The sequence below is a fragment of the Nesoenas mayeri genome (assembly GCF_963082525.1).
Source record: "Nesoenas mayeri genome assembly, chromosome: Z".
Taxonomy (NCBI): domain Eukaryota; kingdom Metazoa; phylum Chordata; class Aves; order Columbiformes; family Columbidae; genus Nesoenas; species Nesoenas mayeri.
In genome coordinates this window covers 57,346,583-57,634,940 of record NC_137542.1, presented here as the reverse complement: position 1 = coordinate 57,634,940, position 288,358 = coordinate 57,346,583, and the positions used below count along the sequence as shown (strand labels likewise).

The following is a 288,358-nucleotide window of genomic DNA, read 5'->3' as shown; positions in this document are numbered from 1 at the left end:
CAAAAGATCATCTAGTCCAATCTCCCTGCTGCAACTCCTCCTGCTTATTCCCCATGCTGCGCGCATTGGTGTACAGGCATTTCAGGGAGCGAGCAGAGCACACCCATTTCTCCCTAGGGGCATAGGAGGCCACCCGGCCCTCATCAGTTTTAGAATGCTGCCCCACTGGGACAAGCCCAGCTACAACCCCATCCCCCTTCGAGCCTAGTTTAAAGCTCTCCAAATGAGCCCAGCTAATTCCTGCCCCAGCCTCCTTTTGCCCCTACGAGATAAACCTTTTCCGCGTGACACTGTCTGGACTGGTGTCTTATAAATCCAGCCATTACCAAAAAATCCAAAGTCCTGCCTGTAGCACCACTCTTGGAGCCAGCCATTTAGAGACTGAATTTTCCTATTCCATCCCACATTGTCACTTGAAGATGGAAGGAGTGTCAATCAATACTCAAGCGAATCGCTTGCTGTGGTCCTCCTAATGTGCACAAGCATGTTGTGGAAGAACAACAGCTCTGATACATGACCGGTAGAATAACTGTACCATGCTACACGATGATCCTGGATTTTACTATAGTCAAAATATGGCTTTTCCAGAATAACCACGTTACCTTTACACCTGGCACTCATTACAAGTGATACGTTGAAATTGATCTTGGATTTTATGTACCTTACTTGTCATTGATCATTATTCTGATTTAGGGATTGTATGTCTCTTTCAACTGCAATTTTTTAAAAAAGAAACTCAAGAACTACTGATAGGAAATGCAGTATCAAAAAAGTCCATATCCAGAAAGGGTGGATAAAAGCAGAAAACAGTTGTAGTTTTTTGTTCATTTGTTTCTAATGGGCTGAATAGTAACACCTCCCTGTTCATTTTTGGCCACATCATTTAAAAAACTAGGCAAGAGCAAAAAGGAATTCCAAGAAAGACAAGAAAAATTATATTGGAAGAATAGTAAACTTCCCAGCTGAAAGGAGCATAGAAGGGGTAGAACTAGTTGGGGTGCTGTTAAAGAGTACATTAAGCGGCCAAGATCTCCATTAGGTGTAAAGAAGGTGTGACATTTATGGTTTCTTCCAGCAAAGAAGCCAAGTGGCTGTCCACAAAATGAAAAGCTGAAATTCGATATATTACAGTTAGTTACTTCAAATTATACACAGGTGAAGGTTCCAGCAGAATCTGGAAGAGTTTCCATGTTTATAAAGACAATAAGAACATCCCTACTCACATTAGATAAATTCATGTGCAAACTTTTAAAAGGGACAGAAATTCTCATGCCTCAGACAGCCACCAGTCTCTGTGTACAGAGGAGGAAAATCCTCCGGAGTCGTGCTAGATCACGTGCCTTCTTTAGCAGCTTTGCACTTTCTCTGAAGCTTTGGCTTGCTGTTGTTGCCAAAATCAAATTATTAAATGAAATGAACTGGAGGTCTGATCCAGGATGGCGGTTTTTATGTCCCCAATTACCACAGCAGCATGTGAAAGCAAGAGATGTATGTTTATTAGTGGAAGACAGGAAAGCAAGAATGTAAGCGCTTGTGAAGCAGATGCCCTCTTCTCATTCTCAAATCATATATCTCCTGTCATGAATTTAACAAGCTCCATTTTAAAAACAATTAGGATTTGGTTTTTTATCTCTATCATTATAACTAGGAAGCTGTTTATTAACCTATCCAATGGTTAGGAATTTCCTTTTAATTTCACATTTTATAAAATTGTTGTGTATGCATTTGTTCTTATTCCAGATAGATACTTTCTAGTATGTAAGTAGCTTGTCTCACTCCCCATGTTGACTTACAGTTGCTCTCAGCCTTCTTTTGGCCTGACTAAGAGTAAATTTTTTCAAGTCTATTCCCATGTACCTCTGACCCCGGTTGTGCTAGCACTCCTCTTCTACACTTGAACCCCTACCCTTCTTGCATGTAAGTGAATAGAATTGCTAACCTTAACTCGGATGAAGTTACGGATGCACAGAAACATTAATTCTTCCTGATAGCTACCAAATACTTCACTGGTACATCTCAAGATCTCATTTATTGCTTTACTATAATCTCATTCTCTCCACATGCAGTCATCCTTTAAATACTTTCAACTAATTATCTCACAGTTTATAGCAAAAATTCTTGTTGTTAGCCCCAAAGTGTAATGACTTCGCACTTTGCACAAATGAATTTCACTGTATTCAGTCAGTACTTGACTTCTTTTTATATCAAAGTCATTAACAGAATTATTAAGACTTGTGTCAAGTGGGGAACTTTACTAGTAGCCCCACCTTCAATCTCATGCTGCTTTTTTTCTTTTTTAACTGACGTCCCAAACTCCTGAGCAGTTCTATACAGACCAATCTTCTTCAATTCAGTTAATAATTTTCTTCAAAACATCACACAAAACACTATGTTGAATACCAAATAAATGAGATCCAGTAAATTATTTTTGTCAAGAAAATTAGTTGTGTTTAGAAATAAAATGTTCTGGCAAGGTTGGCTTGATCTTGTGGATCTGCACTGCATTTAAACCTGTTTCATTTAGTCCCCATATCTCATGTCCTTTTGATTTTTGACAAATCTTTACATTGTACTAAGCTCAGGCTAGACTGGTATCACAGCAGTGACGGCTTCAGAGAGAAATGAGCAGTCTAAGTGCCTGTGTAGAGGCAAGATCAGGTGCAACCAAAACTGTCTTTGACAGATGTTTGTCTAAACTACTCCCAAAAAGTAACATGGCTGTGAAAATCTTCAGTTACATTCCAGTTAGAAGTGTCTCCTACTCTTCACTTCAGGTCCTCTCTGCAATAAAAGATGATGGTTTTTTCTTGTTCTTTTCTCAGCCAGAACAGAAAATTATCACCTTTTTATAACAGCCTTGCTATATGGATGAACTGTGTCTGCTTTGCAGTCTTCTTTCTTGCAGTTTAAACAAACTTTGTTCTCTCAGCCTCTCTTAATAGCATGTTTCTACATTTGTTCGTGTTCTCTCTGGGACTCACTCCAGTTTATTTCATAGTATTTAGACTATTATATATTCTAACCTATTCATTATAATTTACAGTATAATTTCCTTGCAATCCTGTAATTCCTGTTTCAAGTATGAATGGAACTTGGTAACCAGTATGGTGAGTATTTGTTGTGTAACATGTACACAGTGACACAAGTCCCTGTACATACAAATATACACAAGATCTGACTGAGCCTGGTGATCAGTGGAGCAAATGTTTCACTGTGTATCAGTCAAATAAATGCACCTACTGTCTGTTTCAAGTATTTTATTTTTTCCAGTCCGCTACATACCTGAAGCCCTGACACTACTGGCCTAAAACCAAAAGTCACTTCAGTCACTCTACGGAGTTCATGCCTATTGTTTTTGCTTACTACTTATTAACACATACAAATCTACATTTTGTATATAGTACATAAGACAGCTAATAGACTCATTATACCTATGAACTGCACAAAGTTTCTACAGTATTCAAAACTATTCAAAAAACATTCAGATGAAACCTGAGTCAGTATCTAACTTTCCACTTCTAGTCTTCCTGCAAGGACTCATCGCAGAGTAACCCAGCAGTGACTGCCTGCCTGGTCACAAAGTGCGCTGTTCTCTCTGGAAGACACAGATCTTTGAAAAATGGCTACTGCTCCGCCACACTCAGAAGAACCAGCCCTGCAAATAGCTCTCAGGATGGGGACAGATGGGAACAGTGTGGTCTCTTCCTTTTCTTAAAGTTGTACCACTACCTGCAAAAGAATAAGACGCAGAGTTAGAAATATCATTATTCTGTTGTTTGGTGATTTGGATATGCCACTGTGCTCTGGCCTCTAATGCACACTTAAATATTTATATTAAACAGCCAATTAATTCAAGCACTTGAACACAGCTTGAAGCAGGAACTGAGATCTATAGATTTACTCTCTTAAGTAGATGAATAGCCATGTAACATTGCCCACCCATAAATTCAACAAATTCAATTTAAAAGAAGGAAGGTATTTTAATCCCATGGTTCCATGGGCAATAGTCAAAAGAGATGTTCAGGAGACCAACCATATAAATGCAGACACACAAAATCACTAGAACACAAGCTCGTGGAGACTTATCTTGGAAACCTGAGCCTTGCCGTGCTCCAGTATCTCCCATCCTGTGCTGCAAGGGACTCCTAAGGCTTTCCCATGGAGCCTTTCCTCACATAGAAGCCTTAGTAAAGTACTAGCACTTTCTAGGTTTTTTTCTTTTTTTAAGGACCAACTTATCATTTTGACAGGAGATATAATTTCATCTGTCTCAAACTTTCTTCCTGCAGCACTGATTTATTTTCAAGCTCCTCCTTTGTGTTCTAATCCAGAGACTAAACTATATGTTTAGAAGTTTTTCTTTCACCACTTTTCATCACAAAGGTAATAATTCCTTGTTCAGTTCTGCAACCGCTGTTGCATCAATTTACAGGCTTGAATTGCAGTCTTGCTGTCAGAACAACCATGACAGAAGTGCTTGAATCTCTGATGTGAGAGCGCAGTCCCCAAGTGGCAGCTGTACCTTATGAACCACATCTTAACATGAAACCCTCTCTTTACTTTTCTCAGAGAATGATGCAATCCCACCACAGTCTCCTCTGCTGCTCACTATGCATATTTTGGCAGTAGGACTTGCACTGACTTGCTCTCAAAATTCATAGAGTAGTTTGGGTTGGAAGGGACCTTCAAAGGTCATGTAATCCAACTCCCCTACAATAGGCAGGGACATCTTCAATTAGATCAGGTTGCTCAGAGCCCCGTCCAGTCTGGCCTTGAATGTCTCCAGGGATGGGGCATCTGCCACCCCTCTGAGCAACCTGGGCCAGTATTTCACCACCCTCATAAAAAATTTCTTCTTTATATCTAGTCTGAATCTCCCCTCTTTTAGTGTAAAACCATAACCCCTTCTCCTGTTGCAACAGGGTCTACTAAAAAGTCAGTTCCCAACTTTCTCGTAGGCCCCTTTTATGTACTAAAAGGTCACAATAAGGTCTCCCTGGAGCCTTTTCTTCTCCAGGCTGAACAAGTCCAACTCTCTCAGCCTGTCCTCACAGCAGAGCAGTTCCAGCCTTCTGAACACTTTTTTGGCCTTGTCTGGCCCCTCTCCAACAGGTCCATGTCTTTCCTGTGCTGAGGGCTCCAGAGCTGGACACAGGACCCCAGGTAAGGTCTCACCAGAGCAGAGCAGAGGGACAGAATCACTTCCCTTGACCTGCTGGCCACGCTGTTTTTGATGCAGCTCAAGATACCATTGGCCTTCTGGGCTGCAAGCACACATTGCCAGCTCATGCCCCATCTTTCATCCACCAATACCAAGTCCTTCTCTGCAGGGCTGCTCTCAATTTCTTCATCCCGCAGCCTGTGTTGATACTGGGGATTGCCCTGACCCAGGTGCAGAACCTCACACTTGGCCTTGTTGAACCTCATGAGGTTCTCTTTCTGCTGCCCAGAGCTTAAATGAAATCAGCTAGAAACGATGTCATTCTGCAACAATCACAGATTTTATAATGAGGGAGTAGGTCCAGTTCCAGGTAGCCTTCCCTTCGCAGAAGGAACAGGAGTGCTGGATGCAGATCAGAAAGGTGTGCTGTGGGGGAGCAAGCCATACTGTAGGAGCCAGGTCTAGTCTTTCTTTTTCAGCAGCAACCATAGGGAGTGCAGTATGTTTTCCTGTTGGAGCCTTGTACTCTCATATCCCAGTGTTGATGCTATAAGCCTCTCCTTCTTTGCAAAGGAAAATAAGAAAATGGACCTGAAATGCCCTTTAAGGATATGTCTTCAGGGAAGGAGATTACTGTCTCTGATAAAAAACACTACATTGACAACAGTCACTTGAGTTACTTTATTTTTTGTTACCTAAAATGAGGGTCAAAACTTTTAGCATAAACACTCCACTTATCTGCCTTCCCTGTGAGTCCTTCACTAAGTATCTCCTTATTTATTCTTGTTCATGCTTTATTCAGAAAGTAAGGTTGATGTCTTCCCTTCCAGAAAGGAAGCAGTTAAAATTCAATTTGAAATAACAGTTCCCAGAAGTTTCATTTACCTTAGTAATTACTGCTTAGAGAGAGAAAAAAAAATAAAATCCCTAAATCCCCATAGTTTGCTGGCAGTTCCTCTTTGCAGATGACATTGTATTTACTGATATATTTTAATTCAAGCATGAAAAATTAGTCAAATACCAATAACTTTGTTATTCAGAGTGCTGACAAAAGAAATAATGGAGTAATTAAATGACACATTGGAACAGGCTCATTAAACAAATATAGCCACCGTTTTACTGGCAGCAGCATCTTCATTAAAACTGGGTTCAGTATTAGGCAGAGGGAGAAGAAGAAAAGGGAAGGAGTCTGGGAAAGTGAGAAGGGGAATGCCATAATATTTTGCATGACATTTTCCAGCATGGGAAAGAACAAGGTACAAAATTATGTGTGTTTATCTTCTGTCAGAGAGTCAGTGCCAGCAGTGGACTATGTTGAATTCCACTCACATGATCAAGTACTTTCTCAGTTAACATCTCAGTAACTTTATAAGGGAAATAAATCATCTCGATTCAGCAGCAGAGTAACTCCTATAAAGTACTGAGTGGACCATAGGATACCATGCTCCAACCTACAAAGGATTATAGATGTTCCTGCAGGATCTACCTGTAAATTTCCAAAGGAAGTAGTCAACTGCTCTCTGTCAAGCATTTACTTCAGCACGTCAGCAAACTGGAAAGAAATGTGGCCAGACATAGCCCCTGTGCCAAAGGCACCAGCATCCTTTCTTAAGCTAGTACAGTGAGTTCAGTTTTCTGCATGGATCCAAGGATTTTCAATGAAGTATTTATTGTGCTCTTGAGCACTAACTAGCTATTTGAACAGGTTGTTTGCTCACTTCACAGCTCTTCTGTTTTCCTGCTTGAAGTAAGTGGCATTCATAACAGGAGAGATCAGGTGAAGAGTTCTCTAAGCTAAGAAAATCCCCTGTCTGAACCTGCAAGCAAATGTCTTGAAATTACCAGATTCTCCTGGGGAATCTACTTGTGCCAGAAACAGCAAATCTGTCTCACTCTGAGCCTTTCATGCTTACTCAAGTAAGTGTCTCACTGTCTTCATAGGTCATAGTGCGCAAGTCATGTTTGCAGGCGGTTTCCCCACAGTGGAGATCTTCTGCTGCATCTCTGGCCAGTCTGTGAAAATGCAGTTCCTGGCACCAACCTATTAATTTCATATCATCTGATGTGGGAACTGGATGCCAAAAAGCAACCCCACCCCTCCCTTTCCAGGATTCATATATGCAAGCGGCAATGTTAATTTGAAGTAAGAAATCTCTGCCTTACGCAGGTTGGAATCATTTCAATTTCTCAGAGTAATTATTCAGCCAGATGTAAAAAGGAATGGCAGGGTAAGCAGGCCCAGAAGGGCAGCAGCACCTTGCATGGCCACCTGGGAGAGCCCAGTGCTGGTGAGAGCACCCTCAGAACAGGCAAGTGCTGATTGCGTCATGCTTGACAGTTTTACAATGGCAATAGCAGTCATGTGTTGACATCTTTGAAATGCTTTCTGAACATTAAGAATTAATTCAGGCTTTTCTGTTCCTTCCTCTGGGAACTCTGAAAATGCGCAAAGCAAAACAGAAATAGGGCAACAAAACCAAAATATGAGGCAGACACAGGGAGTTACTGCAGTATAACTCTTCTCATCACCACGAAAAGTTGCTCTGGGATTACCTTGGCACTTCCAGGGCCAGCAGGATATATGGAGGTCTTATGAGTAAAGGGAGCAGAGACATAACTTTGGCAAACTTCCCTGTAGCCCTGGGGAGGTTTATGGTTCCAACAGCACTGCCTCTTACCCTAGTGGGGCAGGAAACATATCATTGGCTTCAGAATTAAATGCTAAGAAACTATAGACAATGCAACCATGGGAATCAACCTTCCCCAAGCATTCAACTGTTTTGCATCCTACAGATCTCTAGCTGGGAGATCCTATCAATCTTCTCTACTCCAAATTATGCAACAAGCCTAGTAAAACTCAGCTGATGCCTTCAAAATTCACCAAGGTGCAGACCAAATGGGGTTTTTAGGTCAAGTGGAAAAACAAGACAACAATGGGCTGGCGCAATCACTTCTACTTGGAGCAAAAAAAGTACTTGCTGTGGGAAAGGATAGGGATGACCATAGAACAGAACTGCTGTACAGTTGTTGATATCCACACTACCTGTTAGGATCATTCTCAGTTGGATGGAGCTGTCTCCGATTCAGGCTCAGAAACAAGCCCTGGAAGCAGAGTAAAAGCAGTCTCCAACTACGCTGCTCAGTGAGAGGTTAAACAGCAGGGAGGTGGTAATGTTAACGGCTGAAAACACGTGGAGCAGCAATGGCTTGGGAACAAAGATGAAGATGTTTAGGCAAGAGAGTGTGAACAATTGATTTCATAAGAGAACAAGGAGAGAAATGAGAAGATGAAAGGAGCATGGATCAGAAGGACTCAGGTTGGTTTGTGATCTATTGATACAAAGATAGAATCTGAAGACATCAGCTGAGATCACAAAAAGGTGAAGTAATGAAGCTAAGAACATCATGTTAGTTAAGAGAATAGAATGTTGCAAACATAAAGCACCAAGTGTGTCTGAAGTCTAGCTCATTTCCAGCCTCTATTGATTTTCTTGGAATTGCAGTATATATTCTGCCCTGAGAGATGTTTGATCAGTTCTTTTGTTCAAATAATGATTTAAGCATTATTCTGTCCCTACTCATCAACCTCTACACAGGATTGATTCTGTAGTATGCTTCACATCAGAGAGAATCTTGGGGATGCAAACTATACAGACAATCATCTTGGGGGTCTGACTTTCTTATTAAAAAATATTAACAACAAAACTAAAATCCTTGCTGAAGCAAGTATGAATCTGTAGTTATTGTTGTGCAGCTCTGTGCTTAGCTTCTCAGTTATGGGTCTGACCTCCCAGAAAGATCCTTGGCCCAGACTTTGTGCAAGAGAACAGAACTCATATTTTGCATCTAGATCAACATTACAGTAACATTGTTCCTGTGGGAAAAGGCAAACAGGTTTTTGCACACTGGGTAAGCTGCAGGAAATAACTGTCAGAGTCCTCTGGGTTTATAGCACTTGTAAGGCAAAGTGACTTAGTCTCTCTTTCACTGCAGACTGCGTTTATACAGGTGTTATGAAGTTCATATACTGGAAAAGCAAGGTTTATGATGTTCACAACCTGAACGAATATGAAAGAGGACTGCTAAACCAGTGTTAATACAAAGACATGCCCATAGAGCAAAAAAGTTGTTTTAAAAAACTTATCTCTTATCATGTTACAAAACAGAGTAATGGTTCCTTGAAGTGATTAAGAGAAGATGCTGCCCCTCACAATCCTGGTTCAACATAGCAGATAATAAGGTGTTTGGCAGCAGCTGGAAATTGCAAACTTGAAATTTGCTTTGCACAAACCGGTAAACTCCACAATACTTCAGCTTCTCTGTATAGGTCACTGAACACTTTCTTCCAAACCAAAGACTTCTAATGGGACCAAAAAGTACACTGGGAATGGTGCAAAGCCACACCAGGAGAGGTCTAGACTGGACATTAGGCAGCATTTCTTTACTGAGAGGGTGGTCAAGCACTGGCACAGGCTTCCTGGAGAGGTGGTTGATGCCCCAAGCAGGTCACTGCTTAAAAGACATTTAGACAATGTGCTTTCCAACATGCTGTAACTTTTGGTGAGCCCTGAAGTGATTGGGCAGTTGGACTAGATGATCAATGTAAGTCCCTTACAACTGAATTCTAGTCTATTCTAGCCTGGTCTAGTCTATTGGCCAACCTTATCTCCTTCTATGACAAGGTGACCCGCTTAGTGGAATGAGGGAAAGGCTGTGGATGTTGTGTATTTGGACTTCAGTGAAGCCTTTGACACTGTATCCCACAGCATTCTCCTAGAGAAACTGACAGCTCATGACCCGGATGGCCATAGTCTTTGCTGAGTAAAGAACTGGCTGGATGGCTGGGCCCAAAGAGTTGTGGTGAATGGAGTCAAATCGAGTTGGCAGCTGGTCACAAGTGGTGTTAACCACAGCTCAGTACTGGATCCAGTTCTGTTTAATCCCTTTATCAATGATCTGGATGAGGGGATTGAGTGTACTCTTAGTAAGTCTGCAGATGATGCCAAGTTGAGTGGGAGTGTTGATCTGCTGGAGGGTAGGAAGGCTCTAGAGATGGATCTGGATAAGCTGGATCAATGAGCTGAGGCCAATTGCATGAGTTTCAACAAGGCCAAGTGCCATATCCTGCACTTCGGTCACAACAACCCCATGCAACCCTACACTCTTGGAGAAGAGTGGCTGGAAAGCAGCCTAGTGGAAAAGGATCTCGTGCTGTTGATAGACAGCCAGCTGAACATGAGCCAGCAGTGTGCCCATGTACCCAAGAAGGCCAAGAGCACCCTGGCTTGTATAAGAACTAGTGTAGCCAGCAGGATTAGGGGATTAATTGTCACCTTGTACTCATTTCTGGTGAGGCCCCACCTTGAATCCTGTGTTCAGTTTTGGGGCCCCCACTACAGAAAAATCACTGAGGTTCTGGAGAGAGTTCAGGGGAGGGCAACAAAGCTGGTGAGGGGTCTGGAGCACAAGTCTGATGTGGAGGTGCTGAGGGAACTGAGGCTGTTTAGCCTGGAGAAAAGGACGGTAAGGGGAGACCTTACCTCTGTCTACAACTGCCTGAAAGGAGGTTGTAGCATGGAGGATGTTGGTCTCTTCTCCCAAGTAGCAAGTGATAAGATGAGAAGAAATGGCCTCAATTTGGGCCAGGGGAGATTTAGATTGGATATTTGGAAAAATTTATCCACAGAAAGGGTTATCAGGCATTGGAACAGGCTGCCAAAAGAAGTCGTGGAGTCACCATCTCTGGAGAGGTTTAAAAGACATTTAGATGAGGTTCTTAGGGACATGGTTTAGTGCCAGAGTTAGGTTATGGTTGGACTCGATGACCTTAAGGGTGTCTTCCACCCAAAATGATTCTATTCTATTCTATTCTATTCTATTCTATTCTATTCTATTCTATTCTATTCTATTCTATTCTATTCTATTCTATTCTATTCTCTATTCTAATCATTGATTTCATAGCCACAGACACAACAAAAAGCACTGTTGCTTGGCAGTCTGAAAAAAGCATGTAAAATCACTTTGATGTACAATGTGCTCTTTCTACAGATTTCTTTCCAACTCCTCATATTCTTCCCACGAAAAACACACCAAAGACAAGCCTGTGAAGTCAGGGACAATGCTACAGTGAGTCTGGCTTCCAGTGGGCATGGAAAGATATTTATGAAATATTTGAGTACAATCTTGTACAACACAATGATTTTCAGATTCATAACCGTGAGTTTTAGCTTCTCCACTAAGGATAAATAGTAGCCACACAACATACCCAGAGTAAAGATGTTTGTATAAGTTAGAAAACACCAGATTCTTGCCTGTAAGCATTTGTACTACCCAATCAGATTAAGTCTGCATGTGTCCTTTAGATGAGACTAAAGGATTTATATGTGTCATATTTCATTCCTTCTGCTGTCGGTTCATGCTGTTCTAACTCAACCCTGAGAATTTTAGTCCCACAGAGTAAAGGCTGTTTGCATTGTGCAGGAGATCGTCCACTGGGGTTGGGGTCCTCTTTATTTCCAGGAGGAAGCTCAGGACACTGAGCACGCACAGTTCATACTGGCTAAGGAGAAATGGGCAAGCATCTGTGAAACTCACTGCATCAGTGGTGACTTTTGAGGAAAAGCCCACATGGTTATTTCCTTGTATACCAGCTGAAGAATATAAATCACCTTCCTTGATACCAAAATGTGGTGTTTGGACTGAATGTCAGTAGGTAAAGCTTTCCTTACCCAAATCAAGGGTAAGACGCAAGACGCACACAAAAAAAAGACTATAAGAAAACCAGCAAACCAGTTTCATTGGTCTCTCCTAATCTCACATATCACTATACCTACAGCCTCACTGCATGCAGGCAAGATTAATGTCATACTGTGGTAAATCCTGGGACACGAGGGCTGGGACAAGACATCAGGTAATATGTTCATTCTGCAGGGGTCAGAATAAGGTCAGCTGGCATTAGCAGCTTTTGGGGAATTGCTGTCTCTCAGGCTAGAGCTGGGTCAGGCTCCACTGCTCTGCATTTAGTGAAGCTTTGACCATTCAGCAGGCCAAGCAAAACTTATTAAAAATAAGTAAGACTTGGGGGAGGAGAGTGGAGAAATAGGAGGGTAAGTGAGAAGAACATGGACAACTGGTGCAATGGAAATCTCCTGCTGGCTTTAAGTCCAACAGCAGCCATGGTCCTAATGTTCAGGAGAGGAAATGGGACAGAGGTAGCAGGATATTAAGAGAAAGGAATGGCTGTCACTAAGAGAATTGTTTATTTTGGTCTAGCTGTTGTAGTTATTACTTCAAATAAATAATCCTTGATCTTTTTGTGTAATGATGTAAGCCAGTGGTTGGTCTCTTTCCAACATGAGTTTAGAAGCTTCCTGCTTGTAAGGTGCTGGAGGATCAGAGCCAGATCTTCAGACTTGATCCAAATGAATCTAGCAATCTTAAGATAGTTTTCCAAAGAGCTTAGCTTTATGGCAAATGCTAAAATAACTCTTTTTTTTCCAGTTGTATCTGATGCAACACTGCTAAGGTCCTCTGTCTACCTAGATATACACTGGAATTACAAATAAAAACAGGTAGAAAGGAATTACTTTGCAAGACTAAAGCAATTACGAGGAAAGTAAACAGACTTGACCTTCTCTCTCCCAAAAACATATGACATCTTTGTGTTTTTTTCAATTGTCTTCAGATTTTCAGCCTTTAAAGACATCACTGGAAGTACTCTAGAAAGCACAAGGGCCTCTGCTGACTTCGCATGTTACAGTCCCTGAGGCTGCTCATGGCAAAGGAGAGCCATGAGCTGGCCAGAAGCCCTGTGCTGGTGCTCATGTCCTCCATCAGTAGATGGAAGCATTTTCTTCTCCACCCACCACGAGGCTCCACTGACAGTATCTCCACTGCAAAGGCTTGTGGTGACTGAACTAGTGAGAAACACAAGAGAAGGACAAAACCCCAAAATATCACTTGATTCCCTTCTTCTCCATCCTCCCAGTCTGACTGCAGGTACAAGCATCCTGTGAGCTTCACCTTGTTTTCTGTAATTTAAAAGTAAGAATTGAAATATATTTTCATAAACGCCAGTGAAAGAGAAAAATCTCTAAAAAGTCTCAAAACCCACTTTTTTACTTTACACTTCACTGGCTTCAAGAGGAATGATAAATAATCCAATGAGATTTCTACTAGATGACACATTAGTTTTCATTTCATATTTAGGAAAAACAAACTCACTTGCTGGGTTCTGTACACAATATCTGAAGTATGTACAAACTGGCTGTGTCATCTTTTTGATCAGAGTTAAGATTTAGTGTCAGCCTTGTTTGAGTGCCTTGATGGTTTCACTTTCATTCCCAGGTGGACTTTTTGGGGATTATTTTAGGAGCAAAATGTTTTGAAACTATTCTGTGCTCAGATATGTTTAAACCCTACCATTTGTGGTTCTTCTTTCCAGAGAAAAAGAATAAACCACTGCTTGGAGCAAATGAACATCTTAAAATGCTAAAGAAATGCCAAGAGCAATAAGAAAGACTGGCAACATATTGCTTTATGTTTTAACACAATGCATTTCTAAAAAAAAAAAAAAAAAATCAGTTGAGGATGTAGCTTAATTGACATTTATGTAAACTTTTAGTTCCCTGTGACCTAAGACTCCATGCCAAGAACAATCCTAAGGCTGATATTAGTTATTCCTGTCTATGACTTGTCTTCTCAAGTCTGCTGTTATCTAGCTGGTATAGCCAGTGGTCAAGTCACTTTTCTTCTCTATTGGTGACATATTGCTTGTAGCAATAACACGTGGAGATCTTGTAGAACACAACACTGGCATGCCAAGCTCACAGACCAGGCCACAGAATGTCACGGTATGGATACAGCCTTGCCTGATCTGAATCAAAGCACAGGGGTGTGGTGGAAAAGGAGGAAGCAGGGCTCCTACCTGCACCCTGCCCATCCCCTGCATTAGACACCGCAGGTCTACAGCTCACACACAGCCCTGACAGAAGCGGGAGGGGAGGGAAACACGGTGCCACACGGTAGCTGTGCAAGAGGTGGGTAACACAGCAGGAGGAGAGGTGGGAGCTACAAAATTGCATCTCTATATGGAAAGCAGGAGGTTGACAGGCTCATCTGCCTCGCCTGGGAGAATCCCTGGCACAGCAGTTGATGACAACTTTCTCCTTTCATAGCATAAACAAGAAACAACATGTGTCAAAATATGGCCTACTACTGCTAGGTATCTGTATGGATTAAAAAGCAGAATGACCACAGTCACACATAATCATGGTCTGCATATGGAGGCTCTCAGTCACCCGAACATGTGTGATGAGAAATCAGGCCTTCACTGGATGCTTTGTCGGTACACCATGAAATACCTTCTTTTGCAAGGGGGAGAGAGATAGAGAAAAGAAATTTTCATTTCACCTACAGGCTATTGGCATGCTATGCCAGAAAAGAAAATAAAGTGGGAAACCACCTGAAAATGGTGTATAGATGCAAATACAGAACCAGTAACACTGAAAGTAAACTCATGCCAAGTAATTTGAACACAACTACAAGACAAATATTTACAGATTGAATAATTAGCAGAAAATTGCACTTTGTTTTCTCACAGAAAGTAACGTAGGTAATTTGCTTGAGGTGGGGATGCATATTCCTAGGTATTTGTGCAGAACTTCATGACATGATAAGAAACTGCAGTTTGATGAGGATTGCAGCATTTTATAGTCGGTTGTTTATTATTTATTTCTGTTTATACATTTTAGAAAGGTACACATTGACAAAAAGGGTTCTGGATAAAATAAAACAACTTAAAATACTGACCTTGTAGCAATAGTCCACAGTGAGTTCCACATGAGAATGGAAATCTGTCTGCAACAGATAGATTACCACAGTTTCTAGCTCTTTATACCAGCAGCACAAAACTCTTCTCATTGTATCTATTCATGCTTTATTGCAAGCTTGTGGTTTGTGCTTATCAGAAATGATGACTATTCTTGCTATCTTGTTCTTTAAATTCTCTCTTGTAAAGCATCATATTGGAAAACATTTAGATCAAATGATTATATTGGAAGTTTTTAGGACAGTAAAATGACTACAGCTTATTTCAAACTTATTTTTGCAATTGCTCCAACTGAACCAATTTCTATCAGTTGTATTTATCAGATGATGTACTCAACCAAAGCAGCAAATGCTGTTTAATTTCACGCTGATATTGAACTGTAATATCATTCCTGCATTAACTGAATTGTCTCTGTTTAATTCCTCCAGGCAGGGTTTCCCTCACGATTGTAGTAGGCAATGTAGTAGGATTGATTTTACAAGGTACGTGAGGAAGAAACAGTGGGGTCTAAGTTAAACTGGCTTGTATATTAAAAACTTTTTACAAAACTCTAAATACTCTATCTTATTTATTCAACATTTTTGTCATTCTGTTTTTCATAGAAAACAAATTGCACATCAATATGCCGAAGAAAAAATTCCAAGGAGTGACTAGAATGTGTGAAGGATATTTTAGAGAAAATGAGAAAAAAAGCATCAGTAATATTCCTGTTGTTCTGACTCACTGAACTTGTACTCTGAGGTGGTGTGGGATGCTGGGGCTCTAGGAAAAAAGAGCTATGGTCTTTCAATACATTTTCAGGCAGAGAAACGCGTTTGACTAACTGTTGTAAGGGCAAGATTCAGTTAATTTTTAACATCTTTTTATGTGAAACCATCAGGTATAACAACACATGATGCCTTTACCACTGCTGGCAAGAAATTTAAATACAGAAACTATTCCAATCATGTACATACAAATACTGCCTTGCAGAAGAAACTCAAAACTGTATTTATTGTAGATGTGACTATTCACTAAGGAAGCTGATTTGTAACTGACTGAATTACTGATCAAAATGCAGGGAGAGAACTACAGGGCAATTGATAGCTAAAAAAGAGTAGACAATTTCAAAGATTATGTTGATTCTCACAAAACTGAGACTGGAATCTTCATTTCGTGTCATTTGCTTGCAGAGTAATTGGCTTTCCACTTTAGGTTTTAAACAAAACTCAGACTCGAGTTACAATTAAATGAGAGGATGCTTCTAAGAAAGACAGAATAGCCATCATCCAGAAAATTAACTTTTATGCAGAACCTGTATCTAGACAGTCTTGACATTGATCTAAGATCATCCAGGTTGAATGAGGAAAGGTAGATATTTACCTTAAGACCCATGACACCAGAAGCTCTAGGCTTGTAAGACTGAAACCACAGGGATACCAGTCTATGAACAAAAGCCCCACTTAGAGTTCTTCAAAGTTTGAGACTGTTTAGTTCCAAAAGGAAATGAATATTTTCCGACATATGAAAACTGTTACAGAAATTAAATTCTCCCTGGTTTCAATACGGTAACATTTATGCTAATAAAACTAAGAAGGCCCAAAGACCTGGCTGGGATCCATCACTGAAACTTAAGAAAACGTAACCTGTGGGTAGGCAGTAAAAAATGAACAATACAATATACAGGAAAAGTATGTTATCAGTGAGGATGGAAGGCACATTCCATTTGTGGGGTTGCACTGTTCCCAGAGCCTGTAAAATCAGCTTCATTTTGTAAACATCAGATACAGTAAGCACTTATTTTGTACAGACAGACAGGAGTTTCTAGAAAATGGCTTGTCAATCAAAAGAAAGACAGGTAGATAATGAAAATGACTGCAAGCTTTGTGCAGTGGAAGTATCTCATCAGAGACAATCAGAAGAGAAATTGGTCAGAATGCAATAGAATTGCAGCAGTGCTGGTGCTTTGCTTTGAGATGTTATCTTCCATCTAAGGAAAGCATTTTCCAAAAGGTGGGAGAACATCTGAGAAAATGAAGCGGTAGGATCTGATTTAGCCAAGGCCACATCATTAATCAAAGATTTAGGAGCAGAGATCCACATCTACAACCACCTGATCCACTTCCCAGATAATGTTTACTACATGTCTTGTTAAAAGCACTGTTTTTACATGACACTCTTATTTTTCTGTCACTAAGAGAGGCTAATTCTGCTCAAACCAGAGTATACCAGACTGTCAGTTATACTGAGAGGTGAGTGTTTTCCATACTGTTCTGCTTATATTTACTGTGTTGCATTCTGTGATGTAAAACTGTCTTTGTGCAAGCAGAATTCACATCCATCAGGAGTTTCTGCTTAGTCATTAGTTGTAGTATGTGCACATTCTATATTCCAGTCATTTGTGGGGGCCGCACAGGTGCATTTAGCTGCTGGAGGGGTCATTTGACACTCAGGATCTGCCTAGGCTTTAGCAGATTTGAACAAAGCTTGCACACACTAATACCATATTCAATGCAAGGCTTGCAAGTGATCTGCAGTGCCATGACTGGAAAAACTCATGTGTTACTGAATGGCTAAGCCCAGCACAGCAAGCAAAACTTGCTGCAACTCCAAGATGAACCTGACCTATATTCTGGGATCCTGGCTTCTTTCAGATTTCAGTTCAATTTAGCAGAATTCAATGGCTATGAAAGAGTACATGATCAGGACAGGAGAAAATAGGAAAGCCATTTAGAAACATGGGGTCTAGCTGGAATTCCACCTCAGGCCAGGGTCAAAATAGAGCCAAGATGCATCTTCGGGACACACTGCAATGAAAAACTGCTGACACCTTCAACTGCTTTCTCATTTCTAATCATCAGGCACCAGTTAGTGATGGTTTCACTGGGAATGCAGTGGCACCTGCAGCAGGTAAGTCCTTTATCTTGGACAAAGCATGTTACTTAGAGTAATTCTCAAATGCAAACACAAGAAATTCAATGGCAATACACAGAGTGATTATGAAAGGTCAGAATTGCCCTAGATGGTGCTTAAAATGAGCATTAAAGGTCAAAAAGGCACTGAAACACTATGCTTTTTTTTCTTTCATGTTAGAAAGCTGGCAATGCTCTCTTACCTCTGGGGTGCAGTATTGGACGGTTAAAGTAGATTGGAATCCTCTCACAACATAATAGAGCACAATAGATGCCACTTCCAAGTGTTACTAAGTTTGCATTAGTCATGTTTGACAGGATCTACTTTTTATTATTTTTAAAGTCTGTTTGGACAAGAAAACTGTAATACTGTTTAGAGTTTCTTAACTTGAAGCACTCAATTTTCCTGAAGTATGTACTAGGTTTACTATAGCCTGAGCACCTAGGGCTAAGTAAAGATACACACAGTAGACCATTAATTCATAAAAGGTGTCTGGACCCTAAATTATTATCTGTTTTTCCGTATGAGCAGTCCACCTGAATAGAAAACTTAATCAGAAAGGTACAGGACTTACTAGCTATAAATACAGACAAAATTCTGCCACATGAAAGAACACTTCTTCCCAAAAGTCAGGCTTGCAGTAGTTTGAGTCACGTCACCAGCAGGAATCGAGGCAAGTGCCACCAAGACAGATCACATGTTAGTAACAGAAAGATTGTGAGGATAGCAGGAAAGGAAAATTAGCAAACACTTAGAGCCCTATACAAATCTTGCATATTTATGGCTGCAAGTTTAGGAATTTCCCAGGCACTAAATCAACTGTTACCTAAACGGTGCTGGACTGAGGTAAGCTGTGCACAGCAGTTAGTACAACTGCTCAGGTGGCTCAAACTTGAGTTTATGTACCTCTCTGGACTATACTTCAAACTAGAAAACTACTTAGAAAAGTGACAATGAATAAACCAGGAGTACAAACACAGGGCCAGGTATAAAAAAGATCTCTGCTGCTTTTTCACTTAGGAACCTGGTTCTTAAAAACACATCTAATTTTGAAATCCTGTTCTTATAATAAATAATGCCTAAACTAGGAGACATTTCAGCTTCTTGTTTCAAAAGGGGTATTTTAAATCCAGAAAAATACTCTACTTGTAGCCCTAAAGATGAGTTAACTCACGTTTGAACTCCTTTGCTTGAAGGACCAGTTGGTGTTTAAGTCCCTTAGTATTGGTACCCCTCCCAATCTTTTCTTGTAATCTTGGTAGAATAGCCACATGTCCAAGGGGACTGCCTCTAAAGGCTATTTGAGTAAGAGTTTAAGAACTGCACTTTTAAGACTTTCCCATGTTGTCAGTTTAGCTTAATTAAACTTGGACAACCTGACTGTACCCATTCCTTCTTCTCAAATCTCTCCCCCAGTTTTAGCCTTAGAAGTTAATGATGCAGAATTGTGTCATCGTAACCTTGAATGACTTGACTGAAAAGGGAACTACAAAGACATGATGACATTTAGGCAAAGATATCTTTGTGTGGGATATGTCACATAGGTCTGCTCTACAGACATCTCTGTTCAGAACTTTACACAAAGAAAAGAGTGGAGGAATAGAAAAATTATCCACTGTTCTTTCTAAATCTATGCATTTTCTAGTAGCAGCTCTCTGACATAATATCTTTGAACTCTGCAGTGTGATGGCATATCTATCTGTTACTTTTCATCTGCATGTAACAGCAGCAAGCCTCCATGCTTGTGATTTCAGGTAGCGCTGCTCTCCACATGCCTGCAAGCCCAGAAGCTTTTATTATAAATGTTACGAGCACATTTACATTGATGCTATAAAGAACAAACAATCAGATTCCTCTGCTCTCAAGTAGTTTTGCAAACCTGTATTATTTAATATTTTAATGAGAAATTGTTGAGCTAAACTGAATCCCAGATTATGAGTTTTATAGAACTTAATATCTCAAAATCCAGCAGAGTGTTTCAAATATATTTTTTATTCCAAATGGAATAACAGTTTTTTAAAGAAGACATACAATCCCTGAAGGGTTTGCAACCCATGCACTGGATTTCTTTTTAAGTAAATATTTTCTCAGGAGTTAGGCTATATCCAAAACAGAACTAGCATCATACAGAAACTTCTTTCAGTTTTGATTTTCTAAGTAACATAGTCAAAGGATTATTCTGGTTTTAAAATTTAACCTGTGACTAAAATAGCTCTGAAGAGTCAACCACCAGCAACAAAGGTGAAAACCAGGGGAGTAGATGTAGCCAACATAACAGATCCTTTTGCTGGTCTGGAACACAGGGGAAAGTATGTGTGGTGCTCCTAACCAGCTTTCTTGCTTCCTTCTCCTTCTGCTATCTCAGTCTTTTCTCAGCTTAGCCCTTAAATAGTCCTTAGACAAACTCATCTTGAATACGGGCCTCAGGCTGTGACACAAACACAGTAATGAGCTTTTTGGTAAAGTCTCTACAGGGGGAACAAGACTCTCTAGCTTCCTCTCATAGACAGGTGATAGAAAAACTTCTTTGGTACCACAGCAAAGAGGTTTTTTTTGACAACTGAATTCTGAATATCCGAACTCTGCCTCTGAGCTATATGAACTTCTAGGCTACCTGAGCAGAAAGCAAGGCCACTACCTTGGAGAACTGCTGGACTCCTGCTACAAAACTGCTTTCATTGTTGAGCACTATAGAACAACCTGTTAATATCCATGAACCATTTGATTTATTTTACTTACCATTGAAATGCACACTCTAGTGGCCCCTTTAAGGTTTAAACATTCAGGTCAGCATCCTAAGAACCACTATAAAAACTTCCTAGCAACACCTCCTGTCGCTATAGTAATGTGTTTCGGGAACACTGAATGGGGGCCTGCCACTAAATAACAGGACAGCACTTTTTAGTAGTTGCAAGAGATTTCCTCTTCATAGCACAAAGGAAACACGTAGCTCTAACTTGGGAAAAAAAGAAAAAAAAAAAAAACAACTTCTGTAAAATGTAATAGAAAATTATATATAGTGTATAGGAGAATGAGAGCAAGGGAGAAAGCATGGAAGGGATTTGCCTGAGGCCCCAGAATTTCTAAGGTCAATGCTGCTTGAAGACTCATGTGATGTGTGGTAGCCCATGGCTGTTTTTTTAATAGATTTTGGATTTAGAACTCAGAAGAAAGAGAGGTTGATCTTGAATCAGGTTCAGCCACATGGCCAAGTGTGCTTACAGCATATGCTGATTTCAATGCTTGGATTTCTTACAGGCAGTTTCTCATTCAGAGTAATAAGATTTTGAAGCTACTACAAAGATGTTGCAAATGCTCCAGCTGCCCAACCTGTATATTTTCTCCCAGTTTTTGTATTGTACACTTAAGAACATTTTAATGACTGTTTTTCTACAGTGCCAACAAGAGCCATATGCCTTTTTAGTTACAAATGACAGTCTTAGTTTTCACCTGTGCTTGCTTAAATCCTACTGTGAAGAGGAAAGGTTGGAAGGAGAATGGAAATATGCTAAGTAACAAAAATTGACAATTAGATGTAGATTACAGTTAACACTCAGATGTTTTGACAACATCTACTGCACAAACAAAATTATGTGCTGGACTCCACAAGTTAACAGAGCTGAGAAGCAGCCTAAATACCAAACAGTATGAATTTGCATTTGAAGTTCAAAGTGTAGCCACAAAGACCCTTACTACACAAAGAAAGGCAGATAAATTCCAGCAATTTTACCTTTTTTTTTTTTTTCTCAGCAGATAAGTCAGAGAGATGTTATATAGGAGATCTCAGTCTTTCTTTGTTGGGTTTTTGTCATGAACAGATAGATCTCAGATAATGAACATGATGTCCAGTACTCTGAATAGCAATATTATATTAAAATTATGCAATGTTAAACACAGACAGTAGACACATATTTGCATTATTCCTTCCCATCAGTGTCATCCTGGGATGTCCTGTCTTACCATAATTTGTTTGTGCCATTGATCAGTCATTCGTAATGGAAATAATTCTGGTTTTCTAGTATACTGGAAAGTAACTGAAGTCTTATGCACATTTAAACAGGTTCTTTTAGACAATATGAGTGCCTAAATAAGTTATTCTAGATACTGTGAGTTCACATGATCCTAGTATGTTTTAAGACACAAGGAAAGTCTTATAAAAGTCCAGATATTGAACTTATAAATATCACAATGAATGATGCATTAGATTCATTCTCCCGGCACTGAGGTCCCTATTTGCACGACTGAAGCAGGAACTTCTCTACAGTTGGAAATATATCAAGCCTGGGTTTCACCACAGTGAAGGGACCAGAATAACACACTATTTCCAAAAGTTCCAGCAAAGAAGCACTTCAGCATATATCTTCTAGGCAGTAACCAAGTTCTACCTGCTCCCTGCCAGGGCACAGCTTTTGGCTATGTAATGTAATTGGAACTACCCACCCTTCACTGTTTAAATGGCACCTCTCCCTTAGCAAAGGATGTTCTCTCACTGGTGTTTTATTCCTTCCCTGACTGAAAAGACCCTGGTTACCCAGATTCCCTAATGCATTTTGATCCTGGCAGGTCTGTTAACTTCCCCACCTTCTCTGTCACTGATATGCAGTCCTGCTTTTCTTCCCTCCCAAATCTTTAGATGATAAGGCTGCCATGATACTGAACTATACTGATGACCCAGCACAGCTACTAAAGAATGTTGCTCTGTTTCATCAAGTGCAAACCAACTAAGAAAAGGCAGAGGCTGGAGAAATCAGAGCTTGTTATAAAAACACACTATCAAAGTTTAAAAAAAAAAAAAAAAAATCAACAGAAGAAATCTTATTTAGAGGAATGTAGCTAGTTCTCCAGGGTATAGATGTGAATTCACTTGGCTGGACTAGTATTTTAAACTAATTATCTAGTTATTTAGCAACATTGAAGCAAATATGCATTTACTGGTTGTAAGAGCAAGACCTTCAGAATTAGATTAGAATGAATTGGAAATAAGCCTCAGGAAAAAATGCCAGTGTCTTGCATTTCCTACTCCTACAGAAGAATCCTCAGAAAATGATGGCTTTGCACATTTTTTGACCAGCATTAGAGAGAAATAATTAGCTTTAGTTCTTTTGTAAACATATTGTTTACTTTTGTTCTCAACTCAAATTGTGCTTGCTGCTCTTACAACCATTTACACGCATAAAGACGTTAACTATAGAAATATTCTTCACAGTACATGCAGATAATAGAATCACAGAATCATTTTGGTTGGAAGAGACCCTCAAGATCAAGTCCAACCATCAATCTAACTCTGGCACTAAACCATGTCCCTAAGAAACTCATCTACTCATCTTTTAAACACCTCCAGGGATGGTGACTCCACCACTTCTCCGGGCAGACTGTTCCAATGTCTGACAAACATGCATTCATATTGTACAGATCAAATAGTGTGCATTTTTAAAGATTTAGTGACAGTATTGGGTTAGCAGTTGGACTTGATGATCTTGAGGGTCTTTTCCAACCTAAATGATTCTCTTGTTCTATGGGCAACAGCAAAATCATGATTCAGCTGTCATTGACTGGATAGCTTGTTACAGTTCAGAGGGCTTTTGTAAGTGATCCAATCATCTTCAGTACAACAGAAAAAACGTCTCCTGCTTAATTCTTATAGTGTGTCGGTAAACAACACTTCTATTGATTCACTGACTGCAATGGCTTCTGAGTAGTTCATGGCTTTCCAAGTTATTGATCTGCAAACAAAATGTCATCAAAGTGGACTTTGACAAAACTGACTGTAGCAAGTGCTGTTTATCAGCTTCAGAGTTATTAGTTTGCTAAGCAGGAGATTTTCTGGTTTTGCATATGTCACTCAGAGACCCTAATCATGCCATTAACTTTTGTTAGATTAGTTGATTTCTGTTTAAATTCTGCAAGAGCTTGAGAGGGTGGTCAATGCAGAAACAGGAGACGTGTTATCTCTTTTCTGCTTTACTGAATCTCACTCCGCTGACTCATCTCCATCCTCTGTACCTTCATTTGTGAACTAAGAACAAATATCTCAAGATTTTTAAGGCTAAAAGGATCATAACATTAAGCCCAGTGATTTGTGTTTGACTAAGCATATCTTCCACATAGCTAATTATGTAAGATAATTTTATTAATCATTTTCTAAGATCTATGGATTAAAAAAGCTATATAAGCGCTATTGTGATTACAGAAAAATCATAGAAAGAAACTGAAAGTCCTTACTGGTGTCATCTCTCTTAACTCACTAAATTTTTAGTTCCTCCAGAGTAAATTGTATATAGGTATAAAGTATATAGGATTTGGGTACTGAATGAGGTCTATGGCCAACACAGTAAAGCAAATATTAAAGAACTATGTTTATAATAAATTGAATTATTACAAACTGAATAGCAGATAGTAATTTTTCAGATATTCTCATCCTGCTCCATCAGATTCTCCAGAAAATTTGAAGATATTTTTCAAATAGCTAGTTTACTGTTAGTCTAGTATTAGTAAAAAACAAGATGTTTATTTTCACAGTTTCCTATTCTCAAATCTTTAATGAAAAAATGGTCCCCATTTTCTTCTAGAAGGTCTAAAGGTCAGTTTTATACCCAATTATATCGCATAGTGTATGAAGACAGGTCCATTTCCAAGCTTTGCTTCTGAAACTTTCTCCTGTGTGATTAATTTTACAGCGATAAATGTTGCATATAGCTATAATCCTAGCGAATTAGTTGCTGTTTATTTTCTTTTATGATGTGCTTTGAAAAAAGTTGATGGAATAGTCGTGCTCTAATAGGTTGTTTAGCATCTCTATGACATCTTTGAGATTAATTCATTTCATCATGTCTTTTGTTCAAAACTCGTTAAGATGCAGATTCTTCCACCCTTTATCATGAATGCTACTGAAGTCACATATCATAATAAAACAATGTTTAGTTGGAAGCGAACTAGAGGAACAGAAAGTTCATTCAAAGATTTTTCAGCTTGTATTGTAACTTCAGTAGTTTTTAATTGAGATGCCTGCATTTCTACAACAATTTTTTTTCAATCATTTTTTCTGCAGCAGGGAGAAAGAAAAAGAAAAACAAAACATTGAATTTAAAGCTATGTGTGTCTTTTATCTCCCAATTTTTTATACTTCAGATGTAACAAGCAAACTTACAGTTTGGCAGGATTTAAAGCATCTGTATCAGCTTCTAATGTTTTATGAGGATGTCTTCAGACTCTATCATAGGTGATAAATTTTCTTTCTACTATTTAAAATTTGAAGGTTTACAGCTAATCAGGTTACAGAATCATTTAGTAAACTCAAAATACATTAAAACCTAGAAATTAATCCTAGCAAGTACATTATATTACTGTTTATCTAACTTATGAAAAAGAAGAAAGAGAGAAAGAGAGAGAGAAAGAGAGAGAGAGAAAGAGAGAGAGAGAAAGAGAGAAAGAGAGACAGAGAGAAAGAGAGAAAGAGAGAAAGAAAGAAAGAAAGAGAGAGAGAAAGAGAGAGAAAGAAAGAAAGAAAGAAAGAAAGAAAGAAAGAAAGAAAGAAAGAAAGAAAGAAAGGAAGAAAGAAAGAAAGCTATTGAAATATATAAATAAAAGCTGATAAGCTTAAGCCGCTCCTCACAGCTTAATTATCTCAAGCTGAGACTGATGAAAGAGGATCTGAAAAATTCCAAAAAACAGCTCAAGCAATAAACACTGTGGAACACTTTGTAAATGATTCAAACAAACACTTAGTCAGTCCTGATCTCTGACTGCCTGTGCCTTCAGGGGCTGGATGGAATGTGTAGGTTCACTGTTTACCACCTGGAGGGGGGAGGAAATGTTGTATATCACTCATCAAAAGCGAACACTTCAAACAACCAAGCAACACTGCCAGACTCTTTGGCATTATCTATATACAGCAGCCAAGGCCTTCGTATAGTGTCACTGATTTCGGTGGAACTAAGCCAATTTACACTGAGGATTTGGTCTGATATGGCTAGAAAAGAAAAAAATGAGAAGTTCCCACTAGCCAGCCCTAGTTTATCTTCCCTGATCAGTATGGAAGAAAGGAATACATATTTATTTCCAATCTGTTTTTGTAACAGTATTGCCAAACAATCTGCAGAAGATGCTAGCAATCTGTGCATTTTGGTAAAATAATCTCATTCTAGCTACAGTGAAAGAGGTCAACACTGGTAGGAAAACCTAACAATTGTTGTTGTCTCCTGTCAGGTTTGAGAATATTTAGTTTGCACTGCAGCTCAGTGTGCCAAGGGTGTGTATTATTAGAAATGGCTCATTAGTTCTGTATTCCCACCTGTGAATCTCTGGTGGGCATTCCCAATCACAGTATTGTCCTCATTTAGTATGAGACCTTCAGCACCAAAGTGTTGTTTTCAGTAAATAATCATCAGAACCTGAGATTACTCCTACCCTTTACATCTGTGTCCATTTTCCCTAAGGGTATCAGATCTCTTATGCATGAAACATCTCCACCCTGAATACTCAAAAATGTTTGTAAAGCTAGCAGGCATGGCAAGCTCTCAATTGATCACTGATGAGATTGTTATCCCAAATCAAGTGTTAGGAATGAGGTTTCACAATGAAATAAAAATGTCTACATATCTCTTTAACTGTATTGTTTTCTTTTATGTTATACCTGCTGCTTTGTTTTGGTCCTTTTACCTTTGTGCTATAGACACTCTCTCTAGACCTCAACTCAGAAATTAAAAATACACGGTAGAAGCAGCCTAATCAATTTATTTTATACTACAGGTCAAGATAATTTATTTGCATTCATTTTTTCAGTGTTACTGAAGTGTTGTTCCAGCCTCTTTTCAGAGTTTCCTTTGTCTACTTTGAAATTCAGTGATTGCTCTCATATTGCCCCAAGTGCTTGGAAAAATCTCACTTCCCGTGTGGAAAAATTCTCCTCCTCTCTTTCAAAATACACATTAAATCTTACTTCTCTTTTCCTCAGAGTGGTAGGAAAAGAACCATTTCTATTCTGCTTTGCAAAAGGCAACTAGCTTTTAGGAGATAAGAAACTGTAATTATTTCCATACAAACCTGAGTCGTCAGAAGAACTGTATTGTTCTTAGTTTCACACCTGGTAGTTAGAAGGAGTCATAGTAAGGATATTAGAATGGGTGAAAATATTTCTTTGCTGTCCTACATATGTCTTAATCTTTAAGTCTTCCTCCGCATAGCCTGTGGAAGTGCAGAGTATCTCCAGTCACAAAAGTAAACACACACTGGTGCCTCTTTGAAAGTCTACAGTTTCTGTTATTATTCTTCTCTTCACCCAGGCATACCTCTTTGTTTCAAGTCTGCAGGAAACATAACACTTAACCTAATGAAAGGATTCTGTATTGCATCTCCTGTTTCAAAGTGGAAGGCTACAGTGGTGCTTTAGTTTCAGGACCCACAGCTAGTTTCTCTCAGGCAGGCTAACAGCATTCTTTCCATCTGGAGCCTTCGAAGTTTAATAATTTCTAAATCTCATATAATTTCCAGTAGGCCTCGATGTATCTCAATGCATATTTTTTACTCCTCTGTTTACAATACAAATACACACAAAGTTTCAGTAAATGTATTAGTAAGATGTTAAATAGGAAGAAAAAAGGCGAAGCAAAGTAAGAAGGAACAGAGTAGAAGAAAATAAGAGGAGAAAACTCTTTAGTTATGAATGTAAGACAAAAGCAGTAAACATCTATAATTAAGTTATTCTTCCATTAATTTGTAGTCTATACAATGTTTTGTCATATAAAGTAGTTTCACTTAATGTTGTGATCTCTTCTTCCAGGCTTTTTTCTCATTTTCAGTATTTTAATATTTTCCACTCATAATGCTGATAGCTATCCATGCTGGATAGCGACATGACATCAATTACACTGGTTCTAAATGTAAAACAACCTCCCTTTTTCTTCTCGAGCCCTCACTTCATTCTTCAATTTCTTGCTGCAGGAATCTCTTGATCTCTTTTCTAACAACGTAAGAGTCTTCACAGAATCTCCCTTCTGACTGCTCTGTTTATAACACAGGCCTTAATCCAGCACAGTGAAAATAAATACAGTCTATCATGAATAAGTCAAAGCACATGGAGTCAAATATGTACGCTGGTTTTCACTGAATCAGCCCTCGCAGTATTGTCTCAATATCCAGACATCATTGCAGAGATGTTTATATTCTTCTTCAAAATTCAAATACAAAAACTGCACATGACTGTTGTTGTGAAAATCTGACCCTAATTTCACAGGCATATTTCAAAGTTCAGTTTATCAGATTTCCATTAAAAGATGTGATACTTACTACTAGTAGTGTCATTTTGCAAGTATTTTGTTTCTCCAAAATTTCTAGTTCTCAATTCTTCACTGAGGTAATAAAAGAGAGGAGTTAAAATACGAAAATTACTTTCATTTTTAGAACTCACAAAAATTAGCAGATTGAAAGAACTAACAGATTTTTCCTGTTGCTCCTAAATATTTTCTTTTCAACTATATAGTCTAATTACATGTCTGACAGATGCATTCAATGATCTAAAGTCCATATTCTCCTGTTCAGGCTTCAATCAAATAAGGAGATCTTTCTTATGCTAGTAATGAATTAAGAATTATGCTGACAAACAATGTCAGTTCTACACATTTACTAATTCTTTGTTAGCATAGTTCAAATGTTGAGATAGTCCCAATACAACACTGAGAGTTAATCTGTTAAACATAATTTACAGTGCAGTGGAGATCTGTATCATTCCACTGGAAAGAGCAGGAATGCCAAGGAGCCCTTTCCACCTCCATCTGTTAAAAGGCTGCAATTCTACTTGGCACCTTCATGAGCAACCCAAGGCAAGGAGAACTCCTGAGCCATTCCTTCCCATTCTCGTGTGTAAAAGAGAACATAATTCCAAGGAAGAACCTGAAGATTTGTTCCATAAGAAAGATAATTTGCCTTTATTACAACTAGAAGAAAGAAACAACTTTCAGTTGGTTTTGACTCTCAATAAAATTATTAACTAGATCAAAATTTAAAATAATATCAATTTTGTATTTGCAATTAAATAACAAATAGAATAAAATGTTAGAAATTCCTTTAAAAAAATCTTATCTTTTCCTAAAACCATATGTAGTTTTGCTCTGATAATCAGAAGAAAAAGATATATATATATACCGTCTGGAAAAAAGCATGTCACCTAAGACCCAAGAGAAGCTTGAAACTGTACAGAGGAAGCTTTATCTATGAATACTGAGTATTAATCTTAGATCTAATCCTACAGAATAGCCCATTAGTATCAAGCAGAATGTTTAAATACTTTCCAATTTCCCTCTTACAAGGATTATCTATCAAGATAACATTTTATCTCTTTCATTATTCACTCTGGTGATGATGCTGCCTTCCTCTCCTATCACAAATGACCTGCAAATATCCGCGCTGGTCAGTGGTGATCAACAGTATGTCATATCATTGTGTGCAGATGGCAGCAGTGTCTGAAAGCAGAAATTTCATTGCAAAATCTCCTGAGAACAGCATATTAAAAAGTTGCCTTTGTGGAGGGCTGATGTGGATGTTGTAGGCCACTTACCATTTAAATAAATGTTGACATACTTAGAGGTCCAGTTCTGGGCCCCTCAGTTCAAGAAGGACAGGGAACTGCTGGAGAGAGTCCAGCGTAGGGCAACAAAGATGATGGTGGAGGGTGGAGCATCTCCCTTATGAGGAAAGGCTGAGGGAGCTGGGTCTCTTTAGTTTGGAGGAGACTGAGGGATGACCAAGTTAATGTTTACAAATACATAAAGGGTGAGTGTCACGAGGATGGAGCCAGGCTCTTCTCAGTGACAACCAATGATAGGACAAGGGGTAATGGGTTCAAATTGGAACACAAGAGGTTCCACTTAAATTTGAGAAGAAACTTCTTCTCAATGAGGGTGACAGACACTGGAACAGGCTGCCCAGGGAGGTTGTGGAGTCTCCTTCTCTGGAGACATTCAAAACATTGGGTTTGCCTCTGCTGTGCCTGGTTTTCTCCCCTTCTGCATTAAAATCAGGTTTAAAGCCCTCCAATGATCCATGCTAACTCCTGCTCAAGGATCCCTTTCCCCCTTTAAAACAAGTGCATCCCATTTGTCACCAGCAGGCCAGGTGTCATGGAAACCAATTCATGATCAAAAAACTCAAAATTCTGCTGGCAACCCCAGTCCTGCAGCCAGGTATTTCATATGTAACAATCAATTATATAATGGAATTATCATTTTCTGAAACGTAGATGGTGCCTTACACAAATGTAATGGGACTCCTAATGGCCACAGATCCAAGAAGCCACTTGAAAATCTAACAACTGTCAGTTTTCCTGTTTCAGCTATTTTTTTCCATTTTACACAGTGCTCTGCAAACATAAACAATTAGACAATGTTACAAAAAGAACTTCCATTCTGCATATGATTACATAGATTAAGATTATAGGATGAGTTTCAAAATAGATTCAGAGTACACTGCTGATGTTAATTTTTAAAACAGCATTTCTTCCAGTGTTCATCTTCCTCACCTCATTCATCTCTACCTGTAAAGCCTGTCCAAGGAATTTTGAGGGGAACTCTTATTTTAGCAAATAAAGGATGAATTAACTGAAAGAAGTTAATAGGTATTGTGAAACTTTTATAATCTCTCATTTTTCACATATACAATGCATTTCATCTTTCTCCTGTGCCTTTGTTACTCAGCATGTCTCAGGCTAACCACAATCAGTCCTGTCTGGCATTTGCTCCTCTTCATTGATAAGTTATTTTCTTTCACACCTAGCAGAGCATTACACAGCCCACAATTGTCATCAGGTTCACCACATATCAAGAACTCACTGATATTTATTTTCACCCTGAAAGACCCAGACAACTGTGCCTTGCTGTTCAGGCAATGCTAAAGGAAAGTCACATAAACGGAAAGACAGCAAAGAGAAGTGCAGTCTTTGTGTGGTTTGTGGGGATGGGGAGGGGAAGGCTGTTGTTGTTTTTTGTTTGATTGGTTTTGGTTTGGTTTGGTTTTGTTGTATTTATTTGTTGTTGCTGCTGTTTTTTCAATACATCTGATGCTGCCAAAACTTTTTGCTTGCATGCATAGCTGAATATCTCTCCCTGAGCAAATTTCATAATGTAATACAGATATTTAAGGACCTTACTTCAGCCTATCATAATTCTGAGCTTATCTGGCTTTATCATAATGATTGTCCAGTAACCTACCAGCGTATTTTTTTAATAGCAAGTTCACTATCTTGGGAAACATGGAAGTGTTTTCATTTCTTGCTGCTGCACGAAACTCAAGTAATTCATTTCTTAGTGCTATGTAAAAGTCATGTAATTCATAATTCTTTCTATATCCTATTGGAATCCTTACCAATAGAAGATATCATGTATAATGTATCCTGGTTTAGTAAATTCATCCAGTCCTTAAAGCTTATTTTTTTGCATCCTGTACAGGGCAACTAGTCAAGTTCTACATCTGTTGGATAATACTGGGATAATACTGTATGCTTCAACTTACTGTCCAAGCTTTTCTACTCAAAGGTGTGGTATTACTGCACAGAAGTAAATTCAAATCCCTTTGAGATGCAGGTGTCTTTGTGTAACTGTTTAAAACAACCCTTTTCATCCTGGGCAACTGTAATCTTCTCCCCTCCACTAATATTTTGTGGTTGGGCACCTGTCTAGAAATGCAGCCTAATACTTTATGTATGTCTTGATCACCTTCTCATTGTTCCCACCTCTGCAACATTTTCTTTGTCGTGGCACAAGTGCTTTCCCAGTCACAAAGCAAAGCAGCTGGCGAAACTAGCACAACCAAAAGGCAATTTCAGTTCACAGGCTGATGGGGTTACCTGACTGCGCAAACACCTGTGCTAGGATGGACAAAGGGCTGATAGCAGCAGTGAACCACTCTGTTTTGGCAATGCTAGTTTATACTAATTAATCTACTTCAGTTTCAATTAGTTTATTTCTGGAGTCACAAATGACTTTTCAGTCAAACTTTGCACATCTATCAAGAAATCCAACCAAGACTTTGATGCTGTAGGCTTATCACAGATTTGTCCTATTGCTCAGTAAAAGTGATTCTGTAGTTCTTGAAAAACTGTGGAGAAAAGTAGGCAATTTTATGTATTTGTTCCTTTTATTAAAAGAAGGACTGGACAACCCTCTTGACTGACAGCACTAATTTGTGTTTTCATCTCTTTATTTCTTAATGAAAAATGTTGGTTCCTGTATCCAATCATCTTTCTTTCATTTTCTATTATAATTAGATTTACTCCTCATTTTTATAGCTTCCAGAATTTTACTTGTGAAACAGAATTTTTACTATCCTTGCAAGTACTTTGTTTCCAAATTCATGTCCATATTTCCCATACATTATATTTTTACATAAATACTTAAGTCTCACAGCAGACTTCATTCAATTTATAAGATTTCATCCTCTTCAGCATTTCAGAAAGACAGTTTTCAATTCATTCTGTCCATATGCTTTTCTATTTTCAGAAACTTTTTTCTTTCAAAACTCTTAAGGGTTTTATAATATCAAGTAATTTAATTATTGTAAGAGAGGTCAACAGCTACCTTCTCTCTGAGGCTATTGCTACTCATGTTTGTTTCTACCATTTCACTGAGAATCATGAGCAGCTAACACCCCTGAGTACAGGGAAGCTTTTGTCCACTGTAGCACATCACGTATGAGGGCACCTTAGGCATGTCCAGGTTTGACAATAAATATTGTTAATTCCAACAACCATATTGAAATATTGTGTCAAGTTCTGGGCCCCTCAGTTCAAGAAGGACAGGGAACTGCTGGAGAGAGTCCAGCGTAGGGCAACAAAGATGATTAAGGGAGTGGAGCACCTCCCTTATGAGGAAAGGCTGAGGGAGCTGGGTCTCTTTAGCTTGGAGAAGAGGAGACTGAGGGATGACCAAGTTAATGTTTACAAATACATAAAGGGTGAGTGTCACAAGGATGGAGCCAGGCTCTTCTCAGTGACAACCAATGATAGGACAAGGGGTAATGGGTTCAAATTGGAACACAAGAGGTTCCACTTAAATTTGAGAAGAAACTTATTCTCAATGAGGGTGACAGACACTGGAACAGGCTGCCCAGGGGGGTTGTGGAGTCTCCTACTCTGGAGACATTCAAATCCCGCCTGGACATTTTCCTGTGTAACCTCATCCAGGTGTTCCTGCTCCAGCAGGGGGATTGGACTAGACGATCTTTTGAGGTCCCTTCCAATCCCAAACATTCTGTGATTCTGTGATATTCTCTACACTGCTGCTTCAGCATTTAGCTCTAAGATTTACAGCAACAGACATAAGGGTCTATGTTTCACCAGCTAGAGCTGGTTCTCCATATACTGTTGGAAAACTTGTCTCTCTTTCCTCTATCTCATAATGGATGTGGTATCATCTCATCTATATATTTAGCTGAAAAAAATAGCTTCTAACTTCTTGTGTGAGACCTCCTCTGCAAGGTACCACACTGCATCTTTACTGCACCCTTGCTGCATCTTTACAGCTTAGCTATGAATGTTGAACAGATTGAAAACTTTCTGCTACTTGCTCTTCTGGAAAACAGATTTAATAGTTGAGACCACTGGACTGTGGCAGGTGATTTGACATAAATTCCCTATTTAGGCTGGACTTAGAGTAGTGTGCTCTAATCTTGGACTGTCTTGAATAGTCTGCTGCATAACATGGTTGTCAGGATCCTCTCTTTAATAGGATTACATTCGGGATCCATAAGTGACATTTAAGAAAACACATTAAATCTAGGCTCCTCACAGATCAGAGACTTGCTCTAGACTAGCCAATCACTCTGACAGTGAAAAAGTCAACAAAGTGAACTCTGGTGGTTTAGCGACAAGGGCCCTTCTCTTATTTCCTTGTTTGCCTTGATGACAGCTACTTATGACAGACATCCTGTCACAAAAGCACAGGGCTTTGGACCATCAAGGTCACGTTCAGCTCCTTGCTGAATATCTCATATGGTTTATCATAGAATTGGTGGGCAAGTTGAGTTCTTGTCTTCTTTGTAGAAACAATACAGCCTTGAGTTTCCTGAATTTTATATTTGTCATTTTACATGAGGATCCCCAGCTTCAACCCAGTATCTTCATATTTTTGCCTATGAGCTTTCCCCGCAGTCAGAGACCTACATCTAGGAACAGTCCAGACAAACATTAATCACACATTAGGTGTCATAGCTTGTACTACTTTGTGCCAGCACTATAGCTCCTTCCAGATGAGAAGAACCTTAGAACCTTAACAAGAAACTCTCACAAGTATTACAGATTCCACTCTGAGTGACACACTCAAGGCCTTGCAGATACAGGAATGGTCCTCCAAAACAGGGTTAGTTCTTTCCTGAGATGCCCATTCATCTTTTCTTTGTGGTGTACTTAACTGGCAGAATGCCTTCCTTGGTAAGAGAGGAAACTCTGACACACCTTTTTCCACTGCACTGCCAGCTTCTGCTCTGATAGTACGAGTATCAACAAATGCCTTAGCAACTAAAACTGCAGGTTGTCTAGAGTGTACTGATTACACTAGACTGTAACTGAATCAATGTCTGAAAATCTTAGTCTAAAATCCAAGTACAGATATCTTCAGTAGGATTTCTGTAGGAGTATGATAATATTATTTTTTTAGTAATATTTTGCCTGAATTTAAGCATAGGGCCTTACTGCAAAAGGGGAAGTGGGAGGGAGAAACAAAATGTCTTGTATATAGCACATGCAGAATGATGAAAAACGTATAAATGTAACAATAAATGACAAAGAGTACAATTACCTAACAGATACCTTCATTAATCTCTAATATTGGTGAACTAGTTCCAAATACAGAAAAATCAGTAATTCATGGGAAGAGATCTACCATGCAAACTGTCTTAGAATGCCAGGAAGTTTCCTGTGTTCCCTTAGTAAACCATGTTTTCTTGGAGAATGATAATAAAGACTGTCTCTGGTAATAATTTTTATAAGCTCTCAAATAACTTACAGTATACTATCTAAAAGCAGATTGCCTTTTTACAGCATGACTTCTGAGCAAAGAAAAATTATTGGCTTTTTGATAGCATAGGCATTCACTAAAGGGACAATCCTGTCCAAGTAGGCTGTCATTTTATGACCTTCTTCTCTCCCCAACATAAATGTCATTCTTTGAAAAAAACAGTGACATAATATGAAGCGTATTTTAATCACACCATCTAAAGACAAGGAAGAGTAAATCACTTTAAAACCACCTGCAAAGTGTTTTTGCTACTCCATAACAAAAAAGAGTAATTAGCAATAAAATAGGATAGTGGCATTTTGACAGACTAATGGAGTGCATGGGACTTGTGGAATGTATCTCCCATTGGAATGCATGACAAAGACAGAATCTTTCGAAGTTTTTACAGGGAAATGCAATGATAAATTGGTTAGTTATTCAAATTTGTCATATAACAACTTTGAAACTGCCTTTGTGCCCAGTTCATAAGTATTCTTTGAAAGAGATTTCTTTTGTACTTGTACAAGTCTCAGAGACCCATAAGTGAACAGATTCCTGTTCAGTTGTACCAATTCACATCAATAACCTCCTAAGGTGACTGAAGCTTCAGAACTGAAAATGGCTGGGTACATCTCAGGGACATCTACAGAAAAATGACAGCTCTACAGAGACTACAACCACAGTCCAGGCATTAAAGAAATGGTGATGCCATTTTAAAAGTATGATTATAAATTCAATGTTATTAATAATATATTCTTTCATACCTTTACTGAGCTCTGCTTTTGAAAGGCAGGTTGCTCACTACTATTTCTACTACTAGAATGCTGCCATGAAACTTCATTTCCCTAGTGGCTAGAAACCTTGGAATTTACTCGTATTTATTAATAGTTCCTTTTCCTTAAGTACAGGAGGCCAGTCTTGCTTAGACTGGCCTAGATCATGGCTCATAAGTGCCTTTTATTTGTATAGTAATTATTGCTATAGGCAATGCTTTATCTGATCCATGGCAGGCTATTATCTTTTTCATGGGTGCAATACACAGTCATCTTATAACCAACTTCTACATCACTCTTCTTTATCATCTCAGACCAGTGAACCTAAGAATTTTACCAAACATTTTTGCTGTTAAATTTGTAAGCAAGTGCTGTCAGCACTCTCTGTAGTTGTTGTAACATTATCATACATGGGAATATTAAACAGAACAATCCAAGAAAACAAACAAACAAAAAAACAAGATCACTCGTCATTTAAGAACTTTACCTTTTAATTGTCTATATGACACAAACAATATTCTTTAGTCTCCAAACACCATGGTGGTAGTGTAGTTATTTTAGTGTTAACTTTATACTGCATTTCAAAGGTACTGTTGAGGTAGCCTCATTCCAGAGCAACACAATATGCTGTAGATGAGCTTCCTGGAAAGTTTCAGATTAATTGACAAGGGATTTCACAAAAAAAAAAAAAAAAAAAAAAAAAAGAAGTATGTAAAAAGTGAACAGTTTTTTGCTTCTCCCAAAGCCTTACTTCAGCAAGTCATCTACACTTACGAAAGGTATCCCATTTTACTTGTCTGTCTTCTTTGGGAAAAAAAAAGTGCCCTAGTCCAGGCAATTAATTCTGGAAATATTTGCTATAATTTATTTTAAATGTCTTAAAAATATGTAAGCTATCTGTTAAGTTTAGAGTATTTGTTGCTTCTGTGGACAAGATGTGTCTTCTTGTCCAATTACAATAAATCTACAAGGATCATCAACAGGATTTATAAACACAGAAGTGATGTTGAACAAATCCCTTAACTCCAAAATACAAGAGTGCTACAGAGCAACAAACAATGAAGTGCAGTTACACTACAGATCCAAATCAGACTGACTGCATTTAAAAACATCCACAGAAACATAAGTGAGAAATATTAGTCATGTTTTATAAGAGTGAAATATTCATTCAATTCAAATTAATGCAAAGCTCTTTTCAGAATACAGGTAAGTTGGCCTTCCTCACAACTTTATCACCTATACATCAATTTTATAACACTGTTTTCTTGCTTAAGGTTACATACCAGGCATTTTTTCTGGAAATGTCTTTAGAAGAATTATAAAAGCTCTGTGAGAAATCTGAAAGGGAATTGATTTAGGAATTTGTAGCTGTCCCAATCTACAAGAAGGGCAACAGGGATGACCACAGTAACTACAGGCCTGTCAGCCTCACTTCTGTGCCTGACAAAATCATGGAGAAGATTATTCTGAGAGTTATTAAAAACATGCAGCCATTGGTCCCAGCCAGCACAGGCTCATGAGGGGAAAGTCTTGCCTGACCAGCTTAATTTCATTCTATGACAGGGTTACCCACCTAATTGACCAAGGGAAGCCTGTCGATGTGATCTTTTTGGATTTCAGAAAAGCCTTTGATACTGTCTCTCACAGTATCCTCCTGGACAAGACATCCAGCACACAGAGGGATAAACACACAGTGCAGTGGGTGAGCAATTGGCCCAAAGGTTGGGCTCAAAAGGTTCTGGTAATCAGAGTTATGTTGGCCTGGTGACCAGTCACTAGCAGGGTTCTACAGGGATCCATCTTAGGGCCAGCACTCTTCAATGTCTTCATAAATTACTTTGACACAGGACTTGAGGGAATACTAAGTAAGTTTGCTGACGACACAAAACTGGGGAAGCTGTCAACACTTTTGAGGGCAGAGAGGCCCTGCAGAGGGATCTGGACAATTTGGAGAACTGGGCAATCACCAACCGCATGAAGTTCAAAGAGGGCAAATGCTGGATTTTGCACCCGGGACATGGCAACCCTGGTTGTACATACAGACTGGGGGGACGAGATGCTGGAAAGTTCTGGAGGTTCTGGTCAACGGCAAGTTGACCATAAGCCAACAGTGTGTCCTGGCAGCCAAGAGGGCAACCGTGTCCTGGGTGCATCCAGCACAGCATTGCCAGCCGGGCAGGGAGGTGATTGTCCCGCTCTGCTCTGCACTGGTGCGGCCTCACCTGGAGCACTGTGTGCAGGTCTGGGCAACACAGGATAAAACGACATAAAGCTACTGGAGAGTGTCCAGAAGAGGGCTAGGAAGTTGGTGAAGGGTTTGGAGGGGAAGCCGTATGAGGAGTGGCTAAAGTCACTTGGTTTGTTCAGCTTGGAGAAGACTAAGAGGAGACCTCATCACAGCTACAGTTTCCTCACAAGGGGATCAGTAAGGGCAGGTGCTGAACTCTTTAGTGACCAATGACAGAACCTGAGGTAATGGCAGGAAGATGTGGCAGGGGAGGTTTAGGTTGGACATTGGGAAAAGGTTCTTTCCCCAGAGGCTGGTGGAGCACTGGAACAGGCTCCCCAGGGAGGTGTCACAGCCCCAAGCCTGACAGTGTTCAAGAAGAGACTGGGCAACGTCCTCAGGCACATGGTTTAGCAGATTTTATGTTTTATATGCTGCTACATGGTGAATCAACTAACTCATTAAATACAAAAGCTACTAAGATAAGCATATAATTCTTCAGCAGCCAATCATAAAGTATATGTTTTAGTTTTTTCTGACAGCTTGCCTATTGATTAGCAGAACTGCTCAGATTAAATGATGTCTCTCCTCTGCAGCAAAAAGTATAAAGGCAAAGCATTTCAGCCAGTCTCCTTAAGAGCAATGTTCCCTCTCAAAATCTTAATGCTTCATCATCCCAATTATTTTCCGAAAGAATAACAGATATTGAGAAGTTACAGTATTCTTTTCATGGCTAAGACTGACACCAGATTACTCTTCTGCCACTTTGGTTTAGTAGTATTGTAACATGCACTGGTATTTTTCCTCTGCCTAGAAATTACAAGATGTACACTGAATATAAAGTAGAGTCTCCCTTTGAAACAGAATTGTCATACTTCTTAAATGCAAAACATCAGAAAATGATATAACTAAAGCATTTTTATTTTCGTTCAAATTTCTTTGACCCTAGATCAAAGATAACTTTTTACTGGTTTGTCATACTTTCTGTAAGTTTCATTTCTTTGTAAATGCATGTTGCAGTTACATATAAAAAAAAATCTACAAATGAATTTTGTTGTTCAAAATTTATTGAATCAGCTCTGCTTCTATTGCTATCAGCAATTATTTTGCCATTGGTTTTACAGTATATATATTTACATTATGTGTGATAATGTAGACGTGGTACCTTCTCTTTAAATCTCTTCAGCAATTTCCACTTAAGGCAGATTACATGACCTTTGCAGCCATAATCAGGAGTTTCAACACTGAAATGTACCTAATCTTCTCTGATTAAAAATCCAATGCTCTGTTCTGGTGACAGGATTTATTGTGTTCCATATTTCAGCATATGAGTGTCTCATGATAATTTCTTCTTTCCATTCTCAAAGTGATGATCTTTTTACTGCCTGCCTCACTAAATAAAATAAATGCTTATTAACTGCCTTCTAAATTTTCATACAGCTGATACATAGAATTATTTTATTCTTGATAATTATTTCCTTCACTGAATTACAGGCTCAGCTACAGAATTTTCAGAAACATCGTAATTTGCTGATTTGTATTGAAGATTTTTATAGCTGTAAATATAAACAGAAAACTAACCTATTTCTCAACACTAGTTCAAAGGACTAAGGTATTTAGAACATATTAATTCTGCCTATAAAGAATTTTGAATGTCACCTTCTTGGTTTATGGAATAAAGATAGTGAACACAGTGCAATATGTAGTAAGATTTATAATAAAATTATATCAAGTTAAAACTTCATACCTTACTTGTCTTAGAAGAACTTCAAAAAGAACCGTCCTACTATATTAGAAGAGCTCTCACTCAAAATACATAATGATCTATAAAATTCTACTAGAATAAATATCCAGTTAAGAGTATGCAAATCTGCAAATCTTCAGTGGAGTTAAACACAAAGCCATGTTCATAATCAACAAGCACACTGGTATCCTAAATGTTGTCTTGGGGCCTCTAACTCACATCATTGAAGTTCATGGAGCTTTAGTCATTCTGGTTAGAATGAGCAGGATCAGAAGCTGCCACAGAATTTTAGCTCAAAGACACTGGTCTGTCATGATATTTAGCTGAAGCTCATTAAGTCCTTTGAAATTTTTGACAGAAGTGTGTTAACAGTGGGAAAGCTGGGTAATCAGGGAATATACCTAAACTTCCAGACCAAAAACTGACTTTTTAATTTTAGTGATGCAAAACCAAATTTAAATGAAGATAAACATGATTTTTATTTTTCTTGTTCAGAAACAATTTTTGCTTTTCCCAGCCCTTAACTGAAAGTGCCTCTCATATGTGTTAGTCTTAATTAACTCAGTCTCCAATGTTATCCTGCTGTAACTGTAAGAATGGAGATCACTGTTTCATTATGGTTGCATACAGTGTTTCCCAGTGTGAGAGGGTAGGAAGGAATGGGACTGATCTCCAACAAAACCAGTAAGCAGCAACTCCACAGAGAACTTGAAACTGCTATGTAGAGGTGAAGTGTTGCAGGTGATGTTACTTCACCCTTACTTTTGAGTCTTTCCCCAAATAAGTGATTAACAGAAGAAAGGGATTCTTCTTTCAGCTTGTATTTGAAAAATCATATTTTCTTTGCTATTGTCTTTAAAAATAAAATGCCATTTCTCTTTTCAGAAGGAGGACCTGAAGAAATTCATTTCTCAGAAAAAGATAGTAGAAAAAAACCTAATCCTTTCAAACAACAAAAAATAAAAATTTCTTTGCAGTAAACTCCTTCTAAAATATAATAAAACAACTACAGTAAAATTACATTACTCATAGAGAGAAACAGAAGAGACAAAGGAAATATCAGAGCTTCATTAGCCAATGCTTTTGCATCAGACAGTATCAGAGCTGACAGTCAATGTCAATTTTTTTTAAACACAACACACAAAAAACCCTCATTTTTTTGAATGTACGATGTAATCTTTCTACATGTCCAAGCATTGAATTTTGATTTGTAATACAATATGGTCTTGACCCACTCCCTGCTGTTTTTTAATATTCATAGTATGTATGATATTATGAAACAAAAAGGAAAGGCCAAAGATAAACAGAAGGCCCTAAGGTGAGATCCAAAGATCTGGTTTCCTGAGGGGACAAAGCACTGTCACTAGTGATCTCTTTTCTCACATGTGCAAGAATCATTGAGAAGAGGGTAAGATCAGAGCAGCTGAGGGAATCAAAATAAGAGATGGATACAAGAAGTGGACTGAGGGAGGGGTTTGTTATATAGATTCAAAAAATTCATACGCTACCAATTTACAAGAGGATTAAATAGACTAATTCAGTCAGTCTCCCCAAGTAGCTAAATACTTTGTTTCCCAAAATTTAGGAAGGGCTTTTTAAAGCATTGTTTTAAAGGAAGAACTGCAAGGTGGACAGTAGAAAATAGTCATGGAATTAATGAGGACTGCAGCAGAAGTGAAGGCAATATGAATCCAAAGATTTACATTGTAGTCCAGAGGATAGATAAATAAATAAATGGACACAATGGAGATGCTGAATGACAAAACTTTTAAGGGACTTGATGTTTCAAAACTATCATTAATATATGGTCACAGATGAGGGAAACCAGGGATATAAGAGATCAGAACCTTAATTTCTGAAGTGCTTATTAGAAAACCCCATAAAATAGCAACCAGAAAAGGCAAAAGGAATTAAACAAAGATAAGCTGTGCTTAACGGTTATGTACAAAGGCACATACTTAGATCTCTCTTCTGAAATATGTAAATATCAAGTGAATCACCCATTACTGCAAGCAAGAATTTACATACTTTTATAAATCAGTGGGAATTAAAAAGATACATTTTCACTCTTAGTTTTTTAGCTTTGTCACAAGATTACATGAGAAGTTACATTAGGTCAAGTTCACCAGCCTTTGAATTGAAGACTATCAGGAATATATCTGCTGCAGATAATGTTTATATTTCTTTTAACAGTGCTGTTTCATTTGCACCTTGTTATTAAGAACAGAATGACACCTTCTTTTTGTAACTTCATCAGATTGTATCCTGAGTAGTAAAATCAATTCTACCAAAATTCTTCCTGCAGTTTTTGATGTGTGTTACAACCATCTTCATTCTCATATTAAAGATACCTAAGGAGCATGACTTCATTTTCTTACATTGTCTCATTTCACCCCAAAGGTGACCACATTCATGGCTGCTGAACTTAGTCCTGTCTATTCATAAAAAGGAAAGTATTTTCTAGTTTAGATGTGTTAAATAAAAGTTGTATATTGTTATAAATGCACCTCTCAGCTGCCATAGACTGACAGATTTGATGGCTGGCAGGAGAATCACAGGTTAAATTGTTACTATAACAATGCACGGAATGCTCCTGCAATCAAGGCTGGGTTGACTTTCTATTTTAAAGTCCACAATGCAGTCTGCAATATTCCAACACACTAAAACAGCCTGGGGCTTTGTGAATAATATGCTATTAGTAAAGATTAATATTTCTTTTTTCTCTTCTAAAAACAGCATATAGATTTATGCTTCTTCCTTCTGAGTTGAAAATAATATTTTCCTGTTTTGAATTTAGATCTAAGAAGTAACATTTTCAAGCAGCTAATAGATGGAGCCATTTCCCCATGTTTAAAAAATCATACTATTCATACACTTGGAAAAAAATATAAATAGTAATTACTTTGCATAACCTCATTTGTCATTGCATCAGTTCCATGATTTATCTTCAAGGGATTTTGTTTCCCATCCCACAATCCCAAGGACACCAGTGCAGGTGTACTGAGATGACAGTACAATAACAGAAGGAAAACATGCTGCCTTCATTTCTATAGTACCTTTCCTGCCAAAATGACTTCAAAGCACTTTAAAAAACACAGTCATCAAAAACAGAAGTTTGTTTTCTACATTAAAATACAGTACTTTAAATGGTTGTCCTTTGGCTTAATATATATTGGTGGAATTTATATTTCAAATGTGATGTAACAACAAAAGTAGTGACATTTTACAGTGTAAATTAATTCACCTTTCATGAGTTACAAATTTGTCAGTATATGCCTATGGAACACAAAGAATTTGGGACCTGAAATAATTTCCTCCTCTCAGCTCACAGCCTTCCAATCTCCTCTGTCCTAGTGACTGTCACACATTTTTTTCTCAAAGTAGCCAGAATTATTGCATAGATTAACAGGAAAGCATTGGAATAGTACTTTCAAACAAAGTATAGCATCAGTTAAGTAGTATTAAACTAATTTTAAGAGCATTAAAAAAAAAAGAAAACATATAAAAAATATTAAATACCAAAATTTCTGATTCAGGCACTTTCTAAAGTGCAGTTTTGCTTTTGACTCCTGTCACAAGGGACCACAAGTTTTCATAAACTACTATGACAGTTGCTTAAATCAGACAGTAATAATTCTTTCAAATAATAACATTTCAAAGAATGAAACATGTACTATCTGTGTTAACAGGTAGTAGGGGGCAAGAGGAGTCAATTTGTGCAGTGGTGCTGAGGACCAACATCCTTTCTGTCTGTGTTTCAGGGCTCAGTCCCATGAACTGAATGGTGGCTAGACTGCATAGGGTGTGCTGGCATGCACACTCTGGTTCAGCATTCTCTGAGACTGTCTTACTGACAGAACTGGATCTTAAGTCAGGCTGTCCATCATCCCTGAATGATTCGTCAAGTAAATGTGTCAAATACACAGAGCAAAACTATACCACAACCATAATACATACCTGAACTAAAACGCAGAAGACATTGAAATGTGTATTTGGAACAGAATCCACCCAATACAAACAAAAAAAGAGAGCAGACTGACCAGTGAGAGCTACTTCCAACACATACACAGGAAAATCATCCACCATCTTAATTGGTTTGAAAATCTACAATCCCTGATTACTTTGGACAATTTCAGCTTTGCTTGTCTCTTTAAACCATCACAGCTATCACACCACTCTTACAATATCTGAAATGTAGCTCGTGAATAATAAAGTCAATATAATAACAAAGTAGAAACTATCAAAGCAAATCAATTTATCAAATGTAATTTCTGACAGCAAACTCCTTACTGTTTTCAACTTGAGAAAGACTTGTATCATCTATGAGTTACTGTAGTCAGTGGAAAAAACCAAAACAATTAAAAGTTAAATGACAATAAAATTTATTATTCACTAACATGCATAGTGTTAATGGCCAAAGAGTTTCTTGACTGCAGCCCCATACGTTAAATTTTGTTTAATATAGTTTAATATTTTAAATGTCGTGCCACAGTCAAGACCAACCTCAAGACAGCCACAGCAGTGGCTTGAGATCAGACCTACAAGTGATGTTCTGCAACTGTTGCATAATGAGGATCCAATAGAAAGAAATTATTTCATAATAGGTATAATCTGAAGGGTTTAAAATCAAAAGAGCAGATCACATCGGTCCTTCTCAGTAAAGAATTTTTGCTTTACCTTCCTTATACTACTGCAGATCTACAAGAAATACTTTCAATACAAATCCTGTTAGCTCCAGAATACAATGAATTATTACCAAAAAACCCCACATGTTTATCATCAATGTCTCATTAGAAATATGAAATTTGTTTATATTATTTCTTGCAAACTTACATTCCATCTGGAACCTAAAAATGCAAGGTCTTCTGCTTTTAAAATCTCAATGCAAATCTCTACCTGCATTAACAGAGGACAATCATTCAGATTAAAATTATGTTTATTTACCCTGACACTACTCTGCACCTTCTTCTCACAGCAGATTTCATTCTCCAAAGTAGTTATAAAATATAAAAATCATAAAGAATGTGAAGGAAACACATTTAGTTCATTCTCTTGCCCAAAGACAAGATCTAAACTATTCACAGCACCTGTCCTTTAACCTTCAGCAACAAAGATTCTACAATCTGTCCAGGCCATCTGTGTCAGCAAATATCAGCCTTTTCTTTTTTTTTTTTTTTTTTTCCTCTATTACTTAACATAAATCTTCCTTGCTACCAACTGAGCTGATCTTTCTTGTCCCATCCAGAGCAAACATCGGTGCTCCCCTTGTCATTTTCAGATACACTTTGCATTTTGAACATGGTTCTGAGTGCTTCCTCAAGCCTTCCCTTGGATGATCAGCCCAGCTTCACTCAAAGTTGATAGGTGGGTCATGTCTTCCAGGAGATTATTCTCATTTGTCCTCTGCAGATTTTTCCCAGTTGTCCAAAACTTTCTTCAAATACAGTGATCTAAACTGAACAAAATACTCCAGTTTAACTTTATCAGTTTCAAACACAGTGGACATACTACTTCATATACCTTACAGATTATATTTTTATTTAAGCGTCTAAATATCGTGCTTGATTATGGGACAGTATCACAACAGCACTGATAGATATTCAAGATAGTTACTAATACTCCCTAATTTTGCTTTACAAATCTGTCGTTCTCCACTCTGCATTTTGCATCTTATTATTCCAACCTCCTTCACTTTGAAATATTTCTCATTTATACCCTTAATTTTTTTTTTCCTAAGTATTTGCTGGCATTTCAGAGCTCTTTTTTTTTTTTCCATTAGAATCCTTCCCTAGGAGATTTTATTTATTAATGGTATTTTTATTCTCTGCCTAGGAATCATGACATCTATAATTTTGTCGCCACAATCGTTAACGTTTCTTTTTGCCTTCAAATTCTCAAACAACTCTATACCTATGATTTCCATGTCAGATGTACTTCACCCTGTTTTCCTTCTTAAGTGCCGCAATAAAAAATTTGGCCAATGTATTCCAATAATTTGTTTATACTTTTCATCCTACTACATGCTTTACGTCTACCAAAGTTCAGCCTAGTCTGAAATTTCTTCATCTACCTCATCGCCTTGGACTGATGTTATATATTTGACTAACCATGAAAGCACCTTTATTATTTTTCTCTTCTGTCATCACTATGGGCCTTTAACACATTCATCTCCTGACAGTTTCTGCATCTCAGAGTAAGCATGTATGCCTTAATATACCTTATTTCTCTTTTTCTGTCTCTCCTTCCTAATAAGGTTTTAACTTTCTGTATCTGTATTTCAATCATGAGACTGCTCCAATGAAGTTACTTAGGCCAGAGACCACAATCTTGATTAGGCAATAAGATTTCCAGCTCATTATTTTGATACTTTTTGCATAAGTATACCATACTAGAAGAAATTACTTATTGTGGTGGTTTGTAAATTAAAAAATAAACTCAGTTCCTATTTGTATTAAATTGAATTTAATTACAGTTAGTTTTTATCTGCTGAGTTTGTTTTTGTTCTCTCTGTACAAATGATGCTTTACTGACTAGGTTTCCAAACACTGCAAAATGTTAGCATGTTTTTTAAACCTGGCGAACTCATAACTCATAACACTAAAACAAATCATCCACATTTAAAAAATCTATTAAGGGTAGTGGAACTTCTTTAAAATGAGAAAATGTCTGATGCAAATCTCAGGTGCAAAAGTTTCCAAGAGCTCGATAATGCCGGGCAGATGTCAAGCTGCAGTAATGTCATTATCAATTTATCACAAATTACCTATCCCAGTAGCAGAATATATTTATATACCTATGATGTTGTTACCTTATGAAAAAAGTACTTTGAAGTTGTTTTATAGACCTGTAATTCTAAAATATATCAGCAAATGGACTGTCTGGTACCACTTCAAAAGTCTTCTTACACTGTCATTTAATTTACCTTAAGATCCCTCACAGCACAAGAAAAACCTTTAAGCCCATTGGTTCTTTTTGAAGGTTCCTTTAATTACCATTTTAGTAAGATATTTAACTAATATAATTTAGAATGTATCTTTTGTGGAAAGTGCACCTTAATTTGACTGTTATTTTAATGCAGTGTTCATTTTAATTTATTTATTTTTGTGTCTTGTCCAATGAATCATTTATGAACATTCTAAGAGATAAATGATATGACTCAGTAAGAATAGCACAGTATATCTGTTAGGCCTGAAGCAATAGCTATTCAGATTTATAGGGAAACTCAGGAAAATGAAGTGATTGTAAAACTGTGAGGAAGAAATTTTTCTGAAAATGCACATTTCAATCCATAAGATTACCTAGCAGGATATAAATTTAATCAGTGAAACAGAAACTAAAACAGTATGTTCTATTTTAAAAAGATCTTTTGTTGACCAGACTAGAGAGGAATCACATTGTCCATAGTAGTTACTAAAATGTAACAATAAAATTTTCAAATAAGCTTTTTCCTGGGTAAAAGACACAGCACATTGTTCTTCCAGATTCTGAGAGCTGTTCATCACTGCAAACATCCAGCATGCAAATGAAACTTGCTTGCTCCAGCTGAGACTGCACTATGGCCACTGAGCGATTCATCTTTGCAGGACAGCAGGCAGTATTTGCACCATTAACCTTCCCTGAGATTTTTCAGGGTGGGAAGCTTTCTTCATAATTTTCATGTGATTACATAAGACTCATGCTATGGAAACTGCTCTAAATAGAAACAGCTTTGGATATGTACTGGCCATGGACCCAATATGCTCAGTCTTACCCATTTAGGGTGTAGCACAAACTCTAAATGATGCTTTAAAACAATTGTAAACTGTTTTTACCCTTTCCTGTAAAACCTTCTATTATCAGCGTGCATCTGCTCTAAATTATATCAGCAGAAACTTACACAATTTAGCAGTGCACATGAATCCTAAACAAGTTTATGTGAAAGAGTATTTTTCTTTGGAAAAATGGAAATCTCATAACAAACACTGAAGTAACTGTTGCTCCGCTCCCAAGTTTGCATACTACAACAATCTGTATAAATAAGGTTTGCCTGGGATACTGACATCTATAGATTAGTCCTCCAAAATCAAAATAAAAACTTGATAAATACATTTCCTTTTCTTTTGCTAAGCAAATATTTAAAATTCTCTAGTAGGGAAAAAAAAAAAAGAAAAAAGGAAAAGGAAAAACAAATAAGAGGATTATTTTCCTGTTTGATATCCTTATGTGGGCCTTAAAGGCCTACAGATGTTAGATCCCCTCGCAATGAAATGTTCATAGACCAGTGATAGAAAGCAAAATACTCTGCACTTTTAAACTTCTAAGCAAGGAAAAAAAAAAAAAAAAAAAAAAAAAAAGAGGGAACAAAGAGCATAATAAGATAAAGATACAACTGAAGTGCTCAGTTGTTCTACTTTCCCATTCTTTCTCATTCAGCCCTTCTTCCCATGGCTGTTTATCTAAACTCTAAGCTGCTTTGGGTGAGGGGGTTGTATTTTGACTCTTATATTTGTCAGTAAAGATTGCTGGCATTCTCTACTAACAAGTAAGTATTATAAAAAACAACATCTATTTGCTTTCATACAAACTCACTAGATTTTTTAACAAGACAGAGGACTACAAATAGATTCCATACTTCAGCCTAGAAAACTGCAAATCATCTGAGATTAAATTGATGAATAATCCAGATTCCAGGAGTTAAGGAAGAGAAGTTGACAGTGCCAACAGCGACAGGAAGCATTGAAAGGACAGTGGGGAAGCTCATGTTAAAGGACTTGAAGGCACATAAAGGGTTAAAAATCAGGCACGAGGGAATCACTGTGGAATGAACATGACTCTCATTCACAAAGCTGGATGTTTCTAACTAGAAATCAAATATTATATAGTTCCCAGACACTTGAAATTGCCCAATCCAAAATGCTGTTGAGACAAAAATTCCAAGCTTTAAAGTAACACTGTACAACAGACAACAATGATTGGGTTTGAAACAAGGGGTGTCCTTTCTCCAGTGGCCAGTTCAGCAATATCACACAGAAGCTATGACACAGTTATTTTACAGACACCTCTATTTGCAGTGCAATTAATTTCTCTTTTTTAATGGAAAAATTGAATATGTCAAGGCTACCCAAAAGTACTAGTAAATAAGTTATTTCACTCAAAATGCACATGAAGAATATGTGTGTGTTTGTCACTGAAGACATGGTATAATCAATAGATTATCAAAATCTATGAACTGAATTTAAAAAATTATGTGTGCAATGGCATTTACTGAGTCTACTTAAGAGAGAAACATGATCAAGAAGTTGTCCATTCACGCAAATAGAAGGTGTAAACCAGAACAGGCACAGTATGAGAATAATAAATTCATAGTTGTATTTATGGAATTTGTAAGAATACATTCAGAAAGTAAAATTTGCATTTGCCAGTCTTAAAAAACAGGATGTAAAACACAGTGCAGAAGAGGAGAAATCAGTTATTAGTCCTGAGTGATAGTATTCCTCTCTGTTATGATAGGTAACCACAATTTACAATATCATATCTATTAGTAAGTTTGCCACTAAATGCAGTTGACTAAGGCTTGGTCCTCAGTCTGTTTCCATAAAATTTTGTGTAAAGCTATTATTTTCATCACTTTAATTAAAATGATGGTATCTGATCTATTTCAATATAAAATTCTATTTTTTCTTTTTTCGACTTGTAAACTCACATAATTCCCATATCACAACATAACCATCATAAAATAAAATCATTGTTATTAACAATTTGCCCACTATACCTGGAACTACAGCCTAGAAAGTCTGATGTTCCCTGCAAGGAAACTGGTAGAAAATACTACTGGAGAAGGAAGCATTAAAATGGCTTTATAGAGGCAAACATTGTTTCACAAATCTTTTAGACCACTCTAGGTATACCTCGGCTCTTAATTTTTCTATTACATGTGATCTTCTCAGATGCAGATTTCGCTGACGTATAAAAAACAGAATGGTCCTATATCGTTTCTTACACTATACTAAACATACTTGCAAACGACAGCTAGCTGCTGGCACAAGCACAAATTTGGCAGCAGGTAATACATGTAACTAAAAGTAAGAAAAATCACTTATTTACTCAACACTGACTACTTTTTTAATGCTACTGCTTTACTACTTTGTTTACCTAGCTGATGTACACTTCAGTTTTCCCTCTTTTTTTTTGCTATGTTAAATCTGTTTGTTTCAAATTTGGAAATCTTTTGTCTAAAACTGTGGTTCCAAAAGTCATTTACTTCAGTGATGAGACTGTGGAATATTAATGTTACCTGTTTGTTTGTTTTGTTGGTGGTTTTTTTTTTTTTTTTTTTAATGGAGGGTATCTAGCTATCTCTTGAAATGCTCTTTCTTAAATGCAAGACTATGGTATGTTGTAAAAATGAAGACAGAAACTTTGAATTAGAAGCAGAAATGACTGTGGGAAGTAAACAGGGCATTAGAAAAAATAGGTGCTAAAATTTACATGTTCCCCGAGTAAGAAGGTAGAGAGGATCATTCTCCAGGAGCTGATGTCCAACCACTTGTTTCAGTCAAGGTAAAAAGGGCAATTAAATTGTATGTAGAAATTCCAGCAAATACATGCCACAACCTTAGATAAATGTCTGTATGAATTTTTGCTTCTTTGTTTGTTTTCCATCCACTAATGCAACTCTATTGGTGTTTCTAACAGCGGAAGTTACAGTGTAGGCAGGATGGAAATGTTGTCTCCATGTCATTTGCCTCTACCCAGGGCAATATTAGTACAGAAAAATGCTTATAGCTTTCTCTAGAAAAAGGCATTTTACTGCCTGCGAAGATAATAATTATCAAAGCTGTGAAGAGAACTTTTTAACACTCATAAGAGATACAGTAGGACAGGATGAAGGATAACATCAATATACCTCTCAAGAAAGTCAAAAGGAAGGTCTGAACTGGTGAGGTGGAGACAGAATGTGTTGGTATCTGATGTTAATAATCATACTTATAACAAAACAATCTCTGGAAAAATCTCTTATTTCCTAGAATGTCCCAATTTCTGTCTATTTCTAACATTTTTCAATCATTGTTAGTATTTCAGAAAATAAAACTGGATGCTGGCAATGAAAACTATGAAGCCCAATATAAATTTTTCAGTGTAGGGAGTGAAGCTATTGTTTGATTAATTTAACTACTCGGAGCAATTCATTTAGCCTCTCTGTAAAAACTTCTTACTAATGATTAACAAACCTGGTTTGGAGTCACAGATAAAGTGTTATCTATAGAAGACGCTAATTAAAATACCACTAATTGTGTGTGTATGCCTAATTCTGGAATAATAAACCCACCAATTTTCAGATAGCAGCATGCTGAAAGTGTGAATTTTTATGTGAAAACTTGTCAGATGTTTTCAGCTTTCTTTTTCAACCAGAGCAAGTTGAAGGTGGAATAAAACCTGATTCCCTCTTTCAGTGACACTGTAATACAGTGGTGTAGCATTTCAAATATTCTTTCCAGTGACTTGTAAAATCTCTCAGATTCTTTTTTTCATTAAAAAAATGTTAATTATATCCTGGTCTTCATTGTTAATTATATCCTTGCCACAATGGTGCCAGTGCCCTTTGACTATGATAACTTCTGAATTTCAGCCTGTATTTAGAGATTTCTCCTCTACTTAGCTGATTTACTTGGATGCAAAATTATCTTTCTGGCCCCAAACTCAAGCTTTCCAAACTAACTTTATTATTCAATGCTCCTGTATACCACACATTATATTTTAAAAGCTGTAGCTGCATCTTGGATAACTCAGAACCTTTCAGAAGTACCAGGCCTTGAGAACAAGCACTCAGATAACATGTAGAAGATCAAAGGAAGAAGCAGGAAAAATACTGGGGAACAACAGCTGTGGAGTAAACCTTTTGTAAGCAGCCCATATGTCTAAAAGTGCTTAAGTGAAGAGGATTTTTGCCTGTTTATTTTAAGGAAACTGAAGTTCCACATGTGAGACTTTGAATTGTTACCACTTATTTTCCATATGTACCGTTACTTGCCCACAGCTCTGTAACATCCAGTTGCCTAATGTTTATGACACATATTTTTGTTATAAGTACCTGTCTTTCTAAATATATTAATAGTTCCAACTTCTATTGCTGTCTTTACACACACAGGTACCTGTACGATATATAGTTCCACACACCGCTCTCTCTGATACAGTTAAGGCCTTCCACAGAACCGTTTATGCTGTATGGAATGATAGATTGCAATGTGCTGAATTAAGCCATTCTTTTTGAGTTAGGCAAAAGATTATGACTGAAGACGTTTAGCATGTCAAATTTATAGAATCTATCTTCCTCCAAAGTGCCCTACTAAGTTTTGCACATCAGCATTATCACCATAGATATTTACACATTAATTACTCTCCTGATAAAGCTCGTCCTTTACAATCTTATCATAGGCTGCACTTGCTAGGAAACAGGCAAGGAGTTTGTTTGAAAGTACTTGTAATTCCCCGTTTACATCTAAGAGGCACTGCACGAGTGAGGATGTGTTGCTTTTTGGAGCCCGCAGGAGAGGAACTTGCTGTCCTGCAGAGAGGAGCCAGAGCTGCTCCTCTGCCACCATCTAGCGGAACGCTCCGGGAAGTGGCCGCGGGCCGGCGCTCCTGCGCCTAAGTCAACGAGCTACAAAACTGGCGAGACTATTTCAGGAAAATGAAACAACTGAACGTAATTTGCTCAACCCCGAAACAAGGACAAGAGGACACGGGTAGAAAAGGATGTCTCTGGGGTAAAAATTCAAAGAAAAGACGAAGAGGCCCCACATTTCTATTCCTTTTTTTTTGCAACTTTAAGGCAGTAACTCTAGCAAAGTAGTAAAGGAAAAAATGGGTTCCAAGACAATTTTTTTATCAAATAGGGCTACATTGATATTTTCAGGGACATTTACAGCAACATGGTAAGCATTCAGAAAATTTTACTGGGACTGAGGTACTTCAGTGTACGTGCTTCCTAACTAGATTCCAACTATTGAAGTGTGTCAGTTCTCTCATCAAATGTCAATACAGAGTTGAGTTCTTTTTTATGGCTCTTTATAGCTGTTCTGACAGACTGAATCCAGAGCAGAAAAGCAGAAACAAAGGTTTTATATTATCTCCTTGTTTATTTCTGAAGGAAGAAAAACAAGATGTGGATTTCAACACACACTCAAACAAACAAACAAACAAATCAAAACAAACAAACACAAACAAACAAATAAAAACCCCAAAACAAAACAAAATACCCCAACCAAACAAAAAGTAGCCATCTGCGATGCAATAGGCTGTAGTGTGAGGGTAAGGAGGTCCTTTCTGGAGTCTAACTGGAGAGAGGATCAGGAGGTCAACAGAATCAACCATCACTTCAAAAGTTCTCAGGGCTCTGAGCACTTCCTCATATGAAAAGGAAAGCTCTGCATTTGACTGAAGAGAAGCAAGTGAAATTCACTGAGCGAATATGGTACCTTAGTTCACACTTTTCTTTTGAAACTTGCAAAAGTTCTCTAAGCAGAAACACACATTTCTCACATTTCTATTAAATAAAATCTTGCAATCAATTGTTGTTATTTTGCAAAATGCTTCCCTTCTCTTTTTATTATTAAGGGTTGGTGTTGTACCATGTGTCCTTTCTAGATTAGAATACTACACTTGATGTTGAAATATAAACCACATGCGCAAAACACTTTTTGGACAAGAAGTTACACAGCTGAAAAAAAATACTCTAATGCCTAGTTTGTTATAGGAAATATGAAACCAATATGCGTGAATTGTCAGACACCAGCAGAAGTAACTCACTTCTCTTGGCCTTAAGCCATCTAGGAGCTGCAAATTATACACCCATTCATAGAAGCAGGTCCTGGATAAAGCTCTCCTGCACTAGCACAGTGGACATGAACTTCTTGCAGAAGTTCCTCAACCAGAACTTTTTCCACATGTTTCCAGCTATTAACACATGCCTAATAACCTTAATAACTTGGACTAAAAGTAACAATTTTCTTTTGCATTTACTTTAAGCTATAGGCCTCCCTTTTTTCCTAAATTATGTAAACGGCTCTTACTGTTCAGTGTGGTTCAGAATATTATCCTGTGGGGATTAGAGAATAAAAAGAGAATGGAAAGAAAAAGAGTGGCCCAAAGAAGGAAGGCTGATCTAGAAAAGATGTGAAAGATAGAAAATACTGAAAGAAAAACATACAATTGCAGCCATTAAGGTCAGGGGAAACTCCAAAGACATCCAGTGCGATGTGAGCCTGGGAGACAACCCGAATAAACAAAATGAGGTTTCTGGTGTTCAATACAGACAAGCAACTCAGGAGACTCAGAACTGAGAAGAAGTGGACAGGTTTTTTACACTCTTTTATTCATGATATTGGAATTGTGAAGGACCATATATGAAAATCCATACCATCTTACCATAGGCAATTACGTGCTTAAATTGAGAAATGCAGTTCAGGACCCCAGGTCTTGGGTCAGGACACCTCTATGCCTCCAGTTATTGCTCAAGGGGAAAAAAAAAAGGAAAGAAAAAAAAAAAACAAACCTGTTTCTGAACATTTCTTCTTGCCAAGAAGAAAACATGTTGGATGACTTTACCTGATGGCGTTTAATATGAGGCAGTTCTTACAGCTCTGACTTCTCTGTGGTGTTTAAGTGTGGCAGAGCTTGAGGAAGGATCCAAGCCTCTGAAAACAAAAACAAAAACAAAAAACCTTCTACAGTTTGTGGTTTGGATTTGGCAGAAGAGGAGTTAAAAGTTGAGCGTCCGCACGGAGGAACCCAGTGGACTATTCCATTACCCGGGGAGGGGGGAAGCTACTTACACACTGTTAATTAGTCGCTATAAAATTAATGAAAAAAATTAAAAGGAGAGCCATAAGAAGACTTTATAAAGCAGGAGGAGGAGATCTACGAGTTAAAAGATGTGAAACTGAGGTGGAATCCTGTGGGTACCTCTCTACTTTCTCCTGCGTAGGCAAGTTCCACTCAGCAGCCGGGTCGGTGTCGCAGGCGGGTCCGAGGCAGGAGGCGAGTCTGCGCCATGCTAGCGTGTTCGGGGCTGGTAGGGTGGTTTGGAGCTTTTAGATCCACTTTGATTTCTCCTTCCAGCATGCCCAGAGCTTCCCTCCTGACTGGCGGAGTGGCTGCTCATAACAGGCCTTGTTTACCTGACCGGGACTGGAAGAAGAAGGGGAGGGGCCGGGTGCGGTGCCGGGAGTGACAAAGGCGCGGGAAGCGGCCAGTGCTGGGCAGCCCGGGGTGCCGCTCAGTCAGGAACCCAGCGGCTTGCTTTAGTGCAAACCACAATATTATTTGACATACTGAGCCAAAAACTGTTAAGCAGAAGAAGTATAATAAACGGGCTTGGCTAACGAGAGTCCTGAGCATAAATGCAAGTAACTCTGCCGGGTTTCACGGGAGTTGTTTGAGGACTTGGGGGCTGAGATGCACCGCAGGCAGCTCCCGGAACATGCGTGGGCATTGAGGGCTTCTCCAGACACCTGATTACACCCGTTTTGGAGTATCTTGGTTATATCGATTGTGTTCTTCAGGATCGATTTAAAACGTCAGTGTATACAAAAAAAAAAAAAACATTTTGCTGTTAACAGATTATACATTGGCATCTTTAGATGCCCATAATAATTTCTCAAGAAAGTGAGGAACTGGATTCTTTGATATACATATAGACAGAAGGAAACCAAGGGCGCTTAAAATGTTAATGAAATAGGTGGTTTAAGAGCAGCTATTACTGATAAATAAGGCTTTCCAGCGTACTAAAAATATTTCTTCAGAATCATAACTGTATGCATTGCTTCCCAGGCAACTACAAAATGCCAAGCCCACTTCTTCTGAGAAACTCTCAAACTTAAAAGCAAACCAAAACCACACAGAATAAACAAATTAGGAGCATAAAATGAAATTAATAGGAGGGGTATCATCTTTGGGAAGCCAAATTAATTTTTTAACATGGTATTTTGTATTATTAATAAAAACATTTCTTGTCTGCCCAATTACTCCTCAGTACCAGCTGAAAAGTATAAGCAGTAATACTATGCTAACAGTGTATATGGAGAATATACATACTCCAGAAAAAGACATAAGAGACTGATCTACATTATAATTTTAATGGTGGTCCCTCTGGGGCACATGAGTGAAACAGCACCAGTAAGTTTGCTTTAATCATTGTTCTGCGCTGTTTGTCGAGAAATGAGGACTAAAGTGCACTAAGATAGCAATCCAGAACCTTTCTTGAGCTCTACATTAACACATATCCAAAAATAGCATTTAATTAAGAAAAAGTTGCAGTGTGTTTTTGCAATCAAAGGGAAGTACATATACTGGAGGAAACCTATTAGATTAATAGTACCATCACTTTTCATTTGGTGTATACACAGTTCTAAGAACTTGTCCTTTATATTTCTGCAGATGACAAGAAAACATATTCCTAAGGGCAAAAAATAACTATAGAGCTACCTAAACATGTAGTTGTATTCCTATCGCCAGATTATTGCAGCTCTATAACTTCCTTGAAATTACATGTGAATTTTTCTATTCCAGGCATTTTGGCATCAGTCTATAGCATTTTGAATGAAATTTTTGGGAACTGGACAGATTATATCTCTTACACTTGAAGGACACCCAACATAAAGAAGTTTCATATAGACATCTCTGAACTGCTTTTAGAAGAGGGCAAAGCTGGTACAGGCCTGGTAAGAAATATCTTCATTTAAATATACACATTGGTTTTTATTGTTGAGAGGGAAGATTATTAAAGGAGTGAGAAAGAGAAAAAACATGTAAATAACTGCTAAGGGTAGACAGTTTGATAGATCTTGAATGTTCAACACTGAAACAGTTTGTACTAACTTCGTAACACTGTGAAGGTTATCGTAATGCTGTGTAACACAATGGCCATAGTAATGAAACAAAGTCTCACAGACAGGCTATAAGGTAATGTATGTGATACTCTTTCACCTGTAGGCCATGTTAAATATTTTGTAAATCATCAACAAAATAGGAATACTAAGCATTTATCTCACTTTTCAAGCTCTAGCTGGTATTATTGAGAAGGTATAGAAGATAAAGGGATCATAAGAATATCATGACCAACTGTAAATAAAAACTGATGCTTCCCATTCAAAATGCAAATGGACTAGAAAAAGCTGCATTTCTTGTATTAATCTAGTTTAAAAACCAAAACTAACACCCCAAACATATATTAGTACTTGTTTATATGACAAATTTTTAATGGAACTGCATTCTTAATGAAAATTTGGAGGGATGGTAACATTAAAATACATAGCCTGTATAGCTCTAATTAACATGCCCCTGGGTTGGTCAACTTCTGTACTGGAGATTACCAGGCAACTTCCAAGTTTTCATAGTATAAGGAATGTGCTAAATCATCCACAATCATAAACATAGCATAGCATTTACATCTTGAATAAAGTAAATGAAACATTTGCACTCTGAATGAAGTTTCTGAAAGTAGGTTTGAAAAAACTGGAAAGATGTTATTGTCAAGTGTATGCATGTAAAAAAAATGTTGTGAAATGATATTTTCATGCAAGTATTTTCTGTGCTATACTATGCTTTAAATTTTAAAGCATGGTTTTCACAGTTAATCTCTTTACCAACAGATTATCCGTTATTTAACTGACTTTTTAAATGCAAACATTATTTAAACACAAATACCTTTTCTATAGTATTAAAATGGCATACCCACCAAAGCAAGTTTTACATTCAGCATCTACTCAAAGACATAGTACATTCTTTTTTTGCCTCTATGACCATTTGACTAGTCTGTAAATGTGTTTACCAGAAAAAAAATAAAAACAGTAAGATCGTTGCTTATAGAGAGATCCCCTCTTAAGCCAGGACTAAGCACAAGACTGACTTAATTTTGGAAATGAGGGGAAACAGGCATGGAACCATGGAAGATAATGGCAGTAAGTTCAAGAAAAGATCTAGTGAAACAAAGTATAAAAAAGATTTTATAACACGTGTATATTTTTCTGTCAGAAAAAATCATATTTTGAATGCTGCCAGGTTATTGTAATTTATGGATCTATTTAGAAGGCAACTGTATTTAAAATTTGAAATGTATTCTTACCTGCTTTGACTTGAATGGCTAGTGCATTGTCTCTGCTAGAAAAAAAAATATGATGGCATCAGATGTTTTGATGAACTCCATTTAGAAAGATTGTGCATACGTTCTTTTCCTCTGAAACCATAGGAAAGTAAAGTCTCAAGTGCTTTTTAGTTGACAGTCATCTTGAGTCTCTCTTGTTCCATTTTTCTTAAGAGCTATATTCCCAGTGATTGCCCAGGCCTGTGTATGGGTTTCTGTGTCTTCATCTGTTTTTATGACATTTTATATCTTTTTTCTCACACATGCCTATCCTCAGATATCCAAGAAAACATGTGCCAGCCACATGTGTCTTTGTTTTGGGTGGTGACATGTACCCATGTTCTCATGGAGGCTGTCCTTTTTCCAGAAAGTTTAAGTACTTCTTACAGTGATTTTAAAGAGCACTGTCTGTGACAGCTAGCTGCAATGTTTTATCTAACAGCAATGTTATGGATAACAGGCCATGTTAATGAATTGAACCCTGCATGGAAAACATACTAGCAAAAGCACAGAAGAGTCACATTGTCTTTCATATGAATACTTGCACTCATTTGCAACTTTTAGTGAGAATATGGTAGAGAATATTACCGAGTCTACAAAATGTTCAATAGTAACTCAAAACTATAAATTACCATAAATTAACAATACTGTGCACAGTAGTGTTCTTTCATTACACTCAGGATTTGTAAATAATTTCTACTTACCTCTAAGAAAACTGCTCATGCTTATCCTGTTTTTTCTCCAAATAACATACCTCTTAAGCGAAGATTTTCCATGCTCTTCTCTTCAAAGATGAATTATGTTTAGAGAACCTGAGGGAAATCATGTAGGTACTTAAAAACAGTGGGAGGACAAATGCAGAAATTTAAACATCAAAAACTAGAATTTATATACATCATAATACAGAAAAAGATATTTTTCATAAATAGATTATTTTTATTTTTAAGTTATGGCTCTTTGAGGATTCCATGCTTACTGTTCCTAAAAATTACATTCTTATTTTGGCCTTTTTGTTTTCTATTGCAACCGAGTTGCACCACTGAGGCAGAGACATTTATTTGTATTTAATTGCATTGTAAAAGCCTAGGCAGCTTCTTCAAGTCAACAATTCAATTTTCTGGACCAGTTATTGTCCCTGTAAAAAGTTAAAAAAAAAAAAAATAAAAAAAAAGAAGTTGTGAGAGGATTCAGAAAATGCCCAATGATGTTCTATTTATCCTTAATCCTTTTCCGTTCTTATCTTAGTAAACTGCACTTCAAAAGTTATTTTCACGACAAATTTATGTTAATAGTCATAATTTAATGGAGTGCAAAGATTACTTGTGGTTATTTCACTTTATTGCACAATATGTGTTTTGTGTTCCTGTTCTCACTGTAACATCCTTTCATAAGGGCCACAGGATGTCTAAAAGAAAAAGAGAGATCTGCTACAGGTTAGAGGGCTGTTTTAGCCACCATATAGGACTTTCTGTAATGTCTTCATGTGAACAAACAGCTAACTTGACAGCCAAATTCCAATCAATTTTCTTTTGTCAGGTTTCTGGATAAAAAATTAAGTGATTAATTGCTTCAGTAAAGGATTGGCAATACAAATGTGATTTATCTCTGGGTGGGGGACCACAGTTCCCTCTTACCTTCCTTTTGGCTAATCACTCCAAGGAGACTGCTTTGGACCTGTCTATAAAATGCAATGAAAATGAAACCACCACAAAGCATTCATGGATGTTGGAAATCATTTGTATAAAAATTGTGTATTAAAGTGTTCAAACAGACCTTGGCACAGGCTAAAAGCACGCCAGCTAGCACTTTCCCAAACAATTCCTGGGCTGGGTTTGGGAGTTAGTGTGAGTCAGGATCCATTCCCAATGGGCTGTAGATGCATATGAATATCCTGTTTTGAAGAATAAAAGGGTTTAATAATACAGGCATGAAACATTATGTGGCTGCCAGTTTCATCGCCAGAGAACAGTCCCAGCCACATTTAGCCTACTAGTTTAGATGTTGCTATTGAATCTTCTGGCTGAGGTGGTTAACGCTTCAGTATGTGAAGAATGGAGAAGTTCTGCTTGCTTTCAAAGACACAGTTTTTAAAAGCTGAAGCCCGAGAAGCTTTTGTAACATACATGACTTAGATCTCTGTCATAAATCTTCTTTATACTAGCAAGATCATTAAAAACACAGTGGCAAGGCATTTTAAGCATGATGTGAGGTGCTCAGATTTCTTTAATCCATACAAATATGGCTTTCAGTTTGCACTGAATACAACAGTCCTTAAGGCCAATTTTTAACTCTTGTCCTTTGCCAGAAGATGAATGTCCACAGTGACTTGCTGGCCCATGAAGCTGTACTGATTTACACCTTAAAAAGTGAAAAACAACAAAACATTGCGCAAGTGTTCTTATCTCTCAAAATAATCTATAGTAACATAGCTTTTGTATGAAATTGCACAGGATTTCTTATGTAATTAACATACAATTCGATATCTGTTATAAATTCTGTATCTATTGTAAAACATGCCAGTAAATGGTTTTCCCAGGGCCTATCCAAAACAAGATATTTGAGAGGATAGAGTTATATAAGGCTCAAATTAGGAAAAAAACCCAACAAACACACAAAACCAACAACAACCAACCAACCAAAAAAAAATTCCAAACCAAGCAAATTTTAAAACACAAACCACAAATAACAAACAACTTCCCCCAAAACACCAGGGCGGGGATAGGGAGTAGTGGTAGCAGGAATGGTACCTGCTTACCCTCTGAAGTTCACCAATCGTGAATTCACAGAAAACAGCCTACTGAGCATGTTCAGCCAGATTTCAGATCTCTTTAAATGACAATGTATAGCTGATAATTTATCTTCCCTACAAAAACAACCGCTATTCAGTCTATTCTTACAGCCCGAATATAACAATACTGGGACAGTCTTCTCTAGCAATCTAATACTGACTTATTTTTCTGTTATATAATGTATTTTATTGTTAGATGTTTTATTGTCTAAATTCAATGTTTTAAATTATCGATATTTTAACATTATTCAGAATCTCTAGTGCCTTGCATAATAAAGAACTCACTGTAACATTCAAATGAAAGTACTAAAGCTTTGCCTTCTATCGTTTTTCCCCCAAAGAGATCTGGTTTTTACACATTTTAAAAGATGTATCTGCCATAGAATTTATATCGTGTCTTCATACAAACAGAAGCACATTCTTAACATGGTAGAGATATCAGGAGTTTGTCACTTAGATAAAATGAAATAGTATTATTTAGTTTCATATTAAATTCTTGTTGATAAATTATGCTGAAAATTAGAAGGGGAAAAAATATTACCACTGTATGGCTTACCAGAAAAAAAAAAAAAAAATCTGTAGTCACCATCAAGTTGTAATCTTAGAGCAGGTAACTGTACAAATACTTTAGTCCTCGATCTGCAGGCTTCCTTGGTTTTTATTTTACCTGTACCACTGAAGGCCTCATCTGATATTTTGATTGCTTACTTCTCACAATTAATATTCCCCAGTGAATTAATTACACGGTGCTACTATTTGCTCCTGTGAACAAAAGTCAATGCAAAGAACATAAATTTATATTACTTGTCATATGGCATTCATTATTACATTCTTTCTACTATTACATTCTATTACATTCTTTCTGTTGTAACCCAGCCTTAACACCAGATTCTAAATAATTTGAATACTTAAATTTCAGATGATAGCTAATGATTGCATTACTGTATTGCATTCAGATAATGAGCTCCCAAAATTTTATAGGAAAGTTATTTTCAATTATGAAAAAAAACCCAAAAAATACACAATCATGTTATTTTTTAAAAAATTTTTGCTGACACATCACATTTCTTTAAAAAAATCTGCCCAGAAATACGTACTGCCTATAGATTACTAAAATGTAAATATGAAAACATTTGTGTACCCCATTAACAACTTAAAACATCAGGTACCCTGGATGTTACACCAGCCCTTAAAGAGACAAAAAAGGAAATGTACAATACACTTTTCATTAATTCTAGATAAAAAAAATCAAAAGACACCAAGCAACCTCTAACAAAACATTGGTGCCAGGTCTGTGTTTACTGTAATATTATATGCTGTCCATAATTTATGAAGCTAAATAACAGCATGTAGCTGTCACAGAAGTTAACATCAGAATGAGGAGGGCAAAGAGGTCTCTTCACTATTCTCAACAGTGTACACACGACTACTATCTTTGCATCTAGAAAGCTTATCTCAGTACACAGTTGTAAACAGCAGCACAGGAGGTACCTACACATTAACATATATTTTGTGAAAATTGCTGGGAAATATATTTTAAAAACAGTACTGTCTGCATGAAGATCTTTCATTCCTGACTTTTAAAGCTGCATTAAAATACTCTTTGAAGAACAAGAAACAGGTCTCAGAATAACTGACTGTGCAAATAACTTAGATTTATGGGAGCCCAGTCATTTGTTTAGGGCAAAAGACACATTCTCCCTTGACATCAAAGGGTGGAGGATTAGGTTCTAAAGCTTTACCCTGAAATTTGCAGTTCATTTTCAGGACAACATCGGTGTGATTTATCAGGGGTATTCAGAGCGCTTTGCTCTCTTCCGCACTGCCACCAGCTTTGTTCAGTGCAGTACACACGCCTTGTTGCCACCGTTATGGTTATGTGACTGCATAGCTCCGCCCATACAGATTAGGGCTATCTCCACCCCATGACTAAGGCCTGGAACCTCATATAAGGTTTAAAGTATCCTGGTATGCTTTCAGGTAATATACTAAAATACTTGCTGTATCCCTTTTTCAGACCATTTCAGACATAATGAGATGAAACCCATGGATACCAAAGTATTTTTTAGGAACATGGTGAAACTGCATTCTGCAATAAATTGTGAGTGGACCTTTGAAGACAAAAGGAATAAACAGAACCACTTGGCTGAATGCAATTGAATAATTTGATCTTTCCTTTTTAAAAGTGGATTGCAGTAATATCTAATGGAATAAAACATGTTTAATGTCCCTTAAGGGAAAAAAAAAAAAATTGCTCATCTGTGTTACAGCACCACCTTCTAAAACAACTAATGGCTTAAATTAGTTGTTTTATTCTGCAGGTAGTAACATCCTAGTACTCAAGCGAAATAGCTGTTTCTACAAATTCATTTACTTGAACAGGATTTTAAAAGCATAAGACAGTCCAGTGACATTCTCACAGGGAAATTCTAACTGAAACAGTAGTCAAATATGTGTTGTGTCTTACCATGACGTTTGTACTGGCTAAACCATATTTGGCATTTGAAAATGAAAATTTCAGTATAAACATTTTAATTACATACTAAGTCACCAATTAAGAAAATAAAATGTTATATAAGTGAATTACTAAAATCACAGAAAGACTCCATCAACATGAATTAGTAAGTCAGTTAGAAATAGATTTCTTGGCCAGCTTTGTCATTTTAGAATTGCATTTTCATGTGAATTCTTAAGTGCATATATCCACATACATATAGGTGGGTGAACTCCAAATACGTAGTTCATTAAACTTTAGTTTTTTACCAAGAACAGATAAATATTTTCACTCTTGAGTTACAGAGCTACACTGCTTAAACAAAGACTTACGAACACACTTGATGAACTACACCAATTCTTTCCCTTTATTTCAAATGGATAACCTGAAACTGTAAATGCGTAAACAGTTATAGGATTGTGACCTTTTATATTAACTTGGATTGAAGGTATACAATGCATTTTTTTCAGAGCCTGGTTCACTCTGTCTCCATTCAACTTACATAGATACTAGTATGTCCAGTACTGAATTACCGTATTCTCCAGTGCCATCTTCATTTCTATACTTTCAAACAAAAACTTATACACTTGCAAAATGAACTTTGATTAATCCAACATTTCAAATTTAATAGTTGTTTAAGCTTGAGAGAGGCACTTAAATCTGTGTTAGAGCATTATTCAGGAAATCCTAAGACTTGGAAATATTCAAGTGCACTGGTGTAAGATATTAATCCTTTGTGGAAAAAATATTCATCCAGAGCTGAAAAGGGTGTCTTTACATGCCACAGGGTATTTACAGCTGTGTCCAACTTGCGGCTGAATCCTGAAGTCCACAGACAAGCAAGGCTTCCGCGAAAAATCAAAGGATGTTGGTTCAAGTACTGACGGCAAAACGACGTGAGTACAAAAAGACATAGTTAACTCATTGGATATAAACGCTTCTTCGCTATTATCCTGTACTATGATTATTCACAATTGTACCTGTACGGAGGAACACCAGAAAATCTTTCAGACTAGGACACTCTCTTTCTCCAAACACTCCTTCACAACCCACAGTTAAAATATTTCCAGTAAATCTGGTGGCAGTGGGGAGCATCAGCCTCCAACAAAAGACCCTTCACCTGAACATCACCATTTTCCCCAGTGTTCGTCCAAAAAGGCTGTTTTCAAAAGCCGCTCCAGTTCGGTACATCCACCTGGAAATCCCTCGCCCCGGCAACGCTTTCAGCATCGGGTGTTTCAGTTCCTGCCACACTGCCTCTTTACACCTCGGAGACGGACGTGAGCGGCAACAGTAACTCCAGCGAGTGTCCCAGGGCTGACACATCTCACCGCCGCGACGGAGGGCGACGGCCGCCTTTGTGGGTTCATTTTAAGGCGCCTTATTTAGGTCTGCCTCCTGCGACGCGGCATTTTGCAGTCCTCCCCACCAAAACCCCAGACGTGTGGTTTTTTTCAGCGCTCACGTCTTCAAAAATCGCTGGCTGCCTTCCTCTCGGCGCAGGCCTAAGCGTAAACTCCGCTCTCGTTCCGCACACCAGAAGGTGAAAAAAAGAAACTCGGGCGGCGGCCGGAGGGGTGAGAAGGGCAGAGGCAGCCACGCCGCGGCGAGGCGAGGCGGAGGGAGCCGCTCCAGCTGCGGCGGCTCCGAGAAGCGCAGTGGCGGCAGCGGAAGCGGCGCTGGTGAAGCGAGGGAGAGAGCAGGCGAGGAGCAGGCAGTGGAGGGAAGGGGGAGGCTGTTGGTGTTTGGCGCCGGTGGAGGGAGTCATTCCTGCAGCTGCACTTCCGGTCGGCATTTTGTTCTTAGAGGGAGCGAGAGAGACACACACAGGATCCTTCCCCCTCCTCCTCTCTCCCCTCTCCCCCCCGCCCGGTACCGACTCACCCTGCCCAGGCTGCCCCCTCCCCCGCCCTCCCGCACACGGAGGGAGCGGCGGCGGCCCCCTGGCAGCGCTGCTTCCCCGGCCACCCCCTTGCTTCGCCGCGGCTCGGAGTGTCTCTCGGAACCGGTTCGGCGCGGCCCGGCCCCGGTTGATGTTGTGAAGCAGGATCAGGGGGAAGGGATTTATCTCGGCCGCTCACCCCCCGGCTCTACATGTTCGCTGCACTGAGGAGGAGACGGAAGAGGAGCCAGCCCCCCTCCCGGCCCGGATTATTGTTGTTATATTATCTCCCCTCCTCCTCCTGCTCCGCGGCGGCGGCGGCGGCCCAGCGGCGGCGGCTCCTCTGAGGAGGGAGGGGGGCGGATTTCTCTCCCCCTCTCTCGGATTCTCGTTGGATTCAGACGCCGATTTGCTCAGGTAATCCCCCCTCCTTGTCTCCCCTTCCCCTCCCTGCCCTCTCCAGCAGCGGGCCGGGCCTCCCAGCCCAGGCGGCCCAGCACTGCCGGGAGCAGAGGGGATTAGCTGTTATCCGGGGTAGAGGGGAATAAGTGGCAACCGGAGGTGTTTATTCGCAGCCCCCCTTCCTGCTCACTCGGGTTTGGTGGAGGAGATTGGTTCCTCCCGGGCTGCTGGAAGGCCCAGGCCCGGTGGAGAGCGCAGGCCCGCCGGCCAGCGCCTTTACTCCAGCTCGGGGATTAGAAAGGCGAAGCGGCTTCTCAGTGACAGGCCTCAACCCGGAGACGAGCAGGAGGAGGAGGAAACAATACAATTAGCTGCAAATGTGCACTGATCCTTTGCTATATTTACAACTTCACCGAGGCAAGGAAGGAAGGTCCCAGCGCAGACAGCTTTCTGAAGTGGGGAAGGAGTAAGTGGAGAAATAAGGGGAGACAATGTAAATACCCAGGAACAAAAATACCAGCTCTCTTTGCTGTTGCCTTCTTTTAACCAACTGTGTTCTGAACATTCAGAAGTTCGAATGCCTACAGATTTTATAGTGTGCAGAGGTTTAATCTCTAAATAACATAACGATTGATTAGTGTGTTAATCACTTAGTATATTTATAGCATAAAACTAGTGATTGTGGGTTGATTGATACAACACAGACACCTGCAGACCCAGGAAATACAGATAGGCAAATATATTGTATCAGGTGCTCCACACGGTCTCAGTGTCTATGTGCTGTGTGTGTGTTACAGGAATATATACTAAATTCAGAAGAAACACTATTTTATGCTTCTAACAAATAGGAAACGCGAGAGGGATTGTGTATATAGTGCTGTGTTTATGACATTTAAGGGACCAAGGTGAAGATGAGTTTTTACTCAAAGTACTTGAAAATCAAACGAAATTTAATAAAGTCAAAAGTGAGGAATGCTTAAAAAGTGTCATCCTTTCTTGTCAGGCCATTTCACTTTGGAATCCTGAGGTTGTTATTGGCTGTTCATGTCCATGATGTTTGAATATGTAATTAGGTGTCATTTTAACAGGTCAAATGTGTTTTGTAAATGGTGCTTGATTAAGTGTCAGGTCTTTATATGTAAATGGTAGCTAATTTGCAGTGAAGTAAAGCTCGGATTTATGTGTGGCAGAGTTGTGAGTGTTACCAAAAATTGACGCAGATTTAAAGCAGACACCTTGTGAACTAGTAAAACTACTGCTACAGAAATTACATAATTTAGGCAAATGTTAAGATACAAAGTTTCATCTTTGGTAAAGAAAGGAAATTTGTAAATGGCAAACAAGTATCCGCATTACATAATTTTTCAATTTTTCAGCAGGTTTTTAGTTGTTCGGTTAGATATGTTGTAATAATAAATGGTTAATGTATCCAATAGAGTAACTTTCTCGTGTATTATGTTAGAGTTTTGTTATAAAACTGTGCTATCATGCCTCCTAGTGCCCTGATGCATGTTTAAAAGGGTGAAGTTAATATAGCTGTCACGTAGAAGGCGTGTTTTTGATGCTGTAAATCCGTGTAGTAGTCAGTAGCATGTCCGTGATTTGTATTGGTCAGGGAGCAGTTTGAATTTTAAAAAGCCTCAAGATCCTGCTGAGCCCCAATCCCGGCCTCCCTCCCTCCCACTAATCTCCCATTCCTGTCTTTGTGCTGCCTGGTCCTGTTAGACACTGTTTGCAACAGGGCCTCAGGCCTACGTGCGCAGAGAGGAACCATTTACACTGTCGAAAAAGCAGCTTTTTATTTTTAAACTTTGTGAATTGCAGGAGGAGCCACTAGTTGTCTCTAACTGTCCCTATCTCAGTGTGCAGCAGCAGAATTGCTGTGTTTGTTGTGTTTTCTTTTGGTCTGTAGCATGCGTACAGGCCGAGTGTAACTCTGCTTCACAGGAAAGAAAGGACTGTGCAGAACTAGTTGTAGCTCTTGGGTAGTTTTCATCATCAGGAAGCCACATGAGCTCTAGCAATTCTTTTGTCGTCTGTTTCAAACAGGTCTCATTTTAACAGATATGGGTTTGTTAAGCTAACAATAATAGACTTCTCTGACTTATTTTTCATTTAAGGAGTTTTGCTTTGAATATACCAGATATGAATGGGAAATAAGCTACTGTAGTTACGTAGCTCCTGTCAAGTATGTCTTGCAAGGGTTGTGTTTATGACACTTTTTTCTTTTTAAGTCAGAAAGCATGCAGTTTTTTGGTATGAAAAATAGATGTCTTTATAGAGTGAAATTTTAGATGGTATTTGTGATTTGTAATGAATTTTTTGGTTTTGTTCTTCAGAGCCATCTGTGCTTAATCATTAGTTTCTTGCCTTATCACAGTTTATGTAGGTGTAAATTTCTTTATTTCAGAAAAATAAATTTAGTGGACAGAGATATTTAACCTGAAAGTGTTTATAAGATGGCTTATTTTTGGTTTAGGTTGGGTTTTTTTTTTTCGGTCATGTTTAAGTGTGTGTGTGAAGCAAGACTATGTAATTTTTTTCCTAGTGTTGGTCCACTGTTTATCACAGCAGCTAGCTGCTTAAGGAGTATGTAGTTATTTTATCAATGTTGCAGAAATACAAAATTAATTATTCTCAAGACATTACTTGTAATAATTATTTCAACTGAAAGAGAAATACTTTATTGTTATCTTCTATTTTTTACTTTTGACTATCTTGTACATTTTGAGTTTGTTTCCTGTATACAAGTTTTATTTATTTTTTTCCTCTCAACTTCTTAAACATTTTACTTGAAGATATTCCATCAAAAATGTTTCTCGGAGGCCTTTTGCTGTCTTTTAAAGCTGTTTTTTATACTTAAAAAAATAAAGACGTAAGAACAGGCAAACCAGTGAAATATGTGTGTGTGTATATATATATTTACATGTGAAATACTTAAATTTTGATGTAAAAGAAGCAGAAGGATCAGAGAAGCAAAATTGCGTTACTAAAACCATTTGCAGATACCTGTTCTATATAAGTGTACAGGTACCCCTGTGTAACCTTCTTGCATGTTTGAAACTCTGTTAATGTTCATATGACTTTTGAAGAAACAGGGCAATAGATAGTTAATTTGCTTGGGATAGAACCAATTTTTGTTGTTGTGTTTGTATGGTAGTTAAGGTAATAAAGCCTTAGGCCTAACTATTTCATGCATTTATTCCTGTGCAATATAAGTAACTATATTTTGAAGGATACTAGATGAAAAAGTCAAACTCTCAATTGATTTGAGACAGGGATTGATATAAAAAGTTTTCTATTGCAATTTTCTTTGTGTTCGTGGCAAGTGTGATACTTTATGTCTATATTACATTACAAAGTGTTCAAGTCATTATATTGGATTTGTATTAACATTTGCCTTGTAAATATTGCACAAGAAGTGTAAAGTTAGTGGATAATAGCTGTAATTAGAAAAAATACACTATTCTGAATATCTAGACCTAGGGAAGAAATTAAATCTGAAATTCAGATATTTATGCTTTCTAGAAATTATTCTAGAGGAGTGTATAATAGAATGTGTGGACATTTGACAACAATTATGGGCATACTTAATTGGAAAATCATGAATAGTAATAGATTTAGAATTTGATTTCTGGTATGTATGAGGTGAGTCATCCAGCGTTAGGGTAGCTATGTAGTGCCACAAAATACATCAGTAAAAATATTTAACATTTGAAAAGTTGGCCATGTCAATATGATACCGCTTATTTTCAATCTTGCTTTCCATATGACTTTAGTAGAAGTAGTGCAGGTTAGGTTAACTTCTGATTTTGAATCAGGAGTAATGAACACTACTTTGCACAGAGATACCTACAAGGAAATGCTTGAAATTGGTAATACCTGTGCATTATTGCAATAATGATCCTTTTTAAAGGAAGCCCTCTTAAAATGACGATTGTTAAAGGCTTGCATGCTAAACATCTTTAATATCATTCGTCTGTATTTGTGTTTTTATTTTCTTAGTGTTACCAGCGTACTTCTTAGTAGGTGATCCTGACCCCCAAAGTACGTGTGAGAGAAGTGCTTTATATTGACAACTGCTGCACCCCAGCAGTTGTGTTTGAGGAGATTGTGCAGGACCTATGATTTGTATCTGACTTCCTGTCCCTACTGTGCACCATGGAAAAATCTCACTAGCAAAAGGGAATGGAGAAAGGATTTTAGCCCAAATGTATGTAGAAATTAAAAGGAATTCCAGTCAAATTGAACACGGTTGTTGATACTGTACTTGAAAGTGACTACTTGGTTTATGCAAATAACTTTGAAACAAAAAATATAACACTGAAGACCATTTTTTTCATGTTAGAAAAAATTCTAGAAAAGTTTATTTTTATGGCCTCTAGTATTTGTATCTGTTGTTTTTAAAATGGTTTTACAATCAGAGATCTCAGAATTCTTTATATAAGTAGATATTTTACATTTTCACATTATTACTGTGGTTTGATTTGAAGTGCTTTGTTTTTTGTACCAGTGTGTATGTGTAGATGTGCAATGCATTTTAGAGAAGCAGTGTTAAAAAACACTAGCCTGTAAAGCAAGGGACTCAGATAAAGAAAAAGCAGACTAAGATTACAGAAACAAACATAATCCACCCCCCTTCTCCATATGCTGGGCCTTTAACTACATTATTGTTGTCCCCCTTACCGTTGCAGCCCAAATTCAATGCCTCATACAGTGCATGGGAAATGCCAGCTGATTGGTATACTGTTATAACCTAGTCTATATATTTGTTTTTCTTTGCCATTCAGTGTGCAGCCTGCTGCCTTATTAGCTGCTGTAATAATCCAAATCTTTTGTGAATGCTGAAGTGTTTTTATCTGTTAATTTGTAGGAATGATCTCAAATAAATATCTGCATTTCACAAACATTAGAGAGTTGTTTTTGCACATCTATAAAATATTATTTCCATTTTACAGATGGAAGACTGAAACAGAGTCAAAATAGTAAGTTTTAAAAGTGTTTATAAATCTTGTTTAATTTGACATCCTTTATTCTTCAGAATTTTGGAATTACTTTACAGCACTTAGTAAGTTCATAACATTGTTTTCTTTGAGTTTATTTCTGTTTGCGAGTACCCTGCATTTCAACATATCAGGCTCATTGTTTCTCATGCTGGATCCCTAAGAAGTACAGAATGGTGTTTTTGCTGATGGCCTTAAGCTTCTATTAAGTTTCAACAGCCTTGATCATGCCAACACCTGGAAAATAATAGATTTCTTGTCCTGAAAAATTAAAAAGAATTACCCACCATACTGTGAAGAACCCTAAATCGGTTAAAGTTTATCAGGAAGAACAGGGACAACAAGTAGATAATAACCCAAATCCCACAAGTGATTAGGTGATTTGCCTGCAATATTGGAGAGATTCAAAATGTTACTCTGTTAACTTTCAACAGGAACTAGCAACTCTGGAGGGTATCCTCAGCATTGGTTATTGGCTGTTAGGAATAAAACTCTGTCTAAAAACTAAACTCTGTTTAATAAACTGGTAATTGTTGCAGGCTGATGTAAACTGGTTGAACGGAAACTTCTGCAGCTTAGTGGTCAGACCATTTCATTGCAATGTCAGGCAATTGTCCAGCTGCTCTATGGCTCTGTTAGGAAAGCAAGACTGTTCTGAGGTGCAGCAAGTGTATTCCTAGCCAGAGCACTGCTTTTGGGATGTAGAAGGTCCTGCTCCAAATGTCTACTCAGTGTCAGCCAGAGAAGTTCTTGAGCTTTTTTTCCCCCCCATATGCCTTTTTATGTTATATGCTCTGGGTGTGGTCCAGAGGCTGCGAGTGTATTGTAGATCAGGTAGAATAAGTAGTGTTCACTCTTTTTTTCCTTTGTTTTTATTTCTTTCGTCAGTTGTGATGGGAGTTTTTTGTGAAAACAAGTTGTTGGATTTTTGTTGTTGTTTTGTTGTGTTTTTTTTTTTTTTTTCAGATTTGATTTTTATAAATTGCAGTTTCCAGCAAAAGATCTGTTGGATAGAAAAGTGTTTTTAATCATTTGGATTTATTAACTACGTTTTATTCAAAATGATTAGTAAAAAAAGTGTAATGTTCCATAGAAGACATTTCCTTTTAATAGTTTGTTTCATGACATAACATGTCATGTGGGATATATAAGGCGGAGATCCTGTGAATAACAAAAAACAGTGTATAATAATTTAATGATTGACTATCATAATACACAAGAGACTGAATTGTAGGTGTAAGCAACCATAATTGTGACAATTCTTAATACTTTATTGCATGTGCTTATAGTACTAACCTTTTTTTTTTCTCTCTTTTGTTTTTGTTTTAATATTATGTAGTTCTTCAGGCTTCTTGATTGTAAACCTGTGTCCATGATAGTGCAACCCCTGTCTCTCATCTTTGATCTAAGAATCTCTCCTCTATGTTGCCTAGGTATTCAGAATGAAGTTACAAATACTTCTTGTCTGAAATTTTATTTTCAAGTCTTAGGTTTTAACAGAGGCCTTCTGTGCATGTTATTTTCCATTCAGATATATTGCTTTCTGTTTTTCTTCAGCTATACTTTCTGGATATTAAGGGTGGGAGGGAAAATTTCAAGAGACCTCATCAGATGCTACATACAGCAGCTACCTTAGCACCTGTAGAAAAAGTGATCTGCAATCTGCTTTTTGTAGTCTAAAAGCTGGGAAAATTTCTGTAAGACTCTAATAATGATGAGAGCTCATGTGGAGTGCTTTTTGGAGATATAAAATCAGTTTAACTTATTTTTTAAAAGAAAATTTATTATTGTTTTCCTGAAAGAAAAGTTAAAAATCTGCCTGATGATTAATTTGTTAAATTTCTAGTTCAGACTAAGGAGATATGATTGTTTTTTTCTACCTGGATGCTAGGTTTTGGTTTTGGTTTGTTTTTCCTCCCTTCCTCCCTTCCTCCCTTCCTCCCTTCCTCCCTTCCTCCCTTCCTCCCTTCCTCCCTTCCTCCCTTCCTCCCTTCCTCCCTTCCTCCCTTCCTCCCTTCCTCCCTTCCTCCCTTCCTCCCTTCCTCCCTTCCTCCCTTCCTCCCTTCCTCCCTTCCTCCCTTCCTCCCTTCCTCCCTTCCTCCCTTCCTCCCTTCCTCCCTTCCTCCCTTCCTCCCTTCCTCCCTTCCTCCCTTCCTCCCTTCCTCCCTTCCTCCCTTCCTCCCTTCCTCCCTTCCTCCCTTCCTCCCTTCCTCCCTTCCTCCCTTCCTCCCTTCCTCCCTTCCTCCCTTCCTCCCTTCCTCCCTTCCTCCCTTCCTCCCTTCCTCCCTTCCTCCCTTCCTCCCTTCCTCCCTTCCTCCCTTCCTCCCTTCCTCCCTTCCTCCCTTCCTCCCTTCCTCCCTTCCTCCCTTCCTCCCTTCCTCCCTTCCTCCCTTCCTCCCTTCCTCCCTTCCTCCCTTCCTCCCTTCCTCCCTTCCTCCCTTCCTCCCTTCCTCCCTTCCTCCCTTCCTCCCTTCCTCCCTTCCTCCCTTCCTCCCTTCCTCCCTTCCTCCCTTCCTCCCTTCCTCCCTTCCTCTTCTTTCCCCCCCTCTCTTCCCCTCTCTATTTTAAATAATGAGAAATGGATTTTTCTTCTACTAGCATGCTCAGTGGTGATTGGTTCTTCCTGGCAGTTTCCTTAAAAACTCATGTTGAGACATACACTGACATTTTCCTGTGTTACAGGTTATCCTATTTAAATTTGGCAGTTACAAGAAATCGAAACATTGCATAACATAGTTACTAGTTGACTTGAAGAATGCACATTGCTCCCTGCTTGTTTTGTACAGGTAGGGTTGGTAGTGATTCCTCTTTAGTTTCCTGACACTGTTTAAAGGTACTGATTTTACTTCTGACTTTACTAAACTTCAGTCATTTGGGCTGAAATTTTCTATGCTGGGTGACTGCCCTTTGACTGACTTTTTTAATAAAGCTTAAAACCCAGATAGTTCACTGGCTCGTAAGGGTCATGCTAGAGGAAAAAAAAAAAAATTAATTACCTTTTGTTCAAGTAATTTGAATACTCCAATTCTTTGGGAAAGGAATTTAAAATTTGAGGGTCACATGACTTTTTGCATTAGGGTTGTGTGTTTGGTTGCCATTTGAAAACCTGTCCAAAAATTGAGGAAGTTATTAGTGTCTGAAAAACTAGCTGACTTCTCTGATTGTAGGCATTAATGTTGAAAACTTTTGTATGCATTATAGGACTTTCTTAATAAGTACAGTTCTAAGCAGTGAGATGTGGTATGGATTTGTTATGGTTGAGACAAATGACATAGACCAAGTTCTTCCAGGATGAAAGTAGTAGATGCCATTTATTGCCACAAGTGCATTTTTATACAGTTTTACCAATTCGTGTGTCTCTTCACTATTGGTTACAAGTTACAGCAGTAACATCTCATTGGCTACTTTTGCTATCATCAATGTTACTCTTTTACTCCCTTCTCTCTCACAGGCACATCCTTAACATCTCGGGATACTCCTTTACTCCCATCTTTCTGATGGGTAGGCCTTAATATCTTCAAGGCTAATTTCTGTTCCCTTGCCCTCCATCAGGAAATCCAAGGACCCACCGTAGTCCCACAATTCCCCCTTTTTGTATTTGTGCTAAAAAAAATTGCCTTCATTGTCTGCTGCAGGGCCATTTGCAGCAGAGAAATCATGCATAGCAACATTAGTAACACAACCACAGCAATCATCAAGACAATCAGTCCCGTTTTCACTACTGATAACAACAACCCTGAAAGCCCCCAGCCACTAAACAATTTATTTAACGAATCCCGTCAAGATCTTCACACCCATGTCCTTGAGCTAATAACAAAAAGTCTATTGCGGCTCTATTTGGTAGTGTAGCGTGTCTTGGAGAATCTACATCTAACAAAAGTCCACTTAAAGCCATAGAAGTTCTGTTATTTTGCATAGCTAACCAGCATCCTAATTTTTCTAAAGTATTTAAAGTTTTAGCTGTGCCAGCACCAGGTACAAGAGATCCTAAAACCCTTAATCCTGAGTCCCAAAAATCTATATTTTCGTTACATTTTGACTCATATACATGCAAAAAGTGTTTTTCCCATCTTACTCTTCTGTGATCTATTATCATAGATACATTGGGCATTAAGAGAGTTAATCATCCCAAAATACGTAGTCCTCCAACAGCATTAGAAGGAATTCCTGGCCAGGCTCTATCTCCACAGATCAAGAATACACCATACAGGAGGTTTTAGGGTCACTGTCCCACATTATCAATGATACCCCTTGGATTCTTCTGTGAGGCATTATGTCATTGAGTTTCATTTCTATAGTCACCAAGGGTAGCATTAGCATTTTGCAGTTTTATCCATTTATGTTCTTGTATATTGTTCTGACACTTTTCACAAACCAGCTGGATACAAGTGTCCATGGGCATAGATGCCAGCAATTCCAATTCCTGCGGTTCAACATCTGCTTCCGGGAGGCAATTAATCCAAAGTGCCATGTTGGTATTTTTACAGTTCATTGCAATGCCCTTGCACCAACCACTATTTAGAAACAGTTGTATGATGCTGCTGTAGTCATCAAGGGGGATACCAACCAAGCATGTGTGGAACAGGTTTTCCTGAGATGCCATAGCTAGGTATATGGAGTCCTGGTCAGTCATGTTGGCTGAAGTAATCCACATGTTAGTATTTGTCTGTGCAGGCATCCAAAACGAAGCAGCTGCAGCAGTCATCATCAGGAAGATAACACAGGTTTCACATTTCATGCTGGCAACCATTGCGGCCCTTGGTCTGTAAGCATAACCTCTCCCTCAGGTTATCAATTGATGCGGCCTTTTCCGTTGACCATTAACTAGTGATTTGACTATAACTAATGTAGATTCTTTCTGATTTAGCATGATTTTGGGTCATACTTGCAAAGTGTTTCATCACAGGGCAAATTTGGGCTGTACCACTTAGATATAAGTGATTCATCACATACAATGCTTTTGACAATTTGTTTTTGTGGTGTTTCCCCTACTTTTCCTTCTTTTTGTTTTTGAAAAAAAAAATAATTCAGAATCGGATACATGCGTTGGACCTTGACTACATACTCAGAATCACAAATCAAATTTAGAGGTTCCTCCTTAAAAAGCTCTAAGTAATGTAAAGCTGCGCCAAGTTCTGCTAATTTGGTTGAACTTTCAGTAATTTTTACAGAATTATGCCAATTGTTATCTTCACACCAGACCACTACAGCTTTATGAGACTTCCCAGAACCATCAACAAAAACTGTGCAAGTATGTAGGATCAGACCAGATACAAGTATAGTCTGTGACCTGATGTTGAAGACTTTCACCATTTGTGAAATTTAAATTTGATTTTTTTATTTGCAATCTATGTCCTTGTAAATTGCACTAGCTGATTTTCTTAACAGCACAGCTTTTGGCATGCCTAAATCTGAATTGTTGAGCATTCTCTACTGCTAATTTCAACACTAGTGCGTCCTTAGCTTCTAAGTTTTCAACCTGCTTATTGATGGCCTCTTGAAGATGACCAATAAATTATATGTAATTCTCATTGGGACCCTGATTAATAGTTGTAAATTATTTGGCTGCTTTGTCGGTTTCAGGCACCTTTATCATAGCTTAATATGCAAGCTCTGTTGACTGCCTCAGGATTTCAGAAACTAATAGTGCCTGTAATTGTGGTGCGTCAGTTAGTGTCTGTTCCAAGAGTTGGAGGATACCTGCCCCTTTCAACGAATCCCCATCATTCTGTCCTAAATGATCTAGAGCTATTACATTGCATAGGTCTAATTTTGCTTGAGTCTTTCATGGTTTTTATCAGATCTCGGGGCAACATGTACACATACTCCTTTTCCTTTTAACTTTTCAAGAAAATGCTGCTAACCCTCATCCTCATCCAAGTCATCAGATAACGCAGACTTGAACGGTGCTGGAGAATCATTAGTAACAGGGGGGTTCAAAACAATGCACTTTTTTTTTTTTTTTTTTTTTCAAATCTAGCCCAGGAAGCCACCCCCCTCCACTGTCTCTGCCTGTTCCCATTGCTCTTTTAATCCTCTCAAAGTCTCTAGCAACAAGTGCCATGTCGTTAACAGTTCAGTTGTTTCTTTGCATCTTTGGGTAGTGCTTTGCCCCATAGTAATGTCCTTTGTAAAGTCAATTCCAGAAGGCTAATACCTTGCTTCTTCAGAAGCAACTTCCATGTAGATAATATAGTACCCTCTTCTTTAGATAAGTTCCACCCCTCTGTTCCCAGTAGCTCACCAACTCTTGGCATGGTGTCTTTTCAAGGATCCTGACCTTTGGCAGCTCTCCCCTGCTGCTCTATCAGCTGTACCAGGCTGTACCAGGCTCCATCTCCACAGCTCTTCGGCTGCCACAGCTTCACCGCTGTCCCTTCTTCATGTGAGACCCTGTTCATGCAGGATCACATGGGGGTCACCATATGTCGTGGTTGAGATGGACAAACGACGTAGACCAAGTTCTTTCAGGATGAAAGTAGTAGATGCCATTTATTGCCACAAGCGCATTTTTATGCAGTTTTACCCATTCATATGTCTCTTCACTATTGGTTACAAGTTACAGCAGTAACATCTCATTGGCTACTTTTGCTATCATTAATGTTACTCTTTTACTCCCTTCTCTCTTACGGGCACATCCTTAACATCTCGGGATACTCCTTTACTCCCATCTTTCTGATGGGTAGGCCTTAATATCTTCAAGGCTAATTTCTGTTCCCTTGCCCTCCATCAGGAAATCCAAGGTCCTGTCGTAGTCCCACACAGATTCCTGGTTTTCTGGTGCCCATTTCCTGCTTATCCACAGTGCTGATTTGTTTGAACGTGGAAAAGACAAGAACTGAGGTTGCAGATGGCTGGAAGGGTGAACATATGGAGGAGAAGAGTGGTGGACTGAAACCAGACTCACACATAATGGGGAAGGAGTGGAAGTTTCAAGGGCAGGAACTGGTGGTAGGGTAGGAGCTTGGAATTCCTAAGGAAGCAATGGCTGAACTGAAAGGACTGGATAAAGGAGGTGGTGGGGCAGATGCAAGTGTCCTTAGTAAAGATACAGGAAGAGCTGTGAAACAGCTTCACAAGAAGCCGAGACAGAAGGGTGCTCTGGAAATGGATGTATGGTCAAGGGAAGCAGTTTAGGGAAGTGTGTGCTGAGAGAGGCCAGAAACGGGAAGAAGAACAAATTGCCTGAGAAGCTAAAAGCACAAAACAAGGATTGGTTGGGCAAAGAAGCATCATTTCACACACGGGAATTCAGTGTTTGAATTGTTTCTTTTTTGTTTGTTTGGTTGGTTGGTTGGTTGTTGTTATTTTGTTTGTTTTTTTTTTCTTTTGGTTAAACTGAGGAAATCACATAGCAAAACAAACAAAAAGCTCAGAAATGTGGAGTACATCTCGTAACTGCAAACAACAGGGAATTCTGTAGCTCAGATTACCTGTGTAGTCTGCATTTGGCATCTTTGTGAATGCATTGTGGTAGTCTTTAATTCTGTTATCACTTTTTTTTTCATTATGGTAGTTTGCCTATTTCATTGACTTTGTGGAGGAATGTAGCCTCCTTCATGAAGTGTTTGTTTGTTTTTGGTTTTTTTTTAAATTAAACCTCAAACAGGTTATATTAATGCCTTCTAGTACTGGCCTTAGATATTGTTGATCCTGCCTTGGGGAAAGGGCTGGACTATTGAGATTCCTTTCAGTATTGTCTTTTATGAGTCAGTGTTTTTATTTCTTTGATGTTCGATGTGTAGTGCTTTGCCTTAATCATGTCACATCATTAAGCCCTGCTCCAGAGATAGAGTTCTTAATTTCTTCATGGGCTTTTTCTGTGACATGTATTGTAATATAGGAATGTTTCATGAATATTTACTTTTCAAATGTGTTTTTGAGGAGAGTATGTAATCATGCAAGTTGGGAAACTGAGATACGGAAGTTGGTCTTTATAACTTTGGAAGTCTAACTGGAGCAACTGTAGGACCTAATTTTTAAATTAACTTGAATTTCTCTGCATCATAACGTGTGATAATATTAGAACAGATGTTGTTAATTTTGGTTACAAATATGATTAATCAGTGCTTTTTCAAATTGGGCTTCAGAGCATGCAGGGAAAAAAAGAAACACAGAAATGTTTACCATTAGTAATAGAAATAGAATGAATTTCTCAAGAGTGGCATCTTTCTGTTTGTGCTGTGTGATCTGTAGCCTACTTCCCTTCATACTTCTTGTTCATTTTACTTGAGGAGTCATGTATGCAACAGACCTTTACAGCCTTATGAATAGCCTCTGATTCATTTCCAGAGCAGATCCCTGCTGTAAGATGAGTGAAGATTGGACCTGGGGGTGGGATGGGAGTGTTACACAGTTATATAATTTAAGAACTGTGCCAGAATTCTTGAGTGCAAGTGGCATTTATTTACTTTTGATTGAGTTTGTAGATGTGATATTTAAGCCTCGTGGTGTAGGATTTCCTGGTAGAAGTGTAGAAAGCTTTGAGGTGATACACTGAAAAAATAATGTTTGGGTATTTTTTGATGTCAGCTTTTCTGAGTTGAATGTTCTGTTTTAGAGGTGATTTTAAAGTCAAATCTTCAAAATTTTTAATTATGTGAATTTTAACATACAGAAATGCATTTAGTATAGTAGGTCTTAAAGTATTGCCTTGTAAACTGGCTGTCACAGTGCAGTAAGTAAAAGTTTTAATTTTGATTTCTGTATCATAGAAACAAATTTCAGTAAGATCAAAAAAGGACTTTTTGGTTGTGATACTGCTGATGAGTAGGTCAGCCCTTGAGTGTCAATCAAAGTTTGAGATGTGTGAATGTCCAAAATGGAAATCATAACTCCTGTGGTGCTGAGTAAGGAATCCATATTGATTAGTCAGCAGAAAACACTGAGGAGACTTTTGCCTCCTGAAAGAGAGTTAAAATCAATGTATTGGATAATCATATTCTCTCTTTCATGCTTTTTTCCCTAGTCTAATTAATTTTCTTTGCACTGTGATGTACTACTGCTTCAACAAGAGGAGGGTATTGCTCACTACCCCATAAAATTGTAAGAGCCAGTCGAAGACTCTAATGGATTGTGACAGATGCGTGTTTGAACCTTCTGCTACTGAGGATGATTTTAAAATGTGTGTCTGGTATCCTGAGCAAGTAATCTTCCTCTGTTCTGCTGAGATTTTGAGTAAAGGGATGGAGTTGGTGGCTATTATGCAGAGCAAACTAATCAGTTTTGTGTGTTAGCCATGTTTAAAGCATGTGTATAACTGGACATTCCTATTCTGGAGATGTTGCCCAGACTTAGGTGTAAAACAGGTGTTGAACTGCTTAGTTCTGCAAAAGTAGAGGCAGCTCTGACAAGCATGGAAGCAAAGCTGTAGGTGAACTTTTCTGATGTTAATTTAGGTGACTAATGACTTAGAGAGTTTTAGTAACACACTGTGCACTCTAGGGTCACTGTTATAAAAGATTATTTAGAGTTGTGGCTCTGCATATTTACTCACTGGAGTAATTCTCTCTGGTTCCGTCTAGCATGATGTAAAGTTTAGTCATGTTATTTACAGAAATAGATCATTTATTTTTACTGTGGAAATATCATTAAAATATTTGAGGAATTGCAATAAAAATGGTATGGTTTAAAAACTGTTCTGTCTGTAATTCTCTATCATTATGTGAACAAACCATCATAATACTGGAAGGTAAACATTATCAATTTTTACATTGCACTGTAATCTTAGCCTCCAACCTAGAGCAAGAATAGTGAAAGCTACTTATTTAATTTAGTGTCACGTTAAATGGTTATATTCAGTTAGTAGGCTTCAGAACAAGGAATTATCTCTGTTTTTCCGTAAATATTTACATTTATTCTTGACAAATCCTTTTTCTAGGCTTGAAGTAGACATGTCATATCATGGGATTAAGCAAATTCTTAATCACATCTTGATAAATAATTAACCAATGGAGTCTTATGAAAAGCTCTGTAAATGAACTTCTAAGGATTCAACATAACTTGTTAAGTTATGATATTTTCAACTTACTGCATACTCGGCTACGGTGAATGTTCGATTGTGTATGTAGCCTGTGGCAACTGCACACAACTTGATTTAATTTAACCCTGTTTTGTTGCTGGCTATGGAAGCTTAATTAGTTTACATTTTTCGTGGGCTAAGTGTATATTCACAATTATTGAAAGTCAGCTGATGCACAGTAATTTGAGAGTCTGTGCTAATCAACTTGTCCAAATGTAGATGACACTCTATGTAAGTCTGTATGAATTTTGGGGGAGAACAGTATTTTTCTTGAGCAAAACTGTTGAAGGTCTCCTATACCTCCTGACAGAGGTGTAAATTTTAACAAGTGTTTTGGGAAGGATAGTAAAAATGGGTTACACATCTAATTGTAAAATACACTATTTTTGAAACCCTGTTTGAAGACATCGTAAAGCTTGTTGTAGATATAAGCAGATAACTGTTTTAAACAAGAACAGAAAAACTTCTTCAGTTTTATGATGATGAAGCTTACATGCTTATGCTATTTTATAATGAAAATCAAACAGAAATTAGAAGATAGATGTACTTTACTTTTAAAGGTGACCCTATAGAAATAGCGTCAGTTGCCAAAGACATTAAATTTGCTGTACAGAACTTAGAGGTTTTACTAGTAAAATGATGCCAGCCTTGGTAGAAGGAATTCAGTTTAGTCTCCTGTCTATGATTATGACAAATAAGTATTCTGTAAATCAAGTTACATACAGGTTCACTAATGAGGTTGTGTGCCAAATAATGCTTTAAAGTGAAACTTCTGTGAATGAGTTGCCTTCAGTAGGTTTCCACAGATATAGCTACTTAAAATTGATAGATATCAACATATTTACTTCCTGAAATAAGTTAGAATTTTAGTTGGACTTTAAAAAGCTAAGTCCTTAAATGTTAGGATATTAATCTACAGTAAAATACTTGTTTACTGAACTCTGTGTTTATAGTAGTAAAGTCTTGGCGCACACAAGATTACTTAAACATTCTTGTTTTTCTGCAATTACAATTATTTTGTAGATTAGATTTACCCCATTAAGACAAACAGTAGATTTAATGATTCTCTCATAGTTACTTAGTTTTTTTCTGTGGTTAATTTGGATTTTACCATAATCATTGTTAAGCATTTTAGGAATCTTTGTAAGTTAAAGGTGTTTTGGGGGGATGGGCTGGGAGAGGGTTATGACCTGGAGTACTTATTGCCAAGATGTAATGTTAGGCTCCCACTTGTTGTGATTTGTTTGCAATAACTGTCTGAACTCTGAACATAGTTTGCTAAAGTCAACACTCATGTAGCTTACTAACATACTCATCAGTGATATGTTAAGGTAGATGTTAATTAACTTCAGGTAACTTGAAATATTTCTTTTTTTCTTTTTCTTCTATAAACACCTGTGGAAAAGTTTTAAATATATGATTGTGTAATAACTCAGATACTTGTCCACTGAAAAGGACAGAGTCATATTTTTAAATTTGCCTTAACTTTTTTTTCAGAAATAAGAAATAACTACTTGACAGCCAGTGTCGTAGAAGATCTAGATGGGAAGAGGATATTTGCTATGTGTAAACTTCAGGAATAATTAGCAGTGAGAGGGAGCTGAAGTTCCTTGTAATATGAACCTGGAAAACACAAATGTAAAGGAATATTTGATTATGTGAGATAGCAGTTTAGTACTATCCAGAATACCGCTGTCAGTGTAAGTTTGTGTGTCAAACACAAATATTATTCCATGCCAAAGCATGTAGACAACAATGTCAAACATGTGGTGTGGAAAGGCCACTTATGGTACTGCAATCTCTAATTTATGGTCTCCAACAGCAACTGTTAAAGAGAAAAAAGTATTATGAATCGAGGTGCATCCCTGGGTCCTCTGAGTTTGCTGTGAAGAGGGTTTTTTTTTATGGAGGTAAACTGCCTGTTGCCACAGGAAAGATGTTTTCCTTGTTGCTGCTACTTAGCTGCTCTCCTCTCAGCTGTATGTTTTATCCACAGAGGTGGGTGGTAAGTTGGTGATTACACTACTGGAAAACAGGACAAAAACTCTGTAGTTTGACGGCCTGGATGAATAGTTAGCAAAGGGCAGTGTCCCTGCCTGAATAGGTGCATTGACATCTGAAGTAAAAAGAAAAAACTGAGAACTAGCTGCTCCTTATTACTACTTCAGTGTGTATGTTGGTTTTGATGCACGTTTGAGGTAGTTGAGGCCTGATCCATTTCAGCCATTTCTGGTTTCTGTTTAAATGGTGTGTGAATGAAACTAGGAGGGTATTGTGCTTTATTTTTAATGCTTCTGTATTTCCAGAATACTCTCATAACGATACATAGCCTCTGGGTCTCCTTTGTGCTGTAGCAATTTCCAGTTTGGAAAAAACCCCAAATCTGTTCTATTTCTTCAATAGCAAAGCTCCAGAGAACAGAGAATCTTCTCCAAAATGAGTCTGTGACTTGTGAAATAATGGTAATGTTTCACACTAGAAAGACTGAGCTACCTCTCTAAAAGGGTAGATATTATCACCTGCATCTCAAGGAAAACTGCAAAGATCAGCTTTAGTTTTCTCTCATAGGTGTTGCCCTACAAATCCATATTTATAGCAGTGCTGTGGTTTACATCTTACTTTGTACATACTGATTTTCAGTCATCAGTGAATGATAGTACGCAAACAGCTATAACTGTATTTTTTCATACAACAGGATGACCTGAAATACATAGCACTCTTCTTGTAGGTTAGTTTTACATGTTTAGTCTTTAAGTAATTAAAAAAGATATAGTGATGATAATCCAATTTCAGTGGGTTTTTATGTGTTTTCAACATCGGTAAAACCCTTTGTGATGCTTCAGATATAACTTAACTTGGATTTAAAAATCGCCTTACTAGAAATTGGAAATTGTTGCAGTTGAACAAGTTATGAAAAATAAGGTGCTCAGCATGCAATTTTGTAAAAGATATTAAAATGTTAAGCAAGTTTGAGTAATCTAGTCTTCAGTTTATTTATTAATTTGATTTATCTGCATGGTTAAGTTGTGCTTGTTCATGTATCTGTAGCATAAGGGCTACAGTTCACCTTTGCCTTAGCAACAGCCGGGACACTAGTGCTCTCTGAATTCGGTTGCAGAAAGTTTTGTATTAAAACCTCAGAGGAATAGAGGGCTATAATTAATCCTCCCTTCCACAGTAGTGAATTCTGAATCCTTAAGAAAAGAAGATGGTTGTCATTTGGAATGAAGAATAAAACACACAGAAGATAAGCAGGACACCTGCGGGTTGGATACAGGCAGGGATGGAAGGATTCAGTGTGGATTGTCTTGGCAAGATTCTGTGAGGGCTAATCTAACCTTCACGGAACAGTTCTTGGATTTTCTCCATATGCACATAACATAGCTTGGCAGTTTGGTCAGTAACTTGGAACTGTCTTGCTGGCCTAGGATGTGCTTCTCTTTTATTTTAGTGTATCAGTTTGAAATTTAAAGATGTGTTTATAGAACACACATGGATTTTTATTTAATCAGTAAAATGGTACCTGCAACTCATAAGGTTCATAAATGTGAAAATGCAGTTTTTGCTGTTTTAGTCACTAATTGGTGAACCACTTTCTCATATTGGAAGGTGTGACTCACATAAATTGTGAAAAAATATTTGTCATATTAAATGAATAGAGAAGTAGCAACAGTGCATTCATCCTCTTTGAGATTTTACCAGTCACTTCTTTGAAGACATAATTCTAAGAGTACTTTTTTCTTTTACTATGTGGGGGTTTTGCCATGTTTTTTATTTGTCAACCTCATTACCTCCTTGCTTTTGTGAGTGAGCTTGTATATATGACAGAATATGCTTTATGGAAAGGCCACTTATATACTTCAGTAACTGAAGCCAAATAATGGAAGACTGCTTCGGGGCTAGGAGAAAATAGAAATCTACCTGTTCCTGTTTTACTTTGGAGCATTGGCAGAAGAGGTTTATTAGGTGGAATATGAATAAGACTGACTTTCTCTGGTTTGTCCATTACAACAGATTTGCAAATGAGAGCTTTGCAAGTGTCTGCTGTAAACAAGATGGAAATGGTTTAGTTCCTTTCTCACCTTGCAAAATATGAACAGACACATTTTGGCTTGGGTGAATTTGGGCAGGTTTGTAGGAGAAAATTTTATTTCTGAGCGAGTATGCTTGCTGATCTGGAATAAATTCGTAATTTGTTTTACAGTATTTCAGTGTCTGATTAAAAGTATCTATACATGGTTTAGGAACACTGACTTTCAGAGTATGTTACTACAATAGATCCTGAGAAATGTTTTGGCTGATTGGGAGATGTTAATGACTTAAAAATTTCAGTATAATAGAACAGATGAATCTGCATGGATCTTATTTCCTTTGCTTTTGGGGACCTACAAATGTAGCATACACTAATATGTTGGTGTTTTTGCTTACTTGTGTTTAGTTTTAGAAAGAATGTGAACTAGTGTGAATTTTCTGTATGGTATGTTGTACAGTTTTTGATGGCACTCTACTCCAAAGCAAAATACAAACAATATGTGGCATCTCTGATCAAATTTCTGGAAAAGTATTGTCAGTAAAAATACTTAGGTTGACATTTGAAAACAACAGAGTGATATTTGTGGGAAAATATCAAAGTGTGCTAAACCTTAAATCAGAGTGTAACTGAAGTGTTATTTTACAAATTTGAAATGGTAAGAAGGTGAAACACATTAGTTTCATAGTTTTAGAATAAAGTCTGTCTAAGTGGAAAGATTTTCTAATTATGTCCACTTTGACAAATGACAATTTTCAGTAAAACATTCTGATTTTAAAAAAACTCTCATTCAGTTTAGTGGACAGCTGTCTGGGAGAGAGGATCTGCATAAATCTTTTATCTCTAGTAACTACTGGTGAGGGAAGTGGGATTTTCACCAGTGTCTCTTGTCTGTACTTTATATATAGGGGTCTTATATATACACATATATATGTGTGTGTGTGTTACAGGTGTATATATGTGTATATATATATGTAATCTGGATAATGTTCTTAAACTTGTGGCTATCAAATGATTTATCTTTTTGTACATGTATAAGATAGTAACATAAAGTCTCTTCCAAAGCTTACATATGCTTCTTGCTTTCACTGTTGTTTTCGAGATCCTGAGTGGTTGGTGGTGCTTGATGGAGGCAATCTCAAAGATTTTGTCTGTTTCTATAGCCAAAGACTGACTTACAATGCTTGTTCATAATTTCTCAGAATTACCAGGGACTGAAGCATGTGTGCTGAAACTAGTAAAACTGAGAGAGATCTTTCTTAGCTGACCTAGGCAATGAAGTTGGTTTTCAAGGGAATTAAAACCACCAAGTGTTATAAGTTTAAGAATTAACTGAAAAAAAAAAAAACCAAAACAAAACCAAATTTAACTTTTGCATAAGAAGGGTGTTTTCCTTCATGTTGGGCATTAGCTAATGCGGGTTCTATTCTTAACTGAACTCCGTTGCTTGTGGAACTGTGTCTGATTATGAATAGTATAAATACTGACATGGACTATGATTCTTACTGCTCAAGAAAGACAATAGTAGAGCAAAATATTGCACCTGAAAATGTCAGTGTTAAAAATGTGAAGTACATTCAGTAACAGTAAAATACTGGAAGCAATTCTTAAAACAGTGTTCTCATGAGCCAGTTTTTTTGCTTCTTCGATTTCTGATGTCCTTGTTTTTTAAATCCTTTTCAAGTTTACCCCTACAAAGATCTCCATATGACCAAGGGATTGCAGAAACCATTCTCTTGCATAGGTATTGCAAAATTTTCAGTGACCTAAGTTAGTTTCTACAGGTCAGTTAATACCTCAGCAGCTTCCATCCCGTACAGAAGGCTGAAGTATACCTCTCCCATTATATGAGAGTAGTGAAATACCAGCAGAACACTGGTGGTCACCTTTTTTAAATGACCTCTCTTTTCCCTGTGGTGTGTCTTCTGAATAGTACAACAGAAATACATACCACAAATGCCTACCTTAGCACAAAGTATAGTAACAGCATCAAATTGAGGCCAACTGTTTTCTTCAGCTTTCCTCTCTATTCAGTGGACAGCCAGACCTCCAACTAATTTTTTTTTTTTCATATTTTAATATTACAACTTTCAGATGACCCGTGTTGTGTTCAAAATTATTCCTTTGTGATCAAGGGCAAGAAAAGCAGCAAAACCAAACCATGTCAGAATTTACAGACTTTGGAAGTCCTTGTTCTCAGTAAATTTGATCATACATTTACTTTTGTGATGTTAATTTCCAAAAAGAAGGAAAAGAGAGGGAGTTAGTAAGGATAATGTCATTGTACAAGCCTTATTCCCAGTTCGCAGAATTGAAGCATAAGACTTCTTTGCTAAAGGCTGGAAATCACTACCTACAGTTTAATGGACAGGTGCCTCTCCCTGTCCGCTACCTTTTATATTGATCATGCATCTTTGTCTACCACCTTCTAAAACTCAGAAAACTTTCTGCTCCTTGACAGGCCAGTGAACAAGTCTGCAGGACCCGTAAATATTTCTGAGAAATATTGCTGCTCAAGCCCAGGCTTCACTTGCCTCTTTATGAAAGTGCTACGTATTTACTAGTGCCGTTATTTGTGAATTGTAAAGCTTCTTGGGTCATTAAGCTTTTTGAAGAGGATTACCGAACAGTGATGGAAGCATTGCTAAAATATTCCTAAAGTTTAACCCAGAAGCTGTTACTGCTTTGAAGGCATGTATGCATAATTTGGAGTTGGAGGCCAGGCTGTTCACTGAATAGAACTCAACTTAAAGAAGAACTTGCCCTTAATATCTGAAATAAGATCAGCCATTTTCAGTGGACAGTGAGGATTAAATTTGAAGTATACTATATATTCAAGAGTACTGTCTGCACAGTGGTGTTACATAATCAGTTAACTATCCACATTTATACAGATGTTTCAGACCTCAGCTGTTAATTGTTCTCAATGTATTTAGTAGATGAAAACTTCTTTCCAATGAACTGCTAGGCATTTGTTGGCAAGTTAAACATGAGGTGGAGTTTGAATTTGTTTGGTTATTCAGAGACCACCATAGGTAGTTCTTGTACAGTATAAAAGTAGGAACAATGGTAATTTTGATGACTTCCCAATCTGCTATAGCGGTAACACAGTTCAGTCTTCGGTGTTTTTCTCTACAATTTTGCCAAGAAAATGACCAGAGCCATGCAGAACTGCCTAAGGTAAAGTTATGTGGATTCTGCAGAACAGCCTAATAGAATATCTTCAATGACCTGAGTCTATTATAGTGGATGGGATAGTGATTTTGTCTTTATTTTGATGTGGATGTAGTATATGGTGTTATTTTTAATCCAGCTTATTTTACATTGTTCTTGCACAGTATTTTTTACATACTGATGCTTATGATTATATAATTACCCTGCCAGAGGTACAGATAATGCTAGAATTGCATTGAAGGCTTTTATGATGTGTGTGGAACCAGTAGAGTGCTTGACAGTGGACTGAATATGGGTGTGTGGGTGTTTGACCAATTTCCCCATATAGACTAGCTCTTGGTAAGATGTTTAGCAACAGGTGAAACAAAAAATTACGTGCTTTAGATCACCAGATAGTCTCCATTATACTTGGAGTTGAGAGGCCTTACATTAGAGTATCCTTTTCATCATTGATGATCAAGTTCCCATGACTTTCCTCTGTTTTTTGTTTGGTTTGTGGTTGCTGTTTTTGTTTGGGGTTTTTTGTTTGTGTTTTGGTTGGTTGATTTGTTTTCTTTGGTACCTTTTCTCTCTCTGGGGTCAGATGCATATCTCAGGTTTAAATTATTACCATGTAGAATTAAGAGTTTGGAAATACTGGCAGACTGGACAGAAGAATTCAGGACATTTATGTTCTCAAAAATTGCATGACTTTCTCACCCTTGTTTCTACTAATACTTAACACTCCAGGTCTCCTCTCCTGAGGGAACAAAAGGAGCAGGATTAATCCTAGTTTTTCTTGGTGTTTCTGTAGTACCAGTTTCTCATGATCTTTGCATGAAGCAGTGGGGACAGTGTGGAAGGAAACTTGGCTAATGAATAAAACTGAGAGAAAAGGAAAGTAGTAAGACATAAAATAGTTGAATTTGAGGAAAGATTTTTGCAAAACAGTATTTTGAATAGTCACTAGTAGCAACAGTAGTAGGAAAGAGGCATATTTGATTTTGCTTCAGCGATTGAAAATACACAGGGAGCAAAAGGAGATACAAAAATGATTAGTGCCTTTCTTCTCTTTCTCAATCCAGCTCTTAATTGCATTAAGAATTTAGAATATAGATTTATTTTTCAGTACCCACTTTCACGATAAGATTAGGTCATCTCATTCTTAGCCTCCTATTTGTGTACTATATTGTCCTTTCTTGTTGAAATGAATAATGAATCAGGGACAGTGCTGTGAGAGCAGGAGCTTTCAGTGGCAGTAAGCCACTGAAACAGTTCAGCTGTTACTTGGAACATTATCCCACGTTTTATGTCAGCACCTTTAGTGCTACTACTTTAACTCAGTATCTCTGATTCTGTGATTGTCCTGCATTTATTGTTTTGTATATTAGTTTCTGTTTACTAGTCCTGTTTCCTGATGCATTACTCTGGAGAAAGTAATAGTTCTAGCTTTTGTCAACTGATCATGCTACTACTTGCTCTGTTTTTTTAATGTACATAATACAGTAAGCCATGTAAATTAATTTGTTGTGAATGGTCTAAATTAAAAATATATGAATAACAGTGTGGTGATTCAGACTCCTGCTTCTGTGTCTTTAATCCAGACTTAAAATATGAAACATGTATTTTTGTTAAAATTACCACACCAATGCAAAAGTAAATGAAATTGAAAGCTTCCTGATGTATAAAGGATATTTTTTCTAGGGACAAACTTCTGTTGTCCAAGTTTGATAGCATAATGTTTTAGATTACTGTAGCTCAGCTGATTCAGTAGCCTGAAGAAGAGCCCTAAGCCAGAACATTGACAATACATGCATAGAGGAAAACTTGATGATGACAGTTCTTGTACTGAACTAGAATTAAAACTCATGCAGCGATTCATCAGGAAAATAATAAAATCCATTCCTGAAATAAGCAGTTTCAGAAGTGGTGAAAGTGTAGCTCATTATCTCAGCTGCATGATTGCCTTCTAAACCAAAAGTTGCAGTAACGTTTCAGTCTTGGGAAAGATGGGATAATTTGTGGGTATGTAAAAGTAGGTAAATACGGGTATGTTTGCAAGTTTATATAAATAGGGTGTACAAGTTGTTCCTCGTGTTTGACAATCAGCAAGTGTTCCATGCGTTTCAGGGAGGATATTGTTCAAAAGAGTGGAGAACGCAACAGACTTGTGAATTTAGGAAATTTACTTTCTATACAGAAGGCAGAACAAAACATTTGATGGTTATTGGGAAGGGGGCAAATAATAGAGGGAGATGGGCTTATTGACAGCATGGAGAAGGTGGAATGAAGTGTGATGTGAGACAAATTGTGTACATTCAGTACTCTGAAGTCAGTTGTTAACAATGAATTACGCTGTGGGCCATGAAGGCAAAATCAGTCTGAAACCAGAATGTAAATGATGTGATCACTTAACAAAGAAGCTAAGATGTGGACAAACTGGAGCTTGTGTGACAGAGGGCCACTAAGACAGTTAGGGGTCTGGAGCATAAAATGTAGGAGAATCTGAGGTAGCTGGATTTGTTTACTTTGATGAAGAGAAAGCTAAGAAATTGAAATGCTGTCTTTAGCTAATAAGCATTTATACATAGGACAAGGCAAGCTCCTCTGAGGTATACAGCAAAAGAAGCAACAGCTGCTGTTCCAGTAAGGGAAATACTGATTGAATTTAATGGGGAAGAATTCACAATGAATCTCTGTCCTCGGAAGTATTCAGAATTTGACTGGGAAGGCCCTTAGTAGCCTGACCTAACTTTGAAGTTACTCCTCTGAACAGAGGTTTGGTCCAAGGTTTGTCTAAGCCTAGATAGATCTATGATTTTATGGCAACTTCTGTTTAGGATCATCCATGTATACTGGTAGCAACAGGAGTTATTGAGGGAAAGCATTGTTAAAATACTGGACCAGTTAAATCTTACTTGGATGATATATTCAATATAATCCAAGTGTGAATCTAAAGTTTCATTTAAGCACAGAGCTTGGAAGTTTTTCTGTCTAAGATGAATTATATGGCGCCTCTAATGGATTTGATGAAGTTGAATACGTCAGATTAAGATGTTTATCTAAAAGGTAGCTTTAAAAATGAATTTTCAAATTTCTGTATCTAATATACTGCACTTGCATATCCAGTTTTTGAAATTCTGTATTTAAATGATGAAGGAAAGAGTGGGAATAGTTGTACTGAAGTATCTTGCGTAGATGTGTTTCCTACAGGCTGTTACTCAAAGCCGTCATAATTAGAAGTTCAGTTTCTTCAAATGATTTTTATTTGTTGTCTCCTATTCCATGAAGGGATTATTTTTGTAGATAAGGGACTATTGTATACCTTTAACTCAGCGTTATTTCACAGTAGTGGTGTATGAGAAATATAATTTGATCTTCTATAGAGAATGTATTTTATTCTTTTAGCTACTGGAAAGTTACGCTGGTATGGGATCTCATTTTGTAGGTAAGTGCAAGAAGGAACACACTTTTGTTGTAAATCAGTGTTAAACATTAAAAGATTGTTAATAGTAAATGCAAGTCCTGTAGATGGATCTACAAGCTGTTTAAAATAGATTTGTTAAAAACCCATTCATAAAAAAAATAAGTTAATGGTATCATTTGCGGATTTGAAGTTGCTAGGTAATGTCAGTACAAGGAAGGACAGAAATACCTGTCAGGAAAATTTGATAACCTTGAGAGCTGCAGAAAGAGAAGTAGGATGGATGTTGGTACATGGAGAGATTAATTACTAGAATTTCTGCTGTAAGCAGACATCTCTTTGGCTGGGTGTGACAGAGGAAGCATAAGATCCATGTATATTAATGCTAATACTAGATACCTAGTTGGTCATTAGTAAAATGAAACTATAAAAAAGCATGTACAGTTTTTTAATATATCAGGAGAAGTATGTCTGTGTAGAGATTTTAAAGTATCAGAGTAAACACATTGAGTTCACATTGATGCATGGTTCCTTTGTGCTCAGGAAAAAATAATAAGATGGTATAAAATGTAGAGGTTAGTAAGAACATTGAGAATATTTATTTTATGTGAAAACTTACTTTATGTGAAAACTTACTTTGTAAGAGGAGACTCATCAGAACTTAAGGTGCAGCAGTCTGAACTGATTTGTTTACGTGGCTTCTGGGCTACATCTGGTTCATGTCCAACTAAACTAGCTCAGAGTAATACTGAGTGGGCCTCTTAATATTTCATCTATTCATGCAATGATTCCCAAGCTTTTCTTGTTCCTCTTCTGAGTTGCGACCATGCTTTTTTGCTTTTTTTTTTTTTTTTTTTTTCTTCCCTGAAGTGATGCTCCTGCTGTTAAATTTGACAAGTCTGTAAACTGCTTGTGTTCTCCTGCTCCATCTTTAGCAGGCTGCTGAGGGGTAGTACAAATGAGCTCTCTATTCTGGAAGGGTTCACATCTGGGTAGGAAGGGAGCTACAGGCAAAGATGATGCAAGGTACTGCTTCTGAATAATTCCAGTCTGGAGTTGGATATGAAGCTCTAAAATGCAAAAGAATGACATACAGGAATTGCCTTCCAGTAAGAATGATGAGGGCAAAATTTTTAACTAGTTAAGAAAGAAAAATTTATGAAATTACTAAATACTTGAAATACAGTATGTGGTGTGAATTATAAGGGTCTGGACTTCATGATCAGGGAAATCCTTATTTCTTAGGCAAGCAGTGTTATAAATTGTTTAATAATATCTGATATATTTAATGTGAAAATGTAAAATCTGTAAATAGCAAAAGTTACAAGCACCTGAAAATCACATTATTGGACTACTATATTTAGCCATATTTTATGTCATGGAATTGCTGTTACACCTCCAGCTCCTGGTACTTTTAGGCTGTACATCTCTTTGAAAAGCAACTTTATATCCAATTTATTCAGAAGGCTTACTAAAGTGTATTCTGAACATAGTATTTTTACATCGATAACTAAACTTTCTGGTTTGTGGTGGTTTGTTTTCTGGTTTTTGTGGGTGTTTTTTTTGTTGCTGTTTTTTTGTTTGTTTGTTTTGTTTTGTTTGTTTGTTTTTGTTGGTTTGTTTTGGTTTGGTGTTTGTTTGTGGGTTTTTACTGTTAGGAATGTAGTCATTGCTGCTACTAGAAGGCAAGGCAGATGAATTTGTCCCCCTCACTTTGCTCAGTTGGAAGTTACTATTCATATGTAAATGTATTGGTGCTAATAGGATTAAGGTTTCCAGATGTCTTAAGGTGGAAATGATACAAACATTTATAGTTTCAAACTGTTTTCTGTAGCAGAAGCTACAGAAGTGACGTGTCTGAAAGAAGAACCAAATTTGATGCTACGGTTGTAGCTGAAGAAACAAACCTATTTGCTTTGCATGTTCCTTTTTCTTTATAATAAATACAATAAATGGTGGTGTTGATTTGTAGTTATCCTACTGCTGTAAGAGCTTTTCATTCAAGAGATGAGAATGGCACTGTGCTATGTGATTTACAGAAATGTAGTTAAGACCCTGGTTTGGAAAGCTTACTTTCTAAATGCGTATTATGTTACTAGTTCTCTTTGCCAAAACTATTTCAGTTGCTGAGGTGCCCGTATTTGTTTCAAAGGAATATGCTTGTCTGTTTAATTTCTAGTCCAAAATAGTTTTAGTTTGTCTTCATGACATTTCAGAGAGGACTTTTGTGAATGACCATGTTTGATAGGTTTTACAAATGTGTGTGCAAGGGATGAGGGAGTCTGAGAAGCTTAGTCTTCTGTTTCCTGTTTATCTTAGTGCAGAAGTGCATAGAGCATAGAGTAGGTTACCATTCAGTTTCTGTCCAATTTTGAAGAAAAATTGAGGTACCAAGAAGTGAATTTGACTGGGTCAAAATCATATGGCAAATTAATTGTTAGCCAAAAAAAAGGAACAATTGTCTTCCTAGTGCAATTTGCAGCCCTGTTCTTTTGCTATGATTTCAATCCAAATGCTGTGAGCTAGAGAAACCTGTATTCTATGAAAATCAGAGAACACAACAGTTTCTCACAACCTTGAACTGCAGCCCTATAACAAAGGTGAAGGACTTGGTGATTAATCTTCCCTTCTTTCCCCAGAAAGATCAGAGCTCCTCAGCTGAGGAGGGAAAGACACTTCTCCAATTCCCCTATCCCAAGAACTTCATAAATAGAGTGAATAGCATAATGGTATTTGGTTATATCATTATTCTTTACTTCATGTTAATAAAATGAAAGTTTCAGATGCTATTACTCATTTTGTCTGAACCATTTGTTGTCAGCAGTACACAATTTCTGCCCCTGGCAATAGAAAAAGCATGAAAACTTTCGGAGTACTAGGTGATTCTGTTGTGCTTTTTTCTTACAAGTTTTTGATTAGTTGGAAATCATTTGAAGTGGGTTTGGAAGAAAAACTTTTAAGTTCAGCAGTTACAGAAATATAAATATTTAAAGCTATTGAGAAAGAGAAATATTTAAAGTTTTCGAAGTTTATAAAATTCATATGAAACTAGATTAGAAGTTCATACAAGCAGATTCAATTGTATCCATGAAGTAAAACTCCAAATGCATACAGGTTGAATGAGACTTTGATTATATTACTTTAATATTTTAGGTTACTGTTGCTGCTGCCACCTTTATTTTATGACTCGCTAAATTGCAACAGCATTTCATTATGAACCCTGTTCTTCTGAATCAGGGATTTGATAAGTCACCCTTAACTCTGGGTTAAATTTCTGGTATGTTGGACCTGTGGACAATCGTATGTTGCTTTCTGTGGTGTTTCCCTATCTATTGATAACCGTTTGTTAAGATTATGAGTGCTATGTGATTCCGTAGCTTGATTTCCTAGAGAAAGAGATGGTTGTACCAAATTCTGAATCTTCTCTGCCAGTTGCAGCTGTATCTGGAAGAGGAGTACAAGTCTTAAGTTCTAAGACAGTTGTGGGCTGCATGAAGACTGTCTTGGCTGAATGTAGTACAAGGTCTAGTTAGTCCTCCCTGCTATGTTATCTCAGAATAAATTCAATCATAACTTCACTTTAAATCATCCACTTAGCACTGAGTTAGGAGTAGGATGAATATAGGATACGAAGCTGCATGAAACCAGTTCTCAGTTCTGCCGCACATGGAACAGCTTGTTTTGCTGTTTCTGTAACCCTGAACTCTCCCTGATAGGGACAGAAACAGAGAAAGTGTTTATGGTTCATATCTAGAGCTTCTGAATGATAATGTCTTAATTCTTTCCCTGTGTGGCAAAATATTTGAACTCTGAAGTGTGCTAGAATTCTCAGATTATGGTTTAAACATCAATTGTTTTAAACCACACTGGCAATACTGAGATACCTCTTTGAGAGGGCAAACCTTGCAGTTTTAGGCTACTTTGTTACCAGGAGTGACACTTATACCAAAAGAATTAGAGAGTTCTATGCACCCTGAACCCAAAAGCAGTTTTGTGGAGCTGAAATACAGTTTTTAAGTTCTCACATGCTTTCTAAAACCTAAAAAATACTTTATAGTTTGTGATAAAAGTGAGTTTATAATCAAGAAACATTTCTGACCCAAATTTTAAAGACATTACTTTCCATTATTCTGGTTACTTTTTTACATAGAGAGTTCTGCTCAACTTCATAAGGTTGTTGGGGTTTTTTTTTTTTTTGGTTAGTTGGGATTTTTTTGCATCAAGTTCTTCAGTGGGTGTTAGAATGATAAAACTACATTCTCCTCTACATCTGTGGAAGTGACTACTATCAGTTTTCATTGGTAGCAGAGAGTATTTTATAAGGTAAGCTGCTTTGACTTGCCTGCCTTTTTCTCCTATGCTGTATGTAGTGTTGGTTGTAGAAATCAAGTGCTTCGGGTCCTCATAATGTTGAAAATACTTCCTACCATGCAGCTTCAGCAAGAATAAATTTTGTGGCATTTGTGACGTGAAGAGTGAGAGATGTTTTAGCTGTGAAATGGAGAACTGAAATAGCTGACTTTGAGGAGGAGCAGAGTTAAAAAATTGCAGATTGTCCAACAGTGATTCCTCTCATCCAAAATCTTCAAGAACCATTGGTAGATACTCATCACTGTCATTGCCATCTGTGCGATCTATGGTTTAAATGTGATTTAGCTGTTGGATACAGTAGAATTGGAAATGCAGCATTGTGGTTTTGTATGAAAATGCTGCTTTGTATTACTGAAATCTTCCTTCGGTTATCTTAGAATATTCAAACTGCAACAGTGTTACTCTAAAAAAATTCTGGGTCATATTAAATGATATTCTAAACTGGTTTGATCATATGTATAATTTTCATTAGTTTTTAATCTGTCTGGGATACCTACTGGGCATTTTTATTGAAAATGACTTTCAATTTTATGATCAAAGTATGCAAGTTTAGTCTTTATTTTTTTCCACTATAAATTCCTCCCACGTACTAAAATCTTGAGCTGCATTAGTTTCCTTGGTTTTGACTTGTGATCAGACAACTAGAACTGTGAGTTAGCATTGTGCAAACTTCATGATGTGTACAATGTGTAGCCTATGCATTATGGTCTTGAAATAGAAAGCAAGCAAGCAAAGTTTTATTTTTAAAATGATCAATATAAAAAATATGGACTATCATAATCCATTATGGTATGTGTGTATATGTAGTATGTGTAAATTTAGATGGTGAGATTACCTCTAGTTTATTTGAATTTTTTTTAAGGTTATATTAGTTACTGTTTTTAAATGGTATGTTACTGGTTTACCTAAAGTTCATTTAAAGTTACTAAAATATTTTACAACGAAAGAGGTGTCTGAAAACTAAGCTGAACATTCTCAAGGTAATGATTGGCTGAGTAATTTCTTGAGGGACATGCTACATGGAAACAGAAGTCAGATTGAGATGAAGGACAGACCTCTGGAACTTGCTGCAACAGCTGCAGGAACAAATGAGAAAACCAGTACTATAGGGTCTAAAAGTTCAACTGTTTTTTATTTAGTCCTCAGTAATCTGGTAAAGAGAGAAAATGTAAAATTATCAGTGTGTGCTGTTTACTGGTCAGTTCTGTAGTTCCTTATAAATTGTGCACAGTATTGCGGAACAATGTCAAAAATACAGAACAATTTGTAAAACGTTCAGTTGTGTTCCCAGCTAAAATAAGATGGTAATCTATCTGTACAGGTAGTACAAAGCGGCAGTCCTTTAGCTGAAAGTGTAATTATTTGCATCCAGAAACTCTGTAGCTAACATTTGACACTGAATCTTAGATTACTGAGTAGTTAAGTTAAAACAAAACGAAACAAAAACAAAAAAACAACAAAGCAAAACAAAACTAACAAACAAACAAAAAAACAAACAAAAAAACCCGCACACAGCCAAAAAAAATCTGTACAACCACGGAACTATCATATTCTTCAGTTTTGCAAGGGCCAGTGTTTGTTTAGCTTTGAGGTAGAAATCCAACTGAAACCATCATGAAGTGTATCAAATAAGTGTCAGAGGAGAATGCATAGTTTTAATCTTGACTACTCAATACATACAGACTTTTTTTAATGCTGTCATAAGTGGTTATCTGAATTTACCCATTTAAACTATATCTGATGGCTTTATGCATACACAGAGAAGGAGCCAGTGCTATGGTTGTTAGGAATAGGTATTTATTAAAACAAGATTCCTGGGGATTACGTCTTCAGAAGATGGAAAGTTTTAACATTTTGTTAATCCATAGACAATTGATACCTGAAAAATGTAGAATGAAGCTTACTGTAAGTCGATCAGCGTCAAACTTGAAGAGACACTTAATTTCCTTCCTTTAAGATATTCTTTATCAGGTGAGATATTGAATCAATTGGTGCTTTGGTGGAAAATTGAACTCAAGTAGATAGTAAAAAAGTAAAGGATCTACCATCCATTTCATAGAGGTTTTCAAAGACAAGATTTTAGTTACACAGAAAAGCTGTGATAAAAGGTTCAGCATCACAGAAGAAATCTAACACTGAGACCCTGGCTGTTCACAGTCATTATTAATTCGGATTCAGTGTTCGGGATAGTAATATTTCCGTGAAACTTTTAAACACCCTGTATATCCAACAAGTAGTACTGGAGAAGTTAGACTTACCTGCAATTAGAGATTGTATATATATTACATAACAGTTGACATGAAGCATGAGACAAAATAATAATTTTCTATGCTGTTGGTGATCAGTGTTTTCATTAAGTTACAGCTTATTGTGGGGAAAATAGTAGATTTCTAAGTTGTTTCTTGTTTTGTTTTGTTTTTTTCCCAAATGATATTTAAAAGGTTGCTGTTACCTCTTTCCTTTCAAATTACCCATTACATTTTGCTAAACAGCGAAGGATTGTTCACTAACTCTGTTTAAGCCACAGCCCTTGCTTTAGGTGGAATAAGTAGGAACATGAAAATTGAAAATACTGAGTTTGATTTCTTTGTGGTTTACACATTCCTCCCCCTCTCCTCTTTAGAGCAAGCCTTTTAAGAGAGTTGTTTCTGCTCACTGAATGTTCTTTTCGTATGTGGCTTCCCTGTCTTCATGAAGTTTGCATTGTCGCTTCCCTGTGTAAAGCATAGAAAGCTTACCGAGCTCGGGTGCATTAGGGCCAGTAATTGTGATGTTATTCTTTAACTAAAAAGGAAATTGTGAGAACTTGCCATGTGCATTTGAAGACATGTTAAACTCTATTTGAGAGCAATTTCTTTCCCGTATAATCCATATTGCAATTTTTTTGCTTGTCTCTTTACATAAAGACTTTAAAAATAATTTGCAGTCAGCAAGCTTTCTGAATCAGCACTATGGAAGGTACATGTGAATATCTGCACTCAGTCTCATGCTGTTTTGAAGAGCTATGATGTGCAGGACGGGCACAAGTAAGGAAAGACAGCTGGAGGGTTTTACACTGTGCATGTTTAGAGATGTTTTTTAATAGGCTTACGTGGACCTGTGCAAATGTGTTTGTGGTAACCTGGCACAGGCTTCTGGAAAGGAGCTCCTTGTTTTTCCACTGTATTTGTTGGCCAGAAAGAAACTTCAGTTGAATATAGTTTAGGTAACACGTGCTTTGTTGTGGCCTGTACTTAGAGTTTATTTTCATGCAGTTTTTTTCTAATGGAGGGTTTCAGTCCCTTTGAGAGAAGAACATTGTAGTCATCCTACTTCCTTCCTATTAACTTCCAAAACTAAATAAAAAATAATGAAAATTACAATGTGCATACATAGTGGATGCACTTCTTCCATCACTATCGCCTTACTTATACTCTTCTGTTTCTGAAATCCATGCTGGAAGCCCTCAAACCCACTTTCTTCGGCAGTGAAGGTGAGGCAACTTGAAGCTCTTCATTAGAAGTAGTTTTAAAAGGCATAAGCTCACTTCATAACAATAGCTGGAACTGGTTTTTGAGCATTTCCTGAGAAACAGTTATTTAGTTTTAGAGATGTTCTTTATTCCAGATGCTGTGCGCACTGTTTTTCTGCTAGGAATTTGTTTTGACTTTAAAATATTGCCTATTCTGACAGTTTAGATTTTTAGTGGTTTTTAAATTTATTTATATTTTTGTTTGTTTGTTTTCTTAAATCTACAGAAGAAACAAAACTTCTATTGCAATTTAAATGAGATACCCAGCCATTTGGTTGGAGATTAGGCATGTAAAACTCTATTCAGGTGATACAGGGTGAATTGCTTAGGGTGAAGAGTCATAGCACTTTCAGTTCACTAGGAAGGAACTGAGTCTTAATTTATCATCTTGCAAAGTTAAACCCTTTCAGTTGTGGAAAATATGTGTAAATAAAACCTCAGGGTGGTGGTATAAGCTTGTATTCTCCAGTAGTGAGTAACAGATACAATGGGCCACACATTTCCGTTTAAATGCTGCTCTGGAATATTACTGTATAGGTAAAACCTTTCACCTCTCCAACAAAAGTGTGACCAGCAGGTCGAGGGAGGTGATCCTCCCCCTCTACTCTGCTCTGATGAGTCTGCATCTGGAGTACGGCATCCAGTTCTGGGCTCCCCAGTTTAAGAAGGACAAGGAATTATTGGAGGGAGTCCAGTGGAGATCTGCAAAGATGATCAGAGGTCTGGAGCATCTTTTTTATGAGGAAAAACTGAGCTGATTTTGTTCAGCCTGGAGAAGAGAGGGCTAAGAGGGGATCTCATAATTGTTTATAAGTATCTCAAGGGTGTATGTCAAGAGGATGGGAGCAGACTCCTTCCAGTGGTATCCAACAACAGGATGAGGGGCAGCTGGCAAAGACTGAAGCACAGGAGGTGCCGTCTGAATATGAGAAGAAACTTCTTTACTCTGAGGGTGCCAGAGCCCTGGAACAGGCTGCACAGAGAGGTTGTGGAGTGTCCTTCTCTGGAAATATTCAAAACCCGCCTGGACACGTTCCTGTGTGATCTGCTCTAGGTGTAGTTGCTTTAGCAGGTGGGTTGGACTAGATGATCTCCAAAGGTCCATTCCAACCCCAACCATTCTGTGATTCTGTGATCAAAAGTCATTCTGTGCTGGAAGGAAAAGGAGGTCTAAAACTCTCGACATCTACATCTGCAAACACATGTTAGTGATTTAATTTACAGCTGTATTTGTTTAGTTTTGTAATTCAGTCCACTTAAATGCAAGGTTGAAAACCTGGTATTTTTGGAGGGGAAGGTGTATGTGAATATGATTTTCATGTGTTTTAACATCAATACTCAACAGAGCCCCACATCATCCTGTGCTTTTCTGAATATACCCTAATCCCTGGTACAGCAGTGTTCCCCATAACCTTTTGCATGACACAGTCCTGCCAGGCTGCTGTCATAATTTATGGTCTGTTCCTTATCCCTCATGGACGTTTGGAAAATCCTTATTATACAGTACACAAATGAATTTAATACTTGAAGTTCATGGTGCCTCATCAGAGGTGGAAGTCAGAGACATTTTTAAAAGTTACTTTCAAAAAGTTCAGTTGTATAGGGACAATGTATTTTGGTTTGATACTCAGGAAAAAGTATCTTTCGCTCCCTGTTATTTGTCCAAGAAATTAGAGTGACATGAGACTGATGAGCGCCACCCAGGTCAGAAAATGTAGCTCCTGCAGTAGTTATAATGATACAACTGATGTCTGCCTCAGAAGAAGCCATGTAAAACTCACTCCATGTACCATTTCAATTGATCTAATCATTTGATTTTGACAGCATTACCATGCAGACATTATCTTCCCCTGCCCCCCTTCCTGTTTTTTTTCCCTTCTCTCCAGGTTTGAGGAACTATCAGTGGCAGGAATCCATCAGGAAGAAGTCTGACACTTGTAAGAGAGGAGTAGGTGGGAGAACAGAGAGTAGTAGTTTCTGTTACTGATGGAAACTGAGACCTATAGGATTGAATGCCTCTTTACCCTCTTCTTGATTAGAAGATTAGTCTGTTCTTCCTGTCCTTCCTTCTTGCTTTCCTGTGTGAAATAACACCTTATGCAATACATGTACCATATTATAATTTCAGTGGGACTGGGAACACAGAACTTCTGGTTACAGGAACTGCTGTTGGCATTTATCTTGCAAAGGGAGTAGCAAATTTCTCAAACAAGTGATACTTAAGTGTGATGTTTTAAATGAAAAAGTCTTAGCACAGCACATGATTTACTGTCTTGGGAGAAAGACACCAGAGAGAGTTTATTTAAAAACAAACCAGCAACAACAAAAACACCCAAACCAAACAAACAACTGCAAACCAACAACAAAAACAAACCAACTGAAAAACAAAAAAACTCCTCACAAACAAACATCAGAATAAAACAAACAACAAATCACCAAACCACACCTCCAAACTTCAACAAAAACCCTACTTAATTCTAGTGGGGAGAAAGAAGGGAAGGCTTTTATTAATGAATGATTTTAAAGCAAGGTACTTTGTTTGAAAGATAAAGAAATTGTTTTAATTGCTTGGAGGTATGCAGTGTATGTTCATGCTTTTATGCCTCCTGGAGACAACTTGTAAAATATGGATGATGAAGTAGCAAGAACTGCTACATTTAAAACAAAAGATAGATTGGTGCTTTCTAGAAAGCAGAGTCATACAAAGTTTGTATTTTAAAAATATTATGTGCTTTAAATAAACTGTACTGATGCAGATAGGATTGTTTGTATGTTGTATTGTTTAGCACCATAATGCCTCTCTGTCATTTTAACCAAAACTTAAGAGGAAACAAGTTGACCTCTTTTTGTTCTTTCTCTTGCTAAACTCTTGACTGTAAGTTTAGTAATATCTGCTATTAATGGAGCTAATATGTGGTATTAATGGAGCTAAGGACTTTTTTTATGTGGTAGCTTTGCTGTATTTTTTCCACTGCGGACATATCCTGCTATCTCTTGACAATATTGTGGAAAAGTGAAAAAAATTAGTCATATAGAAGAGTGTGAAATATTTTTTTTCAGCAAGAATTAGTGTCACAGAGAAGATATATGTAGACCTGTAAATTACAGAATGACTGACCATTACCCATTTTTTTCATCTTCACCTCTTTCTGGTGCAATTTATCTTATTTATCTATCATATTGTGTCATATATAATATAGATCATGCCATTGATGGCAATGTTAACATACCTGTTCAGAAAGAGGCAACAAGAATGTTAAGGGTAAATATATACCAAATGTTCCTATTCAAATATGAAGCAGCTGAGACCTACTGCAAGAATAGTACATTCTCAAAAGCAAACATCTCTGAGAAATCTAATGGTCCTGCTGATCCTGCTCCTGCATTTCCATGTCAAACATATCTCCCACTCTGTTTAAACTGTGTTTGTTCCTGCACATTTCTCCCTGCCACTTTCTTCTCCTGTTATATTAACTTCTACAGAAAAAATACCTCACTCTCTGTCAAACCTAGCCATTTCAGCTGCAAAACAGAGAATGGGTAGAGCAAGATGTTAAACAATCAGCAATGCAAGTTTAAAACAGTGGATAAAGAGGTGATCGCTGACAGGGTATTTGGTGGGGGTGGGTGGGTTGCAGTCTTTAAACTTACTTTCCAGCTCTCCTCTGTAAAAGCACTGCCCTTGCTACTTCCTTGATGCTATATTGTGTTAGACAGCTATGAAAGATGTGTGTTTGGTGTTTACTAGTTTTACCAAAACTGTTCTGTAGACTGTTAAGTGGGACTTTTTAATGCACATAGGTGACATGGGTAGGCTGAGAGAGAAAATTGTTCCTACTGCAGCTGATTGTTCAAGAGAGACTTTCATTACTGATTTTCAGGGTGTGTGTGGAAGTTTCTGTTTCGAGGGCAGAAAGTTTCAGTATATATTTATCCTTCAGATTTTAAAAATCATTTGTAGTAAGCTGCTGTGCCCTAACAGTCATCTAATCATGAATTTATGATCTGATAATTCTTTTAACCAAAATATGTGAAAGAACACTGAAATTGCAGATTTAAGTGTACTGTACAAACTTTAAATTTCTAGCTCCTTCAGTAATGTGTAACATTTGCTTTTCTAGCTTAAAAACTAATTAAAGCAGCACTGTTGTCTTTTAACACTTTAGCTGATCATCTTTCTTGTGATGGAATAAGAATATTGAGGTTCCCAGCTGCTTTTCACTTTTTACCTGAGTGGTTATGTCTGCAAAGGTTTATCTACAGACACCCACTCTTTGATTAATTTGGCCTTTTTCTTTCTTTGCTTTCTAGAATTAGGTTTCCTAATGGAAAGCAGTATTTCAGATAAGGAGACAATATTAATGTGCCATATCATTTACTAGGGTGCACTATGCACTAGAAAATTTTGCAGACACGTTTTTTAGGAATGTAAGTGTGATGTTTCCCTGGTGGTCCTAGTAGAGTACCTAGTAAAGGTGCAGTTTTGCTGATGGGTAATTTTTGTTAGTGAATTGTTACATAATACAGAAAAAATGTGTTCCTAACACAAGAAGTTGAACTAGGGAATTGTGAGTTTTTTTAACAGCTAAAAGCTTAAATGCGGACGGAAGCAGTAATCAGAGGGAAACTGATTGCTTTCTGACTGCCTGCTCTTTTTCTCTCTCTGAACGTTTTGTTATGATGTATCACTGTTCCCTAGTTTGTACTTATTTGTACTAGTTAAAGAGAGGCTGGGAAGTTCTGTGCTCTTCTGCAGTGCACTGTGAAAGAGGTAAACTTCATCATTTTTTAGTTTCTCCCTCATTTTAACCCCCTAAGCATTATTTTGTAGAAATAGAGTCTATAGGACTTAAAGTCTCAGTCTGCTAGTTTGGAAAGATATGTAATACTGAATGTGTGGTTAAAGCAAGATGAGGAAAAAAACATGTGGCAGATTTTGATAACACCTTTGGAAGTATTGCTGAGTTCCTGATAAGTGTCTATGCTAAGCTCTAACCATTTACTCCTTTTTTGGAGTGCGTTAATCAGCTTTTAATTTATTTACCTCCCTCTGCTTGGTCACCAGTTTCTCTTGCAAAATTTCTTACAGGTTGTTCTAGAAACCATTTGAAATCAGTTGTATGTAATTTATAGATTCACAAACACCATCTGTAGTCATACTTCTCAAGTGTCCATAATTCTTGCAGTTAAAATGCCATAATTTAAAATCTTCATGAGTTGTTGTGGAGTTTGGTTCCTGACTATCAGAGTCACATGTTTCAGTTTTATCTTTTAATGGGTATTTAAGCCACCTATTCAGATACTGAAAGTAGAACTTGGTATAAAAATCACAAGGTCATTCAGTGCCTTTTGGAAGAGCTATGCAGTTTTGACCACTGTGCACCCCTGGAGGTACCTGTTCTTGATCATTTGTTTTTTTCAGTTTGATATTTGATCTTCAGTCCTTTCAGAACTGTTAGATGAAATGCCACCAAATCCTTGTCATTAATCACACTGTTCAAAGCACTCCTATATTTTGGATAGACTCCTGTATTTGGCAATAAAATGTGCTAAGTGGGAAACTGACTTACAGTTCTTATCAAGACACTAATGATGGTACAAAATATAGTTAGTAATCTGTCATGTGATAGTCAGTTCTTTGATACTTGGAGTTGTTTTAATTTCCTGATATTTCTGTATAGGACACTAAGGCTAAGTATATTTAGATATTTTATATTATTACAGAATTAAGGATTTAATTTAACTGCCTACCTCTCCATCACCATTTTCTATTATGAAGTCTCTTACAGGTCATTCTAGACACAATTTGAAATGTGTTTTAAGTTATATACTGAAAACCACTATCTGCAGTAGTACGTTTCACATTTACATAGTTGCTGGATTTAAAAAGTCAGGAAAAAGTACCATCTGAGGCCTTGTTTAGACAACTGGATGAATCTTCACATTTGCAGGCCCCGGTCTTCATGGAGAACTTTAATCACTATGGCATCTGCCACAGTAGGGTACCAGTAATTAAGGAGGTTTCTAAAGTTTGGCAGTGACTTCCTGACACTGGTGACAGACTATCTGGCAAGGGAAGCTGTGCTGGACTTCATCCATACAAACAAGAAAGAATTGGTTGGGGATACAGGCTAGGGCAGTCTTGGCTGCAGCAATATGAAGTGGTAGAGTTCAGGATCCCAAGAGGAAGGGGTAGGCCAAATAGCTGGATCGTAACTGTGGACTGAAGAAGAGCAGACTTTGACTTGTTCAGGGATTTGCTTAGAAGAATCTTTGGGAATATAGCCCTGGAAAGAAGAGGAATCCCAGAAAGCTGGTTGATTTTTTTCAAGGATCACCTTCTCCCAGCTCAAAAATGGTCCATCCTAACATGCAAGAAGTTAAGCAAAGATAGCAGGAGGTCTGCATGGAGGACCAAGATGCTACTGACAAAACAAAAATGCAGAAGAAGCGTAAGCAGGGTCAGGTGACCCAGGAGCATGCAGGGCTGTCTAAGCATGCAGGGATGGGGTTCAAGAAGCCACACTCTTTCCGGAGGTCCATGCTGTGAAAATGTGGTGAGCAAAAAGAAGGATTTCTACAGGTACATCAGCAGCAAAAGGAAGATAGTGGAAAATGATGACACACTGATGAATGGGGATAGGGCCTTGACGTCAAAGAACATTAAAAAGGGTAAAGTTCTCATGGTTTTCTTTTGCTTTGATCTTAACTGGTAAGACTGGACTACAGGAATCCCAGGAACCGAGGCCAGTGGGAAAGTCCAAAGCAATGAAGACTTAACTGTGGTAGAGGAGGATCATGCTAGAGAACATTTAAACAAACTGAATATGCAGAAGTCCATGGAACCTGGTGAGATGCATCCATGAGTGTTGGCCAATGTCATTGTGAGACTGCTCTCAGTAATCTTTGAAAGGTCATTGTGACTGAGGGAAGCACCAGAGCACTTAAAGAACACAGATGTCACCCATATCTTCAAGAAGAACAAGAGGAAGGAGTCTGAAAAATTAGAGGCCAGTCAACTTCACTTCCATCCCTGAGAAGGTGATGCAGCAACTCATGCTGCAAACTACTTCCAAACACATGAAGGATGGGAAGGTGATTAGGAGTAGTTAGCATAGATTTATGGAGGGAGGGATCATGCTCAGTAAGTCCTGTTACATAGCTTCCGTGATTACATGATTAGCAACGTGGATGAGGGCATGTTGATCTTTTACTTTAGTAAGGCCTTCAACGCTGTGTTGCATAGTGTCCGTGGTAGACAAATCAGTGAAGTATAGGCTAGATAAGCAAACAGTGAGGTGGATATAAAACTGTCTGAACTGCTGGGTTTGAAGCATGGTGAATAATGGCATAAAGTGCTGCAAGAAGCCAGTTATCAGTGGTGTACTCCAGGGGCTGATGCTGGGGCTAGTAGTTTAGCATCCTCATATGATGGGATACAGTGCATTCTCAACCAGTTTGCAGACAAGATGAGGAAGAGCAGTTGATTCACCACATTGGTGTGGTTCTGTGCAGAGAGACCTCAACATGCTGGAGAACTGGGCAGACAGAAACATTAATCAGGTAAGCAAAGGGAGGTGTGGAGTTCTGCATGTGGGAGTGAATAGCCCCATACAACGGTACAGGCTGAGGACCAATCAGCTGAGAAGCAGGTTGGCAGAAAAGGGCCTGGAGGCCTTGATGGATAGGGTTGAACATAAGCCAGTGATGTTGCCTGTGGCAAATAAGGGCAAACAGCATCCTGTGCTTCATTAAGAAGCATTGTAAGAAGGTCACAGGAGATGTTTCTTTTGCTTTTCAGTGGTCATACCCATTTGGAGTGCTGTGTTCAGTTCTGGGCTCCTCAGCATGATAAAGACAGGATCACACTGAAGTGAGTCTAGTGAAGGGCCAGGAAGATAGTTACGGGATTGAAGCATCTGGTGTTTGAGGAGAGGCTGTGAGGGTTGTGACTGCTCAGCCTCAGGCAAAGAAGGTTCAGGGCAATGTTATCAGTATGTTGCTAAGAGACATGATGGAGCCAGACTCTTCTCAGTGGTGTCCAGTGGCAGGACAAGAGACCATGGGCAGGCACAAACTGCAATACAAGAAAATCTATTTAGAGGAAAACTCGTTTGACTTAAAGTTGGACAGACATTGGAATATAGGAGGTTGTGGAGTCTCTATCCCTGGATTTACTCAAAACCTGACAGGACACAGCCCTGAGCAACCTGCTGTAGCTGACCCTGCTCTAAGCAGGGATGTTGGACTAGATGGCCTCAAGAGGTCCCTTCCAACCTCAAACATTATAGGATTTTTTTTTTTTTTTTCATACATAATTCTCTTAAGACAGAAAAAAGTACTCATGTTATGCAAATCACCACAGCTGGTAAATGCCAGCTATCTATTGCAAAATTTGTTTATAGCATTACTTCCTGACTTAAGTAACTTGTCTTTCACATATATTTTACTGCCAGGAAATGTGAAATCTGCTTCTTGTCCCACTTTTATTTCAGAAGTGGCAATTTATTGCCTAGATACTTTATTGTCTTTTTACTTTTAAGGCTTTTGCATTAGTGTGTATAGGAAGCTTTATGGAATGTCTTGATTTGTTTAAAATATACTCCTTCATGTGTTCTAATTTTACTAAAAAGTATCTTATTCACTCCTCTTACTTTTCCTTGGGAAGGAAAAGTATTCAGTAAGTTACTAGGGGCAGTTTAAAGTTCTTAGGTTTACTAGTGGGAATTGTGATGACAGCTTTCTGCCACAGAGCAAAAAGAAAATGCGCTTTGAGCTTAAAGGCCATGTCCTACCTTTCTTATGTATGCAGTCTACATTGATACTTCATTCTAAGGAATAAATATGATAAGAAACTTGGTTTAGATCATCATTAACAGAAGAGGTATTAATTCTAGAAGGAAAACACACAGTTGTAAAAGGTGGTACTGATAACTCATGAAAACCAAGAAAAGTTGCTGAGTGTTTCTCATGAACAATGTTGAAAAAACATGGCTGTTGAACTGTTGAAATGTACCTTGAGTTTCATTATATTTAATTAGAGCTTAACATTTGATAAAAAAATCTGCTTTCTAAGTGGCTCTACTCTCTAATTTTTGTGCTTGCTGATATAGTAAGTATAGTCATTCTTAATTTGGGAAAAAAAGAAAAGCAAGGTCTCCTACATGCTTTTCAAAGTAAAGCTATTCCCTAAATTACTACAGAGGACATTGTCATTTTAGATACTGGCAGTGTGAACCTTTCTAGTTTCCTCAAATCATTGTCTCAAATTGGTTTCCAGCTAGAATTTATTCTTGTATGATATGCAGTGAAATTCAGCTTTCCTTTGATATTAGAAAACCTTTTTGTTCATTATGTATTAATAAGCAGTGAGGTATTCCTTACTAAATTTTCTTCAAAAGAGGTACACAAACATAATGGAAATCTTATTGGAGTGATTACCTATAGCTTTCAAAGATTGCCTGTCATGGACATTGAAATAGCACAATAGCACTTGTATTAGACATTCTGGATGGTTTTTGAAGGCTGGGTACCAGAATTATCTCCTGAACTGAGACCTTGGAATCAACTCAAGAGCTAGGGCAATTCCAGTCCTTTTTCCATCTAGTTTTAAAATGTGTGGTGTAGCTGTAGTCCCAGAGGACTTTCTTCCAAAAGGAACTGAGGTCTAGGAATATCTTAAGATGTTGGTTTTGTGGTGTTCTTGTGTTTTGGGTTTTGTTTTGTTCTGTAGGTTGGTTGTTTTTGTGTGTGTGTGTGTGTTGGTTTGTGTTGCTTTTGTTTTGTTTTGGGGGAGTGTGGTGGTGTTGGGGTTTTTTGAGGGTTGCTGTGTGGTGGGCTTTTTCGTGGTTGGTTTGTTTTTTAAACTAGGGTGTAATTTTCAGCATCATTCAAGCTTCGGATGATGTACTGTCAAGTTCTGTGTGACAGATAACGATGATTTCCCTTGGGTCAAGGTACAGAGTTGCAAAGTCCTGCTGGATGACTGAATTGAATCAAAATGAAGGAAGTCAGTAAAGAGCAGTCAGATAGTCATTACAAGCAGCCATATATGTTTCTAAAACAGTTGCAATAGTTGTGATAATTGCTTTGAAACCAGCAAAAAAAAAAATTCAGGCCCATCACATGCAGTAAAAGTTACTTTGGAAGAACTGAGCAATTGGCCAAAATGTTCTGTTCCTTCAAGGCTTGTGAATCAAACCTTTTGCTTTGGGAATCTGTATGCTCAGTGTTAATAATGGTTACTTCAGCAAATCAAAGGCATTGTATTTAGTGATCTGAGAGAATGATTAGTGGTAAAGGAGAAATCTTAGGGACAAGTAGATTTTCATCTTTCTCTGAAAGTGCACCTTATTGGAAACGGTTCAATCTTATTGGAGCTCTTAATTTCTCTTACCAATCATAGCAAAGTTGTGGGCATTGTAGTTAAGCTTTTACCCTTTTATTATAATTGCATGTTTGCAAACTGTATTGCATATTCTTCAAAAGAAAATAAATGGGAGGCAAGTACAATGGAAATAGCAGATGAAGCAGTTAGCTTTGATTAGATAGTGATTGATAACATCTTGTACTGGTAATGTTATGTTTAAGGCTCAGCTTTGTAGTCCAAGCAATACTGTTCAGGGTAGTTTATTATTAATAAAACTCTGCAGGTGTAATAAACTGAAGTTCAACAAAACAGAATTGAAGGTTTATGTCCAAACTATTGTAATGCAGACTGGAAATTTAGGATCATACACAACTATTTTAATACTTTTTTTCCTGCAATTATAAAGGTCCTGGCTTTGCTGGCTGGAGATCTTTTCTTAAGGAATGAACATACCTGCTTTTCATCCTGAATAACTGTGGTGGTTGTACTAAACTATAGCTACAGTCTAATTGGGGTAGTGCTAGGTCTTTGGATCCAGTGCTTCAAGTTCATCCACTTCGTCTGGTTGCAGAGAGATTATTTGACTGAAGGTCCTCGTGTTTGTGAAAGCAAGAATAGGAAGCCTTTGGCTCCTATCAAGAACTGGAACTGGAAGCTGAATCTCTTCCAGTTTCATGAATCTGTGAATAGAATAGTGAAGACTTTGTTGCATCCATTAACGACATAAGGGAAAAAAAAAGTGCTTTCATCATTGTGGATATTTCTAATTTTGTTTAAAAATACTTTTCCAGTCAGAGATGTTGAGTTACCCATTTCTTTTTGCAAGATGCATTTAAAAAGCCGCTGGTGGTTTGTGTTTGGTTTGGTTTTTTGTTTGTTGTTCTTCTCACTTGCAGTAAAAGGGATTTTTTTTTTTCTGTTTGTTTTTTTGTTTTGTTTTGTTTTTTTTCAGTACAACTATTCAATGTACATGTCAACTCTATTCAAGGAATAACTTAGTTTCTGCCTTCCATCAGTGTAAGACAGAACTAGGATTACAAGCCAAAAGTAAAATCTACAAGATGGAATAGCTTTGGGAAACAAGTAAACTTAAGTGTAGACTTAATTCTTTGCAGAATTAAGTGCAATTTCTGGATTACAGATGCTCTTTTACCTTGTGATGACTTTTTAAAGTGTATGTACTCTTGATAGGTGATTATGTATTAATTATAACTTGATCTAAATAGGTTTATGTGGTGAACTTCAGGGAAAGTTTTTGCTTTGTTGCTGTCAATGTCAAGATTATAAATGTTAGATGCATCTTTCCTTGGAGCCGTTGTACTCTGAGTCTCGCTACTTTTCTTTAAAATGAAAATGGAGAAAATGCCTGCTTTTAGTGAAGTTGAAAAAAAATAGTGTTCTGCCTTTGTTGAAAATATTAATTTTGTTAATATGATTAACAAATGTTGCTCAATGGATTGTTTACACTTATTTTTGGAATAGGGAGCCTCAGATTTTGGGAAATACATTCTTGGTTTAATAAAATATTTTATCTGAATGGTTTAATTGTGTTTGGATTTATTTTGTTGAAGAGCAAGTCAGGTAGTTATATGCCAGGTATAATAAAGATTACTGCTAAAGAAAATAAAATTTGTAGTCAGTTGGAGTACATTGTTGGGATATTTTTGTGTTTGGGTTTTTTTTCTATCATGTCCTCCTCTTTTTGCACCGTCCCCCTCCTCCCCTACTTTCTGAGCAACCTGATCTTGGTGTCCCTGCTTGAGCAGGGGATTGAACAAGATAATCTCCAGAAGTCACTTTCTACCTCAACCATCAGTGATTTTTGGGAGAAAAATATTGAGACATGCAAAATCATGGATGCATGGGCACAGAATTAATCCTCTGTTCCTTCCTTTTCCCTCAAAGGGCAGGGGAGAAGAGAGAAAATGAGTATATGCAGTGTCTTTGGTAACTTGTTATGAACTATCTACCTCATTGGTACTGAAAGGCATTATTCAATGCAGTGTAGGGTACTTCCAGTGTTAGCTTGATGGTAATCTTTAGTCATGTCAAATTTAAAGTGACTTGTTTTCTGCTGTTCCTTGTGTTGCATACTGAAAAGAAGAGCTCTATAAAAATATCTTCATGGGCATTACATGTTTTGTGGAAGAATGGGATTAATACATAAATCATGGACATGAGGAAAATAAGTTGTTGAGGAAGGAGAAAGGCACATCAGGAAGTTTGTGTGTTTTGCCTTCAGTCAGCTAGAAGCTGTGTTCACAAAAGTGTAACTGTCTGCCTTGTTACTCATTTGTCTTTGTGCTGTCCCCTGAGTCAGCAGAAGGCCTATTCCATAAGAGGACAGAATCCCAGTTGTAGTTACTGATTGCATGTATCCAAACTCATTCTCCAGCTTCTTCCCCAGGCTCTCTATGTGTGCATGCATGTATGCATGCCCATCTGTCTGAGGAACTGAGCTGCAGCTTTCTAACTCTGTCACTCAGCCTCATCCTTGGAAATTGGGAAAGACAGCTGGCAAAACATAGACCTGAAGAAGCAGAACAAAACCAGACTAGAATACAAAGACATGATATTTTAAAAAAATTTTTTTAAAAAGTTGGAGAAAGGGTAGTGAAGAATAAGCTGTTTGGTTGGTATTCACATTAGTTTCATAGACTGTTCTGTAAGATGGTTGGACTAGATGATACCGAGGGTCTCTTCCAATTGAAATGATTCTAGGATATTTGGCCTGCTATGGCTCCTTCAACCTTGTGCCTTCTGGAATTGCTGTGCAAGGAAAATGTAGGCACTACAGAACGGCCGTATTCTGTGTTTTTCAAATTAGTCTGCAAATGAAGGGAAAATTTCTAGCATGGTTCCTCAGTGGGAAAGTTCCTTAGCTTTTTGTGTCATGGACTATGAGTCTGCTTAGCTCTTTGGAGTGAAAATAAAATCTGCTATTGATTGTGCAGTCTGATCTCTTCATATGATCTACTGTGTTTCTACTTGGTCTCTAGTGATATGCCTTGGTTTTGACATTGTTTTCCTCTAGATTGACAATGTTTCGATCTTGAAATGTCATAGTAAATCTTTTCTTTTATTTGTCCTACCCACTTTTATTCTTATTGGTAAGTTTGTACCAGAAGTTGTAACAGACATTTACAGTGTGTAACTTAAATGTGAAACTTTCCCTATTTATTACAAAAAACAAAATTGAAGCTAGTTCACGGATGTATTGTTTGTGTTCAGCTGAACTATTTCAAGATGTGTGACTGACTGTCCAAATAATTAGAAATAAAGGGATTACTCAGACCTCGTCTACCAAATCATGCTTACAGCTTTTAATGTAAATTGACAGGAAGTATTCAAGTGGTTTACTTGAGCTACGTTAAACATTTGAGTTTACATTCTCTTTCAGAATTAGGAGTTTGGAATCAGTTGTTTTTATTTTACTGTAAGATTAAGTTGCATTAAGTGAACTCCTTAAGTATGAAAAAAAAAAAATCCAAACTGTTTTGAGGTAGTTAAGTCTCTTAAAGAAAACAAAGAAAAAAAAAAAAAGAGTTTTGCGTTCTACAGAATTTCTGTGCTTACAGAGATTTTCTTCAAAGGAGTGTACTTCATTGTGCTTGTTTTATAATAACTGGGTTGTGGTAGTTGTCTCCATGCAAATGCCTTTTGGGTTGCTCCAAATTATTACTTCTCCAAGTATATTTTCACTGTTGACAACTGTTCTGTGTTTCTTTTTATTCTCAGTTGTGTTCAAAATGTTTAACATGGACAGGTCAAACATAAAAAATCCCCAAGCTTTTTTCTGCATGGTCATCATAATTTTGAGATTATGCCTGATTGTTATTGATGGAATGTTTGTTTATTCTGTGATGTTGATGTTTTTGGAAAATTTGATAGTTGGGAAGTTTAAGCTTGACTGATGCTGTGAACTTGACTAAGCCTGTGAGCGGTTTTTCAAATGAATTGCTTCAGTTCCTAGGTAGCTTTGGTTTAGATTTGCAACATCTGCAGCCTATCAAGGGTAGCACATGGAATGTGATCAGCTAGGTGAAAGACACACCTGTTTAGATAAATGCATTCCTCATTTCAGCATGGTTTGCGAACTTAAGAAACTTCTGTTTGTGCTGCTGACATAGGAGAACTGGCAACAGCAGAAGTTCAGGATGACACAGGGCACTTTCCTAGGTAACTGTATGAATCCATCCCTAGACCTATAAAGAACACACCTCAATGTAGTAGTATCTTTCATAGCTATTGAGAGATGCCTGATTGTTACCATCTCAGCCCAGTTGTTCATGATGAGCTGGTCATAATTTCAGCTTAGCTGATTAACAGTAATTCCAACACGATACCTCCAGGTGTTGTGTGCTCTATGCTTCAGAGCCTATTAATAACTTTGAATATGTGTGATTTTTGCAGCTGTAGTCTCGTGCTATGTCTTCAAGTTCATCGTGCTGCGAAAGTTCAGTTGACTATAATGTTCATATGAAGAAAAGCCTTTAGTGACCACACTGTGAGTTCAGTTGGGAAAAAGGAATATCTTGACTGACTAGTGCTATTGTTTTACGTGCTTACTGATAGTTTTGTTTATAATGTTAATAGGAATGGTTAAATAGGATAAGAAGGTGATTTTTTAAAAATGCCTTAAAGGAAAGAGTCAGCGACTCCTGACACGAATCATACTTTTGTAGTCACAAAGTCATGGAGTTCTACGTTTTTAGGATTGCTAGGTTGGATGGTATATGCCAAAAAGTTTATCTTATCCTCAATTTATAATATAAACAATAAAAATTAATTATCAAGAGATTAAAATTTTTGTATTTAGTCTATTATTTGTTAAACACTATCACTGCATTTATTTTAAGTTACTTTTGCTCTCATGTTCAGTCTTCCCAAGCAATATGCTTTTCAAGGTGTTAGTAATCTTAATTAAAAAGTTAAATTACTTTTTTTTTAATGTTAGCATATTTTCCTTTAGAGAGAATCTTGTCTGTGTGTTGCATGAGCAGTACAAACTACTTCTTGTAAAATGAACAAGATGGAACAAATTTTGTGTAGTGAATGCTATAAAATTACAATAATAATTGCATTACCAGTAATTGCAAATGGACAGTACAACCAAAGCTCTTTATGTGTTTCTGCATGTAGTCGGTAAAAACACTGATTTATTTGATCATTATCTGCCTAATTGTTATGGCATTTGTTTATCTGTAAGCCCCTCAGTCTAATTTTGGAAAGAAGCACCTAATTTCAGTTATATTTTACAGGGGCTGGAAGTCTCTAGACAGTTCCGGTTGTGAAAATTAATTGTTGGATAGAGGAGATACCATGTACCCACTAAAGAAGAGGCTGCAGCATGCTCTTTCTTCCATCTAGCAGCTGAGAGGTGTGAGAATGAATTTGATGTGAGTGGAGGAAACTGGGTGTGCTACAGAGGGCTGTCATGGAGCCTTCAGAGAGACGAATTGCATTGCTGTAGTGAGAGGATGAGGAGAAGTAATACAACAATCCACAGGGAAAGCATCTTAACCACCTGCAGTGCTACCCAGCATCTCTTTCATATGTGTGAGGCACCTAAGTTGAAAAACAGACAATAAGATGAGTATTAGGACAAAGGGAGTAACGTATCACAGGTCAATATTAATTCCAAAATGAAAAGGCAGTGACCTGCTTTTGAAATGCAACACACAAAGTATGTTTATATAGAATTTTACTTTGGCATTTATTGTGGATCTCTGAAGAAATGTTGTTCTTGTGCATTTGTTTTTTTAGTGTGTATTTGAGAAGCCTAGAGATATTTTAATTATCTTTCAAAGCCAAAAAGGAGGCAAATATCGTGTGACCGGAAGACTTGTGCAAAGTTGCTACCTTAGCAGGTTTATTTCTTCCCAGTTGTGTTTTATAAAGGCTGTAAATCACTTGAAAGAGTTCAAGGACAGAAATGCAATGTTAAAAATTGGAGAAGACTCCTGAATTAGGTAGGTTTTGATTCAGTGTTTACTCACTAGGGTTTTAGCCTGGTTAATATCCAACCTAACTAAAGAATGAAAAGCCTTTAAAATATAAGTAAATGTCAGTACACAACTGTTTTTAGAAAAGAACAGCACTAATACAAGTGAACATAAATGAGGCATTCAAGAAAAAAGTTGAAAGAAACGAAGATACTACTTCCTGTGTCATACCTGTTACAACTGTTCTGTTAACAGAGATGTGTGTTGCAACCTAAAGCATCTTCATTTGACAGAGCTGATGTAACGAACCATTTTGGTTGCTCCTGCTCTTCTGCACATGTCTTAGCTGTTTTCTTTCAACAAAATGAACTTTAATATCAGCTGTTGCATGTGTGCTTGAATAAGCAAAAGGGCTGTGCCCACCAAAAGGAGCACAATTATAGTTGTGCTTTGTTGGAAGTTGCATGTGGAATATGTAGTGCTGATAGGAAATAAATGTATGAAATACTGAAGTAGCTTGAAGTTATCTATTTATGCTTGATGTTCCCAACTGTGCTTAATGTTGTGACTACTGCCAGGCAAAGTTAGGTTTTTACAGTTTAATTCTGTGTTTGCTTCTGCAGGATGAAAAAAAAAAAAAAAATTAGTAGCTCTCAATAGTGCAAGGATGAAAGGAGAACCTCATAGAGAGAACACGTATTGCTTAAAAAGTTGGAAAAAGAACAGTAACAAACTCCCTGAATAACTGGATTCTCCCTGACAGAAGTTTTAGCTGCTTTATTTTGCAGAACCAGTGAACATAACTACCCTACTGAGGTATTTAATGTCTAATAGCAATCAGTGTAATTGTACTTGCAGAAATAATGTGTATTTTATACAGGTTAGCTTTTAAAAACATATAAGTTCTTTGGTTTACATTTTGCAACCTTATCAGGACTTAATCTTGTATCACTTTTCTAACGAGAAGGAACCAGTAGTATTTTATTTTGGAACGAGGTTTAAGAAGACAACTGAGTTGCCTAACAGTAAGGCTCTTTAAATAGATTTTGTTTTGTGTTAGTTCTCCAATAAATTAGCAGGAAATACTTTCCTGTAGAATGGTATTCTTGGTTATTTACATAGGCCCATTGATGCATTGGGTGTTTCACATGAAAATCAGTAATTCTGAGATATATATTTTCTCTTTTGCTGAAATAAACTACACTTATTGATCACCACAACACTTTGTAAATATAATTTAATTTTCTGCAGTTTTTTGGGTGAGGTTATATGGCCTGAAAGAATAGACTTTTCTTGGTGCTTAAATGTCTTATTTGTGTATGAAGGACTTGATATGGGTTAATTTTAAAGAGTTCTGTGTGTGAAAGCATCCAAATTAAATATTTGAGATGTTGTTTTAAAGTTCAGAATGCTGTTTATAAGTGCTTTTTAATTTTTATGTGAAATAAAATGAATAAAAAGGAGAAATTCCTGGCCTTGAAAGAAGGAAATTACTTTAAGAGAAAAATGGTCCTAATGCTGCTGGGGACCAATTCCTTCTTTCCAGGAAACTTGTGTTCTAGTGAATTTTCAGCCTTAATAATTGCAACGTAGCAAGAAAGGTCAGCATTTTCTGCTAGATGTTTATGTAGTGTAGATCAGTGAAGCTGTGTACTACCCATAGGTATCTGGCCTCTGCACATGGCCTAGTCTGCTTTCTTGGTTGTGGTTTTGTGTTTTTGGTTTTTGGTTGTGGTTTTTTTTTTTTTTGGTGTATATGTGGCCTGATTGTGTCAGTTCCCTTCTCTCTTGCCCCAGGAAGAGTTATTACAGGTGTAAAGCACAATTATGCTCTATGTTAGTTTACCTTGGCAGAAATGAGTGTGCTCCTGCATTAGGGGGCATCTTTCCTTGAATTCACAGGTCTCTTGGGCTGTGTGTGCTTCCACCATCTTCACTGGGCCTTCTCTTGCCATTTACTGTGGTGTCACTACCTCTACTCGCACATAGGCAGCTGAGACATCCGTGTCAGTGTTACAAGGACTGAAGGGAATGTTGCTGTAGCCAGAGAAAGAAACTGATTGCTCTAAAATTCTTTTCTGAAGGGTGCTTTATGTTGAGAAGCAACTTAAAGTTTTCCCAGTACAGTACTTTTCATTAAGGTTTCTTTTCTTACAGTGGTTGTAGTTTGTAGTGATTTGGCCACATGGTATTTGAATAGTTTTAGAAGAACACGGTATGATAATATTGGCATAGAAATTGTGCTAGTTAATTTTCATCTAAAGCTCTTTAAGTTTTCACCTGCTTTGTCAGCATCACCAATTTTGCTAGCTGATCACTTTGTGAACCAAACATACATATTTCACTAGTGCACAGAATTTCATCTGGTTTTGTGCTTCTGGGATTTCTGTATCTATATTTTCAAACTTTTTTTTTTTTTCTGTAGCCAGTACTGTAGAAAGTGAAACTGTTCTGTACATATTGTGAATTTCCTGGCTTTATAAATGGTAATGTGTTTTCATGGGCTTTTTTGTTGCTGTTGTTAATAATGAGTCTTCTGGATTTCTGACAGCACCAGCACTTTCTCCCTCCCCCTCTGCCCTTTCTCTTCACCTTCTCCCATCTGCCACAACCACCATGCCACTTTGGTTATTAAATTTAGTTTCATACCAGGTGGCTTTGGCTTCTATTTTAACCTTAGATGGCTGCATCAGTGATAGTAACACTATAGTGTTAGTAACAGTAAGTTGGTCACTTCCAATACAGACTTTTTCTAGGATTGAATTAGTGTTAAGATGCTTAATATTGTGAAAGTGTGCGTGAAAATATATGTATCTAGATATCTAGATGTGTATATTACCCCCAAAGGTGTTAGACTATGTTTCAGCAACCAGATCTCTTTCCTTAGTATTTTTTGAAATATTTTTAAAAGCATTTACTTCTGTAAACTTGTAACAGAATTACTGTCACTGTATCAAACTGTAGCTCTGGTATGGAAACCAGAAATCTGCCCTCTTGTGGGTAAATCTGTGTGATGTACCTCATTCATGGTATCTTACTTGAATGAGAACTACAGGATATTGATTCATTGTCTTTCTGCTTCTCTGCCTCGTTCTTTAAGAGATTTTTAAATTTTTTTTTTTTTAGAGACAGTTTCTGGACCTAATAACTGGCAGAGATTCACGTAGTAACTAGTAAGAAAAGTATTTTATTGCAAAATGCGGAGCTTTAAAACTGGCTATGAGGCAAGGCTTCTTAAATTTTTAATAGCATAATTGCTGATTTAAAATAGAATTTCCCTGCTCACCTGAATTATAAAATAGCTGATATCAGAGTTGTAGTGGTTTGAGTGTGCAGCTGCAGAAGTCAGCTTTGATTATTGTGCTGTGGTTACATCAATATGATGTTACTCAATATATAAGAAATGAAAACTACTTGTTAAAGTGTTTTTATTTTAAATAAAGATTTCAGAATATAAACTAAATGAAACATAACTATATTTAAAGTATTCTATTGAATAGAATGCTTAAAAAAAAAAAAAAAAAAAAAGAAAAATATGGAGACCTAATACCATAGCCCTTCTCTAAAATTTAATTCTAATCCACTCAACTTCATCTTTAATCTTCTTGGAGATATATTAGTTCAATCATATATAGTTTATTTTTTATGTACAAAGATCTAATACATTAAAGAATATCCTGGAGTGTGGGAAATTAAACATTTAAGTGTACATAGGAAATTTCTGAATCCTGGGTTTGGTTACTTGTCTTTGTATTACTGCACATAAACAGATTTTTCCCTTTATTATGTTTTCCACCATTCTCATGTATGTACATAGCTGAGTTGTGGAAGAACTGATGTATTCATTTAGGAGACAAGAATGTTTTTCAGCCAAGAGGAAAGCTTCATAAATGCAGAGCTTGAACCTTTGTATAGTAACTAGTGGTCAGAGTCCTCTTGTCATTTTCTTGATAGTCAGATGCTGCAGTATCTGAAAAAAAAATGCAATTGCAGTTTGTTTCTCTTTTTTCTTGGATTTTTTTTTTTGGGCGGGGGGGTGGTATCTGTTGTTTGCTTGGGTTGTGTGCTTTGTGTTTTGGTTGGTTGTGGTGACTTTTTGTTGTTTCATTTGTTTGTTTTTCATTCCCTGGTTGTGGTGTCTCTTCTTTTCACTGGCAATCGCAGACTCTTTACCTAAATTGTTCACAACTTACTTTAATCCTCTCCTCCTCCCTTGATTTTTACCTGTGCCTGTCCCTTCTCTCTAAAGAGATTTTTTTTTTTTTCTTGTTAGTTGTCCACTCTGCCTTTAGCCAGTACTATGGTGAAGAAATGCAGAATATATAGAGAGATGAATTGCAGGGAGGATGCACATGATGCAGCCTAAACCTTGTGCCACTGTTCTACCAAGCACATCTTTACTTTCTTCTTAAAAAAAAAAAAACTTCAAACAAAACAAAACCAAGAAAGCAAACAACCACCCCCCCACACCAAAACCTAACAACCCACAATACCATAACATTTTGATAAGAATTTTCTTTGAAATATTGATTTGCACTAAAGCAGAATATACATTACTGACCAAAAAAAGGAAGAAGATAACATACAGAAATAGCACTTCAAATGTGTGCTTATTATCTTTAGCATGATTTTTTTTTTAAGTGTTACTTGCTATCTTGGCTTAGCTTTACTTAATTATTCTGTATTATGAATGACTTATTCTCAATATATGCTGCCGTTTCACTGTTTTTCTTTCACTGAGGGGTTCTTTGTATAGCTTTCTTTGTGTACTGTAGTTTCTTCTTCCCTGAAATGTTTTTTATGATATTCATTGTCTCTTACAAAGAAGCAAAAGCCAAAATACATATATACTGAATATACAAGACCTAATTTGCGTGTATGTAATTTGGATTTCTACTTCTCTGTCTGAACTGCTATACCACACTGCATTGTTTACAAGCTTACCGATGCAGCAGTTCTTTGATTTCCTTAATTCAGCTAAAATTAACTAACAGGTTTATTTTTTCAATCTAGAGGTAGAAATGCTGTACTACTGCTAATAGCTACTGTGCAAAGATGATAATGTAAAATTATTTTAATACTGGGAAATGTTGATTATTCTTGATTAATTGTGAGGTGCTACAAAGTAGTGTTTATTACAGCTGGAGAATATAAAAAAAAAAAAAAAAAACAAAATCAGACAAAAAAACCCAAAAAAAAAACCAACAACAAACCAACCAACCAACCAAAGCAACGAAACTTCCCTGACATGCAACAATTAATGGTTTGGCTGCTGTTTTGATGTTTTGTAAGAAAGAATGTATCTCATTTTCAGCTGCCATATTTGAAATTCCTTACATGAGTGAGTTTATTAACGTTCTCGGAGACATCAAATTTGGGTTCTAGTTTAACTGGATCTGTGTCTCTAGTTCTGGAATTGAATCCCACCTTGTTTGCCGGTTGTATCGGAGACATCATTTGCTTTCAACACAACAGATTTGGACCCAGATATTCCTATGTGGTTTCTTTGTATTGTTTCTTGTATAAATTAATCCTATCACTTAATCCCATCACTCTCCCTTTGTCTTTTGTTTTACTCTCATCTGTTTACTCACATCGTCGTAGTTACAAAGACTTTGTAGTGTAAGAGACTTCTTGAACCGTTGTGCTTTGTTCCCAGCTGGTGCAGGCAACCGCATCCTCTGCCTTCTGTAACATCTGTGTGATCCATCTTTAAAGTAATGATGTTGCTTATCTCTGTTGCTGGTCCTAATGGAAGACCATTCCAGAAAGTGGCAGCTCTGATGGCAAGAAGTTCCATTCTGATTTTCTTCTTGTTTATTTTCATGCCTCCATTTATTGTTGTGTTAGCATTGCCCAGTATCGTTCTTCCTCTGTAGACTTCTTTGACTGCCTTAGAGAGAGAAACCACATCCCCTCTTGACCTTTATTTTGTTAGCTAACCAAAGCAACCTCTTCTACAGTCCTCTTAAAAAGAAAGTTTATTCTTCCCCTGACCATCGTAGCTCACTGCACTTGCTACACTCTCAAGTCTCGATCTTACCAGTTTGAGTTTCTTATCATGTATCTGTGGAGAAGGTTTTTAACTTAAGTGTGTGGCTTTGGAGGCATTTTTCCCATTGAGTATCAGCATAATTAAATTATTGTGGCAGTAACCCCAGGAAAGAACTTGCATTAGTAGTGGCTGCTCCTGATGCTCACCACTTTGCCAGGTGATCAGGAAGGAAAAATGAGCAGATTTATTTATTTATTCACTTATTTATTCATCCATTTATCTATCTATCTATTTATTTACTTATTTATGATGTTGGTTTTTCTGGGTTACACACAAGATTTCCCATAATATTGACTACTGACATAGTCAGCTTTGATGCAGACATGACCTTTTTATTGTACATATAATTTCTGTGTGGAATTTGTTCTTTAATTTCTTCAATTACTAACCTTTCAATGAAATCTTAAATGCTGAAAGTATTCACTCCTGTGGGTTGCTCTTGCAGGCTCATAGTGGAAAACATTAGGTTATCTTTTGGTTTTTTCCCCTGTACTCTCGCTTGCTCTTCCTTTCCTCATTTGTGAAACTAAGAAACCACTGGAATTCTGTGTATATTGGTATTCATTTGGGATAAAGAACCTCAAGTATTGAGTAGTATTTGAAACTTTTCTGAGTGTTTGAAGGACGTTTTCTCCTGGATTAAAAAAAACCCAAACACAACAACCCACAAAGCATATCTGTCTGTAGCAGTTTCCTTAACCAGGTTTCTGTACATGTACTCTATTTTTTTAAAACAAATGTAATTTAGTGGTGAGAATGAGTCTGTGGCAGGTGCAGCAAAGGAAGTAAGCTCATTGTCAGTTCTCTTTAACCTCAGTGTTGGTATTTTTTTCAGATAATTCAGTTGTTTTTCTAGACAGGGAAACCTTTTCAGTGTTTTGTGACAACTTTGAGCAGGAAAAATATTTGAAACATTTGGTTGTGCTGGTTGGAATCTATATGTATTTATTAGCGGTGTTGTCCTATGTATTGTCATTGGTGGGACATAAGAAAGAATGAGATAAAAATTACTAAGGAAATGACAGTGATCTGTTTGTTTGTATGTGTTGTATATGTAATTCTCAAAAATGTTGGCTTATGAAGTAATTGTCAGCAAATCATGATTTCAACATCTTCAGTACATAATATAAATGCTTACAGAAGAAGTCTTTTTACTGTTTTCCAAACTCTTAACACAGGTGCCTCTCTATAATAGCTAAACACGTTATATATCAAGTACTTTATTTTTTTAAAATATATTTTGTTTGTCTTCAGAAAATATAATGTTCAGTTTTCCTCATTACATTGGTGTAATAGCGGATTGTAATGTGTGATCTTTGTAAATCTTTGCTGTTTTGGAACTACAGTAACAGGGTAAACAGGTTTTTTTTCAGTAGTTGAATGTAAACTGTTCTGTTTTACAGGAAATAAATGAGTTGGTCCAGTGGTGTCTAAACCTTTTCTTTTTGTGGAGGAGGTGATACAATTTCTGGTAGTTTAACCTGACAGTGTTTAATATTAAACTGTTATTTTCAGATCAATTTGGAAATACCTACCAGTTATTAAACAAACTAAGATATTGTATTTGTCACTTTGTTTACTCCTTGAATTTTACATCTGTAGGTTATTCCTTTTGTTTGTGTTTGTTTGTTTATAGCCTCATCTTATATGAAAAATACTTCCATTGCAAAACTGGAAAGTGAATATAGCAGCTGATACTTAGGCTGGTTATGGACTAAGAGCTATCCACTTCAGTATGAACTAACAGAAGCTTTGTTACCAATATTCGAATTGGTACTGTAAGACCTGAAAAAATTTCCCTTTAATTGCCTTATGTTGCATGTTTTTTGATGAAGGGTTCTGCCTCTGAGACCTGAAGCTTGCCTTTTGATTCCTTAGTACCGTTTGATATACAAAATCTGCATTGTTCTACCCACTCTTGACAAAATTTACTTGGTATGCATCTGAGGTTATTATATGTGTTGCATTTATGTAACTGCATTTAAAATTCTAAAAAAGTAAACTGACAATTTTTTTTTCTTTCTTTTTTTTTTTTTCCTTAGTGCTTGGGAGATGGGAAGTAATGATAGCTGGCACCTGAACTAAAATATCTGTGTAGGCACTACTATCCCAGAACTTCAGGATGAATGGGGATATGCCTCATGTTCCCATCACTACTCTTGCAGGGATTGCTAGTCTTACAGACCGTGAGTACTCTTCTTTTTCTTACATTTGCTATGCTGTTTTCTGCCTCTTTAGTAGATACCTGCATTTTCAAAATACTAAAAATAGTCTTATTTTATAAGTTCTTATATGTAAGTCTGTTCAAAATCAGATTTGGCATTAAAAATGTTAGTTTTGTCATTGCTTGGATTTTAAAAAATATATATTCAAATCCTACTAATTTAAACATGAAGTGAAATGTAGGTAAAAAACCAAAACAAAACAAAAACAAACAAACAAACAAAAACCCCAACCTTGAGAAAACCTGAAACAAAATATAGGAATTGCTTGCTTGGACTATCCTTCAGTAGCATATCCTGGTACCCCACAAAAAAAGGAAAAAACATAAATCATAGAATCATTTCAGTTAGAAGGGACCATCAGGATCATTGAGTCCAACCATAAGCTAACTCTGGCACTAAACCATGTACATAAGAAACTCATCTATATGTCCTTTAAAGGACTTCAGGGATGGTGACTCCACCACTTCCCTGGGCAGGCTGTTCCCATGCCTGACAACCCTTTCCATGAAGAATTTTTTCCTCGTATTCAATCTAAACCTCCTCTGGCACAACTTGAGGCCATTTCCTCTTGTCCTATTACTTGCTACTTGGGAGAAGAGACCAAACACCCTCCATGATACAACATCATTTCAGGTAGTTGTAGACAGCGATAAGGTCTCCCCTCAGCCTCCTTTGCTCCAGGCTGAACAGCCTCAGTTCCCTCAGATGATACAGTACTTACCTAAAATATTTATCTCACCATCTTCACTTGGGGGTTGAGAAAGAGAGAGGATTAAGCTGATGCTTGAGAGTTGTGGAATATGGTGAATATACTTGAAACCTAGTTCCCTAGTTTTGGACAAGGTACAAAAAAGTTATTCTCATTTTTAGACGCAAAGCGTGGCTGCTAGAATGGAAATAGGCAGCTGAAGCTATGAGTCTTCTTTCTCAGCTGCTGAGCCTACAGAAGGAGCAGATGGGGTGTGTGCACCGTCTTTAAATATGTCAGGAAAACAGAACGCAAGGAAAGGAAAAGCACTGTTTACATTAAAAGCTGATACTGGCACTAAACCAAATGCTTATAATGTGACCAAAAATACATTTCTCACAAAAACTAAGAGGAGATTTATAATTACTGTAATGACGTTCTAGAACAACCATTGCACTAAGAACAGTTGGGACAAAGATGCATCTTGTTTATAAAGTATAAGGAAGAGTTTATAGCTCAGTTATCTGAGGATAATTGGACTCAGTGACCCAGGTACTTCTTCTGAGCTCTTGTTTTTATTATTATACTGTTGAAATTTGGAGACTTCCCAGGAGACAATGAAAGTATATGCCCAGCAATTGAATTTAATTGTCTACAGTAAAAAAAGCAGATATATTTGAGGAAAAAAAACGATTTCATATCCTTCTGATATTCTGAAATATCAGATTGGAAGATGCTGCTTATGTATGTAGAAATATATATGTGTATCATTATGAATGCCTGATAATGGGCCATCAAGATGCAAATCATAAGTTTCTGGGCCATGGGCTGTTTTCCAGCATAAAGTATTTTCACATAAGGTCCTAAAGGAAGTCAAAATACTTTACTGGTAGAAGTCACTGGCCAGATTCCTGTTGCAAGACTTTCTTGAAACACTGAACTACCTTTTGTGGGATTAGCCTTTTTTCTATGTGCATTTGTTTCTCTATCTGTTGTATTTATCTCATGTTTAGAAACTCAGGAGCAGCTGAAAGAAAAAGGCTTTTAACTGCTTCACCTTGTTTTTCTCTGCGTGAAAAGAAGGAACTGGAATGAGCAAGTCCTGTTGCCCTAAAAACATGGAGGATGTGATGAGTAGAGGCAGGAGAATAGTCTAGCTGAATTTATACTGGTTTAATAGATGTATTTTGCTGGTCTTGACATTTTTTTCCAAATTTCTGGCACACTTAAGGTAACCTGATGAAAGTAATGAAGGTAGCTATTTTAATATTATACATTTCTATCTGAATTGCAGTTTATTTCTAAATACAGTAATGTTATACACTATATAGAGGGGAAAAATAATGGAATTCTTCCCCCACTGCCTTCCCCCCACCCCTTTCTTTTAAAAAAGAAAGAATTTCCAAATACAGAGGAGCCAGAAGAGTCTATTTCACTTAAGCTGTTTTTTTCTCAAGATATTTCTGATGGTTCAGTTAAAACCTTTATCACAGAGCTTTAATCAGCCTGGCTGGAAACTTGAAGTCAGAGTCAACTTGTTTTCAGGGACCCATGAAGGTGAATTCTGTAGGTAGCTATCTTTTTAGCGTATTCTGGCTCACGCCTCTCCTGTCTGTGTACCTATGCCAGTCATCTGGTCAAGGCTTTTTTTATACGATATACCTCCTTGTTACATCTGTAGATGAAGGAACAACCTCTGAAAGTGAAGTGTGCTTCTTTATGATCTGATTGAAATATTGTGATGGGTTCCAAAGCTGCCATAACATATTAAATAACTTACAAAAGTGTGTGTTTTTTAAATAATACTTGCATTAGCACAATTTAAAAATTACAATAATATAGTAATATAACTTGTGGCCTTGAGTGCATTACTTTGTTTAAAACAGGGTCCAGCATGTGTGTTTGTGTTCATGACTTAAAAAAAAATCTTCCCTATATTTTAAATGTAGTTGTCAATTTTTCTATCTTAATCACATGAGGGAGTAAGAAGGTGCCAGTCTTATGCTTGTGTTTCATGCGATGATTCTGAACTCCTTTCTCTTTTCTCATAACAGTTTTGAACCAGCTGCCTCTTCCATCACCTTTACCTGCTACAACAACGAAAAGCCTGCTTTTCAATGGACGGATAGCTGAAGAGGTGAACTGCCTTCTGGCTTGCAGGGATGAAAATCTGGTTTCACAGCTTGTACACAGTCTCAATCAGGTGTCAACAGATCACATGTATGTATTTTGAACTTCAGCTGTATCAGATAACTGTCCTTATTCCTTGAAATCAAAATTAACTGGATTGAGAACGATGTTTGTGAGAATCTGAAAATTAGAACATGCAGGGTTTTTATTAGGCTTGCTTAGCAGATTACTTGCTTAACTGTATTAAGTGTCAAATGGTCAGTCCATGAGAATGTTGTTAATTGTCCAGCAGCCCTTATTCATAACTGTGGGGGTTATTTTATTTAACAGATCTGCTGCTATTCCATTCTTCCAAGTTAGGAATGCAGACTTTGTGGTGTTTGTGCAATACTCGTTTGTGTTCCACTTTGATTAGTAATGTGCAAAGACGAATTATATACCCAGTATTACAGAAAAATAAAATTTTCCAAGATGCCCATGTAAAGCCCATGCCAATTCTGATTAGGAGTTCAACTTAAATATTTTAAGAATTGAAACAGCAAATATGCTAATGTATTATCTTTGGGGGTTTTTTTTCTTTTAATTTTTAATTTTTTTATTTTTCCGCAGTGTCCTTTGTCAACAACCAACTATGTATTTTTGCTACATGTTCCAACCAATTGTTCTGATCAAGTGGAAGTAGCTTTTAAAAGTCCTCAAAGCAAACAATAAGTGAAAGCATGGATGCATTTACAGCAAATTCATAGCTTCTTTTTTTTATGATTCAGAGGGAATCCTGTCATGTCAAAGAAATGCCAGTTCCCCTTTTTAAAATAAAAGATTCTCAAAGCATTGAGCTGCAACCTGAATCTTATAAGTTCATGCGTATGTTATTTTCACTTCTGCGATAAAATTTTCTTGATGTTATGCCAAAACATTCTTTTGTGGAGAAAATTGCGATATAAAAGTGGGCATAGGAAACTTTTTATAATAGTCTGAAACTGACAGCCATGTATATATAAGTGCTTAGTTTCAGAAAATAACTTTGGAGACTAGTAGGAAGAGCTCTTCATCCATTCTTTAAAGAAGGGGGGCCAGAAATTGAGGCAGGGAACAGAGCTTTGCAGATGTGGTTTTTTTCTACATTTTAATAGTAAATTGTCGTCTTTTATTTTGGTTTTAGTTTTTTGGTTTTGGTTTGGTTTGGTTTCTCCTACTTGACTCATAGTTTCTTATAATTTGAAAATGCATTTGCCTCTTTATTTGCTTACTTCCACAATTCCAGAGAGTTGAAAGATAACCTTGGCAGTGATGATCCAGAGGGAGATATACCAGTCTTGCTGCAGGCTATCCTGGCAAGGAATCCTAATGTTTTCAGGGAGAAAAGCATGCAAAACAGATACGGGGTACAAAGCGGTAAGGATTTTTTATTTTTTATTGACTGCATTTTATGTTGTTCTGTAAGTTTAGGGTACTGATACTAACCACAAATATATATGGAGCACAGTTGTGATACTTATGCCCTACCTTGTATTTGATAGTTGTATAAAGCTATGTACCTTGACATCTTCTCAGCGCAATTGTGTTAGAATAACCATGGAAATAAGCTCTACCAGGTGGGTTTTTTTGAAAAAAAAAAAAAAAAAAAAGTTTCATTTCACTACTAAATTTAATCTCTAGGATGAGTGATTGGATTTTATTTTAAAATTATTTTATAGCTTTATAGCTAGGTTCATATATTGTTTTTAGTAAATGATTGAAGTTGGAAAAATATGCCTTAATCTTAGTGAAAATCTGTAGCATTATGGTGTGTCATTGCAGTGGTAGTTCTTAATAGTTCTGGGATAAGGAATAAACTTGAATGACCCATACTTAAGATGTTTCCCCCTGTCATTTGTCATCTCGGCAGTTCGTGATGCCCTACAGATTTTACTGTTTTGACAGATGTAGTGAGATACACTGCTAGATAGCAAAGATGAAGAAGGAGAGAGACCAAGCAAAGGATTAATTGAACAGGTTCTAGGGGTAGATCTGGAGACTTGTACTTGAAGGATGTTTTTTAAATACCAAACTATTAAATGAGTAGGAGAATTTACAGATTTATCCTCACACTGAGGAAAAGCTTTGCTGTCTCTGTACTGAAGTGATACAGAAAGAAGTGTTACTGGAGTCCACAGGGGATAGGAAATGTTGGGTGTTTTTAGAGGGGGAAGAATAATAAAATGAGATTATTAGGTTTGTTTGTCTAGGCGGGTGAGTAAAAAGCCACACAATATTTTAAAAGAACTTGCTAAGGACAGAATATATAATTTTCCTTGAAAGAAGGCAGAAATCTGCTGGAATGGAAATGGGAAAGACAGTACTAAATATTTGTAAGTTCATTTTTATATATATACACACACAGAAAACCACACATATATGTGTGTATACACGTATACACGTATACACGTATCCTGAAATGCAAGCTCTGAAAACAGTCTCTAGATTCTGTGTTTGGTGGTAGCTGTGGGGGAGTATGATTTTTCCAGCTGTGGGAAGAGTTGTGATTGTTCTGCCAGTTTGCAGAGTGGTCCAAAAGAAATATTCACACGAATTAGAGTTTTCCACGATTTTCATAAAGTAGAATAATTTTTGCCAGTGCAAAAAGGAGACATCATTTTTGAAATTTTCTGTTCCAACAGAGGTTTTTGAAAGAAAGAGAAAGCAAGTTAATTTCTTTCTAATTTTTGCTCTTCATGTGCTTTACAGGGCGAAATGCTTTTGTAGCTTGATTCAGTAGGTTAAGAATAATCGTTAATGAAATAAAAGCACATCTATCTTTAGTAAATATGCTTTGGCCTGTGCTTGGAGGAAGTTATTAGTTCAGAATAAAAGATAATTCAACATGAAACTTAAAATAATAGTTGGTGTTATTTTAGTAAAATTAACAGAGGAGTTTCAGAGAACCAGAAGATATCAGGCTTTAAAATTATCTCGAATATTTAATTTTATTTTACATTGTTATAAATGCTTGTACCAATACAAGCATTGGAAATTAAGTGTGAAATCTGAAAGGTGGAAAGAAAGGGGCAAGAGGGGAAAAGCATAGGTGTAGAAGAATGAAATTAGTGTTTCAAATTCATGTCTTCTGCTGTTCTTACCGTCTTCCTTCTGAATGTTGTCCTTCCACATTTGAGTCCAGCATATGGTGAAATCAGTGCTAGGTACTGTGGCCCCGTATTTGTAATACCCACAACTGAGAAGGAGTGAGGGCAGCGGGATCCCCCCTGTCTGTTTACTCAGCCTGGCATGGGTCTGTGCACCATGATCCCTTGAGTGTCAGTTCCAGCATTACTGTAGACAGAGTGAACTCAAATTGATTTCTCCTTGCCTTCATTTTTGATGCAAGAGCAGGAGTATCACCTGACTAAAAAATTACATTAAACACAGAATAAAATTCTAGGTCCAATAGAGTTTGTCAGGAAATAAAGACATCTTCAGAAAACTAAATAGTCTGTTTTCAATTCTTATGAAAGCTTAGGTTTTTAGATTAGATTTTTACTTAGATTTTTCAGTCTGTTTTCTGTTTCCAGGTTGTCTGAATACACTGAGTCAAATCACCATGCAGCATCAGGCCTGACATTGTACAAAGGGCAAAATGTTAATTTTATTTTAGAACTTTGCATCACATGACATAGAAGGTTATGGGTGCCATCTTGCAACTACATCTCTCTTGCATCTTGTAGTAGATGATTGAAGCGTATTTCTTTGTAATTATTTATTTAAAATTAAGATATTATTTAGTTTCAGTTTTCTTCATAATTTTTGCACTTTTTCCTCTCAGTGTTTTGTCTGTGTCTTTCAGCAAATATGTGTTGGAATATCAGCTAAAATAGTATATTGCAATAGGTTAGTATTCATAGCATCGCTTAGGGTTCAGAAAAGATTTAATACTTACTTTAAGCTATTTATCAGAACTTGTGGATTTTGGAGCGTTAAGATCTTAAGCATCTTTCAATAACGTCAATTTCTTGTGTAATTATTTTCGTTTATACAAGGAGTCAAGTGCAAGTGTGTTTGTAAAAGGGAACAACTTTGCAGATATACACATTCAATAACTGAAAAATCACCTGTTGGTGAGCAGGTATCTTAAGCATGCGTGATGCTGTAGTACAGTTAAATCATACAAGATTTCTTCTGTGGCCTAAATCTGTGATGTAGCACATTCTTTGGCATTTAATGGGATTGATTAAAATACGTTTATACATATCACTGTTTTCCGAGCAAAAAAGTTGTAGTCAAGACTAGGAGTATGTGTTAAGTAAAATCATTCTAGTATTGTTACTACTAGGATGATTTTTTCTTAAACCTGAACATAAGGTTACAGTCAAGAGATTCTTAAATATTTAAGGTATGGAAATACACATGGAAGCCATAAATCTGCTGCTTAGTGATGTCACAACTATGTAAAAAAGATATTTTAGTGCTAATGGCCACAGACTAATTTCAGGTCCTCTTCAAACTAAATGTTGGCTTATGTTTACTTCTTTCATTATCATTATCAGGCATACTTATTATCTGTTTGGAAACTTTGGATATACTGTTTTTACTGTTGGTGATTTTTTGTTTGTTTGTTTTGGTTGATTATTTATTTATTTTCTTTTTTTTCTTTTAAGTTATGTAGATTGAGCCTCCCATGTTGCATACCTCCCTCAACAGAGAGAGAGAAGTGAGAGCTGTCTGTTGCAGACTAAGTTTTATGGGTTTTTAAGTGACGTTAAAAAAATTATTCATTTCTATTACTTTTGGAAACAAAAAACTACCACATCTGTGGTTCAAAACATGTTTTAAATGTAGAGGAGGAAATAGATGTATTTTAAAACTATTTTTAAAGTGTAGTCTGTGTTTTAAGCATAAAATGAAACTCTTAGTCTCACAGTTCATGCCTGTATGGGCACATTCTTCAGCTTTCAGTACCTGAATGTTAAGGGTTAGTAGTTTGACTGAAATATCATACCTAGCTTCCCTGAGAGTGGCAGGGAGAGGTGAGCGGACAGTGGCCTGCTGGATGCTGCCTTCAACACAAAACTCCTGGACTTTCCTCTTCAGTTGCCTCTAGGCAAGGCAACCAGTGTCCATTTACACAAATCTTGCAGGAGTTGAGGAGTCCCCTTCTGTTACTCAGGACAATGAAATGTGCTCTGTATTGAAGTATGGAGATCTCTGATTTTTTTTTCTCCAGCACAACGTGGAGTTTCACTTCTATTCTAGGCTAGTTTTGGTGTGCACACATACTTGGAATGCAGCACTTCACACCTACCAGGAGGTACTAATGGCTGCATTCCTAAGGGATTATCATATCTCTTCTCTGCTAGGGAGAGGGGAAGAGAAAAAGGGTGACAAGGAGGATTTCTGAAACTAGCTTTACTTGTATGAACATTGCAGTAATTGAATTCAGTGATAGCAGTTCAAGGATTGACAGCTCCCAAACACTCTGCATGGGGGACTTGTGTCAGCCCTCTGTCTAACCTTTGGTTTAAAATATTTGTAGCACTGATGTGCTTTTACCTACAGCTATAGATCGCTTGTGACTTCCCAAGCTGCAGCTTTCACATGAATTCTGACACGTTTAGCTGCAAGACATGCAGCTCTGTCATTAAAATATCTTAAAGTTTGTCTGAGATTTTTATGTTTCTGCATCATTTCGATTTCCAGTGTCATGCTGTTATTCAAGAATTCTTTGTACCTGTATTGAAGAGAGGAAAGAAAGGATTCCTTTAAGTTCTCTCTAATAATGATGTGAATTAGAGCAGGACAGACTGTTTAAGTTGGAAGGGACCTACAGTGATCCAACTGCCTGACCACTTCAGGGCTGACCAAAAATTCAAGTAAATTATTAAAGGTGTTGTCCAAATGCCTCTTAAATTAGCTAATTTCAAGCACATTGGTACTTGTGACTTGCCAACTAGTACCATTCCTGAATTTTCAAAGCATAACTGTGGAGATCTAAAGGCTGTGGGAGCCTACAGTTGGGGTATTGGTTCTGCTTTACAATTGAAATGTTTTGATAACATTCCTTGTAAGTATAGTGGCTGTGGAATAGAAAGCTTTTGTCCTTTAGTAGAAAGCAACCACTAAGGCATTATGGGAGCCAGGAGAATATCTTGAAGCATTCATCCCAAGGTGATTGTTTGCTGTACTTGCTCTAAAAATGGGAGATAAATTTCTGGGTTCTTCTGACTTGTGAAGTTTCCAAATCTCTTACTTATTGACACAGGAAGTACTGTACACACCAGGCTGGAGTATGGAATATATGTCCTGTTATAAAATGGTTCTATTTGCTAGTAGGTTTGGGCTTTGGAAGCCCTAAGGAACAAAGAAAGGAACTATTATTAATATTTACAACTGAATTAACACTTTTTTATGTCATGATGTAAAATGGACAACTTACATGGAATTGATCATTTTTAATTTTTCTGAGAGTTGCGAGCAGATGATGATAGTGTCTATAAAGTTTATAATCTCTTTGAATATAATAATTTCTTAAATGAGACTTCACTGATTAAAAAGGAAATGTGTGTGAAGTAATGCGGCTATCTTCTTTTTAATAGGGATGATGATGTCACAGTTTAATATTTCTCAGAATTCCATGCGTGGTAGTCCTGCATCTTCCAATTATCAACAAACCACTATCTCACATAGCCCTTCCAGGTAAAACACTTTCTTTTAAATGGAGTGAGAGAGTCAGCGAAGTGCAAATTCTTCCTGTGTTGACAGTCAATTCATGTTGCAAATATGTGGGTGGAACGTGATCACAGTCAAGACAAATTTTACATTTGTCTGACAGCAGAGTGAGCTTCTTCAGCTGTTAAATAAACATCTTTTTTTCTGTGAATTAATCCTTGTATTCTGAGGATTAGTCATGATTCTCTACTTTCTTTCCCTCCCAAAATTTTTGCAAACTTTCTTTCCTGCTTAAGGACTCCCTTGCCTCCTGCCACCCTTCTGTTTTCTGCCTGTGGCAGGGGCTGTGGCTCGTGGCACGGGATAGGAGAGAAGAGGCTAAAGTGTTCAAGCACGTTCAACAGTGCCAATGTGACAAGAAGGTGGGAAAGAATGCTTGTAAAGGCATGGAGTACTGCTGTAACAGTTATACAAATGGCAACTCAGAGGAGGATAGGCCAAGTAATTTGGCCAGTCGTCCAGCAGAATCCTTGTCAACTTTCTGGTTCTTTTTTAAACTTTCAAGTGTTGGCAAGTAGCATGTACCTATAATCCAGGCCTTAATTAATATAATAAAATACTCTAGAATAAAGAGTTCTGCATGTAGTTTCAATGCAGTTATTGGGCTTTAACAGATTTCATCTATAATATCATTATAAAATAAACGTATTTCACTTCACGTTACTCTGTTTTAGCAAATTAAATGCTCTGTATCTGCACCTTTCTACCTTTATATCTAAAAGGGATGTTGAAGAAGGTTTTCTGAATTATGAACATAACAATGAATATTAAAAAGTCTTCTCAAAATCCTTGCAAAATCTTTGTGTTAAATACTTTGCCATTTCTTTCTATAGAAGCTTACTTTAATAGAGTTGCTATCTAGAACTGAGGGTTGTGAAAGCATGTAATCTACTTTCTGAAGTGTTTATTTGATTTACATTTATAAGAATGTAAGTTATAATTAAAATCTTACTGGAAAAATCATATTTAGAGTACAAGGCTCCTTGTTAATCCTAGTGACCTAGTTGTTAATTAAAACTTAGCTGTCACTTTAATTCAGACTTCTAGGACTAACTTTTGGAAATTGCAGATCTTATTTTAGTAGATTCTTGTGTCAGAGTTTCATTTCCCTTGATGTGGGGGTCTTATGAAAGGTTATTAATCTGTTCTTTCCTTTTGCTAATGCAGTACCTAAGCTATGACTTTTAAGTAATAACTGAAGTTCGGAAGATATTGATAGTTTAAAATACTGCTTTTGAGGGAGATTCTTGATTGTGTTGGAATTTTGTATCTTAAAGAAACTATAATGATATGAATGGACTGTATTGCAGAAGAAATGATAAATTTGTCTATGTTTGCTTTTCCAACTCTTAAAAGCTTTTTTAATTTGTATTCTTAGCCGGTTTGTGCCACCACAGACAAGCTCTGGTAACAGATTCTTGGCACAACAGAACAGTCCAGTGCCTAGTCCATATGCTCCTCAAAGTCCTGCAGGATACATGCCATATTCACATCCTCCAAGTTATACACCACACCCTCAGATGCAACAAGGTAACTCTGTGTTCTTTGTTTTATTCTCCGATACCACATCAGCTTTACCTTCATATGTATGTTTCATGGCTTTCTGATTTCTTCAAAGGAGTCACATGCTTCATGCAAATCTTTGAGTTGGCAGGGGATTTTTTGGAGTATGTTTAAGCTTTGCTTTTCTGGCTGTACGGAGTGGTAGTATATACTATATTTTTTTTAAGTAAAATGAAAGAAGAAAAGGTGAAACACCTGTTTGTGTGGCATTGCTCCCCTATGTACACCCCTTTTGCATAGTTGTCATATATACGTGACAATAGAAAACATCAAAACAAACTAAAAACTTTTATTTATTAGCTGTGGACATCATTTATCTGTACTAGCAAAAACCTCATTTTTGCTAAGGCCAAATAAGCAGTTGGCTAGAATTATGCTCAAGGTATGCAGTAACTGGCAAAGATGACCTTCAGAATGAAAGTATTTCCTTGTTCTTCACTTTTCTGAAAACCATCTTGAATAACCTGAGCACTGTTAAAATATCTAGGCATTTTTTGATTGATAAGTACAGTTCTTATTGGATTATTTTAAATAATTTGTTCTTAAAGTTTAGCATTATGCTTAAAATATATATAGCTGTTATGTATGTAATCTTGTATGTCTCATGAATACCTTGGAAGTTACTAAAGGTACTGAATACAAATCATATAGAGGAGAACAGTTTTCTATAACCAGTAAGGGTGTGATACTGACTCTAATTAGGATAGATGTGGAGAGAAGCTTGACTAACCTGTACGTGGAATTTAGGTTATAAATCCACTAATTGTTGTCTAATTTTATTGAAGGTATTTGTGGGAAAAGGATTCAATAAAAAACGTCCAATTCTTGTTCAGATTCTAGACCATCCAGCATATTTATATCCACTATTATGGTGTTTTCTCTGAAACTTTTTAAGAGTTAATGAGTATGTGAATATATCAGTATAGTTGCTTATATTTTTTGTATTTCAGCTTCAGTATCCAGTCCCATTGTCACAGCTGGGATGAGGAATCTCCATGAAAATAAAGTTTCAAGTCAGTTGTCTGGAAATTCAGCTAATCATCATGCTGATAGTTCTAGACATGGCTCAAGTGAAGACTACCTACAGATGGTGCACAGACTAAGTAGTGATGTATGTTACCTAAATCAATTCATTATCATAAAGCAGATATTTAGTATGATAAAGCAACTATGTGCTCATCTACCTTAGAAGTAAATATTTTACTTTGTTGTTGACGTGTAAAACCACTGAAAATATATTTCAATTTCAGATGCGTACACACAACCATGCAAGCTTAATGTGTGAGATCTAATTTTTTCTAGATCTCTCTTTAGTTTGGAACCAGCCATAACATTAATTCTGATGACATTAGGAAAAGTAAAAAAATCTTCACATAATGTGAAGTGTCTCTACAACTATTGTAGCAATACGTTGATGCAAACAATACAAGATTCTAAATAGATGCATAGTTAACTTGTCTCTCTGAAGATCCCTCCGATCATCAATTAGACTTGACATATTTGAATAACCTCCTACTTAATAAAGTAGTGTTGTCAAAGGCAAAAATTGCTATGGACATTTTTTCTTACTGGTCTATTATGTGCTTTTATGGCCTGGTTTCTTTGTAAGAAGTTTTCCCCTAGTGAATCTATTTAATGTGGGAGAAATTCTTTCATAAAGCTTGAATCTGAAGGGAAAAAGCAAAACAAAACCTTTCTCCTGTATTTTTTTGAACTGCTAATTAATTTTCTTCTTAATGAGCATCTCATCCCATAGATGAAGGTTGTTGGGATTCTTCTTTACAAGTTGGCCACTCAGTTTATTAACAGGGGAGAGAGTACTTAAGTTTCAATTGTATTCTTTTGTCAAAACCTGGTGGCAAGGAGGCTTTTTGTGTGTGTGTGTGTGTGATTGCATTTATGTTTTATTTAGCTTGGAAAAACTGTAGGCAACTCTTCCTGAATTAGCTTGTAGAAGTAAAAAGTGTTATATTCAACAAGTGTACTTTAGCACCAGGCTACCTAAATACCTTGCCAGGATTAACACAGTAGAACGTCAAAAGAATTATTAGTTTTAATAGTCTTTTTTTTAATGTGAGAATTATGCTGATTAAAAATATTTGCTAAGAAGTAGTATCTTAAACAAGAGGGTGTTGTAATGAAGGAATCTATAATAATATACAATCATCAGATGTTTTTTCAGTCTCTGCTTCAGCAATGCAAATTCTTCAAAACAGGAAGCTGTTCTTGGCACTAAATGTACATGTATATACCCCAGCTATGTTAAAGGTACACTATTAAGAGAATGTTGCTGTTGTTGAAGACAGGATTTTAGAAAAAGGTAATATTAGGATAATTTAATTCACATTTTTTAAAGAGGAAGTATTTAAACATATTAATCCCTAATTTTGTGATCCAAGAAATGGAACAACATCCTAGTTCATGAAAACTTAGAAATGAAACTCTTCTGAAGTGTACAAATTATAAAAACGTGAAGCATACCCTCATTGGTTGGTTTAATTGGAGAAATACTGAATGTACAATGTAGTAGTAAACTTGCACTTCTGTCCCTTTGTGTGTTTTCTTAATGGAGCACTTGCATTACATGTATTTTATTTGTAATTATATCTTTAAAATCTGATTTTAGTAGCTGTCATTCAGAAAACAGTTTAACAAATTTGGATTAAAGTTTTGCATTTGTGTATGAATAACAAGTTTAATCATAACATTGCTGCTTTTTCAGAAGCAGTGTGACCTGTGAAGATAGTAATGAAGTAGGGTTATTAAATCATAAAACTTAAACTCTTTATTTTTTCTTCTTTTTCTTAGTTTTAGGATTTTGTTGCTTTAAAAAAAGTAAACAGTTACAGGATGTTGTGTATTTGTGATACATGATTCTACAAAACCAGCACGTACACCCCTCAATTTAAGGATGATGGTAGACTTGAGAGCATTCCTAGAACATCAGGGGTTATTTTTTGAGATCTATTACAAATAGAAGATAAGTCAGGTTTGGAAAAAAAATCAACTCTGTAATTTCAGTCTAGTAGATAAATAAGTAACTTATCAGGAGATTAATTCACTTTGACTTAAAGTAACGACATGTATGTTTAAGATACAGTTCTTTTTATTGCTTTGAATCTGAATATTAGTTTTCTTTGCATATGAGACTTTCTTTGTGTGAGGCAACAAATCTTTTTGTAAGCATGCTGCAAAAATAAGTGTAATAGCACAGCCTGAGTTTTAGATTCATTGTCTTGTGGGGGGAAAAAAAAAAAATCTAATAGAATTGTTTTTTAAGTGCTCATGGATGTTGAGAGTGATGAAATCTAGTTTCTTATGGATTTATAGTCTTTGATTTGAAAGCACCTTCAGTCTATAAAATTCAAGCTCCTTCTTTTACCTGAGCAGTGTGAACTATGTCTTCAAGAGGGGTAACATTTATATTGTCTAGTTTACAGCTATGCGTGTGGAAATAAGCTATTTGGCTGAGGGAGTGTGTACTTTGCTGGTTTCTATCTCCTTGAAATGCCAATTTAGCTTTTTAACTTACTGCCAGCTGCTGAATTTTTTCATACAGACGTGTAGAGGCATGATTACAGTTGAGCGTTTTAACATTCTACTAATTGGATTGAAATAGGTTGAAAGGATAAAAGGTATTTCTCAGATAATTCAAGTTTGGAGAATAAAAGTTATATGAAAAAATACCTTAATAGGAGCCATGTTAGCATATTAACTACTGAAATAACCAATTTAATTAAGAAACAGATTAAATAACCATATAAGTTCTTTGGAATCTTCATTTGTATGACTTTAGTCTTTAAAAGAACGGACATTTTGCAATTTGTTTATAATAATAGAAATCGTTTCTTCATAGATTGGTCGTCAGTTTCCTCTTTGCAAAACATTGCTGTAGCTGTTGTATAAAAAAAGTGTTAAAAATGGGAAATACTATTGTATAGAAGTTTAAATCTAGTTGGACCATTGAGTGAATGAGTGTACTCATGACCAGCAGAGGGCTCCATTAAAGCAATAAAAAACCCAAGTAGACCATTAAATGGGAATTTGAATAGTGGGTTTCATATTTAATTTTAGGATAATGAGGGGGGAGAGGGAAATTAAAAAAAAAAAAAGACAAATTTATGTTTTTAAAGATAAACCACAGACATCCCTGCATTGTAATTATTATTACATTATGAAGAAGTTTGTCAGAAATGATGAATTCCATCAAAGCAGGTTGTTCTGTGCAAAACTGAGAAGAGAGGAGAACATGTTTTGCATGTTGGGAAAGTGCTTCATATTGCCATTGAGTTATTTCCTGTCTAACTGTTGAGACAAGTAGATAACAAGCTAAAGTCACTCCAGCTGTGTTTTACACAAAACTATCTCAGCTGCTACAATGGGAGTGGTTGAGATTTTGTTCTGTCCTAATGTGTGTGTGCTGGAGAAAATAAATACAAAGAGTTTACTTGTTCAACTGTAAAAGGATGATGGCATTGTAGATAAGCTTCAAGGGTAGGTTAAGTGAAAAAATAGTATTTGTTTCAAAAATCTGTATTTTATGCTTAATTTCTTTCAGTTGGTATTGTATAGAGGTCATGTATCTACTTTTCAGCTCTTTACTATGAGTGCTTGTAATAAAAAAAAAACTTCTAACTAGAATATTAATGTAAATCAAAAGCGCTTATTTAGCTAAAAGACAGGTACATAGGTTTATTTTTGCGTGCATGTTTTGGTTATGGATTTTTATTAGGACTAATTGTGCTTTGGAATATTGCCTATATAGTAGTCTATAAGGAATCTAAAGTATGAAGTTTTTAATGTAAATAAATATTTTTCTAATATTTCTTGTATGCCTTTTTGTCCAATCCACTTTATCAGTATATGTACTAATTTCAGTCTTTATTTTACCAGGTGTTCATCCTCATAATGTTAATTTTTTTTTATCATTGTCACTTTAGGATGGCGATCCTTCAATAAGAAATGCTGCATCTTTTTCCTTGAGGTCACCACAGTCAGTATGCTCTCCAGCTGGAAGTGATGGAACCCTTAAAGGTAGTCTATTTCCCCGTTTTAAAGAGCAAAGATTTTAAAGAGGTGTTTAGTTATTCCTTCTGACTTTTGTATTCAAGTAGTACTAGAGAGTATGTCATTACATTTTGGTTACAAAATTAGTTTGAGCCCTGATCCAGAAAAAATTTCTGAAGGTCCAAAAATTGACTAACTATCCTTCAAAACAAAGTTCAAATTCATGGAGGACAGAAGGATTTTAAATCCTTTCCAATATGAGGATTAAATTCTTTGTAAGAATGATTTCAGTTGCTCTGCATAGGAAATGGTTTAAAGGCAGCATTACGAGTATTGAACTCTTAACTGGCTCAAAAGTGTTTTAACATGCAATACTTGTCTTAATTGCAATAATCAGATTTTAAGAACATGAAATTAGAAAGCAGCTCAATTAACTCAATACACATAGGCATAGGAGACTATCAGAAAGACCTGAGTGAGGCTTTTCAGTGTTGTAGAGGAAGGATGACATATAATGGACTTAAATTGAAATGGGAATTTCTGGCTTGTTCTAAGGAAAAATTCTTTCACTATCAGGACAGTTGAGCACTGGAAAAGGTTGCCCAGGATATCTGTGCGTTTTTTATCCTTGGAGGTTTTCAAGGTCAGGCTGTGTAAACCTGCATAATGTGACCTTGCTCACCCTCCTTTGAGCATGAGGATAGACTAAAGACCTCCGGAGGTCCCTTCTTAACTGAGTTATCCTGTGATCCCGTGACTACTAAATGATCTCTGTGGTTCATCTTCTGTAGGCATATACTATGTTAAACAACAATAGAGCGAAGGTGGGTGAAGTGGCAAGTTAGAAATGCATGTATGAAATTCCAGAAGCATCAGTTTTTCAGGAGGTCTTGTGCTAAAGGGCTTGCGAGACTTGTGTAAATCCCGAAGACTAAATTTAGTTGTTTTTTTCTCTTTGTCAGTCTCACCAATTTAACAACATTGTGACTCTGAGTTATTTCTGCTCAGGTACACGTTTACCACTCAGCCATGAGAATATCTGAGTTATTAAAGTTGCTGCTGTTTCAATTGGCTGTCTCAGAACCCCATTTTAAAGGGATACCTTTTCATATTTTTTTTTTTCTGAAAACAATCTGATTGTACAGTTCAGATTGTGGTGTTTCAGCATTAGAGAGGTTGAAAAAGTGCAAGAGGAGCTTTTTGATTTGTTTACCTGTATGTTAGCTTTATTTTTCCCATTGCCAAGCACGCAACTGAAATATTGTTACTAGTGTTGCTACTATTTTGCCTTGTTGAAGAGATTAATGAATGCTGATTGAGAGAATCAGTTCTGGGTGCTGCAGGAATCTGGCCAGACATTTACTTCCTCTAATTTCGTATTTTAGTGATATATGGAAGAGATGTGGATAATTGCAGTGTTATGTAACAGATGAGATCCTTGTCAGTGAGTTTTTTGGCCTATGATTTTGAGTGAAAGTTGTGTTGATAAGTTTTCCACGGATGAACAAACAGCAAGTGTCTATGCTGAGCTTTTTGCTGCTACTCTAACTGGCCCTTAAAAGTTTGGTCGACAGATAACAGAAAATTAGCAAAATATTTCGTTGTTTGTTTGGGAGGATGAATAGAATGGCACTAGACATCATCAGTCCAGAGAGAGATCTCAGGAAGGATGTTATAGCATATAAGCTTTCTTAAAGACATAGAAACTTCAGACAGTTACCAAAGGTACAGGTAAACTGTATTTCTGTACTTCTGACATGAAAGTAGCAAGGACTTTTGGAGACTTGGAGAATGTGGTTGCACAGTTTTTAATTACTTTAAGACTGAACATAGCATCTGATTGACAGAATCTGAATTAAGAGGAAATTCTGCTTGCAACTCTGGCAAATATTTGAGAGATTAAGAAGTTACATTTTTTAATTTTGGTTGGTTATTTGCTTACTCGGTGGAGTAAAGTTTCTCTGTTATAGAAATCTTTGCTTTACTTCTGCTCCAGTAAAGGTACCAGAGCAGCTGAAGTTTTATGCAGGCTATATAGGCTGGTCTTTATACTTTCTTTTTTTTTTTTTTAATGTAGATTTTTTGATTTTTAGCTATGTAAACAGAATAGTGACCCTGCTTTCATGCTATCATCTGTTACCACATCTGACTTCTGAAAACTTCGTTTTTATTAACTCATCTATGAAAAATTAACATGGAGTATTTTCCTTTTGTTGATCTCATAAAAATATTCTGTGGGTTCCATTACTCAAGACTGATTACTCATCAAAAGCCTTTATCCATTTGTTCTACTTTTCCACTTTGTTCTACTGTTCTGGAACCTCAAAACAGTAGTGTTTTTTGTTGTTGTTGTTTGGTTGGTTGGTTTTTTTTAATTTTATTTTTTTCTGAGACAACTTCTAAAGATGAGTGTAAAGGAGATCCTTCTGCAGTGTTTTTAGCCCAATGCTTTCTAAAGAGTTCACATAATTTCTAGTCCTGTTTCCATACAGTTTCCTAAACTCCTGGGAAAATACCTATAAGGACTAGCAACAACCGATATGAAACTATATAATTTTGCACTCTTTTCCTAAAATAAGTTATATTCCCTCCAGAAATTTTTAATGGGTATTTGATTATTTTCTGAATAATTTGGAAATATTACTTTCATTGTCTTAGGGATTTATAGGACTTCTCCAGAGAGATTCCTCTGCACTTGATCTCTGAATGTATATTGGAGATTAGGAATCTTCTAGAATCTGTAGTGCTGACTTCAGTGCTCTCAAAGATACTTGTTAAGAAAATTTATCATCTCACCCTCTCTCCTTCAAAAGAAAGGTGGATGAAATTTATGCAAAGCTTTTTTTCTGACAGGGCAAAACCAAGCTTTCATTCTTGGTTCTTTCTTCAAGTCTTCTTTTTTTTTAATGCAAGGATGCTTCTGAATACAGCCAAAGCTGAGTTTTCCATGAGGCATTTGAAGCTCTGGAAAAGGAGCTGGGATTGTTCCCGAAAACTGTTGAAACAGTATGTGCAAAGTGAATACAATCTGTCCCTCACCAAATGTATGCTCTTCTTTGTCTCTCATATGCTCTCCCTTTACGTTTGAATTTTAATTTAAGTTATGCTCTTTGGAAATGAATATCAACATTGTTTGTTAGTCAAAAGAAGTAATAATTTCTTTGTATCTAGTATAAAACTTGAGAAGATTTCCAGAGGAAGATTCTGTGATTTTCAAAAAATACAGCAGGAAAGGGCTTGGGGACTTCCCATCTTCTTAGCCTTGTGTTGGGTGGGCTGTACCAGTATCACTCCAAATAATTCCATCTTTTTTTTTCTTCCTTTTTTTTTTTTTTTGTTTTTTTGTAAATTTCAGTGATGGAGTTTCCTTACTCTTGTCATGCAACCTGCTTGAATTCTTAGTGCTAGAAACCTTTTCTTCTAATGCTTAGCCTGAATTATTTCTGTTGCAATTAGGCATGACACTTCTTGACTTCTTTCCAATGGGCAAGGAAAAAAAAGTAATGTTTGTTTTTTTTTTTTTTATAAGCAGTCATTTACATATCAAAGAGCATTATCTTGTCTTGCACAAATCTGATCTTCTACAGACTGAACAGCATGGTTTCTTCCTATCATCTTTACATAAGTCATAATTTCTGAGCTTCTAATTGTCTTTGTTTTTATCTGAATTCTAATCGGTCTGCATTTGTCTTGATGTTGTACTGTCTTAAGATGTATCTATGACTCTATTTGAAGACTTTAAAGGATGAGTTGTCAGGAAAGTATGGTACACAAACTTCGTATGACACTATTGTTGTATATGACAGTATAGCTGCTCATTGTTGATAACTCAGATTCATATTGCATCTTGGTTTGAACATATTGCTGTCTGTCTGTAGAGCTTATTTATCTTCCTCTCATGTTGTTACAATTGCTGTTTCTCAGATGAATGAAAAGTTGGAGCTTCTTCTCACTGAATTTCTTTTGTTTTTCAAAACATTATTCAAGTCATTCAATACAATTGTAAATTTTGATTCTGATTTTAAATGCATTTGTGGGCCTCTTTCTCTAAGACTCAACACCAAAAGCTGTTATGATCTTTAGATTAAGAAACCACTCTAATTCTGTTACACAAGAAGTTGTTAATGACAAATATTTATATGACTATTCTTAAGACAGTGCTCTGGAAAGCTGCATTCATTCATCTATACTCTCTTAATCCATTTTTACCAAGAATAATTAATAGTCTATGGACACAGTTTTACAATAGGGTATACTGGAATCTTACAGTATTTTTGTTTAGATCTTACTTCCTCAGCTTGTTAGTGAAATTATTATGAGAAGGTGTATAGAGAACCATGCTAAAGTCCAGATGTGACACTCAGTTCTCATTAATCCACAAAGCCTTCTACTTTAGAGAATACTTTTTTTTTTTTCTTTGATACTTGTTCTTAACAATATCAGTTTGGAATACTACCTCTTTATTATTATCATCTCTGTTACAGAGAAACTGTTCTTCTAGTATCTTCTTAAATCATTCAGACTATGTATAATACCCTGGGCAGTACTTTATCATCATTTTGAAGGGACTGTTTCCCATTTTGAGTCTGCTAGAGGCACAAATGCTCAGGGTGATTATTGCCAGTTCTGAGATTGGTTTAGCCAGAGTTCCAGGGTGAATTTGTCTGATCCCATTTTCATGAAAACATTTAATTTATGTGAGTGGTGAATAGGATCATATTAAATTTAAAAAATGAGACACTCCCAATTACACATTGTTACTGCAGTCTCTTAAAATCTTTTGGTAGTAGTATGTTCCTCAGGTTCTGTCATCACCAGGTTCTCAGCTTTTCCAACAGACAAACATCAGTAAGAATGCAATATGGGTGCTCTGGTTCTTTTCTCTCTTCCCCAGCTTCTGCCTTTGGGAACTTATTTACATTATAATTATTTGGTTATGAGGTCCAATAATCCATGTGTAGCACATATGCATTCCCTAAAGTCTCTCTTTCCAAAGACTTTTCCAGTAAAAGGTCTGGAATGCTGTGTCCAGGTTTGTACAACAATTTGGTACCCACTTAAATAATGTTCCTGGAGTCTCAGGGATCACTTTGCTATGGATTTTAAAAGGCATAGCACCTGAATGTTCCTAAAGTTTCTCCCCAGTGTGCCGTGAACCAAGTATTAGCCCTTAGTCCTCATTTATTCACTAGCAGATTTTTCCAGCTTTCATGCATAGGAAACCCTACTTTTGGCAAAGAAAATACAGGATAAGTGAAAGACTTTCTGTCAACATCTGGGAATCTACCTTCAAGGGAGTTATAGGAATATGAAGAAACTGTTTTGAGTGATGCTTTGGAAGTTGTTGGTGTACATGTGGAAAGCTAGTAATTCTTTAAAAATCTGTAAAATATGTGACTCCCAAGTTCCTGGTTACCTTAATAGTTGTTTTTTAACCATGTGGATCACAATGATGGATGTGATCAGTTGTGTGACATTGGTGCATCAGCTTTGAAAGGCAAGTAGTCTTTCATCTGAAGAGGCTCAAAGATGATCAGTGGAAGTATCATGAATGCTTAAATAAAATGCGAGTACTGTGATGCAACTAGAAAGTACGCCGACAAAAACCATAAAATAGAGATGGCAGTAATTTGTGCAGTCTCCTGGACAGGAGCTTATTTGTTTGCTACACAATTTACTGAGGCACAAGGAGCAAGTGAAGCCATTCCATAGGTAAACAAGGAGTGGATTTGAAACTTTACATTTTTAAGAAGGCTGAGTCACTGTCAATGCAATGCATTTTATAGTTGCTTGCATTATAAAGGATTTGGTAAAAAATCAGTCAAGAGTCACAGAAGAAAGGTGTTTAGAAATTGATACAGCAATCGATGAAAGTTGTTCCATACTTAATGCTACCTACCACTTGGAACCATCAGGAAAACTAATTAATATAGAAAACCAGTCCCAGGATGGTAATGGGTGATCAGAATGACTGTTACTGAAAGACTATGGAGGTATTGTTGATGGGTGTATTTATTCTCTGTAGAGGCCTTATTTCCTGTTGATGTTACTTGCTTCTTGGCTATGTTTGGTGTTATCTTATTGACCATCAGTATTTGCTCTTCAGTAAAGATACAATGACCTTCCCAAATCAGTGGAGAATCTCTTTATATCTTGCAAATTTTACATATTCCTGCCATATAACAATAAATAGCACGCGTTTCTTTTGCTGATACTATGGAAGATTATCTACAGAAAATCAGACTTTTTTTCCTCCCTGAATTACTGCACAGCCCTAGGTGTAGACTCAAAAGATGCCTACATATTTCTCTGTTCTAAGATAATATTCTGAAATGCAGTTCATTCCCAAAGACCGTTTCCGAAGATCATTGTATGATTTACTACATTGAGAGCATTTTGTAGAACAAACCTTCTGAAGCTTGGAATCTTGACTGGTTCAGCAAACAGATCATACATGCCCGTCTGTGAATTTTTTCCACAAAAACATTTCTTCTGTCATCAACAAGTCTTGCAAGAGTTTTGTTCACAGATACAAATGGCCCGAGCCTTCTCCTATAGGTAGTATTCCAGACTGACTTCAACAGCAATAGGCACAACTCCCGCTGTATAGTGGGTGACATTTTTTTCTGAAGTGTAAGCATCCAAAAGAACGTGGTACGTGTTCAGAGTGTGATACCTGTTCAAAAAGGCTAATGTCTATGGTAGAATGAAACTGTTCCAGAATGCTTCATCTTTTTCAATTTTTTTTCACCTCAAAACATAGGCATTGCAGCTTCTAAGCCTCCTTGTTGCCAGAGACAACGTTTCAGAAATATGTGAAATTATTGCCAGAACATGTGCTCTTAAAATACAGCTGATAGGCCTCACTATGAACACCTTTCAGGAATTCCCTTCAGGAGCAAAATACTTTCAAATACCTATTCGTAGTGCTGCCTAGGAGAGGAAAAACTTTACTTGTTTCTTCATTTACTGGATTCTAAATATGTTCAATGGAATGCACTGAAATCCTTCTGACCTCCTCAAGTCTACTGAAAGATAAAAAGAACCACCTTATCTCTTGCTGCAGTTTTATTTTTCAGCATGACAAATACCAGATTAATACCAAATCAGAACAATCTTGTCATACTTACATAAAAGTTTACGACAAGGGACAATCATATCCATGTCCTCTATTAAAAGTTTAGCTGTGCAAAGCAGTGAATGTTCCACTGTTACAACTTCGGAAGTATTCATTTAAGAGGTAATTCAAGAGTAAGATGTCAGTAAGATGTCTTTGAAAAGTTCTGAGCTGCTTCTAATGTTTGTAAAAATAAAAATGTAGCTTGTATTTCCTGAGTGATAGCTGTTACCATAAAAGAAATCGGTAGCTAATGATTTCTGGTATACATTACACTAAGATAATCTTGTAAGTTACCAAAAGAGACAGTAATTGGAGTGGGGGAGGGAGCATCACAAGAATAGCAACTGTGGTGAAAGGCAAGTGAGAGACCTTAGCCAGGACTTCAGTACTGGTGATAGAGTGTGGTATCTAATTTGAGGAGGTGAAGTAAAGTAGTGGAAAGATCTCGAGAATCAGAATGAGTCAAAACAGACCTTCCCAATGTTGTGGGTGTTATTGGCAGAATATGGATTTGTTGCTCATGGTCAAGAACAGGTGACATAAACCCATTTCATATGGTGCTCTTTACACATGGAAGTTATAGGACTTTGCACAGAATGTACTAGAAAGAGAAAATAAGTGTAGTGGTCTATGCAAAGAAGTCATCAGTAAAGGCATATCTTTCATGTGAATACCTTTGCTAGACGTATCCATTCTTTTTTTCATCTACAGGTCAGTAAATCCTTAATGATTCTTGATATTTCTTAAAATATCTGTTAAAAAATTAAGCTCCAGAATAAAGCTGCTTCTTGTTTAATGGTATTTCTTGAGGGAAGTGTATGGGCACCTGTATTCGAATTTTTTTTTTGATTGTTGTTAAAAGTACTGACCTATGATGACCTGAGCAAGAGGAAATAATAATAATCTCAGTCACTGCTTTCCGAGGACCAGTGTTTCCCAGTGGGTGCATGGAACCTGGTAAATATTTTCTTTGACAAGAGGAGGCTGACCCTATTGGTACAGGCGACAGGCTTTTCTTCACCACCACGACACCCTCCCCCTCACCCAGTATTCCTTTTTAAGCCAAAAATTATAGCTCAAAATTATAATTGGGACAGGTTGAAAAGCTTCCCTGTTTTTCAGAGCTTTCTGGGCTGACAGTTATGGGGAGCTGGTTTAATTTGAGAAACAAAAATTTTAGTTGTGATTAATTGGAGAATGTTCTTAATTAAAAATGTCCTCTTTAAAAAATTTCTCTAGATACACTGAAAGCTTGTAATGAGTGCATGCAGAAGTAAAAATTCATATGTTTAAAAAAAATATGAAGAATGGGGGAGATAAGGCATTTTTCTACCATTTCTTGCCTAACACAATTAGTGTTTTCTAGATAGTAGTGAGTGGGGGAGGTTGGAATAAGTTTACCTAAAATATACATATATATATTTTTAAGTCAAAAATGAACTGTCAGAATTAACGTTAAGGACTGTATGTTTTGGTATTTTTTTTCTTTAATTAAAAATGTGTGGCTGAAATGGCTAATGCCTATGCACTGATCACTAAGTCTTCATCACTGGGCCTTATTAAGAATCCTTTTGATCTTTCCTTTTTCTGTAGTCAATTTGCTTTAATTGACCATTTTCTAATAGTTGATATTCTAAACATGCAGGTACTGGTTTTTATGTGTTCTTTTTTGGTGGTGGACTTTTTTGTTCCATCTTCTCTGAAATGATCCCTTCTCTACCTGCAACGGACTGCTAAAATTCCGAGGAAAAACACCACAACTATCTGGGTTACATCTTGATCTAGGAATGATGTGCTTCCTACCAATCTTATTTAGCCCTTTTGTGAACACAGATATATATAGAAATACACATTAAAATTATGTAGGTTATGTTTAGTGTGTTTTTATATAAACCTGAAACAACATAACTCTTCAGTTTTTCTGAATTATTATTCTAGGATCAAGACAACCTTTAATCCAACAATCTCAGCCTCCACCTTATTCATCACCTAGAGATGTTCCCCCAGACATACTGTTAGATTCTCCAGAAAGAAAGCAAAAGAAACAAAAGAAAATGAAGTTAGGCAAGGATGAAAAAGACCAGACTGAAAAAGCTGCAATGTATGATATCATTAGCTCTCCTTCCAAGGACTCCACTAAGCTTACATTAAGACTCTCTCGTGTAAGATCTTCGGATATGGACCAGCAGGATGATATGCTTTCTGGTTTGGAAAACAGCAGTGTGTCAGAGGGTGATATTCCTTTTAATGTGCAGTACCCAGGACAGACTTCTAAAACACCCGTTACTCCACAGGATGTTAACCGCCCACTAAACGCTGCTCAGTGTTTGCCGCAGCACGAACAGACAGCTTTCCTTCAGGCACAACAAGTGCCTGTTTTACAACAGAACACTTCAGTTGCTGCAAAACAACCTCAGACTCCTGTGGTACAGACACAACAACAGGTTTCGCAACAAGGAACTATAACGTCATATGATGAAGTAGAATTGGATGCATTGGCTGAAATTGAGCGGATAGAACGTGAATCAGCTATTGAAAGGGAGCGATTTTCAAAAGAAGTGCAAGATAAAGGTAAAAGGATTGTGTGTGTGTTTATACACTATATATATTATATAAATATATATATGCATATAAACCCCATATATATATATATATATATCTATATCTATAAAAGCTTCCTGTCACTGTCACATAATTCAAATCTGTTTATTCAGTATAGGTTCTTCTACAACATTCACCTCCATTCCCCTCCAGCAATGAACTGTGATCTCCCATATATGCATACTTTTAATATCTGTTATTCTTTATTTGGGGTCTTGATGGGTGGAAATTTAAGCTCTTCTGTTTCAAAATTCTTTTTAAGCTACTCTTATTTTGAACCACTTGACTGGTTGAAGTACAGTTGACATGGTTTATAGTGTCTAAAATCCCAGCAGTACCATGAGTCAAAATTTGTAATAAGTATTGGAATTAGAATTATGAATTAACTACTCATGTTGCCTGATTTGAGAAAATACAGGCAAACCTCTTTATCCCATTTCTATTCATATTCCCATTTGACCTTAATGTGAAGGAGGTATTAGATCAAAATCATATCTGTTCTTTTAAAGGCAGAATAATGATTGGGTAATACATACTACTATGTTGTCTCCATTGTCTGTTTAACTGGATATTTATTATTATGTAGACATTAGAAACTTTAGAGTACTACCATGTATCTGTATGGTCCCTAGCACAGAACCAGATTAGCATCTGAAGTGTTTTCATTTCAGTAGCTATACTTATCATCTTAACTGATTTCATTTAATCTATCGTCTTTGGGTTTGTTTTGTTTTGTATTTTTCTCTGTTGGTAACTGGTTTGAAGGTGTTAGGCTTCAGAAATCTCAAAAGTAAGTGCAAAGTCCCATGTAAGTCTTGAAGAGAAGGTGTATTTTATATATTAGATACTAATAGGTTAACATAAGTATTTTTCAGAAGCTTCTTCTGCACTGTGTTTAACTTCTGAGAAAAAAAGTCTTCTATAGCATAATGCTGATTTATGAGATACTCCCAAGAAAAATGTTGTTCAGTGGAAAACAGCATAAGTTCTTATTTTGAAAGTTCATAGGAAAAAGTTTTCAATTTTAGACACATTTATGTGGACACAACTGAATTTACATACAGTTTAGGTATTTAATCAGCAGAAAGAGCACAATTTTTCTCCCTGTTCAACAATTTTTTTTTTAAGTATGCTGGGATGGGGAGTGAAGGGGAAGGTGAAGAGAGAGTGTTTGTGTGTTTGTTTGTAAATGTGGTTGTTGCAGTTAGTAAAAGGTTTAACTTCTTAGATATTTCTTATTTGGTAACTAAATCAAGTCTTTCTAGGAAACCTTTTTTATGAATAGATGAAGAAAATGTGTGATCACCTCAAAATAGATCTTTGTCTTAAATTTTAATGTAATGAAGTGGGGAATTTGTTACTTTGCTTACATCTCTTCTACTAATTCTAAATTTATTAAGGGAAAACTTGTGGTTTGTCTCCTAGTACTTCAAAAGCTACTTCTGTATTGACACACTGTGAGTAGAATCTCCAGCATGTTTTAGCTGAGAAGCATCTGGAAAAACACAGTGCATTTTTGATGGTGCATAGCAGCCTTCAAACACTTAGAACAAGACTAAAACATGATTTCTCTTTTGTTATGGCTTTCAGGAAATGTTGAACATTAGTTGTGAAGTTTGTTTGCCTTAATTACATAGACACAGATAGACTCTGATTTGTTTCTTTTGGAGGAAAGGAGTGATTTTTAGAGTGTAATCTCTCCCCTTCACTACTGTGCAATAACCATCTTCCCAAATAAGGATTCCAAACTTATGATTCCCTTGTACCTGCATCCTCTGCCAGGTCTCAGTTCTTTCTGAGTTCCTCCAATTGCTATGAATCAGGTGCAAGAGCTGCTGTGTAATATTGGGACTAATCATCACTATTTACTCAACTTACATTGCCCCTATGCTGGAAACCAGCTCTTTTCACTGAGCTTTTAGCCAGGAATTAATGGTATTGAGTAGAAGGATTTTTAGCAGTCTTGGGCAGATTTCCTGAAAAGTTGTGTCTTTGGAAGCACGTGGTTCTTATTTTTCGGTTATACTTTTGTCACGGCTTGTGAATTTGTACTATATCACGTAGTTGATACACTCTGGGGTTGTTCTCATTATAGCTGTTCGGTTTGGTGTGACTTCAGGAGGAAGCTTCCTTTATTCTTCCTATGGGAATATCTATGTTAGAAACACATCCAGTAACTCCTAATACATTATTCATTTTTGAAAAGCCGCATCCTATATTTATGCAAAAGTCTGACGTTTATGCATTTTAGTACATATACTGTAAATTTTGATCACGTTATTTAAAAAAAATAGTGTGACTGTAGCATGTACTCAGACTAAATAGAGTGGGAATGCATAGTGGTAGCTAATACTGTACAAGAGCAAGCATCCCGCTAGAGAACTTATTCGAATTGCCAGCACATGCTAAAATCTGCGTGAAAGCATCTTTACTGCTTTTGTAAGTAAGGCATGGGAATACATATTAGTGACGGTACACTTTCTGTGTAGGCAGATGTTGTCTTCCATAAATTACTTTGAGCAGATTTGTACTCACAGGTTTTCGTAGAAGATTAGTGGTCTCTGCTGTAGGTTTTTTTGTCTTCCCCAGACATGAAATCTCTGTAGTACTGCACTTCATCAAAGGTTTTCAGATGCTTTCCTTTTAAGGCTTTGGATGATATGACATGTTCTTTCTGAGGAACCAGTAGTGTGGTAGAACTTTTTATTCCAGAGGAGAGGCAGAGATATTTTGGGGGGAGTTCTTGCTAGAAATTACACAACTGCTACATTTGCCTGAGGCAATGCTAAGGTTTTTGTTGTTGTTTTGGTTTGGTTTGTTTGTTTGTTTTTTATAATGCTGAATTCCTTTTATAATGCTTGGTACATGTGGGAAATGGGGATTTGGAGACATTTGGTAATTACAGAACTTTTCTTAATAAATCCTTAATTCTAACAAAACAGTTAAAACATTTAGCTTCCACCAAACAAAGCCTCTCAAAGTGGGAAACAGTCTCTGTTTCAGAGGTGAAGCTAACATGGGGTTTAGCAGAAGTACCTTCTTTGAAGAGCAGCATATCTTTCTGGAACCTGATTGTCATGCTTTTGCCTTCTGAAAAATAAATTCTTAGTGCAAAAATCACTAATGCAAAATCTGGTATATTTGTCCTAACATATGTCAGATATGCATGAGGAGAGACTTTATAATATGAATCTTTACCTCACATCTGAGTGTTTTTCAGAACTCTGTTTTTATAATTCTATCCTTTTGGTCTATTTGGATCTTGAATTAAGTGGATTATGTGGTCTTTTCATCATGATAGATGTAAAGTTTGAAAAAGCTGGTTTCATCTTTGTCCTCTGTGTGGGAGGACAATAGTCCATCTCCTCTTCCTACTTCTTCCATCAATGAAGTCTCTTTCTGTTGATTAATTTTGCAAGTAATTTGTCTGTATCTGTTAAGGAAAGAAATCGTTGGAAATCTTGGAGATGAAGACACTTGGCACAAAATGGTACCTTTTGATACATCTGTTATGTTTAGTAGCCTCAGAACAGATAAATAAGTCCATGGAATGTGGCATGCCTCAGATCTTCAGTTGTCATTGCCCCCTCACAGTTGCCTCTGTACTCTCATCAGGTACAAATTGTCAGTCAACACTAGATAATATATTCTCTTTTGAAAGGATGTGTAGTACTACAGAAAGATCCAACTAGTATTTATAAAGATTCACTTTATCTGAGTTGGAAAAAAGTTATTCGGAAGGGCTAATACAGAAAAGGAATTGTATTTTTCCACAACAGTCGACAAGTGAACCATCCTCTGCTTACGTGCATCGTGATATGTTGTTTATATAATCCCTTTAGAAAGGTAATGAAGCTTCATGCATACTTTCTTCTCATCACCATCAGTAGTCATATTTCCTGTAGTACTTGGTGCTGTTGAATACTTAAGAAACAGGGAGAGGTTCATATTCCAAATGTATTTTGTTCACTTAACTGGAATTGTGCTTTGTTCACATTTTAAAGTTGACTACTCCAAGAAAATACAGGAAATCCTGTTGAGTTTTAGAAAATTATGTTTCTGTTTTTCTCAGGAATCTTCTTTCCCACCCCGCCCCCGCCACCCCGTTCTTGTTTGGCTCTGGGAAGGGATGCTGAGGGATAAATTTCATTTTGGTAACCTCAGTTCTTTGCCTTAACTCTTGCTTTGCCACTGTTCAGATGCAAGTCAGTTATTTTTGTCTGTAGTGAAGTAGTTCAAAGCTAGTCAGTCAGTTTCAGTTTAAACCTTTCCTGCATTAAACTCTTTTTATTATTCAAGATTTAGACCTGCTACTGAATTAATTTTCAGGTTTGAGTTGAGCTCAAGAACTTTCATGTTTTTCTAAAAATGCCACATATTGTGAATCAAAAATAGTTAAGATACAAATATTAACAGGAGCTCTGAGTTACCTAGGAAGAGGGAAGATAACCTTGAAAATTACTTAAAAAATAGAAAATAACCCATCTTTTTTTCAGAGACTCTTTCTCAAATTGCTTTAGTTTTTTAATTTTATTCAGATTGTTAAATTTTAATTTGAACTCTTCTGTACATACTATCGTGTATTCACTGGTACGTTTTGCACTACTTCAAAGACACTTTCATATTAAGCAGCTGTCTTAACAGATTAAGGAGTTCTACTTTTACTTGTAAAAGGGCACTGTTCTCTGGAGTTTGTGAGAAGAGTAATGAAATCATTAATCACTAACCATTTCATTGGGAGGCTAATATTTTTTTAAACTTAAATCTTTAGAGTCGTTTTTAAAATGAGACAAACCTACTCGTATCTCTGGTTTTTTTCCCCTATATATTTTATCTCTGAGGATTCATTTTACCCACTTCTTTGGAATCTTACTGTGGATTCTTTGAATTAGGAAGAAGTGAAGCTGTAATAACTTAATTTCCAATAATTGGATCAGTTAGGGGGCATTTGGATGCCTGCTGTGGGCCCTTCTTTTTTAGTTTGTTCCAAGCCCATAGCAGCAGAGACACACATCCCAGGAGTGTGAATCTGCCGGAGCAAAACTCTCAAAACTACAGTTATAGGTAAGTAACCTTTTTCTCTTACCTTTTAAGTTCTTATCCAGCTCCTATCCCTTTCTCTCCATTAGTGATCTCCCCTCAAAAGTTCCCCAAAGAGGAAACTAAGATAAGAACACTAAGAATTGATACTTTGTTTATGTCTGATTTTATGTAGCCAATTAAAGAAATGACAGAACATGGAATTATAACTAGTATATTGGCATTCATTTAAAAAAATATGCTATAGGGATTTTATGTCCTTAAAAATGGAGCTACAAGTGTACTCATTTGTGTAGTAATCTTGAAGAAGATTACAATCTCTAACACCAGAAGATTAAATGATACAGTGTAAAATATTAAATAATTGTATCCCTGTGTAGTAGGACGATGTGAGTATTATGTATGGGGTATTTTGTGCATATGAGTTTTTATTAGGTCTTTTTTTTCATACTGTGACATGAATGATGAAACTGGCACCTCACATAGCTTTCCCAAGAAAAAAGCAGCTTTGCATGATTTGTGTGTGTGTGTGTGTGTGTGTGTGTGTTCAGATGTGTTTTAAGAAAAGGGGAAGAAATTCCTCTGCCATCTAGAGAAATTGCAATGAAGTGTTGCAATATTTCTATCTATCTATCTAGAAAGAATTGCATTCTTTTCTATTTTATATAAAGAATGAAATACTGATTGAATGAAAAACAGGTTTAAAAAAAAACAGTAGAGGTGTATTTTTAATGGCATTTACTTTGTTTTGTTGCGCCTGTGTAACATGAAATCAAATTCCTCTGCTTATCGCAGGCTGTGATTTATGGAGGGTAGTGCAGACAACCTGCTCTTGTCAGCAGGTATAGAAAACAACTAAAACCTACCAGTTTGGTAAGGAGGTTTTGGTGTTTTCTTGATTTTTGTGGGGTTTTTTTTGTTTGGTTTTTGGTTTTGTTTGTTTGTTTTGTGGTTTGGTTTTTTAAAATCTGTAGCATAAACTAAGATTAGAAAATTAAATGTAAATTGAAGGTAGTGTATGGCCCTGATTGTCTCTGTTAGATTGATGGGTGTTTTTAATATTTCTTACCTAGTAATGACTTCATTTTGTTCTGTGACAGTCACTTCTGTATAATGCATTTAAATATTGCTAAAGAAATAGTGTGTATAAGTAATAAACTTTCTTAAGAGTTTAAGCCCAGCATTTCTGTAGTTCATAGTCACTAAGATTACTCTTGACATCAGCCTAAGAAGACACAGACCTTTTATTTGTTATCATGCAGTGTAAATGTTAATCTAGTTAATTGAAGATTGCAAAGTATGCTGTCAGAATCAAATCAACATCTGGAAGGGAGATTTTAAAGTCACTGCTTATTTCTGAAGTTTGCTGTTTATATAAATGAATTTAAAACTAATTGGATATGTTAATCTGCAAATGATACATAAGTAGCTTTAATTAAGTCTACTGTTTGTGTATTGCATTATTCTTGTGAAATTAGGTGTGGTGTATTTCAAAAGTAATTGCACTTCAGGTTTGGTCAGATATTTGAACAATTAAGTTTACAAAACTATAATTCTTCAGAAAGTAATCACGTGGATAAAACCCCAGCATTTGTATCAGAAAAATCTATCTCATAAATGAATTAAAATTGTATTGTTTGTAAAAGTACTATTAAATTCAGGGAGGTTAAGTTACAGCTTCCAGTCTCTAAACAAGTGTAGGTGCTTGATTATACTTTTTTGGAGTTCTATTTTTGTTATTTTCTAGTCTGTACTGTATTACTATAGTTGACAGTATATAATTAGTTACCAGACATCCTTAAATACAAAAATTCATAAGGTCATGTTTCATTCTCCCATTATCCTGATCACATTATTATTATATTTTATAAAGCAAGCAAAGCTAAAAAACTAAAACAAAAATTAAGGTTCTGAAGTCTCCTACACCTTAAGGCATGTCAGAGACTCCAGTATCTTTCTGTGTTTTGTCCTGAAGGAGTTTGGGCATCCCTCCTGATGGGCTTTCATTTTTGTACAGTGACCATAAGTTTGATAAAATCTCTTATGAGGTTACTAAAAGTTAGCAGCTGTTTCTGTTCAGATTCTTAAAAATCTGATCTTCTGAACTGCAGCAACTGGAAGCCTTCTGTGCTCTGATCTCAACTTCAGAGACTTTGTTCTGTAACGCTTCCTATACCAGGATCATTACTCTGCTTTCTTAGTTTCTTCTGTAAGGAGCAAGCAGTGAAAATAGTTTTTGACCTGTGTTTGCCGAGTCTCTCCTTCAAGAGGAGGACCTACTACTGTGGGAAACTCGAAAGAGTTCTTTTTGGTTGTTCAGTTCTTTGTTTATTGAAATGTGACTTTGAGGAGATGTCGGGTGAGAGCAAGCTCTCATGGTCAGTAATGCTGAAAGTTCATGGAGTAGCAGAAAGATAAGAATGGATATGTGCCCTCACTCCATTGGTAGGTCATCCATCAGTACCATTAAAGTAATATTAAACCCCCTTTGTACCCAGATTAGATTAATTGCTTTAGATTTTTGTGGTCTACAAAATACTGTTAGGTGGGGGACATGGTGCTTTGATCTGTGAAAAATAACTAAGAAAATAAAACAGTTGTAAGTAAACATAAATTTTGTTATTTAGTTATCTGCTGAAAATTCCTAACCTTGGCCATTAGCTTAAATGAGATAAGCTTGTAATTGGGTCTCTCCTGACTTCTCTCTGATGTTAAAAATGGAAGGTTTGGCAATAAGTAATACCTGCTTAGGAATGGTATATTTGGGTTAAATTTATTTGTTGCTGATTTCAATAGTTCAAATGAGTGGAGGCATATCCCAGTCACTTCAGAAAAGTGCAGGGCTTCAAGATACAAGACTTTTAATTGTTATGCTTTAAAAAAATAAAGTTTGTACTTGAATCATCAAAATAGTTTGTCCCAAATTCAGCATTAGAGGATCAGGCTTCTTTGTGGGTCTGAAGAGGAGTACATTCACATTTAACCATCTTGGATATTAAGTCTTCAGTTGAGTCCCTTACAAAGTTTAAATGGGGAGGTGATAATTTCTGTTGTGTCTTCGATATCATTCAAGATAATTCAGAAATCTCTGGAATTTAGAGTCTACCAGTGTTAATAAAGTGGAGTCTTGCCATTCTGCTAAAATGGAGCCTAGCAACCAGGGATGTGGTTATTATTTAGGCTTGTTGCCTTTTCACATACATTTATATAAAGCCCTGTTTGAGTTTGCTAGGACAAGCAGTTCTAGAAATTTTTAGGCTATCATCCTATTACACTTGTTGAACGAGTTTAATCTGAGATTTAAGGCAATTATCAGGTTTGCAAGAAAACTGTAACATCAGAGACTTCAACACTAATGGTGTTCTCATTGCTGCTTTGGAGAGATTGCAGGTTAAATGGAAGAATGGAGATACTTCTTTAATACAACTCTCTTAATCCAGCTGCTGTCCCTAACACTTGCTCAGCTTCCAGGCATATCCAATTGCAGGATGGATATTCTTCAAATCACAGTTGACTCACAGTATCTGTGGTTATTCCAATGCAGTGTTTTTTTGCACAAATATTCCACAGTAATTAATTAATTTCTAAATCTGAAACTGCTTGTCATTTTAACATACGGATATTTCCAAAGATGAATGCCACAACCTGTCTCTAGGAATGCTGTTCATAAGACGACAAGTGAGAGAGAACCATTTGGAAATTCAGCTAATCTATTTTTTTTTACATTTCAAACTTGTAGTTCCTGTAAAGTTTTGTTTGTTGCACCACAGTGACCCATTTAATTTGACAGAATACCTCCTAATGTTTTTTAGAGTAAGGTAGCTTATGATCTTGCTTTGACTACCAAGGTACTGCCTTCTGGTGAGCATGTTGCAATGTAAATATGACATCCATGTGAATTTACCAAGCCAAAAGGATGTGTAAATAAGAGAATAACTGGCATCAGACTGTGCTCTAAACTGTCATAAACTTTTTTGAAGAGTTGAACAAAATGTAAAAATATTTTGGATGTATCTACATTCCTGGGCAGGGGGCAGGAGTGAAAGACATCCATGAAAAGAAAATCTGAAAACAAAGAACTTGGATACCTGATCTCTAATATAGTTAGAAAACTCTTCTCTGGCTTACTATATATTCCTTTTATTATGAAAACAGTTACAAAGCAAAAAGATCTTGATCACACTTTGTTGGTCTCAAGAGCTTGTGAGCCTACATGTTCAGAATTGTGGCAAGCTATGAATCTAGGTCTGCAGGATTTGAAAGAGAAACATTGGTCTGATATTTTGGCTAAGTCCTAGATCCTGAAAATAAAAAGAAATTCTACTGTCTATGGAATGAAGTGGATGAAGCTTGAATACTGATGCCTTGAAGGAAGCGAAGTATATTTGAATGGATATTGTAAAAGTTCCAGACTTCATCTGTTCATCAAAACCCTAGAAAGTCTTGGGACTCGTGCCTTAAAGTAGATGTACGCAAATTTAACATATGTTTGTTTGTAAAAGAGAAGACATGAAGACATCTGTTTTCAGAGGTTAATTACTCTCTCCTTGGCTCTCTGATTCTTGTTCTCATATAGTTCAAAATGAGTTCAAGATTTTATAAAGCCCTTGAAGCTGAATGGTGTATTTCATCTTTCAGACTTCCGCAGCTTTCATGGCAACTTAAAGCGTTTTTTGCTCATTTGATGGAGTTTTTTCATTATGCTCGATGAACACAGTGATAGTAGGTACTCTTCTTACCTTTTGTGCCCTAGTACAACCTGATATTTTCATATACTTGGGCCAGCCTTTTTTATCCTAGATTCAGAAATCTCATAGAGGCAAAACAGTAATGATCAAGTCTAGTTCTGAGGATCACCATCAAGATGGACTGGAAAATGAAGACATCTAGAAGTAAACTGTAACTCTGCAATCACCTTGCCATATAGGAAGAGAAAACTTTGAAGGTGTCTCTTTCTTCTCAGATAAGATGTCAATAGGTTGTGGTTATAATAACTTACTAAAACATCAATATTCAGTTGTCAAGAGAAATGAAGAAGGTACATCAGAAGAGCTCTGTATTTAGAGGGAATATGTATGCCAAGTTGTGATGTGAGCATCTACTTACATATTCTCAACTTACAATTTGACGTTTGGGATGATGAAGAGCAGCAGCATTTTGAGCCTGGTCAGTTACAGAAGTTCAAGCGAGAAAATTGGTCCTACTTGAATGGTTTTGGTTGTTTAATCTTGGAGCCTTCCGCATGAGGGCTCTGAAAGGTGAGTTTTGGTTCATCCAGCTACAGCTGTTTAAAGTGTCATAGCTCCTGGCCATCTACCTTGCTTCTATAGTAGGGGTAGCACAGGGAAACATTTGCTTGGCGCTTAACTGACTTGTTCAGCCTCCTAGGTTAATGCAGGCCATCTTCATTAGTGCCGTAAGGTTATGCCATTGGATGATGAAATGCACTTGTGGAAATACAAATGTGTATTCCCTTCTGCTACAGGTGATAACATTAGCTAAAGGAATGGGGCAGATAACAGTAATGTCTGAAAGGCTACTGCTAAATCCACCATCAGAGCTTTAAAGGACTTTTTTCAGTGTGACTGTGTTCAGATGAAAAAGCTGTCTTTTTCCTAACACAAGTTTCTCGATTTGTGTTTCTAAGAGTTACAGTAGTGAAGCAAGGTAACGATGTGTGTGGCTGTATGTGTATATATGTATATATATAAACAGAAATAGATCTTTTTATTCCAATTTGAAACCTATTAGTCTGAAAGCTTCTAGTTCATGACCATTCCTAAGACCTCCCATGAAACTCAAGGAGGTCGAAGGCCTTTTAGTCATAGGGAGAAATTTTTTTTTTTTTGTCATTACATGAAGGTTTAAAAAAACAAATATTCATTTAAATCAGTAGTGTAGGGAAATTAATTTATGTCAGTTCTCAGAGGAAAAAAAAAATCTTCAGGCCAAAAAGCTGTGCCTTTGATATGGGAAATTTCTTTTGCTTCACAGATCTATCATAAAGCTGGCAGGCATTCCTACAGGTTTTTATTGAACTTTGGAAAGTTCCTTATTTGCAGTTGACCAGTGTCTGCATGGAGTTTATTGCATCTATCTTAAATGTTGCACATAATTTCGGAGTTTTAGGAAATTAGAGCTGTACAAATAGATTCAAGAATGAAAGTGGTGGGGGAAAAAGCCTCTTCACATTGCTGGAACTGACCATGTTACTACTTGTTACTGTATTCTGATGTTAATTTTGGAGATGGTCCTTAAAAGTTTCCATTCTTCTAAATAAGAATCCTCTATCAATATAGAAATTAGAAGTCAGATGTTATAATTCTGGTTTACAGCTTGAGAGGATGGCATTTGTTTTGGTTTTTGTTTCTTTTTTTTCCTTGGAGTTTATTTCCCTTTTCCTTGATTGCATCCTCCATACCATTCATTCTCCTGCTCCCAAAAATAGACCTGTCTCATTGCATCTGGTGATAAGGCACTACAAATGTAGGCACAAAATAAGTTATGTTTCTTATATTTCATTTATGGTCTAGATGTTTTGACAATAGATCCAGAACAGAATTTCCAACCTATATTTAGTCATTCCCTAGACTTAGTCATATTCCCTGATTACAGAGAAGGTCATTGACCTTTGTGCAGGTAGGGTGTTTGGTTTTCGTGGCAGAAATTAATTTTATCTTAGAATACCATGTTAGTAACATAAATAGGTTGTAGTTTAAATGAAAAGAACATACGCTTTTGGATACTTCTGTGTGCTTCTCATTTCTATGAATTCTACCAAATTACGGGGCGGGGGGAAGGGACACTTACTTTATTTTTGTTTTTTCTGCTCTTAATAATTTTTTAGTATAAACTGAAATGCTTATTAGAGGATCAGGCTCTTGACAGTACATAAGATTATCACTGAAAATTTTATTTCATCCATGAAAAACGTTAGGGTTGCAAAGGGAAAATACTCAAGCTATTAAGTGTGTAGTGGCCACCCACTAATACATGTGTTATGGTGTAGACTCCAACTTTTGGTATACTGCTTTGCTTCAATAGAAGCATGAAGTGTTGGAGTTATTTTAATAATTTTTGTTTATTGTTTGTGTGTTCCCACTCTAAAATATGTCTGACGTTCAACTGATGGACTGAACAAAGAGGGAGAACCTCTGTCTTAGGCATTGCAGATCCTTGCTTAGTTCATGCATAATGAAGCAGGCTGAATCTGCAGAAGAGAATCTTTTTATAGTAGTATTCCTCAAGAAGTAGTTGTGGAGGTGTACATTAAGATCGTGTTTGCAGACTTTTGCTTCAAGCATAATTGATTAGTTTGGATTTTCAAATTATTTTTTCTTGAAGGTGGATTCGGTTGTTGTGTATTGCAGCTGCTGTATTAGATGGCTCTCTTGGGAATTACACAGGGATTTCGATTTCATATGTTTTGAGGGTGAAGTTTTTTTAATGATTAATTGGCACCTGTTGTAGACTGACAATGAATGATAGTCTGAATAGATGAAAAAGTATTAGCTAGAGAAGTTTTATTCTTGATTTTAAATTCAGTGGGGTTTATGTGTTGTGCATATATGCTGGGGAGGATTATTTGGTGGGGTGTGGACATGCTTGCTTGGTCATTTGCCAGTCTATGTATATAATTTGTGATTTTTCTTTTTTAACTTGTAGATAAGCCTCTGAAGAAGCGAAAACAAGAAAACAAACCACAGGAGGCTGGAGGTGCTACTGGAGGGAATAGAGCAGCTTCTCAGGAGACAGGTTCTGCAGGAAATGGGGCAAGACGAGCGTTGATGGTTAGTATAGATCTGCAGCAAGCAGGAAGAGCGGACTCTCAGGCAATGGTAACTCAGGATTTGGACACCATCAAAAAACCTGAAGAAATTAAGCAGTATAATGACGGGTTTGTGTGTGTTCCCCAAGAAGACGCTGTTGGAGTTCTTAAATTTAAACCTGAAAACCATCCTGAGATTTTTAGGAGAAAGTCAGACTTCGAGGGTCAAAAGATGGATATCCCGCAAAATGAAAACAGACAAATGGAATTTCAGCAAAATGAGAGCAGACGATTGGAAAGTAAACACAATGAGAACAAACAGTTAGAAGCTAAACTTGAAAGCAGACAAATGGAAGTGAAACAAAATGAGAACAGACAAACAGAATCAAAACAAAACGAGAGCAGGCAGATGGAGATGAAACAAAATGACGGAAAACAAAATAATGGCAAACAGGAAATAAGGCAGAGGCCAGAAACACCGAAACAGAGGAGTGAAGGCAGGCCCGAAACACCGAAACAGAGGAGTGAAGGCAGGCCCGAAACACCAAAACAGAGGAGTGAAGGCAGGCCTGAAACACCCAAACAGAAGAGTGAAGGCAGGCCTGAAACACCAAAACATAGGCATGATAATAGGAGGGACTCCAGTAAACCATTGTCAGATAAGAAAATTGAAATATCTAGGAATAAACTAGATGTGAAATCCGATCCTTCAAGAGTAAAACCTGAAAGTAGAGCTGATCCAACAAAACAAAGGCCCGATGGGCGTTCAGTTTCTGATACACCGAGGCGTGACCATGATAGCCTTAAACAAAGATGTGAGGATAGGGGGGAGTCAGAGAGATACAGAGCAGATCCATCCAAGGTCAGAAGACCTGAATATTTGAGATCCTCAAACAAAAATGAACATGAGTCTAAGCATGGTATTAAATCTGATGCTTCAAAACCTGAGAAATTTGAAAGGAAACATAGGCATGAGTCTGGTGAATCAAGGGAAAGGTTTTCTTCTGGGGATCAGAAATCAAGACCTGACAGCCCTCGTATTAAACAGGAATGTAAAGGGGATTCTAGTAAATCACGACCTGATAAACCTGGTTTTAAGTCGCCCAACAGCAAAGATGAACGAAGGACAGATGGTAATAAGAGTAAAGTAGATAGTAATAAAGCACATGCTGACAATAAAGCAGAGTTTCCAAGTTATTTGTTGGGGGCAAGATCTGGTGCATTGAAACATTTTGTCATTCCAAAAATCAAGCGTGATAAAGATGGAAATATTACTCAGGAGTCAAGGAAAACTGAATTTAGAGGTGAACAGAAGGACAAAGTAGAGAAGATTGGTCTAGTTGAAGATCTAAATAAAGGAGCTAAGCCTGTAGTTGTACTTCAAAAGCTTTCTTTGGATGATGTGCAGAAATTTATTAAGGATAGAGAAGATAAATCAAGGGGCTCTTGTTTTAAACCTAACAAGAACAAGTCATCAAAATCTAATAAAGGTAAGATTTTTTTTTAATATTAATTGCATTATATCTTTTACACTCCTGTTCTTTTAGATTAGCTACTTCTGTGGTTAGAAATGAAACATGGACATTTGATAGTCAGTTTATATGCTTGCTTATATGGTAATTTTAAGGAACAAAGTGAAATGCATCTGCAGGCTTCTTGTTATTGGAAACCTTGCTATAGTGTACCTGAAATTATTTATTTTCTGCAGTGCAAGTACCTAATGTTGGAACACTTAAATAAATGATCTTAAGCTGTACTTCAGCTATATTAGTTTAACCTGGTATTTTATCCAGTAAAACTGTTGTAGATGTGATTTAAATTGGTTTAAGTGTGTCTGTATAAGAACTGATACTACTGTAACTATATATAAAGGGTGAGTGCCATGGGGATGGTGCCAGGCTCTTCTAGTTGGCAAACAATGATAGGACAAGGGGTAGTGGGATCAAGCTGGAACACAAGAGGTTCCACTTAAATTTGAGAAAAACTTCTTCTCAGTGAGGGTAACAGACACTGGAACAGGCTGCCCAGGGAAGTTGTGGAGTCTCCTTCTCTGGAGACATTCAAAACCCACCTGGACATGTTCCTGTGCGATCTCACCTAGGCGTTCCTGCTCCAGCAGGGGGATTGGACTAGATGATCTTTTGAGGTCCCTTCCAATCCCAAACATACTGTGATACTGTGATACTGTGAACTAAATGAGTATAGCTGAAGTGGTGGGAAATACTTTGTATACAAGCCCTAAGATTTTAATATTTTTAATTGGAACTGAAAGGTGTTTTTCAAAGGCATGTTTTGACATGATGCAATAAGAACACAGTTACAGAGTGCCATCTGCTTCTTTTACACTATAAATACAGCTCTGGGGAGCCTCCACACTTGAGGCTGTGTGACCATAAGCTTACTTAAAGGTTCTGTCTTCAAGAGAGCGAATTCAGGCTTCATTGTCTCTAGGGTCCATAGTATGCAGAAAGAGGAAAGGAACTGGTAAACAATTGGCTGGCATTTTCAAATTAGTCATATGGACAGCAAATAATTCAGGATAGTTTGTAATATCTGGTGGATTGTCTCATCTACAGATTTCATACTTTTTAAATAAGATTGCTTTCTTTGGTGCCATAAGTTTCAGTTCTTTGGTTTCAGACTTAAGTAGATCATTTCACATTGTGAAATCGATGTTGCTAACTGGTCAGGGCTCCTTTCACTTTTAATGTTTACTATTTCAAGCATTTAAATTTCCTGTGTAGTTATGTTCATAGACATATCATGTCTGAAAATAGAGAAATGAAGCAGTAGGGCAGAGCATTTCAGCCGTATGCAGGATGATGTATGAATGCGGTTCCAGGTATATCATTAATTTGAGATTAAAATGTTTTCTTATGTAGTTGATCTGATAAGAAATTACCTAGAAATTGTCTTTATGAATGTATACCTGTGGTTATGTGCATGTGTACAGAGGTGATATCTGTGTAATGAATTTATTGTGCTATGTCTGTTCTTTATCTACTAACTCATTTGTATCAACTCTTAAAGACTTATTAATTCAGGATGCGTATTACTTATTTGTAAAATATTAGCCTCCTTGTTAAATATTTTCTCTTTATTCTGGAAATACAAACATTTCCCTTGTCCTTTTTTGAGATACAAAATAGGCAAAAATTCCATTTTAAATAATGGATATCTAGAGTTAGACATACAGTTATTACATCCTTGTCGTGAGTTTAATCTAAAGATTTTGGATTGGAACGTTTATGTTCTTGATAGGAAATACTAAAAATTTTCTGATGGAACTCAGGTCTGTTCTCAGAAGGATAAGTTTTGAATTCACACAATTATTTGTGCAGAAAATCAATATTTTTTAGAGCTCTCAGAACCATACTCAGTGCATGTATTCTTTCTAAAATGTTCTGAAGTACTTTTTTGTATTCGCTGTTGTATGTGGTTAGTTAAACGGAATATTTTAGTAGTATGTAAAGGTTTTAATGACTCTTGTCTGATTGGCATGACTAGTAGCTGTGCCACATGAACAAGGCATTTATTTTAAGATCAGGTTTATAACTTTTCTGCAATGTTTTTGTGTATTTTTTTGTTTTCTAAAGTCATGTATTTCTTACATACTCTCAAATTACTTGGGACATATTTTCCAGGGAAAGAAAATATTTGAATTAAATAACAATCTATTTGCTATTGTATCCAGATTAAGGTTCTTACAATGGTTCTAGAAAGACGTTTGTGGAAAGAATGGTGTTGTAATTATATTTCTCTTACAAGCCAAGTTTTGAGTGTTCAACCAGGCAGATATGGGAGAAAGTGTCTTTGAACTTGAGATATTTCATATGTATTTTTAGTTGTACATTTTTTCTGTTCAGCTTCCTGGTGACTTACTTCCTAGGATATATTATGCTAAATAACTAGGTGAATGCCAATGTTTGAAAAGGTTCATAATTTAGAAAGGTGTCTCTTCATAAGCCAAAGTCTATTTGTCAACAGCTGACTGATATAGAAACTATTAATGCAGTTGCCACCATGTCTTCACTCCACCTGAGAGAAAGTAGTGTTCACTATTTAACTCTGTGCCGTTTTTAGTTATAAACATTTTAATACGCTAGTAAATGTGATCTCAATAAACATTCTCTATTTAGTTCATCCTGTATTTCTCTTACTAGATTGTAGCAAATCTTTTCTAGTGTTGCCTTTTAGCATCATTATTCCACATCTCACATCCTTCTTATTCCATATAGCTTAGTGAATTTTGCTTCATCTTTCTTTATTTTACTTCCTTGTATTTCTTGACCTTCATTTTTGCTTTTTCATCCACTCTTCGCCCAAGAAAATGTCTTTTCTTGGCTTTGTCATTCATAACATCATTCCTGCAATTTATCTGGATTCCAGTTTAAAATAGGATTAGTTGAGCTAATCCAAAGTACAGTTTAGGTAGTCACTCAGTCTTTTCAGCCTTTTCATTATGATGTGTGTTAAGCTAAAATTAAAGCTTTGCAAACTGAAAGTCTATACAATTTCTACATTGTTTCAGTAAATTTTAAATTTGAAAATCATACCTTCATTGTGGGTGTGGACAAGCCTTGAACTATATTGCAAAAAGACAAAGTAACATTTTAATCCAATTTTACAGACAGGTTTAAAATTCTGTTAATATATGAATGGGAGGGATAGCCAAAGCGACTTTTTTTATCTCTCTCCTGATCTTTGGGCATTTATCTGAAAGATTTACTCTACCTCAGATGAAAGTTATGGATTTTTTAAAAATAGTATTTTCTTTAAGGGGTCTTAAGATGAAATTTTGTGGCCTGTGGATCAGAATAAATTTTATTGCTTTTTTCTTCTGGTTTGAACATTTGTGAATGCCTTTTATCATGGTTTTAATGCAAATATATGTTGTTGGTGAATCCGTGAAACTTTTCCCTTTGAGTTTGTACCTGCAATGAGGAGGTCATGTTTACTATCCTTGCTTTCCAGAGCTTCACAAATACCATGTCTGCTGCCTCTTAGAGCTGTACTGATCAGCTGTGTTGGGAATGGGAGCTTTTAACAGTTTCATAGTTACTGTGTTCTGACCAAGGCAAATTTTACTCGTATTTGTTTCATACTCTAACAAAGGAATGAGAGAAGCTATAACTGCCTGTACAAGGAGATGTCTGAGTTTTTTAATGTTTGAAGTATTGCCTTTCCAAAATAAACATCATGTATGTAATGCAAGTTGTAGTTCTGGCACAAATGAGTGTGTGTGTTTTTAAGACTTGTGCAAAAACACCTTTTGGGTCTTCCAGTATCACCAACAAATAGTTTGTTGTTCAAAAAAAAAAGAAAATCTGAATGGTATTCCTTCATTGTGTAGATTGTCTAGGATATCATTTTCTGTCAACACAGAACTTGAAACACAGGTGTTTGTTGCTCACTACAATTCTTTCTAAATACACTATTTTTTCTGCTGCTGTGAAATTTGAGTCAAGATTTGCCATTTCTTCAAAGGTGTTCCTCATACATATTCTTACAGAATCATATAACACCAGGTTGGAAGGGACCACAAGGATCATCTGGTCCAACCTTTCTTGGCAAGAGCACAGTCTAGACAAGATAACCCAGCACCCTGTCCTTCTGAATCTTAAAAGCATCTAGTGTTGAGGAACTAAAAAATTTACTGCTTAATCATCTTCATGTCACAGAGTTAAAACAATGCTGCTAGATTTTTCTGTGTTCTATGCTTGTGTATTTTGTTGTGTTTCTGTTATAGTTTGAAAAGTCACCTGGAATTAAAAATAAAAAACAGAGCTTTTATTAACTGTAACTTGGCATTTGTGTAACATGGTAGTCTGTAGCACTGCTGGAAACAGTCTCACTTCTGAAGCAGCATAATCAATAAATGCTCATTGCCTAGGTAGGAGTGACAAGAAAGAGAGTATTCCAGGATGAAAAGCTGTATCCAGATTGTTTTGGGTTCGTGATCCAATTTGTGATGCCTTTCACAGTCTCCTAGTTAGCACAGCAGAGCTACTCACAAATACTTTCTGAAACAGCCGTCCACAGTTTCGTGGACAAAAAGGGAGAATCGGTTTTAAACATTTGTTTAAATCTTTCGTGTATAGGACTCCTATAAGGACAAAATTGGCAAACCAATGTGGATATTCATACATTAAGCAAATTTTAGACTTCACTCAAATTTATTTCCAAAAAACCCAGTCTCTTGCTGCTGAAATAGTCATGCTGTTGTACTTACTGAAATCAGTGGGGCAAACAGCTGTTCTGCAAGAAAATAACTGAACATAGTCGTAGTTTGAAAAGTATTACAGGCATTGTTTAGTCAAAAGACAAAACCAAACTAAGTGTAACCTCTTAAATCCAGTAGTCTAGGAAGATCTCATTTCTCTAGCATGCTTTTCACCCAAATAGATAGTTCCTATTTGCAGGGGTTTTTTTAGGTGTGGCATGTCAGTCCTGTCCCAGAAAACTTCTTGGGATTTGTATGGGCATTGTACCTACTCTCTTGGGCATTCATTTTTTTGCTGCCAGTTTTTCAGAAGTAGATGTTGGCTACACTGGTATTGGTAGGCAGCAGGAATTGTGCCGTTGCACACTGGAATCCTTTCTTGTGTTGATCTGTTAGCAGTAGAGTAAGACACATTTTCAGCTCAGCGCTTTGCCTGGAGGCCACTTTAGTCATTTACTACTTTTGTTTTTGCAACTAAAGTAAATATTCTGATTCTTGCTCTCTTAATTGTTAAGTTTTCTCTGGGTAATAGGAGTGAACTTTATATTTTACACATCTAGTTCTTAGTAGCAGTAAATTCGACCAAAGTCACTAGTTTCATTGTACTTTGGTTCATCTGAAATACGATGCTTTGTCTGCAGATTTAGGAGTGCATTGTTTGATTAGTTCATATTTGAAAAATTACTATGAACAAATTCCTCTGACAAATTAGGTACTAAATTTCTATCACGTGCCAAAGTCTTAAACAGCCTTTGGTTCCTAGACTTGGATGCTTGATCAGGTACCTCTTACTTCTGGGAATAGCTATGGCTATTTTACATAAATCATTTTTGCAACAATGCATTACAGTAAGTAAAAATGGGGGCCAGCAATTTGTCTTACATCACTTAAAATACACAATGCAGACCTGTTCATACACCCAAGTGTCTAAATGTGGATGTTGTTTCTTGGCTTACGTGCAGGGATATGTGTTCAAAACTTTTTGTTTGAATTTTCTTCTAAACAAAGGGTAAATTTGGAAAAATGAAAATAAAGGAAAGCCTCACGTTTGCTTTTGATAAAATAGCTTCTCTGTTGCTTGATATATTCAGCTGTTATATGTGACTGGTTTTGTGTCAGAAAATTTAAATTGTTTACTTGAAATTTGTAATTCATTTTTGTTCTGTGTGAACATTAGCAGTGAACAGAAAAGGATGAGACCGTTTTCGTTCTTTAAACTGCCAAACTGTTGTTTGTATCGATTAAGGGATCCTTAAATATACATACTGCTTCATTACCTTCCGGGCACTTTCCTGTAGTATTTTATGTTAAAAGTTAAAACATCTTTTATTGTTGTTGCTAATGTAATTAAGTTACTTTGAAGAAGGAGAACAGGAGTATTTTCAAAGAAAAAGCCTGAGAATGTTTCTGTGATAGAATAAAGAAAAAACAGATCTTCTTCATGACTTTATAGTCACAGATCAGATGTAAATAATGGCATTTGTTTTATTTATTCTTTGCAAAGATCTTGATTGTATTATATTTCTTATATAGGAGCTTTTCTTTAATGAGAAGAAAAGTTGAGTTGTAATTTGATTTTATTTAATTAAGGCCTTTTTTCTTAGGTGAGACCCTATCGCTCAGTTTTTAAGTTAATCTGAATGCATAGCTGGGAAAATCCATCAATCGTAAATTTCAGATTCCAAACATTAATAGTAACAGAAAATTACATTCTGGGTTTTGCAGCTCTAAAAAAACATTGTAACTTCTTAGTACAATAAATTGAGTTAGCTTAGATTTCAATGCATATTTTCAAGAGCAGTGACAGCAAAATCTAAAAGCAGTGTTCCAACACTGATTCATAAAAGTGAGGGGTTTTGTGCACCCCTGCATTTATTTCAATTCCCAATCTTGCTCCATTTCACTCTAAGTACCAGGGGGTTTTTGTGAAATATCTTGCAAGACTAGGCTACTCTAGTATCTTTTTATGAACTTCTATTAAAAAAAAAAAAAAAAAAAAGACAGTGAATAGCAATAAGAAATAAAATAACTTATGGCTACAGTTGCCACAGCAATCAGGTAGCTTTAAGAAGTTACTGATACCAAAGTAAATATGAGTTCTCTTGGCATCCTCGGAGAGTGCATGCTGGATATATTCCCTGCTCTCTGCCTGGATCTTTCAGGATTTTCTTGGAATTATCTTACCTCCATCAAAAAATGTTTCTTGCTTCTGAGAGTATTTTGTACTATGGTAAAACTATTTTTGAATCTGTGCTACTTAGCTGTGGGCAATTATGACCTCTGCTGTATAATGAAATAATTCTATTGCTGTGTCCAGATTCTTCTCTGACACACCAGCCTGGCTGAGTCCCATTTTTCAAGATCAGAGCTATGGACTGCGATATAAGCAGCAAGTCTGAACCTCTTCTTTTGTTTAGCCCAAGGCTGGGAGTCTCTGCTTTGTGCCAGTATTGGGACAGATGAGGAAAAGTGATTTTTGAAAGATGTTTTCAAGTAGATCCTATGGAATTATATAGGATACGCTTCTGGCTGACACTTTTTCTCTCTCTGTTGCCAAATTTGTTACAGCAGAGAATCCTGTGGGCACAGTCCCTTGGGTGATAGTGAGAGTATCTCAGTCTCCTACCCTCTTCTGACATATGTATGTGCAAGCTGAGCTCAGGAGTTATCCCTTCATGGATATTGTCAAAAGTTGAGGATAAGGGTCTCAGTAGAGGGTTATATCATGTTTATAGGATGTAGCTGTATACCCTTCCATAACCTTTAAGGCAAAAAATGGGAGAAGAGGAAAGCCACTGGATTAATTGCACTGCTTCTCAGATTATTTTCACCAGCATTCATTTGATGACTTTTTTTCAGCTGAAGATATGCTGTTGAGATAAAAGTCTTCTGAGCAGAGGTACTTTACTGATACCTTGATTTCCTCTTTGAGAAAAGGATTGCCATTTCCCTGTGCTTCCACTTCTGTTCTTGAAAATTTTCAGGGCATAGAATTATTTGAAGGAGTGTTAAGCTGGTGGGAAAGGGACTTTGATCACCAAGGACTCTGAGCACCATATAAAGAACATAGTGGAGCATTTTAAGGGTGAGCCTGCTGGAAAGGATATAATTGAATTTGCACACCAAGAAACAGCAAAAAAATTTTTGGCTTTAACCAGTAAGCTGTCCATCAATCACAGTCAGTCACGTGGCCCTTTGCACTGTAGTGCCCAGGTGCTATATTGTAACAGTACTTAACTGTTCTAAAGGGGTGTTTATTTTCTAGATGTGCAAAGTACTTTTATCTCCTCTTTTTATTTTAGTTTTTTATCTAAAATAGGACCTTATCTTCATGAGTGGTCATAATAGAATTAAGCTGTGAGTCTGTGCTGTTGTAGTTACAATGACATGGCTATCCAACAGGAAGGCAGCACTCTTTTTATGTAGTCAGAGTGCATTTTATTTGATTTAGCACAGAGTTTGAAAGTTGTTTGAGCTTATCCAGAAATAAACCTTTCCTTTCTGCATATACGTCTGACATAGGAGGTTTTATCAGTGTAGTTGTAGTGGTGACCAAAAATTACTCGAGAAAGTTACACATTAAGCTGGTGATACAGAGGGGAGGTACACACAAAAGTGCTGGAACATCCTCTATCACATGCTCAGGGACTATATGTAAGGAAGGTGAGCTTGGCCTCTGTGGAATAACAGCAAGATTGGATATATTAGTTATCAGCAAAATGAGTCCGGAAGCAGGTAGTGTCTTCTGTGACAAAACAAAAAGAGGAAGAGGAGGGCAAAATTGAGCTGCAGCTCTAGATTTTATTTTTAATGTCAAAATGAAGATGTGTGGCAATTCACAGTTGTAGAAGTTCTAGAACGTGGGGAGCGGTTAAACTTCAATTTCTAAATGCTGAGAAATGCAAAGTTAAGATTGACGTCCTCACTTCAAACAAGTGGCGTTGTTCCTTCTTAGACCCGTGTGAGTTCTTTCATATGTTTTGATAGTTGGATAAAGTTGCATTTTAATATCAAATATAGAGAGAGAGATTACAAATATGAAATTGCATTAACTGTAGTTTTGCTTCTTACAATCTACTGGCATATAGAAATGGAAACCACAACATTTGTGGGAGGGAGTTATGCAAAAGACTTCATTAACATAAACTTCAGTTTTGAAATGAACTTCAGAGACAGTTCTCTTGAAGCACTTGTTCATTTGCCACAATAGATGTATGTGCAAAGTGTGCATTTTGACATCACAAGGATTTTTAAAGTAACCATGTAAGCAAACTGATAAGAACTGTTTCCACTGTATTATCGGTCTCTTATAGTTATGGAAGTAGCAATTTGGTGTTTAGATTTCTAAATGTATTTGAATTTTGATGGCTTATTAGTTCATAGGAAGTTGCACCAAAATATAAACTATACATCTGTTTTCCACAGTTTGGAAAGCAAAGATAAGTCATTGCTGAGCAGATAATAGAGTTTATTAGTGCTGGTTTTGATTTTATGGCAGGAATGGCCCTCTGATCTTGGACAGCTGACCTAAGGATGAGCAAGCATCATCCCCCTTACAGTAGCTGCTTGTTTGTTTGAAGTTGTTATATCAAGCCAGGGGAAACTAATATGAACACACTGGTTGTTGTGTCAAGAAATAATTGTGCTGTCTGTATTGAGTGGATCCAGTGGAAGTCCATAACGTTGTTACTTTTTTCTTAATGTTCAACCTGTTTTGAAGACATTCATCTGCCTGGATCAGAGAGATAGAGTTGATTTGCAAATTCAAGGCAAGGTGATTTTTGGATCCTTCTTAAGAATAGATATGTGAAAATATTTGCTAAAAGCTGTTCTACAAACTTCAAACTACCCATTAAGTTATGAACAAAAATCATTGCTGAAATTTGAAATGGCTCTATGCCTTTCCATTATTTTTGTAAGCCATACATGAAGAAGAGAAAAACTACATCCAGCAGATATTTGTATAAATCTTGCTACTATATACAGCAAAACCCTTTGAAAAACTTTCCAGATGAAAACAGAATACAGGAGGAGGCTCACAGACTAATTCATTTTTAGCTAAAATCCTCTGGCTGATCTCCAACTGAATTATACTTTGCCCATCATTGAGTGGTGAGAAAACAAGTATCTTGATGGCCAGTGGATATTCAGTAACAACTGAAGATTCTTGAATACCTTCTTTAAGAAACCTTTTGGTAATGGCAATCAAACAAAAACATGTTCTTCCTCCAGCAAGCAACTATTATGTAAGTCATGGACAGCATTGCATAGGTTTGGAGAAGCACTGAAGAAGTGGCTGTTCAGGTATGCCAGGGATGTCAAACCCATTTTCACTGCAGGCCACATCAGCCTCACTGTTGCCTTCAAAGGGCAAATGTAATTTTAGGACTGTATAAATGTAGGTGTAGTTGAAGGCAACAGTGAGGCTGATGTGCCCCCCGGTGAAAATGGGTTTGACACCCCTGATGTATGCAGTTCTTTGAGATGAATTTTTCTTACACTCATTCTGTGACTTGCCCTTCAGTTTTGTTAATGTGGAGTTTGTTAACATGCTGTTATTTGCAGTGAGATAAAGCTTTTGTTATGATGGTACTTTTCTTCTGGTTTGTTTGCTTGTTTGTTTGTTTCCTACTTACTTTAGAAGATGCAACAGCTTTGAGAATGGGTGTAAGTGATGCCTGAAGAACACTGTTACCTATAGCCCATTTCAGGCATAGTGTGTACACTGACTACACACACTGCAAAAAAATTAGTTATTCCGTTGATGAGGACAGCTCTTCAGAAAGCTAATGTATTGGGGCATTCTAACTTGTTAGTGAAGTTACTTTTTCCTTTAAAAACCCATGCAAACTAGAGGTAAATGTTACTGATTAAAGTGAAAATATAAAAGTTATAAAAGCTTATCAAAGAAATTAAAAAACTGAAGGTGGTCATACAGGCTTTTGTGGATGTTTTCAAGGAGGCTTGTATTGTATATTCTTTTGATTGTTTTTGAAAAGTATCCCGTAAACTGAAAAGGCATTAGCATGCATTTTATAAGCTAATGTTTTTTTCCCTGTGTTCGTATGGTGAACTGTATTCCCTTAAGTATTTCATTACTATCCTGAACAAATTAACAGTACTTTCATTATAAAATAGAGAGGTATAAAAGAAGGAAGTCAGTAGTATGTTTCTATTGAAGATTGGATTGCTGTGACTCAAAGCAATAGAGTAAAATAACTGTTAACAGGCTCTTGACTGGAGTCCCACAGTAATATCCCTGAATTTCTTCAGAAAGGATGGGGAGTCCTTTTCTGTGTATTTCAGAACTGTAGATACCTGTGCAGTCACGCATAACTCCTTTGTACTCTTCAGATTTGATTTTACAATCCTCAGCAGCTAAGGAAACTGGACATGCAGCAGACTTCCTCCAGGAAATGTGACAGAAACAAAAACTTTAAAGATAGGTTATAGAGAACTTTACAATAATTCTATTTGTTCTCTCTTCTTCTGTTCCCTGCTTTAATAAAGAAAGCTGTATGTATTCCCTAATAAAAGAAAAAAGGGAAGTTTATATTATCACCTGAAATATCTATAACAGGAAGGAGTGCAATTCAAGCATTAATTGAATGTAGCACAGGAGAACACAGAGAACTCGGACTATTTGCGAAGGAAATAAAGTTATTTTTCTGAGTATTTAAAGTAGTTGCATTTTTATTTTTTCATTGATGTCTAATTAACACAGTGGTACTTGATTGATTTTTAAAGATTGGGTAGTGTTCTAACCTGGGAACAAAATAATGAATGCGAGAATAGCTATTCCTAGGAGGCAGGAGAGTATGATTTTTGTTTGTTGTTTGGGGATTTAATGCAACTTTTGTTCCTTTACTTGTAGCTGAGTTTTGCAAAGTGTTTGTTTGGCCAGATTTGCTGTGGGCCTTATGCTCTGTGTGTCGTCCTGCTGATTTCAATAAAATTGCCCAACAGTGCATGAAACTACGAATGTGTTTTAGAAAACCAGGATCTGAGGTCACCTAGCGATTTCACCTGTAGAAATTGTGTTAAAAATTTTTGTATGTTAATTTTTCCTATAGTCTGGGGCTGGATGTAAGTGAAGACTCTTCAGGCACTATAGACATACAGAAAGACCTGAAGTGTCAGTGTGGGGACATCACCATTCAGGCACAGCTGTGCAGCATCCAGGTTACACTTGACTATCGTCCAGTCAGCTGGCGGTGCATAAAGAGGACCTGATCTGTCCGTGCTAGTGTAGTTCTGCCTGTCTTCAATCAAGTGCCCAGCCCGCAAAGAATAATTGTTACAGCAACATGGTCGACCGCACTCGAAGTGTTTTCTAGATTTTTTGAAAGCAATATTGAGAATTGAGATAAAGTTGGCAGATGGTGATTATCTAAGGCTGGCAACTTAAAGGAGAAATAAGACCACAGCACGGGGGAAGCAAGGACAACTTTGGCTATCAGTTTTATTTATGGATATTTCCCTACAAAATTGTGAATATTTTAGATTCTATGGGTTTTTTTTAAATGCATTTGAATCAGATGATTTGCTGAACATACTTCAGAATTATAGGAAAAATAATTTTCTGATCATTAGTTTCATGGCTTGTAGGCAATTATTTTTGGATGCAGATATTTGTTAAACCAGTAATATATGATCCCTTTTTAAAAAGTTGTTGCCAGAACCTATTTTCTCATATTAAGTCTCTTCTGATTCCAGTTAAAGATGTTTAAAGAGGGAAAGAAAAAAAAGAAAAGACTGATCTTGGACTAGAAGATCAAATATTAGTGAAAAAATGGAAATAAATTTTAGAAAGTTATGTGATAAAGACATCAGATAAACAAAACCCCAAGAAATATTTCTGAGTTAATTTGGCTTCCTTGTGTCAGCTGTAAAAGTTTTGGCTGCAAGTCTCCTTGATACTGGCTGTGTGTGGGTCTAATCACAGTTTCAACATGTGATGAGAATGGTCTGATGTTGTCTACCTGTTTACTTGTGTGGAAGAGAAACCTGATGTGGTCCAGCTTGCTGTTCATCTATATTAAATAAAATATTTCAGCTTTGCTTTGTTACAAAAAGAAGCAAAAATCTCAGTTGCGTTATAAAACTACTAGTAGGAGGTAAGAAAAAACTGAGGCAGAGGTTGGGATGTTGATGATTTGGATGGTATTCAGGGATAAGACTGCAGTGATTCTGCCACAGATTGTCCCTGCTTGTTGGAAGATGGAAGATTACTGTCTTGTGTACAATAAATAATGCGCATGAGACTAAACAGAACTGTTAATGATGCACAAAGAATCCTTAATTTGCCTACACGAGTAGGAAACCTGTTGAATTCAGAGCATGCACTGAAATAAGCCTAAGTTTTGTGGAACACAGCAAGGATATATTTTTACAAAGGAAACTCAACTGTTTGACATTTTTTATATTTATATACCTGATAAAATATTTTATTGAAGGTGTGTATGCAATTTATTATGTTAATTTCTAATTGTAGTCTGAACAACAAATGCAACTTTAGAAATGGCTGTAGAATACATCCACGTACATCTAACTGTGGTATTACTAGTGGATATAATGTAAGCAGTTCCTGAGAAAGGACTATAGTGTCGGGCCCTTATTTTTGTCCTTGGGTTCACTTTTACTCTTCTTACTCTCCGTTAATAGGTAGCATAGATCAGTCAGTGTTAAAAGAGTTGCCTCCTGAGCTTCTGGCAGAAATCGAATCCACCATGCCACTTTGTGAACGTGTGAAAATGAACAAGCGCAAACGTAGCACAGTTAATGAGAAGCCAAAATATGCTGAAATCAGTTCTGACGAAGACAATGACAGTGAAGAAGCTTTTGAATGTAAGTAGTACATTGTTCTGTTCTTAATGCTAAAGAAAGCTAATATTTTGCTTTTATGAAAATGTCCACTTTTTTTTTAAAGTTGTTGAACATACAAAACACATGAAAACAAGTTTGCTGTCCTTATAGCTGCTTGGCCTAGAACCCTTTTCTCCTTTTACAAGAAAAATGACTCAGATTCAGTTAAGAATCAAGATGTCACTCAAGATGAAAAGCAGATGGTTGTTAAATTTCTTTTACTATTTACTTTATGGGAAGCTGCTACCTAGATTTTATTTTTTTTCAGTTGGGCTATGGAACATTTTTAGCCAATCAGATTAAGGAAAATATTCTCTAAAGCAGCACAGAAAACTTGCATACTTTGGTATGCAAAGAAAAATTTCAGTAAAGAAATTTTAAAATATTCTTAGTTTTATTGATAAGAAAAGCAAAGGATTCCCTCTTGAATTTTTCTGATATGATAAACTGAGAATCTTACTGCACAGAAGTTTCTTAATATATTTCTTTTTCTATTATTTCTCTCATATAATGCTTGAAAAAGTGGAGTGGCTTTTAATGGCTTCTCAAAATACCATTTGCTGATCATGCTATTCCTGGATGAAGTGTTTTCAAAGGAAGAGAGGAAGCTTGTTGTTAGAATTTTCCTGTATGATTGCATGAAATTCCCGAGTGTCAGAAAATTGTTCTGTGCCTTTAAGCTAGGAATGGGTTTCCTACATACTATTAAGAGTGTGGTTAGTTTGTTTCCATGGTCATTCAGGTAGTCAACACTGAAAAGAAAACTCTTAAAGCGGAATGAATCAGTTTGGTCTGACTGAACATCTTAGCTGTGTTACCCATGCAGCGCTACGGAAGGGCTTATTACTGTTACCTGGGAATGCATCTTGCTTATAATGATCTTTTCCCAATTTTCGGGTCTTTCCACTTATATAAGAATCTTACTGAGCTTTTGTAAAACACAATGTTTTGCTTTTTAGTCTTTCTTAGGGTCAAGAAAAGACTTATTTGTTCTGCTTTTTAATTTTTCCTGTTTTCGTCCAACAGATATGCAGTGCTTATGCACACATACACATAAAAATTATAATAGAAATACCTCTACTCCTTATAAGTGAAGCAGCAAATGTCTTTTTGTTTGTTTTTCCTTTTACTGATAACTGAATAGTGCTGCTTTGACTGCGAGTATGAGATCTTGAGGTAATATGTAATCTGTCTTGATTATGGAAAAGGATTAATGATTGGTTTCATTCAGGATTCTATATTCTCTGTTTACCATGTCATATCACCTGTTCATTATGTTTATAATCTGGAACAGTGACTTAAAAAATAAAAAAGTAAAACAAATTTTTTTAAGTTGGTTGGGAATGGAGAGGATTGTCAGGAATAGCAGATATCTTAATCTGCTTATTAACCACTGTGGCAGTTGGAATTCTTAAATACAAAGTAAAGCAAATTAAGGAAAACTTTCACAGTAATTATATGTTTTAAGGTATGCTAGGCTCCTTATATGCACTCAAGAGATCTGACCATTGTTATAAACAATTCAGTGAGGATGTCTGGTTTAAAAATAAATTCTAATATTTCTCAAGAAATACTGTAGAACTGAGTTGAAGTAAAACAAGATAAAATGATTAAGACAATGAAAGATTTGTGGCAAGTAAACTGAATAGATTTGTATTGTTACAAATATGTATTTTGGAATTCTTTTGATTGTCCAAAATCAATTTTTAAAAAATCTTAAGTAATGATTGTTTTAGAAGAAGAGAAATTTCTCTGAGTGTCTCATGAACAAGGGGCATTCCATTAAATAAATGATGAGAAATTTAAAATTTATTAAACAGTGCTCATCCAATAAGTGCTAAATGTGTTATTGCGTAAATTTTCAGCAGAACTTAGAAGGAAATTGAGTGTTTATGTTCCAGATAGTCTTTATTTATGTATAAATTTATAATAACTCCTGAAATGTTACTAATACTTACATTTTTAGTCCATTTTATCTACTTCAAAATATATTTTGTAGAGTAGTGATTGTGACTAGGTGTTCCTGTGTTCATCTTATTTGCCTTGCAGAGCCAGCACAACTGTAACACATTCTGGTTTGTCATGCAACATTGATTAAACTTGTAAATTTAAAATTCTGCTGGAAAGCAATATTGAAAGTTACTTTTCTCATGGAGATTTAGCTGGAGTCAGAATTCATCCTATGGAGCTTAAATTGATTCTAAAGTGCGGAGACAGGTGTTGTCTGCCTCCACAAAATACTGTCCCATGTCGGAAAAAGAATCAGTTAATATGTGTGAAGTCTTTTCCCATAAAATATTTATTTCTTCTCCTGAACGCTCACTCCAGGTATCCAAGATGGCCTTCCATTTCTTCAATCGCAGTTAACTCTGGCCAGTTAGGCAGTGTTAGTAGCTCAAGCATCACGAATCTTGACCGTAATGCTTCCAGATACAAGTCTGATCCAGAAGCAGTACGGCTCAAAGCCTGGAATGAGTTATTACCTTAAAGACTTGGACTGCCTCTGTGCAGAAGTTCTGTGGTACATTTTCGGAAGTGGGAGCCACCTGCAGTGCAATGCAGAGCATTATTGTTGCCTCAGGTTTAATTTTGTATAGTTTTATATAAGTTTTAGAGTGTTCGCGTGTTTTACAGAATATCTATACAATACTGTTTAACTTGCAAGTCATATAATCGTTTAGATTGGAAAAGACCTTTAAGATGATCAAATCCAACTACAAACCTAACACTGTTGAGTCCACCACTAAACCATCTCCCAGGGTGCCACATCTACACATCTTTTAAATGTTTAAAAATGTTTCACTTTGAGCAATTAAAAGTAGAATCTTTGTACTTAGAATGAAAATGCATTTATTTTCCAGCTTCTCGTAAAAGACATAAAAGGGATAGAGATGAAGCTTGGGAGTATGAAGAACATGACAGAAGAAGTTCTGTTGACCATAGGAGAAGTGGTCATTTTCATGAAGGAAGGAGGACTTCTGGTAGTGGCCGTTACCGTAATCGCAGTCCCGATGACTCTGATATGGATGATCATTCTTCTCCCCCTAGCCTCAGTGATGGTAACTGATCATTTAAAAAATTTAATTTTATTCTATAGTACTAGTGCATTTTTAATGGATATGTGTCACCGTTTACTACCAAGTGACAGTAAACCATGGCAGATGCTCTCTGTTAACCCCTCACCCACCACACTAAGGAAAGGCAATAGGAGGAAAAGGGAGAGAGACTTACAAGCTGGAAAAAGTTAAAAATGCTTTACTAATGCTACTAATAAATAGAGAAAATAATACAAAATATACAAAACCAATCTTGAATTTCCCAGGGTAGTGGCTGCAGCAGAGCTGGGAGCTGGTTGTTCCGGAGGCTGTAGGGTAGGCACCCGGAAGTCCTGGGCTGGATTTCACAGTAAACGGGAAATGGATTCAGGGATTCAGAGTCTGGAACCAGGCCTCAGATCGCAGGCATGACAGGCAGGGTCCTCTTCAGATGTCAGCCATAGTCAAAGAGAATAAGACCCTCATGATCTCCCACTTCTTTAGGGTGTATGATGTGTATGGGATGGAATACTTAGTTGGTCAGTTTTAGTCACCTGTTCTGATCACCCCTCCTTGCAAATACACCCCTGTCATTTACGGGACATGCGAAATTTATCAGCAACCTTAGCTGCAATAGTAATAAGTCTAAACCTAGGTCTCTTCTGCATCCCATTGCTACTTTTATCACCTCCGGAGCAAACAGTGTCTGAAACACATGCAGACAGATTCAGAAAAGTGCAGTTACTTAGAAGAACTTAGCTGAAAGGAAAATTCACTAAAAGAGAAACTGGTCCTGTTTTTAACAAAACCAGGACAATATGTTAAATAGTTTAAAATAAACATCCTTACGTGCAGTATTGAGTACCAGTGTAAGAAATGTAAATAATTCTTTGTTTCATTTTTGAGAAAGCATTTGTTTCACTCTTTATTCTCTTCATTAGTGGCTAGAAAAATGAAGAAAAAGGAAAAACAAAAGAGGAGGAGAGCTTATGAACCTAAACTAACACCTGAAGGTAATTTTAGGCTATTTCTTTTTATACAATTTTTATTTTATCTTTTGTATATAAAATAATTACTTATAAATTTCTTTTTTCACCAGAAATGATGGATTCTTCAACTTTCAAGAGGTTTACTGCCTCAATAGAGAATATTTTGGAAAACTTGGAAGACATGGATTTTACAGCTTTTGGTAATATGTCAGAAATTTTCAAAATGTTTTCCACTATTAGAAACATAAAAACATACCAAAAAAAATTATGTCAGTATTTTTGAACTTCCTTCTTGGTGATTTAGTTGCCTGTGGTACATGCTAGGGCATACTGCATTTATATCATTTCCACCTCAAGTCATGGCCTTTACCTTTCCAATTTTATTTGCTGCTGCAGGAAGAAAATCCTCCTTCCTCATCCCTGCAGAATCCAAAAGGAGCATAAATCATAATGAGACAAAGAGTAGCCTCCTGGAGTGGAAAGGATACCTCTTTGCGATGTCATTAGAGCGTTACCTTCTGTCAGACATCTTTGTAAACAACACTAGCATAAGATGGCAATGTCTGTAGTAATGTTTGAGGCACATGATTTTGCATCTGTTGTGGCCTTTGACCCAACAGCTTGATTATTCAATTCAAGCAGCAGAGTCTTTATGTATTTGTGGGTGAGGCACTGAATCACTATATACTCCTTATCCATTTCAGTGGAAATTCAGCCAGCTTAGCATAAGTGTCTGAGGAGTTAGTTCAGGTTGACCAAGATGACTTTCTATTGAAAGAGAGTATTCACTAATTTTTGCCTACCATCTTTGTCCCAGGATTAGAACAAGGAGAGGAGCATAATAAACAAATCACTACAGTTTTTAAAGCAATAGTGTTTACAACCTTCAAGTTGAAAGTGAAGTCATTGGTTATTTCTGTGTCTGGTAACATCCTTATTTTTTATAAGGGTAAATACGATTGAGACAATGTATCCCAAAGTACTTAATTTCATATCTATTTTTGATCTATTGCCCTTCCCTAGATTGGATATTTAAAATTAGGACTACAAACATTTAAGATTCGTTTTACTGTAACGAAGGTGATGGCACAAGAGCTGCAATAAATTAGTTTTGCTATATTAAAAATTTTTGGTTTATGACTTTCAGAAATGGATGTCTCATTTTAGGCTGTTAAATGATACTTCAAAACCAGTCGTATTTAACAGGTAGTAATTGTTTCAACACAACCAAAAGTTGTCATCATCAGTCTTCTCTAGGTGGAAGTATTAGATGCTAGCTATTTGGAAAATGAGTTCTTTTTCTTCAGTTAGCTTTTCATATTGGCTGTAGAATACTGATTTCCTTGAAGTCTAATTAGAAATATGATTATTAATTTTATTTTTTTTAAAGGCGATGATGATGAGATTCCACAGGAATTGCTACTGGGAAAACATCAGCTTAGTGAGTTGGGCAGTGAATCTGCAAAAATCAAGGCAATGGGCATTATGGACAAGGTACATCTCTGTAGTTTTAACTCTTTTTGAACATAAAATTTTGATAAGCATACAAAAACTTATGTCTTCTGTAATAGCATTCCACCCTCCTCAGGTGCGCATCTGACAGATACTGCAAACTGTTGTGCTTCTGTTGACTTAGCTGAAGTGCTTAAAAAGTTACCACGTCTTAACTGTTACTGTCTCTGAGGCTCAGACATCTTTGTTGAGTGGTCCTTCTCTGTGTCAATGCTGACTCTTTATCAATATGTAATACCCATGCCTGAGCAATAAAATCTAAAATAATTGATCTACTTTGACAAAAGCACCTCAACCTATAGTGTTTGCTTCTTGCAGCTGCTGGTGAGCAACCACAGTAAATCAGAACCTGCTGGCAAAGTAGACAAATCCACCTTTTCATATATACACCATCAGTGCAATGTAAATGTATGATGTCCAGCCAGCATCACACTGAATTGCCTGCTTCCTCCATTTCTCCAAAAAGGCCTTTCAAACTTAAAAGATTTAACACCACAAGTGATAATAAGATTCATTTTCTGTAGGCTACATACTGTTGTTTCTTTGCCATACTCTTTCCTACTTTAGTTCAAGGGAGCAGTTTGTTGGTGGGGGCTGTTGGTGTCACCCTTCTAGAAACAATGTTCTTGCTTTATCTTCCTGGAACTCTTAGCTTTGGGCAGTGTAGCGATTTAACCCTAGGTAGCAATACAACCGTGATAGCTGCTCACTCACCACCTTCCCAACCTCCCAAATGGGAGAGAATTGGAAGGGAAGGAAGAAACTTGGATTGAGATAAACACAGTTTAATAAGATAACAAAATACTAATATACACTAGTAGTAAATATACATATATATATAAAAGAGAATTTAAAATAAAAGATACTCAATGCAATTCCTTATGAACTCCCTCCACACTGGGCAGACAGTCCCAAGAAACAGCATCTGTTCCTGAACAGCTGATGCCAAAGAGAGGAAAAAGGAAAACAGGCAGAAAGGCACAGAGGCCTCTGCAAAATGGCAAAAGGCTGAACTAAACATCCCAAACAGAATACCCATAAACAGGTCTCTGAGAGCAAAGAGCCAGAGAGTGAGACCAGAAGATCCCAACTCTCCTTAAATATGAAGCATGATGCTAATGGGATGGAATACTCTTATTGACCAGTCTGGATGTCAGTTGAGCTCTGCCCCATCCATGGCCCTCCTTCCGTGATGCCTCACGCCTGTGGGCAGAGTGCTCAGAATGCCCTTGGCTTTCAGATCAGAGCAACTAAAAACATTAACTCTGTGCTGGTGTGTTATCTTTTGTTCTCAAACTAAGTCCGAATAATGATTGTGCTTGCTATGAAAAAGAGAGGTTTCTAACTCCATGAAGAAAATTAACTCATTTTCAGTCAAACCAGCACAGGCTGTCTTATGTAAAACTTTGCCTACTCATGACTGCATATTATGTTTATGGAGCATCTGTGAAGCCAGTTATTATGAAAGTCACTCTGAAGGTTTTTCTTTAATCCAAAATGCAAATATTCTTCCTGGACTTTTCTTCCATCTCCCTGACTTCCCTTGTGGCCTGTTTCCCTGTCAGCCTGTTTCTCTTTCCTGATAATTCTCACCCTTAATCTCTGTTGCCTGTTTGTCACACATACATACATGTATGTATGTATGTATGTTTGTATAAAATCAGAACTTTGTTGCTTCTAAAGCTGAGTGCCAAAAGTATCTGGATGAGTGAAACTGGCTGTCCTTGAGCTTGGCATATTCTATAAATTATTTAATCATAATTCTGTAGAAAATCAATGAGTGAGTTTGAGTTAATTTTTTCAACATGCTGTTTCTCTAAAGTTAACACTAATATTAAGAATACATCTTCTTTTTATTAGGACTCAAGTACAGGGTATTTTATTTCTGCTTGTTTGTGGAATTTGGATTTTCTCCTAATAAAGCTTTATGCAGTCAGTTAGAAGTTATGTTTCTAGAAGCAGAAGTGTATAACTATACGACATTAATGACAGATATGCAATTTTAAATGTATTTCTATGTATTTGCAGCTGGAAAACACAGTTTGACTGCAATTTTAGAATTCATTTCACCTAGTTTATTTGTATAATCAGCATTCTCAATCATGTGGTGTCAGAAACCAGAGAAGTCAAGATCCGATCCTTATCTCAAATTGCTTACAATTTAAGTGTTTCAGATTATGTAATGGGTTCTATTCTCTATCCATGGACTTTTTTTTTTTAGCACTTTGGAAGCCTCTATGTTCCTACAGTGTTTGATGTGTTTCTTTTCTTGTTTTAGATCTCAGCAGATAAAACAGTGAAAGTCTTGAATATATTGGAGAAGAATATTCAAGATGGATCAAAACTTTCTACATTACTTAACCATGTGAGTTGCAAATTACATAATTTCACATCAATGTGTAGAATAGAGTCTTGTTCACTTGAGTCCTGTTTAGTGATGGTTTCAAATACTGTATATGCTTGTGAAAGGAATTTCTGATATGTATATGATTGCCAAATTTTAGGATTTGAAGTAAAATTCAGTTGATAGATTTTTCTCAATACTAAACAAGTTTTGCAATAGTGCTGATAACTAGCCAATGTATTGTGAGTAACTGAGTTTTCTGCAATAGTGCTGATAACTAGCCAATGTATTGTGAGTAACTGAGTTTTCTTTTGTTTTAAATTTAAATGTCACAGTTTCATCCTGAATATTCATGGTAACTGGTGTAATTTGCACCATTGGACATTTCTTTGCTACTTCACTATGTGTCCATGAAACAATGAAAGAAATACTACGGGGTTTTTGCAGAGCTTATTCTTCTCCTGAGCATTAAGACAGGACGAAGTGCTTTAACTCTGTTCTTATACTGCAAAATGAATGTTATCAACATAAACAAAATCAATGGGAAGTTTAAGATTTTAGGGTTTTTTTTTCCTTATGTACTTGAATCTGCTTGGGCTTTTGGAGTTTTTATGAGGTTGATATGTGATATTTCACAATTAATGTATTTATTTATTTCTACACTTTCTAGTCAAAACAATATTTAACAAGAACAGGGTTCTTGATTTTTATGAGGAAAAAAAAAGCCTTGGTCTGCAGGAATAGGGACTAATTCATTATATTGGAAAGGAAGAATTTGAACTTGGAAATGAAAATCAGAGATACACAACTTGTAACTAAATACTTTAGATAGTTTGTAGGGTTTTCAACGTTTCAGTATATAGTTCCGAATGTGTTTAGCAATATGAAAAATAAGTAAGTTGCTGTAGTTCACTGTGGTTGTCTTTATGCTAATGCTTTTGAAGTGGTATTTTTATTTTAACATTTTGCAGTAAAACTCAAGATTATTAAGCAGCTAATGAAATTACACAATTATTAGAATTCAGAGACAAAGCTTGTTTAAAAAGGAAGCAGTCTTTAGCCAAACAAGTTTGATTTTTCCTAAAACATTGTAGAAATTATTCAAATCATTCCGCCAAAGAAAACTTCTGCTAAGGAGTAAGCTTAGTTCTTTAACAGTGCAGTGAAGATATCCTACCTCCATCTCAGGGTGTTTTTCAGAGGCAGAGTGCACTTGCACGTTCTTTTTATTTTGACATTTAATGAGAAAAAAAATATTTAAAACTCCTTTGGGATTTTTTTAAGCCTCATTTTTGAAAAGAAGAAATGACCTAAAGCTATCCTATGCAAGAAATTTACAGGGATCTCCTGATTTGCAGCTTTCTCTTGATTTTACAAATACATATATATGTCATATCTGTAACACACTGTAACATTGCTTTAGATTAACTTAACCAAAAGGGGAAAAGTTGAGATGGTTTTATCAACTCCTTATTTTTAGAAGGAAAGCCAATAGTGTTGAACTATAGTGTCATAAAGGCAGGAAAGATTCTTTTTCTCTGTAGATTAGATGTGTAACAGAGAAGCTATTAAAAATTCTACCTGGTTTTGCTATAAATAATTTTATTACAATATTTAAGTAGTGCTGGGTGGTCATATTTAACCTCATATGTTTTTCTAACTCATACAAACACAGAAATAGACATTGTGTGCCCTATGCTAAATCTAAACAAAACTTATCTTATCAAATGTGTTCAAATCTATTCACAGTAGATGGGTCAGTCTATGAAGCAGTTAAAGTTCTATACTTTTGAGTTTTGTATGTCTTGTAACAGCGTTTTTGTGTAAGAATTCCCTCTAGTGGCAAAAAATAGACTGATCAAAGCAGCACCTGGTGTGCAGAGGCCACTGAAGAAAACACTAGATGAATGAGTTCAGATTTTGCTTAAGTTACATGAGTCTTGAGTAGAGTATGCAGCAATCGTCCCTCATAGTGCTTGCCAGTGGAACAAAGAAAGCTTCTTTGTGTTCTAGCAGAATACGATGAGACTTTGTAGACTTGTAACTTGAGGAGACATATTACATATGGGTTACTAGTAAAATAAACATTTGATTTCTAAAACAAACTAAACTGCTTCTGTATCAAAAAGGGAATACAACATTTTATACTTTAGTGCACGTAAGCATATTAAGCTAATGTTATTATCTTTTACTTGGTAAGGATAAAAATTTGACTTCTTGCTCATACTATCCTATTTTTCTTGCCTGTGACAGAACAATGACACTGAAGATGAGGAGAGATTATGGAGAGATCTTATTATGGAGAGAGTGACAAAGTCTGCTGATGCTTGTCTTACTGCTATCAATATTATGACATCACCAAATATGCCTAAAGCTGTATATATTGAGGACGTAATAGAAAGAGTGATTCAATACACAAAATTTCATTTGCAGAACACTCTCTATCCTCAGTATGATCCTGTGTATAGAGTGGATCCTCATGGTGGTTAGTATGCTAAGAAATTTTTAAAATAATATTTCCACATTAAAAAAATCAAAACATAATCTATTGTATGATGATGCAAGTGATATGACTTTCTGGAATAAGATTTTGTGTGTGACCTTATGCTGATAGTTCTTCCACATTACATAGAGCATCCTGAATTAATGCTTTGTGTTAGTTTGAGGATAATGAAATGTAGCATAAAACCAAAATGAATTAAATATGTCCTCTGAATAACTTAGTCATATAACTCTTGGTTAATACAATAATGTCAGTGTAACCAAAGTATTTAGACTAACTTATTTAGAAGTTTGTCTGGATTGGTCTCTTCTCCCAGGCAGTCAGCAGTAGGACAAGGGGGCATGGGCTTAAACTCTGACAGGGGAAATTTAGGCTGGATATTAGAAAGAAATTCTTTACAGAGAGAGTGGTCAGGCATTGGAACGGCCTGCCCAGGGAGGTGGTGGACTCACCGTCCCTGGAGGTTTTTAAACTGAGAAGGGACATGACACTTAGTGTCATGATCTAGTAAATGGACTGAAATTGGACCAAAGTTTGTACTTGATGATCTCTGAGGTCTTTTCCAACCCAGTCAATTTCTGTGATTCCGTGTGAATTTCAGCTTCTGTGTGTAGAATCAGAATAGTTTGGGTTGGAACAGACCTTCAAAAGTCATGTAGTCCAACCACCCTGCATTGAACAGGGACATCTTCAACTAGATCAGGTTGCCCAGAATCCTGTCCAGCCTGGCCTGGAATGTCTCCAGGGATGATGCATCTACCACCTCTCTGGGCAACAAGTTCCCATAATTTACCATCACTGTAAAAAATTTCTTCCTAATCTCTAACCCAAATCTCCCCTTCCTTAGTTTAAAATCATCACCCCTTGTCCTGTCATAACAGGCCCTGCTAAAAAGTCTGTCCCCATCTTTCTTATAGGCCCTTTTTAGTGACTGAAGGGCTCCAATAAGGTCTTCCTGGAGCCTTCTCTTCTCTAGGCTGAACAACCCCAACTCTCTCAGCCTGTCCTCACAGCAGAGCTGTTCCAGCCCTCTGATCATTTTTGTGGCTCCTCAGGCCCTTCTCCAACAGGTCCATGTCTTTCCTGTGCTGAGGGCTCCAGAGCTGGACATGGGACTCCAGGTGGGGTCTCACCAAGGTGGAGCAGAGGGACGGAATCACCTCCTTCGACCTGCTCGCCACGCTCATTTGATGCAGCCCAAGATACTATTGGTCTTCTGGGCTGCTAGTGCACATTGCTGACTCATGTCCAGTCTTTCATCCACCAGTACCCCCAGGTCCTTCTCCACAGGGCTGCTCTCAATCCCTTCATCCCCCTACCCAGGTGCAGGACCTTGCACTTGGCCTTGTTCAACATAGGGAAGTTCTTGTGGGCCCAAGTCCCTCTGAATGATATAGTTAGTGTATGTAGGAATACATCAATTTATGGTTATAATTTCCGTGTATATAATTATTTATTTCTGTGAAAACTTAAATTTTTGCATTTAGATGTGGGTATCCAACTTCAAGAACCTTTTTAAAAATCTTGGATCCAAAATTAGAGCAATTATGTAAAATTAATATGTGGAATTCTTGCTTTCCAGCAGATGCTACTAAGTAGCTGATCTTCTGTAAGCAGTTGCTTTTACAAAGCTGTAGGTGTGCAGTTGTTCTGGGGACACTTTTTGAGGAAGATGGTTTTTCTAATATTTTATTTGAAACACTGGAAATATTAATGAAGATATTCTTTATTTTCTAGGTGGTCTTTTAAGTTCCAAAGCAAAACGTGCCAAGTGTTCAACCCACAAGCAAAGAGTTATAGTGATGTTGTATAACAAAGTTTGTGACATTGTCAACAGCTTGTCAGAATTGCTGGAGATACAGCTTCTTACTGATACAACTATTCTTCAGGTATGTTTCATCAGAAGAATTTCTGTCTGAGAATGTTTGCTTTTCTTTTCCCAGAAAGAATGTGAATTATGATTGTCTCAGTGACATGAAGTATGAAGTCAGTATGAACTTTGGAATTATTAACATCAGAGTGACTAGTTTGTTCTATAGTATAGCAGGAGGAGAACATTTTGATATTCAAATCTTTAATGGCTTTGCTTGTACCTGATTGTATTCAAATCTAGAGTCATAGAATCATTTAGTTTGGAAAACACCTTTAAGATCATCAAGTCCAAGCATTAATATAACGCTGCCAAGTCCACCACTAGACCTTGTCCCTAAGCACCACATCTACGCATCTTTTAAATAACTCCAGGGATGGTGACACCACCACTTTTCTGGGCAGCCTGCTTCCATGCCTGACAGCCCTTTCCGTGAAGTTTTTCCTAATATCCAATCTAAATTCTCCAACTTGGCACAACTTGAGGCCATTTCTTCTTGTCCTGTCACTTGCTACTTGGCAGAAGAGACCAACACCCTCCATGCTACAACCTCCTTTCAGAGAGTTGTAGACAGGGATAAGGTCTCCCCTCAGCCTCCTTTTCTCCAGACTAAACAGCCCCGATTCCCTCAGGTGCTTGTCATGAACCTTGTTCTCTAATATCCTTTAATAACTTTATTTGCAAATGATGTGAAGTAATACATCTTGTTAAATACCTGCTGAATGAGTAACCTACTTGTGAAACTGCCTACATTTCTGTTAGTCAAATACACTTACAATAATTTCTTTCCATTGATAGGTATCATCTATGGGAATAACACCTTTCTTTGTAGAAAACGTCAGTGAACTACAGTTGTGTGCCATCAAATTAGTGACTGCAGTAAGTACTTTTAAATTTGAGGTTTCATGGTCTTGCACTTCTGAGAGTTATGAGGGCATTCACATAGGATGTATTTTCTCTCTGGTGGAGAATTGGAATTTAGAACTAATGTTATTATTGCATGTTTTATAGTTTGATATCATAATCTAGGAACAGTATTAAATCTACCTGGGCTGCCCTTGTCTGCAGAGCACTCTATAGGAAGTAATATTCTATTTAAGCAAGGAACTTCTTAGTTTTGATTATGTTGTTTAAAGTGTAAACACAAACTACTTGCTCTTACCTATCCTTTCTTGTTTTAATAAATCTTAGCAATGTGGTTTTCCTTATTTGCTATGTTAAGATTTTAATTTATGCAATGGAATAAAGTATAGAACTAGTAGAATCATAGAATCACAGGATGGTTTGGGACATTAAAGACCATCTGGTTCCAACCTCCCTGCCGCGGGCAGGAGCACCTTCCACTAGACCAGATTGCTCAAAGCCTCATCCAGCCTGGCCTTGAACACTTCCAGGGATGGGGCATCCACAGCTTCTCTTGGCTGCCTGTTCTAGTGCCGCACCACCCTCATGAAGAAGAATTTCTTCTGTATATCTAATCTAAGTCTTCCCTCTTTCAGATTAAAGCCATTGCCCCTTGTCCTATCACTACATGCCCTTGTAAAAAGTCCCTTTACAACTTTCTTGTAGGGCCTCTTTAGGTATTGGAAGGCTGCTATAAGGTCTCTCTAGAGCCACCTCTTCCCCAGACTGAACAACCCTAACTCAACCTGTCTTTGTAGGAGAGGTGCTCCAGCCCTCTGATCATCTTTGTGGCCCTCCTTTGGACTTGCTCCAACAGGTCCATGTCCTTTTTATGTTTAGGGCTCCAGAGCTGGATGTGGTACTGCAGGTGGGGTTTCACCAGAGCAGATTAGAGAGGCAGAATCACCTCCTGCAGCCTACTGGCTACTCTGCTTTTGTTGCAGCCCAAGATACGTTTGGCCTTCTGGGCTGCAAGTGCACATTGCTGGCTCATGTTTAGCTTCTCAACAGCCAACACCTCCAAGTCTTTCTTGTCAGGGCTGCTCTCAACCCATTCTCCACCCAGCCTGTATTTGTGCATAAAAAGCATATGTCTTTGTAACAAATTATTTTCCTACTTGGGATTGCACAAGTAGGATACTTCTGTGTAACGGAATAAATTATTCTCAGAAGAAGTGGCAATGTGAAAAATTCACAGGTGAGGTAAAATATTATTTCAGGAAAAATGCAGTGCAACAGAGATGTGCTTGTTCCACTGAGAGTTTTCTGTTTGTATGGATGAAATACTCCAGTATTCTGCCTGAACGAAACGGGGGGGGCAAACTCTACAGTCCTAACCCTGTAAACTGAAAGAATATGTCCTGTCAGGCAAACACTAAAGCTTAGGATATGAAGTAAAACAGATTTCTCAAGTGTGCTTTACAACCATACGTTTGTTCATGTAATTTGTGTTACCACAGAGTTTTGCTCTGTACTGAAAGCTTCGTATTACACCACTTGACTTTCCTCTACAATGTACTCTACCATTGACAGGAATTTTTAAAACCTAAGGGATTTTAAGAGCTATTACACGTTTATGTTATTTGAAAATGTTTAGAAATGTATATTTTAAAAGGTTTCTATGTATTTATAAAGAAATGCTTGCTTTGAAAAGACAATGTAATATATTAAAAAACAAGATGTGCATTAATTTATATTTATTTGTCATGCAAAGTTTGTCTTTGTATATAATTTTCGACAATATATTTAACAAGTGGTATTTTATAAAACAATAAGTAATTTTTTAACAATCCTGTAACTCTTAAATAGGTGTTCTCCAGGTATGAAAAACATAGGCAGTTAATACTAGAAGAAATTTTCACTTCCCTTGCAAGGCTACCGACTAGCAAGAGGAGTCTGAGAAACTTCAGGTAATTTCTGAAATAGATAATAACCCCTAGACAGTATTATTTACAGTTAGGTAGTTGTGGGATTTTAGGATTCAATATTAACTACTTCTCATCTGCAGTTCCACAAGCTGTGCTTTATTAGAGGTTGATATTTCAACAAAGTGAGATCAGAACTGCCTGACAAATGTTTTGTACTAGTCACTGGTTTTTATGCTATCATATTTGTGCCTCCTTACAAAAGTAATTGAAAGATCTTATTATTTGTCTCACTAAGGACGTAAATGAGTGTAATGTTAGTGTGCATTCCGAGATTTTTTTTTTTTCCAATTCTTGTTTCTGTTTGTATGGAGTTACATAATTTCTTTGTTGCTAAAGCTCAGTAAGAAAATTCTGACTGAATATCTTTGAGGCCACACACAGAACACTCTTCGCAGGAAGGAAATCAATCTAATATCCCATTGAATTAGTTTCATTTAGGAACTACTCTGTTTAACTGTTTTTGAAGATTCCAAGGTGGATGAACAGGAAATATCCAGGAAAAGAAATATACTGAAACTTCAAAGTTGAATTCGATGACCCCACTATTAACATGACTACTTGTTCCTATTATTTTCTGTTGTTTTAGTTATAGACACAGAGAGATCTACCAGATAGGAAGGTGGTAAGAATAGGAGCATAAATGGTGTATATGCTTTTTGCATTAGGAGCTGTGAAACAAGGAAGTCACTATCTCAAGGCAACAATGACTGTACTGTTCATAAAGCCTTAACTCTGGTCTGGTAAAGGGCATTTTGTAACTGACTACAGTCATGAAGGGTATAGCTTACACAGAAATTGATATTAAAGGTTTTTCTCTCAAAAAGTAATCAAAGATAACTTCATAAAGATAATAATTACTGTCTGTTTTATGTGACCTTAGTACTTTGATAATTTGGGGAGGATGACATCAGGGTTTACCACCTGGGTAACAATAACAGGGTAACAATAGGTGATGTTCGTGTATCTGTCAGTAGTAAATACCACAATGTTGCTCAAGTTATATCATTTGGAAGGGGAGAAACGTGGAGTGTGTTCATACTGGTCTTACTAAATTAAAAATATGCTTAAGATACACTTTACACATTTGCATGCTGAAGTTCATAGTCTTGTCATGCTACCTCATACTATCGTAGGTATAACTCTTGTAGGAGTCAGTCCAGGTCATGGTCACTATCTATTTGAAAGTCCTGCACATTTCACATACATTTAATAATCTATAACTAATAAATTATTAGGGAAACGGTCTGGTGTAATTTTTTTTTTGTGTTACATTTGAAAAGGATGTGGCATTATGAGCTTCACATGTTCTGATAGCTTATCTGTGATCTGTTTCAGTTCATTTCTTCTGCTTGAGAATAACACTGCTTTTGTTAGACCAAATCTTACACTGCATAAGAGAGAAGCGAAGGACTAGATAACTGTTTAGAATACAGATCTCTAGCTGTGGTAATAATTTTAGAAAGGTATCATATAGGACCAAAACTTTTTGGTTTCTCTTGTCTTTTTTGTTTAGTTTTAGTGTTAATGCTTTCTTTCCTTATTCACAGGTTAAACAGTAGTGACACCGATGGAGAGCCTATGTATATTCAGATGGTAACAGCACTAGTTCTGCAGCTTATTCAGTGTGTGGTGCACCTACCAACAGCAGAAAAAGATTCTCATTCAGAGGAGGAATCAAATAAAAAAGTAAGAATTTTTTTTAAATGCCATACATTTTGGTTTTAATGTAGGAATCAGTCTGTATGTTTGTATGTATAGTATTGTATTATGGTACTCTAATAATCAAACATAGTTTTATGTCTGCTGTAATCATCTGATGCATGAGAAATGTTTATCTGGAAATCATATTCCTGTGATAAATGTATCTTGTTATTTTTAGGTGGATCAAGATGTGCTTATTACTAATTCATATGAAACAGCCATGAGAACAGCACAGAACTTCCTTTCTATTTTCCTTAAGAAGTAAGTACAGTTGCATTCTTTAGCATATTGATGAAACCAACTCCAAATAAAGTCTGTCATATCTTAAGACAAAATTAACTTCTTCGCAATGCTAAATACCTGCTCATGAAGTTATTTGTTACATGTACTTCGTAGATCCCTAGAAGAGCTACACATCTGGACAAAAAATTTTACGAAACACAAGTTTTGTGGGGAGTTTTTTAGATATTTAAGATCCTTTTATTAAGGGTCTCTTACTCATCTGAAGTCTGGAAGAGGAGGCTGAGTAAATATTTAAGCAATGAAACCATATTTATTTAGTCATAAGAATAACCAAGATACTAAAAATATCTAAAAATTACTTCCATTTATCTTAGGAAAGTCAATAGCTCAACAGAGGAAAAAAAATATAGTATATCTGAATAACCAAAGGATTTCTAAAAATAAGTCCTGAGGTTTTTATTGTATTAATTTTTACTCTTGGCTATTTAATAGTCATCTAGGAATTTCTCTCCATACTTCTGGTATCATTAGAGTTATATGAACACCATATAAAAATGAAATGCTATCAGGTATGGTGTGAGGATTTGGGGGGAGGGGGGTTGTTGTTGTTTTTGATTGGTTGGTTGTTTTTTACATTCTGGTTTTAACCTTTGTGGGGCATAATACTGAGACATCACTGTCAGATAAATCAGGCTAAGCTTCAGGAATATAGATACAACACCTCCTAAATACCTCACTCCAGCATGAGCTTTAGAATTTTACCATGTTAAAGTAGACTTAAAGCAATAAATACAAAAAATGTAGGAAAAAAAATCTGCTATCAGGAATTATCTGCTTTATTTGCAGTGCAACTGTTTAAATTATTTCTCCATAAATTAACAAAACAATTTTTCTGCTAATATTTCAGCTACATTTTTAGACTTGCATAAAACAGTTTTTCTGATTAAACATAGGATTGCTTCTCTTTATGTTAGAAGAAAGCTTTAAATTACTCTTAAATTAGCTTACAAAATGCATTTTTCTTTTAAACAGATGTGGCAGTAAACAAGGGGAAGAAGATTACAGGCCACTGTTTGAGAACTTCATTCAAGATCTTCTTTCCACAGTCAATAAGCCAGAATGGCCAGCTGCAGAGTTGCTACTTAGCTTATTAGGAAGGTTGTTGGTAAGGGATTCTTGTTTTTAACAAATTGTATTTATTTAGTTTTTATTATAATAAGACCTGTTTATTTCAACTGAACTTACTACAGGAATGCTTTCTGATTGTTGACACACATGCAGGATTTAAGGATTTTCTTACCTGTGTCACTATTACATAATATGTAGATAATGAGATTTGAGTTAGAGGGTCTTGATGTGGATCTTTTTAGAGGTCGTCTGTATATGGTTTGTCATGGAAGTCCACTTTGACTATTCCATGATATTTTCAACCTGAAAAAGTGCCATTGTATAGCATCAAATAAGTGTAGATATGCATTTGGAGTAAAGTCAGACTAATAGCTGTAATTATTTATACTAAGTATCTTCTCTGGAGTATTCCTTTAGTGCAGAACCTGAAAACAATAAAGTGGTTTGGTTTTTTACTAATAGTAGGATTTACTTGCATTTTACAGAATGTGAATATTTTTATTAACATGTTTTTGAGAGTTGCTCTTCAATATTACATTATAATTAACACAGTAATTTGAGCTGTTTCTTGGAAAAATATTTTATGATCCTGTTCCTGATAAAATGTAGCTTTCTTTGTACTTGTGTGAATAATGGGGAAGTTACATCACTGTGCTTGAACTCTGTGTTACCGCAAAGGGTATCTTCTGTACTATTTGTGCAGTTTTTATGAAAATATATATTTTAAAAAACTAACAGGCACACTCGGGAGGAAGAGAGATAGAGACCCAGTAAAGGGAGAAACATTAATGTAAATAGCGTATCTGTGATGGAATAGGAACTTACATTATTTTATGCAGCGTGAAAGTTAGGTGGAATTTTTAATAAGGTCAAACAATGTTTTGTGAGAAGAATCCCAAATGCATAAATAAATATTTGGCTTTAACAGTTTATTCTGTTTTTCTTAGGTTCATCAGTTCAGTAACAAATCTACAGAAATGGCATTAAGAGTTGCATCACTTGACTATCTTGGAACTGTAGCAGCAAGACTGAGGAAAGATGCTGTCACCAGCAAAATGGATCAAGGTTCTATAGCCAGAATCCTCAAACAGGTGTGTAAGAAATCGCATGCCAGCTGGATTGAAATGTATCCACACAAATACTTGAAAATTTTAAATATGTTTGAAAAACTGGCCTTGTGGAGAATCAGTCTTCTTTGTTCAGATTTCTGAAGCAAATATACTCAATTTTTAAGTATCACATTTGTTAGCTCATCTTCATTGCACTATCTCTATAGTGACTGTATGAAGTGGTTAATTACAGTGGTTAAGTGAGTTTTCTTGTGACAATACAGAGGAAATAACAGAGCAACAGCTGGGTTCTGTCTTAAGTGACCTTAAAAATATGTAGATATGTGTATTTTCAAAGGGATATCTGGGCTTCTGGCATTCATGTACAGATGTAGAGAGTTAAACTATTAGACCTGTAAGATTAGATCCTTTTGGCTGCTGTAACATTAGCAGCTGCAAGGACCTAAGGATATCTATAATATGACCTGTATATGGGGAGAAGTACATTGTCTAATGATTATGTACAAGATCATTGTTTGATCAGGATATACATGGAATCACATAAGGTGCAGGGCTTCGCACTTGGCCATCTTGAACCTCATTAAGTTTGTATGGGCACACTTCTCGATCTTGTCAAAGTCTTTCTGAATGGCATCCAGCCCCTCAGGTGTGTCAATTGCACCATTCAGCTTGGTGTTATCTGCACTCGATGCACTGTGTCATTGATGAAGATACTAAACAGTACTTCCCTTGTCCCCTAATGTAGTTACTCCATCACAAAAGGCCACTGGGTTGGTCAGGCAGGACTTGCCCTTGGTGAAGCTTTTACTGACTGTCTTGAATAACCTCCCTGTATTTCGTGGTGTGCCTTAAATAAGTATGGGAAATACATATTTCCTATTAAATAACCTTCTGGAAAAAATACATTCTGTTTTTAAAATTCATAGAGTTTAGATATTGCAAATCTGATAAATAGTCTCTGCCACTAGTGTTCACATGAGTATTTCATATCTAATGTTTTTTGTGCATCTTAAAAGTACTTCACCGGAAAATCAATATTGCCCTGTTCTGCAGATAAGCTTTATGCAGTAGGTGACATTTTTTATAAATGTGTGTTTGTTCAGAAGCTTTTTGACTGATAGGAACTTAGTTGAATCTCAAAGAGCATGATTCTTCAGTGCTGGAGCTCTGGTGGTTTTGGGAACAACCTCTTCTAAGTTCTTTTTTAGTTCGTGCACACTTACTGCATTTTCTTTGTATTGACGCTTTATCCCTGAAAACAGTTACACCAAATATTTTTACAAAGGGATAAGTTATTTTTATTTCTTTGATGATTCCCATACCTTTTTATTGCTGTTTCCTCTTTCTTTTTATTTTGCTTTTTAACCTTTTATCACTTGTTCACGTGAGAAAACTCTGTTTCGGTATTGGCGAGACAGCTAACAGTGACTTATATTGGTTAAACTTTGTGTCAGTCTGCTAAGTGTGTTTTCAGCCCTTCTTTTTTCCTCTCTGAAAGAAGGTCTTCATACCAAGGCCATAGAATGAGGAAACAGTCTTATCCTGGCCTTTACCTTTTTTATACTTTAAAGCCACAGTCTATTTTAGTCCCTATGCAGTTTATAATGAATTGTTGAAAAATTGTTAATGTTCTGCAATTATCAAAACTACTGCCATCAGTGTATTTTGTATGTGGACATTCAGATTTTTAGATTATAATTACCACTGTGCAATTTTTTTTTATATATAACTCTTTTTCAACTTCTGACAGGTTTCAGGAGGAGATGATGAAATTCAACAGCTGCAAAAGGCTTTACTAGATTATCTGGATGTGAACACAGAAACTGATGCATCTTTAGTGGTAAATTTCAGCTTTCTATTGTCAAGTGTATATAAAAACTATTTCAGTAACATGCACTGAATAAAATAATTTTCAGTTATGCATATGAGTGCTTCAGTTAAATTCACACTCTAACATATACTTTTGGCTCAATCTCCTTATAAATCTGTTAATTTTCATTTTTTTATCTGTTGTTTTTGTTTTCTTTGCATCCTGCTATACTTCTCCAGTTTTCTCGGAAGTTTTATATAGCTCAGTGGTTCCGTGATACAACTATGGAGACAGAGAAAGCAATTAAATCTCAGAAGGATGAGGATTCATCTGAAGGAACTCATCATGCAAAAGATGTTGAGACCACAGGACAAATCATGCATAGAGCAGAAAGTCGCAAAAAGTTCCTTCGGAGCATCATTAAAACTGTTCCATCACAGTTTGGTGCATTTAAGTATGTTTCAGTACCACTTATTTCTTTATTAGCCATACATTTGATGTTTTAAATAAAACATGTCCTTATTAACGTATGTAATTTGTTGCAGAATGAATTCTGATACTGTGGACTATGAAGATGCATGTTTGATTGTTCGCTACTTGGCCTCTATGAGGCCGTTTGCCCAGAGCTTCGATATTTATTTGACACAGGTAAACTGTGCCAGAAGTCTTAGAACAGTGAAACACAGTTGCTTTCTGATTCTAAACACTTTTGCAGTAGTGTGCAATATCTGTTCATTGTTGAGCACAGGTATTTAGCAGCCCATGATAGTACCCCGCGCTTTTTGTATTCTGAATTGACAACATGAGTGATTATGTTTCTTGTATGCATTTCATATGACATACTCTACTTGCATTATTTTACTTGTCCGTGTATGTGTATGGCAAAATCATTATAATTAGATGTATATGGTAAGAGAATAGTTACAAAATGTTGAAATCACTTTCACAGTTTCTGTAAATTGTGTGCATTGGGTAATGCTAACTCATGGAACTCACTTGATTTGAAAATAGAAGCCATGCTGGTTAGTTGCTTGCAGTGCATGTTACTATCACTTTGGAAGCTGTTGTTTGACCAGTGTTGTTGCTTCACTTTTTCTGAGAGTAGAACACTAATATGTTGCATGGTGACATGCTTAACTCCAATAGTAAAGTTGTGTTACTTCTAATTGGTCTGCATACAGAGCCATTCCTAAAGTTAGAGTGCCCAAATCCAGCTCTTCTGTTAAAAGAACAATGGTGAAAGCCGTAACTGAATGAAGAAGGCAGTTTAAAATGAAGGGACTTAACATGAACATAAGGACCCTGTAAAAATCCTGTAGGAAATCCTAGTAAATATTTATGCTCAGTTATGAGTGCCATGCATGCACCTTTTTACTGTGTGAGAAGATATATTCTATTTTTAGTAGACAGATATACTTATTTTGTTTAAATTGTTTTCATGTTATTTTGCTACAGTTTTGCCTGTTAAACATTGTTTGCTACCTTCCCAAAGTAACTGGATCTTTTTGTTCTCTTAAATAGATTCTGCGTGTACTTGGTGAAAATGCAATTGCTGTTCGAACAAAAGCCATGAAGTGTTTGTCTGAGGTTGTTGCTGTAGACCCCAGTATTCTAGCCAGGGTAAAAAATGAAATATCCATCATGCACATATGTTCTTATGTCATGCTTAAAATAAATCTTCATTTCTTATTTTGAATCTCTGTTTTATTTGTTCTTTTTTAGCTGGATATGCAACGAGGTGTTCATGGACGGTTAATGGATAATTCCACTAGTGTACGAGAAGCAGCTGTAGAGCTTCTTGGCAGATTCGTGCTCTGTCGTCCTCAGCTTGCTGAGCAGTATTATGACATGCTGATTGAAAGAATATTGGTACGGTGACTTGTGGTATTTATGATAAAATAAGTGGCATTGGAAAATTTGCCATCAACTGAATTTACTTGTTTAATAATATTGAATGATGACCCCAAGACTAAATTATATCTTACTGTTTTAATGGAGAGCATCATGTTTTGATGGAACACTTGTTTCCAGTGGGGCCTTGTTACATCAAAAGGTGAACATATATAGAAAGTTGTACTGCATCAGAACCGGGACTATATTCCTTTTGATTCCATTATTAAGGCACAAATGAGGTGAAATGAGGAATTTTACCACATCTATGAAGTCTGAAGTAATGTGTCATTGATGGCAGTTCAGTAGTGTTGGTGATGAAGAGCAGTAATCTAAAGTTTCTGTTTGTAATCCAAAAGGAAAAAAAAAGAAGGATAAAACTACTTTGCTTTTCCGTGCTATTTTTGGTGTTTTAAAAGGTTTCTTATTAGAACCTTTGTACAAAAAGTGAGTTTTGTGTGGGCATTCAGATAAAATACAATGTTAATTTAGCTGTAAGATAGCACTAGCTTCTAACATCCGTGTCAGTTTTTTAGTCTAATACTACTCATTTGCTGTAGTTACATGATCAAACATGTTTGTGAAGGGTTTTAGAGATAATTAGCCTCCCATGCATATGAGCATGTGTAAAGCAATTCATCCTGAGATTCCAGTTCAACAGGTTTTGAATAAGGTATATAAAGCTCCTCATCTATCTAGGGAAGTATTTGTTGCATGTATCTATCCATAATGTTTATCAAAACGCTTGCAGTATTACAGTCCAGATCTACAAAGAATATTTTGTTTTCTAATGAAGTGGCTAAAGCATCATCACATCTATCTTGTAAGATCTCAGTTTAACAGGTGGAGTTACATATTTGCAACATCATGAGCTCTTCGATGTGAGGGTATAAATGGAGGAAAGCACTTCAGCATTCTGGGACTTCTGATAGAATTCCTGCTAACCTTTTGTAAAAAGGCACTCCAGAATATTTTAGATGCCTTTTCTAAGTAAACTTTGGAAGTCAGATTGGGTGGTCTTCAAATATTAATTCATATAATGCATTAATTAATTCCTATGGCTGATCTGTTTAAAGAGTGTGATTTTTTTTTTTTTTTTTTTTTTTTTCTTCACAGGATACTGGTATCAGTGTCAGAAAAAGAGTCATAAAGATACTTAGGGATATCTGCATTGAACAACCAACATTTCCCAAAATTACAGAGATGTGCGTCAAGATGATTCGGAGAGTCAATGATGAAGAAGGCATTAAGGTAAAATGAAATATATCCTTCAGGATTTCAATTATCATTATTTTAGTGTTTTTATTTTTTGACCAAAAAAGGTATTGCATTGCTTCTATTCACTTTTACTTTTTGAGAGCAAGTATGTTAGCTTTCTGAAATGCTCTCTAACTTCTTTTTATTTCTTTTTCTTCTCTATTTTCCTGAAGTTCTTACTGAGTATCAGGACATTTTTAAAAGTTCTTTTCTAGAGTTGTTTTTCCTTCATGCAGTTGTTGTTTCTGATACTTCTATTTTCTAAAAAGTAACATTGGCATATAAAACTTCTTTCTGCAAAGAAAATAAACTTCAAGTCAAAATTAAGTATTCAGTGTTAGTATATGCCAGATTTGTAAGACCTGCATATAAAATATATAAAGTATTTATCTGTGCTGATTTTGCATTAATTCTGAATGCCAGTGAATCAGTTATTCCCCCTGAAATGTTACTTGCTTGTTCATACTGTAGTCTTTGTGCAATGTGTATGCAGAAGAGCACAGAACTCAGATTATTTGTTAAATCGTAAACCTGACAATGATGGCTTTTTTTTGATTTGGCAAAATAATTTTAAAATTTTTGGGTAATTAAGAACACACCTGTAATAACTTTGTTTCACACTTTCACTGGTATTTGAAATCTGTAGCTTTAAAGCTGCAGCGTATATTTTTACCACTTGAGGTACGGAGATGCCAAGTAGCTTTCTGAGAAGACTGTTAATCAAGAAGTAGATGAACAGCTGGATGCAAGGTTCTGCTGTCAAAGGAAGATGGCGTTGTTCTCTCTCCCCCTTCCCTTTGGCTTTCTAACAATATGAGAACAAATTAGGCATTATCTTCAATGAATGAGGAGAGCTTCTTACAATCATATGCCTTATAAGTAATATAGGAATAATTTTGTTCACTTTCATTCAATTCCATTTTTTCCATCATCCAAAAACGTGGGAAGGGAATGTACTTCCTACATTTGAGTAGAGAGGCTTGGCTTTTCTCTCTTGCACACCTTGTCACAGTTGTTTTCAAAACTCCAGGGTAACCTACCATTGCTGCTAGTTCTGCTGTAGAAATCATAAACTTGTGCTCAGTCGTTAGCTTCTCAGGGTACTGTGTTTTCCTGAGGAATGCAAATCAATGCAGGAAGGTGGTAACTCCATTTTCTGTAGCACAAGTTCCAAGTGGTCCTTTTGCTGAAGATTGCTTAGATCTCAGCTTAGCAGTAGAACTGTGTCTGTCTTAGATAACATTTGCTACGACGATCTGAATTAAGTTGAATAATTCCCTACAAAATGGCATGTATAATCAACAAATCTATTGTATGGATGTATTAGAAATAATACCTATATGCCAAGATAAGTTTATGTATTTCTGCTAATTTATTTTTTTTTTTTTTTCCTTCAGAAATTAGTAAATGAGACATTCCAGAAGCTCTGGTTTACTCCAACTCCACACCATGACAAGGAAGCAATGACAAGGAAAATACTAAACATCACTGATGTGGTATGTTTTAATGAATTTGAGTTAGGTTGTGTGCAAAATTTGATTATGTTTTTAGTATCTTTGAAATATTGTCTGTTTTTTTAAAGTACAGTGGTTTAATTGTCAGATGGTTTTCTTTTTATATCTGCTGGCATGGAATATGTGCCAAAAATATTCATGTGATGGACCAGGCTGTAGGAAACTTTAAATGCTCACTAATCTGCTGGCAATGATAACTGAGGCCACACTATATTCAGATTGGATTAAAGACTTGTTTGGTTAAACCACAACAAATTTCTATTACGTTTAACATTTTTCCAGGAAATGCTAGTAGCAGCATATAGTTGAGCCTAACTAAGAAGTTGTCACTTAAAGGAACATTTTTCTTAAACAACTGATAACGTTAATTTTGAAAGGTTAATAAGCTGTTTTAACAAATACAGGATCATGTTCTCACTTGATATAAACCAGTATCTGCATAACTGTCTGCAGTTTTTAGTAGCAGCAAATTAAATAGCATGTCTCCAAAATAACAAAATCTATCTCAGATAAAATGTTTTAACTTGTAATGAAAATGTGTTGTGTAAAATCACTGTGCCGAGAAGGTGTTTTAATATCAATTATACCAAGATTTAAGTATCAAATAAAGTACTCATTTCACTACTTAAACTTATGGATTTAAACTTCATCCTGCTTTTCAATATTTTTACAAAATGGTAGTCCAGCTTGTGTTTTTCCAGACTGAGAAGTCAGTTGATTTGACTTCAGCTTAACTTTCAGTTCTCCTGCCAATTCCACTTTGGAGCACCTGTGAGCTGTTCCTGACATATGATACCAGCGAAGGCTTTATTTATATGCAAATATATATACATACACACACATGTTCATTTTTAATATGTCAGGCTTATATTTGTGCTTTAACCTAAACAAAATGTTCTATGATCTCAAGTAAAATGTGTAGGCCTTGTGTTGTATGGAATAAGAATTCTGAAGTCATTTAAATGGTGAGAAATATTTTTCAAATGCAGAAGACAGTTTTGTATGTCCAAAGAGATAAAATCATTATACTGAATGAATATGAATATATATCTATACCTGTTTACTGGTCTTTTAAAATGCCGTCTGTATTTAAGAAATTTTCCTTCAGATTCCTTTTTTTATTAACCAGTTTATTCTCGAAAATACTCCTAGGTTGCGGCTTGTAGAGATACAGGGTATGATTGGTTTGAACAGCTTCTTCAAAATGTAAGTAATGAATTTTGAATGTATGATAGAATTTAAATATATCTTTTGGTACTAAAGCACACTGAAGGGGGACTACAAAAGCAGTCCTTTACAGTGGACAAATTCAATTCATGCTCTTTAAATACTGACCTTTTTTTAATCTTCATTGATGCAATTTTGTCTGCAACAGTTTCCATCTTTCCATATGATCTGTTTTAAGAATGCTTCACTTCTTGGTTATGGGAAGGGTTTTGGTTGGTTGGTTTTAATTTCGTAGTCTTCTCAATAATGACAGAACATGAAGTCCACAGCTAAGATACTTAATTCTGAACTGAAGCATCTAGTGTAGTGTAGAATTTTTTTTTTAAATGATAAGCATGTTTTCACAACCAATGTGTTTGTTACGGGGTTTATAGAAGAAGTGAATCTTCAGAGTATAGGTTGCTTCTATATGATACTTTGTTTTTTCTAAGAATTGAACTTGCTTTGTCTTTATCTCTTAGCCTATGTTGTTATTCTGCTCTACCTCGTGTATGCACTGGTTAATTTTTAAGCGAAAAACCCTTGTGATTTTACTTTAGCCTGGAGTGCCATGAAAATAGGTAGCCAAGTAAACTAGAGCTTCGTAATGCCTGTGCTGAAGAAAAGGCTATAGTATGGTCTCAATCCTCCTTAGGTATTAAAGGATCTTCATGGACACAATTTCAGTACCTGAAGTCATACAGAAAGCGGCTAACTGAAAATGTTCATAAAACTATGTTTGATGTTCATCTGATTTTTTTTTTTCTTAGTGTCAAAAACAACATTACTTTTGAATTTGCTCTTTTTTTCCTAAACATTTCAAAAAAACCTTCTAAATGCTATTAGTTACTGCTGGCAAGTATGACTATGTTATTGGTTTTGGCATTATTTCATTAAGCACAAAGTTAGCTCTCATTTTCTATTTCATCTGCTACAGCTGTTGAAGTCAGAAGAGGATGCCTCATATAAACCTGTGAAGAAAGCCTGTACTCAACTTGTTGACAATTTGGTTGAGCACATTCTTAAATATGAGGAATCTTTATCAGGTAATATTATTTACAACCCCTTACCCAAACTCCTTTGAATTTTGTATGATACTGTAACAGTGGTTGTTCACATTACTACCAGGAGAAGTTACTGTTACAGAATTCCTGTCACAAAACTGATGCTAGTGCATTACTGCTTTTGAGATCATTGTGAACTTTTGAGAACTCTATAATAATAAAGCTTCCATAATTGTCACTAGCTAACCACAGATAACAAAACTAGTTTTAACGTAGCTTGTTCAAACTTTTAGATCACTAAAACCAAAACAAACAGGCAGGTTTTATTCAAATTAGTATGTTCTACAGTTGTAATATAAATCATTGACTGAAGCAGTGTCCTGTATACAGTAAGTAGTTTAAAAGCTAGTGATGTCTTCAAAGCATTGCTTCTTATTTCACATATTTTGTAGTCATATACAAATATTGACATTATGTTCTCATCTCTAATCTAATAAGAATATTCTATATTGATTTTGAAATATATGAAAAAGATATTCATATGGTGCTTAAGCCATGTCTTTTTAATTGCTCAAATATTACTTTGTTTTAATATCCTTTTTATGTTTTCTAATTTCTTACAGATTCTGACAACAAAGGTGTGAATTCTGGTCGCTTGGTTGCTTGCATAACCACTTTGTTCTTATTCAGCAAAATCAGGCCCCAGCTAATGGTCAAACATGCCATGACCATGCAGCCATACCTGACCACTAAATGTAGTGTAAGTAAAGAAATTTTTTTTTCCCCTCTATAATTACGCATGGAAGTGAATGGCTGTCTTGTATACTTGATGAAATTGAAGGTAGGAAAAGAAAAATTAGAATTGTGGGTTTATTTTGTGGGCATCGTGGCTTCTGAAAACACTAGATCTTTTTGGTGATGGCTAGAGCTAGTGTTTTTGTATTCCCCTGTAAGACAGTCTATCTCACAAAAATGGTCAAGAGCTATAATGCTGAACCACCCACTCCAGTAAAATGTCCCCACTTCTCTGAAATGTTGTGGCACATTCTGCCGTTTTGATTAGCACAGCTGGATCAGTGGAGGTTGTGATGAACCCTTGATCTGGCAGGAAGGAGCAGGGCAGGATCATGCAGCCATGGCTCAAGGAGGAGTGTTGGCTTGGAGGGTGGCAGCAATCCATTACATTAGGTCAGCTGCACATCGCAGGCTTGAGAGTCGTTGTTAACAGCTTAGACTGTAGGTATAGCCTAGCATTTTCCAGACTGAGCCTTGAATCGTTCTCTAGGCACATTTGCAACAGACTTTTAGAGCTGCTTCTGATCAAACAGTATAGGAAAGGGTTATCTGATCATTTACTCGCTGCAGTCATAGTGGGTTACATCAGTTGAGATAAAATGTAGAATTACCACTGTCAGCTTGAGTACGTTGAATAGCTTGATAGTAGCATTTGGGAATTATCCTATCCTGATTAGTGAGCTTGATTTGTCAAAAAAGTAGATTTCTAGCAGGTTATATCTGTAATAGATAAATTCTTTCAATAAATTACTCGCTTAGAATACATACACAGTCATGATAACGCAAACAAGTTACAATTTTAATTGTAATTTCTACATTTCTGTACATTATTGTCTGTTTGGTTTAAGGCACATAGAGTCATAACACAACTTCATTTTGTTGCTGATACCTGTTCGCTGGTGTTGTGTGTTCGCTAGTGTGCATGTGTCAGGAAGAGTTCCTAGATTTATTGTAGAACTTCAAAAAATTATCCAGACAAGTTTTCAGGTCTATCGCAGCCTTGATGAAAGGTGAATTTCTGCTTGTATGGATTTTTTTATTTCCAAAAGTTCTGTAGAAGACAGAACAAGCTGTCATAATAGGATGTAATTTCATAGCAGATGCAAACTTCGTAAACATTCTTCTAGATCATTATCAAATACCTTACATGAATTGGTATATTTGACTATGAGTGCATGTTAATAATACTTACAGGTATTTAGCTTATAGTTTACATGACCAGAAATGTTAAATGCTACAAATACTGTTGTTTCAGACACAGAATGATTTCATGGTGATCTGCAATGTTGCAAAAATCTTAGAGCTTGTAGTGCCACTAATGGAGCACCCAAGTGAGACTTTTCTTGCCACTATTGAGGAAGATCTCATGAAACTCATCATCAAATATGGCATGACGGTAAGCTTTTAATTTCTACTGTTCAATTGACTCAATTTCGCATTGTGAAATACATTATTTTGGTTTAAAGAAAGTCTGTCTTCATTATGAAGATAACTTTCGAGCCATGAGAAATCAGTGTACTTGTTTTACTGAAGTTTGTATGTGTTGTGGCTATATTTTATAGAGTTTGAGCAGGTTTTCAGAGCAGTCTAGGAGAGGGACAGTACATCTGGTAGACTGTTAGCTTTAGTTCAGCATAGCTTTTTCCTACATAACTTCACAAAAATCTCAGTTTAACTTCTAAACATATAATTCATTTGTTCTTTATTTCTCCTAGGTTGTTCAGCACTGTGTGAGCTGTCTTGGGGCTGTTGTGAACAAGGTCACCCAGAACTATAAATTTGTGTGGGCCTGTTTTAATAGATACTATGGTAGGTAGAACCACAACATGTAGTTGTCACTTTTCAGTTTTGGCTACAAGTCTTATCTTGGTGATGAACCACAATTACTGTGATAAAAACATTTATCTTACTGTAGGTGCACTTTCGAAATTAAAAAGTCAACACCAAGAAGACCCCAACAGTACAATACTTACTGCCAATAAACCAGCACTCCTTAGATCACTTTTCACTGTTGGAGCACTGTGTCGGCATTTTGATTTTGATCAGGAAGATTTTAAGGGCAGCAGTAAGGTAAAATAACTTGCATTTACTTTTCATGTCTTAGATGTATTGAATGCTCCACTTTAATTTGAAAGCAGATTATTCCTAGCCCCTTAAAGCTATGTGTCTTTTCATAATGCATACAGTATACCTTTTTTGGTTTTTAAATACATGGTTTTGCAAAGACCATGCAGTAAGATTGTGTTTCTCCCTTTCTTTTTGATACTCACATGCTTTTTATAAGAGATTAAAAACACCTGATTCATTTTCAAATATCTATTATTTTTGTTTTCATTTGCTCAGGTTAACATTAAGGATAAAGTACTTGAACTGCTGATGTATTTTACAAAGCATTCAGATGAAGAAGTACAGACAAAAGCTATTATTGGCCTTGGTAAGAAATATTAATAGCTCTTATTATTCTGCTATTGCAAAAATACATGCATATCAGTAAGAATTAATGTATTTGTTAATAGCAAGGGAGTTTGTTTAAAACCAGAATTTACTGTGCATTTTTTCTTGAGAACTGGCTGTACAAAGGGTTGCTAGTTGCATACTTCTGCAGCAGAGTGGATGCTTTTGACAGTGAATGCCTTTTGATGTGTGACCAAGTCTTAAATTGTAGTGGATTTCCAAAATAATGTAAATGTTATTTTTTCTCTACATGCAAGTATCTTGTAAGTCCAAATCTTGTTTTTCTGTCCACAAAGTATGGTTAAAAAAAAATAAACCTAGAAATAGTGCTGGAAAAACTTTCAATATTTTAAGCATAGGAGCAGATACGCTGCAGGAGTCAAGGGGACTCGGGCAGTTTATAGCAGCCAGGTAGTGCTCTGAGATTTCACAAGGCATTGAGATCGTCATAGTCTAGATGTTAGAGTTTCTTTTGGGATTTTAGCTATATTTCACTTTTAAATAGGTTCTTTATCTGAAGGCATTAGTGTGGTATTTCAATGACTTGCAGTTGTACATGAACTGCCATTAAATGGTTTGTATCATGTCCATCCTCTGCTTATGGACTAAAGCTGTACATGTGAGAGAATCTTTTTGGGGCAAATAGGCCTCAGTTTCTGGAAAAATTCAGTTCATGTTTATAGATTAGTCTAAAGAAAGTTGTTTCCCCAGCACCTGAGCTTGCATTCTAGAGTTTAACTGTGGACAAGAACTTGCCTCTTAATCCTGCTGTTTAAGTGGCTTTTTTAGATATCCTGCTTCAGTTCAGGGCGGGGAGGGCTCTGAGGATAAGGACCAAGACTGAATCTTTATTTGATATTCAGTGAGAAACTCTTGTGATATTTATAAATTTTTCCACATCTGCTCTGCCTTTGTATGAATAACTCTTCACAGTTTCAACAGGATGTTCTTCTCCACAATGGGTAACTTTTAGTAATGTTATTCCTTTGTTCTTGTGAGAACTCCTAGTCAGGCTACTAAGCTTGACATGCGCCCAGACCCATGTGACTCTTCTTAGTGCATCTGCCCTTGGTCAACACCCCATCTTTATCCATCAGAGTCACGGCTAATAGAACGGTCATGGCTGACAGCTATGGATGGTGTCCATGTAGAAAAGCAATACTGTTTGGACTAGAAAAATACTATGCTGTTGTGAGGAGACAAATTTCATACTTCTATTTTGAAGAAAGACTTAAAAAGCAGAAATACTATTTCTAGATGATAATAACGTGGAATTATTTCCTATTTTTTCCCCACCCTTAGGATTTGCATTTATACAACACCCAAGTTTAATGTTTGAGCAGGAAGTGAAGACTCTCTACAACAGCATTCTTTCAGATAAGAACTGTTCGGTAAACTTAAAAATCCAGGTATTAAAAAACCTTCAGACCTACTTGCAGGAGGAGGATACACGTATGCAGCAGGCAGACAGAGACTGTAAGTGTCAAGTTCTTCTGTATTAATGAGGCACACAAAATCTAACTTTCTGGCATACTATTACTAGATATGTGAACTGAGTTGAGTAAGATTGTTCTATGAGCAATAATATTGCACACAAAGTATCCTGGAATTATTTTTTGAAAGTTCATTATGTGCATAGGTATATACACATTATACGTGCATTATTTACTTCAGCGATGTATACATTCTGGAAGTAATCTAGAATGCATAATTACTGTAATTATGGTAGTAGTGCTTCTTATCAAAAGCTCCTCTAAGGTTAACTTGCAGATAGACAATAATAAATACAACATAAGAAATATTTTAAATTAAATACCTTAAGGATCAGCATGTGTCAAGTAGTGGCAAAGTAAATGATTATACTGTGTTGAGTGTGCTATTGCTTTTGTCCTTTTTACAGGGAAAAAAGTAGCAAAACAGGAAGACCTGAAAGAAATGGGTGATATTTCCTCAGGGATGAGTAGTTCCATCATGCAGCTATATCTCAAACAGGTCCTTGAGGCTTTCTTTCATACCCAGTCCAATGTACGCCACTTTGCTCTAAATGTCATTGCACTGACGTTAAACCAGGGTCTCATCCATCCTGTTCAGGTATGGTATTTGTTACTCAGGTTCTCAGAGGTTTTCTTGGTATATAAATATCCAGTTTTTCTCTTCCAGCTATGTTACAGTAATTTCTTATTGTAAAAAGTGGCCTACACAGAAAGCGTATTTAAATCTGTTTTACATTGTTTAGCCAATGAGATTTCAAATGCTGTGTTTTCTGGTTTTGGATCGAGATGTAAAAACCCAGCCAGTGCCTAAAGACCCCTGTACAAATGTACATTGGAGCATATTTCTGTTATAAATTTCAGGTGTATGCCAAATTGTTTTCTTCACTTGATTCTTTATCCTGGAAAACATCAGCTTGCTTCTACCTCAATCCCAATGTCCTCCAAACACTGTGGAATTCCAGAGTCATTGTCAGAATTTCAGTCATCACCTCCATTATTACTTGCTTACATGATATTTTTGTAATTATTTTTTTATACCGCTGCCATTGTGAATGTTCAGTCATAATTGTGGGGTTTTTTTAATGGCATTTTTTTGTAGTGTAAATTGACTTTAGAGTTAAAGGGAAATAGCAGCTGAAACCTCACACACTTCTGTCATTCATCATGCTCGTCTCTCCTTTCTTCTATACTATTTGCTTGCAGAAAGTAGTCGGGGAGTAAGTTGCATAGTTCCCTAATCTAGTTTCTGCAGTAGTCAGAATATAGGAACAACAGCAGTATCGTAGAAGAAAGAAGACTGAGAAAGAGGAGGTAAAATGAATAATCATTTCGTTTATTTTTCAAGTGTGTGCCGTACTTAATTGCTATGGGCACAGATCCAGAGCCCTCTATGCGAAATAAAGCTGACCAGCAGTTGGTGGAAATAGACAAAAAATATGCTGGGTTCATTCACGTAAGTAATTCTAATTTAATGTTATACAAAATGTTGTTATGTTCTCTAGTGATTTAAACCTGAATGTTCCTCAGCTGCAGAAAAAGAATATAAAGTAACAGCTAAACAATAACTATAAGCATTTGTAAGTAAGATCTTGACTCTCACCTGTTCGGAGATTTCTATTCTTGGAAACAAAAAGGACATAATAATTTGCAGTGTCTCTTGCAGTCAAAAATTTAATTTATAGTTCATAATAATAGTTTCCTCACTGAATAATACTTAAGAGCATTTATTTTATAAGAGGTAAGGATATCTGTTTCATAATGTTTAGTAATGATTTTCCTGTATCAGTGGAATGTTTCTAAATGAATTTACAGTGAAAGCTATTCACAATACATTTTGATCTCTGCCACAAGTTCTGTTTTAATCTACTTGACAACTCAAAAGATAGTATCACCTCAGTGCATGTTTTAAAGTTAAACTTCAGGTAAGCATCCTCTTAAATTTTACTGCTTTGAAAACAGTAGTTTAAATAAAAATAAGTATATTTCCATTTCAGATGAAAGCAGTGGCTGGTATGAAGATGTCTTACCAAGTACAGCAGGCTATCAATACCTGCCCAAAAGATCCTGTAAGAGGTTTTAGACATGATGAATCATCCAGTGCATTGTGTTCACACCTGTACTCCATGATCCGAGGGAACCGTCAACACAGACGAGCATTTCTAATTTCTTTACTCAACCTTTTTGATGATACTGCAGTAAGCATGGCATTTCTTTCACTTAAAAAGAAACCAAAATACAGCATTACAAGCTCAAATTCTCCCTTCACAATGTATTTTATGACGTAATTATTGATAACTTAATTTTCCTAGTGTGCTTTGTTTTGCTTTGCAATATAAGGTATTTGCCTATATAGTATAATGTATTTGTTCCTTTTCCATTATTCTGTACCTTTCTATTCCCAGTTTGGACTGATCAGAAATAATACATCTTCAAGTATGACTGCATTTTGCATCTACATGTGTTGTTTAGAGTGGGTTTGAGAGTGAAAGTAGAATACATTCTGTGATCATGTTTTTGCTCTAGATTGTTAAGAACAGAGGTTAAGTGTGTAAATCTTAAGATATTTGTATGTGTATTTATGTGTACATTTGTTTTTTTTACTTCCAGAAAACAGAGGTGAATATGCTCTTGTACATAGCAGACAATCTAGCTTGTTTTCCTTATCAAACACAGGAGGAGCCATTGTTTATAATGCATCATATAGACATTACACTATCAGTTTCTGGTAGTAACCTACTACAGTCATTTAAAGAGGTATGTACATTTACATTTCAGTATATTTATTACGGTGGCAACATAAGCTTCTATATAATTTGGTCAATTTTTCAGTGAATACAGTACCATTATTATTATATGGACCAGTAGCACTACTTTGTAAGAAGTTAAAAAACAAGCAACACATGCTGTTCTGCCCTGCATCTGGTAGACAGTAGTTAAAAACTCTTGTTATATTGCTGCCTACAGTTTTAAAAAAAAATTATTAACTTTGAGATCTTAATATCAAATCTATTATCATTCCCTGATATGGCTGAATAATAAGTAATTGCATGCATCTGTAAGCACATGAACCCAGAATCATCATGAAATACTAGTTTATTGTGATTGTTTTTATAATTTTAATAATAAAGTCCAGTTGGATGTTCATTTTGTTATCAAGTAGCTGATGGCAATTGCATGTGTCTTGCCTGAGAGACTTGAAATACATTGTTTGTTGCAAGAAAAGAATGCCCAATATATCTTTTCTTAAGGTAGAATATAAGAACCTAAATCACAATACGGTATCTGTTGTTATGGCAATACACAACCCTGTAACAAAAAGGCCTCTGCTGCTTAAAGACTTCAATGTCTTCATTTCCTGGACAACTTTAACAATAGAAGGTAACAAACTGTCAGGAAGCAAACTTGTTTCTAGAATGTCCAATCTGACTAGTAAGTATGAGTCAGTGTTGGTGCCTGGAAAGTACACTGCTTTGAACTCTCACCCTACCCAAGTTGATTTTAAGCTGCTAGAAAGAGACAGTACGTTCTTCAAACAGGGGAGCAGTGTGTACCATCCAGCACAGAAAGAATGAGATCCTGCTTAAGATATCTTATGTTCTATATTATGAAAAATCACACTATGTGTGTAATAATGCACGTGTGAAATTCTGTAGCTCTACAGGTAGTAGAATTGGTTAGTATTACTACTGTGTATGGTCACTTGAAGGTTTCTCTGGTCAGCACTGTACTTAGTGTTGCAGAATTTTAAGAGACAAGGATTAAAGCAAGCTTGGACTTATCTGTGCCAGTGTACATATGGAAATCTACGTGACACAGAGAAATTATATCCAGCTAAAAGAGAAACAGATATTCTTCCTGATTTATTGTGTTTGGCCCTCTCTACTGCATTTTACTGTCACCCCTAGCAAATTTGAGCAGCCTTTTTAGGAGTAACCTATCAGTGGATACTTATTGGTCACTTCCTTCTCTACCCACCTTGCAAAAAATGAGCTTTGGATCAAATTTTCAGCATCTTTTTGCCATAAATAATTTTTGTTTTGAATATCAAGTTATAAATTAATAACATTGTTCAGGGAATTCTTGTTAATTTAAGCCAGTAGTTATTCTTGAATGATTATTATTTTTTTTTTTAGAAACATATATGATGCTACTTACTCTAATTTTGAAATGTGTGTTAATTTCTGTCTCGCAGTCTATGGTGAAAGACAAAAAAAAGGAAAGAAAACCTTCATCAGATGAGGAGACTGAGAGTGACAGTAACAGTGGTAGTGACAGTGAAAGTGAGGAGGAAGCTTCAAAGCCTCGGAGGTTACGGAAACGAGTAGAATCTGATTCAGATTCCGATGAAGAAAATGATATAAATTCTGTGATGAAATGTTTACCAGAAAATTCAGCTCCTTTAATTGAATTTGCAAATGTTTCCCAAGGCATTTTGTTACTGTTGATGCTGAAACAGCATTTAAAGAACCTCTGTGGATTCTCTGATAGGTAAGGATATTTAGGTAATAGGCCATCTTGTAATCTAGTGAGGTCTTTGTAAGGATAAAGTTTGGAAGGTGTTTTTTATAGTTGGTTGTAATGAATTGCTTAAGCCATACATTTGTATAAGAGAAAAAACAAATGTGCTAAGTTGAATGAAATGAAACTTTGGCTTCAAAAAAGCAATTATTTCATTTCTTACCAGGATGTCTCTTGTATATGAAATACAATTTTAAAAACTTTTCCTTGAAGCTACTTTGAACTTTCCTTAAAAGCCCTTCCCTTTTGTTTTCTTTAAACAGTAAAATTCAGAAATATTCCCCATCTGAATCTGCAAAAGTTTATGATAAAGCGATAAATAGGAAGACAGGAGTGCATTTCCATCCAAAACAAACTCTGGATTTTTTGCGGAGTGATATGGCTAATTCCAAGATCACTGAAGAAGTGAAGAGGAGTATAGTAAAACAGTACTTAGATGTAAGTAAACTTTCTTTGTGGAAACCCTGGAAAACTAGGTAACACAGTATAAGTGTGAAATTAGGTGCTGATGTATTGGATGAAGGTTTCAAAAGTTAATACTTCCTGGCAATCTTACCCAATGTACTGGTAACCTACCACTTCTTTTCAGGATGTTTAGCAATCTGTCTTTCAAAGTCTTCTAATAAGTTCAAACACAATGAAAATTAATTTCAGCTAAAGGATATTCATCTTTATGGAGTGTTTTCTAATTTGTGTTATCCATCTTGTATACCTCTCCCATATAACTTGTTCACTTTATCTGTGACTGTTTCCATAAGAGGAACTGAGAGCAGATCTAGTGTATTTGCCGCCTCACCTACCTGTAGTCTTTAAATATCAATTAGAGAAAACTTACAAATTTGGAAACACGGGAAGAAAGCTTTTACATATCTACTAAAACAAGAGAGGAAAGTAAAATCTATAAGCTATTGAAGTTCGAAGTTGTCTGCTATTTGTTTCACCCTGTTTCTTTACCTTTCCATTTGTTTTTTATTTAATATAACTGTGATACAACTGTCTATTTTTGAAGTTACAATGTGGACCTATCTGATGTTTTTTCATAGTTCAAGCTCCTTATGGAACATTTGGATCCTGATGAAGAGGAAGAAGATGGAGAGGTGTCAGCTAGCACAAATGCTCGGAACAAAGCAATTACCTCGCTGCTTGGAGGAGGCAGCCCTAAAAACAATGCAGCTGAGACAGAGGACGATGAAAGTGATGGGGAGGATAGAGGAGGAGGCACTTCAGGGGTGAGGCGGAGGAGGAGTCAACGTATTTCGCAGCGTATTACGTAAAATGATTTTTATGTGCTTATAAATGTCAGTCTATTATATTAAATGTACACCAAGTAATGTAATCCACATGAAAGAAAGCATTTTGTAGATAGAGATTCTCTACTTAACCGTTTATACAACTTTTGTAGAAAGTTTAACAGAAAAGACAATAAAAAAAAAAAAAACCTAGACAATGAGATTTATCCCATATAAAAAGTTATTAATTTTCCTTTGGAATGTACTGTGTGTTATCCTTTCTATTGTTGCCAAGTTTATATGTAGCTTTATGATTCATGTGTATATATAATTTTATATATCAATAAGAGATAAAGACACGGGTACAAATTAAGAGTATGTGGTTTTACAAGGATATGTTAACCCCTTGGCGCTGGCGGTCGCGGTGCGTCTCATTGCCGGCAATGGAATGTGTGCCGGGAAATCCCAACTCCCGGCGTCAAGGGATTAAAAGCAATAAAAGCAATAATTTCACTAAAGTTCTTTTGTGTAACACTTGGTCTTTTTTCCCCCCAATGTTTTAGTCATTGAGAAGGTCAAAACGAAATTCAGACTCTACGGAGTTGGCAGCACAGATGAATGAAAGTGTTGATGTCATGGATGTCATCGCTATTTGCTGTCCAAAGTACAAAGATCGACCACAAATTGCAAGAGTAGTACAGAAAACCAGCAATGGCTTCAGTGTTCAGTGGATGGCAGGCTCCTACAGTGGCTCCTGGACTGAGGCTAAGCGCCGTGATGGCCGCAAACTGGTGCCTTGGGTAGACACTATTAAAGAGTCAGACATTATTTACAAAAAAATTGCTCTAACGAGTGCTAATAAGCTGACTAATAAAGTTGTGCAGACTTTACGATCGCTGTATGCCGCCAAGGATGGAACTTCCAGCTAATGAATTTGTACATGCAGCCAAATTTACAGGAATTGAAATAACAGAAAAACTTGAAATACCAACTTTCTGGCAAAAAAAAAAATCAGTTAAATGAAGAGTAAGAATGGAACCTGCGACGCAGGAAAAAAGAAGGAAATGTTTGGTAAACATTTTTGTGGGAGCTTCCTTCGCTGTTGTGCAGCAGAAACTTCTCAGTTCATTTTTACTCCCACTGTATTATAGTTTAACAAAAAAATTGTTTATATCTTGGAAAAAAACTTTCTGTTTAAAAAAAATAAACAAGTGAATGTTGGAAATTAGTCTGTTAATGTTCTTAATAAAGTGTTCTTGGAGTTTAACCTAGCAGCGGATGGCTTTCTTTAGCTTAGCCCAGTTTCCAGGGAAGCATTGTTTTTCCAGGCTGTAAAATGGCAGAATCTCCTGGATATATAATTTATTCTGTTGAAGAAAAAAAAAAAAAAGGAAAAAGAAAAAAAAAGGAAAAAAAAAGCATGCAGTATCTATGACCTATCTGCAGGAGGAGTTTTTGTAAATGTAGATTTTGATGTATTAGGTCACCCTGAAATAATACAAGAAAAGGGATCCCCAGCAAACCTGGTGGAACAAATACTGCAATAAATTTTTTTACTTCTCTTTGTTACTTGTCTGTTTCCATTTGAATTTCTTATTGTAAAGATATGTTTAAATCCATTTATATTATTTTGCAGTCTTTTATGTAAAATTTACTATATCAGTGGTTTTCAAAACAAGGCATAAAATATTGTTTATACAGTTTGTATAGGCTGACTTCTGAATAATTGGTATCTTTTTATTTTTATCCCTTGAAGGGTGTAAACACAAGTTAACTCCAGGTTTTTATTGTATCCTGCAATATTTAGTATTAACTATATGATTTAGCACTGTGCCAAACACATTTTCAAGAGTACATTTTGATATAAAAAGAAACTATAGTTTTTTCCTTGTATGCTTCAATTTCTTTCTAGTGCTGTCCAAATGGTAATTTATGGCAGATTAAATTTGGGGAAAGCTGAGTCACTATTGTGCTTGGGCTGACTGGCCGTGTCTGCATTTCTCTGGGTTCACACAGAGAGGGGAGATAGCTACCAGTATCTGAGGAGTGAATGGGTATGTCTGGGTAACTACGCCACATTCCTTCACAAATGAACTTGTTAACAAATGTTTGTACATTAGACTAATTTTTTTACTAACCGAAAGATGTTTTCAGATTTTGTAAATTGAGAAAAATCCGATGCAAGCTTCCAGAAGCATTTGCTTCAACTGTGTTGGCACAGCCTTTCAGAAACAGTTCACCTTCCTAGAGAGTAAGGAAAGCAGCATTTGCAAACAGAAAAATCTAAAAGTTAATCTTTTTTGGGGACTGTTAAACCTTGCTGTGTGTCCAGATGAATTTGTCTAAAACAGGTGTTCCTCGATAGGTAAATAATTCTTTGTATTATGTTTCTTTTCCAAATTTAATTTATGGTGGGAGGTTATTCTTATCAAAGTAGCTTGCAGAATTCAAATATGTTATTCAGTTTGTGAGGAATAGTATTCCAAAATATTCTCATGTGAAAAAAAAAAAACAAACACAAAACCATTAAACTGAAATGATTCATAACTCCTCAGAATCTAGTTAGTAATTGTTCCTACGGGAAATGCCTTTTTGCTGTTTTTACCACTGGAATTTTTCTGAACAGAAATGTTCTAGCATGTTTTTGTTTTCACTGTTAATGGTGTTTTCATCACTGTATAAAAAGCCACTTCTCAGGCTAAGTTAGTGTTGCTAAAGTAGGGAGAAGTAGAAGAATCCGAAGTCACTCCCCTGCAGCTCTGGAAGCAGAACATTTTTGTAGCAAACAATGTAATACTGTATTTCTCAGGGCCAGGAGCAGCTTTTGTAGTGGGAAATTCATACTTTGAGAATAGAGGGATTGTATGACGTGTAACATGTTATGAGTTGAAAGAGCTGAAAATGCTTCACAAGGAAACTCCGAAATGATAGAAACAAGGATTTAATGCAGATAGAGTCTAAAATGAAGTTGTCTGTTAGCCATTTCTGATGCTATTTCTATTAAAGTGTCTTATTTTAAATAGGTAACACAAATATTTCCTTGTTCATAAACAAATTGTTTCCTTGTCATGTGGCTTTCCAGTAGCAAATAACGTTTTTTTGGTTTTTTTTTAAAATTCAATTTGCTTGGTATTTATTGGAATAAAATTATCAGAAAGAAGTTATAATTAATCAATAGAAACCTGAAGTCTGGAGTTGTTTTAGTTGAGAGGATTTGGACCGTTGCTGTTATTATGTGATATGCCAAAGGGGATACGTGCTCTTTGATGGGATCTGTTGGCTATAATATAATACACACTAATTACAGAATAAATTAAAGAAGGTTCTCACTAGTTGAGAGTTGGGTTTTCCCCTTCTGTAGCACCTAGAGTAATGTCTAGTTTTGTGCAGCGCGTCACAAACATTCAGATTACTTGCTGTGAATGACGAAGTGTTCGTTTTTGGGAAGGGGGTTCCTGCGGCTGTCACTGGGCTGAGGGAGGACGGAGCCCGAGGTGGCGGCTGTGACCGGCACCAGAACCAGCACCAGCACCAGCCGCGTTATTGTCAGCAGCACGCACAGAGACAGGGATTTTTCTACATTAAAAAATAAGTGTTCTGAGGTTTGGGTTGGGTTGGGTTGGTGTTTTGGTTTGGTTTGGGTTTGTTGGTTTTGTTGGGTTTTTTTTTAAGTGCTGCAGGGCAGTAATGGATACAGTGACAGAATTTTATTTCTTTATGTTGACATAGCTCTGTAGTATTTTTTCACTGTATGGCTATAGATTTTTACCTGCATAGCTATAACAATTATTGAATTTTTTTATTCTTACTACTTTCTCCCTTTGAATACAAGTTCTGCGTACAGAAACTTGGGGTAGCTTACCTATCAAAGGGATATTGACAGGCTTTTAGAACTAACACTAGCCATATTGTACTTTTTAAGAAGACATGGACACTTCCACAATCTAAATAAGAATGAAATTATTATTTTTAATCTTCCACTTCATACTGTAAAATTGCAGAATAATTCTTGAGTATTTTCATTATCTGCAGCTATAAAAGATCACGATAGTTTTTGAAAAAACTTTAATTATAAATAAGTATTTTTTTAAATGACTCAGTAATGCCCTTTTTGTATTTTTTTGTGGTTCTTTATTGCTTATATTAACAACTCTAACATGTATAAAGGTAGGCATGGGCAATTTTCAGCATACGTATTTTAGTGAGGTGTGGCCATTTTAAAAAGCTATTTAATATTTTAAAATTTGAGTAAAACTTTAGCCTTTGTTTTGCTGTTGTGGTGTCACTAGTGAGAATGTTTTTACTATGGAATAATTAGGCTGTGCTGAACATTAGCTCTAACGTGAAATACCTTGTAGCACTGAAATAGTTTGTAAATATGTTTTTCGCTCATGACAAACAAGTTTGTAATGGAGACCGAGTCCTGTGGTGCTCATTGCACAGCAGGGTGTTCTGCCCAAATGCGGGTGTTGATGATGTTCCAGGTAGTAAGTGGATTGAGTTCAGCTGATCCTTACTGTAAAAACAACATGTTTTAGCTCCAAACCCTGGGTACTGGTGGAATTGAATTCCAGCACCTCATGCTTTTGTTACATGCCCAACACTCCTCAATCTCGTGCCCTAGAAACAGCCCAAGGCACAAGTCCTGTGTCCTGGGTGGGTTCCGCTCACCGAAGAGCCACACCACAACCGTACAGAGTTTCCGTGTGCCTCAGAGAACTTGTCATCATTAAAGTACTGAGTTGTAATGGGTGAGTTTTTAATGTAAGTAGTGAGTTTTCAGATTTCATGGTTCCTTGACTAAATGTTAAAGTGTTATTGTTATATACAAATAAATTCATAGTATTTTCATATTTCATTTATTTAAAATAAATGTTTTAAGAGTTCAGTTTGGACCCTTCCAAAATGGAACTTGCAAGTTTTTCTCCTAGAATGCGCATACGCTTAGCTGGTGGCTTTCTGCTCACAAGGCCCCAGTGACGCAGGCTCACCTGCAGGGCATCCAGGGAATACATCTGCGGACGATTCTGACAGAATTACTGCCAGTCCATGTTCAACCCATCAGACATAACTTCATCCTTCTAATTTCTGCATTCTATAGACTTTTTAGCAGGGCCTGTTATGACAGGACAAGGGTAAAGGTTTTAAGCTAAAGGACGGGAGATTCAGGTTAGACATGAGGAACAGATTTTTTACAACTATGAGACACAGGTCCAGGTTGCCCAGAGAGGTGGTCGATGCCCCATCCCTGGAGACATCCCAGGCCAGGCTGGATGGGGCTCTGAGCAACCTCATCTAGTTGAAGATGTCCCTGCTCCTGGCAAGGGAGTTGAACTAGATGACCTGTGAAGGTCTGTTCCAGCCCAAACTGTTCTATGATTCTCATGCAGTTTCCAACCTACTTTCTGGAGTTCCCTGTATTAGGAAGGGGTAGCTTTCACTAGCATGCACGTAACTGCAAGAGCTGCGCACAGCTGCCCAGGTTGCTATGTGTCTCCTCCAGACAGCCTCCTCAAAGACTCCTGAGGCTGAGGGTCGGTTTGGGGGAGCCAAGGCGGTGGGAGGGGAGGGTTTGTCCCGCAGATGTCACCAGTGGGGCAGCCCCACATCAGCCCGGTGGCTGCACAAGCTGGTGCGTGTTTTGAATCGTCCATCCAGGCACGGGAGCGTTGTGAAAGTGCGTCACCAGGTCCTCACCGTCCCAGTCACAGTTCGTGACACAGAGAGACGAGCACTTCTCCATATTTCAGTGACTACTTAAAGATTTATTTATTATTTACTTTGAAAGAGCTTTTCTCCATGGCTGCACTTAGTGCTGCTGCTGTGTTGAAAGGCTCATATTTCTGTTTTGTAAACAAGTATCCTGCTTCCTAAAAGCTGGAACGGTGATGTAGCTGATTCCCATCCCCACCTCCCCAGGGGACCAATTATTCAGCAGGATACTTGTGTCTGTGATGTAGCCTCTGTGTTGCAGGAGCTGTAGTTACTGGCAGTAACCCACGGTGCCTGGGGCACGGCTTCAGCTGCTGCCTCTGGCTGTGAAACCCACACCGCAACACCATTTTTTGTCCATCAACTTAGTGTACTTTCTCCTTTCCATCTTTCAAAATAGTTTCTGAGTTTGTTTTTCCTACCTGCCCCTTATTTGCACTTCTCTTCCCAGCCACAGAGAGCTACAAAATCTGTTGGGAACAGCCGAAGTCTTGTCACTTCAATTAATCTATTCTTGGGAAACCATACAAAGGAATCATCTGGTTCCCATTTTGACTTCACAGGCACAGACTGAAGACTTAGGCTTTCTTTGGTTAACAGCCTGCTTTCTGTCTCTTCTTTTACTTGCTTAGTTCTCCTGTTAGAGTTTATGTTTGTAGAGAAATCATACAGAACCTGAACTGCACTTCAAATTCCTGTAAGCCAGAAATACACATGTTGAGGAGAAATCCAGTGGGTTTGTGCTTCCTGCTTAGACTGAGCATGCTCTGTGAGCACAGGCAAACAAGGTGCAATACTTCCTTAATAAAATCCATTCACTTAATGAGAGCTTCTTTATTCTGAACAGTCCTGAGTGGAGACTGATTTCTCAAATTCATGGTCAGCTTTGAACATCTCCTGTCTGAGGCATCCCTGTGGTTCTGAACAGTTCCACTTCATCTCCACATGCAAATCTGCAGCTCGGATTCATGTAATACCAAGTTCTCTGTCATTTGGGTTGGTCCCCATCAATTCTTTTTAATTTTTGTACTGGTTGGGAGAAAATGACAATGCACATAGTGGGATTTTCTAAAAAAAAATCCAGCAGCTGTTACACATTGTATAAAATTCTCAGTTCTGACCAGCTCAATAGCAGGTTGGAAAACTTGAAATTTTAACAAAAAACTATTTTAGAACTCAGTTTGTCAAAATCATCTGTGATGTGTTGATTAAACTAGTGTCCAGTTGTTAGAGATTTCTGGAAAGGCAGACATTTGTTCCTCAGACAATTTATTCCTGCAGTGGGTCTGCCTGCTACGTTCTCTAAGTATCAGCCATTTTTTAAAAGCAGAACGCCATAAGGAAGGGGCAGAGTTATATTCCGAACTAGAAAGCCAGTTTCTTTCAAAGGTATTGCTCTACTTGAGAGAGAGAATTCCTTTCCTTCTATATTGAAATCCACATGGGAGAACTGGGGCGGACGTTGTCCCTGAGTCTGTGTTCAGCCTTCAAGTGATCCAGAGCAAGCTCTCCTCGCCAGCTGTGCGCAGCCTTCTGCACAATCACGTTTCCTGTCTAGGCAATGCTGGCTGGCACTGGATGCTGCACGGTTACTGGAATTCCTTCCAACCTTCAGTTTTAAATGGTGGTTGAGAAACCCGCTGCAACAGGCCACTTAATTAAATGACACTTGTAAGGCTTTTAGGAGGCTGCACATCGCTGGTCATCACGAGGAACTCACTTCTCTCGCCAGGCCCTTTCTGAGTGCTTTCTGAATTTACCTTCCTTCTATTGGCATGTCTTGATACATCAGAACAAGAAAAACGCTTCCATTATTTTAGCGTATTTGAAAATATTCCAGCTGGGGGTCAGAGCAGCCTGTTGACTCCTTACCTCTTCTGCCTCACGCGCAGCTGTGCAATATGATTTCAAAAGCAAGTTTCAGGATTGTGTTTATTGTGTGGAGAGTAGGTATTAATGCATATTTGTTCCTTTCTCCCACAAAATTTTACAAATTGTAGTGCAGACTTAGCTTATGTGCATGTTCCAACACCATGCAGGTCTTCTAGGAGCCTGTGTAGGATGGTTAAAGCAGCTCTTTCCACAGCTGAACACGGTCTCCTCCAGCTTCAGGAGGTGTGAGGAGCTGGGGAGCACAAAGTGCACCCACCTTGCACCGTATGATTATGTTCCTCGTGGAACATACCTATTTCTCTTCCTTTACTGAGGCAGCACTTTTGGAAACTAAATAGATGCCAGTCCTGTGTATCTTAAGCTGCTTTTACACACAATTTGACATCTCTTCAGTAGTCCCTTAGTTTAAATATCTCAGCCAGAGCTCTGACAAAGAGACAGACTTCATCTGAAGGTGTGTAGCTAAAGGCAACCAGCGACAGGTAAGTACCATTTTCTTTATTACTCTCCGAATTCCTTAATAATCAACATGTATTAAAGAATAAATATTGTCAAAGCAGTGTCTTCTTGCTTTAGCAGTTTTATCATTTTCCTGTTCCAATTTTAATTATTTTTTCCCTTGGTTGGAGGCGAGGGTTATTTCCAATGTGTCTGTTTGGTTCCTGGCTTCTGGGGTGTTTTTGTCGGCATATGGTTTTGATTCACTTTGTTGTTGTTTGTTTGCTGTGCTTTTGATTTGTCTTTGGTTTTCTTTTTTTAAACTTCCTGGAAGAAAGTTTTTGGGTTTTGGTTTTTCATTTTTTAAAAAAGGTTGGTTTGGGTTTTTTTTAAGCTTTCTGACTGAAGCTACCAAAGAAACCAAGGATGAAAACGTATATTAAGATGTAAAATGTGTGAAAATTAAGTTTAAAAAAAAAAAAAGAAGAAGAAAAAATTGTTTTGAACAGTCATTCTTATAAAAAGGATATGCAAATTCAAGTTTAGAAGTCTATATATATGATTTAACCCAATAAAATAATCTTATGCTTGAAACTATGAAACTTCAGTATCTTCCAGTCAGATGGAAATGTCTCACTACTAAAAGAAATGCAGGTTTTCTTCAGGTGGGACTCCAAAAAAGTGGTACTGTGCTTTAGGAGAATGAAAATTGCTGTAGCTTGTCCCACTTGAGCTCTTCTGAGAATTCTTTCTTAATTTCTCATATTTCTATTAGATTATTCTAAATAAGTATACATGAGATTATATATCGTATTACCCACGTTTTCCTCCTCCGCGTTTTGTATCTATTTTCTTAGCTGATTGATACAACCATCTCTCTGCAGCTGATCTGTTTCGTAACATAATCTATTTGGCTCCTGTGTGGAGCCTTTTTGTTAACAAGCAAACAGATAAATCGGTAGTTCTTTCATGAAAACAGGACTGTGTGCCAGTGCTGTTTTTTCCCTTGCTCTCCCGCTCTGCGTCTCTCTCCAGCAGACACAGAAAAAAGGTGATGCCGCAGTCACAGAGAGCAGTGAAACCAAATTTGGGGTCAGCCCTTCAGCCCAAGGCTCAGCGCCCGCGAGCTGCCACACGCAGCTCTCTGACGTTCTGCAATGCCCTGTTAACCTTTCTGGTAGGGCCGGTGGGATACTTGCTCTCCCTGAGGATGGGACTGTTGCTGTTTGTGGCTTTGCTAGAAGTAAGCGTTTCTATTTTGCTTTCATCTCATAGTCCACAGTCCACAACTTCTGCTGTGTCTTTCAGAGATCGCCCAAAACTAACTTGCTAGTTTTACTTCTATAAGTCAGAAGAGAAAGATGTTCCCATTTATCTCAGCATCCCACTATGTTCCCGCTAATTCTGGACCTCCCTTCATTTATGGGATGCCAGAGGGAAAACCAATTACATCAGCTCAGATGATATTTTTACATATAAGGATTTTTAATACAGAGAACCATAGTTTTCTCCTAAGACACTAGAATCTTTTTTTGAAGAGACATTTTTTTTACCTGCCTCCCGTGAAGCCATCTCCTGTTGTTCCCTACCAGCTATTTTGTGTTCAGAGGAGAATGATCAACAGAACATCAAAATATACTCCAACTAATACAGTATCCAGCCTGCGAATATGTGTTAAAACTGCTCCTCTTGGACTCAAAAGCATGCCTTGGACTTGCATCTCTCGTGTCCATGGTGACTTCAAATCTGTTTTCACGACAGACAGAGGTTATCTCGATCATCAGGAAGACCAGTATAGCCACCTGCCCTCAGCTAAGGATTTTAAGACAATTTGAAACTTCACTGTTAGCAGAGTATTGCTGAGGTAGATGCATCTTGTTTTTTTCTAACTAAAAATAGCCTATATCCATCACACAAGCTTCTGCATGCAGTTATTAATATTTGCTGCTGATGCACTTCTAGAGTCATTGAAGAGTCTTCACTGGATGTCTGGAAACTGAGAATGCCCATACTGTTAGAATAAATAGCAGTTTCCTTACACCAGGAGACACAATCAACCAGTACATAAAGCATTTTAGAAGGACCCTTGTGTGCCAGTAGCCTGGACAACTGAAGGAAGCTTTCCACACGTTTCTAGGCTCTGACTTCACAGAAACGTGCTCTATTCTACTTAGGGAATAAAAGAAATGGTGAATTACATCCTTCTCTGTCCACTTATCTCTGGAACATGTTTCTCTTCTCTCTAAGTTCCTTAGTGACTTGTGGGAATTCATGTCTGGGGAAGATGGCCTGAGCTGCATTTTGCAGAAAAGAGCTTCTGTTCACAGCAGCACAACACTGGATTGTCTTGCATTCGATAAGGTATAATAGAAATGATAAGTCGCTACTATGAAAAAAAAACAAAAGAAAACAAATAAAAGCCCCATGACTACGCTATTAAGATCTTTTGTAACAGAATATGTGCTTCATAGCACAAGAGATAAATTCATATATCTTTTTTCATCAAACTTCAGTCATGAAAGTGCCTTTTACTGCAGAAGGTAAAATACAGGGCAATTTTGTCCCTCAACTGGGACGGAGACTAAACTCATTTGCTGGCAGTTTGCCATTGCAAATGCAACTTGTGGAGGCTGAAAAATCATCATAGATTTTCATCTTCAGCTTTTTCAGATATGGGCTATGAATCAATACATTGTTATATGGAAAACGGCTGTGGGAGAGTGATTGCTGTTTCATGGGCACTAAAACTTTTGGTTTTATTTTCAGATTTATTTATGGGAAGGGGACTAATGTTATTTCTCAGAGAGACAAGTAATCCATTTGAGAATCTATTAACTTTTTTTCCAATACTAAGATCACTTCAAAGAAAGTAAAATAGAAAGAAACAACAATCCAAAGCCTGAGTTGTATGAGATCACCCCACCTGATTCTACCTGATGGGTAGAAGTTTGGCCATAGACCTTGTGCCATGTTGCAGCTCCATGTGTCGACAAGTCTTTGTTCAAGGGTGGTTGTGTTTGGACCTGCTTGCAGCTCACCCGGATGACATGGAGTAGACTGCTTCAGCTTATTGAATTAGTGGGTAAACTGCTTCTTACAGAACTTGTTTAGAAACTGCTTATCTAGAATGCACTTAGCGTAAGTAAGTTTGCTTCACATAACTTCTGCATGCTGGGAATCTGTGAAACTTTGAGCTTCGTTTGGTAAAAAAGTTCTCAGAGTCTTCAAGTCAGAGGACAAGGAGAGTTGTGTCCCTGGAGAAAAGTGAAGGAACAGAACAGCATCTAGCAGAAGACAAAAGAGAAGATGTTTTGGTTTACCAATAACTTCTTTTTTAATTTCTTTTCCAGCTGCAGGTGGAAAATAGAAATGGAAGATCAGGTCTTTGACTGATTACCCACTTGATGAAAATGAAGAGATCCAATGAGAAACAGAGAGACCCCAGACTTAAATTTTACAGTTGGCCAGGATGGATGTGCAGGGGGTGGGGGCTTGGATTGTATGGGTAAAATCACCTAATTTATTTTCTGCTGAGGGTCCCTCTTCACAGTATCACAGTATGTTTGGGATTGGAAGGGACCTCAAAAGATCATCTAGTCCAATCCCCCTTCCAGAGCAGGAACACCCAGGTGAGGTTGCACAGGAACATGTCCAGGCGGGTTTTGAATGTCTCCAGAGGAGACTCCACAACCCCCCTGGGCAGCCTGTTCCAGTGTCTGTCACCCTCACTGAGAACAAGTTTTTTCTCAAATTTAAGTGGAACCTCTTGTGTTCCAGTTTGTACCTATTTCCCCTTGTCCTATCATTTGCCACCGAGAAGAGCCTGGCTCCATCCTCGTGGCACTCACCCTTTATATATTCATAAACATTAATAAGGTCACCCCTCAGTCTCCTCTTCTCCAAACTAAAGAGACCCAGCTCCCTCAGCCTTTCTTCATAAGGGAGATGCTCCACTACCTTAATCATCTCTGTTGCCCTACACTGGACCCTCTCCAGCAGTTCCCTGTCCTTCTGGAACTGAGGGGCCCAGAACTGGACACAATATTCCAGATGTGGTCTCACCAGGGCAGAGTAGAGGGGAAGGAGGACCTCTCTCAATCTACTAACCACCTGCCCTGTAATACACCCCAGGATGCCATTGGCCTTCCTGGCCACAAGGGCACAGTGCTGGCTCATGGTCATCCTGTTGTCCACTAGGACCCCCAGGTCCCTTTCCCCTACACTGCTCTCTAATATGTAATTTCCCAACCTATACTGGAACGTGGGGTTGTTCCTGCCCAGATGCAGGACTCTACACTTTTCCTTGTTAAATTTCATCAGGTTATTCCCCCCGCAACTCTCCAGCCTGTCCAGGTCCCGCTGGATGGCAGCACAGCCTTCTGGCGTGTCAGCCACTCCTCCCAGCTCAGTGTCATCAGCAAACTTGCTGATAGTGCACTCAATTCCCTCGTCTAAATTGTTAATGAATGTATTGAATAATATCGGCCCCAGTACTGACCCCTGAGGCACTCCACTAGATACTGGCTTCCAACTAGACTCTGTACCATTGACTACCACTCTCTGGCTTCTCTCCTTAAGCCAGTTTGCAACCCACCTCACTACTCTATTGTCTAGACCACACCTCCTCAACTTAGCTGTGAGGATGCTGTGGGAGACTGTGTCAAAGGCTTTACTGAAGTCAAGGTAGACCACATCCACCGCTCTGCCATCATCCATCCACCTTGTTACATTCTCATAATAGGCTATGAGGTTGGTCAAGCATGACTTACCCTTGGTAAAGCCATGCTGACTGCCCTAATAACCCTCTTATCCTTGATATGCCTTGAGATGGCACCAAGGATAAGCTGTTCCATTACTTTCCCAGGGATAGAGGTGAGGCTGACCGGTCTATAACTACCTGGTCCTCCTTCCTGCCCTTTTTGAAGACTGGAGTGACATTTGCTTTCCTCCAGTCCTCGGGCACCTCTCCCGTTTCCCAAGACTTGGCAAAGATGATGGAGAGCAGTCCAGCAATGACTTCAGCCAGCTCCCTCAGCACCCGCGGATGCATCCCAGCTGGACCCATGGATTTATGGATGTCCAGACTATTTAATTGCTCCCTAACCCAGTCCTCATCAACTAAAGCAAACTCCTCCATTGACCTGGCTTCATTCAGGGTCTCAGGGGTACAGGGCTCCCCAGGACAGCCTCCGGCAGAGTAGACAGAAACAAAGAAGGCATTCAGTAATTCTGCCTTCTCTTTATCTTCTGCCACCAGGGCACCCACCCCATTCATCAGTGGGCCTACATTGCCTCTGGTATTGGTTTTATCTGCTATGTATTTGAAAAAGTTCTTTTTGCTGTCCTTGACCCCTCTCTCCAGCTGTAATTCTAAGGAGGCCTTGGCTATCCCAGCTGCCTTCCTACATTCTCTAACAGCAGCCTTATATTCCTCCCAAGTGGCCAGCCCCTGCTTCTATGACCTGTAAACTCTCCTCTTCTGCTTGAGCATACCCAACAGACCCCTACTCAACCACACAGGCCTCCTGGCTCCCTTCCTGGACTTTCTGTGCGTGGGGATGCTCTGATCCTGAGCGTGGAAGAAGCAATCTCTGAATGCCACCCAGCTATCTTGGGCCCCTTTTCCTTCAAGCTGTCTTGCCCGTGGGATTTCCCCCAGCAATTGCTTGAAAAGGCCAAAGTTAGCCCTGCTAAAGTCCAGGGTTGCAATTCTACTTGCTATTCTTTTCCTGCCACACAAGATGCTGAACTCCACCATCCTGTGGTCACTGCAACCCAGGCAACCCTCAACCTTTACTGCTTTCACCAGACCCTCCTTGTTAGTGAGGATGAGATCCAGCAGTGCACCTCTCCTAGTCGGCTCCTCCACCATCTGCATGAGGAAGTTCTCATCAATGCACTGGAGGAACCTCCTGGACTGTGGCTGGCTGGCTGAATGGTCCTTCCAGCAAACATCAGGGAAGTTAAAAATCCCCCACAACAACCAGGGCCTGAGACTGTGGGGCTGCTCTCAGCTGCCCATAGAAGGCCTCGTCAACTTCCTCAGCCTGATCTGGTTGCCTGTAACAGATGCCCACAACAGTGTCACCCCTGCCAGCCTGCCCCTTAATTCTGACCCATACACTCTCAACTTGCTCCTCATCCGCTCCTGGGCAGAATTTAGTATATTGTAGTTGCTCTCTCACATAGAGCGAGAGCAACCCCACCACTGTGCCTGGCTGGCCTGTCTTTCCTGAGAAGGACATAGCCATCCATGACCACATTCCAGTCATGTGAGCTGTCCCACCATGTTTCTGTAATTGCCACTGGATCGTAACCTTCTGATTGAACACAGGATTCTAACTCCTCCTGCTTATTCCCCATGCTGCCTGCATTGGTGTACAGGGAGTGAGCAGAGCACACCAATTTCTCCCCAGGGGCATAGGAGGCCACCCGATCCTCACCAGTTTTAGAATGCTGCCCCACTGGGACAAGCCGAGCTTCAACCCCATCCCCCTTTGAGCCTAGTTTAAAGCTCTCCAAATGAGCCCAGCTAATTCCTGCCCCAGCCTCCTTTTGCCCCTGCGAGATAAACCTTTTCCGCGTGACACTGTCCGGACTGGAGTCTTATAGATCCAGCCATTATCAAAAAATCCAAAGCCCTGCCTATAGCACCAGCCTTGGAGCCAGTCATTTACAGTCTGAATTTTCCTGTTCCATCCCACATCGTCATTCGAAGATGGAAGGAGTGAAGAGAAGATCACTTGAGCCCCGGAGTCCTTCACCATCCTTCCCAAGACCTTGAAATCGTTCTTCATTCCCCTCAGACTACGGGAAGCAGCTTCCTCCCCATCCATCTGGAAGACCAGCAGTGGGTAGTAGTCTGTTGGGTGCACCAGTTTGGGGAGCTCTCTAGTGATATCCTTGATCCGGGCTCCAGGTGGACTGCAAACTTGCCTAAGAGGAAGGTCAACTCTGCATATTGGGCCCTCTGTTCCTCTCAGAAGGGAATTTCCTGTTATGATCACCTTTCTTTCTTTCTTATCAGAGGCAGTCTTAAGTTAAGTTGTGAAGTCAACCGCCTCTTCCTATGTGATCTTGTAGGCAGGCTTGGTACCACCTCCTCACCTACCTCTTCTTCAAGATCCAGGGCCTCAAACCTATTACGGAGGGGCACCTGGGGAGACAAAGCAGGCAGGGAGGGGGGCTGCCTGTTATGTCGAACTGGAATACACTTCCAAACCTCGTCGTCTTTTAGGTCCCCTACCTCTGCCTGACAGCGACAAGGGTGTGGCTGTCTCAGGACTTCCACCTCAAGAGGCACCAGCTTGAGCTGCTCTACACTATACCTCGTGAATAAAATACATCAGTAGACTAAGGAAGGAAAGAGCTACAGATGTCATCAGTCTGTCCTCGATCATGTATCAATCTTCTGTAAAGCCTTTGACATGGTCAGTCACAACATCCTTCTCTCTAAATTGCAGAGATGTGGATGTGATGGGTGGACTGTTTGGTGAATGAGGAGCTGGCTGGATGGTCACACCCAGAGAGTCAATGGCTCAGTGGCTGGATGGACACTGGTGACACATGGTGTCCCTCAGGGGTCTGAATGCACCCTCAGCAAGTCTGCAGATGACAACAAGCTGAGTGGTCCAGTTGACACTTCTGAGGGACAGGATGCCATCCAGAGGGACTTGGACAAGCTCAAGAAGCGGGCTCATGTGAACCTCATGAGGTTCAACAAGGCCAAGTGCAAGGTCCTGCACCTGGATCAGGGCAACCCCTGGTATCAATCCAGGCTGGGGGGATGAAGGGATTGAGAGCAGCCCTGTGGAGAAGGACTTGGGGGTACCAGTGGATGAAAGATGGGACATGAGCAGCAACGTGCACTTACAGCCCAGAAGCCCAATGGTATCTCGAGCTGCATCAAAAGCAGCGTGTCCAGCAACTCGAGGAAGGTGATTCTGCCCCTCTGCTCTGCCCTGGTGAGACCCCACCTGGAGTCCTGTGTCCAGCTCTGGAGCCCTCAGCACAGGAAAGACATGGACCTGTTGGAGAGGGGCCAGAGGAGCCACAGAAATGATCAGAGGCTGGGACAGCTCTGCTGTGAGAACAGGCTGAGAGAGCTGGGGTTGTTCAGCCTGGGGAAGAGAAGGCTCCAGGGAGACATTATTGTGGCCTTTTTGGTGTTTTGTGATGCTGTGCAGCAGCAGGCAGTTAAAGAAAGGATTGCCTTCACCATTGTTACAATGAAATGACCTGCTTATTTGCATTCCTTTCTTCCTTTAGCACCAGATGCATTGCTTGGAGAAAGTGATGCATCACCTTACTTCCACAGCCCCTCAGTAAGGAATGACCCCCGGTGTTAAGCACTGAAAGACTATAAAAGGCCTTTAAATGTTCTAAACCAGCACTGTTACACCTTTTTTCTGCATTTCCTCTCCCCAAACTTATCTGAATATTTTCATCTTCAAACATCTACTGCCAAGGTCTCAGTTCTTTGCAATCGAGTTGTTTTGTTTTTTTTTTACAAAGAAGCAAAGCCCCTTTAGGGGGCAGGTACACTGCCTTGATTACCTGCATAGCTCAACAGCTAGCAAACTAGTGTTTATCTCCAGGCCTGCATGGAGAGTGTTCTTTATTATTTTTAACACGTTTGTGCATCACAGCATACACATTAACATTTAATGACTGTGGTGCTGTAGCTATCATCTGGCACAAAGGCTGAATATGACAGAGTTTTCACAAGTCTTTTAGGACAAGGCTTATGAGTCACCATCTTGTCCCTGGCTGCTTTCTCTTCTATCTCACAGCTGGCTATGATTGTAAGGAGACTTTCATATTTGGCTTGAACAGGATTTTTCAGATTATTTCCATCAGGGACAGAAAGTACTTAATGATTTCTTTGCTGCCTTACTCAAGAAAGACAGTTTGAGACACTGAGTGATGCCAGTTTCAGGCTCTGGCCTGACTCTCTGAGGGTACTTGCCCTTTTCATTTGGTGACGATCACTCCCAGTACTGAGTTTTGACCTCTGGCCACTCCTGAGGGACAAGCCAATACAGATTCTGGGGACTGCTAAAAATGCACAGCCAGTTCTGATCTCTGTGCCTATAGAAACTGTCCATGCTGTCCTGACGTGTATAATCCTGTCACAAACTTTCTTTGAACCCTATTTCTTGATGTCTGACAAGAAGCAGCTTCACTCAGAAATAAGCAGGCTTTTTTTTTAAACTGTGACAGTTACTGTGTGCCAGTAATTAACCACTGGAAATTAACACACTTTTTACCTCTGTGAAAAATTAAAATTTCTTCACTACAAAAATAAAAACAGATGCAGCTGTGGTGACTTTTTCCCAACAGCTACTGCTGTTTCCTAACAGCAGTAGCTGTTGGGAAAAAGTCACCACAGCTGCATCTGTTCATGCTACAACAACTAGTTGATGGCCACTGAACATACAGGATATTTGTCTCCAAACATCTGGGGGCTGCTAGAAGAGCTCTGACACAACAGCATTACATAGGTGGACGAATGGTGATATTTTTCTTTACCTTGTAAGTACTTGTCCTTCATGTCTGACACTGGTATCTGATTTTCCTAACAAAAGCCTGTTTCCCATTTATTGCTGCTGACTATTTGTACCTCTGCCAAACTCTTGCAGATTTCTCTAACCTACAGTACAAGTAAGCTGGGTTTAAAATATTAAGGTAGCACACAGTCATAGTGGTACACAGCAATAACAGTGCTCTGTGTGTAAATCACTTCACAGCAGAAACTAATAAATTCACTTTTATTAAATCAGTTTATCGCAACTGTTAGGTTACAAAAATAACTCCAACCATAATGATGTTAAATATTAAATACAATGGTAAAACAGTTATGCAGTGCTCTTAAAACTTTTTGTGTATTTCAAAGGGGAAAAGTAAACAAGAACTTATGGGCCGGCTAAGTGTTGGCTGCATTTAACAACTCTATTCAGTTCATCTAACTTGAAGGCATATGGGAAGCAAACTACGACTTAAGGAACTGGACATCACCTGGGCAAGACTGAAAGCAGTCAGAGTTCCTGTGCTGCTTAAGAAGAAAACCAATGCAAGCCTCAGTCCACTTTAAGTACAATAATGATTATTTTGAAAAATGAAACCAAGATACCAGCAGCTGTCCACAAGTGCACAGCAGCTGAGAAATTTTATTCACTTGTCTTCCACCTCTGCTACCATAGCATCAACTGCATTCCAGTCCAGTTTGCTAAGGATACTTCCCGTGCTTTGAGAAACACCATCACTGTCAATGCCAGGAGGAGAGAAACTCACAGCATGTGGTGCAGTGGCCTGTGGGAGGAAAAGAGGAGCTGAATCGTTGTGAGTTGTTCATGGACAAGACCTCTGTGCAGTCAGTAGCAATGATCTCACTCTTTTCAAACACACACTAATCAAGTCATGTATCTGTCTATTTGGCAACAAATGCAATTTATTTTCCTGTTTACTCACTCCCACTAGCACCTGGTGCTTGGACAGACAATGTGCCTATACAGTTTTTATAAAGAAGATTCCTTTTCAAGGCTCACAAGAATCATTTTGCTTGTAAAGACAAAACATAACTCTGTTCAACCACCATTGTTTATGTCCCTCTGCATCTATGCCACCCACAAGTTCTGAATAGAAAACAACATTTTAAATAAAGCAGAAGTAAACAGAGTGTTAAATGGCACATATCGAATAATTGCTAGAATAAGTGGACATTGTACCTGAAAGAAGGACTCATGAGTATCTTGCAGTATTCTTTGGATATCATCAGGCACAGTCCAAGGACTCACTACATCTCGATCAGTCTCTTGATCAACACCTTCTGTCTGAACTGCAGCGGTAACAGGTGGAGGCTTTTGTTTTGATGTTCTGCTGACTCTGTACTCAGCAGCTGAGGAGAAAACAAGCCAACAATAGTACTGTAACATTTATTGTTGTTTTCTTCTGAATGTCTTGAAATTTCTCCAAGAACAGAAGCTCCAAGTTCTAAGAGTTGAAGCTGTGTGTGAACACATGTGAAAAGAGCATGCCCTGGCATCCTGAACTGATGTGGGGTTATGGTGGAAAAATGCTGCTGGTTCCTTTCAGCCTCATGCTCTGAACTGTCTTCCCAAGGCAGCACACAAACACGACTATGCACCAGGAACTGTGGCGCAGTCCTCAAAAAGAGACATTACTACTTTACTTGATAGAGGAATAAAACGATATAAATCCTGGATTTGTGCTTCTTAGGAGACATGGAACTTTAGTGAAACCATTAGAAGTGATGGCATATACTGGAGAAACACAGGAAGGTGATGTGAAATCACAGAAAGATCAACCTGTACTTAGAGTTTAAAAAGAGAATGCATGGAAATGAGGAGGAGAATGACTTTTAACATGTGTAGAGGTGAGTGAGTGATTCAGGAAAAAAAGCCTATGTGCTTACTATTGCCTCTCTCCCTTTCCTACATTGCCAACTCAAATAAATTAGATACTATACAGAGGGATAACAAACACAATTCCTACTTTAAAAGAGCTCAGAAAGTAGGCAGCATAGAAAGTTAAGGGAGAGGCACAAGGCCTGTGTACTGTACTTCTAATTAACTCCCTGTCTGTGGGTTTCAGCTGAAAAAAATACTCAAGTCCTCTGTCCTTCATGACTTTGTAAAGCCTGTTTCGGGAAATCACTGAAATTTAGTACATTTACTTCAGTAATCTTGGAACTGCCATCAGGCTAAGCCCATTCAGGAGATAAACCGAGGTGACTGATTGATTAATTGATTAAAATATTTCACAGGTTTCTAATGAAAAGGAGTCTTATGTGGGAGGAAAAAATAGCGACTTTTATTCTCCTAAACTAAGGCTGTATTTGAGGCCTGTATTGCATAAATTCTACCCAGGATGTACTCTGAAGCATGTTCTCTGTGTCTTATTTTTCCCCCGCATAATGTAGCTGAACAGCATTGTGCCATTGCTGTTTGAACTTACAGTGTCTAGAATTAACAGGACCGTTTGCTGCATTTCTCATTCTTCCTCTGGAAGTACCTCTCTGAGGGAACATGGAGGCATTTCCTGGAAAGACAATGAAAGCAGTCCCTCTGTTAGATGCAGTAGATCAAAACTACTCAAAAGATTCCTATTTTCATTTATGAGCTTGCTTCCTGGATTAAACAGTACTCTTGCTATGGCAAATTAAGCTACTTTGGGTTTAGAAAGAGATGATAAGGAAATGTAATTCTTATCATTTAACAGGCCAACAACAGCACAGTTGCAAAAGCCTCAGGACAGAAAACATCCAGGATTATACATCTGACTTTCTACATAGGTATTAAAGCTCCTCCCACACAAAATGTAGTAGTAATCTGAAGATCATCTTCACTACGTGCCTTCACTAAGAAAGTTCTGTTCTTACCCCTGGACTGTGTTAAACCAAGAGTTGGGGTGAAACGGTGTACTTTTTGACCAAAGCTGGGTTTGGCAGCAATTCTGCTCCTGTCTGACAGAACATGGCTGTTTGGATGCCCTCTACAACAAGAAAAAACAAACAAACAGCACAACAATAACAAAGTCCAAATGTTTACCACTGTCTACCCACATACACACCATTCCCCCAGAAAATTTAGATCTAACAGGCCTCATTTAGATGAGGTAAAAAGGCCACAGAAATCACCTTCAGCCCACTTAGCTGAGGATCAGCATCATGGACTGTTTGTGGGGCCAATAAGCCTCTCCAGAATCAGAACTAGGTCCAGCAAAATTTAGAAGTTACTGCCACTCCTAAGGTGGTTTCCTGCATGGAATTCCTAAGGACTTTTGATTATAGCAAGGCTGATGTACTTAAACTGCCCCTGAACACCATCAAGAGAATCTGTACAGCACCGTTTAATGCTCTATCCTGGAACTTTACCTATTAAAAAGAAATGCAGAAATATTTAAGTCTGGAAGTTTACAGGATTATCTGAAGTACACAGTCTCTCCTATTACTCTGGAAAACATAAAACTGTATATAGGAGAAGTATCATGCAATAGACACTTGGATTACATATATACACACTGGACATTAATGCCATTGAGTAGAATAAATTTAGTAATTTATAATACTCAAATATCATCATCTCCTCAAAAGGCAATAAGCACCAAAGAAGTAAGAAGTAAAGTTCTAGGTAATGAAAAAAGACTAGAAAGGAAGAAAGTAAACGTAGAGTTTGCTGAACTATAAGTAGTCCATATGAATGCAGAGTAGTATCTTTAATTGCTTCCTGCTTGTTACTAGACATTCTTCAGATCATTAACTATGTTGCTGGCTATAGTCTAGTGGAATTGCTATTGAGTAGAATGGATTAGGACACGGAATACAGTTCTGACTCTACAGTTGGCTTATTCTGTGTTCCAAAAGACATTTTTAAGGCTCCTTCCAAGATTTGCATTAGTGATTGTAAGAAACCTGGCAAAGTAAATGAAGACTACTCTGATCCAGACAGAGCTTATATTTGATTCTGCCAGAATATAAAGCTCCTCTCAAGCTAATCCTATACCAACTAGCTACAAACTGCAGACAACTTCCAAGTGTGGTAAAGACACCAACACATCAGAAGAGGGTTAATGCTTATAGTTGTTACCTTCTGGTAGATGCCACGTGTCTTTTTCTGTACTCTTGAGGTGATCTTGTCATGGACAATGGTCTATGTTCATTTGCAGGTAACAGCACTGTTTCAGATAACATTTCATTCATCAGAGAAAGTGCCTGTGATATTCTCATACTGTGATGTTCAGATAACAGGGCTCTGTGGATAAATAATATTACATATTAACTCTTGCTCTCATGCTCTCACTCATTTAATTGCAGCTGGCTTGTGAGTCTTGTAAGGCTGCAGGGTAACCAGAATAGAAGAATATATTTTTGCAATTTAAAATAAGGTATGCTAACCCTTTTAAGATCATTAGCTAAAAGCTAAAACATTTATTAACAATGGGTTTGACAGAAAAAAATGAGTCAATGTTTGGGGGGGAAAAAAAAAAAAAGATACAAGGATACTTGGAAAGTGAAAAATACAGTCAAAGGATGAAGTATGTTCAGAATTTTCCTAAATGGTAAAGCAAACATGAATTATTTATGCTTTTGGTTGAAATGACATTCATATCTGAAATTTCATAGACAAGAGAGTTAAAACTACCTCTTGCTTAAGACTGGACGATTAATATTAAATAAGAATACAACAAGTAACATTTATAGTAACTTACTTGTCTTTTTCTTCTTTCTTCTTCTGGAATAACTTAATATCCTTTGAAGTAAGACTACAATGCTGTGCAAGAAAGCATAATAATCAGTAACATATTCTGTATCGTAGTCTCATTCCAGTGTCTCACTCTCTAAGTGCAGAGCTATCGGACTTGAAAGTTTACTGTTTAAGGCATTGTCCAGAATGAAAAACAACAGGAAAGCATATGGAAACCAAACAAAAAACCAACAACAACAAACCACAACCATAAGCTGAGAATCCCTCAATCTATTGATTTCAGGAGAAAAGCTGATAACAAAAGCATAAAATATACAGTTACAGACTGGCAAAAGAGGAGAAGGAGAGAACCAGGACCCATTTTTCCTGAATCACTTCTGTCTACACAGGTGCAAAAGAGCAGCTGTGTTCAGCTCTGAAAGACTATTTAAAACCAGGGGAAATACTATATTTCATGGATGAGATCTGTTACTTTTTCTAAAAGACAACGCAATTGTATTACTTAGTAAGAGGAAAGTTTTGTGTATTACATGTTTGCTGCTTGGGAGGTAAAATCAGCAGAGCTTCAGTGTAGAAAGAATTTACAGCATACCCTGCATTCAGCTGATGAATAAACAGCACAGGGCTATATATTTCCTGTTGTTAGGTCTCATCTCTTGTAATCCTGGAGCTTCCCCTGACTCAGCAATGTCTTTTCAGGTCCTGAAGGTATCCAGGTGACAAAAGTGTATTTTAAGACTTAATACTGATAGAGAAATTATTTCTGAACTACTTTTGTACTATTTCCCCCCTCAGTTATTGCTGATCGAACGAGATGTATCAGGCCATGAATGTGTTTTTACTAATTAAAATTCAAAAAAATGTGGGAGAGAAGGAATTGTTTTCTGAGACTGTATTGAAACCAGATTTAAACAGAAAAACCCATGAGATACTTGAGATATATCCCATATTTCTCTGCTGACGCTCTGTAATGGCATATACTTCTGTGTGTGTGAATGACAAGGATGGCTGCCCTCAGTACCCTATTGTGTTCTTAAAGATTGTTGGCAACTGAACTCTGCTTTTTAAATTCTCTGGTGGTTTCGGGGAAGTGTGGTGGAAGATGAAACAAGATGTAAACACATCTTTACAACTCCTGTATTTATCACACCCTGACAAAATACAGCTTTTATCAGTGAATGCTACAACTACATCCATTAGAGTCAGGGGATTGCATTTCCTGAATCTAGAGCTGGGAGACAGGTCTTACTGCTACCTCCAGCCAATTGTCAGTAGTGCAGCCTGTGAAGAACACCATTAAATTTGCTTACTGATCACTTCTGACACAACTATGGCCAGGTCCAATAAAATAAAATTATACATATAAAAAAGCTACATTAAAATAGGAAAAAAAATCACCGACAGCCGTTGTATTATCTGACCTGAACAATCAACACCTGTATAAAACACAACAGCTACTGTTCAAGATACCCATTATTCTTACCACTTTGTTTTTTAGATTGAAAGGACAATGTTCTCTCTGTCTTTGTTCATCCAGTTTCTTCATATACTCTCTCATTCTTTCCTTTTGCTTTCTTTTCATCCATGCTTGTATCTCTTTCTTCTCCTTTTCTGTTTTTTGAGAATATCCAGCAGCAGAATCACGAACCCTGAAAGCAGATATAAAAGGGAAATAATCTAGCACAACCTTTAAATCACAAACAATGGCAGCTACACATAATATGATAAAAATACTGCAATCGCTTTAAAATTCTGGCTCAGCTAAAAGCCTAAGTAATGAACAACAGGGAAATTTTCTTCTGCAAAATTTTACTTCAAAAAATTCTGGCACACAAGTAATTTCCAAGATGTTCCCTAAAATTTTTCTTCTATTCCTCAACTATGTTCTGGTAATAGGAACAAAACTTTAAATGTGGACCAACTGTTATAGTCTTTATAGAATAACTGGCACAGAAAAAACTGCAAGTCATTTTACTTTGGTCTTCCATTTTTCAGTGTGTATGGTATAAGATTCTGCAAAGAACAAAAGAACAAGGAGATTCTATCATTCTTGTTGTTCCCTCCCCTCAACCGATAAGCTTCTTCACAAGTTATCTGTACAAAGTAATTTCAAAAACACTAACTCAGAATACTAAAAAACACAGCCAGTAAGATCTACTAATATAATTTCATCCCCAGAGTTCTTAAGAAATATTTACTAGTTCACCTTGAAATAGTCTTTAAAGCAAGCAGTTAGGTAATAAGTATGTTCTTCACTTTAAAAATAAAAGCACTGACCTAAAAATTAAATAAAAGATTTTTCAAATGTGTTTCAATTTTTAACATCTCATTTTTTTCAGTCCATTTTGAAACTTCTCTCATTTTTAAGACTGGCAGGCACTAATAATTCCAGAATCAAGAGAATCTATTAGTGTAGCAATCAGCTGAAAGCTTATGGACTGAGGCATTAAAGCCCTCAGTAGATTAGAACAACTTTTACTCATTCGAAAGTGATTTAATTTTTGGCAATGGGAAGTTTCATTATTGGAAGAATTCAGAGTTGTGTGAAAATAAGTATGTGAAAATGAGTTGTCTTTAGGTCTTTGGTCATTTTGATTAAATACTACTTGAGCACATTTCTGATATGTCCCGTAATTTTGAAAATATTCACATAATTGCACAAAACAGCCCAGCTAGCAGCATTTGTATGTTTAGGTAGTTATTACTAATGTTTTTGGAATTCTCAAAGGATCACAGGGATGTTTATAACCTGTGCATAGGTTTAGATTTGAAGCTCTTGAGCTCCTTTTACAATTTGAATAAATGTTAGAACAAGTAATCCAGAGCACTACACTCTATTTAGACGAATCACTAGAACATCCTGATGAATATCTTGAACTGGTGTGAACTGTCGCACCATCACAACAGATTGTTTGGCATCTGGAACAGCTGTAGTTTTGTCTTGTAAACAACTGATACCACAAACATAAGTAAGAAGGAGCTGTAAATTCGACCTGTCTCAGGAAAGAACAGAGCTGATTTTATAACTAACAGTCAGGAAGGTGCAGAAATCTCCAGCAGGGAGGAGAGCATGATAAGCTGGAGTATGGGGCTGGAAGCTTCTGAAACTGCTTTGCTGCTGACAGGAAATTTCTATTCTGTCTTTCAGAACTGTTTTAGAAGGTTCTAGTCCCCTTGATCGATCTGAATCTGCTGTATATGTAGAGTTGTGCTCCAGCCTATATCATGCAGAATAAGGAACAAGCAAGTAGGAAGGAAGGAATTTTAAAACCAAAGCAATAAAACCCAGTTAGCACATTTGACAATAATGACCAGTAAAATAGTGGCTGTTAAACATTCTAATACTAGTTTCATTAACATAAACTCAGATCACATGCTTGCTTCCATTGTATACAGGCCAGAAGCTATGAGAAGAGTAACCAGGGTTAGAATTACTTAACTAACATATAATAAAAACCAGCCATGGTATTACCTAGAGATTTTCTTAGCTTGTGTTTTTGTGAAGCCCAGCTCTGTTGGAGAGATGTCACCTTTTACTATAAGATCATCAATGATGTCAGTAACACCACTCAGACCAGTAATTTGCAGGGGATCTTCTAAAGAGCTTTAAGTTAGGCAGAGGAAAAAAAAAAATGTTACTAATTTAAAGTAGAGTATGCCTGTAAGAACAAGCAACTAAAATCCTTCCTTTTATGCTTAAAACAAGAATATTCAGGTTGTTTTACCAGAAGCCTTTGGACTGAATTTTCTTTCCCCTACATCTATGTTAGTACATACGAGCAATACCTGAATAATTTGTGTAGATATCTTTAAAAAGTTAGCAGATAACCACCTCAGCTTTGCTGTCATCATGTACACTTCAGCCAACTTTGTAGCTCCTCACTATGAATGGGACACATTCCTGACTAACATTGGGGGTACTGCAGCAAAGAGGGCTTTGAATAAACCACCCAGAAACGTGTCCCCCTCCAGAACTGAACTGCCCGAGCTCCTCAGGGGTGTGTGAACATGTCTGGCCCAGAGGAGGCTTAGCCTGGCAGCCCAAAGGGCCAGGAGCACCCACAGGGTCTGTACTGCTGCCTGTGCTGAGATAAGGCTGTGAGATTCTACTAATTTCTAGAATCCCAGCTCTCTATTACTTTCTGAGCAAGAATAAGAGTGAGAGAATAACTTCACCTAAATTCTGCCTTTTCCTTTTCTCTTTTTTCATTTCATGTAGTTTATGATTACAAGCTGCAGTTGCCTTAAGTTACTCCTTTGGGTAAAAATTGCCATCTGCTAAACTTTATTACCTCGTGCCCATCCTCCAAGGTTATGTAATTACTCCTTAATCTATTTCAGTCACAACAAGCCTTTTCACCCAGAATACTTTAAAAATACACTACACCATTCAGTTTACTGCTATGTTTCAAGAAAAACAATAAAGGTGGGTAACTGAGCAGCATGAACAGGAAGGAAGGGAAGCCAGCCACTATTTTCTTCTGCACAACTGGATCCAGAGGACTAACAGTAGTTAACAGGAAGACATATGTATGTCCGATAATTTTATTTAATGCCTAAGAGCATTCCAGTTTTGAAATCTCCAGTCTGTTGCTTTACACTTTTCATACAGTAACACTTCAAAAGCTTTCTGGTGATAGCTGGCCTCAGTAGACAGGTACTAGCAGCAGTTACATGGACCTGTTCAAAATCTGTATTTTGCAAAGAAGAGAAATATTAAATGCACATAGACAATAGCAGCATCTGCATTAACAGCTATATTACTTGTAACTAGAAAGCAGCTTGGAATGCTTCTGTGATTTTTGCATAAAGTGAATCTAACAGGCACTACCAAAGTCAGAGTTAACGCCTGAAATTAACTAATAAAAGTTTTCATTCAGTTTGAAAATGAATGCCGAGATTTTTATGTAAGTGACAGTTCAATGTTGACAGTCTTCTTATTTGTGGGAGTTTGAAGTAAACAAATTCTAAACAAAACCAGTGTCAAAATACATACGTATCACACAGTTCTCTGCCAATGTGAAAGCCTGAAACAGAAACAGCCTTCGTTAATAAATGCCTTGTACATAAACTAGTAAGACATACATCAAACAATCTGTGGGATAAAATACAGAAATATATCAACCTGAATATGTTGACATTAAAAATAAATGAATATTGTACATAGGCTTAAATACATGTGAGAAAGCATGTCATCAACTGCCAGGTTAATACAGAGTCTTTAGAGAACATTAATTAACAGCTCCCTGACTGACATAGGTAGTTTTACTAGGAAGAAGAGATCACCGTTGTCACGTTTTCTGCCATGAGCAAAGCTTATCAGTTCCAATTGGAAACGATCTGTTTCAATTAACTACACAGTGTTTTATGGAAAATTATCAATTGCCACTTACTTGAAGAAGTGAGCCTACAGCCTCCTGGAATTCAGGAACATAGCTGAAGAACAGTACAGATGTCTTGGAAGGAAAAGCACTATCATCCTTCCTAAGCTAAACTGTACTCATGAAAAAATCATAGGTGCAACTTAGTATCACCTACAGTTTCATTAGCTTGCAAGTAGCAAGTTCATACCTTAAAGAAAACTCTAAGTATATTACTATTAATAAAATTTATCTGGGTGTGCATGCCATTTGAGATTGACTTCTGCTGTATGCATACACAGGAATCATATTTTAACACCTTTTAAGACAGATTGCTGCAAGTGTAACCATTAAATCCATGTTCACCCATACAAAGTATGTATCCTTTTCAGAAGCTTGAATGCAAGCAATGCAGGCAACATGCACACAAAATAAGATACAATACTTTCTTAAACACAGGCAATAGGTTGCTTGCATAGTGATTTCTCCTCCTCCTTTTAATGCTACTGTAGTCTTCATAATCACAAAAATCAATTTACTGACAATTTGCAAAATTAAATGAAACTTTCTAAAATAACATTTTAGTATACAGACAGTAGTTACTGTATAGTGATAAAGAACAACTTATTTTGCTGATGTGGGCTGAATTGAATTAAGATCTCATCCCTCTCTAGAACATAAGAAGCTGACAGAAATGATAAAGACAGCTTTGGAAGGAAGCTATGAGTGTTTTGTGGCACTGTTCATATTAACATTCACATACACTTAAATAAATAATTACAAATCAGCACAATGATGTGTTTCAGAAATAGTCCTTAAGTTATTAATTTTATTTCAGTAATGCTGAATTTGAGTGCAAGTATAATTCACTGCTGAGCTGCTTTCAAAGCTTAATCACACTGTTTCACCTGGTAACATATAAACTAATTATCAATGCACAGCCATTAAGCCATTCTAAATAATGCAAACTAGAAAGACTGAGCATGACAGAACATTCTGTATAACAGCAATAAGAAAGTACTACACCAGGATGAAAAAGTTTACTTATTTTTAAGTAAGGAGAAAAAGGTAAAAGGAAACATTAAAGATTATACCAGAAGATGATGTTTTGCCACTGGGAAACTTAGAAGCAGAGGCCGCAGAAGCAGGAGAGTGTACTTCCAAGGTAGTATAACTGGGTGCAGGATATTCCAAGTTCAAGATCTCCTTCTCATCACTTGTAACATCTTCAAAAATCACACCCTTCAAATATTGTTCTGATTCCGTCAAAAAATTATAAATATAGTAATTAGTGTAGACCAATGGAAAAAACCCACAATGCAAAAAACTTTTACTCATATATATTTCTCAATCGCACATTTAGTTTATGTGTCAAACCTGGAATAACCTGAACGTAGACCAGTTGTGCACCCCTATGAAAGAGCACTGCCAGAGCTGTGAAGTATCTACCAGTCCTGCACATGTGAACAAAAAAGACTAAACTATGAGTTGTTCTGCATGAGGCTAAAAGACATCTTAAAGACTGTCTTATGTATAATACAGATATAACCATGATTTTCTTCTACCACTTGGCTTTGTATTAACTTCATAAGCAGATTAGACTATGTTTTGGTATGAATGAAAAAACAGACCTGAAGTATACATCCCTAGCACACCTTCCTGACACAGTACAGTAGCTATAAGTAAACAGGTACTATATAGTTAATTGTTATATAAACAATAAACAGTTCAATACATCAGCTCTAGAAAACAGTTAAAGTGATGTAAGCTTTTATTGAAATTAGCAGATATTGAAACTAAGTAGCCACCAAAGAGGCATGAAAATGTTTCTTTATATACACAGAGAAAACTGAGGACAAATTTCATAGCCTTTTATATCAGCAAGCTAAGCACTCATAAGCATCAGTTTTTGATATTATGATGCAACAGAAATACATACTATCATCTTTAAAATCATATAACCAAGTCCTGCAGTATGGTTTTGGGAAAGATCAAAGTATACAAGTCTCTTCAAATCCATTTTTGTTGAAGCAGTGCCCATAACATTCAGATTTTCTACCTTTGATTCTATTTCTCTTGTACTTTTGGTGCATATTTCAATAACACCTTTTGGGATCGTATTAAACTGTCAGTGGTAATTGAAAGTTGGTCAAGTTTAATATTCAGTTGCAAGTTTACTATCCCTCTGTTAAATGAACACATACCATTATCAATGATTCTAGCATCTCCAGAGAATGAAGGATGATCACCAAGGTCCGAATTGGCAGCCATTTCAAAATCTTCTATTATTTTCACTAGCTATAAATGAAACCCAAAACCAAAGTAACCATACATTCTTCAAGGTACTTCTGACACACCACAGATAGTCACGCCAAGTTTCCTTTAAATACTTTTTTTTTTCCCTCAAAATCTTATAAACATTTTAATGGAGTATCCCAATTCAAAACTAATAAAATAGCTCAAGAATCAATATAGCGCAAGTAGATTCATTTTGTCTAAAGAGTTCAATCTTCTGGACCTTTACTCCAAAAAAAAAATACATATGAACTGTATTATCCTTGTGAATAGTTTTATTCCTATAGATCACATTATTTTTGTTTAAATAATAGCTGAAATTCTTGTTCTTACAAAGAATAAACTGATTTCCAATACGGAGGAAATTGTTATAAAAAGAACGACCAACTGGTATGCACTGAAACAAGGGCAAAAAAGAAAATGGGTTTATCTTCAGGATTTGGCTAGATAACAAGAAGTAGTTTTATAACCCAAATTCAGTGAAATGCTGAAACAAAGAAAGGACATGTGAAGATTTTTTTTTTTCGCTACAGTCTTTTAAAGATCTGGTTAGATAATCACTTTGATGAAGCTTATAAGTGATTAAATAATCCACCTTAGTGTTATAACTGTGTGCATGTGACACAATAAGGTCATTACATTTCCGTGAATATATGGAAGAACAGGTATTGGACACTATTATTTCAAATGACTGTACAAAAAGTAGATTCTATGAAACTACACAGTGCTACTGAATTCATTCTGTATTAAGCCAGGTCTACAGGAACTGTAAATTGACTTAGTTTTCTTGGTGTGCAAAGAAAAATAATTTTTTTTAACAGCTAGGTAAAAATCAGAACCTACTGGGTCATTCTTAGATTAGTCATGTCCAGTTTGCTCTATACTTAATAAAAAAGTCAAAGTACTGTAAAGAGATAATTGCCAGCATTCCCTGTTTCACATACAACCCAAGTCAGCCACACTGGAAGTTTTGAGCAAGTTAAACTAGATACAGTATTAAGAGGTCAGTCTGATGAAAACTTTCAACTTTTAATCATTATCTCTGTCATGACCTATGAAATAGTAATTCCTGAATTAAATGTAAGGTCATCTGAATGTACTGTGTCCAAAATGCATCTAATTTACTTCTATATTTAATTTATAAATATGTTAAAAACACAAATATTTTAAGGAATAAATAGAAACAGGTTCCAGAAATAGTCACATAATATTCTGCAAAGGCACAACAGCAGAAATCTTTGTCAGGTCTCCTGTTCAGCCTGAACTTTTGTACTATTCCATTTTCTCAGTTACAAAGAAACTAACCACATTCTGCCCAGCATTTCATCCATTGTAACCATATCAACCAACAGATGCAGGATTAATTGTGAAGAATTGTATATTATTCTCAATCTTTCTTAACATACACAGATTTGAAAATACACCATTTCATAATGTAAATTTTGTCTTTACCTGAAAGATGTTACAAAATAGACTGTTCCAGACACAGCAGGTAGCAGTCAGAACTCACCACTTTGGTATTTCTGAAATCCTCCTCCATATGTTCTGTCATCTTCTGTAGTGTCTGTAATTTTATATCCATTTCCTGCTGTTTTTTTAAAAAGTATTTTTTCCCAGTTACTTTGGTTCTGTCGTCTTCATGTACTACATTCCAAGTCGCATGATCTCTAGCAGAATCTGACTTCTTATCTTCCTTTTGCACTTGGCTTGATACGTTTACCAAATGATCATCTTGAAATAAAAGGGTGCATCAACATCATTGAATAAACTGCAAACATTTAAGTACTGCAAGTAATTAAACATAACTATGCTATACCTAAAAGTATGTTCGCAATCACAAAAGAAGTCAAATGTATAAATGTTTCAATCTATAAGACTAAAAAGCAAGAGGTGAGCTGGGGAAAGGCTATAGGTTTTCTGTGGGAAGAGTATTAAAACAGGAGGCTATGTTTGTTTGTTTGTTTCTGATTTAAAAACCGAAATGGTTTACCTTTCTTCTGAAGCTCCTCAGGTGGAATTGCATTAGTAACAGAAGCTGCCTTGTGATGAAGTTTTGCAGTAGATGGAATTTCAAACATCTCATTTTGCTGTGCAGCAGCTATCTCTTCTGCAGACTCAGGTATCATGGGCAACTTATTAAGGACGTCACTGTCTTCAATGTCATTCACACTGATATATTCATATTCACTCTAAACAAGAACAAGACTATGAAGAGTACTACAGTATGTGTTTTGCATAGATTGTTTACAGTACCTTGTTAACCACTTCCTGTGTTTACCTCTTACCACTTTGAGTTGAAAGGTTTTTTGGTTTGGAGACAAAATAACTACAATCTTCCCTATGGTTATTATACAACTAACTCATCCAAAGAACCCAAAATCATGAGGTAAGACAAACAGCATACTTAAAATGCATTTTAACCATATCTATGTGAGACAACTAACCAAATCATGTGCATTTGGCAGAAAGGATGGTAGAGGTCTCTCATTCACTTCAGTGGGGAGTCTCAGGTTTAAATACATATCTGGTGGCGGTATCTCCGGGGCACTAGATGATTCTATGAGAAAAGAATAATGGTATTATATTTACAGTGAAAACCAATAAACTTCAGACAAACAAATTTGAAAACAGGTCTGCATTATCCAAATGGTAAGAAGAGCTCTCATTAGCATTTCCTTGAAAAAATTTAGACAATGTAGCTTCACAGTTTCTTTAATATCTGCTTCTAACAATAAATTATGGAATTATTTGTCATTTTGGTGACAAATTAGCAGAAAACTATTCAAAAGATAAAAATCAATGCAACATGATGCAGTCTAAATTGCTATTAATTTCCAATTCCCCCCTGAATAAGCTAAAAAAACCTCCTGTATCTTCATTTGATCCAAATAAATATAAGTGATACTACTTGGCTAAAAAGATCTCTAGCAAACTATCTGCAAGGAAGTCATATAATGTAGTAAAATAATATTCCAAATCAAACAACACTGTTCAATTTAAAAAAAAAAGAAAAGAAAAGTTAATATGCTCACTTGATACCACAGGGAAGATACTCAGGTACTAAATTCTAAATACTACAATTTATGAAAAATTTATAAAAGGGGGGGGGGGAAGAGAGGGGGGTAACCCAAACCAAAAGAAATCTTATTTAGCCCAAAATCACAGTTACCTTCTATTTTTTTGTTCTACAAACTGATCCAAAAGATGACTGATTAGGAATAAAATTCCTACTTAAGGCCGGAACATTGTTAGTCTGCATACAGCTACTTAGCAGAGGCAGTGAACAACAGTATAATCAACTGAGCTACTGCAGCTCAGTTTTTTGTGGAGCTGTGATCTGTCTTAATATCGCACTGGTCAATCCATTTGGTCTATAACACTAACTCCCCAAGATTAAGTAGCACTAAAATCAAGCTAAAATCCACAAATGTGCATCCTCATACAGGATTACAAAAGCATAGGTACACTGCACCGTGAAAAAATCCAGCCAAACCTTTCATAAATAGTATTATAATTATTTCACCTTTGATTTCAAGAAGCTGGATAAATTAGCATAATCTTATCTACAGCCTGCATTAAGCTACCTCATGTACTAAAAACATACTAAAATTATAATATTTTTATAGACTTCTCAAATAACAAATGAAGTAGAGAAAAACATAAGCCACACCTGACACAGGAAGAGACAAAACTGACTCATTATTTTGAGCTTCAGAAACCTCATTGCCAGCACTGATTCCAACATCCTGGTATGATTTGACCACTTGACAGGGAAAGCAAAACAAAACAAACAAAATGCATGAATTTATAGAAAGTAAATACACCAATGACATTATCTGAATGTACATTTCTGATTTTCCAGCTCGCAATCAAAGCAAAGCTGGAGGGGGGAAGGGGCAGGGAAACAATTTCAATCCCACTTAGTTAAAGTGAAGCTGAGTTAAAAGAAGCTTTCAGAAAAAGTCACAGCAGAACTGACAGAAAGTAGGTGGAGACCATTGTGTAATTGCATCAATAATATTTTTATTTATAACTATTTTAATATTTTGGAATTTATATTACAATATTTTATCATTTAATACTTTTTAAAATAAAAAGTTACAGAACGAAAAACTGGTTGTCTCTTTCAAAACTTACTCTATTTTGGAAAATGACCAAATATCCCAATTAACAAGAAACAATACTAGAAATAGTTGGTTGCTGTAGGTCACACAGGTAGCACTTACCTGGATAGGTATTTGTACTTGCATCTTGAGTTTCTGCTACTTTTTTTCCTGTAGAAGCCATGTAATGTAGGTCTGCTGAAGTAGTAATTGCTTCCCTCATTGTGTCTAAAATGTGATAATACACAATATGTGTGTACAAATAATGCAAGAATTAGAAATCTGTGAAAGGAATGACATTAACTCAAAACTAAGGGTTCCAACAGATTTTTATTTGTACACCTGACACATAATTTTAACATTTCTCTAGCCATACTTTATGAATGATTTCAAGAAAAGTTTGCACTACTCACCTTACATGAATATGCAACTGTACTGAAACTTACAATGCTACATTGAATTAAAATCAAGGCTCAGTTTAGATGTCTAATTTTTAAATTAAATATTTCAGTATGCTGTATAACAACAACTTGTTTCATATTTTAAAACAGGACAAATATTTGTTACATGTATACTTTAATTTTTAGTTGATGTTTCTATTGAGCTTTGCAAGCCAATATTTCTCTAAGGCCAAATTTTAAAGAATGGATCACATTTTGTCCTCTGATAGAACTAAATATTGTGAAGAGTTACTGCACTAGAAAGACGCAAATCTTTCTATATGCATGGTCTTAATTCTGCAAGCCAGAAATATTGTAAGCATTCATTTTCTTTTGAAAGAGTCATACATTTCCTCTAATTAGAAGATGCAGACAAATAAAACTGGAATAATATCTTTTAAAAACAAATATAGAGATCTAGAATTTGAAAACATTGTTTATAGCATTCTTCTGATGAATCACATGAACAGAAATCCCTGTGACCCATACTTAATGAATTCACTCAAAATATTGTAATTATTTTGTGAAGTCTATAGTTTATAAACATACATGCAAGATTATCACTTATTTTTAAGAAAATTCTTAAAATTCCACAATTTTCTAGATAATTGTTCTGAGCTCACAGATAACTGATATGAGATCTTAAAGCTGCCTGTATCTCTCTCCACACCAATCCCCTAAAAACTAACTACCCCAAAAAAGACAGAGCATCTGTTGTGCATCCTGAAAGGTTTTCATAATTTTCTGGTGAAAGATCCCATAAGCCATCATGCTATATTGCACACAGACGACATAATTCAATTTTTTAAGATCTTGGTTACTATAGAGTTTTCCCTTGAAATCTAACAAACTTCTGGTCCTTGATTTATTTTATTTAAGAATTCTAAGCATTAAAACAACTTGTACTTGCCCATTGAAATGAAAACATCATCTTGAGGGTAAGACGCAGATTTTGTGTGTTGATCCTAATGTAAGGAGAAAAAGAATTGTCTGAAAAAAATAGTTCCAATGCCAAACGCTTTCTTGATGCTGTTAACTTTCCAATATACCTCATTTGAGTGATGATTTAAAACAAAGGAGCAAACAAATCATAGTAACATACTTTTCTTACTCCCTTTTTAATTCTTCTAATCCAATTCAATTTAGTGGAATTATTGACTACATAACATTCTTTCCCATATGTATTCTGGCAGTGTTCTAGCTTGAAATCTGGTACTTTAAAGGATAACCCCCAAATATGTTAAAAGATACCAAAAAGGCCTAGGCAAACAAAAAGTAGAAGTGAACAAATCAATCCCCAGGTTGACGAAGACTTTCTCTTCTCAGTTTCTTGGCTGAGACAGAACTAAGGCCTCATACTCCCCTCATCCTCACTCTTATATTGTCATTTTCTAGCCTCATGTGAAGAGTAATGCCTAGGTCATTTGTCCTAGTATTACTGCTAGGCTAAACGTAATTTTTCTTTTTAATCCATTAGCATTTGTGTATATATTAAAATGTACACACAGGCAAATATTCTGTCAAAATAGACAACTTCACGTCCCAGGAAAAACGAAAGCAACCTTGGAATACTTCATAGAAAGAAATCTCTTGTTTACAGGAAATATAAGTGTATGAATGAAAGACGTAAACTCTTTCTAGGCTAGAGCCTGGAAGAGATTCACATGGTTGTTTTGGTTTACAGTTTTCTGCCTCCTTCTTTCCTGTTGGAAATGGAAATGGCAAAGAAAAAAACATTTTTCCATACCTTAGTCCCCGCTTCAACAGCCACCACTGTATCACAAGTACTGATGATGGAGTCATCTGGACGGAAGGACACACTTGGTTTCTTCTTTTCCTCCATTTCTTCCATTTGTTTCTTATCACGCCTCTTTTGTCTGTCAACATATTAATTGTAAACTAAAAAAAGAACCGCACTGAAATAATAAAAATACCTATAGTTGTTTTCTAAGAACTACTACCTGTTAAGAAATATACACTGAAATAAAGGTAGAAAAGACAAAAACAACTGTTGCATACAGATCAGTTCAAAGCACTACTTTTGCTTACTATAAATTTACATAAAATTCAAATTGGAACACAAGAGGTTCCACTTACATTTGAGAAGAAACTTCTTCTCAGTGAGGGTGACAGACACTGGAACAGGCTGCCCAGAGGGGTTGTGGAGTCTCCTACTCTGGAGATATTTAAGACCTGCCTGGACACATTTCTGTGTAGCCTCATCTAGGTGTTCCTGCTCTGGCAGGGGGATTGGACTAGATGATCTCGAGGTCCCTTTCAATCCCTAACATTCTGTGATTCTGTGTTGTAGGAACTCATAAAAATACTCAACAATCACATCAAAATCTTTTAATTGTCTAATACACTATTTATATCAGATACCACAAACTGCATAACATACCATAAGTATATTTTGTGTATAATAAAATTATCATTACTACACAAAATGTGTATAAGGAATCTATAAGAAATACTCTAGCAAAAATCAAGCCCCTATCATAATTGAAATTTTCTAATTAACTATTTTACTTAAAAGGTTGCAAATTTTCTTTCATTTCTGATACTCAGATAACAATTGTAGACTCAGCATTTCAGCTGATTATATCAAAACAGGTATTCTAAACTCCAGCTGCAGTTACTTCCATACCAATTGTTCTTTCACATTAAGAGTGAAAAACTCATCTTACAGTCTGAGTTTCCAAGTGCCAGGGTTAGAAATGCATCATAATCAGAAGAAAGTGTTCTGTTCTAGATGCACTAACTCTTCTATGGAAAACACAGATCTGTTGACCATTGGGGATCTACTCACATTATATGAGAACCAAGCAATATGCAAGCAGCTTAAACAAACTCTTTTAACTGCTTGTGCAATCAATTAGTAATAATAAGTCAAAAGAAGCTTTCAGAAAAAGTCACAGCAGAACTGACAGAAAGTAATAAGTCAAATTTCATAAGTAATGAATTTCACAGGAATTTTGCTAATTGCTGTCTGGATTCAGAAACACAGCTCATATCCTGAACTACATTGAAAGAGCACAACCCATTCCTTCTTGAAGACTACTACTAACAGTGACAATATGCACTGCGGACAGTAGCCTATTAAGATTCACTGTGCAAGTCGCAAAGTATTTAATAAAAAGTATAATAGCAAATAACCAGATGACAAGACTCTAAACCAGCCATCAGTATGAAAAACATTCCTCTTGAATCTTCTTCCTATCAGACTGGTAAAATAACAACAACCTCTTCATGCCCTAATGCTATACTACCCCTGCTGTGCCTTTACTAATATTTGCTATTTTATTCTCCCCCAAGAAAATCACATTCAATCCTACTTTATTTGAAGCTGCTGCAAAAACTCCCACTGATTCCAATGCTAGAAGGTATAGGTTACCACTAAATCTTTCAAAATGAAGACCCACTTCAAAAGTTTGGCTTGCCTTTTTCTATTATTCTGCACATCTCTTAGTTCAAATGGTTCAACATCAGTTTTCAGTAACTGGATAGGCTGAGTTTGGTCTTGTCCAAAGGAAGCACTAGGCACAGTATGATACTGATAGCGCTGCTCAAATGCAATGAGATCTTGAAGTGGAATGAGTTTTGGTGCCTGAAAATGTTCAGAGAGAGAAAAAAAAAAAAAGAAAAAATTTTACAGGAAACAGAGAGGGGAGACCTTAGTCAGACTGCATGGAAAAAGCAGGTCCAGTTTGGATCTCAATTATAAAAAAACAGCTGCTGTAGCAATTTGTGAAAACATAATGTGAACAGATCAGACCAGAACCTCAGCTAATGTGTAGATGTGCAAACCATTTTATGAATGTAAACTAAACATATAAATTTACTCCACAGAACATATTTCACTAATATTTGCATTTCTAATGTATGTAGTCGAGGATGAAAGTAGGAGTCATGCAATGTAGACGAGAACTGAAGAAGCACCTTTCAAGGAAAAACACTTCCATTCTTTTCAACTGGAATGTGCAATATCTTTCAAAACATCAAGTTCTCAAAATCCAGAAGACAAGGTTTTCTTACCAAGCCTTTTAGCATTCCATTTCTGCGCTTACAAAAGAGGATTTCTTACTGCATTTTTTTGCATTTCTGTAAATAAAACCTTTTAAATTTCCGTAAAAACAGAATATTTTTTACCTTATAAATATTATCCAGTATTTTAGATGGTAAGTTCCTTATGTTCATTATGATGATGAACTATGGAATATAGAATCAATCTAAGGTCATTAAAAACATTTCCCAGCTTGCAGCCTGCATTATATTTATGTGCTAATAAGGAGGTACTTTAGCTCCGGACCCCTTCTGGTAGCTTTGCTCAGCAATTCCAGATTCCACAGTCTGGAAACATTAAGTTATAACAACGCATAAAAAGCCCTACCACTTAGAAAAATGTATTATTAAAATCCAATACCTTCTTTTTTTGAGTTAAATTAGCATGGAGTAGAGATATTCCTGTGTGCTGTAGTACTTCTCTGCAGTCAGTCTCCTTTGTTGCAGGTTTAGCAGGTATTAAAGTAGCAGAGATTGGCTGCCTTACAGCCGGTGGAAGTTTAGTTACTGGGTCAAATTGCAAGTGCAACAGTGGAATACCAGCCAGGTTCTGAGTGATCAGTGCTTTCTCCATATTCACATTTCCAGGGAACTGCTGCAGACGTGAAACTTCTTGCTGTCCTTCATACTGATCTAGATTCAGGTGTTTGGGAGGTCCCCTTTGCACTGTTTCTGCCCATCTTTTTTCCTCCTCATGAATTTGCCTTGGGATCTCAGGAACATATATGCTCATGTTCAAATCTTCTTTAGACTTACTCTTTTTTGGTGTGTACAATGACTGATGGTTCCATAAGGAACCCGATGAACTCCAAGCTACTCGTGGTACTGGAGGTGGTCTCGCAGAAGCTGATGACATTTCTATTGGATGTAAAAATGCTGGTTTGAAATGATAACTTGATTCAAGCTTAAGCAAAGGAAATCCATTTGAGTAATTCAGGTTTTTTTCAATAGGGATAAGCTTCAGTGTTTTATGGATGTCTGAGGAAGGAGCTAGGAGATGAAGTGGTTTAGCAGGTGCTGAAGAATGCAAATCTTGAGATGGTGGTATAAATCCTGTTTCTTTGCTGTGGCTGTCTAATAGGCTTAAAGAAACATTCACGTCCAGATGATTCTAAATCAGATAAGCAAACAAAACAGCATTTACAAGCAGCCATGCAGTAAATATGCACAAAAATGGTATAAATCTTTTTTGTTTACAGCAATCACTAAAAAACCACTTTCCTAATATAAAAGGACAGATAACATGTCAGATATACAGAACAGACTTCATAAATGACACTTTGATATACCCACTTTTATATGGCCATTGTCGCTTTCATCTCTTAAACTAGCCCTTGGTTGAAAATCCGGGCTCTTTTGACCAGGTGTTCCTTTATCTTCTTGAGTGGGCAGTTGTGTTTTCAGAGGGCCATTGCCTTTGGCAGAGTGTGCAGGGTGGCATCCTTCCAAGTGATCAGATTGTTGCTGTTGCAAAATTTGTTGCACATTTGGCAGGTTGGCAAAGGATGACTGCACTATTTGCATTAAGCTCATGAAGTTGATCTGTTGTAGCTGGATACGTACAGACAAAGTTAACACTGTAAACAACTTTAACAGGAATCTTAAAAAAAAAAAAAATCTATGTCTAGGCTATAACTGTTTGCTATCAGGTCAATATGTGCATATAGGTGACAAAATAAAAAACATCATAAAATTTCAGTAATGATTCACTTGTAGGATAATTTATTGTACTGAACTTCCTTTTAAGATACATTAAATACCTGCCACAGACAGGTTGTGCTAAAGCAAGACAATTTTCTTTACTTTTTTGGTGAAGTTTAAGTAAATCTAAAGTCACATAAAATTGTCTCAATTTACTAACAAAAATTAAATCCTCGTATAGCTGCAAAGTAACTACAGCTTCAGAATTTTTCCTAATCTATACTATTAGAGCACTCTCAGTTATGTGAACTAGAACATATTCACAGTTTTATTATTATATTACTTTTTCTAGAGTCAAAAGTAGGAGTTAAGTCTAAAATAAGTTTTCACACTAGTTTATGTGGAACTGGAAATCTCTTTTGAAAACAATCACAAACAGAATACTTTTAAAACACTAATTATCTCAATTGTTCTAAATAACAGTTTGTACTGTGAACACTGTTTTTAGTAATGAGATCCTCTCACCTGAACTAACTTAAACATTTCATCTTGGAGCATCTGCCTGACAGTCTCTGATGTGTTTAGCTTCTCTTCTGTAGGGACTTCTTCCTGAGCTTCTTGCTTCTTTGCACAAGCAGAGGTGTTGGAGGCAACACTCGACATAGTTGGCACAACAGTTTGAGAAGGCTGACCATCATTTAGAGGAATGTCTGTATTACTTAAGAAGGAAAGAAACAAAACATTCATAGTTCAGAACATACTACATGAGATTGTCTTAAATCAGTCCAGAAAATTTTCAAGATATCTTCATTTTTCTAAAGTATAATTAACTTGTAGGAACAATTTAATAATTAACACTGCACAATCTTCATTGGAGAGTATGGATGACTATTTTGCCAAACACTTCCTAATATACTGAATTAAAAACAGTAGTAAAATGTATGTCTTACCCTTGCAACTAAAAAAATCAGATATCTGAAATGTTGTATTTACTAGAGATACAGACAGAAAACAATGCTTTGACAGAAAGAGGGTCTAGTTTGTCACAAAACCAAACAGCTGATTGAAAATGGAGGACAATGTTATTAGTTGAAATAAGAGAGAGAGCACATATGTACTTTAATTTAAATAATTAAATGTGTCTTTATATATTTGGAATTAAAAATCAACAACAAAATTTCAGATCATAAACAATTAAAATAATATGTACCAGATGATAGAATATATTGCATTTTCTCACAGAGTTAATTAGATCTTTTGGTAGGTAAAAACTATTAAGCAGATGAAGTCCTCAATAGAAGGAGTGTTAGGATTTACATTCAGTTATAAAGAAACTGAAGGACTTTACCTGCATTAACAGAAACTGATCCCAAACACATTTCTCTAAGAAAAATGCTGACATTGCTAAGGGTACAGGCAAATTTTTGAGGTTTTTTCACAGCTAAACAGGATGGCCTCCAAGCATGTTAAGAAAGAGAAGTAACTTTGAAAAGGTTTTGCATATATAATAGGTGTGAAAGGGCACAGGAAATCTTCTGGAAGACATTAGGAATGTGTAAGCAGGGCCTGAAACCCTGTAAGTTTGAGAAAAGTTTGTGGTTTTTTTTTTTCCAAAAGCTCATATGAAAAACTCAAGACAGAAACTAGATCAGAGACACATGAAAATGGAATCCAAAGAGATGCATGGTTCAGACCTTCCTCTAAACTGAATGTGTTTAAACTGAATCCCTTTTCCCAATTCCAACATTCTCTTTGTTTACAGAATACTATGTATACATTTATGCGTATCTAGCAGTTGCTGTAGGACATACACATTTTAATAATTTTATAAAAAGATGAACATTCATCTATAATGTTAATGTTTATGTATTTTATGTAACAATATACCTTCCACAGTAATATTATATAATTATAATGATTCTGTCTGGAACCAGAAACCGGAAGTCTCATTTCTCTTGAATACTGGTAGCTCTGAATTAACAATTTTGAGTCACGTATTCTGGACAACATACAAGAAGAGTATATATGATTCTCAACCACTAGAGTAAAAAGTTTCAGAAAAGGCTACTTAGTACTACGTTTTGCAGGTACAGCATGCTATACCAAATATTTTGTAATCAAATATACAGATGATGTTACTTCAGACTGAAAATTCAACATGGATAATCAATTTTTTATTATATAAAACAATATAGGTTTATCTTACCTGGGAACTCCTGCATCTTGTTCTAAAGAGAATGAGTGAGAAACGGTGCTAGTAACAACCTCAGTCATGCTATAAAGGAAGCAAAAAATATTATTGTAAATACTACAATGATTTGTTATGCTGTTTATTTTCATTTCATATACATCTACATACATATATGTGTGTGTAATCTCCTGAAAAAGTATTTTAATTAGTATGAGATAAAATACCTGAGAGCCACCTGATCATAGCTATACTCATCTGCATTGCTTCAATTACTGTGTTACACTGCAACCTGAGCTGGCAAATATTGACATTTGTGCTTTGTCTCCCTAGCAATCAAAACTGAATCAAACAAAAGCACTGAAAAGGTTCTGGCTATTCAACACAAACAGCAGGCAAACAAGAGGCTGATCTGAGTTGACAAAAGAGAAAATCCAATTTAAGCAATATGGTTCACATCATTATGATCTGCATTCCTAAAAAAGAACAGTCAGTATCACAAGAAATCATTAAGGTGCATCTCATGTGCAGTTATTTTTGTTTCTTTCAAATCAAAATATATCAGTTTAAAATAGAAGATTCTAAGCCTTTCTAAAACTATGCCACTTAAAAGTTTTCCACAAACATTATATAGACACAGGAATATTTATATGCCATCATAATTATTAAGATTTTTCTAAATATGAAGACATTCAGGGATTGTATATCAGAGGAAAAGGTTTCATTATTACAAATTTGGTGGGCTCAAGAATAAACCTAATTGAAATTATAAAAATAGGTTGATATATTTCTGTCATTAAAACAAACAAACAAAAAAATCTCAAAAGATCAAGATTCATCATAGTAAATATAACAAACCCTGTGTTTACAGAATATAGAGTTTCTTCCCTTGAAAAACTTTAAAGAAATCAAACTGAGCAATAACCTGTTCTAATAGACAACAAGACAATCAGGTTTATGGACTGTTTCTATAATTGTAAATACATTGTGTTATAAATGTACAGATATTGTACAACATAATATTTTTAACAAGTTCATAGAGAAGTAAATTTTTAAAGTTGTGTAAAATACCTCCTGCTCTCTTTCAGGAGCTAACAAGTTTATTGCTGTATCAATTTTTACTTCATCTTCTGCTTCCTAGACACTAACCTCTCTCTTCTACATTGTGTAACAAGTTAACTGTTAACATTTCCTAGAATAACATGTATCTACTTGTATTTCGGCTGAAGATTACACACAGATTTCAGGTCTGAAGAAGGAATTGTGCATCTGAAAGCTTTTCCAGCTATTCTCTATCCTTTTCCCAGCTGAAAAAAATAAACCTTCCCACAAACTATACCTCTTTTATTTGATCGTTACTAAAATAACCACTCATCTACTCAGAATCTTGTGTATGTGAAATGCCTGTATGTGTGAAATAGAAGATGACTGAAATTTTGTTTCAAACTCCGTGTTTATTGATATAAACAACATCAAGAACCCACTGAGACTTGACTGGATATGACAACTAACAAAACTAACTTAGATTTTTAAGCAAAATTAAAAGAGAAATTAAAACAACAACAAAAATCTCTCACACATTCTGTTTGGCCTTTCCTTCCTTTTTTTCTTCTGCCTTTTCATCTTCCTGAAGACTATCAACATCTGAAACAGAGACCTGTTGGAATATACAAAGATGCATCTGAATTTCTAAATTTTTATATCCCATTTCTGCTTAAATAAAGTCTTATTTGATTAGCCTAAAGTAAACATACCAGCCACTTGAAAAAATCTGACTGAAAAATAATCAAAATTACATACATATCAGAGGACAACTACAGATCAGAAATGAGATATCCTACTGTATCTTTTTAAGTCACTATTATTAGTTTTATTTTCAAATTCATATCCATGTAGCATCCTGCTAACCTCGCACACCCTAGGTAAAGATGAAAAATACAGAAACAACCTTATTGTACACAAGCTAACTTCAAACTAAGAAATTGAAACAAATGCAGGACTTTACACATGCCACAGATTCATTATGGCAAAATGCATTGTAGAATTGAAGACCACAATACATCTATTCTTTCTAACCTCATTAACAGCAGTGAAAATCTAGAGTACTACTGGCATTGCAATTCACATTTCAGCATAAAAGCCCTTAGTCAATTCCAAAGACAGGAGACTTACAATCAAAGATGATGCATGAAAAAAACAGGGTTTGTTTACAGATCTAGACTGAGTTTTCAGACAGGAGCAAAATAAATATCTTTATATATTCAATTTAAAAGCAAGCAAATATGCAAACAAGTAGTAGAGTCTTTACTTAATCACCCTATGACAACTTCAGAGACAGCACACATTTTTAAAGAAACAACTTTCTAGTATAACCTGATTAACCAGAAGACCATCTGACTTTTTTTTTCTTATTTTCTTCTTTAATTTACATGTGCTTGTATATATGCATGCATAATCTTATATATATATATATGTACTGTTATACTTTATATAGATTTAATGTAATTTGTATCTATGTATAATGATGTATATATATTATATGTAGGCATACATATTCCATTTTACAATGAACCAGTTTACACAAGTGCTCACAGCAGATCTCACTTCACTGTTTAATTACTTATAACTTTTATTATTGACTTAGGTAGAGAAAAAAATTCACCTATCTTAAATACTTTAAGCCCTCAATTTCTTATGTTGAGGAATTTGGGCTATTTTGAATAGGGTATTCATAATAATGAGATGCTTCTATGCAAGATGGTAACTTGCCTTTCCTCTTTGATGTTCTACAGGTTTGATCTTGACAGAGCTATTGGAGCTCTTTGGAGTTTCATACGGTTCCTCAAAGAACTCTACAAAATAAACACAATTACTCTGAATCTGAAAACTACATGACACACAGCACTGTTACATAATTTCTGTCAACTGATCACATTCGTCCACTTTTTCCCTAGTGAGAAGAAAGTGTCTGAGACATGTCTCAGCAAGTTAAAAATTCATTGTATGACTAGTTATGATGCATGCAGCTGAAAAAAAAAGGCAGCTTATTTTCATGGTAGGAATATGATAAACTTAATCTATGCATGCTCAGCTCTTACAATTTCCAAATAGTATTTTACACAGTTGCATGAATATTTTTGGAATGAAAGTAAATGAGAGAATGAAATGTATTAATATACATTGTTCTATCTCCATAGCAAAAAAAGTTACATAAGTGAAAAACTGAGCAGAGAGTCTTGAGAAAGCAATCATACAAAATTTAGTTATAATATAAAATGGATACAATGATAATTCCAATAGAATAACAAAAACTTATTTCAATTTTTCTTATTAAATAAACATAGGTACATATCATACTATTGAGGGGAAGCTACCGTTTTATATGTCAGACCATAGTAAAATGATATACCATAAAAACAAACCTGCTCTTTCTGATGTTACATCTAACTCCTCCTGAACAAATGGTTCCACTTCATTAAGATCTTCAGTCACATGAGGTACAGAATAATTCCCATTATTAATATCCTTCTTATCAAAATATCCTGACTTTGTAGACAATCTGGTAATTGGAATTACAAAACATAATTATCAATAGAACTAATGTCAGTATCTGACTTCCAGTATGCTATTCTTCTCAGATTGCAGGCTAGTGTATAATTCAAAATAAACACTGCTGTGAAGTAATCAATTTTCACATCAGTTTTCTCTCTAAATTTCACTTAAACCAGGATTATTATATTTTTTGTATAGCTGTGATATTTTGGTGACATTAATGGCAGTCTTTCAGATGGGTTGTTTCCAGTAAAATGCTATCAACATGTAATATCTACCAAAAATGGAAGGCAGAAACTGCACCATAACTACAAAATCATCTCGTTAAGATTACGTTTGTCTCTCTCACAGAAACCTCCTTTATTAAAAGAAAAAACAAATTGTCAGGGAAGATGCACAATAATGTCTCAGAATACTGATGTCAAATGTGTTTCTTTATTGCAGCAAACAAAAAGAAATGTCACAAAGGACTTCAGGTTAAGGAAGCTCCACCCTCAGAACTTTGTAAGATATTAACAAGTAAAATACTTACTGCCTTTTCCATCAGTTTTTCTGATGTGCACACAGATGAACATAGCTTGATTACAGATTCAGGGAAAAATAAACTAAGGCTGTAAATTCTCACCTCAGCACAAACAAAATTACACTAGAGAGAGTGCAAGTTATCCGAATACTTTGAGAAAACCATGATACTGACTATATCAGAAATCTAGATTCCATTTCTACATCACTAAGTTTATAAACAACCCTATACAACTCACTTCATATGCAACACCTACATTGTTTTCTACCTAAACATATGTATGCTGATGAAGAATATTTAGTCTGCTTCATGAGGCTGTAAACAATAGGCATGATTTTGACTTTGAACTCAACATAAAACATGTACATAACATGTAATAACTGCACAACTCTTCATACTGGCATGCTGCTTAGCTAAGGAATTAAGCTCAACTAGAGTTCTTAAGTTAAAAAAAAAAAAAAAAAAAAAAATTACCCAGAACCACTTTCAGAAAGATCATCATAGGCTTGTGCACTCTGGACATCAAGAGGAGGACTGGCCAGTACGGAAGAGCCTTCATCCATACAACTTCCTTTCTCTGTCCTTGACTGGGCTTCTGATAGAGATGCAAATTCTTTCAGGTATTGATTATCTGGACTCTATTAATAATAATTATAATGAAATTTCAGTAGTTAGAAAAAAAGATACCTGATACCTGAAAAAAAATAAAAATCCTAGTGACCTTTAAAGGAAAGTCTACTAAGCAATATTGTAGGTTTTACTGAAAGCAAAATTATGAGGCAAAAAGCGTATGATTTTCTTTACTGGCATAACTAACTTGTGCATTTCATTGACAGTTACCCCATCCTCTTTCTTACCTTAAATTTTATGCTCTTTGCTTGAGATCCATCTCTGTATAACTGTTCTAACAGCCACAAAGAAGTAAGGATGGCAGCTGCTGATGTTCTCACATGTACCATTGGGAGAATTTCTTCTAAGGAAACTTGTATATTGTAACCACAGAGCAGTCTTTTATCAGACCATCTGATCATCCACTCAAGCAATTTTGCAATATTGCTGAACTTACCCATCAATTCTATAGCTAGTTCTTCTCCTGGTACAGTATCACCTCTATCAACCACTTTGTAAATGTACTTAGATGTTGCCTGAGTTTGCAGGCTAGAGGAAGTATGGTTAGAAAAGGTCTGGCTTGCTGATGCAACTCCTTGATTATCACTCTGAGCTCTGTAAATTGACTTGTGTTTTAAACCAAATAATCCTTCCTTAAGTCCTTTCATTAAGTTACGCACACAAGGTTCTGTCATGTGTACAACAGACTGTACCATGGTTGGATTTTCCAAAATATCTTGGTTTTCATGATGGGCAGACACTGTTTCAGGATCAAAATGTGCCAGGGTGACGGTATAGGAAGACCCTGGTCTAAACACACTTTGGCTTCTAGTTTTGCTTTGTCGACGTTTTAGTGTTGTATGAACATCAAAAAAGAGAGAGTTTAATTCATGCTCTCGAAGAAGTCCAGAAAAGCTAGTAAGAAACGGAATTCCAAGCTCACTGTGCTTTATCAGGTCTCTCTCAAGAACATAACTCAAAAAGAGTTCTAAAAAATTAACATATTCATCATCATCACGCTCAAATTCCCATGCACCAACTATAGGCAAATTACATTGATTATGCAAGTCTTTTTTATATACTTTGTCTTTGTGTTTTGTTCTCCAGTTAAGAGCCTTTATTTTGCCTCTGGTATTTTTGCTACTTATTTCTCCTTGTCTCTGATGTTCATTATCCCTGTTAGAAAACAAACATAAGCACTGTTAGCACTAAAACCCATTTTGAGAAGAATCACATGACGAAATAGGTAAATGCAGAATTAGTTCCTTTTCTTCCTCTACTGTTAATAACAGGAAACTAAGAAGTCTAAATTTACATTAATACAATGCTAAAGTGACAAACTAATACAACGCAAAATCCATTGTTTTACATAGACAGCAGCTCAGCAGTATCATATACAAACACAGTCATAGCTGATAACAATTCACACTTCAGTAACACATAATATCAACAGAACATCAGCAGTTTTAAGAACCAGTAAGTTTGTAATTCTTCATTTGATAAATTACCGAAAGTGACGATTACCTTGTTGGGTGGAAATATTACTTGAACAATAAGAGCCAACATTTTGGTTTTTGTGTGGGTTTTTTTGTGTGTGTTTGTTTTTTGTTGTTGTCATTGTTGGGTTTTTTTGGTTGTTGCTTTTTAAAAAATTTAAATAGAAAGCTTTCTGCTGCCATGTTTTGCCTACCTTTGGAGTGAAGGTGATCGAGCTCTCATTTCTTCAGTAATCAATGCATCAGAAAGCATATCTGCTGTGTCAGCATCACTATATACCTGAGAATTCCCAAGATCAGTAAGTGTGCTTTTGCTTAGACTGGTGCCTAATGAGAATCTGTCATAACCATGTTCCTCATCATCTGCTGCTCCCTCTTCTGCTGGCTCCCAAATATTAATTTCTATTGGGCCTATATTCCTTACTACACATCTCAGGGCCTTCATTCTCGCTTTTTCGGTAGCCTGTATAACAACAGACATAATTCCTTCACCTTCAGAACCTATTGAAAAAAAGAAAATCAAGAGATTAAGTGCAAACTTCCCAACTTTCAGTGATTCTCTCAAATTGAGACTTGAATGAACTTTGAATCATGATAAATTATAGCTATTTAGAAATACAGACAGAAACTGTGGTAAAGAGAAGAAACACCAGCAGTTTGGAAGTCATCATATTCTGTTATTGGTACAGACATATCAGAAAGAAAATATGGAATATGACACAAAACTCTCTCAAAGTTGTCTAACAATAATTGTTTTACACAGCATATGAAAGAATGTATTGTAACAAGCTAATTGAAAATATGGTAAAAATGAAAGTTTATTTAATATGTTCTGAAAAAGGATGCACGTTACCTTTAACAATACTTTCTTTGAGTCGCTGCTGAAGTCCATGGTATTTATCTCTTAGTGGAACTCTTATATCTTCAGGGTTAGGAAATGCTTTTACGAAAATCTCTGCCACCTGCACAAAATAAAGTCGCTTTTCAAGTAGCTAACCTACAAGTAAGGTATAATATCCAACAGAACTTACACCACTAGAGAGCTTAATCAGTAGCTTTTACAAGAGGAAACATTTGTGATAATCTCTATTGCTTTTGTTCCAGCTTTAGTGTCTTTTACCTTTTTGACTGGTGGTAATTCTCCAAGCAGACTTAAAATTACATCTTGAACTAACTCTTCCACATTCATGAACCTGCAGAAAGGAAGCATTCGACAAGCCCACTCCACTGCATTCAGACAATGCTCAACTGTGGAGGCATCATACTCGTTCTTCTTTAGATCCTACAAAAAACACCTTGCTATAGGAACATTAATTGAAAAGAAAAATATATTTCAGCTAAATTATTCATACATTGCAAACTGTAATGATTCTTCTCTAGCCGACAGAAAATAAAAATCTGTAACTTAACTGCCAAACAGAGAGGTTTATGATGCTAGGAGATCAAGATCAAGGTTGCAATGGACCATGACTTACAAAAAAATAAAAGAAGCTTTTTTTTTTTTTAAACCAGACTAGGAAATAATCCATTAATGCACTGAAGAGTCTATTTGCAGTCCTTTAGAGTAAAAGTTGAGGATTTGACTAAACTAGCTGCTACTGATTAAATATACTGAATTACAGGTGAAGTAAATAATTTTACTGTGACTTAAGGTGAACATAAATTATTTCTTGGGAGCAAGATACTTAAGCCAGCCAAGAGGCTTTTTAAATGGATCGGTTTATTTGAAACAGTCAGTGGTTTATATTTCATTTGTCATCTCACACGAAGTGTACAAAAATCAGAATATTCTATTTGAAACAGAGCCATCCTGTTTATTTGAAGTTTGATTTTTCTGGTGATGAGAAATGTTGGACTTGTATTAAAAAGGAAGCAAACTCTGGTAAGGACAACTGGGTTACTAGACTACATAGTAGAAAAATCAACAACTGTACTGTTACAAAATGTATGACAAATATCATGCTAGTTCTTTCTTTTCTTTGACCTCTGACATTAGTTGATGAGGGCATAAGTAGATAAAATGTGATTAAATTTTCATATTTTGCATTCTTCTTTTTGAAAACCATGTATTTCTAATGCACAAAACCTCCATATTTTGGTGTGTTAAATATACATTGGTCAGGAAACACCCAAAATACCTTATCTACTGAGAAAAAAAAAAAAAGGAAGTAAATACTTATGTAGACAACACGTGAAGAAACTGCTGCTTTTCTGGCAGTACCTCTTCAATTATCTGAGTGAAATACCACGCAAGAGCCCAACAGAAATACTGTTAGAACAAAGTAGTTCACATGGACAGCACTATTCTGTAGCATCAAATACATACAACACATTATAGCACTGTGCTAATTTTGTCCTATTAAGCAAAGAAAAGTTCTCACAGAAATATACAATAGATCTTTAGAATTATTCTTATAGCGTTATGCAATTAAAATGTATCTTTATTATATTAGTAGTATAATTACCTTAATGTTTTCCCTTGCAGTTTGGTATTGCCTACAGCTGTAAGATAATCTTTCACGAACATGAAACATCCAACACAATGCACATAGCTCTCTGAACCAACCTATGACACAAATATGCAATGTGGTGAGATTCTATCTACAGAAATGAAATAAAACAGCTTGAGATTTTTAGCTAGAAGAAGGGCATTAAAATTGTCTTAACTGTAGTTAAAGAAAACAAATTACCCATTCTTGAATTTTCAATAGCTCTCTGCAACTAGAGTTCTTTAGTTCCACTTAGGGTTCATGTTCTTTCACACCTGTCAGATCTATAATACACACATCAATTCAGAACTACAACCTTCAGACTAAGAGTTTCGGTAATAAAAGCTGGAAGGTGAATGTGTTTCTGCAAACATTGCAGTATACTATTGCAAGTTTAGAAGAGTTTCTTTGAATCTGTGGATTCTCACTTGTGTTCTTTTTTCCAGCCCTAGGTTGTTATTTTTTATCACATACGAACCTAAAATTTTGCAGGTAATATCATCAAACTGATGGTCTCCAGAAGATGTAGATCTATGGAACACGGTGCGGAAATTGGAGTAACGAAGCAAAGTCTCTGGAAATGGACTAAGTGAAGGAAGAGAGACTTTCATTCGAATCTATGTATAGTAAAAATAAAGAAATAAATAAACAATCAAAAGGGAAATAAAAATCAGTTAAAGTTTTGTATGCATCACAACTAAATGTATAGCCTGTCAGTTATTATCAGAATACTGCCAAGATTAGGAAAATTCCCCTAAGATTGCCTTCCATTTTCTTCAAATCAGTATCCTGAATATTCATTGAAAGGAATATGTTTAGTACGAGCTACGGTAAAAAAATATTTCTGTTTGCATGGTACTCATGATTACCATGATACACATGAGCAACAAAGTATAAGAAGAACTAAGATCCCAACTGAGAAACCAGTTTAAGCCAATAGAGTCCACACTTCTGTCAACCAAGGCAGACTAGTTTTCCCTCCTATTTCAGCTGGTATAATACTTCTGATCACTTCCTGTGCCAGCAATAAGCAGGTGACCATGCAATGAGCACACAGAATGAAATACTTGTCAGTCAGACCAGCTCCTGATCTGGATCACTTCATGAATGCTGGTGCAGGCGGGCTGAAGGAAGGCAGACAGCCACACACACTTCCTTCTGTAGCAAGTCAACTTCCTTTATGTGGATGTGTAACAATGACATAAGAAAAGCCTGAGTTTACAGAAAATATTTTAATCAATATGTTCCGAGTAGAATGAGATCTTGTAAGTCATATGCTCTGTGTGCTAAGATGAACACTTTACCTGGAGTGAGCATCACATTCTCTGTTATTAATTCAGCTCTAAGTGATCTGGAACACACTTCCAGCTAGCAGCTGTAACTCCCAATTAAAATCAGCTTGTTTCTTTCAAATGGAGAGAGAAAGGAGTTTGTGCATTACCAAGTGGGTACAGAAAGACATGTAGAAGGAGACACTTGATGAAGCAGATACTCTACATCTTTAAGTTCTGGTTTCCTAAATGAACTGAACATGGAGTACAGAAACTAGAAGATGGCATTTAACAAACGTGACATCAAAGTCCAGATGAGACTGAATCCTTCTGCAATGCCATTGCAAGCTTGTCAGTAATATTTATGATGGATGAGTTACAAAAATGTAACAAAATATCTCAAGTTAAATGCTTACTTTTTGCATAACTTTTCTTGCCCACTTCAGTTGTTGAGTATACCACTGTGCTGCTGGGCAGGAACATTGAGCGGCTCGGAAGAGCAAGATAATTCGCTGAAGAACTCCTGACACTTTCTGACGACTTTCTCTCTCCATTTTTAAAAGAATGTCATTGCAGTCTTCCTGAAAAAAATGTAAATTTCAATAAAAACTAAACAAAACAAATTAGAAAGGACATATACAATAAGGAAGCTGACCTATATGTTGTTTCTGCTTTTAAGAATATTCCCCTCTTTTAGATCGGAGGTCCTTTATGGAAAAAACACGCTATGCTACTTAAGTAAACGAATGGACATGGAAAAAAAAGACTGAAAAATTAGCTGAAAGGAACCAGAACAAAGATCATGATTATTTCATAAATACATTCAAACTAAGACCCAGTAAAGTTCTATCATGCATGCTTACTTCACTCAGAGATGCTGGCTGAGGACAATATAATGGTGGTGCTGGAAGATAAAGCCTATCTGGAACTAAACCATACAATTTTCTGCTAAGATCCTTGGCAGAATCCATCAGAAGTTGAAATGGCTCTGAGAGAATATCAGCATCTGCCATAACAGCTGCTTTCAGTAGTTCTTGTATGGAACTATAAAGAGCATTTGCATCCTCCTCCTCAATGGGATCTATAAAATATTAAGCACAGAAACCAATAAATTGATGGACTCATATAATACATGGCCTTCATTCTCAGAATTTGCATTCATCTATTACAACATGCACACTGCATCTACTTGCTTTAAGATAAGATCTCTCACATTTGAAAACAGTATTCAATTATTAATTTTAGTTTTTGCCACATTAAGGTGGAATCTATTGCCTTTCTAGATAGAAAACTGATCTTTTCAGCCATGCACTTGCTTAGCATAAAATTCTGGTGAAACATTCTCAGCAAGCAGGAATAAACAAGGAATACTATTAATAAATACTGTAACAACTCTTTAATCAGTGAGCACGATGATCAAGGAAAGGGAAATGCATTTGTATGATCTCTTTTACATATTATTGCTTTTTTTCTTCATCTCCTAGAAGCAGCAGGACCTTTAACATGCATCATTAACTGGCTTCTGAAATTGCTATAATATTACACTGCTCTACTTCCATTTATACTCCTCCTACTACATCAAATATGTGCTGCCAAATCTTTTCACTACCTATCATGCTTAGAGATTGTTATGTACAGCATGTATATGTGTGTCTGTTTGAAATAAAATCCTTGGAAATAAGTGCAAAAGAAGAATCTACACAGAGTTTGTGATACTGTTTAGATAAAGATCAATTAAAATCCACCTGCTGAAGAAACTTGAAATGTGGTTTCCAAACAAAAACAATAGATAGAGATTCTGCTATTAAGGTTTCTGCAAAATGTAAACAAGGACAGGCTGATGGGGGGTTAAGAGTGTGTGTGTGTGGGGGAAGAGGGTACCTGTGAGTGGGTCTGTACTAGAAAACTGAGTGGGGCTGGGGCTTTGGGGGCTCATATACACAGATGCCAGAAACTTGTGAGACTCTGCTACTGTGTCTAAGCCCAGCTGCTGGAGGGATCCACATCGTACACATAGGTATGTACACGCAGATCTTCATCCTGACTAGCAAGAGAGGGAAACAGGACAGGATTGTTGGTGCTGTTTGTGTGAGCACTGAACATGTCTGCAGCTGTTGATCTGTGTGGCCAGTTGTATATAGGTATTGTGTATGTGTGTTTGTGTATGTGCCTACTGGGAACACATTCTTAGCTAGCTGTTGGACCTGGGGCCATGAAGCTGTCAGGCAATAAAATATCGACTCCTTCCAACAGAAAGCAAAGGCAAAAATTAAACACCATCATGTAACTAATTTTAAGTAGGATGATACTTTCCATGCTGTTCATACATTCACATTTGCCTCAGGGCATTTTTTTTGTTGTTTTAATGAAGCTTCATTTGTCTTCCAAACTGAAGTTAATCAACAAATATAGTCAAACAAGGTTTAAGCTGATAGGCATGAAGAAAACAAGATTGGTTATACAGTTCATTTTTAGAATGATCAAAGCCAAAACCCAAATCCCTATAAAATTTAAGTATTTAAATGCACTATAACACTAACACACACATTGGAGAAGACCAGGTAGTTGTTTATTTTAAAGATATCATATAAAACTAGATATGCAGTGAAATAACATGAGAAATAAACACAATTATTTATAACTTTATGTACCTGTAAACTGCTTGTATTTAATACATCCGGATGTTTCAGGAGTAACTGGCTGTCCTAACAAAGATTGTAACTTTTCCTGAAAGGTCTGCATTGGTGATAAGCTTAATGGCAGGTGATACTCTCTGTTTTTCAGTCTGAAGGTATAACAAGAAACTGATCATTAATAAAAAAGTAAAATCCACAGATAATTTATTGAAGGTCTGTTAAATTAATAGGTAAGACAAAACCCGTCATCTTAACATGTTAGGTCCTACACCTATACTAGAAGTCTGAGAATATGAGTTTTTGAGCCAAAGAATATGCCTTGTTACAATAAGCTTCATGCAAAAAAAAAAAAAAAAAATCAATAACAAAACACAGAATACTAATTTTAAGCTCAAATTTACCTTGAGAATTCAACAGAGTTCTGACAATACAGCTGGTAGGCTACACCAATCGAAACAGACAGTTTCCAGTCCCCAAGTCTGCGTGTTAACCACACAGCCTCTGGAATGAGTCCACCAACAAAGAACAAATCAAGAGCATATTCAGCTGTCCACACAGATGAAAGGTTCTGGTCCCTGACAGCTTTGGTAATGAAGCAGTGTTGCAGTGGAATGATACGAGGAGATAAGTCTGTGACACAAAAAACACATTTTGAAGTTCAAATAAAACTGCATGCTATCAGATGAATAACCTAGAATTCATATGTTCACATGACTTTTGGATTCTTTTCAGTGTACAACTGCTCTTTATTAGAGACACACTATGGTGTTTGTCTGTAGCAGGAAGATGCAGCTCATGCTCTTGATATAACAGTGAGGTCAGAGAAGGCTATTATTATGCTTAGTTTGCAATTATGTGCAAAACTTGTGGGTTATTCTAGCTTTAAATATTTATCATACTGATGGAACATTTGAAGTATGCTACATATGCTTGGGATATTCCAGAGAGCACACATGAGAGAAATGGAAATTCTGAGAGTCTGCCCGGTGTACGCATGCTGTTTGTACTCACTGTGCTGCTTATTGCAGAAGACAGAAAGTTATAGTGCATTTTCAAGAAAATGCACTGTTCTCAGTGCATTATTTTAAGAGAGTGTATCAAAACAAATGGAAGACAAGTTTAGTATCTCTTCTCAAGCTTAGTATCTGCTGCGTTCAGTTTTGGGCCCCTCACTACAAGAAAGACATTGAGGTGCTGGAGAGAGTTCAGAGAAGGGCAATGAAGCTGGTGAAGGGGCCTGGAGCACAAGTCTGATGAGGAGCAGCTGAGGGAACTTGGCGCTTTTCAGCCTGGAGAAACGGAGGCTGAGGGGAGACCTTATCCCTGTCTACAACTACCTGAAAAGAGGTTGTAGCATGGAGGGTGTTGGTCTCTTCTCCCAAGTAGCAAGTGACAGGACAAGAGGAAATGACCTCAGGTTGTAACAGGGAAGGTTCAGACTGGATATTAGGAAAAATATCTTCATGAAAGGAGTTGTCAGGCATTGGAACAGGCTGCCCAGGGAAGTGGTGGAGTCACCATCCCTGCAGGTGTTTAAGAGACATGTAGATTAGGTTCTTAGGGACATGTTTTAGAGGTGGACTTGGCAGTGTTATGTTAACATCTGGACTCAATGATCTTAAAGGTCTTTTCCAACCTAAATGATTCTATTATTCTGTTCCACAGATGACATAATTCAATTGCATATATCAAACTACTAACTTAAAGTACCAAAAAAATTTTCAGTAATCAAGAGATGCAAAGCAATAATCCTACGGATAGACAGACAAGTCCCTCTACAAAAACACCTGGAAAAACTAAGTTATTTTTAATTTACAGTTACTGGTGCTGAAACTATAAATCACTAAATTAATGCATAACAGACAGCACTGATGTACATGTGAACAGAATCACAGAATCACAGAATGTCCTCAGTTGGAAAGGACTCACAAGCATCGACTCCAACTCTTGTTCCTGCATGCGACAACCCCACAGTTCACACCACGTGTGTGAGGATGTTGTCAAGTCTCTCCTTGAACACTGTCAGGCTTGGAGCTGTGACACCTCCCTGGGGAGCCTGTTCCAGTGCTCCACCACCCTCTAGGGGAAGAACCTTTTCCTAATGTCTAACCTAAGCCTCCCCTGGCACATCTTCCTGCCATTCCCTCGGGATCTGTCTTTGGTCGCTAAAGAGAAGAGATCAGCGTCTGCCTCTCCTCCCCTTGTGAGGAAGCTGTAGCTGCCATGAGGTCTCCCCTCAGTCTCCTCTTCTCCAGGCTGAACAAACCAAGTGACTTTAGCCACTCCTCACACAGCTTCCTCTCCAAGCCTTTCACCAACTTTGTAGCTCTCTTCTGGACACTCTCTAGCAGCTTTATATCTTTTGTATAAAGAGAAAAATTAAGCACAGCAAATTAAACTGCTTTTAGAGAAAATACCTTGTTTGATGTGAAGTGGATGCAGGATGTCAACGTTGTGTGGGGGAAAGATATATAGCAGCTGATTTGTGAAATAAGCGGCCATGAATCGTGCCATGGATCGAATCACAGCCATAGCTGTTTCAGTATAAACATCTGTTACCATCCATAATTCATGCTGAAAATACTTGGTACCTAAAAAAGCAGGTATCAAATCAAAACATTATGAGAAAAAATATTTTAAATTTGAATGCTAACATTGTTTAATCACAGCTTACAAAACTTCTTTTAAAACAACCAAGGTATAGTATTACTAAATTTCTTGACAAGCTTTCAGTACTTACAGAGCTTAACCTTTTACACTAATTACACACTATATTAATAAAAAAATACTTTAATACTACTTTTATACTACTAGAAATGGACCCCTAGTATCTAAATTCAGATCAGCACTGGATCAAAAAAACCTGCTTAAATTTGGAAATTCAGATTTCTTACTCCAACTTATGAGAAAAGTTACAGGCATTTGAAAAAAAAAAATCCCACTGTCAATTTAGGACTGGTGACCAATCTAGAATCAACTATTTTACCATGTTGTACCATAAAAAAAGGTTACATCAATATAAATTGAAATGATACAATTTCCCCCTTATTTTTCTGATCCAAAGTCTTTCCTTGAGCAGATTTGAGTTCAAGAATATTTGACAGGCCATGCTTTCACTATTGATTATACAATGAAAGCTGTCTAAACTCTTCTGCAACAAATGGAGCTAAAAGAACATCTGAGGATCAGAAAAAGATCTTTGAAGTCCCTGAAAACAGACCTCAGTGCAACATAAAAAGTATACTGTCAAGCATGTATATGATGGCACAATAATGAGATACTACATTAATCAAACAGTACCAACATACCTTATCACACTTTTATGTAATATAAACATACCAGAAAATTTTTCCATCTGACTCATTGAGAGCTTCGATCGCCTTAGAATCTCTTCTACCAGATGATCACAGAGTCCCTGAGCCTCACACAAGTTATATTGATACAGGTGGCAAAATAATATTGCAAGGTAATATCTAGTCTGAAGAAAACATGTCCTTTTTCCTCCTGCATTAGAAGACAAAAACAGGGCAGAAGTCTACTTGGAAACTAAACACAAAACCAGACATAACAGGTTTGAAAGCACTAGTTCCTTACTCTTCAGAAACACATATACATCAACATATACTCTGAGAAGTAGAACTCAGCAGCAGCCTCTAAGTTACTAGTGAGTTAATGCTCATTCACAGCAGTTTTACTTCAGAGATCTGGTAGTTTTCAAAACAATACTGTGTGTAATTGTTAAGGCACAGATAAAGACAGGAGAGCTTTAGGGAGCCTAACCTTTGAAGAAGGGATGCCTAAGCACAAAAAAATTGCTTATGCATTCACCAAGCTTCCAACATCCTGAATTCTTTCTGCATGAGGTATTCCTCATCATAATAACCAGCACGAAGTTTTTCTCATGATGCCTGGGAAGAAGCCCTGGAATAGCTATTTCAAATAAACTACTAAATAAACTCTTGCCACAAATTACTTTGTTTTATTACTCCCCAAACACTAAGTATTTTTATTTTACAGCTACTAGAGGAATTGATCTTTTGTTCACCTTTTTTTTCTTGTCTCTTCCATGCTCAGAAATATACCTAGAGATTTTCTGTATCAAGTACTTCATAATCACAAGAAAACTCTGACATTAAAAGTTCTGACTGGTCTAAACTCATATCCCAGCTTAATTTCAAATATGCATCCTTTATCTGTCTTGTCCCCTTGTTTTGAAGGGTAAACAGAGAGTCAGAAATAACTATATCAAGTGATTCTATAACTTATCTCCTCCACCCCCCAAAAATATTTTATTCCTTACCTTTTGCCTTTGTCTCACAAAGACATCTTTTCCAAATATCCAGAGATTCTCTGTACGAGCCTAAAAGGAACTTCTCCTCACCTACAAAAGTCACATTTATAGCAAATTAAAAGCTCTGCATAATTAATTTCACATGGGCAAACACACATGCACTTAATTCAGTATTACAAATTTATAAAAAGCTGAGTAAAATACATGACTATCCAGACTCCTGTTCTTGGAGCTAAATCTAACTTTTCAGCATCTGAGAGAAGATGACTGATTAGCCCTCCTCGTCATTTTAATTCCCAAATCACAATTAAATGAAATTAGGGATGACCTTATTAAGGCTTACAAATATATTAAGGGTGAGTGCCACAAGGATGAAGCCAGGCTCTTCTCGGTGACAACCAACGGTAGGACAAGGGGCAGTGGGTTCAGACTAGAACACAAGAAGTTCCACTTAAATTTGAGAAGAAACTTCTTCTCAGTGAGGGTAACAGAGCACTGGAACAGGCTGCCCAGAGAGATTGTGGAGTCTCCTACTCTGGAGACATTCAAAACCCGCCTGGACACCTTCCTGTGTAGCCTCATCTAAGTGTTCCTGCTCTGGCAGGGGGATTGGACTAGATGATCTTTTGAGGTCCCTTCCAATCCCTAACATTCTGTGATTCTGTGTGATTTTTTTTAGATTACATAAGGTTATAAATGTTAGCTATAGTTGGAAATTTCAGTATTTAAAACACGCAATGTTTTATTAATGGGGAAAATAATTTTCTCTTATGTATTTTCATATTTCCTATGGAGTACAAGATGTTTTTTCATTGTAGAAAGTAGTTGTAAAATTATTTATCAAGTTGAACTTTTATTTTTCAATGTAGAAGCACTTTCAAACAACAGGTGTATGCACTGTTATACATTTCATCTCTCTAAATGTCACTTCTCCACTTCTATTCCCATTCCAGTTTTTAATCCATTGGTCAATTCCTAAATACTTTTACAAAAAGGGAACTGTAAAAGGGCACAGCTCCTTGGCAAAGGAGAATGTGGGAAAAAAAACAAACATCAAAATAGTGCTACCATAGAAGAAAAGACAAAGACAGATTTGCCTTTTTATCCTGCTCATCAGCAGCTAGCCAGTTCAGGTACTGGCTGCCCCATCAGCATATATGTTACTCTAACTCTTCCATAAACTGTGCCGTAGCTATTTGGCAAACTGAATGTAAATAAAGAACATAAGGAATGGGTGAAAAGGAAGGACAGGAAATCACACATATTGTTAGGATAGTGAAAGAGACATGAAAGAGCTAATGTATGGTATGGAGTGACGTAGGAAGAGAAGCTAGAATTATTACCATTTAAGGGAGAGAGATCAAGAACATGGAAAGAAATCAGAATTGTGGTGGGAGACGTGTAGGAAGATGAACCTGTTATTGTGGAAGGGGAAACGAACACTGAGCACACGACAGTGATGTGGAGGAAATTAGGAACAAATATATACTGTTTGAAAACTAAACATGCTAGACTAAGTCCATTACATTAGACTACACTAAATTAGATCCTTAGTTGAGGCTGACTACATTAATGTACATGACATGCTCATGCCCACTGAGCAGATGGAGTGAACAGGATTCCTACACAGAAATCCAGTAAGAGAAAGCTTGTGATGCCCAGCTACTTCAGATGAAATAACACAGTACAAATGAGAACAAAATTCAGATCCTGTGTTCAGATTCTCTAGGAAAAGCAAACTGAAGTCAACATAGTCTTTTTACTTGGCTCAACAAGCTCTAAATATTACAATACAATCTACAGGGGTACTGGGACATGAAATATTTGAGAGAGTTGTGATCCGAGTTTTAAGAAAAGTCCCACTATCAACTTTTTAAAAATCTGGTGGTTAGTTATTGATTGTTATTAAAGTTGGACATAATTTCCCTAGTACTCAGTTAACCATGCAGCTACCTAACATTTGTACTTCTTTCCAAAGTACTAACCAGATATAGAGTTAATCTTCAAATGTTGTTCTAAGGTCACTCCTGAAGACTGGAGGGTTGCTTGTATATGACTTATAAGAGACGAGACAACAGACTCTTCTTCTGCATTCTTGTTCACTTTCCTGTTCAGCAGCATCTGATACCAAACCACTTTCTTATACAATAATTGCCACAGTACCATCAACCTGTAATTCAAGAAGTATATTATGGAAATAATCAAAAGTTAACGAAGTTACTTACATTGATTTTTTGTTTTATTGTATTTTGTATTCTATATCTGAAAACTAAATTATATTCTACGTAAACAACTTTTCTGACTTCAATAAGGGAAAAAATGAAACACTTTTTGCCTTTTTTTTGACCAACAATCATTGATTCTTCTGAATCTGGAACCATTAGAGCACACAAATGCATCCTTGTTATCCAAACAACATGGAAATAAAATAACCTAGTTATATGGTTTAGTGCCAGAGCCAGGTTATGGTTGGACTTGATGATCTTGAGAGTCTCTTTCAACCAAAATGATTCTATTATTCTACCTTTCTAATAGTTGGATAACGTATCAATTTAAGCTTCTTTCAAGTTTATGTGTATATCTTCAAAGAAGAAATAGCTCTCATGGTTTCCACACACTGATGTTTCTCTTGCTGCTCCAGGACACCACATCCATAATCAAGTGCAGGCTTTGCTAACTAAACTGACACTGCAGATATATCACATAAGAGCAGCCTCTTGGCTCCATCATGTTTGAAACTTCTGCATGGGAAGGAGCAGAACAGGCAATAGGCAGTAAAAGCTGCTTAATCTGCAATACCTGAATTGATACTGCCCTACTAGACCTGGTTTGAGCTTTTAAGCCATCAATAATCTCTGAACTGATTGGCAGTAATCAGTTCAGTTACCATAATTGAACTACATTTATCTACACGTCTCAGCCCTCATCTGCATACTGTAATAGATTATCACCCTTGTCCACAAAGTATGACAGAGAAAAATAATCAAAAGCTTGTTGTAATTACCATATAGCTGAAAAATAAAATTGTTGTTCCAACATAAAGAATCATAGAATCATTCAGGTTGGAAAGGACCTTTATGATCATTGAGTCCAACCGTTAACCTAACACTGCTAAGTCCACCACCATGTCCCTACAGGGCTTTTAAACACCTCCAGAGATGGTGATTCAACCACTTCACTGGGCAGCCTGTTCCAATGCTTTACAACCTTTCCGTAAATAAATTTTTCCTAATATCCAATCTAAATCTCCCCTGGCGCAATTTGAGGCCATTTTATCTCATCTTGTTACGTGGCAGAAGAGACCAACACCCTCCATGCTACAATCTCCTTTCAGCTAGTTGTAGACAATGATAAGGTCTCCCCTCAGCCTCATTTTCTCCAGGTTAAACAGCCCAGGTCCCTCAGCCACTTCTCATAACATTTGTGCTCCAGACACTTCACCAGTTTTGTTGTCCTAGTTGCTGACTAAGCCTGATCACCTGGCCACCCTTAATTTTATTTTCTACCATGCACAGATAATTCATACCTTTTTTCTGTTCTTGCATCATGGTTTACTGCTCGAGGAGGCTCTGTAAGCAGAGATTTCAGTGAGCTGAGTTGCTGAGTGGTATTCTCATCAAGAACTAGGAAAACAGGCACAGTGAGGGAGTCAAGTTCCATGAGACTATTAACATGAGAAGATGCAAAAGAATTCTCATACTGTAGTATGCACATGCTACTCAGAGCGTGAGAAACCATTTTCAGAAGACAGAAGCATGCCAAAAGGTTTTTTGAGAATGACTGATCTTGTTGCTGTGTAAGCATCAGTTTTAAAGTTTGTAATGTCAGCTTTGCCACGTGCCCAGTCAGACTGGCTCTTGAATGCCAGGACAGGACAGTTAAACACTGCTGAAAATATTTTAGGACATAATGCATCCAGTGACTATTCTTCACAGGCTTGTTTAAAGATGTATCATGGCTAAGCGAAGAACATTTCACAAACCGAAGAATGTTGAAAAAATGGATAATGCAGTTCACTGTGTAATTCAGCAGTTTATCTCTCTCTTCCATATTTTTTGAAATCCCTATGTGCCATGCACCAAGGAGGTTTTTCTGAATGGAATACAGTTCCACTGATAATTTATCTTTCTCTTTCTTATTTTCTTTTGCATGAATAGTATCAAACATTGACGCAAATTCTAAGTGGCCTTGATCAGCTTTACCAACAAATGAATGGATTCTTTGGCTACAGGAGCTGGAAGGGCTAGTGAAAAACTGCTTTTCATCATCTGAATCTTCTTCATAATCCTAAATCAGACAAAAAAAACCAAAAAAAAAATCAACGGTTTAATTCAAGTCTATCGAGAGAGAACATAACCTGCAAGGAATCACTGTTTATTCAGTCTCACAAATAAAATCTTCATACTTAATTAACTTGCCTAATTGCTAGTAAGTTTAATTCACAGCAGTTTTATCTAGATCTCAAAATAAATGTGGCTGTTTGGAGTAGTGGTGCAGATAAAATTAAATTACCTAATAGCAAAAAAAGTTACACTGTAAAACACATCAGCAATTTATCTACCACAAAGTAAAATCCTGCTCTCTATTATGCCAAGAGTATGAGGAAGAGTTTCTGCCAAATACCTGTAATATATAAAAGCCATTCAACAAAAGCCCCAAAACTTCAAAGAACAAACGCATTAAATGGAGTTGGGAAAGGCTACACAGTAACTTCGATCACAGAGCCAAAGGAGAGATACAAATTTCAGAACTGAGAGAAGGATCCTCTAAAACTGAGACTAAATATCTTATTTACTAAGGATAATAATATTGTACTTCTTATTAATATACTTTACAGCCCTGGTAGTGTAATTTGACATTTTATTATAAAGTGAAGCTGAAGCATTAAACTACAATGAACTGATGTATCTGTACATTAGTACACATTTTTCAGCAAGCTTATGTACTGCTGAAAGAAATAAGATGTTTGAAAATAAAAATCAAGTATCAGATGAGAAAAGTAACCACATTCCTCACACCTATAAAGAAAATGAGAATTTAGCAAGTATTGAATTACTTTAAATATATGTAAGAAATTGAAAAGAAATAAAAATAAATCATTATGTTCAGAATACCTTACAATAAAATAATTTGCATAATTATAAGTGGAAATATGTTATTAAGTACCAGTAAATCCGTGGTCTTCTCATTCATTTCTGTTGTGTCCTCTTCTAGGAATTTCGGAATGGTGGAAAAGCCGGAACTTTGGTTTTGAGCATGATTTAAAAGACTAGCTTTTAAAGACAAGAGTGATCGTACACCCAAAGGTCTCCCTTTAGACTAAAAGAAATAATAATAACATAAAACATATATTTGTCTCTAGCAAGATCAAACTAGGCATTTTCTAAACAAAACAAGGAACTTGGTCCCTTCTGTAAAAAGCTTCAGTTTTTAAGTCTCAGAGAGAAAGAGAAAACAGGTCAGCAGGCATATGTTTCATTGAAATAAAGTATCATTTGACCATGGCTCAGGAAGGCAGAATTTTCTCAGCACCAGAGTACTTTGCTTCATGCTGAATGAATCTGCTTTCTTGATCTCTGAAATGATCATACAAGTTTGCCAGTATGTAGAACCTTCTTGCACTGTAAGTAGCTACATATCACCTTAAACCCTCAAACCCTTGCCCACTCTTCTAGCTTATGCATGAACATCATAACTCACTTCTTCAAAAATGCAAAATATGAACTGAATTGGAAGAGAAGTTGTATTCCATCAGCAAACACAAAAACTTTGAACGTAGTATCTATTGTATCTTATGTGGTTGACAAGAGTTGCAGGACCTCTTCCTTCAAAGGTTTCCCTTCTCCCATACTCAGCCTGATTTAGAAGTGTCAAGAGAACAAATGAAAGTTCTTTAAGAAAGCTTTAATTGACCACCTCAGCTAAGGACTTAGTAGACACATGCACACAGCACCACTGGAATTGTTGCTGACTGCCCTAAAACAGTAGCAGAGACATTTTACAGAACCCTTTCTGCATTATTCTGAAATGATGAGCTGGTCAGAGTAGCGTAACACCTGTCAATGCTCTGAACCAACTCTACAGATACAAAAATCTCAATTTCTTTTACAGTTCCAGAAAAACTATATATAGTGGCAGTTAAGAGTGTCCCTTTTACTGCATTATACTGAAAAGTCACCCAGACATCAAAGGAATAAAATTTCAGAGAAAACTCTGTGTTCATTGTTTTCCAGATCAACACGATCTTTAAAACTTCATAATTTAAAGGACTTCATACAAATGTCACAGGAACCTAAACTGAGCTACTCAGTTTAAAAATTATGCATTTTTATGCACGTGAATTTTTTTACTTAAAGCCTACAAAATAATTCATCACCCTACCTCGGAGTTCAGCAAATTCTGACGAATATTTTCAAGCCGTTGGGTTGAATCAAGCAAAAGGGTTCTTATAAATCCTGATGGTGAAAGGTTGTTATGAAATTTAAGCACTGTTATCATGTATCCATCAGAGACAATGAGGTAGGGTAATCTTGAATGTGAAGCAACAGAGAATCTCTGTCTCATAAGGTCATTTTCAGAAGCTGAAGAACCCAGAGACTGACTAGAGTCTTGACAAAAATAGTGCTGCTGTCTACAATAAAGATACATCAAAAAATAAGAAGGAACTATATATAATAATTACAAACAGAAGAGAGACAGAAAAATAACTTATGAATATATTTAATACCACTCACACTACTGTCCCAATAGGTCCATTCAGAATACTAAATAAGTGTCTAAATTTTTGCAAGATGAGCAATCTGGATAACACTATTTATGCCTGCAAGATGCCAATATTTTGCTGCAGTTGCAACTTTTTTAATTTAAAGAAAAATAAATAAAGCTTTTAGTATTCTCTAAGTATTTCATCAGTAAGTATCATATGTATTGTTTCACAATTTGAATTTAAATTTCTATATCACACTTCCCTATCTAGCTCTTTTGTGTATGCTATTTTTAATTACTACTAAATTCAAACACTTTTTAAAAAAACAAATCACTTAATGTATACTTACATTGTTACAATGCCAATTTTCATCAGGACAAACCCATTTAAGAAATAGAAGAGAACTATGAAGGAGAAAGATATTGAGAAGACACATGAAAAGCTAAAGAGTGAATTTGAAGGATTAAGTTTATGTAAAATTGTAATAAATATGTTAGAAAGTAAGATATGATCATATGACAGAAATGTATAAACAGTTTCGAACACTTTTACCTGCATGTTATTAGTGGATGGAACGGAATAAACTCTGCTGGTCCAAATTCTACAGAGCAGCCAGAAGTAATCAAGGTTAGCAATTCACCCATACATGTCAATAAAATCAAAGATCCACGTTTTAACATGCAAGCCAAGAAGAGGCTATCAGGAGTCCAACTCATGTCGCCAACCCAGTAAGATCTAAATTGGCAGGGAAAAAAAAAAAATCCTGTCAAATTGCTGTATCAAAGTATTAGGACAGTTAACAAAATAAGTAACAGCAACAATAAAAAAACCACCACAACACAAAACCAACAAATCCACAAGAGCAGCAGAAACAACGTTAGTTACTGACCTGATAAACTTGGATGGGACCGTGCTATTCTTGCTACTACAACCTTTAAGGCTACCCAAAACAGTTACAAAATTCAATGTGTTTAGAAACAAAATCTGAGTTGCCTAGAATGAAAACGTAAATGTAAAGAAGACATGCATGTCTGTATCAAAAAACCATTATTATAAAAAACAATTTCTATTAGCAACTTCTGCATTACATTTGATGTACTGGAAATGTTATTACACATGAAAGTGACATTGCACTTCAACATTTATTGCTATTTAGAGTATTCATTAATTTATATGCATATTTATACATTTGAAAAATAATTAAAGATGCTCGACATAACTCAATATTATTTTTAACATAACTTTTTCTAAAACCCTCAAAATAATAACAGATCACTCCTCTCCAGTTTTGCTGGTGAATAACAGCTGAAGCTTTGAAGGATTGCATCACCCCACACTAAATAAGCCCGTTCACATTTCTGTCATCATTAACATTAAAAACTACATTAAGATTTGGCCTCTGAGTTGTTAGAAGGAAAAACATCATGAGGTGGGAGCATAACCTCCAATACATATTAGGCTTAGGCCTGACTGAGAATCATCCAGACTCTTTGCAGATACAATACAGTAACTGACATTAATTTATTATTGTACTTCTTGGAGATTAGAAGCAACAGAGGAGCTTACATGGATTTCTTAACTGAATAACAGCATTCAAAAAATTACAGACAAAAATTTACTATTATTAAAAATCACTATTAGCTATGGATATCAATGTAGATATAAACACATGTATCAATAAGAATGCTGAAAAATCACTTCTAAAAGTGTCTTACTAAATCCTTGTTACCACTTTGTTCAAACGGAACTATTAGCTTAAATAATATATTGTCTATCCTTCATACCATTGGATCAGTTTGATTAATAGCTACTGCAAGCAGAAGTCCATCTCTGGCAAATGCACATAACAAAGCTCCTCTTGACTTTACAGACACACAGTGAGGAACCAAATCAACAAGAGAACAAGTCTGCTGTACCCAGTGGATCTGGTATGGCAACGAACTGAATACAAAAAAAAAGGAAAAAAGACATCATCACCAAGAGGTTACTTAATTATACTAAATGGGATGATTTATATACAGTAAAAAAACATGCAAGACAGAAACACAAAGCATGAACAATAATTAAAAAAAAAAACCTATTTTTCTTCAGAAACTTTACAATGAAAAATATTTTCTATTTACACAATTTTAAACACTATGTCTGAGTGCTGAGAATTATTTTTATGGGATTACAGCAATATGTATAGAATAGGCAAATACAGATGCATGTCACGTAATTAAGGCACTTGCATTCTAGCCAGGAACAGCTTCCTCAAAAAGTGTAACATCATCCCACACAGGAATACTCAGAATTCAAAAATAAAAGTGAACAGTATGCTGCTCTGAATAAATAAATCACGGATGCCCCATCCCTGGCAGTGCTCAAAGTCAGGCTGGACTGGGCTTCCAGCAGCCTATCTAGTGAAAGTTTACTTGCCCATGGCAGGGGTGGTGGACTAGATGATGCTTAGACATCCCTTTCTACCCAAACCATTCTATGATGCTAAAAAGATTCTAAACATGTATACACGCAGTTTTATTTAGGCGTAATTCAATAATGAAGTACGGAATACATACATAAATACTGTTACATTAACAACATTATAATACTTCAAAAATACCATATATGGATAATATATATGCATATATGGACTGATAGGCTACTTGGACATCAATGTAAATGTGTTCAACTGAATCCTAGCTCTAAGGCACTTCGTAATAAAAGTCTTCCTCTTAAGCTAATGTAGCTTCAAATATCTTTAAACTTACCTAACATATTTAAAGCTATTTTCATGCCATTGAAGAACCAAAAATGTGAGCACCAAACATTCTCCAGAGTAAAACACAAAAGAACACAAACAGCAATCACCCAGTATCTGTGGACAAAACCAAAATAAACACAAAAACCTGGTTACACAATTTTCACTCTAAGTATTTATATACTTGAATCAATAAATATTACAATTCAGATTGAACAGCAATGTTGTCATTCAGAAACAGAAAGACTGGCAAGAATATTACTGGGCTAGATAAACTTCACTCTGATCCAGTGTGGTTGCTTTTATGCTATCACTAAATCTAATATGAACTGAACAATTACACACTACACCAAAGAAGCAGACAGTGCTCTCAAAATACACTGTAGTTTTTGGGGCTATAATTTACTTAAGAGATTAAATGGTTGTCTTAGGGCTTTTTTTTTTTTTTTTTACCTCATTTTGCAGGAAAGCAGCATGCACTCCAATTTCTTTTTCTTCAATAGAAGGCAACATGACTGATTCATCAGGCAGAATTTGTGTCCAACGCCCAGAAGAATTTTTATGAGAAGATGTACTTTCATGTTCTGTGCTCTCCCACAATAAGACACATGCTGTAGGAGTAGTTAATAGTGCCTTTCTTCCATCTCCAGATACATATAAGTACAATTTCATCAAACAGTCTGGGAAAAAAACCAACAAACAGAACAATGTGGCAGAATATTTTCTGCTCCCCTGTTAGATTTAGATTTAAAAAGAAAAGAAAAAAGGAGGTTTCTCCTCTATCACAAGAAATCCAGACTGACACCTTAACTATCTTTGATTTCCACCTTCATCACTGGTAGTAGACCTTGCACAGCAGTAATGTCAGATAAGACTCCCATGTTGATGCATTTAATGACTTGTCTTTCTCACAAGACTCAACCACTAGGAATTGTTTACCAAGATTGTCTTTCTTGAAATCCATCTTTCATGAAAATGATTAATAAATGCATAACTATTACCTTCAGCTCCTAAATGCACTAGAGATCTTCCCTGAAATGATAAAATTTCTTGTACAATACTTCACTTTACAACCTGGCATCAGTGAGATTATTCAATATGTGACCATATTTTATATTTAGGTTTGCAAATATGTGCCTTTACATTATTCTCTCCAGTTAGCATTTGTCATAAAAACTTACCTACAGAATAAACTTCAAATTATGCGCATAGGGTTTACATCAGATGTATGTCTGCTTTAAGGTATTGATAACCTAGTAATGAATGTTCTTCTACAGGTGAAAACTAACCATTAAAAAATAAAATATTTACTGTATTTTAAAATGAATTATCATTCACAGGAGATTACTAAATTGAAAAAACTATTCCATTCAAGTGACGGAAAGGGCATGTGTCAAAGTTTAGCTAGCACACAAATTACAGGAATGCAAAACAAGGTGTGAATATAGCTTTTACATGTGTGATAACACTTAAAAAGGAAACCACTTTCGCTCTGTTCCATTTTCCAAAAGACTAACTGAAAAAACCTACCTTGTGCTGCTGCAACTATTTTCCTAGACTCTTCAGTTGCTGGCACAATTTTCAAGCAGTCCTGATCTTTATTCCAAAGAAATAGCTCTCCTGTTTTAAGAATTCCTGCCAACCAAGCACCTGTGTTCATTGGGGGGAAAATGTTTTGAAGAATATTATTGTGAAGTACTTAAAATTACTTTGTTTCCATCTTAGCCACAGTTCTAAGGCTGACAGTGAACTGGCAGATCCTTTAGATACTCTATCTCCCTGAACTGTTACAACTACAAATAAAGTAATAGGAGTTTATAATAAAAAAGCTATTATACTTAACCATTTCTTGATGTTGTTAAAACAACTACACTTTTCAACAATGACCGCAGCTGAGGGATTTTCTTCTTTGTTTTCCCTGATGCTAGGTTAATTTCATTTATATGTTTATCATCTAGAAGAAAAACAGCCTCTTTTTCCTGTTGAGAGAAAAAAGGAACATTTCATTCTTTAAAACATTATTTTGCTTGAAAGTCTGCAAAATAATGCAGAGAAAATATGCTAGGCAATAATACTACTGATAGTAATGATATTACAACTGCAATTACCATATTAAGTTCATTCTTTGATATATTTGTTTTACAGTACTTTACACCTTGCCATCAATCTACATTTATGATTAATGTTTCACAAGTTTCAAACTATGAAAGTAATCTTGCAATCATTGTTAAAACTGCCAGCAAATGATGGACAACAACAAATCAGAAACTAGCTATCTCATCTTGCAGTGTTTAATGTAGGGAGATTTTTGCCAGTGATTTCAATAGAAGAAACTGGCCTTGAATAGTTGCCTACTTAAACTCAAATCATATATTAGAAGAAAAAAGAAATAGCCTCATTTTATCAAAAAAGCTTAAGAAAGCAGGTCTTTCAACAAATGTAGGATGGAATGGGAAAAAAAATTAACCATTTCCAACAATGTAGTGTAAAAAAGGTTATGAAAAACCAGAACCACCTAAACAACAACCTTATATAGGAGGAAAGTCTTTTGGGAAAAACAGAAAACCAAAACAAAAAAAGATTCCCCATTGTTTATCTGAGAAATGTTGGCTCTTCAGCCTCAACTCAATAAGATTTCAACAGCTCCTAAGTGGAATATGTTTCTTACCCCCTCCCTGTGTATGGAAGTGCAAGTATTATATAAAAGACTACTTTTTGCAGAATTTTATTTAAATATAAGTTCGTTACAGTTACCTGTCCAATCCATGAGATGCGAGGCCACGGTTTTCTTTGCTTGATACATGTAGAGATAAGAACATCTAGCTTAATCTCCATTCTTATTACACTTCTAGGTAACCATTACAAAGAAAAGTAACTAGTAGATTTTTCACATATCAATAGAGAATCTGAAAAAAGAAAACAAAACAAAACAAAAAGAGGTTTTTATTTTTGCGGTGTGGGAGTAGAAGATGAGAATCTAGACACAGACTCCTAACTACAGCAGCTTCCTGGTAAACACAAACACAACCGAGGCTTACCTATACTCCCAAACTAAAACAACTACTTTCATTCAGGTGGCTCGAGGCCATTTGCAGTTCGGCCGTGCAGATTACACGCTTGTTCCTGAATGAGTTGAGAGAGAGGAGCCAAGACCCCCAAGCACCTCGCTAAAAGCTCTAATAAGAACGCAGACGGTGAGGAAAACATACCACAGCCTCCTAAGAGCAAGCGGTCAGACACGCAAGCCAAACCCCAGCTGGGCTCCCCGCGGGCAGAGGGAGGCGGCGGGAGGACGAGCTCCCGCCTCGGAGCCGCCTCGGAGCCGCCTCAGGCCGCGGGGTGACGGACCGCGGCGCCGCCCGCCACCGAAGTGTATCAGCTACGATGCCCCACGCCTGGGGTGGGCACTGGGCACAGCCGCCGAAGCGAAGCAGAGCGCGGACAAGCCGCTCCCGCGCGAGCAGGCACTGAGGAGGGGACGAGTGTTTCCCTCCCGCCGCCACCCGCAAGCCTCCCACTGCCGCTGCTGCTCGAGTCAGGGCAGAGACGGTCCCTCCGGCAAACTCCGTCCCCTAGGACACAGACAAAGGAGGGCGGTAGGTACCCAAACCGATGCTCACCACAGCTGCTGATGGGGTCCCACATCACATCGAAGCCCCACGCCCGGCGCCCCCCAGGCCGCGCTCCGCGCCTCGGCACACGGGCGGCCGCCAACAGCTGGGGGCGGGGCCCGTGCAGCACAGTGCGCAGGCGCGGGGCCGAGCCCCGCCCTCTGGGTTGGCTGCGTTCGCCGGCCCGCTCGCCGCACAGCGGTTCCGCGGTTGTGTGCCCGGGACACCCGGCCGGGCTCAGCGCACGGCTGTCCGCCGCCGCTTCGCCTCCCAACCTGCTGGCCTGGCAGGCTGCGTAGAAGTCTCATGCGTTTGGAGAAAACTGACCGCGGAGACAGCCGGGCACCGCATAGTGGCTGTGGCGGTCAGTCCAGGGGTGATAGGGCGACTGCTGAGGTTCCAAGGGGAAAACCTGCACCGCCATCGGCCGTCAGAAGGGAGGGCTAAGTGACTATAGGAGAACAACGCTCCCTATCGGATACAGGAATTAGGTGAAGCACAAGAAGTAGGGTGAGCATTCACTTTCATCTCTTGAAGAAACGCCTTATAGTTCCCTTAAAGCACTTCTGCCCTTA

At 36.8% G+C, this 288,358-nt stretch overlaps 2 protein-coding genes and 1 long non-coding RNA gene across 12 annotated transcripts; 1 reads left to right on the top strand and 2 right to left on the bottom strand.

Moving 5' to 3' along the window:
• Nucleotides 1–40,890: 40,890 nt before the first annotated feature.
• On the bottom strand, nt 40,891–55,409 carry LOC308051839. 3 transcript variants are annotated; one of them, XR_013923531.1, is made up of 3 exons: nt 54,549–55,409; nt 54,139–54,280; nt 40,891–45,060 (listed from the first exon to the last, which is right to left on the bottom strand). It is a non-coding gene; the product is annotated as an uncharacterized lncRNA (long non-coding RNA). The 3 variants fall into 3 exon arrangements; XR_013923532.1 differs by having other exon boundaries at nt 40,891–45,055; XR_013923533.1 differs by having other exon boundaries at nt 54,192–54,280.
• A 7,695-nt stretch (nt 55,410–63,104) lies between these two features.
• Nucleotides 63,105–217,039, top strand: NIPBL (NIPBL cohesin loading factor). Of its 8 annotated transcripts, XM_080362077.1 has the most exons (48): nt 63,105–65,307; nt 70,251–70,277; nt 123,217–123,360; nt 126,142–126,307; nt 127,482–127,612; nt 132,787–132,886; nt 134,298–134,449; nt 135,433–135,593; nt 139,423–139,516; nt 148,548–149,180; nt 161,916–163,508; nt 176,906–177,088; nt 179,968–180,165; nt 181,083–181,154; nt 181,241–181,330; nt 182,521–182,624; nt 184,921–185,007; nt 187,240–187,471; nt 189,227–189,378; nt 190,158–190,238; nt 192,072–192,172; nt 193,738–193,876; nt 194,070–194,152; nt 195,167–195,299; nt 196,210–196,353; nt 198,083–198,172; nt 198,382–198,596; nt 198,688–198,790; nt 199,664–199,762; nt 199,865–200,011; nt 201,149–201,283; nt 202,687–202,785; nt 203,956–204,009; nt 204,947–205,055; nt 205,637–205,773; nt 207,064–207,204; nt 207,524–207,617; nt 207,724–207,878; nt 208,152–208,242; nt 209,565–209,738; nt 210,163–210,353; nt 211,101–211,208; nt 211,750–211,950; nt 212,363–212,509; nt 213,948–214,243; nt 214,537–214,711; nt 215,317–215,502; nt 216,066–217,039. In XM_080362077.1, exons 3-48 carry the CDS (start codon nt 123,297–123,299, stop codon nt 216,429–216,431), a joined length of 8,406 nt encoding a protein of 2,801 aa, XP_080218203.1. In that variant the 5' UTR covers nt 63,105–65,307; nt 70,251–70,277; nt 123,217–123,296; the 3' UTR covers nt 216,432–217,039. The 8 variants fall into 8 exon arrangements, with proteins under 8 accessions (XP_080218203.1, XP_080218202.1, XP_080218204.1 ...); XM_080362076.1 differs by lacking the exon at nt 70,251–70,277; XM_080362078.1 differs by lacking the exons at nt 63,105–65,307; nt 70,251–70,277 and adding an exon at nt 102,351–102,400.
• Nucleotides 217,040–233,415: 16,376 nt separating this feature from the next.
• On the bottom strand, nt 233,416–287,007 carry CPLANE1 (ciliogenesis and planar polarity effector complex subunit 1; the record flags this gene model as incomplete). Its single annotated transcript, XM_080362950.1, has 52 exons — nt 233,416–233,856; nt 234,273–234,442; nt 235,522–235,605; nt 235,946–236,058; nt 237,153–237,317; nt 237,775–237,836; nt 239,254–239,419; nt 241,243–241,374; nt 242,767–242,797; nt 244,225–244,386; nt 245,335–245,428; nt 246,936–247,156; nt 247,416–247,614; nt 247,870–247,982; nt 249,096–249,188; nt 249,652–249,756; nt 250,879–250,933; nt 251,716–251,845; nt 253,409–253,575; nt 254,392–255,141; nt 255,324–255,581; nt 256,197–256,389; nt 257,878–257,946; nt 259,437–259,516; nt 260,629–260,711; nt 261,282–261,418; nt 262,409–262,572; nt 262,792–263,719; nt 264,234–264,540; nt 264,893–265,001; nt 265,160–265,321; nt 266,505–266,605; nt 267,007–267,145; nt 268,216–268,380; nt 268,663–268,880; nt 270,451–270,584; nt 270,837–271,065; nt 272,853–273,026; nt 273,775–273,939; nt 274,736–274,816; nt 276,712–276,896; nt 278,253–279,013; nt 279,893–280,045; nt 281,108–281,357; nt 281,985–282,167; nt 282,322–282,425; nt 283,217–283,373; nt 284,183–284,289; nt 284,626–284,852; nt 285,703–285,822; nt 286,016–286,151; nt 286,927–287,007. 52 exons carry the CDS (start codon nt 287,005–287,007, stop codon nt 233,719–233,721), a joined length of 9,510 nt encoding a protein of 3,169 aa, XP_080219076.1. The 3' UTR covers nt 233,416–233,718.
• Between the last annotated feature and the right edge of the window lie 1,351 nt (nt 287,008–288,358).

Coding starts and splice junctions, on each gene's coding strand:
- NIPBL (XM_080362076.1), top strand. CDS start 123,297: ATGAATGGGGATATGCCTCATGTTCCCATCACTACTCTTGCAGGGATT. Junction 134,450..135,432: donor ACACCCTCAGATGCAACAAG/GTAACTCTGTGT, acceptor TTTGTATTTCAG/CTTCAGTATCCAGTCCCATT. Junction 194,153..195,166: donor CTTTCTATTTTCCTTAAGAA/GTAAGTACAGTT, acceptor TCTTTTAAACAG/ATGTGGCAGTAAACAAGGGG.